The sequence below is a fragment of the Balaenoptera physalus genome, assembly GCF_965194825.1.
Source record: "Balaenoptera physalus genome assembly, chromosome: X".
Lineage (NCBI taxonomy): Eukaryota > Metazoa > Chordata > Mammalia > Artiodactyla > Balaenopteridae > Balaenoptera > Balaenoptera physalus.
Window position 1 is genome coordinate 65452599 of NC_138903.1, and position 208306 is coordinate 65660904.

At 39.3% G+C, this 208306-nt stretch overlaps 1 protein-coding gene and 1 pseudogene across 5 annotated transcripts; one reads left to right on the plus strand and one right to left on the minus strand.

The window, feature by feature from the left end:
- Positions 1–48944: 48944 nt before the first annotated feature.
- On the minus strand, positions 48945–195056 carry NEXMIF (neurite extension and migration factor). 4 transcript variants are annotated; one of them, XM_082447356.1, is made up of 4 exons: positions 194194–195056; positions 61588–61713; positions 56514–60888; positions 48945–55920 (listed from the first exon to the last, which is right to left on the minus strand). In XM_082447356.1, the coding sequence occupies exons 2-4, from the start codon at positions 61664–61666 to the stop codon at positions 55827–55829; spliced, it is 4548 nt and encodes a 1515-aa protein (XP_082303482.1). In that variant the 5' UTR covers positions 61667–61713; positions 194194–195056; the 3' UTR covers positions 48945–55826. The 4 variants fall into 4 exon arrangements, with proteins under 4 accessions (XP_082303482.1, XP_082303481.1, XP_082303480.1 ...); XM_082447355.1 differs by lacking the exon at positions 194194–195056 and adding an exon at positions 89419–89491 and having other exon boundaries at positions 61588–68005; XM_082447354.1 differs by lacking the exon at positions 194194–195056 and adding an exon at positions 73837–75285 and having other exon boundaries at positions 61588–73729.
- On the plus strand, positions 193375–207001 carry LOC309653112 (ferritin light chain pseudogene; annotated as a pseudogene). The gene is made up of 2 exons (XR_014268765.1): positions 193375–193584; positions 206193–207001. The product of XR_014268765.1 is annotated as a ferritin light chain pseudogene (transcript).
- The last annotated feature ends 1305 nt before the right edge of the window (positions 207002–208306 follow it).

The following is a 208306-nucleotide window of genomic DNA, read 5'->3' on the forward strand; positions in this document are numbered from 1 at the left end:
TCCCTTGCTGCTTTTAATATTTTTTCTTTGTACTTAATTTTTGATAGTTTGATTAATATGTGTCTTGGCATGTTTCTCCTTGGATTTGTCCTGTATGGGGCTCTCTGCACTTCCTGGACTTGATTGACTCTTTCTTTTCCCATGTTAGGGAAGTTTTCAACTGTAATCTCTTCAAATATTTTCTCAGTCCCTTTCTTTTCCTCTTCTTCTTCTGGGACCCCTATAATTCGAATGTTGATGCATTTAATGTTGTCCCAGAGGTCACTGAGACTGTCCTCAATTCTTTTCATTCTTTTTTCTTTATTCTGCTCTGCAGTAGTTATTTCCACTATTTTATCTTCCAGGTCACTTATCCATTCTTCTGCTCAGCTATTCTGCTATTGATTCTTTCCAGAGTATTTTTAGTTTCACTTTTTGTGTCATTCATCATTGTTTATTTGCTCTTTACTTCTTCTAGGTCCTTGTTAAGCATTTCTTGTATTGTCTCCATTGTATTTCCAAGATTTTGGATCATCTTTATCATTACTCTGAATTCTTTTTCAGGTAGACTGCATATTTCCTCTTCATTTGTTAGGTCTGGTGGGTTGTTGCCTTGCTCCTTCATCTGCTGTGTGTTTCTCTGTCTTCTCACTTTGCTTAACTTACTGTGTTTGGGGTCTCCTTTTCGCAGGCTGCAGGTTCGTAGTTCCCGTTATTTTTGGTGTCTACCCCCAGTGGGTGAGATTGGTTCAGTGGATTGTGTAGGCTTCCTGGTGGCAGGGACAGGTGCCTGTGTTCTGGTGGGTGGGGCTGTATCTTGTCCTTCTGGTGAGCAGGCCCACACCTGGTGGTGTGTTTTGGGGTGTCTGTGAACTTAGTATGACTCTAGACAGCCTCTTTGCTAATGGGCAGGGTTTTGTTCCTGTCTTGCTAGGTGTTTGGCATGGGGTGTCCAGCACTGGAGCTTGCTGGCCTTTGCGTGGAGCTGGGTTTTAGTGCTGAGACGAAGATATCTGGGAGAGCTCTTGCCGATTGATATTATGTGGGGCCGGGAGGTTTTTGGTGGTCCAATGTCCTGGCCTCGGCCCTCCCACCTCTGAGGCTCAGGCCCAACACCCGGCTGGAGCACCAAAACCCTGCCAGCCACATGGCTCAGAAGAAAAGAAGAAAGAAAGCAAAAAAAACGAACAGAAAGAACCCCAGGACAAATGGTAAAAGCAAACCTAAACAGACAAAATCACACAAAGAAGCATACACATACACACAAAAAGAAAAAAAGGAAAAAGTTTTTTTTAATTAAAAAAATTAAAAATTAAAAAATAATAAAAAATTAAAAATAAAAAAAATTTTAAAAAGAGGAGAGCAACCAAACCAATAAACAAATACACCAATGATAATAAGCAGTAAATACTAAACTAAGGTAAAGATAAAACCAGAAACAAATTAAACACAGAAAGCAAACCCCAAGTCTACAGTTGCTCCAAAAGTCCACGGGCTCAATTTTGTGAACATTCATTGTCTATTCAGGTATTCCACAGATGCAGGGTTTATCAAGTTGATTGTGGGGATTTAATCTGCTGCTCCTGAGGCTGCACAGAGAAATTTCCCTTTCCCTTCTTTGTTCGCACAGATCCTGGGGTTCAGCTTTGGTTTTGGCCCCACCTCTGTGTGTAGACCACCCTCAGGAGTCTGTTCCCCACCCAGACAAAGGGCTTAAAGCAGCAGCTGATTAGTGCTCTCTTGCTCACTCTGGCCTGGGAGAGGGAAGGTACAGTAGTCATAATTGGAATGCGAGGCAAGCCTGCGGCCACTGGCGTAACATTGCAACAGCCTAAGGCATGCTGTGTGCTCTCCCAGGGAAGTTGTCCATGGATCACAGGACCCTGGCAGTGGCGTGCTGCACAGGTTCCCAGGGGGGTGTGGGTAGTGACCTGCACTTGCACACAGGATTCTTGGTGGCAGCAGCAGCAGCGTTAACAGTTCATGGCTGTCTCTGGAGTCTGAGCTGATATCCGTGGCTCACGCCCATCTCTGGAGCTCACTTAGGCAGTGCTCTGCCTTCTGTGGGCACACAGGGAAGGAATCCCCTCTCCTCGCACACCCCAAAACAATGGTCTCTTGCCTCTTTGGCAGTTCCAGACTTTTTCCCAAACTCCCTCCTGGCTAGCTGTGATGCACTAGCCCCCTTCAGGCTGTCTTCATGCAGCCAACCCCAGTCTTCTCCCTGGGCTCTGACCTCTGAAGCCCGAGCCTCAGCTCCCAGCCCCCACATGCACTGGCAAGTGAGCACACAAGCGTCTCAGTTGGTGAGGGCTGGTTGGCACCGATCTTTTGTGCGGGAATCTCTCCGCTTTGCCCTCTGCACCCCTGTGGCTGTGCTCTCCTCCATGGCTCTGAAGATTCCCCCCGCACCCCCCATCCCCACCAGTGAAGGGGCTCCCTAGTGTGTGGAAACCTTTCCTCCTTCTCAGCTCCCTCCCAGAGGTGCAGGTCCTGTCCCTATTTTTTGTCTCTGTTTTTTCTTTTTTCTTTTGCCCTACCCAGGTATGTGGGGATTTTCTTGCCTTTGGGGAAATCTGAGGTCTTCTGCCAGCGTTCAGTAGGTGTTCTGTAGGAGCTGTTCCACATGTAGATGTATTTTTGATGTATTTGTGGGGAGGAAGGTGATCTCCACGTTTTACTCCTCTGCCATCTTGGAGGTCTCTCCAAGTTGCTGATTTTTTGTTGCTGATTTGCCAGAGTTCTTGTATGCTTTAGGTATTCTTTGTCAGTTTCAGACATTGAAAAAATTTTCTCTAATTTTATCATCTCCCTATTAGTTTTATCCATGGTGTTTTATGTTGAATAGAAATCCTTAAACATATTCAAATTTATCAAAGATTTGCCTTATGGTTTGACTTTTAGGATTTTGTTTCCACTCTAAATTCAGAGAAACAAAGAATTCTTCTTAGGCAACCCAGAGTCCAGCATGAGAAACATAAGGCTAACTTAAAAGATAATTAAACATTAGGAATCAACACACACAGAGGCAGTTACCCTGATATATCTGCTGTTCATTGGGTACAAAATAAAAAGTTATCAGGTCATTCTCATAATCCTGAGAATGGTCCAGAGGTAGAGCTATGTTACATTTGTCATTTTGATTTATTTTATTTTGAAAAACTACTTTGTTGAGAAAAGAATGAAACAAGGATTAGTAATTAATATATAAATTCTGAGAAATTTTGACATATGTATATCACCATGAAGCCCCAAAATCAAGATAATAAATATATCTATCCCTCCCAAACTTTCCTCATTCCACATTTTAATCCCTCCTTACCAACCCTCATCACTTCCCAAACTCCCCCACAGCCCCTGTCTATATACAACCACCATCACAATTCTAGATTATTTTACATTTTTGAAGTTTTATGTAAATGGAATCAAACAATAAGTACTTTTTTCTGACTTGTTTCACTCAGCAGAATTATTTTGAGATTCAGCCATATTCTACTGTGAATAGTTTGTTTCTTTTTATTCCTAAGAAGTATTCCATTGTATAGATAATAGCATGTTTCATTGATCCACACATCCGGTAATGGACATTTAGGTTGTCTTTACTTTTTGGCTACTATTGATAATGCTGCTATGAACATTGTATGGAATTATGTTTTTAGGTTTTTTTTTAATGAATAAGTTGCATATGTATTCTCATGTATAAATGAGTACAGGTTTCACATTTGACTTTATCAATTAATAGAGTTTAATATTAACATTGTCAAACTGTTCAGTACATTTTAAAATCACTAATCATATGTCTTAAGTTGAAATTTAGCTGTAAAATAATATATATATTTTGTAAGTATGAAAACTTTGCTACAAGGAAAATAGCACATATATTTTACCATAGCTATTAAATATCTCAGTTTAGTCAGTCCACCCTACCCCTTTTATTTTTTATTGGAGTATAATTGTTTTACATTGTTATGTTAGTTTCTGCTGTATAACAAAGTGATCAGCTACATGTACACATATATCACCATACCGCCTCCCTCTTGCCTCTCCCTCCCGCCCTCCCCATCCCACCCCTCTAGGTGGTCACAAAGCACCGAGCTGATCTCCCTGTGCTATGCGGCTGCTTCCCACTAGCTATCTATTTTACGTTTGGTAGTGTATATATGTCCATGCCACTCTCACTTTGTCCCAGCTTATCCTTCCCCCTACCCGTGTCCTCAAGTCCATTCTCTACATCTGTGTCTTTATTCGTGTCCTGCCCCTAGGTTCTTCAGAACCATTTTTTTTTTTAGATTCCATATATATGTGTTAGCTAATGGTATTTGTTTTTCTCTTTCTGACTTACTTTACTCTGCATGATAGACTCTAGGTTCTTTTTGACCCACCTCCTAGAGAAATGGAAATAAAAACAAAAATAAACAAATGGGACCTAATGAAACTTAAAAGCTTTTGCACAACAAAGGAAACCATAAACAAAACGAAAAGACAACCCTCAGAATGGGAGAAAATATTTGCAAACGAAGCAACTGACAAAGGATTAATCTCCAAAATATACAAGCAGCTCATGCAGCTCAATATCATAAAAACAAAAAACCTAAGCCAAAAATGGGCAGAAGACCTAAATAGACATTTCTCCAAAGAAGACATACAGATTGCCAACAAACACATGAAAGAATGCTCAACATCACTAATCATTAGAGAAATGCAAATCAAAACTACAATGAGATATCACCTCACACCAGTCAGAATGGCCATCATCAAAAAATCTACAAACAATAAAAGCTGGAGAGGGTGTGGAGAAAAGGGAACCCTCTTGCACTGTTGGTGGGAATGTAAATTGATACAGCCACTATGGAGAACGGTATGGAGATTCCTTAAAAATCTAAAAACAGAACTACCATACGACCCAGCAATCCCACTACTGGACATATACCCTGAGAAAACTATAATTCAAAAAGAGACATGTACCACAATGTTCATTGCAGCACTATTTACAATAGCCAGGACATGGAAGCAACCTAAGTGTCCATCAAGAGGTGAATGGATAAAGAAGGTGTGGCAGATATATACAATGGAATATTACTCAGCCATAAAAAGAAATGAAATTGAGTTATTTGTAGTGCTTTTATTTCTTTTAGGTAAATACCTAGGAATGAAATGGCTGGAACAGATGGTAGATGTGTTTTATCTTTGTGAAAAACTTACAAAGTGATTACACCAGTTTACATTCCCACCAGCACCATAGGAGAGTTTTAGTTGTTCCACATCCTCACTAACATTTAGCATGGTTAAGAAATCTGTTGCATTTCTGTACACTAAGAACAAATTATCAGAGAAACTGAGGAAACAATCTCTTTTGCCATCATATTGAAAAGAATAAAATACCTAGGAATAAACCTACCTAAAGAGGTAAGAGACCTGTACTCGGAAAACTATAAGACACTGATGGAAGAAACTGAAGATGACACAAACAGATGAAAAGATATATCGTGTTCATAGGTTGGAAGAATTAATATTCTTAAAATGACCATACTACCCAAAGCAATCAACAGATTCAATGCAATTCCTATCAAAATACCAAAAGCATTTTTCACAGAGCTAGAATGAATAATTTTAAAATTTGTATGGAAACACAAAAGACCCCGAATAGCCAAAATAATCTTGAGAAAGAAGAACAGAGCTGGAGGAATCATGCCCCTGGACATCATACTATACTACAAAGCTATGGTAATCAAAACAGTATGCTACTGGCACAAAAACAAACACATAGATCAATGGAACTGAATAGAGAACCAAGAAATAAACCCACATACTTGTGGTCAACTAATCTATGACAAAGGAGGCAAGAACATACACTGGAGAATAGACAGTCTCTTCAATAAGTGGTGCTGGGAAAACTGGACAGCTACATGTGAAAGAAGGAAATTAGAACATTCTCTAACACTATATACAAAAATAAACTAAAAATGGATTAAAAACCTAAATGTAAGACCTGAAACCATAAAACTCCTAGAAGAAAACGTATATGGAACACTCTTTGACATAAATCAGCAATATTTTTTTGGATCTGTCTCCTAAAGCAAAGTAAGTAAAAGCAAAAATAAACAAATGGGACCTAATTAAACTTAAAAGCTTTTCCACAGCAAAGGAAACTATTGACAAAACAAAAAGACAATCTACTGAATGGGAGAAAATATTTGCAAATTATATGACCTACAAGGGGTTAATATCCAACACATATAAACAGCTCATACAACTCAACATCAAAAACAAGCAACCTGATTAAAAAATGGGCAGAAGACCTGAATAGACATTTTTCCAAAGAGGAATTGAAGATGGCCCACAAGCACATGAAAAGATGCTCACCATCGCTAATTACCAGGGAAATGCAAATCAAAACCACAATGAGCTCTCTCCTCACACCTGTCAGAATGGCTATCATCAAAAAGAACAAAAATGTAGAGAAAAGGGAACCTTTGTATTCTGTTGGTGGGAATGTAAATTGGTACAGCCATTCTGGAAAACAGTATGGAGATTTCTCAAAAAACTAAAAATAGAACTACCATATGACCCAAAAATTCCACCCCTGGGTATATATCTGAAAGCAACAAAAGCACTAGTTTGAAAAGATACATGCACCCCAATGATAGCAGCATTATTTATTCATAATTGCCAAGATATGGAAGCAACCTAAATGTCCATCAACAGATGAATGGATAAAGAAGATGTGATATACTGTGGAGAACAGTGTGGAGGTTCCTTAAAAAACTAAAAATAGAGCTACTGTATGATTCTGCTATTCCACTCCTGGGCATATATCCAGAGAACACTATAATTTGAAAAGATACATGTACCCCAATGTTCATTGCATCACTATTTACAATAGCCAGGACATGGAAGCAACCTAAATGTCCATCAACAGATGAATGGATAAAGAAGATGTGGTATATTTATACAATGGAATATTACTCAGCCATAAAAAAGAATGGAAAAATGCCATTTGCAACAACACGGATGGACTTGGAGATTATCATACTAAGTGAAGTAAGCCAGACATAGAAAGACAAATATCAAATGATATCACTTATATGTGGAATCTAAAAAAAATGATACAAATGAACTTATATACAAAATAGAAATAGACCCACAGATATGGAAAACAAACTTATGTTTATTAAAGGGGAAGGGGGGAGGGAAAAATTAGGAGTTTGGGATTAACCGATACAAATTACCACATATAAAAGAGATGAACAACAAGGTTTTACTGTATAGCACCGGGAACTATGCTCAATATTTTGTAATAACCTCTAAGGGAAAAGAAGCTGAAAAAAAATAGATACAGAGAGACCTTCAAGATGGCAGAGGAGTAAGACGTGGAGATCACCTTCCTCACCACAAATACATCAGAAATACATCTACATGTGGAACAGCTCCTACAGAACACCTATGAACGCTGGCAGAAGACCTCAGACTTCCCAAAAGGCAAGAAACTCCCCATGTACCTGGGTAGGGCAAAAGAAAAAACAGAGACAAAAGAATAGGGACGGGACCTGCACCTCTGGGAGGGAGCTGTGAAGAAGGAAAAGTTTCCACACACTAGGAAGCCCCTTCACTGGTGGAGACGGGGGGGTGGCGGTGGGGAAGCTTTGAAGCCATGGAAGAGAGCACAGCCACAGGGGTGCAGAGGGCAAAGTGGAGAGATCCCCACACAGAGTACTGGTGCTGACCAGCACTCACCAGCCCGAGAGGCTTGTCTGCTCACCTGCTGGGGCAGATGGGGGCTGGGAGCTGAGGCTCTGGATTTGGAAGTCAGAGCCCAGGGAGAGGAGTGGGGTTGGCTGCATGAACACAGCCTGAAGGGGGCTAGTGCACCACAGCTAGCCAGGAGGGAGTCTGGGAAAAAGTTTGGAACTGCCAAAGAGGCAAGAGACCATTGTTTAGAGGTGCGAGAGGAGAAGGGATTCAGAGCACCACCTAAACGAGCTCCAGAGACAGGTGCGAGCCTCGGCTATCAGCACAGACGCCAGAGACAGGCATGAAATACTAAGGCTGCTTCTGCAGCCAACAAGAGGCCTGTGTGCAAGAACAGTTCACTATCCGCACCTCCCCTCCCGGGAGCCTGTGCAGCCCGCCACTGCCAGGGTCCCGTGATCCAGGGACAACTTCCCCGGGAGAACACACAGCGTGCCTCAGGCTGTTGTAACGTCATGCTGGCCTCTGCCGCTGCAGGCTGGCCCCACATTCCGTACCCCACCCTCCCCCTGGCCTGAGTGAGCCAGAGCCCCCTAATCAGCTGCTACTTTAACCCCGTCCTGTCTGAGCAAAGAACAGACGCCCTCAGGCTACCTACATGCAGAGGCAGGGCCAAATCCAAAGCTGAATCCCAGGAGCTGTGAGAACAAAGAAGAGAAAGGAAAATTTCTGCCAGAGCCTCAGGATCAGCAGATTAAATCTCCACAATCAACTTGATATACCTTGCATCTCTGGAATATCTGAACAGACAACGAATCATCCCAAAATTGAGGCGATGCACTTTGTGTGATTTTGTCTGTATAGCTTTGCTTTTACCATTTGTCCTAGGGTTCTGTCTGTCCATGTTTTTTATTTTCTTTTTTAGTATAGTTTTTAGTGCTTGTTATCATTGGTGGATTTGTTTTTTGGTTTAGTTGCTCTCTTCTTTCTTTCTTTTTTTAATTACTTTTCAATTTTTTTTAATTTTTAATAATTTCTTTTTATTTTTTATTTTAATAAGTTTATTTTATTTTATTTATTTATTCATTTATTTTTTATTTTTTTCCTTCCTTTTCTTTCTTTTTTTTTGTGTGTATTGTATGTTTTTTTTTCTTTTTATATACACCAGGTTCTTATTAGTCATCAATTTTATACACATCAGTGTATACATGTCAATCCCAATTGCCCAATACATCACACCACCACCCCACCCCCTGTGGCTTTCCCCCTTTGGTGTCCATACGTTTGTTCTCTACATCTGGGTCTCCAGTTCTGCCCTGCAAACCGGTTCATCTGTACCATTTTTCTAGGTTCCACATATATGCGTTAATATACGATATTTGTTTCTTTTGAGCCATGCGGCTGACAGCGTCTTGGTGCTCCAGCTGGGTGTCAGGCCTGTGCCTCTGAGGTGGGAGAGCAGAGTGCAGGACATTGGTCCACCAGAGACCTCCCAGCTCCATGTAATATCAAACGGCAAAAACTCTCCCAGAGATCTCCATCTCAACGCTAAGACCCAGCTCCACTCAACGACCAGCAAGCTACAGTGCTGGACACCCTATGCCAAACAACTAGCAGGACAGGAACACAAACCCACCCATTAGCAGTGAGGCTGCTTAAAATCATAATAAGGTCACAGACACCCCAAAACATACCACCAGATGCGGTCCTGCCCACCAGAAAGAAAAGATCCAGAGTCATCCACCAGAACACAGGCACCAGTCCCCTCCACCAGGAAGCCTACACAACCCACTGAACCAACCTTAGCCACTGGGGGCAGACACCAAAAACAATGGGAACTACGAACCTGCAGCCTGCAAAATGGAGACCCTAAACACAGTAAGTTAAGCATAACGAGAAGACAGAGAAACACACAGCAGATGAAGGAGCCAGGTAAAAACCCACCAGACGAAACAAATGAAGAGGAAATAGGCAATCTACCTGAAAAAGAATTCAGAGTAATGATAGTAAATATGATCCAAAATCTTGGAAGTAGAATGGAGAAAATACAAGAAACGTTTCACAAGGACTTAGAAGAATTAAAGAGTAAACAAACAATGATGAACAATACAATAAATGAAATTTAAAATTCTCTAGAAGGAATCAATAGCAGAATAACTGAGGAAGAAGTACGGATAGATGACGTGGAAGATAAAATAGTGGAAATAACAACTGCAGAGCAGAATAAAGATAAAAGAATGAAAAGAATTGAGGACAGTCTCAGAGACCTCTGGGACAACATTGAACACACCAACATTCGAATTATAGGGTTCCCAGAAGAAGAATAGAAAAAGAAAGGGACTGAAAAAATATTTGAAGAGATTATAGTTGAAAACTTCCCTAATATGGGAAAGGAAATAGTCAGTCAAATCCAGGAAGGGCAGAGAGTCCCATTCAGGATAAATCCGAGGAGAAACACGTCAAAACACAAATTAATCAAACTATCAAAAATTAAATATAAAGAAAAAATATTAAAAGCAGCAAGGGAAAAGCAACAAATAACATACAAGGGAATCCCCATAAGGTTAATAGCTGATCTTTCAGCAGAAACTCTGCAAGCCAGAAGGGAGTGGCAGGACATATTTAAGTGATGAAAAGGAAAAAACCTACAACCAAGATTACTCTACCCAGCAAGGATCTCATTCAGATTCGACGGAGAAATCAAAACCTTTACAGACAAGCAAAAGCTAAGAGAATTCAGCACCACCAAACCAGCTTTACAACAAATGCTAAAGGAACGTATCTAGGCAGGAATCACAAGAGAAGGAAAAGACCAACAATAACGAACTGAAAATAATTTAGAAAATGGTAATAAGAACGTACATATGGATAACTACCTTAAATGTAAATGGATTAAATGCTCCAACCAAAAGACATAGACTGGCTGAATGGATACAACAACAAGACCCATATACATGCTGTCTACAAGAAACCTACTTCAGACCTAGGGACACATACAGACTGAAAGTGAGGGGATGGAAAAAGATATTCCATGCAAATGGGAATTAAAAGAAAGCTGGAGTAGCAATACTCATATCAGATAAAATAGACTTTAAAATAAAGAATGTTACAAGAGACAGAGAAGGACACTACATAATGATCAAGGGATCAATCCAAGAAGAAGATATAACAATTGTAAATATTTATGCACCCAACATAGGAGCACCTCAATATATAAGGCAAATGCTAACAGCCATAAAAGGGGAAATCGACAGTAACACATTCATAGTAGGGGACTTTAACACCCCACTTTAACCAATGGACAGATCATCCAAAATGAAAATAAATATGGAAACACAAGCTTTAAATGATACTTTAAACAAGACGGACTTAACTGATATTTATAGGACATTCCATCCAAAAACAACAGAATACACTTTCTTCTCAAGTGCTCATGGAACATTCTCCAGGATAGATCATATCTTGGGTCACAAATCAAGCCTTGGTAAATTTAAGAAAATTGAAATCGTATCAAGTATCTTTTTCAACCACAACGCTATGAGACTAGATATCAATTACAAGAAAAAATCTGTACAAAATACAAACACTTGGAGGCTAAACAATACACTACTAAATAACCAAGAGATCACTGAAGAAATCAAAGAGGAAATCAAAAAATACTTAGAAACAAATGACAATGAAAACATGATGACCCAAAACCTATGGGATGCAGCCAAAACAGTTCTAAGAGGGAAGTTTATAGCAATACAATCCTTCCTCAAGAAACAAGAAACATCTCAAATAAACAACCTAAACTTACACCTAAAGCAATTAGAGAAGGAAGAACAAAAAACCCCAAAGTTCAAAGAAAGAAAGAAATCAAAAGGATCAGATCGGAAATAAATGAAAAACAAATGAAAGAAACAATAGCAAAATCAATAAAACTAAAAGCTGGTTCTTTGCGAAGGTAAGCAAAATTGATAAACCATTAGCCAGATTCATCATGAAAAAAGGGAGAAGACTCAAATCAATAGAATCAGAAATGAAAAAGGAGAAGTAACAACTCACACTGCAGAAATACAAAGGATCGTGAGAGACTATTACAATCAACTATATGTCAATAAAATGGACAACCTGGAAGAAATGGACAAATTCTTAGAAAAGCAGAACCTTCTGAGACTGAACCAGGAACAAATAGAAAATATAAACAGACCAATCACAAGCAATGAAATTGAGACTGTGATTTAAAATCTTCCAACAAACAAAAGCCCAGGACCAGATGGCTTCACAGGCAAATTCTAACAAATATTTAGTGAAGAGCTAACACTTATCCTTCTCAAACTCTTCCAAAATATAGCAGAGGGAGGAACACTCCCAAACTCATTCTATGAGGCCAACATCACCCTGACACCAAAACCAGAAAAAGATGTCACAAAGAAAGGAAACTACAGGCCAATATCACTGATGAACATAGATGCAAAAATCCTCAATAAAATACTAGCAAACAGAATCCAACAGCACATTAAAAGGGTAATACACCATGATCAAGTGTGGTTTATCCCAGGAATGCAAGGATTCTTCAATATACGAAAATCAATCAATGTGATACACCATATTAACAAATTGAAGGAGAAAACCCATATGATCCTCTCAATAGATGCAGAAAAAGCTTTGGACAAAATCCAACATCCATTTATGTTAAAAACCCTCCAGAAAGTAGGTATAGAGGGAACTTACCTCTACATAATAAAGACCATATATGACAAACCCACAGCCAACATCGTTCTCAGTGGTGAAAAACTGAAACCATTTCCTCTAAGATCAGGAACAAGACAAGGTTGCCCACTCTCACCACTATTATTCAACATAATTTTGGAAGTTTTAGCCACAGCAATCATAGAAGAAAAATAAATAAAAGGAATCCAAATCGGAAAAGTAGAAGTAAACCTTTCACTGTTTGCAGATGACATGATACGATACACAGAGAATCCTAAAGACGCACCAGAAAACTACTAGAGCTAATCAATGAATTTGGTAAAGTAGCAGGATACAAAATTAATGCACAGAAATCTCTTGCATTCCTATACACTAATGATGACAAATCTAATAGAGAAAGTAAGGAAATACTCCCATTTACCATTACAACAAAAAGAATAAAATACCTAGGAATAAACCTACCTAAGGAGACAAAAATACCTGTAGGCAGAAAACTATAAGACACCGACGAAAGATATTAAAGATGATACAAACAGATGGAGAGATATACCATGTTCTTGGATTGGAAGAAGCAACATTGTGAAAATGAATATACTACCCAAAGCAATCTACTGATTCAATGAAATCCTTATCAAACTACCACTGGCATTTTTCCACAGAACTAGAACAAAAAGTTTCACAATTTGTATGGAAACACAAAAGACGCCAAATAGCCAAAGCAATCTTGAGAAAGAAAAACGAAGCTGGAGGAATCAGGCTCCGTGACTTCAGACTATACTACAAAGCTACAGTAATCAAGACAATATGGTACTGGCACAAAAACAGAAATATAGATCAATGTAACAGGATAGAAAGCTCAGAGATAAACTCACGCACATATGGTGACCTTCTTTTTTTTTTCTTTTTTTTTTGTGACCTTATTTTTGATAAAGGATGTAAGAATATACAATGGAGAAAAGACATCCTCTTCAATAAGTGGTTCTGGGAAAACTGGGCAGCTACATGTAAAAGAAAGTAATTAGAACACTCCCTAACACCATACACAAAAATAAACTCAAAATGGATTAAAGACCTAAATGTAAGGCCAGACACTATCAAACTCTTAGAGGAAAACATAGGCAGAACATTCTATGACATAAATCACAGTAAGATCCTTTTTGACTCACCTCCTAGAGAAATGGAAATAAAAACAAAATGAACAAATGGGACCTAATGAAACTTAAAAGCTTTTGCACAGCAAAGGAAACCGTAAACAAGACAAAAAGACAACCTTCAAAATGGGAGAAAATATTTGCAAAGGAAGCAACTGACAAAGGATTAATCTCCAAAATTTACAAGCAGCTCATGCAGCTCCATATCAAAAAAGCAAACAACCCAATCCAAAGATGCGCAGAAGACCTAAATAGACATTTCTCCAAAGAAGATATACAGATTGACAACAAACACATGAAAGGATGCTCAACATCCCTAATCATTAGGGAAATGCAATTCAAAAGTACAATAAGGTATCATCTCACACCAGTCAGAATGGCCATCATCAAAACATCTACAAACAATAAATGCTGGAGAGGGTGTGGAGAAAAAGGAACCCTCTTGCACTATTGGTGGGAATGTAAATTGTTACATGCACTATGGAGAACAGTATGGAGGTTCCTTAGAAAACTAAAAATAGAACTACCATACGACCCAGCAATCCCACTACTTGGCATATACCCTGAGAAAACCATGCTTCAAAAAGAGTTATGTACCACAATATTCATTGCAGCTCTATTTACAATAGCCAGGTCATGGAAGCAACCTAAGTGTGCATCGACAGATGAATGGATACAGAAGATGTGGCACATATATACAATGGAATATTACTCAGCCATAAAAAGAAACAAAATTGAGTTATTTGTAGTGAGGTGGATGGACGTAGAGTCTGTCATACAGAGTGAAGTTAAGTCAGAAGGAGAAAAAACAAATACCGTATGCCAACACATATATATATGGAATCTAAAAAAAAAAAAAGGTTCTGAAGAATCTAGGGCAGGACAGGAATAAAGAGGCAGATGTAGAGAATGGACTTGAGGACACGGGGAGGGGGATGTGTAAACTGAGACGAAGTGAGAGAGTGGCATGGAGATATATACGTTCCCAAATGTAAAATAGATAGCTAGTTGGAAGCAGCCACATAGCACAGGGAGATCAGCTCCGTGCTTTGTGACCACATAGAGGGGCGGGATAGAGAGGGTGGGAGGGAGATGCAAGAGGGAGGAGATATGGGGATATATGTATATGTATAGCTGATTCACTTTGTTTTAAAGCAGAAACTAACACACCATTGTAAAGCAAGTATACTCCAATAAAGATTTTAAAATATATATATATGTATGTGTAAATGAATCATTTTGCTGTACACCTATAACTAACACAACATTTTAATTCAACTATATTTTTAAAAAAATCTCAGTCCAAAAAAGAACTTTGTATATATACATATGGAATGCTACTCAGCCATTAAAAAAGAATGAACATTTGCCATTTGCAACAACATGGATGGACTTGGAGGGTATTATGCGAAGTGAAATAAGTCAGACAGAGAAAGACACATATTTTATGATTTCTCTTATATATGGAATTTAAAAAATAAAACAAAGTAGTGAATATAACAAAAAAGAAGCAGACTCACAGATATAGAGATCAAACTAGTGTTTACCAGTGGGGAGAGGGAAGGAGGGAAGGGCAAGTTAGGGGTAGGGGATTAAGAGGTACAAACTTCTATGTATAAAATAAATAAGGATATATTGTACAACATGGGTAATATAGGCAATATTTAGTAATAACTGTAAATGGATTATAACCTTTAAAAATTTTAAATCACTATGTTGTACACCTGAAACTTATATAACATTGTACATCAACTATACCAATAAAAAATAAACATTTAGTGTGGTTAACATTTTTCATTTTAGCCATTTATTTATCTGCGGGCTATGAAATGTATTAATTTCCTATTGCTGCTGTACAAACTACCATGAATTTAATGACTTTAAAAAACAGAAATTTATTTATTTATCTTACAATTCTGGAAGCCAGGAGTTCGGAATGAGCCTTATAAATACTAAAATCAAGGCATAAACCAGACTGTATTCCTTCTGGAAACTGCAGGGGAAACTGCTTTCCCTTGCTTTTTCCATCTTCTAGAGGCCACCTACATTCCTTGGGTCATGCCTGGCCCCTTCCTCCATCTACAAAGCATATCACTCCAACCTTTGCTTCTGTTGTCATATCCCTTTCATTCAACAGATACTCCAGCCTCACTCTTAAAATGAACCTGTTGATTATATTGGGTCAATACAGATAATCTGGGATGATCTCCCCAGCTCAAGATCCTTGACTTGCTCATATTTGGAAAGCACCTTTTACAATGTTAGGTAACAGTCACAGGTTTCAGGGATTAGGATTTAGACACATTGGGGGAGGGGAAGCATTATTTAGCCTACCACAATTGATACCTCATTTTGTGTGTGTGTTTTTAACAGCTTGAGATATAATTCACCTACCATAAAATTCACCCTTTTTAAGTGTTCAGTAGGTTTTAGTATATTAACAAAGTTGTGCAACCATCACCATTAATTCCAGAACATTTTCATCACCCCAGTAAGAAACCTGATACTAATTCACGTGTTCCCTCCTACTTGCCCCTAGGTCCCTTTCTCCAGCCTTAGGCAACCATTAATCTGCTTTCTGTTTTCATGGATTTGCTTACTTGTTTAATATACATGGAATCAAACGATACATAGTCTTTCGTGACTTGATTCTTTCACTTAGCATGTTTTCCAGGTCCATCCATTTTGTAGCATGTGTCAGCACTTTATCATTTTTATGGCTGAACAATATTCTATTGTATAGATATACCACATATTGTATCCATTTGTCAGTTGGACAATTTAGTTGTTTTCACTTTTTTTCACTATCATGAATAATGCTGCTGTGAACATTGTGTAGAAATTTTTGTGTGGGCATATGTTTTTTCTTGGGATTTCATTTCTTTGGAATTGCTGGATCATATGGTATTTCTATGTTTTACTTTTTGAGAAACTGCCAAATCATTTCCTCAAGTGTCCACATCATTTTACATTCCCACCAGAAATATATGAAGGTTCAGATTTCTATACATCCTCACCAACACTTGTCCACCTTTTTTATTATTATTATTATAGCCATCCTAGTGTTTGGGAAGTAGTATCTCACTGTGGTTTTGATTAACATTTCCCTGAAAACTAAAGATGTTGAGCATCTTTTCATATGTGTATTGGCTATTTGTGTATCTCCTTTGGAGAAATATCTATTCAGATTATTTTCTTGTTTCTTAATATATCAGGGTACAGTTCCTTATCAGATATATGATTTGCAAATATTTTATCCCATTATCTAGGTTGTTTTTTTCATTTTCTAAATGATGTCCTTTGAAGCACAGAAGTTTTTGATTTTGTTCAGTCTAATTTATCTATTTTTTCTTTTGTTGCTTGTGCTTTTGGTGTCATGTCTAAGAAACCATTGTTGAACTCAAGGTCACAAAGATTTACCCTTATATTTTCTTCTAAGAGCTTTATTGTTTTAGCTCTTACATCTAGCTCTTTCATCCATTTTGAGTTCTTTTTTGTGTGTGATGTGAGGAAAGGCTCTTACTTCATACTTTTGCTTGTGTATTTCTACTGGTCCAAGTTTATTTGTTGAAAAGACATTTCCCCCCATTGCATTGTCTTGGATTGCTTGCCAAAAATCACTTGTGAATAAATTTGAGTCTTTATTTCTGGGCATTCAATTCTATTCAACTGATCTGTCTGTTTACCCTTATGCTAGTACCACACTGTCTTGATTATTGTAGATTTGTAATAAGTTTTGAAATTAGGAAGAGTGCGTGTTCCAACTTTGTTCTTTTTTTCAAGATTATTTTGACTATTCTGAATCCCTAGAATGGCTATACGAATTTTAGGATTAACTTGTCATTTTCTGCAAGTTGGTCAATTTGAGTAGCATTGCCACTTAATATTTAAGTCTTAATTCAGGAATATTGGATGTCTTACTATATTTAGGTCTTCTTTAATTTCTTTCAACAACATTTTGTAGTTTTCATTGTACAAGCCTTGCATTTTTTGTTAAATTTATTCCTATTTTATTTATTTTGATGCTATTTTTTAAAATTAATTAATTAATTAATTTATTTATTTGGCTGTGTTGGGTCTTCATTTCCGTGCGAGGGCTTTCTCTAGTTGTGGCAAGCGGGGGCCACTCTTCATCGCGGTGAGCGGGCCTCTCACTATCGTGGCCTCTCTTGTTGCGGAGCACAGGCTCCAGACGCGCAGGCTCAGTAGTTGTGGCTCACAGGCCTAGTTGCTCCGCGGCATGTGGGATCTTCCCAGACCAGGGCTCGAACCCGTGTCCCCTGCATTGGCAGGCAGACTCTCAACCACCGCGCCACCAGGGAAGCCCGATGCTATTTTAACAAGAATTTTTTTCTTGACTTCATTTTCAGATTGTCCAGTGCTAATGTAGAGAAATACAATTGTTTTGTATATTGATCTTGTATCCTGAAACATTGCTTAACTCATTTATAAGTTCTAGTAGGTTTACTTTTTATTTTTTTGTGTGGGGGGAGATTCTTTAGTATTTTCTATATACAAGATTGTGTCATCTGCAAATGCAATTATTTTTACTTCTTCCTTTTCAGTCTGCATTTTCTTGCCTAATTGTCCTAGCTAGAAATTCCAATACAATGTTCCACTGAAGTGACAAAAAGAGACATCCTTGTCTCGATCCTTACCTTAGGAGGATATCTTTCAGTCTTCCACTATTACGTACAATGGTACCTATGGGTTCTTTTGTAGATATTCCCTATCAGATTGAGGAATCTCCCATTTCTAATGAGTTGAGTGTTTTTATCATTAAAGAGTATTGGATTTTGTCAAATGCTTTTCCACATCTCTTGAAAGGATCATGTAGTTCTTGTCCTTTATTCTATTAATATGGTATATTACATTGATTTTCATATTTAAAACAAACTTGCATTTCTTGGGGTAAGTCCTACTTGATAGTAGTATATAATCCTTTCCACACATCACTGGATTCCAATTTCCAGTTGCTAGGTTTTTGGTTTTGTTTTTTTTAAGGATTTTTGTATCTATATTCACAAGAGATATTCAGATAAGTTAATTTTGTCTGGGGTCCCTTGCTTCCAGCCTGAAGAATTTCCCTGAATATTTCTTGTAAGGTAGGTCTGCTAGCAACAAATTCTCTCAGCTTTTGCTTATTTGGGAATGTCTTTATTTAGCCTTCATTCTTTTTTTAATAATTTTTAACTTATTTATTTATTTTATTTTTGGCTGCGTTGGGTCTTTGTTGCTGCACGCGGGCTTTCTCTAGTTGCAGTGAGCAGGGGCTACTCTTCGTTGCGGTGCACGGGCTTCTCATTGCAGTGGCTTCTCTTGTTGTGGAGCACGGGCTCTAGGCATGCAGGCTTCAGTAGTTGTGGCACGCAGGCTCAGTATTTGTGGCTCACAGGCTCTAGAGCACAGGCTCAGTAGTTGTGGCGCACAGGCTTAGTTGCTCCGCGGCATGTAGGATCTTCCCGGACCAGGGCTCGAACCCGTGTCCCCTACATTGGCAGGTGGATTCTTAACCACTGTGCCACCAGGGAAGCCCAGCCTTCATTCTTATAAGACAACTTTACTGGATATATGATTACTGACTGACAGAGTTCTTCTTCCAGCACTTTGAATATATCATCCTTCTACTCTCCATGGTTTTGATTAGTAGGCAGCTGTTAATCTTACTGGAATTCCCTGTATGTGATGAGTCATTTTTCTCTTGCCACTTTTAAGATTTTATCTTTGTCTTTTAATATTTTTACTGTGGTATGTCTTGGTGTGGATCTCTGCATTTACCCTACTTGCATTTCTTTGAGCATCTTAGGTGTGTAGGTTAATGTTTTTCATCAAATCTCAGAAAATTTCAGCCATTATTTATTTGAATATTTTTTCTGCTCCTTTTTTCTCTCTTCTTCTTCTGGTACTCCCTTTGTGTATATGTTGGTGCACTTAATGTGGTTGTACACATCTCTGAGGCCCTGTTCATATTTCTTCATCCTTTTTTCTCTTTATTTTTTTTACATCTTTATTGGAGTACAATTGCTTTACAATGTTGTGTTAGTTTCTGTTGTATAACAAAGTGAATCAGCTATATGTATACATATATCCCCATAGCCCCTCTCTCTTGAGCCTCCCTCCCACCCTCCCTATCCCACCTCTCTATGTGGTCACAAAGCACCAAGCTGATCTCCCTGTGTTATGCAGCTGCCTCCCACTAGCTATCTATTTTACATTTGGTAGTGTATATATGTCAATGCTACTCTCTCACCTCGTCCCAGCTTTCCCCCCACCGCTGTATCCTCAAGTCCATTCTCTGTGTCTGTGTCTTTATTCCTGTCCTGCCCCTAGGTTCATCAGAAACTTTTTTTTTTTTAGATTCCATATATATGTGTTAGCATACGGTATTTGTTTTTCTCTCTCTGACTTAACTTCACTCTGTGTGACAGATTCTAGGTCCATCCACCTCACTACAAATAACTCAATTTCGTCTCTTTATTATTAAGATTGCATAACCTCTATTGATCTATTTTCAAGTTCACCAATTCTTTCTTCTGCCAATTCAAATCTACTCTTTGAAGTCTATTAGAGTCCCCTAGTAAATTTTTTATTTTCATTATTATACTTTTAAACTCCAGAATTTTGATTTTTTTAAAAAATTTATTTATTTATGGCTGTGTTGGGTCTTCGTTTCTGTGTGAGGGCTTTCTCTAGTTGTGGCAAGTGGGGGCCACTCTTCATCGTGGTGTACGGGCCTCTCACCATCGCAGCCTCTCTTGTTGCGGAGCACAAGCTCCAGACGCGCAGGCTCAGCAGTTGTGGCTCATGGGCCTAGTTGCTCTGTGGCCTGTGGGATCTTCCCGGACCAGGGCTTGAACCTGTGTCCCCTGCATTGGCAGGCGGATTCTCAACCACTGCGCCACCAGGGAAGCCCCAGAATTTTGATTTTTAAAACTAATTCATATTTTTTATTGATATTTTCTTTTTATTGAGACATTGTCATCATACCTTTCTTTAATTTTTAAAAAAATTAATTTATTTTTTGGGTGCATTGGGTCTTCGTTGCTGCTCACGGGCTTTCTCTAGTTGCAGCAAGTGGGGGCTACTCTTCATTGCAGTGTGAGGGCTTCTCATTTTGGTGGCTTCCCTTGCTGCAGAGCATGTGCTCTAGGTGCACGGGCTTCAGTAGTTGTGGCATGCAGGCTCAGTATTTGTGGCTCGCGCGCTCTAGAGCACAGGCTCAGTAGTTGTGGCACACGGGCTTACTTGCTCTGCGGCATGTGGGATCTTCCTGGACCAGGACTCGAACCCATGTCCCCTGCATTGGCAGGCAGATTCTTAACCACTGCGCCACCAGGGAAGTCCCCCTTTCTTTAATTTTTAATCAAGGTTTCCTCTAGTTCTTTGAACATCTTTACTATAATAGCAACTCTGAAATGTTTGTCTTCTAAACTGACATCTAGGCCCTCTCACTGGCAGTTTCAGTTCCTTCTTTTCTTCCTGTGTATGGGTTATATTTTCCTGTTTTTGTTTTTCTGGGGTTTTTTTTGCATGTCTAATTGTAGCAACTCTGCATACTGACTCTCCCTTACTCAGGGTTGTTGTTTGCTTATTTGTTTAGTGATATGGATGGACTATCTTAGTGAAGTCTATTTCCCCTATAGTGTGCAGACCTTAATGTCATTCCTCAAAAGGCACAGGTTTGGTATGCATGCAGTCACCCTGAGATGACAGTGGTTTTAGCAGGGATCTTTTTATCTCTTTCTCTGATCTGTTAAGCTGTCTACCACTGTTGGTAACACACAGAGCTGTTAGGCACCACTAATTGCCAACTAATTGCCCTCATGTTTTTGAGATTGCCCTGTGGCATAAATTGCTCCTCAGTCTGATCCAATTAAACTTGGGCCCCTTTGCAGAGGTAGTTTTTGAGGCCAGCCTTTGAGTTTTGTTCTGACTACAGGAGGGCTTTTCTTATATCTTTCCCTCATTCTCTCTAGTAAATTGGTCTATAATTAGTTTTGTTTGTTGTTCTCATGAAGCTGCTAGCCTCTTCTTAATTGCTTACTACCAAAATCTCCAGCATTTCGAGAGAGCACCCTTTGGCTTGAACTTCCCCACACTGTGTTCCAAATAAACTCAGTTCCCTTGGGGAGAGCATCAGAGTTCTCTGTTCTTATGGATCACCTTTCTCCCTGGGCAAAACCTCTGTGTCACTGCTCCAGAGGTGGAGTTGCGATCGGTGGCCTGTTTCAGAGTGACACACCTACTTTACAAGCAGAGTGTGTCTTGCCTCTCTTGATGTGGAAAATATCCTATAAGTCAGCTGGAGTGAGGGTGACTAGGGACAAGTGTTTCTTTTTTTTTAAATTTATTTATTTATTTTTGGCTGCTTTGGTTCTTCAGTGCGGTGCACGGGCTTCTCATTGCAGTGGCTTCTCTTGTTGTGGATCACGGGCTCTAGGCATGTGGGCTTCAGTAGTTGTGGCACACAGGCTCAGTGGTTGTGGCTCACGGGCTCTAGAGTGCAGGCTCAGTAGTTGTGGTGCACGGGCTTAGCTGCTCCGCGGCATGTGGGATCTTCCTGGACCAGGGTTCGAACCCGTGTCCCCTGCATTGGCAGGCAGATTCTTAACCACAGCACCACCAGGGAAGCCCTGGGACAAGTGTTTCTGACCTGCCATGCCTAGGTTAGAGCTTCCATACTATGATGTAAAGCTGACTAAGGGAAGGGAGCCCCAGTCCTCTCAACCATGCTTGGATGATATAGAGCTGCAACATGGATCTGGGGACAATGAGAAATGCTGGTTGCCCACCCCTCCTTGGGAGAAACCCCATCTTCTTGGATGCACCTGCCTGGAGTGGAGCTTCTGTCATTGAACTTGAGATTCTCACTCTTTTTAAACCAATATTTAGTAGATATTCTTTTATGTGTTGCCAACTGTATATTGTCTTTGGTGAAGCATCTGTTCAAATCTTTTGCCCATTAAAAAAAATTCAGTTCTGGGCTTCCCTGGTGGTGCAGTGGTTAAGAATCCACCAGCCAATGCAGGGGACACGGGTTCGAGCCCTGGTCCAGGAAGATCCCACATGCCGTGGAGCAACTAAGCCCGTGAGCCACAACTACTGAGCCTGTGCACCACAACTACTGAAGCCTGTGTGCCTAGAGCCTGTGCTCCACAACAAGAGAAGCCACCGCAATGAGAAGCCCTCGGACTGCAACTAAGAGTAGCCCCCGCTCGCCGCAATCAGAGAAAAGCCTGCGCGCAGCAACGAAGACCCAACAGAGCCAAAAATAAAATAAATAAAAATTTTAAAAAACCTTAAAAACAATTGAGTTCTTTGTTTTCTTACTATCAAATTTAGAAAGTTCTTTATATATTCTTTGTTGGATATGTGATTTGCCAATATTTTCTCTAAATAGATTTTTGACGAAAGTACAAAGGCAATTCAATGGAGAACTGATAGTGTTTTCAATAAATAGTGCTGAAACAACTGGATATCTGTATGGAAAAAAGTAAACCATGACCTCTACCTCACACTGTACACATACAAAAATGAAATATGCAGCAATATAAAGTACTGAATTGGAAGGAGCTAGACTTTCAGAATGGTGGCATGAGGAACTTGGCAAATCATCTCCTCTCAGTTCACACCTTTTTATTGCTTTACAGTAGCACATTGAATGGATATACCACTGTTTATTTATTTCATGGTATGTAAATAATACTCCAATAAAGCTGTTTTTAAAAGGCACAAACACGAATACATGTAACAGTATGTCTGAATCTCAAAAGCTTTCTGCTGATATAAAGAAGCCAGACAAAACAGTATGTACTGTATGATTTCACATACTGAAATTCTAGAAAAGATTAAACTAACCAATAGTGACAGAAAACAGATCAGTGGCTTCCTAGGGCTGGGTGTTAGGGAAGGAAATTGACCCTCATGAGGCATGCAGCAATTTTTTGGGAGTGACAGAAATGTTCTATATCTTGATTGGGGTGGCAGTTATATGGGTATATATCACAGCGCTGATTGAAGTGTAGACATAAAATAAAATTTAATTGATTGAAAAAACAGGGCAGCCCACATCACAGACCCTCATGAAAATCAGAGAGCCCATCTTGCCTTCAATGATGAGAACCAGGGCTGCTTCATCTCTACTTGGTGAAAGAAAAAACTCAGTTGAAGAATACTGAGGCCACCCCAGAGATTCTGTTTTCTAGGGGTGCGATGTAGGCTAACCAGTTCTTACCCAGACTAACAAAGCCCTCCAAATTTACATTGTGTATTGCTCATGATGATGTCAGCTAAATATGTAGACTGCCCCATGTTCATAAGAACAGATAATAAAAAACTCAATTTTTTACACCTGAACATCTAATCTCTTTTTTAAATATGAGTCAGTCTTCCTCTATTATGGGAAGATGTTATTATTCCTATTTTACACTCTGACATTATCAGGGCCCTGTACCCTATCAGTATCTGGAGTCTTTCACTAACCTTTTAATGACCATGTTTTGCCTTAAGAGAATACAAGATGTGTGAAAATACTTTTTTTCCCTAACCCAATCACCTGTAGAAAGGACAATCAAGACTGAGTTATACTAAGATAGAATTTAATAACTGATTTTGTTTTTCAGAGAGTGTTTACCCTTTGAGATAGCAAATGGTTGTTTTAGAAGGAATAAAATAAGTGAGTTAAGGACATGTTGAGCTAAAAATGAGAATTAAATGAGCAAGTTGTGTATTATTTATCATTTGTTATGATGGACATCATTCCTCATCATATAATTTCAATATTGACATTCTCCCTTGAGGGATATGACTTTGATTTCTAAGACCAGACTGGAATTATGGGTAAAGGAACCTCTTTCTCTTCTGATTCAATTCCTTAAATTTATGGAATTTTCTTTCCTTTTTTTTTTTTTCTTTTCCCTGATTATCAAAGTGGTAAGTACACATTTTGGAAAATTTGGGAAGTACGGAAAAGTATATATAAGAAACAAATCACTCTTAATCTCTCCAGCAAGAGGCCACAAGAAATAGTAGACATAGTAAAGAAAGGCAATGCTGTTTCCAGTTACTGAGAAATGAACTCTTTGTCCCTCTACCCCCAATTGATTGATCAGCTTTATAATAATAAGCTAACTTCATTTCCACCAGGATTTCATTGATATAGGGGCTTTTAGAGGGAGATACTAAATGGTCATAAAAGGAGTGAACTAGGGATGAAAAGGATTCTATGACAAGTTTTAACTAGAGAGCATAAAATAATGTATCCGTGATGGTGGTTCCAGGGACCAACCTCATTTCACCTCATTTCTAGTCTGTTACTTGTTCATATCCTAATGGATGTGGCCAGCCCTGTAAGCCCTGATCCCACATGTCCTGCCTGCTAGGTACTAACATAAGATTTTTGATGATAGTAATTTGGTGTTATAGGCAGGGACTCAAGAATAATCATGTTTTGACTTAACCCATGTAGAGGTCATAAAGGAGCCATACACACAAGTGACAAAGACAGATAGGAATTAAAATATTACTTTGTGATTAGTGGAGTTAGTGCCCAGTACTCTGGTACAAGGCTCTCTGGTAAAGCTAGGTTTCAGTACATAACCTTAGCTCAAGGTCCAAAAAGGGCTTCACCTTTTCCTGCCAAGTCCCAATCTTATTAGTAGTTGACCATTGAATTGATAAGAACTATTAACTACTTGAAACATCAAGTGAAGGAGGCAAGAAAGCAAGATTGTTGGGCACCCAGGAGACTGGCTTAGTATTTTAATTTCTCTGAATGGCAAAAAAGCACTAAAGAGAAAGCCATCTAGAGTACATGACCTTTTAACCCATAGTGACCAGCCCAAACACACTAGCAAACATGGCTCAAGTGATCTAAGCCAATCAAATTACTAGATTCTCCCTGAGGGAGGTAGTGGAGGTGAGGAAGCTGTGATCCTCCTCTTTTTATTCTCACTTTGTGCTTAACAGCCACTCTGAGAGAGGAAACTGTACAATATGTGGATACCCCCATAAGAGCATGGGAATCAGATGGCCCTAATTCTTTTAGAGATGGGAAATTTCTCTAAATGGATCTTAAGGACACAAGTTTTGTACTCAGATAGCTGGGATGGACAGGCTCGCATTCTGTCTTCTTGTAGTATTTAGACATTTGTTATAGTGGTCCCTCCAGTCTCTCCTTAGTCTTTCCTAAGGCCGCCCCCCTTTTTCTTCATTATCCATCCTATATATTTAAAATACAGTTGACTTTTGAATAACACAGGTTTGAACTGCTTGGGTCCACTTATATATGGATTTTTTTCAATAAATATGTGCTATAGTACTACATGATACAATCCGAGGGTGGTTGAATCTGCAGATGCAGAACCATGGATAAGGGCCAGCTGTAAAGTTATATGTGTATTTTCGAATGAGGGGAGTGTTGGTACCCCTAAACCTCGAGTTGTTTTGGGGTGAACTGTATTTCCATTTTCATTTCCCTTTGGCTCCTGTGTTCCTAACAATCTAATCTACTTCCTCTTATGAGAAGGTATTCAACATTTATAACAGGTGGCTCTCTGAGTGAAATTCATGGCCTAGCAGTCCTCAGAGTCTCAGTCTCCTGCTCATCTATGTATATCCGTGTCCCCAGCAAGATCCCAAGGGTTTTGCTCTATGTCACGGTGACTGCTGTTGTCACTGTCTGCTCCAGGTTCCTTCAGACTACAAAACCTGCCTTTTAGGGAAGGTCCACCCCTTGTTCTCCCAAATGACCCAACAAGGAAAGCACCCTTGCCAAATCCCTAAACCAAAGCTGCTACTGTTGATACTCCCAAAGGCTGTGCCACTCAGTGAGCACCAGTGTATCTGCTGTCATGTCTTCTTTCCTGAAACCTTGCCTTCCCTTGGGTTTTAAATTCTCTAGGTCTTGTGTAACCTGTAGTATAATATTCTTTTTCGGCTTCCCCCACACACGCAGCAGCAGTGGCATATGCCTCTAGTTCTATTTCCTTCTGTTTTCCCCTATTTATTTCTTAAGGTCCTGTGTCTCCTCTACTATGTGTAATGCTAACACTATTTGCTGGATCATAGTGTCTTTTGTCTTTCCTTTCTCTTTGTTTTGTGGTCTTGACGTTTGTTTTCTTATCATACTCCTTCAGGTTTTGCCTTTTGGGATCCCTCCCATAGGGAGAACTATAAAGAAAAGAAGTTCCAGGTCTACAGAAAGCATTCACTGTTCAAATAAAACTGCTTTACCCATCTTCACATCCCTGAATAGGAGAATTTCTTCCAGGTGGTATCTTTGCATCATTCCATTATCTAACCCAGACCAGATCCATACATATTGAAGTCCTACTTTAGTGATTTTATCTTTTCTCCTCTTCCCTTAGAGCTCTAATTTCCTAAGTGCCATGGGCATCTTCCCCCTTGCCCCAGGCTATACCTGCTTCCCCAACCACAAGCACTGTGTCTCCTGAAACTCACTAAATAAAGCCTGAAGTATCCTATACTGCTCATCGTGGTCTTTCTCTCTTGATGTTTTTCCTGAATATTTTGTAATCTGTCATCAAGAGAAGGATTGTAATCTGCTCTTATTAATGACACTTTGTCTGCAGTATTCAAAGGGCACCTCAATAGTTTTGTGGACCTAGGCTAATTTGTGGGAGAGGGTGGCGTAATGGGACATCTTTGCGGGTACATCCTTCTTTTCCTTTACATGTAAGCCAAATTTTACCTCTAAGATCTTAAGCCTTCTCAACCTTCATTTCCTGATAATCCTCTGGTTTACTTTCTGACATTTCTAAAGCTAAAATGGTCTCCTGGGCTGTGATTCTCTGTTCATATAAAACACACCATTGGGACTTCCCTGGCGGTCCAGTGGTTAAGACTTCGTCTTCCAATGCAGGGGGTGCGGGTTCGATCCCTGGTCGGGGAACTAAAATCCCACATCCCTTGTGGCCAAAAACCCAAAACATAAAAACAGAAGCAATATTGTAACAAATTCAATAAAGACTTTAAAAAAATGGTCCACATCAAAAAAAATCTTAAAAAAAAAAGCACACTGTAGTTGCTCTGCCTGCTGCCAAGGTCCTAAGCTGTTGCTGTGCCAACCAGATTCTCAAGGCCATGGCATTACTGCCACAGTCTTTTTTTAGTGCATTGGTTTTTTGTTCTGACTTTTCTTTGAATTCATGGTAATTTATTTCATTGGTTTTTTTTCCCTGCCACCTCAGTCCTGCGCAGCCATATTCTTCCATGTATTTAGGGCTCTCACACTTCTTGATCTGGTTTCCAATAAAGTCTACCACCCTTTGGGTTTTTGAAATCAACAATAAGGATCAGGGTCTACCTAAGGGATAATCAGAACCAATTCAAGAACTTATGGTAGGAGAAAGGGGGCCTTAGAAGCATGGCACACAAGTCACACACATCTCTAGGTGACTCACAATACATTACCCTCTTACAATGAATGTAATTCAGAATAAGGTAAAGAGCAACATAATATGAGCAGCTGGCACCACCTATTAACAAAATGCCCTAATCTTCACCCACCAAATCTCAGTCTACAGTCATGACAGAGGAACAGAATGAAAAAAGGGAGAAACAAACTATGGTACCCAAAATCATGCCACTGTATTAAAGAGAAAGGCTATGCCCAAAAAAAGACATAGAAGCTTTATCCATAACAATCAAACATTAGAAACAATCCAAATGTCCATTAACAGAGGAATGGATAGACAAATTGCAGTATTTTATTACACGGAATACTATTCAGCAAAAAAAAAAATAGGTTAAACATTTCTGGCAAGAATGCTTCATAGGTGCTGTTGTGTATCTTATGTTGCATCACATCAGGAGACACATTATAATGTCAGCTTGTCCTAATAATAGTAGTGCGAAGTTTGAACACTTGGTTAAGATGTCTCCACTGACAAAAACTTTCCCCTTTGTAATTAGTAAGTTATCAGTGGGATAATTCTTTCATACTTTATGCATATACTCTTCTCTAACAACTTCCCATCCCATGATTTTAGCATCATTTGATGATACTTACCTAAATCAATTATTACATTGGGGTTACAAAATGATGATTTTCTAATTGTATCATCCTTTTACATTTATTAGCTGCCATTCTTCTATAAGGAAAAACTTTTCCTTAAATTTTTTTCTTTTCTGCATGGAGTATTTTAACACTATCACTCTTGGGAACTTAGGAATGTATAATGGTAGCACCATACTATTCACACTATTTTAAGCCATTTAAAAATACGTTGTTTTTATGGAGATCTTTCTGTATAAGTACTGTCAGTAGTAGTCTGGTTATTTTTAATGAACGTATAGTATTCTATAGTATAAGCATACAAAAATTAATTTGACTAGATTATTAGTGAATGAACATTTAGATTTTTTCCAATCTTTTGCCATTGTTAACAATGATGCTACAAATATCTTTAAACATATCTTTTGTGAATACCTTGGAATTGGTCTTTAGGTATTACCAGGTCCCAGGATATGTCATTAAAATTTTTGTTAGATATTACCAAACTGAATACACTAAAGATTATACTCTTGACCGCAATGCACAAGAGTGCCAGTTTCCCTATGCTTTTATAATACAGTGTGTTGTTATTTTAAAAAATCTTTGCAAATCTGAAAGGCCAAAAAAACTATCTCCTGGCAGTTTTAATAGCATTAACTTTATTATGAGATTGTGTACCTTTTCATCTGTATTAAAACCATTTAGGACTTCCCTGGTGGCACAGTGGTTGAGAATCTGCCTGCCAATGCAGGGGACACGTGTTCGAGCCCTGGTCTGGGAAGATCCCACATGCCGCGGAGCAACTAGGCCTGTGAGCCACAACTACTGAGCCTGCGCGTCTGGAGCCTGTGCTCCGTAACAGCAGAGGCCACGATAGTGAGAGGCCCGTGCACCGCGATGAAGAGTGGCCCCCGCTTGCCGCAACTAGAGAAAGCCCTCGCACAGAAATGAAGACCCAACACAGCCAAAAAATAAATAAATAAAATTAAAAAAAAAAGATCACTTTCTTAAAAAAAAAAAACACAACCATTTAATGTTTCTCAGAGTATGTTTTACTCTGAGAGTTAACTCATATATTTTGCCCTTTTTTTTTGTTGTTGGCCGTGCTACTTGTGGGATCCTAGTTCCCCGACCAGAGATTGAACCCAGGCCCTGGGCAGCGAAAGCACGGAGTCCTCACCACTGGACTGCCAGGGAATTCCCTTGCCCATTTTTCTATTAAGTTATTTTGATCATTTCCCTTACTAACTACATATTAAGGAAATTAGTTCTTTATTACATGTGTTACAAAGTGTTCTCCAGTTTCTCATTTGCCTTTTGATTTTATTTATAGTATTTTTCCAATGCAGGGAAAAACCCCATGATTTTTATGTAGCCAAATTCATCAATCTTTTTTCTAGTAGCTTCATTATTTTGCTTATTTTAAAAGTTTTTATTAAAATATAATGTACAGAGGGCTTCCCTGGTGGCGCAGTGGTTAAGAATCCGCCTGCCAATGCAGGGGACACAGGTTCGAGCCCTGGTCCGGGAAGATCCCACATGCCGCAGAGCAACTAAGCTCCTGCGCCTAACTACTGGGCCTGTGCTCTAGAGCCTGCAAGCCACAACTACTGAGCGCATGTGCCACAACTACTGAAGCCTGTGCACCTAGAGCCCATACTCCACAACAAGAGAAGCCACCGCAATGAGATGCACGCACACTGCAACGAAGAGTAGCTCCCACTCACTGCAACTAGACAAAGCCTGCGCACAGCAATGAAGACCCACCGCAGCCAAAAATAAATAAATAAAATAAATTGATTTTAAAAGTAAAATAAAATATAATGTACAGAAAAGTGCACATTATCACATATATCATAAATGTAGTTCAATGAATTTTTGTAAACTGAATACTTCCATGTAACCAGCATTCAGGTCAATAAATCGAACATGAACAGTATCCTGGAGGCCTGCTTGGTGCTCCCATGCAGTCACTACCTGTTCCTTCCCACACAAGGGAGTAAATTAGTTTTGAAAGTCTTCATTTTTTAATATAACATTTAAAAAAATCCATTTTAGGGTAAAGAGTGAGTCCAGGATCCAATTTTATTTTTTCAAATGACTAGTTAGTTGTCTCAACACCATTTATTAAATAATAAATCTTTTCTCCACCGATAGGAAATTTTACGTGTGTCATATACCAATTTGGTATATGGACCTATTCTGAACTCTGTTTTTTTCCATTGATGTGTTTAGTTCTTCATGGTTTCCAGCAGGGGAGTGACATGGTCTAAGTTTTTAAAAGATCACTTTGGCTGCTGTGTGGAGAATGGATTGTATGGTGGGGTAGTGTGCAGAGTGCAAGTAGGGAGACCATTTACAAGGATATTTTAGTAATATAGCTGAGAGACAATAGAGGTTTAGACTAGGAAGTTACAGCAGAATAGAGAAAAGTGGTCAGATATGAGGGAAGGTTTGGGCATTTAATTCATATACCAGTACCACAAAACTCTTTTAATTTCTGTATCTTTATAATGTACTTTAACGTCTCATAAAACCAATTCCTCCTCATTACTCTTTATTTGGATTTTTCTGGCTTTTCTTGACACGAATATTTTTTTTTCTTATGAGCTTAAGAATCAGTTTGTTCAGTTTCAAAAAATCCTACTGCTATCTTTTTTTTTTAATTTATTTATTTATTTTTGGCTGTGTTGGGTCTTCTTTGCTGCGCGCGGGCTTTCTCTAGTTGTGGCGAACAGGGGCTACTCTTTGTTGCGGTGCACGGGCTTCTCATTGCAGTGGCTTCTCTTGTTGTGGAGCACGGGTTCTAGGCGCATGGGCTTCAGTGGTTGTGGCTCGCGGGCTCCAGAGTGCAGGCTCAGTAGTTGTGGTGCACGGTCTTAGTTGTTCCGCGGCATGTGGGATCTTCCCGGACCAGGGCTCGAACCCGTGTCCCCTGCATTGGCAGGCGGATTCTTAACCACTGTGCCACCCGGGAAGTCCCCCTACTGTTATCTTTAACGGAGCAAATTAAACATAAATTAATACAAACAAGAAAGAACATCTTTATACTATGAGTAGTCCCATCTGGTAACAGAACATTGATGGAAGACTCTGTGTCCCTCAAAATTGTATAAAAGATTTCTTCATACAGATCTTTTATGTTTCACATGTTTTAGTCCTGAGGTTTTTTTGTAGTTGCTATTTGAAATTGGACCTTCTCTACCATTATATTTTTTATTGCCAATTATTAAGTATCTCAAATATACAAAAGTACAAAAAAATCAGACACCCATGTTACTACCACCTAGACTTAATGAATGTTAAAATTTTTCATATTTACTTCAGATCATTTTTACTCCTGTTTTTAATTGAAGTATAATTGATTACAATATTGTATGTTACAGGTGTACAATATAGTGATTCACAATTTTTAAAGGTTATATTCCATTTATAGTTATTATAAAATATTTGCTATATTCCCTGTGTTGTACAATATATCCTTGTATCTTATGTTATACCTAATAGTTTGTCCCTCTTAATCCCCTACCCTTAACATGCCCCTTCCGTTTCCCTCCCCCCACTGGTAACCACTAGTTTGTTCTCTATGTCTTTGAGTCCGCTTTTTTTGTTATATTCACTAGTTTTATTTGTTTAGATTCCACATATAAGTGATATCATAAAGTATTTGTCTTTCTTTGTGTGACTTATTTCACTTACCATAATATCCTCCAAGTCCATCTATGTTGTTGCAAATGGCAAAATTTCATTCTTTTTTATGGCTGAGCAGTATTCCATTGTATATATACTACTTCTTCTTTATCCATTCATCTGCTGATAGACATTTAGGTTGCTTCCATATCTTGGCATTTGTAAATAATGCTGATATGAACATTGGGGTGCATGTATCTTTTCAAACTAGTGCTTTTGTTTTTTCAGATATATACCCAGGGGTGGAATTGAGGGTCATATGGTAGTTCTATTTTTAGTTTTTTTGAGAAATCTCCATACTGTTTTTCACAATGGCTGTACCAATTTACATTTCCACCAACAGTGTACAAAGGTTCCCTTTTCTCCACATTTTTGTTCTTTTTGATGATAGCCATTCTGACAGGTGTGAGGTGATAGCTCATTGTGGGTTTGATTTGCATTTCCCTGATAATTAGCAATGGTGAGCATCTTTTCATGTGCTTGTTGGCCATCTTCATTTCCTCTTTGGAAAAATGTCTATTCAAGTCTTCTGCCCATTTTTAAATCAGGTTTTGTTTTTTTTTAAACGTTTTTATTGGAGTATAATTGCTTTACAGTGGTGTGTTAGTTTCTGCTTTATAACGAAGTGAATCAGTTATACATATACATATATCCCCATATCTCTTCCCTCTTGTGTCTCCCTCCCTCCCACCCTCCCAATCCCACCCTTCTAGCTGGTCACAAAGCACCGAGCTGATCTCCCTGTGCTATGCGACTGCTTCCCAGTAGCTATCTATTTTACATTTGGTAGTGTATATATGTCCATATATACACTACCACTCTCTTTGTCCCAGCTTACCCTTCCCCCTCCCCGTGTCCTCAAGTCCATTTTCTAGTAGGTCTGCGTCTTTATTCCTGTCTTGCCCCTAGGTTCTTCGTGACCAATTTTTTTTTTTTTTAGATTCCATATATATGTGTTAGCATACAGTATTTGTTTTTCTCTTTCTGACTTACTTCACTCTGCATGACAGACTCTAGGTCCATCCACCTCACTACAAATAACTCAATTTCGTTTCTTTTTATGGCTGAGTAATATTCCATTGTATATATGTGCCACATCTTCTTTATCCATTCATCTGTCGATGGACACTTAGGTTGCTTCCATGTCCTGGCTATTGTAAATAGAGCTGCAATGAACATTGTGGTACATGACTCTTTTTGAATTATGGTTTTCTCAGGTTGTTTGTTTTTTGATGTTGAGTTGTATGAGCTATTTATATATGTTGGATATTAACCCCTTATTGGTCATATCATTTGCAAATATTTTCCTCCATTCAATAGATTGTCTTTTTGTTTTTTCAATAGTTTCTTTTGCTGTGCAAAAGCTTTTAAGTTTAATTAGGTCCCATTTGTTTATTTTTGCTTTTATTTCTTTTGCCTTAGGAGAGAGATCCAAAAAATATTGCTATGATTTATGTCAAAGAGTGTTCTACCTATGCTTTCCTCTAGGAGTTTTATGGTTTCTAGAGATCATTGCTTTTTAAAGAATAAAAAGATATGGATAAAGTTAAAGTTCCCCATCCATCTCATTAATCTCCTTTCCTCCTTACAGGTAACCTGATATTGGTGAGTATCCCTCTCTACATCCATATGCATCCATAAACATTATATAGTATTGTTTTGTGCATTGTTAAATTACAGTATCATAGTGTGCATGTCATTTTGTAACTTGTTTATTCAGTTGAATATTTGGTTTTTGAAATTTATCTATGTTTCTATGTGTAGTTTTATTTATTTTGTTTTAACTGAATAAGAGAATTCCATTGTATGAATATAATACAATTTAAAAAATCCATCCACTATTAATGGACATTTGACAAGTTTCTAACTTTTTGGTATTCTAAACTATGTTGCAATAATCGTGTCTGTACTTATCTTCAATTTTACTGAATATTGAATTACTTTCTGAATAGCAGTTAGTTCAGTGAACAAATATTTATTTACTTCACAATATGTGCCAGACACTATTCTAGGAGCTGTGTATAACAACAGTGAACAAAGCAGACAAAATTTCCTGCCTTCTGAAGATTACATTGAAGTTGGGGGAGATAGACAAAACCCAAAATGTCTAAAGAAAATATAGAGTATGTTATATGCAAATAAGTTAGAGAAAAATAAGACAGGGAAAGGGAATATAGAATATAGTGATCGTTAATCTTAACTGTCAACTTGGCTAGGCTATACTACCCAGTTATTTAATCAAACACTAATCTAGATGTTGCTGTGAAGGTATTTTATAGACGTGGTTAACATCTACAATTAGTTGACTTGAAGTAAAGGAGATTACCCTCAATAATGTGGGTGGACCTCACCAATCAGTTGGGGAAGTCTTAAGAGCAAACCTGTAGTTTCCTGGAGGAGAAAGAATTCTGCCTCAAGATTGCAGCATCACCTCTTGCAGTTTCCTGCCTGATGGCCTGCCCTATGGATTTATGACTTGACAGTCTCTGCAACCGTGTGAGCCAATTCCTTAAGATAAATCTATTATAAATATACATGGGGTATATATATATATATATATATATATATATATATATATATATATATATATATATATAAAATTATGTCCTATTGGTCCTGTGTCTCTGGAGAACCTCGACTAGTGTAGATTTTGGTTCAAGAGGAACAGAATCTTAAGAATAAGTTGTCTGAATGGGTTCTGGAATTGCTTCTCTAATCTGATTAGTTTAAATACACAAATGACTCTATTTCCAGTGGTAAAGAGGGCACTGGGGAAAAATCAGAATTTCAGGAATTATTGAACATGAGCTCTGAAATGACATTAATTCTAGGAAACCCAAAACGTCACTGTGCTCCACTAGTCAGAGTAGGGGCTCATGCATGTCAAGTGATCAATGGAGTTTTAGCTAATGTCCATCTCACAGTAGTGGATCCAGTGGGTCCTGAAATCTATCTGTGGTTATTTCTCCAGTCTGGAGTGCATAGTTGGAATAGATAAAGTCAGCAACTAGCAGAATTCCTACATTGGTTCCCTAACCTGTGGAGTGAAGGCTATTATGGTAGGAAAGGCCAAGTGGAAGCCACTAGAACTGACTCTACCCAGGACAGTAGGAAACCAAAAGCAACACCACATTCATAGAGGAGCTGCATAGATCAGTGCCACCATTAATGACTTGAAGGATGCAGGGATGTTGACTCCCACCACGTCCCCAATTCAATTCACCTATTTGGCTTATGTAGAAGACAGGTGGACCTTAGAGAATGACAATGTATTATCATAAACTTAACCAGTTGGTGAGTCCAATTGCAGTTGCTATTCCAGATATGGTTTCTTTGCTTGAGCAAATTAATATATCCCCTGGTATCTGGGGATATTGCAGCTATTGATCTGGCAAATACATTTTTTCTCAATACCTGTTAGTAAACACCACCAGAAGCAGTTTGCGTTCAGCTTGCAAAGCCATCAATACTGTCCTACTGCAGGGGTATATCAATTTTCCAGTCCTATTGTCATATTTTAGATTATAAAGATCTTGATTGCCTTTCTCTTCTGTAAGACACCACACTAGTTCATTACATTGATGACATTGTGCTGATTGGAACTAGTGAACCAGAAGTGGAAACTACTCTAAACTTATTGGAAAGACATTTTCATGTCAGAGGGTGGGAAATAAATCCTACAAAATTCAGGAGGCTTCTATCTCAGTGAAATTTCTAGGGGTCCAGTGGTGTGATATGAAGATATCCCTATGAAGGTTAAATTGCTTCATCTGAACCCTCCTACAACCAAAAAAGAGGTACAATGCCTAGTGGGCCTCTTTGGATTTTGGAGTTAACGTTTCTCATTCAGATGTGCTACCCTGATCTATTTACCAAGTGACCTAAAAAACCATGCATGGAGCCCAGAACAAGGGAAAACTTTGCAACAGGTTCAGGTTTCTGTACAAGCTGCTCTGCCATTGGGCCACATGTTCCAGCAGATCCAATGGCACTTGAAGTGACATTTGTCAGTGGCAGATAGGGATTTCATTTGGGGCCTTTGGTTGGCCCTTATAGTCAATCATAGTGCCTACCCTTATGATTTTGAAGCAAAACCCCGAGAGCCTCTGCAGATAACTACTCCACTTTGGAGAAATAGTTTTTAGCTGCTTGCTATTGGGCTTTAGTAAAGACTGAACACCTAACCATGGGCCACAAAGTTACTATGAGACCTGAGATGCTCATCATGAAGTGGATATTGCCTCCCCACCAACCCATAAGTTTGGCCATGCACAGCAGCACTCCACTAGCAAACGGAAGTGGTATATAAAATTACTCTTTAGCAGGCCCTGAGGGCAAAGGTAAATTACATAAAGAAGTGGCTCAAATGTTTATGGCCCCCACTACTTCTATATTACTTCCTTTCTCCCAGCTTATATCTATTGCCTCATGGGGAGTTCTCTACAGTCAGTTGACTGAAGAAGAGAAAACTTGGGCCTGGTTTACAGATGGTTCTGCTTGATATGCAGGCACCACTTAAAAGTGGACAGTTTTACTACAACCTCTTTGTGGGGCATCCCTGAAGGACAGTGATGAAGGGGAATCATTCCACTGGACAGAACTTTGAGCAGTGAACATGTTTGTTATTTTTACTTTGAAAGAGAAATGGCTAGAGGTGTGAGTGTGCATATACCAATTCATAGACTGTAGCCAATGGTTTAGATGGGTGAGCAGAGACTTGGAAGGAACATGATTGGAAAATTCGTGACAAAGAGGTCCGGGGAAGACATATGCGGGTAGGCCTCTTTGAATGGGCAAAACCTCCCACAAAAAACTGAAGATATTTGTGTCCGATGTGAATGCTCACCAAAGAGTGACCTCAGCAGAGGAGGATTTTTATAATCAAGTGGATAAGATGACCTGTTCTGTGGATAGCAGTCAGCCACTTTCCTCAGCCACTCCTGTCATTGCTCAAGGGGCTCATGAACAAAGTGGCCATGGTGATAGGGATGGAATTTATGCATGGGCTCATAAACATCGACTTCCACTCACCAAGGAGGACCCACTGCTACACCCACTGCTGAGTGCTCAATCTGTCAGCAGCAGAAACCATCACTGAGTCTCTGATATGACACCATTTCCAGAGGTGATCAAGCCAGTTATTTGGTGGCAGGTTGATTACATTCGACCACCTCCATCATAGAGGGGACAGCCCTTTATTCTTACTGGAACAAACACATTGGATATGGATTTGTCTTTCCACCACACAGTGTTTCTGCCAAAACTACCATCTGTCGACTTACAGAATGCCTTATTCACTACAATGTGTTCCAAAGAGCATTGCTTCTGATCATGGAACTCATTTCATAGTACTTGAAATGTGGCAGTGGGGCCATACTCATGGAATTAACTAGTCTTACCATGTTCCTCATCATCCTGAAGCAGCTTTGATAGAACCATGGAATGGCCTTATGAAGACTCAATTACAGCACCATCTGGGAGGCAATACTTTGCAAGCCTGGGGCATGTTCTCCAGGAATTTGTATATACCCTAAATCAGCATCCAATACATGGTACTATTCCTCCCATAGCCAAAATTCATGGGTCCAGGAATCAAGGGGTGGAAACGGGAGTGGCACCACTACTATTACAGTAGTTATCCACTAGCAAAATTTGTGCTTTCTGTCTGTGCAACCTTATGTTCTGCTGATCTACAGGTCTTAGTTCCAAAGGCTGGAATGCTTCCACCAGGAGATACAACAATGACTCCACAGAACTTGTAGTTAAGACTGTCACTTTGCCACTTTGGGCTCCTCATGCCTCTGAATCACCAGTCAATGAAGGGAGATACTTTACTGGCTAAAGTGATTGATCCTGATTACTAAGGAGAAATTGAGCTCTACTACAAAATGGAGGTAAGGAAGAGCATGTATGGAATACAGTAGATCCCTTAGGGCATCTCTTAGTACTACCATCCTTGTGATTAAAAATCAATGTAAAACTGTAATAACTCAATTCGGCGGGACTACTAATGTCTCAGACCTTTCAGGACTGAAGGTTTGAGTCATTCTATCAGGCAAAGAACCACAATCAGCTGAGGTGCTTGCTAAGGACAAAGGGAATAAGGAATAGGTAGCGGAAGGAGGTAGTTATGAATACCAGCTATGACCATGTGAACAGTTGCAGAAATGAGGGCTATAAGTGTTATGAGTATATATTCCTTATTTTGTTATGAATATGTTTGTGTGTATATTTATGCCAAATACCCTTTCCCCCTTCTGTTATCCCCTCATGGAACATAAGATGCATTAATAACAATTAACTTTACATGGTAGCATTCATGTTACAGGATATCAAGGAGAAGAGTGACTCAAAGACTTCGCATTCTCTTATGGTGAAAAAGTTAGCACATTTTTCAGTTGTAAAATGACTTTGTTATTGTCTTTATTTGGAGATATGTGTATGGATACCAATTGGACAAGAGGGGGACAGTGATGGTTCATTTTATGTATCAACTTGGCTAGTTTATGGTATCCAGTTATTTAATCAAACACTTATCGAGGTGTTGCTGTGATGGTGTATTGTAGATGTAGTTAAAATATGCAATCAGTTGACTTGAAGTAAAGATTACCTTTGATAACATGGGTGAGCTTCATCAATTAGTTTCAGGATGTAAGAGTGAAAACTGAGATTTCCTGGAGGAAGAAATTCTGCCTCAAGGCTGAGGTGTCACATTCTGACAAATTTCCACCCTGCTGGTTTGCCCTAGATTTCCAGCTCAAGACTTCAACATCAACTCTTCTTGAGTTTACAGCCTACCGGCCTGCTACAGATTTCAGACATGCCAGGCCCCACAATCACATATGCCAGTTCCTTAAAATAAATCATATATATATATGTATATATAGGTATATGTATGTATGTATGTATCTGTATATGTGTGTGGTGTGTGTGTGTGTGTGTGTGTGTGTGTGTGTGTGTGTGTGTGTGTGTGTGTGTATATATATATTCTGTTTCTCTGGAGAACTCTGACGGATGTAATTGTGGAAGGGTAATTTTAAATAAGATGATTAGGAAAGGTGACATTTGAGTATCATTTATGTTTCCAATAATAGTTCATGCTTTTTTTTTACTGTTTAAAAATAATTTCTTTATTATTTTTATTTATTTGTTAAACTTTCATTTTTTGATAGCATAGATTCACAGTTTTTTTGATCTTTTCAAAGACCTAGATTTTGCTTCTGGTTTTCAATTTTGTTGATTTCTGCTCTTTATTATTTCCTTCCTTCTTACTTTGTTTGGGTTTGTTTTGCTCTTCTTTTTCTAGTTTCTTGAGTTAGGAATTAGATTATTGTTCTAAGACCTTTCCTGTTTTCTAATTTAAGCATTTAGTGCTATAAATTTCCCCCTTAGCACTTTAACTGACATCCCAGATATTTTGGTATTTTGTATTTTCATTTGCATTTAGCTCTTTTTTTCCTTTCAAGACTTCCTTTTTGACCCATGAATTATTTAGAAGTGTCTTTAATTTCCACATTTCATGATTTTCCTCTTGTCTTTCTGTTACTGACTCCTAGTTTGATTCCATTGTGATCAGAGAACACACTCTGTAGAATTTCAATTCTTTTATTTTTTAAAATATTTATTTATTTATTTGGCTGCGTTGGGTCTTAGTTGCATCACATGGGATCTTCGTTGTGGCCTGCAGGATCTTTCATTGTGGCACACAGGCTCTTTGTTGCAGTGCGTGGGCTTCTCTCTAGTTGTGGTGCATGGTCTCTAGAGCTCACAGGCTCAGTAGTTGCAGCATGTGGGCTCTCTAGTTGTAGTGTGCAGGCTCTGGAGCACACGGGCTCAGTAGTTGCGGTGTGGGGGCTCTCTAGTTGTAGTGCACAGGGTCCAGAGTACGTGGGCTCAGTAGTTGCGGTAGGCGGGCTCCCTAGTTGTGGCACATGGGCTCTAGAGCGTGCAGGCTCAGTAGTTGTGGCACACAGGCTTAGTTGTCCTGTGGCATGTGGGATCTTAGTTCCTCGACCAGGGATTGAACCCACGTCCCCTGCATTGGAAGGTGGAGTCTTAACCACTGGACCACCAGGGAAGTCCTCAATTCTTTTAAATTTGTTGAAGTTTATTTTATGGTATAGTCTATCTTGATGAATGTTCCATAAGCACTTTAAAAATGTGTATTCTGCTGTTTTGGGGTAGAGTATTTTATATGTGCTAATTAAGTTGGTTGATAGTGTTGATTGGTACTTCTATATCCCTACTGATTTTCTGTGTAGTAAATAGTTCTATCAATTGCTGAGAGTGAGATATGGAAGTTCCTAACTACAATTGTAGATTTGTCTATTTCCCATTTTACCTCTATAAATTTTTGCTTTGTGAATCCTGGGGCTTAGTTTTTTTGATGTGTACACGTTTAGGATTATTAAATCTTCTTGGTGGATTGATCTTTTTATTATATGTAAAGGTTTTATTTGTATCTAGTAATAGTCTTTTCTCTGAAGTTTACTTTATCTGACATTATGTAGGCACTTCTGCTCTTTTTAAAGATTAATGTTTACATGGTATATCTCTCTCCATCTTTTTCTTCCAACTTAATCTATATCATTAAATTTGAAGTGAGTTTCTTGTAGCCAGTACATAGTTGGGTTGTGTTTTTGCTTTTTTAAAAAATTTACTTGTCCAATCTTTGCCTTTTGAGTGGTGTGTTTAGAACATTTAAATTTAAGACGATTATTGATTTGTTAATGCTTAAGTCTATCATTTTATTGTTTATTTTCTGTTCATTTCCACTGTTTCTTGTTCTTCTGTCTCTCTCTTATTGCCTTCCTGTGAGTTACTTGACCAACTTTTACAATTCTATCTTTATTTATTTATAGTTCTTTGGGGTGTATTACTTTCTATAGCCTTCTTAGTGATTGCTCTGGGTATTACAATATACATTTATGACTTATTACAGTTTGCTGATATCAGGGTTTTACCACCTCATTTGTGGTGTGGAAATCCTACTTCCACTTAGGTCCTTGTACCCTCCTGACTTTAAAATATTATTGAGTGTCAGATGGATTTGTAATTTTTTGTTTCAATCATCATGTATGGTATGTGCTGAATTGTGTTTCTTCAAAAGATATGTTAAAATACTAACCCTTAGCTCCTCAGTATGTGACTCTATTCAGAAATAGGGTCATTGAGATGGGGTCAAACCAGAGTAGGCTGGACACTTATTCCAATCTGACTGGTGTCCTTATAAGAAGAGAAGAGACACAGAGACAGAGACACACACAGGGAGAACTCCACATGATGATGGCAGCAGGGACTGAAGCACCACGGCTACAAGCCAAATACTGCCAAAGATTGTCAACAAACCACCAATAGCTAGGTAGAGGAAAGGGAGGATTCTCCCCTACAGGTTTCAGAAGGAGCAAGTCCCTGCCAACAACTTGATTTTGGACTTCTAGCCTCCAGAACTGTGAGATAATAATTTCTGTTTTTTCCAAGCCACACAGTTTGTAGTACTTTGTTATAATAGCCTTAGGAAATTGATACTGATTTTGGTACTGGGAAGTGAGGTGCTGCTGTAAAAAAAATAAATATGTAGAAATGGCTTTGAAATTGGGTAATAGAGGCTGGAAGAATCTTGAGGTGCTTGGTTTTAAAACACAACCTAGATTGCATCGAAGAGACAGTTGGTCGAAATACGAACATTAAAGGTGCTTCTGGTGAGGACTTAGAAGGAAATAATGAACAAGTTATTGGACACTGAAGGAAAGGTGATCGTTGTTATAAAGTGGCAGAAAACTTGTTCTGACATTGGATGGAAAGTAAACTTGTAAGTAGTGAACTTGGATATTTAGCTGAGGAGATTTCCAAGCAAAATGTGGAAGGTGCAGCCTGGTTTCTCCTTTCTGTTTATTGTTAAATGCATGCAGAAAGAGATAAGTTGTGGAATGAGCTCTTAAGCAGAAAGAAACCAGACAAATAACAGAAATAAAAGGTATCCAAATTGGAAAAGAAGAAAAACTGTCACCATTTGCAGATGACACAATTACTATATATAGAAAACCCCAAAGACTCCACCAAAAAACTATTAGAATGAATAGATGAATTCAGTAAAGTTGCAGAATACAATTAATATACAGAAATCTGTTGCTTTTCTATACACTAATAATGAACTATCAGAAGGAGAAAGGAAGAAAACAATCCCATTTATAATCGCATCAAAAAGAGTAAAATAACTAGAATAAACTTAACCAAGGAAGTGAAAGACTTATACTCTCAAAACTATAAAATATTGATGAAGGAAATTAAAGCTGATACAAAGGAATAGAAAGATATCCCTTGCTCTTGGATTGAAATAATTAATATTGTTAAAATGTCCATACTACCCAAGGTAATCTACAGATGTAATGCAATCCCCATCAAAATACCCATGACATTTTTCACAGAACTAGAACAAATAATCATAAACTTCATATGGAACCACAAAAAAAAACCAAATTGCCAAAGCAATCTTGAGGAAAAAAAAGAACTAAGCTGGAAATATTATGCTCCCAGATTTCAGATTATACTACAAAGCTACAGTGATCAAAACAACATGGTACTGGCACAAAAACAGACACATAGATCAATGGAACAGATTTGAGAGCCCAGAAATCAACCCACGTGCTTATGGTCAATTAATCTATGACAAAGGATGCAAGAATATACAATGGAGAAAAGACAGTCTCTTCAGTACATGGTAGTGGGAAAACTGGATAGCTACATGTGAAAGAATGAAATTAGAACATTTTCTCACACCATATACAAAAATAAACTAAAAACGGATTAAAGATCTAAATGTAAGAAGACCTGAAACCATAAAAATCCTAGAAGAAAACAGGTGGAACACTCTCTGACATAAATCATAGCAATATTTTTTTGATCTGTCTCCTAAAGCAAAGGAAATGGAAGCAAAAATAAACAAATGGGACTTAATTAAACTTAAAAAGCTTTTCCACAACAAAGGAAACTATTGACAAAACAAAAAGACAATCTACTGAATGGGAGAAAATATTTGCAAATTATATGACCTAAAAGGGGTTTATATCCAACATATATAAACAGCTCATACAACTCAATATCAAAAAAACCAAACAACCCATTTAAAAAATGGGCAGAAGACCTGAACAGACATTTTTCCAAAGAAGATATACAGATGGCCAACAGCCATATGAAAAGATGCTCAACATCTCTAATCATCAGAGAAATGCAAATCCAAACCACAATGAACTATAGTGGTAATTTTATTACCACTATTATCAATATAAAACCACCCGCTATATCCCAATATCAAACACCATTATTTGTATGATCAGTATTAATCACAGCAGTATTACTTCTGTTATCATTACCTGTACTAGCAGCCAGAATCACTATACTACTAACTGACCGAAACCTAAACACAACCTGTCAGAATGGCTATCACCAAAAAGTCCACAAATAACAAATGTGGTTCCTCAAAATCTAAAAATAGAATGACCATTTGATTTACCAATTCCACTTCTGGGTATATATTCAAAGAAAATGAAAATGCTAATTTGAAAATATACGTGCAGCCCAATGTTCATAGCAGTGTTATTTACAATAGCCAGGATATGGAAGCAACCAAAGCATTCATCAACAGATGAATGGATAAAGATTTTATATATATATATATATATATATATATATATATATCTCACACAATGGAATATTGCTCAGCCATAAAGAAGAATGAAAATCTGCCATTTACAACAATGTAGGTGGACCTAGAGGGTATTATGCTAAGTGAAATAAGTCAGACAGAGAAAGACAAATATTCTGTTATCAAATATGTGGAACTAAAAAAAAAAAAAAACCGAAGACAAAGTGAGGTCTATCTGCATTTTATGTGTGTGTGTTCATGAAAGGCTTGTTAATTCAAAGTTGGTATAATTCTGACAAATGATGGAAGGTATTTTTATTTAATGGCTAAAATAATATCAAAATGTGGCAGTAGTATAACAGATTATCTCACATACCTGCCCATTTTGAAACTAATTATGGTCTTGCTGATGATTTTTAAATTTGAACTATTTCAAAAATTGCACAGTCCAACTCTCAATATTTTGTATTGTACTCTCAAATTTGCATAATTAAAATTCCTTTAAAATGTGACCAAATTGGGACACATGAAGCATTGCTCTCTGAGCTCATCTCTACTCCTTTCCAACCACACTGGCCATCTTCTAGTTCCTTAAGTACTGCAAGCTTCTCTCTTCCAAAGGACCTTTGTATGTGGTGTTTCTGGGAAATACCCCACTCTCACCTCCATATTGCTCTTCACCTAGGTCAATCCTACTCATTCTTAGGGTGCAAGCCTCAGTATCAGGTCAGGTTTCTTTGTCAGTGGTTCTCATGAAACTATGTTCCTTTCCTTCAGAGCTCTTATCAGTTTTAAATCATATGTTCATAATCAAAGCGATTTTTAAACTAATGTTAAGTTTTATGAGGAAAAAGTCAAAGTCCCATTTTGCTCACCATTGGCATCCTCAGTACCTAGCATAGTTCCTGGCACACAGTAGGTGCTCAAAAATAATTTGTTAAATTAATTAATTGATTAATGAACAAGTGTCCATAGTTGCTTCAGTAATTTCTAATTTTGCCACAGCAGCCCAGATAATGGGTTTTAAATTAAAAGGAAGGGCCCTGCAATATAATAATATCTAATGTTTATTGAGTATCTTATATATATACCAGCCACTATTTTAAATGCTTTATATGCATTATCTCATTTAATTATTCCCCAAATCCTGTGAGGTAGGCACCATAATTATTCCCATTTTACTGATGGAGAAATTGAGGTAAGTCTTATTGTTAACAAGATGAGACGATTGAATTCAATCCCAGGCAGTCTACTTCACACTCCATGCTCTTAAATGCTAAGCCATCTAGCCCAACCTCCTCATTTTCCAGATGGGGAAACTGAGGCCCAGACGGGAAGTGACTTGTTTTTCTTACAACCAATTTAGTGGCAAAACCAGGACTGTAACCCAGGTATCTTGATTAATAATTTATAACTTTTAACTACTTCATTCTGCTACTGATAATAAATTAACTCTAATAGAACTATTACACACATGCAATTATAAAACATATTATTATGTTTAATATAATGACTCTTTTAATTTCATTTTTAAAAATGTCATCTTTCTCCAAAAAAGATCAAAGGCTTTTTGAGACAGGATTTTACTAATTTACTTAGTTTTTAGCCTAATAAAAAGACAAATACTTGGGGGTAAGATGCTGGAGTGATTTCTAAGGAATCAAAATTAAGAACCTTTAAGAAAATACCTGTACACATCTGTTAAAAAATAGCAGATGTTAAGTATTATCTGACTGCCCGCTTGGTCCCAAGACTTCACAAGTGTGATCTTTAATCCATGATGTCTATGGGAGTGATAGTCTTTTTTAAAATAATTAATTAATTAATTTTTGGTTACGTTGGGTCTTCGTTTCTGCACGTCGGCTTTCTCTAGTTGCGGCAAGCGGGGGCTACTCTTCGTTGCAGTGCTCGGGCTTCTCATTGCGGTGGCTTCTCTTGTTGCGGAGCACAAGCTCTAGGTGCTCGGGCTTCAGTAGTTGTGGCTCACGGGCCCTAGAGTGCAGGATCAGTAGTTGTGGCACACGGGCTTAGTTGCTCCGCGGCATGTGGGATCTTCCTGGACCAGGGCTCGAACCCGTGTCCCCTGCATTGGCAGGTGGATTCTTCACCACTGCACCACCAGGGAAGGCCCAGTGATAGTATTGTTATACTAGTTTTTTCCTTTTTTTTTTTTTTTTGGCAGAGACTCTGGGATACAGAGCAGCTAGTAAGTGGTGGATCTCGGCTCATTCTCAACTCCGATTCCAAAATAGGGGGTAGGGTGGAAGGTGAGATATTGATTACTGGGAGTGGCATTTTGTGACCTTAGTCCCTCCATAACAATGCATGGAAGATTTTTTTCTTCTCGGGTACTTAAGGACAGCAAATCATTATAGGCATACCTCGTTTTATTGAGCTTCGCTTTATCGCACTTTGAAGATACTGCATTTTTTACAAATTGAAGGTTTGTGGCAACCCTGCGTTGAGCAAGTCTATCGGCGCCATTTTTCCAACAGCATTTGTTCACTTTGTGTCTCTGTGTCACATTTTGGTAATTCTTGCAATATTTCAAACTTTTTCATTATCATATTTGTTATGGTGATCTGTGATCATTGATTATTGATGTTACTCCTATGATGGTTAGCATTTTTAAATTAAGGTATGTACATTGTGTTTTTGTAGACATAATGCTATTACACACTTAATAGATGGCAGTATAGTTAAACATAACTTTTATATGCACTGGGAAGGCAGAAAATTCTTGTGACTTGTTTTAGTGCGACATTTGCTTTATTGCAGTGGTCTGGAACTGAGTCTGCAATATCTCTGAGGTATACCTGTAGTTACTTTATGTGTGATTATTAAACTTAAACTGACCAGTGGGTGTTTTTCTTTTTAAATTATTAAATTGTACCTTTCTGCTTCATCTGCGAGCCCCTAGAAGGCAAGGTATGTGCTTTATACAGTTGACACAGGGGTTGAGGCACCGACCCCCCTCCCAGCTGAAACTCCATATGTAACTTTACAGTGGGCCCTCCGTATCCGCGGTTCTGCATCTGCGGACTCAACCAACCTCCGATCCTATAGTACTGTAGTATCTCCTACTAAAAAAAAATCCATATAAAAAATCCACATATAAATGGACCTGCACAGTTCAAACCCATGTTGTTCAAGAGTCAACTGTATTTAAATTTTTTGTTTTCTTATCATCTAGTACAATATCTGACACAGAGTCAAATATTTATTGAATAATTGTTAATGTCAGTATTAATACTTATAATCATATTTCTGAAGTGGTATAGGCAATATAGTTTATGCTGGAAATAAGTGTCTTGAGTTAGAGACATGGGCTTGGATGGGACAAGCACAGAGGGCTTTGTCAGCTCTGGTGAAAAGTCTTTGAAGGCTATTCATTGTGTGATCTTGAAGAAGTTTACTTCACCTCTCTGGGTCCCAATTTTCTTAAATGTAAAATAGAGCAAATGCCTCCCTTGCAGAATTGTTGTGAGAAATGATAATTCATGTAAAGTGCCTTGCACATAGTAGACAATAAATAAATGATAGTTATTATCTTGGGTCAGTGGAGAGGAGGAGATAGACTAAAACTCCATTATGATGTGAGGAAGATGTTTTGGAGAATTCATGTCCCTAATACAGAAGTTCCTAACCTGTGAATCTTCTGAAATTCTATGAAAACTTTTGAGCATGCTCATTTTCAGGGGGCAAAGACCCATTGATTTCATTAGATTCTTAAAGTGGTATGTGGCCTTAAAAATTTAATAACTACAACTCCAATTATTTTAAATAGAATACTGTATTAAAGCAGTGTGATAATCACTTCTTTCCCAAATTAAGTCCCTTTAAAGCTCAACTCCAAGGCAGATCAAATGTCTTTAGACAAAGGACTTACCATCTTCCCCTTAAGCTCTGGTACTATCTCAACTTTGGCCAAGAGGGAAAAGAAGGAATGTGAAACCACTGGGAAAAGAATGGAACCACTTATCCACTCCAACCATGCCATTAATTTAGTTCAAGAGGAGCCTTTCTCTAGGGCCACGTTCTCTAGAATACACCTCTGAATCCTGAACAGAGTGAAGAATATACATTTGTGATATCCATCACACAGGGAACTCATAGAAATTGGGAAAAACAAAACCTCATAACATTAGAGGGGTCCAATTCTGGGGGCTTTAACTGCTCTGCCCCTCATTCTCTATCATCCCCCACTTCTTCAATCCAGCAACTCCAAATCTCTTTTTACTCTTGAAAGTAATGGCTTCAGAGGTTGCTTTCAGTCTTTCATAGTCCCTGGCGAAGAGAAAAAGACAATATAGTGCATTTTAAATAAAGGATTGTCTGATTGCCTTTTGGTGTTAAAATGATCTTCTGTGAATTGATAATGAAAAGTTTTATTTTTTAAAATGTCTTTACTTAGCAAAATAAAAAGTTGGTGACTATAGAGACTCCCTTCTCCATTTCTTTTTCCATATTTAAAAATTTCCCAGGTGTGAAATCTAAGTCTGGAAATCACTGAATTAGGACAATGTTGCAATAGTCCAGGTGAAACACCATGAAAGCTTGAATTAAGGCAGTGTCAATGGGAGGGGGGCATAGAAAGGCAGGATAACTGAGAGTGGCCAATTGGATGTGAGGATAGAAGAGAAAGGAATTGCTGGTGAACCTTGCTCTCTGGCTTGGGTCACTAATTGGATGAATGGCAGCATCATTCACTGAGCTAGAACACACTCAGAGGATAAAGGGACTTTGAAATGATCTTGAATAGATAGGTCTGAAGAACTTGCAGAATGTCCAAGTGGAGATAACCAGCCTATAACTGGAAATATAGCACAGGAACTCAGGAGAGGTTTGTGGAAATCTAGGTGGTAGTTGAAGTGGTGGAAGTGAATGAGATCATCAAGTGAGAATAGAGGGCCACTTTCTCATACACATTTTTTAATTTCTTTTTTTAAAATATATATTTTTATTTATTTTTGGTTGCGTTGGGTCTGTTGCTGTGTGAGGGCTTTCTCTAGTTGTGGCGAGTGGGGGCTACTCTTTGTTGCGGGGTGCAGGCTTCTCATTGCAGTGGCTTCTCTTGTTGCGGGGTGCAGGCTTCTCATTGCAGTGGCTTCTCTTGTTGCAGAGCACAGGCTCTAAGCACGCGAGCTTCAGTAGTTGCAGCATGCAGGCTCAGTAGTTGTGGCACACGGGCTCTAGAGTGTGTGAGCTTCAGTAGTTGTGACACACGGGCTCAGTAGTTGTGGCCCTCGGTCTCTAGAGTGCAGGCTTAGTAGTTGTGGCACATTGGCTTAGTTGCTCCGTGGCATGTGGGATCTTCCCAGACCAGGGATCAAACCTGTGTCCCCTGCATTAGCAAGTGGATTCTCAACCACTGTGCCGCCAGGGAAGTCCCTTTTCAATTTCTTTGAGTAATGATATTTAAAACCAAAGAAGTGGCTGTTGGCTTTTGTGTGCCACAATGACCCTCTTGTGGTTAGCCAGGACTCTAGGTTCTCATGGGTGGCTCACATGGACTGGGTACTTGGAAGCAAAGTCCAGTTTGTCTAGACATAGCCAACATTAAAATACTGAGCACAGTGAGGCTAGAACTTGAGAAAGTCCCATTAAAGGATATTATGGAAAATCTGACATCTTTTGGATAACAGGCAAATTAAAATTTATTACTTTTCAATAAACAGCTTTGACACTTTGAGAGGACTGCATGTCTGCAGAATCCGTCTGGATCACAAAACAAGGACATCATTTGTTCTAAGTCCTTTGAAGACTGGACACACTAGAAAATGATCCCCAAATTTGAGGGGCAGCAAAAATCCTCTGCACAAAACTCTAGCCCAGTGGTTCTCAAATGTTAACATGCACGCAAATCACCTAGGAATCTTGTTAAAATTCACATTCTGATTCAGTAGAATTGTTGTAGGGCCTGGGATTCAACATTCCTAACGAGTTCCCAGATGATGGTAATGCTGATGTTCCTACTCAAAGTGTTACTCAAAGCGTGGTTAGAACCTTCTACGGCAATTTGACATTGATCAGTGGACTTGTCTTAAACAGGGTACTAAGTTTTTGCAATTCTTTTCTTTTTCCCTATGTTATGTTTGTTTTCAAATGTAATTGTACATGTTGAATTGAGTACATGAGAGCTTTTATTTTGCATATCTTTTAAAATTTCACTTTAAAAAACATTCATTCTTACTGTGTTTTATAATAGTATTAGTTTGTGATGGATTGGAGGAAAAAATTGATCCCTCACCACAGATAGTTTGAGAAACACTGCTCTAGACAATGAAGAACTTTTTATTTGGGACATAGAATTTAATTAGAAATGGCTGGTTTCTGTTACATATGATTCTAAAGCAGTATTTTAAACTTTTCTTTTTTATTTATTCCATAAACAATAACAAAACTCAGCTAGGTAACATTATGACAGTTTCACCATACACTCAATCACAAATATTTAAAACCTTTGCAACAAGAACAACAAAACCAGAGGTGTTACAAGAATAATTTACAAGAAAATCTATAAAACAGCAAGAAGCTCACAAATGTTCATTTTCTTTTGCACAAGATCACTACACTCTTCCACAACATGTTTTGTGTTACAAAATTCCCAACAAAAGTGTATTTTTTCTTTGTATTGTGGTTTCTAAAACCAGAAACTTTGAAGTAAATATCCTTTTATTAGCACCTAGTGGTGCAGAAAAAGGAAAATTCTCACATACAGACACTTCACAGCACTTTTCTAAGAAAAATATACACTTACAAAATATGTTACAAATTGGCACACTTAAAAATATACAAGATTTTGTAGGCGTCTTAAGAGTGATCCTTAAGCTTTATTCACTTGACTCTACAGATTATTTATAAAGCTTAACTCTAAAAGAAAAAGGCAAATAATTTCCTAACATTTTAAAGTTGCAGTGTCATATGTCAAACAGAAACTTAGGTTACATTCATAAAAAGGACCTCTAACACTTTTATTTTAAATTTTCTTAAATGCTTAAGGGGCTTGGGAAAGGAGAAAAAAATGGGGATAATCATTTTATTTAGCACCATAAATCAGTAACTTACTAAAGAGGTGCATTCAGTTTTATGAAAATTAAATTAAGGACTAGTACATTCAAAACTCTGTAGGCAGCAAACTCTAGTCAGTGCTACAGGTATCCCAGTAGAGCATCTCAAGCTTTCTACCCTCCTTCACTGGGAGTCAAAAACAAAAGGCCTCTTCTAGTTTTCCTTCTAAGCCTTTTCTTTTGTGTTATAAAACTAGACATCTCTCAAAGAGGCAAAATGATTTAAATATCTCTTTTCTTCTCTTTGAAGGGGATGTCTTTCTAAGACTCAGAAACTACTGAGCCTGCTAGATGCATCTCATGTTGATGAGTGTTTCTTTAGCATCTATTTACTCAGATACCAATTTTAAAGCCTCATTCACACCTTAAACTTTGTACTAACTCTCTGTTTTACATTGTCCTTCTCCAATGTTTTACCTCTTAGTTATTCTGAAACCAAGAGTACATCTCAAGTATCATGTAGCTGCAATAGGAGCTCTGCTTCATGACTGTAGCTACTGTTTAATGCTCTGAGTGAAAAATGTGCCTTAAAGGGTAGCCTGAGTACTGCCATCAAAATAATACCATGCTGGCTGAGGACCCTCAAGCTGATGACAGTGTTTCCCAAGTTAAACAGTCCACCTAAAATCTTTTCTCTCTTATTTGGGCCCTTGAGAAACCTTTACAAAATCCCAGGCCTACACTGTGTTGACAAGATCCCTATTTGTTACTAAAAATATTTGATTTTGGTACTAAATCTTCCAAACATAATGATGGGCTTAGTGAATTTTATGATTAGAAAATGTAAAAAGGACATACTCCTGTAGTGATGGTTAGTCACTTAAAAAATCTCTAAATGAAAACAAAAACTCCTTAAATTAGATAATTTCTCAATAATACAGGGGAAAACAAATACTTCTAGTTCTAGCAATAGTTAGTACTAGCTAGTGCTCCATTCTCTTCAGCGCAGAAACTTAGCTCTCTGTAATTCTTGGAACTGTTCTGAGAGCATCTGTAAATTGAAGATGTGGCAGATCTGCATTAGACTGGTTCAGCTTGGTAAGAGCAAGCTTGGTTAAGAGGTCCTTGGATATGGTTTTTCTCCTTTAGGCAGTAGATGCTAATTAGAACTCACTAAAATGGAAATTCACTACAACTGCAGAACCTCACATAACAGGACAAAGGATGCTAGCCAGAGTTGTTTACAGCTTGTGAGCATCCTTTATGCTTCTCTCTCTTTTATACACACTTACCCCCCCTCCCTATCCCGCCTGCACACATACAGATGCTTCCCAGCAAGAAAAAAGGTCAGAGAAGGTGAAAGTTGTCACAAAGCCCACCTAGCACCAAGGACTTCAGGGAGATGGCTAAAGAAGTGATGGTCAAGGTAGTGCTGGAGGTTTGAAAACATTTAGGAAAAGGTAAGGCCTTAACACATAATTGCACAAAGTAACAAGTCAGAAGAGAAAGCAGGGAGGAAGCAGCATGTGAAGAAGCTGGTATATGAGATACTGGAGAGGCCACTGGTTCAAGCCAGTTATCACAGACCAAACATAACGCCCAAAGTCTCGAAGAACCTTGGTCAAGGCCACTGTTTCAGCACCCTGCTCCACATAGTCCAGCAACTAACCAGGGCAGAAAGGGATCAGATCTATTCTTATAGATCTTCAAGGAAAAGGAGTTTCCAATTTTCCTTAGTCATGCAATATAATTCTGCATGTGTGTGTGCATGTGTGTGTATGTGTGTGTGCATGTTTAAAATTAGATTTGAAAGAAGCCAAGGCAATTAAAAGTAATTAAGAGTGAGAAGGTTTCCACCTGAACTTCTGGAAGAAAGTACCCTGGCTAAGGTTCTTATAGTCTGACACTTTGGGGAGGTGGAATGTAAGATTATAAAAGAAGAAAAATTCTAAGATCAAGAATTGAAATTAAGTAAGGAGAATACGGGAGAATACCATTCCCAGGAAAGTAAGATTAAATGGGATTCTGTTGGGGAGGAATTCATAGGAAGCAGCTTCTCAGAGAGAAGAGGTTAGAAGGGAGTGGCAATCAGGGATTTCAGACCAAGGAAAATTCCATATAGCTGACTTGAGATATCAACGATAGGGCAAAACACTACTTTTCTATCACTGGTCCTCACTCCACTAAGGCAGCTGGTTGAATAAGGGATCTACAAAAAGTCAGGCCTACTATGTTGTTACAGGAAGAAAATGAATTGTGAGAGCAGAGACAGGACCAACAAAGCCCTAAAAACTGAAGAACTCAGAACATAATGTACTGAGAGGGATATTAAGTGCAATTAAGAGAATAATCATCTTCTGCCTTATCCTGTTGCTCATTTCTCAAACTCAGCTTCCTGTTACATTTTGGTACAAAATGATCGGTTACAAATCACTAATTTAATCTTAAAAACATATAATGCACTGTAGGCCAAGAAAAAAGGTACTTTAAAATGGCAATTCTCTTTGGAGAAAGGGATGAACCATGTCCTAGAATTGGCTCCTAATGGGCTCCATAGGAGCAAATGAAAGAGTATCCATTCCAAAGGACTCATGATAGCAAGTTCTGACAAGGAAATTGTTTATTTCCAACGGTTTCAGGCTGTCCTTCTACCCCACCTCACCCCGTTCTCCAAAGGTGAACTGATACTGAGAAAAACTGGGACAACTGCTCCCATATTTATTTTTATAAAACACATTGTACTCATGGAACATTTTCTTTATTCCTTATTTGACTGCCACCTTTTGATTACATAGAGAGCACTCCATTCCTGTAAGCTAACAGGTGACTTTGAGATCTGGAGTCTTGGGGATCACAGTACAGGCAGAGTTGGTTATTCCAAACTAAATTCAGCTGCAAAACAGAAAAATAAAAACGAAAACAAAACAAAGACCAGTTCCTAGGAACCAGCCATAGCATTTAGTAAAAACAGCTAGCTATCAGAGTGGAGAAATAGAAGAAAATGTTCCAGTTTGATTATTTTCCCTTTTGGATGGCTGCTGTAGAGCAGGAGACATATTGCACCCGGTGCCTTTCCATTAAGTAATTTTCCAGGACTCAACACACACAAAGCCTAGGAATAGGCCTGAAGCAGCCTCATGAAATGCTCTTCACTCACTTGTTCCCACAGACATACACAATCACACCATCAAGAACACAGGCTTGTTCATTTTACTACCTAGCAGTAAGTAGTAGAGCTGGCTGGTAAAAGGAATCATGGACTGGGAAGTGTGTATACTTATATATATGACAGGCTTCCTTCCATTTCTCTCTGACTACTTTCAAATGTTGCTTCTCTGTTTGTGAATATATTTAGGTGGCAATGACTAGGTAGGTTCATATTTTGCTTAAATTTTTCCTTTTGAAACATCTTCCCTTTTTTTAAAATTCCCTTTTCCCCCACCCACTTATTCTCCACCCTCCCACCCGCAGCCTATATATTCACAAGTTAATAGGTTAGTAACAATATTAGTAAGAATAGTAAGAGTAACAACAACAACAACCAACAATATTAATAATATGAATCCCCTATATCTGTATAGCACTTTACGATCTACAAAGCGCTTTCACATCCATTATCTCATCTGTGCCATAATGCATCAGTCATCAGACACACAGGCCTTCAACTGTGCAAGGAAAATAGATCAAATGTTAGAAGTCAAGTGGTGAACAAAGGGGAAGAAAAAGCTAGTCGCGAGGGATGCTGAAGCTGTGAAATTTTTTAAAAAGGGAAAGGGCTTGAATTAAAAAATGTGATTTCAAAAATTTATATTAAAGATTGGGAATTAAGTTTAGTGTGTGGCATCAAATACTAGTTATCCTCAGACTAAGTATATATGGCCCCAATTAGTTGTTATCACAAATTGTTCAGCTTATCGAATGTGATTCATAGGTGTCAAACTGAGATGCCTTAACATTTTCTTTAAATGACATTGGCATTGCAAGATTAAACACTTAACACTAAAGCCATGATATGAGTGCACTTTTGACAAAACTGGAATAAAACATTTAGGAAGCTACTTAAATAAAAGCAATCTATGTACTTCATTTATCTTAGTGTTAATTTTATAGCTATTTTATAATTTATCCCAGACTATTATAAAATATATAAAACTGAGATATAAAGTATCAGCAATATAACTTTGCACTTTAAATAATTTTCAGCTACAGATTTTGCTTTTAGAAAACAAACTTTAAAGCAGCTGTTTTGTTTCCTCGTAAAAGTTTCTGTAAATGCATATACTTGGGTCCCTGATGGACTTAGCTGTTGTGACTTCCAGACTTTTCCAACACTTTAACCCTTATACAATGGAACAAACAAACCTTTATTGTGCCTTGTTTAATGGTTCATGTTTCCACACAGGACAGTAGAAATTAAATTTTTAAAATAATGTATGTATGCTTATATATATATTTTTAAAAACTTAATTAATGAGCTTTAAACTGTGGGGTGAATCTGTGAGATGAGGTAAGGAAATTTGGCACATTTCAAACAGTATCCTTTAAGTTTTGGTAAATTGTGTAACACAACATATTTTTCCACTGTGATCTACAGGTGCTATCCACATAAGTGGGGGTGGTTAATAGCAAGAATCACTGGAATGTTTCTAGTAAATTAACAGGGACAAGCTCCCCAAATACTCACAACCAAATGTTGATATAGAAGTAAAAATATATACAATACAGTCACTTTTTTGTAGTTTGGCACAATGTTTTACTTCCTTTCCCCTTGGGTAAACAGTGCATAAACTACTTTGTGCAACTGTATGACTTCTAAAGTCTTTTACATAGAACATCAGATTAAAGTTTGCTTCCAAAGACTTATTCCCACACTTTAAAATTCTTTTCTTTAAGCACTTACATGTCAACATACATACCACAAGGCATATTTTGAAAGAAATAAAACACAAACATCAAATGTCTTTCTGGAAAATGGGAGTCTCTTCTTCAAACACAGGTAAAACCCAAAATGCTGTTTCTGCTTTTAGGAGATTGTAGTCGGAATCCCTGCAGAAAAACCAAACAATTTATGCCATCTTAGTTAGCTTTAGTGTATGTCCCACAAAGGGATCATACAACCTAAATTTGTTTACATCATACTAGATGCCGTACGATGCAGAAAAAGATACAAATAGCAGGGGCCACTAGAAAGCACTCCTAATTGCCATATGATGAGATTTTGTTTTCCAAATTATGCTCTTTTTGCTTAAATGATCTTGGCATTTTTGTCTATATAACTTTTAAATTCTGTTATTCAAAAATTTTCTCACTGCAAAGCCCTTCCCTTCCCCAAGTCATTCAAGAGCATATTTTAGTTGTATTTTCTCAGTAGGTAAAAACTAATGCTGACTAACTAGCAGAAAAAGTAGCCTTGTCAGAATTTATCCCTAGTCAAGCCACTACAAAATTGCCCAATCTTTTGTGTGGCTTAGAGGTATAGGGATTTTCATGCACTTTTTGTTTTAATTTGAAAAAGAAGGGAATGGGACAGTTTCTTTCATGCAAACTGCTTTCAAGAGGGAAAAAAATGAGGGACTGCGGGCTTAGCAGAGTAGGAAAGCTAAGGGTGCATCATCTCAGCCATTTTGGTGCAGTATTACCTCAGTTTTTCAAAAGAAGCTGTCCCAGCCTCATCCTTGTGGACCTGTTCTCGCTCCATACGCTTTCCCTTACACTTCTCATCTCTCAGGGCCTTGGAGCTGGTTTTGTGACGATATAACTTTTTGTGTGTCGGTCCATTATTGCCTAAAGTGCTCAGGTTATTATACTTTTTATCAAAGAAGGCAGAGCGAGAGTCCTCGTTATAACCAGGCATGCTTGCACGACCAGGATCACCTATTGCTGCTTTCCCATTGCTTTTACTCACACCCTTGATGGACCTGTGATTCTTAGTGGCTCCTGGAGAGCCACTGTTGGCCTTTTTCTTAGATTCCTGTGGTGTCCCAGCCAATATTTTGAGGGTTTTTAATTTTAGACTATTGGATTCAGGGGAGTAGAATATATTGGGGTCTCCATGGTGCTCCATGGGTTCGCAAAGGGGCTCCATGGAGGCCATCATGAATCTCTGCACATCTGCCATACCAGAGGCAATGTTGGACAAGATATAAGAAGGCTCCTGAAATTCCCGTTGATCATCATCCAGAAGGTTGTTGGTGTTGGTGCCCATGCTCATGTCACTCCAGCCTGGGCTGCTCTCCTTTCCCAAAGACCAATCTCCAGAAAGTCCCTTCTGACTTGGCATCTTCATAGAGGCCACAGGGCCACTATGTTGGATACATTCAGCCAAAGTCTTCCCTGTGGAGGATATGCTGTTGATTTGGCCTCCTCCACGACCGATGCCAATTTGCATTTTCTCTCCATTGACTGCAGCCATGAATTTCCCTTTCTTTGTTGACTTAGGGACCTGGCGGGAGGTTTTGCCAGGTGGTTTTTCAATCCCTTTGTTGTTGGCTTTGGGGGTTTTTTTCCTGTTGTTTTTCTGAGAAGAGCTTTGGTTCATAGCCCCACTCTTGTTGGGTGAGCTTTTCTTTCTTGATTTTGACACCTTGTTGTTGGTACTCATTTGACCAGATGGATCATTAAACGCTGATAAGCAAGGGGCTTTTTGGAGCAGGCTGACAGAATCCTCATCATTGAACATATGGAACTGAAACTGATGGTTATTTAAAGTAAATCCATCATCCACTTGGACCTGCCGTGAAAGGGTACTGCAGTCCCATTTGATTTTTTCCATATTGCCCAGTATTCCTGGGGCACCCTCTTGGAACCCCTTTAGTGTTCCTAGTGTCTTGATATTCTCACATCTGGTAATCTGAGGGGAAAGACTGGGGGTGTCAGGTGGGGACACCTCTGAGAGGGAAGAGTGGCGGAATTTGTCAGGAGTGAAGTTGGAGATATCCAGGAGGTCAGTGGACTCCTTTAGTGGTGCTATTTCATCAATGCTCTGCTGGATCACCAGCTTGGGGCTGCAATGGGCCAGGAAGTCATCAGTGATATCATCATCACCATCCTTTTCGCAAGACTTCAAGCTTAAGGAGCAATAATTGCTTGAGTTGACAGAGAGTGGGGCCATGGAATCAAAGCTAAAGAGCCGCCCATCATCCATATTCACTGGACCCTGCTGGAAAGGAAAGCAGATCTCTCCATTATTAAAGTGACATAATTGATAAGAGTCATCAGATGAGAGCTGGGTGTCTTGCACAGAGGCATACAGGACCTTGTTGCAACTACTGCCACCACTGTTGAGGCAGATCGGATTGTATGTTGTAGCTGTGAGGTTATTTTCCATGGAAACTACTTGGGAGACTCCAAATTCACATGATTGGTTTGGAGCTATCTCCCTCGAGACTGCAGCCATGAATTCCTGGGAGCCAGAAGTAGGTTTGTTGGGCCACACATTTCCATAGTTGCTTGATTCCATTTTGAAGTTTTGGGATGACTGAAGCAGCTCAGACTCAGAAGGCGAGGAAAGCACACAGTCCTGGGCAGGCTGGAGAGGTACAAATGATTTTTCTGTTTGAGTGAGGCTGACTTCATTTTGCTCTGGAGAATGCTGAGTGAAGTATGAAATGCCAGTATTATTTGACAAGTCAGAAGCATCTAACAATGTCTGCAAATACCCTCCAGGGATAACAGGTATATTGTTGGCAACAGGATCAGATGATAGAGGCATTTCAGAAGAGCAGGTGGTTGGTAGGAAAGTAGAATTCTTAGCAACCTTTGTCTCATGAAATTCAGATAGATGTGAACCATTTGAGGTCCCAGGAATAGCTTCATTCTTTGAATTAGCTTTGGAAGATTGGTCTCCCAAAAGAGGGGTCATTTGAACAACTGGCTTGCTTTCTTGCCCAGCTTTGATTTTCTTGGATTTTAACCTGGCTTCACTTTTAAATTTGATTTTGTTGAGCACTTTCCTCTCTGGCCCCTTAAATTGTGCATCTTGGGCTTTGACTTTCACTGAGTCAGGGCCTGTGATGTCATTTAAATGTGATACATTTGCACAGCCGGGGGCAGCCAGAGGTGCTGACTTCAGTGTACCTTTCAGGCCTCCATCTTCTTTACGACTACTAGCTTGCCTCTCATCATTGCAGAATGAAACCTGCTTACCACTTGCTGAAGTTTCCATGGATGGGATTCTTTGAATCCTGTGCCTGTTGCCAAGTTTAGATTTTCGTTTGCGAGCAGGTGGCAGGAATGACACCTCAAAGCTACCTGGTTCAAAGCTTTGCTTTTGGCAGAAGGGTGTTTTGTTGGAGTCTGAATTGCTGTTTCTCTGCTTTTTCTTCTTTTGCCAGAAGCCCTTCAAGGGGGCCAGCTTGGCATATTTGTTGAGCTGCGACTCACTCAAATTCACTGTTGTCTCACTGGCATCCACCCTACCCAACTTCACCAGCATGTTCTTCTCACCTTTAAAACGATTGATGATGATATATTTGATAATAACAGGGGGCTCCTTACGAGTTACTTTTCTTCTCTTTTTGGGACACCATTCATCATCATCTTCCTCTTTACAACCACCTGGCAGCCATTCCTTCCTCTCATTTACTTTTTCACCCTCTAGTGAGTCAACATCATATAGATAATCTTCACTATACCTGACTTTTCTCTTGGCTCGCAGCCCATAATTCTGCTGGGAGGAGGAGCTGCCAGAATTAGTGTCCCGAGCCATATAGCGGCTACAGTCCTTGATCTCCCCCATGGCATCATAAGAGACCTCAATGAAGGAACTGTCATCACTAAAATTCCCTGATGCCTCCAAGGAATTGGCAAGATGGCCTTGCTTTGGATTCTTAAATTGCCCTACTTCAGGTCCACTGCATGGTTTATTTAAGGCAGATTTTTCTCCATTATCCTTTGCATCTTTTTTCTCTACACCTTTGTCTTCCTGGCCTTCTTCTTTGCCTTTCTTCTTGTCCAAGTTTTTATCTTCCTCCCCCCAGATAATGCTCACATCAGGGACCTTGAATTGGGAAAGATCACTGCTCTGCTTCAGGGCCCCACTCTTAGACTCCCGCTTGGGGCAGGTAGTGAAGACACTGGGAAAAAAGTTGAATTGGGCATCCTCCTGCATCAAAAGGGTGGTTTTGTCTCGAACGTTGTCCTGGAAGGATTCATATCGAATTTTCAGGGAGCAGACATCACTGCCCAGTGTTGACTCATCATCATCGAACATGTAGTTATCCACATCTTCTTCAGAGAACAGGTTGACAGACAGCTCATTCTTGGAACAGAGGTCAAGCAGTTCAATCTTACTCTCACTAATAAAAGTCTCAAAGTAACCCCAATCCTGATTGGAATTTGCCAGCAAAGCCTCTTCCGTATTGCACTTATCTAATAGTAATGCCTCATAATAACTTTTCTGAGCTGGGTCCTCCAAGTCAATGTCAGGTTTCTCGGCTTCTCGTCTATCTCCTGCCCTTGATTTGTGCAGTGGGAAGCCTAGGAGCTGGTCTGAGAGCAGCTGCTCTCCGTATTTCATGTTTTCTCCAGCATTGATACACTGAATCCCTATATCAGAGACTGCACAAGTTTCATAATCCCTATTTAGATCACTGACTTTTAGACTGATCCCTGGCTCAGGATCTACTGCATCCTTGGATTCCATGAAGCAGCCCAAGCAAGTCCGGCTTGGCTGCATGAGGCACTCCCCATTCAGAGCTGACATGCCTGCAGGCTCCATTATGGCAAATGGAGCTTTCTCACACTCATTGGGCAGTGACCATGTGTTCAGGCCTTTTGCAACACCAGATGTAAGAGAGATGGCATTCACAGAAGCACTATTAGCAGCATGCTCAGGTGCTTCAATCAGGCCCAAAGGAGAGGGAGGGCTCTGCATACAGGGCTTCTTAGAGGGCAGAGGCAGGAGACCTCTGGGATACATCAGGTTCTCTTTTTGAGCCACCAGTATAGGCTGGATTGGTGTAGCAGCTTCTAGAGCTGCAAATGACTTCATTGCCACATCCTGGTCCTCTGAATCTAGAGAAAAGGGGAAAAAATGACAGAAATAAAGTTAAAGGTATTAGACCAGACTCATTAACTCTCTTTCCCTTGATCAGTTTCTGGTACTTGATCTTATGATATAAAATCTAAGCTTCAGCTTCTCTAACTTTAGAAGTAGAAACTACAGAGTTAAAGAACAACCTTGATTTTATATTGAACATTCATGCGAGTGAAAAATAGTATTTTTTTAGGTTCAGCTTTTTCTTCAGACATACACAGCACTCTCCTCAGAAATGAGGAAAAAATTGGATTGCTTGATCAACTGGAAAGTCAAAGCTTTCAGGGTGGGAAAATGCTCAGATGGGATATATTCATGGTTTTGAACTATGAGGCATAGTCCTATCCTTCAGACCTCACCTATGTTTTGGAAGCTCCTACTGAGTCTAAACATTCCAAGCTTCACATCAGAGCATATTTCTAATTCACCAGGAATTTAGAGGAACTTAAGTATCCATTTGTTAGAGATGATTTGGGAGAGCAAAGGGGTTGGATTCGATACCTCTTAGAGACCCTTCTAGTCCAGTTAGAGATCTGGTGGAATAAAGTTTAGGATTAACTCTTATCTCAGAGGCATCCTAGACTTAACTTGCCCCAGCTCTGTGGATACCGAAAATCTATAGTACTAACAAAGGACTACTGGGAGAGATATTACATACCATAATTAAATTCCCTTACCATTTTCCTTGACCCCATTAATCATAGTGTTTTCTCCGTTGGCTGAGGCAACAACAGCCTTATCTTGTTGGTTATCCATGAATGGAACCTCTTATTGTTTCATTCCAAGTCCAAATGCTGTCCAACCTGCACATTTCAAATACATAATATCAGTCATCAAATTTTCTTCTCTGTTTTAAGCTCATTTCAGCTAGAGAGGTTTTAAAAGGTTCACTGGAATTTACCTATTTCCAGACTGGCTTCATAGCCACTATTGTTTTTGTTTCATAGTTTATACCTACCATATAAGTCAATTTGGAAACTCACACTTCATTCATACATTCTAGATCCTTCTGTCCCCTCTAGGCTACCATACCATTCAAAACTGAAATCTGAGGAAGCAGGCAAACTTACATCTTCTTCCAGATAGTAATACATTTAACCTAATCATGGCCATCCTATTAGGAAGGACGCAAAGTAGAGCCCAGACTAACCTGAGACAAGGGGTGTGTACATGTGGAGATTGGCTTTATTTCTGTTTGTCTCATCTCTAATTCAGATGATCATAAGCTCTTAAAAAAACAAGCCAATTCATATATACACACATATACATCACATTCATATTTTCTCTGTGCTTAAAATTTGACTGCTAAGTATGAAAGAGGTAGAGAATTCCTTCCATGGTTTCTTGGCTTTCATGACCTGAGCTCTGGTTTTGACAAATATTTCTCCAAGCCCAGAGCAGGATTTTTAAATGTGACTACAAAGAAGATCTGGAATTTCTGAAAACGTCCCAGCATTATCTGGTATTTTTAGTGTATAGAACACGTATCTATAGCCCCTCATGTCTTGCCCACCTACCTGGAGGGTAGGTATATGCAAAATGATATGAGGCACAGCCACTCAAGGTGGAGGTCTCTACCATGTGCCACTACAGCATCTATAAATCTCTATTTATTCCAAACCCCCTTTCTCTAGACCTTTTCCTCAGCCAAGAATCCATCCCTTTATTAAAAAGCATAGACTACTTTACTGATGGCCAAGCAGCTATTATAAGAATCTCAACTGTATATTCACTTACTCTAAAACATGCAAATACTATAAAAGGTAGGTCCAGCATTGCGGGAATAAGACAGTTTTAAATGATTCAATCTTTATACACTAAAGCCTATCTGGGCCTATTTCCTTATCTGTAAAATAAGAAGTCTGTATTAGGCAATCACTCAGTTTTTTAAAAGTTAGATGATCCTGGGTTCCCCTAATATTTATATATCATAATTGCCCAACTTTCTTCTCATTTTATACAAGACCTGACTTGAGAGTAGCCAATAAAACCACAGGTGTCAGGAAAAAGAGAAAGAGATGCTTACTTGTTGTATTTACACAGAAAGAAGGGCTGGAGATTTCTAAAAGGTAGAGATGCTTGGCTAACAATGTCAAAGTCACCATCCTTTGGCAAGGAGGGCTCATTTGTGGTGGAATCGAATGAACAGATCAGATGGTTGAGCCTCTGCTTCAGAGAGGACCCTATGGGCAGATGGAATCACACTGTCATCATGGATTACTCTGTGTATCTTTTTTAAAAAAGGAACTCAGTAGAACTTCAGGTATCATTTTACTCTTCTTTAACCCCTCCACTAATTGTATCTTGGCAGGGACTTGATAAGGGGCAAATTATTTGTAGATTTCAATAATTTAGTGGCTTCTTGTCCCTTATGCCTAAGGCTAACTACAAGGAAGTCCGTTTTTAATCACCAGGAAGACCAAGGCACAGAGAAACAAAAAATAAAATAAAGTCACAAAATAACATAATGGCAGATCTAACAAAGGAACCCAAGTCTCCAGACCAAGAAACCAGGTGTTTTTTTCTTAGAACACAAATGCTTTCTCTATTCTTACCACTTCCAAACCCTGGCCAAAACAAGGCTGTAGAGATATGTTTCCACAAGTTACTGATCTATACTTATACCCCCTTTCAGGTAATGAAATAAAGAACAGCTGCCTCAGGCAAGTATTGATTATTAGTAAAAATTAATGTACCATAAAATATATGCAGGAGCAATGCACTTAAGTATTAAGAATTATCCAGTCTTGTCAGACATGACAAGAATACTGTGTCATGGGACATATTAGTGCCACTGTAACTCTACTGTGGGATGTTATTTCCCTAAGAACATATATTTCCTCTCAGAAAAATCTGTCCAAGCACCCAGGATTTATGGCTCTGCAGTAAATGGAATCTTAAAGGGTTGAGAATAGAAGAAATATGCTTTGGCAAAAGATAAAGAAGAGGTGGAGAGGGGTATGGGAGCTTGATAAGTTGGGAAGGGGAGAGGAAGGGAGCACTAGGTGCTGGGCTGGATACAGTTACAGAAGTTATCTCATTTTGTACTAACAATCACCTTGTAAGGTTGGTTCTACTAGGTTCTTTTTTTTCTTTTTCTTTTTCTGGGCCGCACGGTGTGGCTGGATCTCTGACCAGGGATCACTAGACCACCAGGGAACTCCCTTATTTTTTTCAAAAGGGCAAACTGAATATCATAGATACTAACTTAGATACTAACAGAGGTACTATATTAGATAATAACTTAATGATTATCAATTATTTGGGCTTTTTTTTCTACGGAATTAGAAGGCTAAATCCTGAGCAGACAATCCTTCAGTCCCTTCCTATGACTGTTCAAATCTCAGCTCTAAATGACACAACTTAAAGGTATGTATTTTCCTACATTTTTATTTATTTATACCTTGGCTGCTTATAAAAGATGATTCGTGAGAGGGATTATAATTTTTTATAGCTACAATACAAACAGCTCTGGGCTTGCTTTAGCTCTTCCCAACTGATCAGCATTTTAAGATAGCAAATTTTGTGGGGTTATTAAAATCTATTTTGAGCTAAAATTGATTAACACTTTTGGAATAATGTACAATAAGTTGCTTTGCTGATCATGGTAAATCATACAGTGTGTAACGGCACTGATCTAACATTAGCATGGAGACAGGTATTTTGAAGCAAGAAAATGCTCATTTAAAGTGGAAAAGCAACCACTCCTACTTGGCCTTCCCCTCAGTTGGGCCTGAAGAGGGCGCATAGATCCTGTCCCAGTAGGCTGCCATGCTCTTGCCCAAAGGCCTTTAAGGCTCAGGTCTTCTCTTCACCTCCCCTCTATACTCCCAGTCTAGATGACCCACATGAGCATTTGTGCTGGAGGCTGTCCTTGGCCTTTCCCAGCTGAAAAAAAAAAACAAGGAAAGAAAGTATATCATATTTCTGCCTATGGACCTGGGACAACATAGCCTTTGGGACTGGAGTAGTGCTGATCTCTGGAATACCAGTTTAAATCAATTCAACAAATTGACTATGTACTACCTGTGGTCGTGGTGGTGTACCAGAAACTGTAGTGGAAAAGACAGGTGACTGAGACTAGATCCATGTTCTCAAGGTGCTCAGAGTCTATGGGGGAAAACAAGCCATAGACAAATTCTAATAAATATATAATACACTGAAAGAGAGGCAAAAAGTTTCTACAGGAGTTCAAAATGGAGAGAAATTATTCCACTTCTAGAGAGGAGGGAAATCAGTGAAGGCTTCACTAATAGCAGCAGCATTTGAGATGGACCTTGAAGGATGGTCTTTCAGGAGGTGAGGATGGAAAAGTATAGAGGAGAGAAAGGCATTCCAGGCTGAAGGAACTTCATGAGATGCCATGAGTCTCTCCCTACTCCAGTCTATCTAAACAACTGCTACAGAATCATAGGCCTGACAACTTTCCTTGCATATAACACCCTTTTCAATCAATACTCAACTTCTCAAGTTGTATTCTCCTTTCATTCTCTTCACCTCCCCTCTATACTCCCTAATATTCTAACTCTCTCTGTTTCATTAATATGCTAGACCATTTTTTGCTTCCAGGAGTCTTGCTCTTGATATTCTCTCTGCCTGGAATGCCTCTCCCCACTCTTTCCCCTTCCCCTATTCCTTCCCTTCTTCCCCCTTACAGCTTCTCTTTCATCTCCCTCTCCTATTCCCTACTCAAAATCTCCCTGACACTTTTCTTGATTCTTCCCACCCCAAACAAAATTTGTCTCTTCCCTTCTCTGGTTCCCAAAGAACTTTGCTCTCCTCTGTGTTTATCACCTTATATAAACATTACTTCTTTATATCTGATACCCTCAAAAGACTAAGCACCCCTCACCTCCACAGGGCTTAGCCCAAACAGTGCTTAGAACATGGTATATGCTCTGTAAAAGTTGACTAGAAGATGATGTTGAATGGTAGGAAAAGATGGCGGAGAATTTAGGGAACAGTAGTGGTTGGCTAAAATACAGTAAGTCCCCTATGTTCAAACGAGTTCTGTTCTGAGAGCACGTCTGTTAAGTCCAATTTGTTCGTAAGTCCAACAAAGTTAGCCTAGGTACCCAACTAACACAATCGGCTATATAGTACTGTACTGTAATAGGTTATAATACTTTTCACACAAATAATACATAAAAAACAAACAAACACAAAAGTAAAGAAAACATTTTTAATCTTACAGTGCAGTACTTTGAAAAGTACAGTAGTACTGTACAACAGCTGGCATACAGGGGCTGGCATCGAGTAAACAGGCAAGAAGAGTTACTGACTGGAGGAGGGAGAGGGGGTGGGAGATGGTAGAGCTGAAGGATTGTCAGCAATAGGAGATGGAGGGCAAGCTGCAATTTCACTCACGCCTGACATTGATGGCACAGGTTCTGGTTCCTTGCTGGATTCAATTCTACCTACCCTCTTGAAAAAACGATCCAGTGATGTCTAGGTAGTAGCTCTTTTTTCTCGTCATAGATGACACGGTAGCACTGGATTGCACTGTGAACGGCTGCTGCAACCTTAGTGTACCATTCTATGTTCGGATCCTGTGCCTCAAAAATTAACAGTGCCTCCTCAAATAAAGAAAATCCCCTTGCCATTTCCTGCATCGTGAATCTCTTCAGTTCTTCAGTCACTTCTTCCTCTCGTCTCTCTTAGTCCTTTCTCTGGGCCTCCGTTTCCATCAGGTTTTCATTAGTAAGCTCCTCGTGTTGCACAGCAAGGAGTTCGATGAAGTCGTCCTCTTGCAGATCTAGCTCCAGCTTCTCACTGAGGGTCACTAAGTTGCTGAAGACCTCTTTGGACTCCTCATCCACCTTCTCAAATCCAAGAAAATCGTGAACAAATTGCGGGCAAAAGTTCTTCCAAACCCCATTCATGGTGACTGGCGTAACCTCACGCCAAACAAAGTCAATGTTTTTTATGGCCTTGTAGATGTTATAGTCCTTCCAAAATTGTCACAAGGTTGATCCTGATTCATCACTTGACTTTACTGCCTAACAAAAAGTGTGACATAAATAATATTTCTTGAAAGTCGCTATAACTCCTTGGTCCATAGGTTGGATGAACGACATAGTATTCGGTGGCAGATGCACTACTTTGACATTGGGATGAAAGTTGTCCATGAATGGGGGTTGGCCCGGAGCACTGTCAAGCAGCAAAAGAATGTTGAATGGGACGTCCTTCTCCAAGCAATATTTCTCTACCTCCAGGATAAAGTGGTGGAAAAACCAGTCCTGGAAAATGGCCTGTGTAACCCAGGCTTTGGGGTTACTCTTCCACACAACAGGAAGAGAGCCCTTGGCTATGTTTTAAAGGGCTCTTGGGTTCTCTGAATGATAAACTAAGAGAGGCTTCAGCTTCATATCGCTGGAAGCATTGCCACCAAATAACAGAGTTAGCCTATCCTTTGCTGCTTTATAGCCTGGCACCAACTTTTCCTCCTTACTGATGTAACTTTGGTCTGGCATCCTCTTCCAGGACAGTCCTGTCTCATCCATATTAAAAACATGCTTGGGTAAATACGTGCCTTCATCAATAATTTCTAGTAGCATTTCAGGAAATTGCCAGGCAGCTACCATATCTGCACTCACTGCCTCACCACTTTTACATTGTGAATGTTGGCTCTAGCTTTGAACCAATGAAACCAGCCACGGCTGGCATTAAAATATGCACCCTCTGATTTTTCTCCGTGTTTCTTCTTAAAGTCTTCATAAAGGCTTTTAGCTTTCTCTCGAATCAGCATTAAGCTGAGCAGGACTCGATGCTGATGCTGATCCTGCATCCACATACTGAGAAGTTTCTCCTTCTCCTCCATCACTTTTCCATGTTTCAACATTATTGTCAACATGATCAGCACAGCAGACTTCACATGTTCCATGATCTTGTCCTTGTTCTTTAGAATCGTGCCGATGGTTGAATGATTCATGTTATAAGAATGAGCGACGTCTACCATCTTTTCACCTCGCTCCACTCTCTCAGTTACTTTCACTTTTGTTTCCATTATTATCACTTGGAGCTTCTTAGCAGTACCAGCTACATCACCTCTGCTTTTATGTTTGCTTCCAGACAACCTGGGCTGAAATATAGATACTGCACTACTGTACTCTATACAGTACTGTAAAGTACACAAAAGCACGACCACTTGTAGAGGATGCATGCACGTAACAATGTACGCCAGACACGTGAACTAACTTACATGATTGGACATGCAAACGCATGTTCGCATCTTTGAAAGTTCACAACTTGAAGGTTTGTATGTAGGGGACTTACTGTATCAGGTACATATAAGAAGATATGATTGAAAAGGTAAGAACTATACTCTGGAGGCCACCCAAATCCTAACTCAGGAAGACACTGAGGGTTTTGAGCAGAGGAATGCTGTGATCAGAACATTAGGACCAGTGAGGGTGGGAGAATCAGAGTTAAGAAAATAGGTTAGGAGATGTGATGTTCAGGTGTGAGTAGTCAAAAAGATTAGAATTAGGGAGGAGGAAATAAAAATGGAAAGAAGATGTTAAATTTGAGTAGAACTGCAGAGGTGTGCTGTATAGATTTGGAAAATGATTTAGATGTGGCAGGCAAGGGAGCAGGAGTTGGCATATAGAGAGAAGAGAGAGGTCAAGGAGTTAATAGATGGTTGTAAAAGGAGCATTAGGGGTGGCTGGATTCCAGGTTAGAGTAGCCTTAGAAATACAGTGCCAGGATGTTCACGAGAATAAAGCAAGGTGAGTAATAAGCCAGTTGTGAGGTCCAACATGGATAATGAAGCTGACAAAGGTCTTAGCTGTCATACTGGAAAGGAGGTAACTGACCAGCAAGCTGTTATAGGTCTACAGGTTTGGTTAGGGACTGAAATGGATCAATGAGATAGGACTGTTGTAGCAAACAGGTCCACAGAAGGTTTCCAGGTTAGCCTAGCCAAGATCTATCTAGTCTAATTCTTCCCAGTTCAGCTCCAGTCAGTTGATGGATGACAGAATCAGCATTAGTACAGAGAGCACATACTTACCCATAATGCTGCCTGACTAATTCAATTTTCTAATATCTACCAGGATTTCACGATACTAGGTTAGAAATATGGAGGTATGATGCCTTTAAGTACAGAAAACATGCTTAAAAGAGGAGCCGTATAAGTTTAAAAATATTAAGGATGAGAGAGACATCAAAAAAAGATGATCACAGTAAAACGCTAAAAAAAATTCTATATATCTCAAAAGTATGGTATGAATCTATGTCATCTCTCATGATAAAGATTCCAAAATTCAAAAGATATGCACGGCTCTATTTACAATAGCCAGGACATGGAAGGAACCTAAGTGTCCATCAACAGATGAATGGATAAAGAAGGTGTGGCACATATGGAATGGAATATTACTCAGCCATAAAAAGAAATGAAATTGGGCTTCCCTGGTGGCACAGTGGCTGAGAATCTGCCTGCCAATGCAGGGGACACGGGTTCGAGCCCTGGTCTGGGAAGATCCCACATGCCGCGGAGCAACTGGGCCCGTGAGCCACAACTACTGAGCCTGCGCGTCTGGAGCCTGTGCTCCGCAACAAGAGAGGCCGCGACAGTGAGAGGCCCGCGCACCGCGAGGAAGAGTGGCCCCCACTTGCCGCAACTAGAGAAAGCCCTCGCACAGAAACGAAGACCCAACACAGCCAAAACTAAATAAATAAATTTAAAAAAAAGAAAAGAAACGAAATTGAGTTATTTGTAGTGAGGTGGATGGACCTAGAGACTGTCATACAGAGTGAAGTAAATCAGAAAGAGAAAAACAAATACCGTATGCTAACACATATATATGGAATCTAAGAAAAAAAGTGATTCTGAAGAACCTAGGGGCAGGACAGGAATAAAGACGCAGACGTAGAGAGTGGTCTTGAGGACACGGAGAGGGGAAAGGGTAAGCTGGGACGAAGTGAGAGAGTGGCATGGAGATATATACACTACCAAATGTAAAATAGCTAGCTAGTGGGAAGCAGCTGCACAGCACAGGGAGATCAGCTTGGTGCTTTGTGTCCACTTAGAGGGGTGGGATAGGGAGGGTGGCAGGGAGATGCAAGAGGGAGGGGACATGGGGATATATGTATATGTATAGCTGATTCACTTTGTTATAAAGCAGAAACTAACACACCATTGTAAAGCAATTATACTCCAATAAAGATGTTAAAAAAAAAGATATGCACGAAAAACTCATATAAGAAGTGATATCATATAATGGATGGAGTACAACCACTAACGAGCTGGGTGTCCTCAGATAAGCTCCTTCCCCTCTCTGGTCCTCAGTTTTATCAGCTATACAATAAGGGAATTGAAGTAAATTATATCTAAGGGTCTTTCTAACTTTGAGCAATCTATAATTCATTTAATTTTTGTTTTTTTAATTTAAAAAATGAAATTCCATGTACAAGGAAAAAATCACATATATTAAGAGTTCTGATTTAAGTTTTGTGTGATACTGAGGTGATCCTATAATGTACACCTGAGGGAACTCTTTACTCTCTTCCTTCTCATGTCCCTTCCTGTATTTGTCTGATTGTTGTACATGCCTACCCCAATCCTGGCAGAGGCAGCAAATAGGGTGCTGCTGCTGGTGACAGGGCTCTGTATGTTCCATCTGCCTTAATTTTTGGCAGCCATCAGTTTAAGGGAGGGGTCCTCTTTGCTATTAGGTTCCTGGGCAGCAGGTATAGTGCCTGCATTTTGGCATAGCTCAGTGCTTCAACATTTGGCTCTCCCTTCCTCTTACTTTTCCCTCCCTCACTATTCTTAGCTGTACGATCCTTTGTGATATCACCCTAAAGGAATTTCCAAAAAGAGCAAGTGCATAGGATCAAAAATCAATGAGAAAGTATGTGAAAATGCACTGTCTATGTTAAAGCACTATACAAATGCCAGAAAACCTAGTATACAATAAGACCTGAATTAGGGGTGGACAGAAACAAGCAGAGGCATTCATGGGCTCAAGTTGGGAATAGCCAGCCTCCCCACCAGTCTTTACCTAATTCTTTGATGAGCGCTAGTAGTTTTCTGGTAGCATCTTTAGGATTTTCTATGTATAGTATCATGTCATCTGCAAACAGTGACAGTTTTACTTCTTTTCCAATTTGGATTCCTTTTATTTCTTTTTCTTCTCTGCCATGGCTAGGACTTCCAAAACTATGTTGAATAATAGTGGTGAACGTGGACATCTTTCTCTTGTTCCTGATCTTAGAGGAAATGCTTTCAGTTTTTCACCATTGAGAATAATATTTCGGTGGGTTTGTCATATATGGCCTTTATTATGTTGAGGTAGGTTCCCTCTATGCCCACTTTCTGGAGAGATTTTATCATAAATGGGTGTTTTTCTGCATCTATTGAGATGATCACATGGTTTTTATTCTTCAATTTGTTGATGTGGTGTATCACACTGATTGATTTGCGAATATTGAAAAATCCTTGCATCCCTGGGATAAATCCCACTTGATCATCGTGTATGATCCTTTTAATGTGCTGTTGGATTCTGTTTGCTAGTATTTGGTTGACGATTTTTGCTTCTATGTTCGTCAGTGATACTGGCCTGTAATTTTTTTTTTGGTGATATCTGGGTTTGGTACCAGGTTAATGTGCCCTCGTAGAATGAGCTTGGGAGTATTCCCTCCTCTGCAAATTTTTGGAAGAGTTTCAGAAGGATAGGTGTTAACTTTTCTCTAAATGTTTGATAGAATTCGCCTGTGAAGGCATCTGGTCCTGGACTTTTGTTTGTTGGAAGATTTTTAATCACGGTTTCAATTTCAGTACTTGTTACTGGTCTGTTCATATTTTCTATTTCTTCCTGGTTCAGTCCTGGAAGGGTGTAGCTTTCTAAGAAGCTGTCCATTTCTTCTAGGTTGTCCATTTTATTGGCATATAGTTGCCTGTAAGAGCCTCTTATGATCCTTTGTATTTCTGTGGTGTCAGTTGAAACTTCTTTTTCATTTCTAATTTTATTGATTTGAGTCCTCTCCCTTTTTTTCTTGACGACTCTGGCTAAAGGTTTATCAATTTTGTTTATCTTCTAAAGAACCAGCTTTTAGTTTTATTGCTCTTTGCTATCGCTTTCTTTGTTTCTATTTCATTTATTTCTGTTCTGATCTTTATGACTTCTTTCCTTCTACTAACTTCGGGTTTTGTTTGTTCTTCTTTCTCTATTTCCTTTAGGTATAAGGTTAGATTGTTTATTTGAGATTTTTCTTGTTTCTTGAGGTAGGATTGTATTGCTATAAACTTCCCTCTTAGAACTGCTTTTGCTGCATCCCATAGCTTTTGGGTCATCATGTTTTCATTGTCATTTGTTTCTAGGTATTTTTCGAGTTCCTCTTTGATTTCTTCAGTGATCTCTTGGTTATTTAGTAGCATATTGTTTAGCCTCCATGTGTTTGTATTTTTTACAGATTTTTCCCTGTAATTGGTATCTAGTCTCATAGTGTAGTGGTCAGAAAAGATACTTTTTTTTTTTTTTTAACCCACATGGCCAGTTTATTCTGTGCTCAAATAATACAATGATTTTATAAACCTCGTTTTACATACTTTGATGAATCCAAGGCAGGGCTGCCTTCACCTTACAATAAACACCCAGGTCTTGCCCAGTGGCTCACTCTGATCATTTTAAGGAGAACCTGTTTCTCGCAGATGGAAAGAAAAGATGGCAAAGTGGAGGCAGCTGGCTACTCTGGTGTTGGAGCAGGGTGGGGTCCCAAGTCAGCATTCCCTGGGTGGGGACCAGCTTTGCAGGTCCAGGAGCCCAGTTTATCAGTGGCTCAGGGGAAGTGATGGATTTATGCTTTCCAGCTTATGAGTGAGCATGGCATAAACCCTCTCCTCTCAGACTTTAATATGCATAAGCGTCACCTGAAGGCAGTGGAGAGGTGAAAATCTCCTTAAAATGCAGATTCTGAATTCAGTATGGCTGGTGTGGGGCCTGAGATTCTGCATTTCTAACTAGTTCCCCACTACACTTTGGGTAGCAAGGATGTAAATCAGAGGACAATTTTCGTAAACTTTTGACACCTGTCACCACACATCTCCTAACATCCAAAGGCCTGCTTAGGGAGCATGGTGGCCCAGAGAGAGGGCCATGTCTTTCAGGTTTGCTGGGCTTCATGTAGACCACATGCCTTTCTGGTCACACCTTCCATCAGCACAGACATCTCAATGGCTCAGGTTACACATTTCTTTCTTTTTTTTTTTTAATAAATTTATTTATTTATTTTTGGCTGCATTGGGTCTTCGTTGTTGTGCAAGGGCTTTGTCTAGTTGTGGAGAGCTGGGGGCTACTCTTCGTTGCGGTGCATGGGCTTCTCATTGCGGTGACTTCTCTTGTTGTGGAGCGCGGGCTCTAGGTGCATGGGCTTCAGTAGTTGTGGCATGCGGGCTCAGTAGTTGTGGCCTGTGGGCTCCAGAGCGCAGGCTCAGTAGTTGTGGCGCACGGGCTTAGTTGCTCTGCGGCATGTGGGATCTTCCCAGACCAGGGCTCAAACCCGTGTCCCCTGCAATGGCAGGCGGATTCTTAACCACTGCGCCACCAGGGAAGTCCTACACATTTCTTTAGTTAAGTTCCCAGCCTGATGGGAGATGTGGATACTTTGAACTCCTGTGTCCCAGGGCTTTCCCAGAGATTCATCAGGAAACCATCTCCAAAGATGAGCATTTTCCTCAGGGTTAACCTAGTCGTTTCTGGGTTAATCCTTTCCAGTTGTGTTATCTCAGGGTGACTCTTCAAGAGTTGGGATGTTCTGGCCATGGTGTTTACATAATAAATAAGAGAAATGCCGCTTAGAAATAAGTAATACCATCTGGAAACCAGAGAGGAGGTGGTAAGAGGTTGGAGAAGTGCTCCTGGAGCAGGGTGGTCAGTGAGCAGTGGCCCCGTGGAGTGGCAGCACCAGGCAGCATCACTCACCTGATGCCCGATGTACCTGCCCAGACGTCCCAGAGCTGCATCCCAGATCCTTGTTCGGTGAACCGGAGCTGCAGACTTGGGCTTTGCCTGGCATTTCGCCGGAGCTGGATGCTCAGTCGAGGCTGCCCAGTGGGGATCAAAGGAATCACTTGTCCTGGGCCTTTGAGTGGCTGCAGAGGGGCTGCTGAAACCCCATCACCTGTTTGTGTTTGTTGTTGAAGAGACCAGGATGTCTCTAGTGCTCCATCTAGATCTTCAAGCATTATGCTTCCTATTAATAAGCTAATTCATAAAAATAAAAATCACAAAATACAATTGCCTATAAAAACCACAAGAATACAATTGCCTTAAATTTAAAAAAGCATTTGAAGTAAGTCAGAAAGAGAAAAACACCGTATGCTAACACATATACATGGAATCTAAAAAAAAAAAAAAAAAGGTTACAAAGAACCTAGGGGCAGGACAGGAATAAAGATGCAGACATAGAGAATGGACTTGAGGACACGGGGAGGGGGAAGGGGAAGCTGGGACGAAGTGAGAGAGTGGCATGGACATATATACATTACCAAATGCCAAATGTAAAACAGATAGCTAGTGGGAAGCAGCCACATAGCACAGGGAGATCAGCTCGGTGGTTTGTGACCACCTAGAGGGGTGGGATAGGGAGGGTGGGAGGGAGGTGCAAGAGGGAGGGGATATGGGGGTATATGTATATGTACAGCTGATTCACCTTGTTATAAAGCAGAAACTAACACACCATTGTAAAGCAATTATACTCCAATAAAGATGTTAAAAAAATTTAAAAAAATAAAGACCACCTTCAGAAATAAAAAAAATTAAAAAACATTTTTCCAGAGAACCCAGAATGCTTCTCAGGTCCTCTTGTGCATTTCCCGAGCAGAGAGGAGTAGTGAGGGGAGGGCTTTAAGTTCCAGCTCTGAGTCCGAGGTTTCTGGGGAACCAGCCTCTCATGTAAATAAAATTGGGCCATGCTATTATTCTCTACACTTCAGGCATGTGTGGGAGCCTGTGGCTATTGGATCCCCTTCCCTGCAGGGAAGGTTTAAAAAAAATTCCAGTGGGAATACTACTGGGCATATACCCTGAGAAAACCATAATTCAAAGAGATATGTACCACAATGTTCATTGCAGCACTATGTACAATAGCTAGGACACGGAAGCAACCTAAGTGTCCATCAAGAGAAAAATGGATAAAGAAGATGTGGCACATATACACAATGGAATATTACTCAGCCATAAAAAGAAATGAAATTGAACTATTTGTAGTGAGGTGGATGGACCTAGAGTCTGTCATACAGAGTGAAGTAAGTCAGAAAGAGAAAAACAAAATATACGTTTATGCTAACACATATATGTGAAATCTAAAAAAAAAAAAAGGTTCTGATGTACCTAGGAGCAGGACAGGAATAGAGACACAGACGTAGAGAATGGACTTGAGGCGGGGAGGGGGCAGGGTAAGCTGGGATGCAGTGAGAGAGTGGCATGGACATATATACACTACCAAATGTAAAACAGATAGCTAGTGGGAAGCAGCTGCATAGCACAGGGAGATCAGCTCGGTGCTTTGTGACCACCTAGAGGGGGTTAGGGAGGGTGGGAGGGAGGTGCAAGAGGGAGGGGATATGGGGATATATGTATACGTATAGCTGATTCACTGTTATACAGCAGCAACTAACACAACAGTGTAAAGCAATTACACTCCAATAAAGATGTTTAAAAAAAAATTCCAGTGGGTATAAAGCCCCAAATACATCCCCTTGTTATTTTCCTTTGTCTGTTTCTCTTTCTCCCTCAACTTTTTTTTTAATTTTAATTTTTTGATAGAAAGCCCAGGCCAGCCTGCCTGCAGCCCTTGCTAGAGAGCGGAGCTGGCTGTGAGGGCCGGTAAGCCCTGGGTTCTGTGCCTCTGATGCTAGAAGCAGACACAGGATTGTCCTGGGGCTTTAGGGAGACTCTTTAGGGGTGTCCTGGGACTTTAGGGGGACACTGGCTCTTCAGGCGTTTCTTCTTCTCTACTGCCAGTCGCAAGGCCTGAAGGAGCTTGTCCTTGTTATTCAGGATGTTATATTCGGAGAGCTTCACCAGCTTGTCGAAGGCGGCCTCTGTGTACGTCAGTTCCTTGGTGGCGCAGGGAGTTTGGGGACCACAGATGTCAATCTGGCCGTGCTCCAGCTCCTCGGGGCTTTGCTTCACACCTGGGGCCTTGTACTTTTGGAAGGTGTCGTTGATGAGTGGGAAGAAAATCACAATGGGGGCATCGGATTCCTGGGAGTTCTCCAGCAGGTAGCACTCCTTGAGGTTATCATCCTCCTCCTGCACCTCATATTTGGGGAAGGGGATGTTCTGCTCGGTGCAGCACTTGCAGGTTTGTTTCATGGGCTGCTAGTGTTGGAGGGTCTCCTGCAGAGGCGGGGGGTGGCTGTGGCTCACCGTGGGGACAAGGACACTGGCAGCAGAAGTTCTGGGAAGTACTCCTTTCGGAAAAGATACTTGATACGATTTCAATTTTCTTAAATTTACCAAGGCTTGATTTGTGACCCAAAATATGATCTATCCTGGAGAATGTTCCATGAGCATTTGAGAAGAAAGTGTATTCTGTTGTGTTTGGATGGAATGTCCTATAAATATCAATTAAGTCTATCTGGTCTAATGTGTCCTTTAAACCTTGTGTTTCCTTATTTATTTTCATTTTGGATGATCTGTCCATTGGTGAAAGTGGGGTGTTAAAGTCCCCCACTATTATTGTGTTACTGTTGATTTCCCCTTTTATGGCTGTTAGCATTTGCCTTATGTATTGAGGTGCTCCTATGTTGGGTGCATATATATTTACAATTGTTATATCTTCTTGTTGGATTGATCCCTTGATCATTATGTAGTGTCCTTCCTTGTCTCTTGTAACAGTCTTTAACATCTATTTTGTCTGATATAAGTATTGCTACTCCACCTTTCTTTTGATTTTTATTTGAATGGAATATCTTTTTCCATCCCCTCACTTTCAGTCTGTATGTGTCCGTAGGTCTGAAGTGGGTCTCTTGTAGACAGCATATATCCAGGTCTCGTTTTTTTATCCATTCAACCAGTCTATGTCTTTTGGTTGGAGATTTAGTCCATTTACATTTAAGGTAATTATTGATATGTATGTTCCTATTGCCATTTTCTTAATTGTTTTGGATTTGTTTTTGTTGGTCTTCTTTCTTCCCTTCTTCTTTTGTTCTCTCCTCTTGTGGTTTGATGACTACCTTTAGTGGTTTGTTTGGGTTGCTTTTTCTTTTTTATGTGTGTACCTACTGTAGCTTTTTGGTTTGCAGTTCCTAAGGGGTTTTGATATAGCAGTCTATATATGCACAATGTTGTTTTAAGTTGCTGGTCTCTTAATTTCAAATGCAATTCCCATTTCTTGCATTTGTACTTTCCTCATGGTTGCTGGGTTTGATATCATATTTGTGCGTTGGTGATTTCCTACTATTACTTTATGTTTGTCTTTATAGTGAGCTTTCCCATTTGTGATTTTCTTGTTTCTAGTTGTGGCTTCCTTTTTTTTCTCCCCACCTAGAGAAGTTGCTTTAGCATTTGTTGTAAGCCTGGTTTGGCGGTGCTGAATTTTCTTAGCTTTCGCCTGTCTGTAAAGCTTTTGATTTCTCTGTCGAATCTGAATGAGAGCCTTGCTGGGTAGAGTACTCTTTTTTTTTTTTCCCGGTAGAATATTCTTGGTTGTAGGTTTTTTCCTTTCATCGCTTTAAATATATGGTGCTACTCTCTTCTGACCTGCAGTTTCTGCTGAAAAATCAGCTGATAACCTTATGGGGATTCCTTTGTATGTTATTTGTTGCTTTTCCCTTGTTGCTGTTAATATTTTTTCTTTACATCTAATTTTCGTCAGTTTGATTAATATGTGTCTCAGTGTGTTCCTCCTTGGGCTTATCCTGCCTGGGACTCTCTGCACTTCCTGGACTTGGGTGACTGTTTCCTTTCCTATGTTAGGGAAGTTTTTGGCTATAATCTTTCAAATATTTTCTCAGGTCCTTTCCCTTTTCTTCTTCTAGGACCCCTATAATGCAAATGTTGGTGTGTTTAATGTTGTCCCATATGTCTCTGAGACTGCCCTCACTTCTTTTCATTCTTTTCTCTTTATTCTGTTCAATGGCAGTGATTTCCACCACTCTGTCTTCCAGTTCAGTTATTCGTTCTGCCTCAGTTGTTCTGCTATTGATTCCTTCTAGTATATTTTTCATTTCAATTATTGTGTTGTTCATCTCTGTTTGTTCTTTAAATCTTCTGTCTTTGCTAAACATTTCTTGTATCTTCTTAGTCTGTGCCTCCATTCTTTTTCTGAGATTTCGAGTCAACTTTAGTATCATTACTCTGAATTCTTTTTCAGGTAGATTGCTTATCTCCTATTTATTTAGTTTTTCTTGTGGGTTTTTATCTTGTTCCTTCATCTGCAACATATTTCTCTGTCATCTCATTTTGTCTAACTTTCTGTGTTTGTGGTCTCCTTTCTGCACCTGAGGATCATATTTCCTCTTGCTTCTGGTGTCTGCCCCCTGGTGGGTGAGGTTGGACCAGGGATTTGTGTAGGCTTCCTGCTGGGTGAAGCTGGGCCTTGTCCCTCTGGTGGGCAGAGCCATGTCGAGGGATGTGTTTTGAGGTGGCTGTGAGCTCAGTACAACTTTAAGCAGCCTGTCTTCTGATGGGATGGGCTATGTTCTTATCCTGTTGGTTGTTTGGCCTGAGGCTTTCCAGCACTGGAGCCTGCAGGTTGTTGGGTGGGGCCGGTTCTTGGTGCCAAAATGGGGACCTCCAGGAGGCCTCACTCCAATCACTATTCCCTGGGACCTCTGCTACTGGTGTCCTTGACCCCGTTGTGAGCTACAGCCAACCCTCGCCTCCCCAGGAGACCCTCCAAGACCCCTAGGTAGGTGTAGCCCAGGCTCCTATGGAGGTACTGCTTTGTGCTGGGTCCCAGTGCATATGAGACCTTGTATGCACCCTCCAGGAGTGGAGTCTCTGTTTCCCCCAGCCCTGTGAGCTCTTGCATTCAAGCCCTGCTGTCTTTCAAGGTTAAATGCTCTTGGGGTTCTTCCTCCCAACTCCAGACCCTCAGATTGTCTTGGAGGACTACTTTTATGTGGGAATGCCCCTGTGTAGCCTGCATGGGTTTAATATTTTTTGGTGCAAGGGCTGTTTTTAGTTTAGATGTCTGCCACCTCTTTCCTCAGTGTATGCTGGCTGTTATCCCCTTGATAAGAGGTGTGACTATTGTTTTGGTGACCAGGGCCTGCAATGGATATTGAGCAGGCCTCCCCTTTGTTCTGTAGTTGTCACTGCCCTGTCAGGGGTGGGATCTGCTCCCTAGTTTTTGGAGTAGAGGCCCCCAGATCTGTTTGTTAGCTGTGTTTCTGATCTGCAGTGTGATGTAGGCAGGACTGAAGCACTCCCACTGGGAGAGAAGCCACTGAGTATTCCTCCTCTGGAGCTGTTCACCTGTGGGTGTGCTTTGTTGTGTCACCTTTCACTGGTTGTGCGAGCTCTCAAATTATACTGTTGTTGGCACTGCTCTCGGACCCACCTTAACCGTGGGTATGCTGGCAGTTGGCCCTGGTCTCTCTCAGGTGTTGTTTTCACCAGGACACCAGCATAGACCCACTGAAGTCAGGTCCCAGGATTGCAGTAATCATGGAACTGAACTTGCTGTGGGCACTATGGGGGCAGCTCAGACTCTGGCTGGGTCCAACCCCCACATGTACGTGTCCACAAAGTCCACAGCTGCTAAAGATAGACCTATCTTGGCTGTGAGAGCACTCACTGTCCATTCAGATGTTCTGCAGATGCTGAGTTTACAAAGCTGGTCGCAGGGGTGTAAATCTGCAGTTTGTGCAGCTGTGAGGCGAGATTTCAGCTCTTCTTCCTTAGGTGCATGGCCCCTGCGGCTCAGCTGTGGTCTCAGCTACACCCCTGCATGTGGGTCACCCCACCCGGGGACTGGGTGTGGAGGAGGAGGAGGCAGTGGCCAGAGGTGCAAGATCCTGTCCCGTTGGGGATGGGTCATAGAGGAGGAGGTGGCAGCTGGAGGTGTGAGACCCTGCCCTGGTGGGAGCGCTTCTTAGTGCCCAGGGAGGCAGGGGCTGGTGTGCAGGGAGAGAAGCTGCAATGGTGGCCTCACCCTTTGTGTGTCACTCAACAATGCTGTTTCACTTACATAGCAGTCTGGGCTTCCTCCACGAGCACTCCTGGTTGTGGAGCTCCTCACTACCATCCCCTCAGGTTGTCTCCTCACAGCCAACAGCAGTCCTCTCCCTGGGTCTGCTCTCCAAACCCCATGTTCCAGCACCCACTCCCCGTCTGCACCAGCGGGCACACATCTTAGGCTGGGGCGCACAGACCAGTTGCTGCGTTCGCCTCTGAGCCCTTGAAGCTTCCCTTCTGTCCCAGCTGATCTCCCCGCTGGTGAGGGGGCTTCCCCAGGTGCAAGAACATCTCCTCACCTTCAGCTCCCTGCCAGGGGTGCAGGTCCCATCCCACTTACTCTCCTCTTCCTTTTCCCTTCTTCTTTGTTTCATCCTACCTGGTTACACGGGGATCTTTCTTGTCCTTTTAAGTGTCCGAGGTCCTCTGCTAGTGTTCAGCAGGTGTTCTGTGAGAACTATTCCATTTGTAGATTTATTCTTGATGCATTTGTGGGGAGAGGTAAACTCCACGTCCTCCTACTCCCCCACCATCTTGACTCCTCCTAATTTATAACCTTTTAGATCATAGGTAGCTCAAATTTACTGGCACATCTCAGAGTCCCTTTGCTTTTGCAAAATAATTATATTTTCAGGACTTCTGCCTGCTTTCTCTCTCAAGTTTAAGGAACAAGTGGCAGAGAAGCCCAATCACTGTCAGGTCAAGAAAATGAAGCATTTCTTTCCCAAAAGAGTCCTTTTCTTCTTGTTGCCAGACCCATATGGGCAGTATAATGGCACATGAGTTACAGGGAGACCAACCTGGAACACCATTGATGTGTACAAGATGGTGAGTCCTTGGAAAGACTGTGCCACTGTATCCTGGCACTCTGTGAGAATGGGTTTATGCAAGGTTTGTGTCCTAATCACAGAATGCCTTTGTTGCCAGGCAGCACTGAGTTACATTTGATGCTTGAGTTCAATGACTGTAGGCTGAATTATCTTTCAACTTTCTCCACATGGATCTCTTGTCTTATTACTAATCTAGCCTGTTAATTAAATATTTAAAATATTATTAAATTACTTTAAGAAATATAACCACTGAACCACAGGGCTAGAAGGATCTAGGAAGATAGTCAAATCCCCTAATCCCTATTTTACAAATGGGGTAACCAAGTCCCATAAAGGGGAAACTACCTGCTCAATGTCACACAGTGAGTTGCTAACACAAAACATCCTTGGAAATATCCCCATGGCACCAAGTGGTTATTTTTATTTATAAGGTGAAATATAACTTATAAATAAAAATAACCAGTATTCAGAGGGCTAACTTTTTGTTTGTCTTTACTTGAGGAAATACTGTCACAAATAAGAAAAATGTCCTTGCTTATCCCAAGACGGGGAGTGGAGAAAAAGCCAAACCCTAAACCTATCTGGGAAGGAGGCACTGCTCTTCCAGCCTCTGGCTTCTTGAGCTCTGTGTTGTCACCATCAATATAACAGTTCTGGGAACATCTTTCTCTGTTACACATACACACACATCATGTTCATGTATACTCAAAAAAAATTCATGGTGTATTTCTTTTCCCATTGTGGAAGCAGAATGCTGCGTATTGAACTAGAGTTGGGAGACAAGCGGAGCTGGGAGTTCTAAGATAAATGCAACTACTTAATAATGCCTAGTCAAAACACCACTTGAAATTTTGGATGTGGGTTTGAGGGACCAGAGATACCATGACCAGAGATACCATGACCAGAGATACCAAGTTAAAAGGTTTTTGAAAAAGTCCCAAGTGATCACAGTAGATTTCTTTTATAGTCTTTTACTTATCTTTTACTTCATCTTAATCCCCAAAGCAGGAAACAAGAATATAAAGAAATAAACATCAAATTAACTACTATATTTATTTAGAACCCCTAAGGAATTACAGCTGTATCTACTCACTTCCTGATAGCTATTTTCAGTAAGTAGACAAAAATCATCTATAAATGGTTCCAAGTAAATTGAGGACAACACATAACCAAATACAAAACATCCCATAAACAAAAGTGATACTGCTAACCTGGCCCAGGAATTTGGAATCAATCTTGGTCCTGTACTGGAGTCTTCCCATGGGATGATGAGCTAGCTGTTACAGCTAGCTGGGGTCCTCAGTTTCACCACTGATAAAATCTCTGGCCTTCCTTTCTAATTTCAGAGATAGTTCCAAGTCTTTCCCAGTATGTGTACTTGCAAGAGGGGTACCTGTCCTCTATTCTAAGCAGTGAAGAACAGCATAGTTCAACATTGATGAAGACCTATAGATCTGGGGCTCAGATGAGCACCCTACTTCCTTACCCTTTTTGGCTATGTGGAAAACAGTACGAACAGCTGGTTGGAAGGCTGGGACTGTCACATAGTGTGGACATATGTTAACTACTTACACAACTATTAAATACCTGTTTTATATGTTAGACTACGCCATGACAAAAACAGAAGTGAGAAACACAAGCTCTACTGCCAAGACATTTACAGTCTAGGAGAGGTAGAAGTATATTTGGCATAGCAGGTATCTCTCAGTGTGACAACTCTTAGATTGGCTCAAATATTTACTTCTATATTTTGATTTTACTTTCAAACTATTCTCCTAGCCTTGTCAATCTCTAGGATAGGTCTTCCAGATACTGGTCCAACTAGTATTTCCTTCACCAAGGGGGGAAAAATTCCCCCTGATCTGTATGCCCAAGGCTTAGAAAAATGAATCCACTTTTGATCATTCCATGAAGATAAGTGCAACTTCCCACTCTACTCTGGACTTGCTCTTGCTAAATACACAGCTGCTAGGCAACCCCTAGCAAGTGGTGAGACTACTTTTTCAGATCCCACCCCACCCTCCTCACACTCCTTTTGCAGATATGCTTGTAGTAGACAGAGCTTGACAGTCACTCTCAAAATGACAGGTTGGTAAATGCCTGGATCTTTTCACAACGAGATGATCTATCACTGCCAAAGGTCACAGGTCCCAGACATCCTTCACCAGTAAGTGGACTCCACTAGGGTATCTCTTTGTATAGCTACTTATATGTAGAGAAAAATACTTTAAGATGAGTTTGACCCTTTACAAAAGTACTGTTACAATGGCTATAGAAGTTTTATTTAACACAGGAAGGAAAAATTCCAATAACCCACAAAGGCACCCAGCTACCCAATGCCATATATTCACAAGACCATGCACCCCTATCCCATCAGGAGAATTTTTGTCATATTCCTTTAATTTTCTACATGGGGCCAAGAATGGTTATCCAAGGGAACAAGGGAAAGGATAGGGGTACAAGGTGGGGATACATTAGAAAAGAAGAGGGGCTGGATATAAGAATAGGTATGTTGCCATTCTAGTTGGAGTTCTGCAACAGCCTAGCAGTCATCTGTTGCTATTATCTCTCTATTCTGGCCCCTGGCAATTCATTACTGTCACTCATAGCCAAGGCAGCAAAAAAGCCCTCATAGCAACAGAATCTCTGAAATGGCTTCCTGGGATATCTTCTACAGCACTCAGCTCAAGCCAATCCTGGCTAAAGCCATAAAGATGGCATTCTGGGACACTGTGCTCATTAAAGTCTATATAGGTAACACCCATTGCATGTGCAGTTCTAAAGCCTACATTTGCTGAACAGCAGCAGTCGGCTCTGCAGGACTTGTGCCAATTCCAGTAGCCAAGTCCACAGCAGGTAAGAACTCTCAGGGCCAGGCTTCTGGAGGTTCACCTACTGATGAGAAAAACAAGTCCTGGAAAAGGCAAAGGTAAGTGCTGTTCTTTCCTAGTGATACTGGTTTTCTTAGGTTCCTTTGCTATCTTCTCATCTACTGGTAGGGCCAAGTGTTTCTTAAAAGGAATGTTGCCTGCAACTACAGCATCTATTTATCTTTTTTGTGCCAATATCTGGGTTCATTTGCAACTTCTAACCTGCGCCATCCAATACAGCAGCCACTAGTCACATGTAGTTATTTAAATCTAAATATAAATTAATTAAAATTAAATGAAATTTAAATGTCAGTCTCTAGTCATATTTCAAGTGCTCAGTAATCACATGCAGCTACTGGTTACCATATTGGACAGCGCAGATACAGAACATTTTCATTACCAAAGAAAGTTCTACTAGATAGAACTGTTATGCTTACTCCCCAATCATCTAGTCACCTTTTCTGTTTTTATTTCTAGCATTTTATTTATCTTATTGGTCTCAGGCAAAGAGGATTGATGTCATCATATTCCTCAATTCATCAGTAATCAGAGTAAAGGTTCTTTCTTGCCATTATTCATTTATTCCTACACTCTTTCATAGGTAACCATTCTAATGTGGTAAATGTCTATCTTTGTATGTGTTCTTTTAAAAGAACATATTGTTTCATGTGTATATTTTAAAATGTTATAAAAATGATACATACTATAGATCTCATTCTTAATTTCTACTATGAATCATGTTAAGATCCATTCATACTTCTATATATCTAATCTGTTGCTTTTATCTGCTGTATAATGCTCTATGGTATGCACCCACCACATTTAACCTATTTGCTCTCATTATATTATAATTATAATAACCTAGGATGCCTGGCTTAGCACTTTATAGAACTCTTGGCAGAAATTCCTGGCTTCCTAGAAACTCTTCAAAGAAAATTATAACCAAAAGTATTTGTAACTTGAGTATGTGACCTCACTTTTAATTGTGGGTATCTTCACTCCCTGGAACATACACTCTTGTCCTGTCCTTCAGTATTCTAACTTACTGGTATTCCTTTTTGCCTGTTATTGGTCACTGTCCATTTTTTGATTGGCTCTGGTCTTATATGAGATTTCTTCCCTATTCTTGACTCCAAATAATGGTTTTCCATTAGTCTTTGGCTTTTATTACCTGGACTCAGGTTATCAGTTTGTGAAGTCCCTTGTCTCTTCTTTTTATTTCTGACTCTTCCTGTAACTCCTGCTGCCACTCAAGATTCAGTTCAATGGGTAGTTTCCTGGCTAAAGTTTTCACTGAGCAGTGGGGGTTAGGGACCTAATGGAGACAGGATTGCTGCACTGAATACCAAAGACATTCAGTGCCTAGTGGGAGGTTTCACATTCTCTGTTAGCTTGACACACCAGGGAAATAACCTTTTAATCCAGTGCAACATAATTTATTGTAGTGTTATCCAGTTCGAAGATGTTATGAAAAACATCCCCAGAGAGATTTAAGATTTCAAAAACATCCTGAGTTTGAACTTAATTCAACTACTCCAGAAGGCTAAAACAACAAAAGATGACCTTTTAGGCACTTCATATGTCAGGCACTATTAGGCCAGATAATGTCATGCCAAATTAGAATGTTTGTCTCCTGCGGAGGGAGGAGGGTTGGTGGGAAGGAGAGGTTCAGGGTATGTGTTTTAATTAAAATCATCTGTCAGTGCTAATGACCTAACATTTAAAAAATGATTATTCTACAGAGATACAAACAAGGAATTGAACAGGGGATACTTGATGTCTTTATGGTGTCAGAAAGGGAACAAAAGTATGTTCTAATCACCTTTGATAAGGGATGAGACAAATAGGAACTCATTTAGAGGAAAAAGTCCAGAACAAGGGGACTCAAAACTGATGTTAAACTCAGGGAAGAAAATTCAAGCGATGTGTTTTCTGTCTTCAAATACCTGAAGAGCTATCACAAAAAAGTGAAACTAAATTTTTTTTTCTATTTCCTACCCACTGGCATTCAGGTGTCTTTTTTAAAATTTAATATTTATTTATTTGGCTGCATCAGGTCTTAGTTGCTGCATGCGGATCTTCATTGCAGCATGCGAGATCTTTCATTGCAGCGCGTGGGCTCTTCGTTGCGGTGCACAGGCTTCTCTTTAGTTGTGGCACGCGGGCTCCAGAGCGCACAGGCTCAGTAGTTGTGGCACATGGGATCTGTAGTTGTGGTGCGTGGGATCCAGAGCATGCAAGCTCAGTAGTTGCGGTGTGCGGGCTCTAAAGTGTGCGGGCTCAGTTGCCCTGTGGCATGTGGGATCTTAGTTCCCTAACCAGGGACTGAACCTGTGTCCCCTGCATTGGAAGGCAGATTCTTAACCACTGGACCACCAGGGAAGTCTCTCAGGTGTCTTTTTAAAAAAATTTTATTGAAGTATAGTTGATTTACAATGTTGCGTTTAAATTCTGCTGTACAGCAAAGTGACTCAGTTATAGATATATATATATATATATTCTTTTTCATTATGGTTTATCACAGGATATTGAATACAGTTCCCTGTGCTATACAGTAGGACCTTGTTGTTTATCCATCCTATATATAATAGTTTGCATCTGCTAAATTTGTTTAGTCAGACCACAATGGGAAGTAATTTGAAGGAGGAAGACTATATAGTTCAATATATGAATCAACAGAGGTGTCCAAAGATGAAATGGATGCTGAGGGAGGGGCATAGGGAAAAAAGTGAGCTCACTAGCTCTATTCAAGCAGAGGCTGGGCAAAAATTCAGCAACATTAAAGAACAGATTTGAGCATTGGATGGAGAAGCTGGACTAGATGACTCTAATACTTTATAATTCAATGTGACAGCAAGAAATCATTTGTAAAAATCTGAAACAAATTCAAGGAGCTGTTAAAAATATATAAAAGAAATACAACAAAGCCAATAAAACTGGATCCTATTCGAGCTACCCAGTAATGTGTGTGAGAAAGGGAATAACAGAAGATATTCCCACACTCTGACACGAAGCACCACCTTGGATATGGGCCCATAGCAGCAAGGAGCATGGCCTGTCCAGGGACTCAAGTCATGTTGAGTCAAGATTTTATAAAGGACAGAGAGACTCTCACAGGAACAAGGCTCTTTGGGCACTGGAGGAATGCTATTAAAAAATAAAATCTTAAAGAACCAATCTATAATTTTTTCTCAGCCAAGTCATGACAGTTTTTCCAAAGCAATTAAGATATATGCAAATTGGCCTAGGTAGATAAGAGTTCCTGCCTTCAGTACATTGGCACTACCTCCCCTCCCAACCTAAAAAAAAAGTGTTTTCTCCAGGAAGGCTTTGCCACATTTTTCCAGGGCTCTGCCCAGAGTTTGAAAGCTCAATGACATGACACTCCACTTGGCTGGATTTTATTGCCTGCTGTACTCTTCAGTTTCCCTTCTAGCCTAGACTCAATTACAATCAAGGTTTGCAGAAGGCAAACAACATGCAGTGAACCTGTCACAGTGCCAATTAAGCACAAACATACCCTGAAAATTAAAATGAAAATCAAATGTCAACACTATGAAAAGAAACTAACAGCTTCTTCAGAAATGATGAATAAAGGCAGAGAGAAGAAAAAAACCAGCAAACCTGCTCTTAGCCTGGCAATGCAGCCCCAGTCCTGTTATATAATATTCCATCATCTCCCACATCTGCATACTCTATATCTTTATCAAATTGTTTATGTTTTAGCACATTTATAATACAGATGTCTTAATGTTGATTTCATAAATATTATTTAGTGTCACATGGTTGCTCTGGGTTTCCAAGACAACAAATGTACTTTGCCCCAGCCACCAGTAAATCATGACAGTTCACAATCTTCAGGTCTCACCTGTGTATTGACAGGACAAGAGACGCTTTATGGCCTAGGGAATGGCTCCAGCATGGTGGTGGTGGCTAGCATCAGAATTGGTTAGTTTGAAATCCCAGATTACACAGATCAGATTTATTTCAATAAATCTGGTCTATGGAATCAAAGATCCCAAATCAACCTTAGGGCTATAGTCCAAAAGTAGCTACCAGTTACTGTTATACGTCCCCTCAGTGCCTAGTACAGGGCTTAGTAAATATTAGTTTAATTTCTTTTTCTCCCTTTTTCTCTCTATACCTACTTCAGTTCCAGAGGCAAGTGGTACATAATATAATAATAATAGTGAAAATAATAATAATAGCTAATACTTAAATAGTGTTATCTTCCTTTGGAGATGGACAGAAGTAGGGATGGGGAAAACAAATTAATCAGTAATGAATGAAGTCAGTAGGCTGGCTTCTAGTACCCCAGCTCTTCCACTTAGTAGCTATGTGATTCTGAGGACATCCTTTAAACCCCCCAAGTTCCAGTTTCCCCATCTGTCAAACAAAAGTACAGGTTTCCCCCACTATCTGAAAGAAGAGCATCCCCAGGGAACCTTTTGTAAGCCAAAATGGTGTAAAGTGAAGAAACAATTACCTTAGGACACATCTTGCTAATGGATACACAAAATAAATCGAGATAAAGCACAGGTGCTCACAGACATAGTTCAACACTATGGTGGCTTGACACTGAGATGCTGAGTATAGTTCCTGGAAAGGAGCTTGGTGGTGCTACTCTCACTGACTGGGGTGCACACTGCCTCTTATAACAGCTCTCTGCAAACAAACACTGAGCACTATTTTCGATTTTCACTTTTTTTAATAAAAGCGAAAATCCTCTTCGGATTTACTTTGGTTAGTGAAAACAGGTACTAATGTAGGTCTTTCATAAAAGTGAAGTGATGGAAAGCAAACTTTTAAACAGCAGGGGATACCTGGAATAGTTACCTCATAGTGTTACTGTGAGAGTTAACTGGTTTATGAATATACATAAAGTAGTACAGCACCTGGCTCACAGTGGGTCCTCAAAAGTAGTAGTTCTCATCTTCTTCTCCCTCCCCACCTCAGAGTACCGTTTAAAAAATTCCTGGCAGTATACTCTTAAGTTGGGAGGTAGAATCCCCAGGATCTTGGGGATAGTTCAAGGCAGGGGGCACAGAAACCAGCTTTGAAGCAACTCAACAGGTTGGAAGAGAACTACCTGAATGGGGCAGTCTGGTCCTTCCTTCATCTTTCCTGTTGATCTCTAAGATATTTTGTGGTACTAATAGCAATGGGAATGATAAAGTTCCTACAATCTATTTGGTGCCTGAAAAGTATTGCTGAGTGAAGGAGGGGCTGTAGAAAGTGGTGGGACATGGTTTAAGATAAATGAAAAAACCTTGCCCTCTGCCATGCAGCTGAGCTCCCCCATGGCTGCAGACTGGATGGTTTTACATGGCCTTAGTATAATTCTACTTTTATCCCCCCACCTTCTCGCCCCTCCCCACTAGCGCTATCCTGGTGACTGAATCTTGCCTTTCCCCCACATCCTGACAAGCTGATGCTGTCAATCTCAAAACAGCCCGAGGTCAAATCCAGAATCCATTTGGGTTTTTAGGTGGAGAGGGATGAGAGAGGGTTTTTGCCTCCAGTGGTTTCCACCTCCAGAAAGTTGATGACAAAAGCCTCTGCTACCTTTCCCTTCCAACCTCTCCTTGGGGAAAGAGAAAACCCTCTATTTCCACTATCTGCTCTGTTGAGCTTCTTTCACTCAATGACAGTTTCTATCTTGCTTATTGCCTCACTGGCTATGCAACAAGGAGGAATCAAGCTTTGATGCAGTATCCCTAGAGTCATCTGTTCCCTGCAGATATGAAGGAAACAGGACCTTCTGGAAAAAAAAAACAACAACACGCCATTAAAGCTTTTATTCCAAAGTCCTCAACTCTTTAGCTCCTCAGGTATCCACTACCTCATGTTTTCCAAATGCTGATCCAGCTTCTTATTCAGATTTTTAAAAGGCAGCTAGTTCTTAAGAGGATGGCTGGGATGTGTCTGGTGGGGGAGGGGAGTGGGGGAATCAAGCTACAATTACACTTTTTAGCCAGAAAAAAACAAATCAGATGGTGATGAAATCCCAGGAGAAAACATAGATTAAAGTCTGTGCTTTCTAAATCTGTTACTTAACTAAACACAGCTGTTAAAGATGATGTCTTTGCTGTGCATGTATATCTATAATAATGCTGTCATTAGTATTCAGATATGATGCTGGGAACCCTCCCCATCTCTAAGATATGCACTCAGAAGGAGTTTCTCCAGGACTGGGAGATTCTACACTGATCCATCCACAACCTCACCTGGTTACCCTATGTTCACAGTATGGGAAGAGAAAGAAACTAACATTTACTGAGTGGTGTTCTACTAAGTACTTTAAATATATTTATTATTTTAATTCAAACAACAGTCTTATGAGATATATATTATAATCTCCTTAATAGATAAGAAAGTTGAGACTCAGAAGAAAGTTAAGTAACTCTTTCAGGCCCACCTAGCTAGCAGGAGGGGAATGAGGATTGAAACCTAGCACTGAGTTACTCCAAAGCTCACAGTCCTGCCACTCACCACAAGCTTCCGAGATGCCTGGGCTGAGGGCCAGGGTTCAGTCTTTGGTGGGACCATAAAAGTGGACTGACTCACCCCTAGACAACTTCAATTCAGTAACATGCTGCTCTAAACAATCCAGTTGAACTCTTTACATATAAAACATCCCTTGAAAGGAAATAAAGAAAGAAAGGAGAGAAGAGGTTGCAGTAGGTTCCCAATCTGAAGAATATCTGAAATCAAGAGCTAGCATTTACTTGAGATATCTTTTTCAGGTCAAACTTAACAAAAGACCCCCAACACAATAGTGTCTTATCCGAGAACAGACTCTTGCACAGCTAAGAAAGTCATATATACTATTTTTCCATGACCAGTCCTAATTAAACTTAAGGAATAAAGTGAATATGATAACAGGGCTATAGAGGGCTTGACAGTTTAGTAGAATTATCACATTCATCCTGACACTTGACAATTACCACCCAGTGAGTCAGGAAAATAAGTATCATCATTTATGTTTACACATGAGAAAACTAAGGATCAGGGAAGTAATAACATAAAGTTGTTGAGATGCGGCTGGGTGGGCCCCGAAGTCGTGACTGTTATCCTTTCTTCAGTACATTTTTAAGTAGGGGAGTGACATGCTCAAAGTCGTATTTTAATACTAGTCGACTCAGGATGAATTGTAAGAGTTAGGGCTGTAGCTGAGAGGAATGCTGGACTAGGAGTCAAGGGCTCTGGGTTCTAGTCATGGTTTTATCACCTTTATTAATGTGGGAGCATCTAAAGCGAAGATGAATATCCCTGCCATTTCTACTTAACAGGGCTGCCGGGGACTCAAATGAGAGAAATAATGGATGTAAGTATGCTTAATAGGTCATTAGACACCTTGAAAGAAATCAGACCCTTGGTGACTAGATGAATTACAGTCAGTTTTTAATAAATATTCTGAGGATCATTCATTCTGTTGCCACTTATGGTACCTAAGTATAGTGTCATGACAATCTAAAACATTCTTAGTGAAGAAATAAGACAATAGCTCACCTGAAAATATGCTCCAAAGCTCTTGGATACTTTAGGTACTTTTTTATTGAAGTATAGTTGATCTAAAATATTATATTACTTTCAGGTGTACAGCACAGTGATTCAGTATTTTTACAGATTATACTCCATTATAGCTTATTACAAGATAATGGTTATAATTCCCTGTGCTATACAATATATCCTCGTTGCTTATCTATTTTATACATTGTAGTCTGTATCTCTTAATCCCATGCCCCTAATTTGTCCCTCCCCACTTCCCTCTCCCCTTCGCTAACCATCAGTTTGTTTCCTATATATGTGAGTCTGTTTCTGTTTTGATGTACACATTCGTTTGTATTTTTTTTAACATCTTTATTGGAGTATAACTGCTTTACAACGGTGTGTTAGTTTCTGCTTTATAACAAAGTGAATCAGTTATACATATACATATGTCCCCATATTTCTTCCCTCTTGCATCTCCCTCCCTCGCACCCTCCCTATCCCACTCCTCCAAGTGGTCACAAAGCACCGAGCTGATCTCCCTGTGCTATGCGGCTGCTTCCCACTAGCTATCTATTTTACGTTTGGTAGTGTATACATGTCCATGACAGTCTCTCACTTTGTTGCAGCTTATCCTTCCCCCTCCCCATATCTTCGAGTCCATTCTCCAGTAGGTCTGCGTCTTTATTCCCGTCTTGCCCCTAGATCTTCATGACCATTTTTTTCTTTTTTTTAAGATTCCATATATATTCATTGGAATCCTGTATTTGTTTTTCTCTTTCTGACTTACTTCACTCTGTATGACAGACTCTAGGTCCATCCACCTCACTACAAATAACTCAGTTTCGTTTCTTTTTATGGTTGAGTAATATTCCATTGTACATATGTGCTACAGCTTCTTTAACCATTCACCTATTGATGGACACTTAGGTTGCTTCCATGTCCTGGCTATTGTAAATAGAGCTGCAATGAACATTGTGGTACATGACTCTTTTTGAATTATGGTTTTCTCAGGGTATATGCCCAGTAGTGGGATTGCTGGGCCGTATGGTAGTTCAATTTTTAGTTTTTAAGGAATCTCCATACTGTTCTCCATAGTGGCTGTATCAACTTACATTCCCACCAACAGTGCAAGAGGGTTCCCTTTTTTCCACACCCTCTCCAGCATTTATTGCTTGTAGATTTTTTGATGATGGCCATTCTGACTGGTATGAGATGATACCTCATTGTAGTTTTGATTTGCATTTCTCTAATGATTAATGCTGTTGAGCATTCTTTCATGTGTTTGTTGGCAATCTGTATATCTTCTTTGGAGAAATGTCTATTTAGGTCTTCTGCCCATTCTTGGATTGGGTTGTTTGTTTTTTTGATATTGAGCTGCCTGAGCTGCCTGTATATTTTGAAGATTAATCCTTTGTCAGTTGATTCATTTGCAAATATTTTCGCCCATTCTGAGGGTTGTCTTTTTGTCTTGTTTATGGTTTCCTTTGCTGTGCAAAAGCTTTGAAGTTTCATTAGGTCCCATTTGTTTATTTTTGTTTTTATTTCCATTTCTCTAAGAGCTGGGTCAAAAAGGATCTTGCTGTGACTTATGTCATAGAGTGTTCCGCATATGTTTTCCTCTAAGAGTTTAATAGCGTCGGGCCTTAAATTTAGGTCTTTAATCCATTTTGAGTTTATTTTTGTGTATGGTGTTAGGGAGTGTTCTAATTTCATTCTTGTACATGTAGCTGTCCAGTTTTCCCAGCACCACTTATTGGAGAGGCTGTCTTTTCTCCACTGTATATTCTTGCCTCCTTTATCAAAGATAAGGTGACCATATATGGGTTTATCTCTGGACTTTCTATCCTGTTCCATTGATCTATATTTCTGTTTTTGTACCAGTACCATACTGTCTTGATTACTGTAGCTTTGTAGTATAGTCTGAAGTCAGGGAGCATGATTCTTCCAGCTCCGTTTTGGTTTCTCAAGATTGCTTTGGCTATTCGGGGTCTTTTGTGTTGCCATACAAATTGTGAAATTTTTTATTCTAGTTCTGTGACAAATGCCAGTGGTAGTTTGATAGGGATTGCATTGAATCTGTACATTGCTTTGGGTAGTACAGTCATTTTCACAATGTTGATTCTTCCAATCCAAGAACATGGTATATCTCTCCATCTATTTGTATCATCTTTAATTTCTTTCATCAGTGTCTTATAATTTTCTGCATACAGGTCTTTGTCTCCTTAGGTAGGATTATTCCCAGATATTTTATTCTTTTTGCTGCAATGGTAAATGGGAGTGTTTTCTTAATTTCACTTTCAGATTTTTCATCATTAGTGTATAGGAATGCCAGAGATTTCAATGCATTAATTTTGTATCCTGCTACTTTACCAAATTCATTGATTAGCTCTAGTAGTTTTCTGGTAGCATCTTTAGGATTCTCTATGTATAGTATCATGTCATCTGAAAACAGTGACAGCTTTACTTCTTCTTTTCCGATTTGGATTCCTTTTATTTCTTTTTCTTCTCTGATTGCTGTGGCGAAAACTTCCAAAACTATGTTAAATAATAGTGGTGAGAGTGGGAAACCTTGTCTTGTTCCTGATCTTAGTGGAAATGATTTCAGTTTTTCACCAATGAGGACGATACTGGCTGTGGGTTTGTCATATATGGCCTTTATTATGTTGAGGAAAGTTCCCTCTATGCCTACTTTCTGGAGGGTTTTTATCATAAATGGGTGTTGAATTTTGTCAAAAGCTTTCTCTGCATCTATTGAGATGATCAAATGGTTTTTCTCCTTCAATTTGTTAATATGGTGTATCACATTGATTGATTTGCGTATACTGAAGAATCCTTGCCTCCCTGGGATAAATCCCACTTGATCATGGTGTATGATCCTTTTAATGTGCTGTTGGATTCTGTTTGCTAGTATTCTGTTGAGGATTTTTGCATCTATGTTCATCACTGATATTGGCCTGTAGTTTTCTTTCTTTGTGACATCTTTGTCTGGTTTTGGTATCAGGGTGATGGTGGCATTGTAGAATGAGTTTGGGAGTGTTCCTCCCTCTGCTATATTTTGGAAGAGTTTGAGAAGGACAGGTGTTAGCTCTTCTCTAAATATTTGATAGAATTCGCCTGTGAAGCCATCTGGTCCTGGGCTTTTGTTTGTTGGAAGATTTTTAATCACAGTTTCAACTTCAGTGCTTGTGATTGGTCTGTTCATATTTTCTATTTTTCCTGGTTCAGTTTCGGAAGGTTGTGCATTTCTAAGAATTTGTCCATTTCTTCCAGGTTGTCCATTTTATTGGCATAGAGTTGCTTGTAGTAATCTCTCATGATCCTTTGTTTTTCTGCAGTGTCACTTGTTACTTCTCCTTTTCCATTTCTAATTCTATTGATTTGAGTCTTCTCCCTTTTTTTCTTGATGAGTCTGGCTAATGGTTTATCAATTTTGTTTATCTTCTCAAAGAACCAGCTGTAATTTTATTGATCTTTGCTATCGTTTCCTTCATTTCTTTTTCATTTATTTCTGATCTGATCTTTATGATTTCTTTCCTTCTGCTAACTTTGAGGGGTTTTTATTCTTCTTTCTCTAATTGTTTTAGGTGTAAGGTTAGGTTCTTTATTTGAGATGTTTCTTGTTTCTTAAGGTAGGATTGTATTGCTATAAGCTTCCCTCTTAGAACTGCTTTTGCTGCATCCGATAGGTTTTGGGTCATCATGTCTCCATTGTCATTTGTTTCTAGGTATTTTTTGATTTCCTCTTTGATTTCTTCAGTGATCTCTTGGTTATTAAGTAGTGTATTTTTTAGCCTCCATGTGTTTGTATTTTTTACAGATTTTTTTCCTGTAATTGATATCTAGTCTCATAGTCTAGTGGTCGGGAAAGATACTTGATACGATTTCAATTTTCTTAAATTTACCAAGGCTTGATTTGTGACCCAAGATATGATCTATCCTGGAGAATGTTCCATGAGCACTTGAGAAGAATGTGTGTTCTGTTGTTTTTGGATGGAATGTCCTATAAATATCAATTAAGTCCATCTTGTTTAATGTATCATTTAAAGCTTGTGTTTCCTTATTTATTTTCATTTTGGATGATCTGTCCATTGGTGAAAGTGGGGTGTTAAAGTCCCCTACTATGATTGTGTTACTGTCGATTTCCCCTTTTATGACTGTTAGTATTTGTCTTGTCTATTGAGGTGCTCCTATGTTGGGTGCATAAATATTTAAAATTGTTATATCTTCTTCTTGGATTGATCCATTGATCATTATGTAGTGTCCTTCTTTGTCCCTTGTAATAGTCTTTATTTTAAAGTGTATTTTGTCTGATATGAGAATTGCTATTCCAGCTTTCTTTTGATTTCCATTTGCATGGAATATCTTTTTCCATCCCCTCACTTTCAGTCTGTATGTGTCCCTAGGTCTGAAGCGGGTCTCTTGTAGACAGCATATATACGGGTCTTGTTTTTGTATCCATTCAGCCTGTCTATGTCTTTTGGTTGGAGCATTTAATCCATTTACATTTAAGGTAATTATTGATATGTATGGTCCTATTCCCATTTTCTTTAAATTTCTATTTATTTATTTATTAATTTTAGCTGTGTTGGGTCTTCGTTTCTGTGCGAGGGCTCCCTCTAGTTGCGGCGAATTGGGGCCACTCTTCATCGCGGTGCGCGGGCCTCTCACCGTCGCGGCCTCTCTTGTTGCGGAGCACAGGCTCCAGACGCGCAGGCTCAGTAGGTGTGGCTCATGGGTCCAGTTGCTCCATGGCATGTGGGATCTTCCCAGACCAGGGTTCGAACCCGTGTCCCCTGCATTGGCAAGCAGATTCTCAACCACTGCGTCACCAGGGAAGCCCCCATTTTCTTAATTGTTTTGGGTTTGTTATTGTAGGTCTTTTCCTTCTCTTGTGTCTCCTGCCTAGAAAAGTTCCTTTAGCATTTGTTGTAAAGCTGGTTTGGTGGTGCTGAATTCTCTTAGCTTTTGCTTGTCTGTAAAGGTTTTAATTTCTCCGTCAAATCTGAATGCGATCCTTGCTGGGTAGAGCAATCTTGGTTGTAGGTTTTTCTCCTTCATCACTTTAAATATGTCCTGCCACTCCCTTCTGGCTTGCAGAGTTTCTGCTGAAAGATCAGCTGTTAACCTTATGGGGATTCCCTTGTGTGTTATTTGTTGTTTTTCCCATGCTGCTTTTAATACTTTTTCTTTGTATTTAATTTTTGATAGTTTGATTAATATGTGTCTTGGCATATTTCTCCTTGGATTTATCCTGTATGGGACTCTCTGTGCTTCCTGGACTTGATTAACTATTTCCTTTCCCATATTAGGGAAGTTTTCAACTATAATCTCTTCAAATATTTTCTCAGTCCCTTTCTTTTTCTCTTCTTCTTCTGGGTCCCCTATAATTCGAATGTTGGTGTGTTCAATGTTGTCCCAGAGGTCTCTGAGACTGTCCTCAATTCTTTTCATTCTTTTTTCTTTATTCTGCTCTGCAGTAGTTATTTCCACTATTTTAACTTCCCGGTTACTTATCCATTCTTCTGCCTCAGTTATTCTGCTATTGATCCGTTCTAGAGAATTTTTAGTTTCATTTATTGTGTTGTTCATCTCTGTTTGTTCTCTAGTTCTTCTAGGTCCTTGTTAAGCGTTTCTTGTATTTTCTCTATTCTATTTCCAAGATTTTGGATCATCTTTACTACCATTATTCTGAATTCTTTTTCAGGTAGACTGCCTATTTCCTCTTCATTTGTTAGGTCTGGCATGTTTTTACCTTGCTCCTTCATCTGCTGTGTGTTTTTCTGTGTTCTCATTTTGCTTATCTTACTGTGTTTGGGGTCTCCTTTTCGCAGGCTGCAGGTTCGTAGTTCCCGTTGTTTTTGGTGTCTGTCCCCAGTGGCTAAGGTTGGTTCAGTTGGTTGTATAGGCTTCCTGGTGGAGGGCACTAGCGCCTGTGTTCTGGTGGATGACTCTGGATCTTGTCTTTCTGGTGGGCACGTCCACGTCTGGTGGTGTGTTTTGGGGTGTCTGTGGCCTTATTATGATTTTAGGCAGCCTCTCTGCTAATGGATGGGTTTGTGTTCCTGTCTTGCTAGTTGTTTGGCATAGGGTGTCCAGCACTGTAGCTTGCTGGTTGTTGAGTGAAGCTGGGTCCTGGCACTGAGAGGGAGGTCTCTGGGAGATTTTCGCCGTTTGATATTACGTGGAGGTTGGCGGTCTCTTGGGGACCAGTGTCCTGAACTTGGCTCTCCCACCTCAGAGGCACAGCCCTGACGCCTGGCTGGAGCACCAAGAGCCTTTAATCCACACAGCTCATAATAAAAGGTAGAAAAGAAAGAAAGAAGAAGATAAAATAAAGTAAAATAAAATAAAGTTATTAAAATAAAAAAAATTATTAAGAAAAATTTCTTAAAAAGTAATAAAAATAAAAGAAAAAAAATAAAACAAAGAAACGGAGAGACAGAACCCTAGGACAAATGGTAAAAGCAAAGCTATAAAGACAAAAATCACACACAGAAACATACACATACACACTCAAAGAAAAGAGAAAAAGGGAAAAAAACATATATATCTTTGCTCCCAAAGTCCACCTCCTCAATTTGGGATGATTCATTGTCTATTCAGGTATTCCACAGATGCAGGGTACATCAAGTTGGTTGTGGAGATTTAATCCGCTGCTCCTGAGGCTGCTGGGAGAAATTTCCCTTTCTCTTCTTTGTTCGCACCGCTCCCGGGATTCAGCTTTGGATTTGGACCCGCCTCTGCGTGTAGGCCGCTTGAGGGTGTCTGTTCCTCGCTCAGACAGGATGGGATTAAAGGAACAGCTGATTCGGGGGCTCTGGCTCACTCAGGCCGGCGGGAGGGGGGTATAGATGCGGGGCGAGCCTGCAGCGGCAGAGGCTCTTGTGACGTTGCAACAGCCTGAGGTGCGCCGTGTGTTCTCCCGGGGAAGTTGTCCCTGGATCACAGGACCCTGGCAGTGGCAGGCTGCACAGGCTCCTGGGAGGGGCGGTGTGGATAGTGACCTGTGCCTGCACACAGGCTTCTTGGTGGCTGCAGCAGCAGCTTTAGCGTCTCATGCCCGTCTCTGTGGTCCGCGCTGATAGCCATGGCTCATGCCCGTCTCTGGAGCTCCTTTAAGGGGTGCTCTTAATCCCCTCTCCTCGCGCACCAGAAAACAAAGAGGCAAGAAAAAGTCTCTTGCCTCTTCGGCAGCTCCAGACTTTTTCCCGGACTCCCTCCCGGCTAGCTGTGGGGCACTAGCCCCCTTCAAGCTGTGTTCACGCAGCCAACCCCAGTCCTCTCCCTGGGATCCTACCTCTGAAGCCCCAGCCTCAGCTCCCAGCCCCCGCCCGTCTCGGCGGGTGAGCAGACAAGCCTCTCGGGCTGGTGAGTGCTGGTCAGCACCGATCCTCTGTGCGGGAATCTCTCTGCTTTGCTCTCCGCACCCCTGTTGCTGCGCTCTCCTCCATGGCTCTGAAGCTTCCCCCCACTCCGCCACCCGCGGTCTCCGCCCGCGAAGGGGCTTCCTAGTGTGTGGAAACCTTTCCTCCTTCACAGCTCCTTCCCAGAGGTGCAGGTCCTGTTCCTATTCTTTTGTCTCTGTTTTTTCTTTTTTCTTTTGCCCTACCCAGGTACATGGGGAGTTTCTTGCCTTTTGGGAGGTCTGACGTCTTCTGCCAGCGTTCAGTAGGTGTTCTGTAGGAGTTGTTCCACATGTAGGTGTATTTCTGATGTATTTGTAGGGAGGAAGGTGATTCCATGTCTTACTCTTCCGCCATCTTGAAGCTTCTCAGCACCTGTATTATTTTTGTAGACTCCACATATAAGTGATATTATACAGTATTTGTCTTTCTCTATCTGATTTATTTCACTTAGCATAATGCCCTCCAAGTCTATCCATGTTGCTGCAAGTGGCAAAATTTCCTTCTTTTTTATGGCTGAGTAATATTCCATTGTATATGTATACCATATCTTTATCCATTCATCTGTTGATGGGCACTTGGTTGCTTCCATATCTTGGCTATTGTGAATAGTGCTGCTATGAACATACATGCATGTATCTTTTCAAATTAGTGTTTTCATTTTTTCTGGATATATACCCAGGAGTGGAATTGCTGGATCATATGGTAGTTTTATTTTTAGTTTCTTGAGGAACCTCCATACTGTTTTCTATAGTGGCTGTACCAATTTACGTTCCCACCAATAATGTATAAGGGTTTCTTTTTCTCCACGTTCTCACCAACATTTGTAATTTGTGTTCTTTTTGATAATAGCCATTCTAACAGGTCTGAGGTTGTTTTGAATTAGGTACTTTTCTTGAATTAGTTAAGAATAAGATGAATGTGATGGAATTTCTGACTCTTCCCTTATCTGGCTACCTCTTTACCTAACCCGAGTTTCCTCGGGACTCACTAGTCCCCAAAGGAAGCAGCCTCATTTAAAGGCCAAGATATATGTAAGAAAGCAGGAATAGCGAGCTTATGAATCACAGGAGAGAGAGGTATGACGTAATGCCTCCTAACATCTGCTATCATGGGGTGCAGGATGAAGAAAAAGAAGATCTGCACACTCACATTTTAATATTTTCCCAGTGCCAGAGACAGCTTAATTAGCTCTCATAATATACCTAGATAAAAGTCTCATTATATACTTTGACAAAATAAGTCCATTATTAGGCTTGCCTATAGACTATAGACAAGCAGCAGCATCTTGATACCTAAGACAAGGTTTTTGGGGAGAGAAAGGAGATTGTTATCTTAACCCATGTTTTCTTTATTCCTCTCTTCTTGTCCTACCTCCTACTGGCCCCTTTTCACTTTTGCTCCAACTATTTTCCCAATTTTCTTGTTTCAACTAGTTTTGTGCTATCATTCACCTCTTCTGGTCACAAAATATTCCAAAATATTATAACGGTTCTGAAATAATTGTACCACCTTTAGATAGGGCAATCCCATCCCCACCCTACCCCACAGTTTGTCTGAATTGGTGGTTTTTTGCCAGGATGCTCAGCCTTGAAAAGGTGAAAGCCAGTATTATAAAGACAGTGTCTGAAATGTGACCAAGTAATTAACAATTCAGAACTCCCACTGATACTATCTAATAAAAGGCACCTTGCCATTTGCAATACGTCACAGAATCAGTTTAGAGCCTGTCATTTTGCTCATGCATTGCTCATTACTGAGCTCACTCTGCCAGAGAGGTATTCTTGGGTTCTTGAAATATAAAGAATTGAGACAAAGGAGCTGGAGTTTTCCATTCAATGGGTATGGAGAGTTGAAAATTTTTCCAGTGGGTTAACAGGACAAAGTCTGTTGCTATTTCTTACCTCTGCCCCCAGCTTGAATATACTAGGGCTCAATCCTGTTACCTCAGGGTGGCAGGTCTAGTTGCTGACACTATCTAAAATCTCTGCTGTAAACCATTTGTCACCAACAAGCTTTGGAGTGATAAGGCAATTTGTGATTTGATTCCATTTCGATGGAATAGGCACAGTCGGCTCAGCATTGTATTATCTGCTAAATTACTGTGGAGGATTATGTGGTACTTCGGAGCCAATGATTTCCAAATATTTAATTACAGCTAAGTGAGTTCTTTGGCACTTTTCTGTAGATTTATTTATACTGAAAACATATTTTATATATTTACTTACTTACTTGCTTATTTATTTATTTAACCATAAAAGTGATCAAGGACAAGGGGGCAAGATGTACAGAGTACTTTACCTGGAAAAGTCCTCGTGGCCTTTGTACTATCTTAGATGAAATCCTGGCCCTGTTGAACAGAGAAGGAAACCCATTCAAGCAGAAGGGGAATTTCTCCAAAAATATGGACATGCCAAAATTTCTTCACGTACTGCAGATAAATGGAGAGTGTTCATGTTCTAGTATGCCTGAACGGGTGGCACAGACAGCACTTGCAGGTAAATGGCAATAAACAGCTCTCGCTGTCAACACCTCTCATATGCTATCTTTCATTCTCTCTGGAGCTCTGCCAAGTGAAGCTACACCATAGTCAAGGTTCATGGGGAAATACAGGGATGTAGTTTTTGAACCAGTTAAACTGGAATCACGTTACCCTGAGGAGTGGCCTCACTTCATTCGTAGAGAGTAGGATTACCTTATATTGCAATGAATAAGTCAACTTTTTAAGGTTAAAAATATAGTAATTCCCCCGGACAAGATATACACTGGATTTACTAGCTGCTGATCACTCCCCTAACATAACCCCAACCCAACTGTAGGAAGTTATATGAACTGAAACCCAGGCTGCTACTTAAGCAGCTGCTGATGGGACCAGGTTAAATTCTACACATTTGCAACTGCTTAAACAGCAAGCTGAAGAACATTTTGGCGGCCTTTAGATGAATGCAAGTAAGTCAAAAAACTAAGCTGACCTATCACCTCATGATGTCTAGTGATAAGGGTATTAACATTTATCTATCACTTACTGTGTACTAGAAGGTTTATATTTTTTTGCATTTAACCCTTACAAAAGCCCTGTGAAATAGGTAGGAATTAAAATTGCTATTTTATAAATGAGAAAACTGAAGCTCCTCAGAGAGTTTAAGTAACTTGCTCAAAGGCACACAGCCTATTACCATCATTCTAGGACAATACGTTCAGGTCACATACAGAAATTTTAATAGAGGGAAGAGACGTGTGTGTGTGTGTGTGTGTGTGCGTGTGTGTGCGTGTGTGTGTGTATAAAAGTGAACAGTACTTTCCTGAATAACTAAGAACAAATGGCTACTTCAATGTTTTTTTCTTATCATCTTCATGTAATTTCCCCTTCATTTACAGTCCTTTTGTGCTAGTGTTTTGTTCAGTTTTTCTGTGGTACTTTTTTTTTCTTTATTGAGGAAATATTGTGTCATACATGACAGAAACTTAAAAAGATTTTTTTTAACATCTTTATTGGAGTATAATTGCTTTACAGTATTGTGTTAGTTTCTGCTCTATAACAAAGTGAATCAGCTATATGTATACATATATCCCCATGTCCCCTCCCTCCTGCATCTCCCTCCCACCCTCCCTATCCCACCCCTCTAGGTGGTCACAAAGCACCGAGCTGATCTCCCTGTGCTATGCGCTGCTTCCCGCTAGCTATCTGTTTTACATTTGGTAGTGTATATATGTCAATGCTACTCTCTCACTTCGTCCCAGCTTACCCTTCTCCCTCCCTGTGTGGCACGTTCTTAATTTCTTTTCAGAACCATTGACTGATTCAACTCTGGGAACCCACTATATTTTAAGCCTATAGGTTAAATAACCAGTTAATGTTAAAAATGTGTTTATAACTGACAGACATGTTTTTTTCACAAAAGTCACCTATGATACCAAGCGTTCTAACTGGTTAAATGAGACAACCTGACCTTCTGTTATGACCCATTGTTCTTGTTCTCTTTTTTTAGCCATATCTTGTTTTCAACAGTCATTCTTCATGCCTATCATCACATCCTACAAAGGGAGCTAACAAATGGGTTTTTGATAGTACGTGCCTGTCTCTACTCTAATTCACCCTGCACATTGCTTCTTAAAACACTATTCTCTTATCAATATCCTGGCTCAAGAACTCACAATGAGTCATCACTCCTTATCAGATCAAATCCAGTCTCCTCTACAAGGCTTTCAATTCAAGGACTTTCATAATCTGGCTCCACCATACCTCAGCAGCCTTACCTAGCACCATGCACAGCACTTGACATGCTTACTGTCCCAACATAGACAAGGTTTCCTTGCCGCCTTCTTTTCTGCCTCTCTAAACCTCACCTTCCAAGGCCCAGACCACTAACAACAACAAAAAAACAACTTTTTTTCCCACCTATGTTTTGTGGATTCAACCAGAATTCGTGCTTCTGGAAAGCAGGCTTTCAGGATTTTATATCTACTACCATACCATGCCCATAGCACAAAGCTGGGCATGCAAGAAGGGATCCTTGCTGCTTGATTCCAAAAAAAATATTTTCTTTGGGGAATTTAGAACCCAAATTTATATAGTTTATACTTGGAAATGGCTGGGAGAAGATAGACTCAGTTTTCATCTAAGTTTGTTACATTTTACTAATTGCCTTTTAACGTACTCCCTCCACCAGAGCCAGTCTGCTTTAATTACTCCTGGGTATTCTTTTGGGAATTTCACCAAGATACCAAAGGAAAATGAAATCTAACTATATTCAAGTGATGTAATTGCTATTGGCCTTTGTATCAAACACAGATGAAGGTTGAATTTTTTTTCTTTCTTAACCTTAACTTTAACCAAAGTGTCCAAATGAGCTGAACCTAAGCAAACCTAGGTCTATAATTAGACCTGGAACTCTATAACATAATCTAGTTGGAAGCATGGTTCACAGATGTGATAAAATTGTGTGCTTTTCAACATTTCTTGACTAATCTGATAAAACTGCCTTACATTTTTCACAGTATTTTATAGGTTATAAAATATTTCATATCTGTTATTTTGTTTGATCTGTGCAATAAAACTATGAAACAGGTATTATCTCTCTTTTGTGTAAGGTGAAACAAGTTCAGAGTCAGAGAAGTTAATAACCCTACCCAAGGCCTCAAGCTAGGAAGAGGAAGAAACAAGGCCTAAACCCAGGGTACAGAGAAGTTGGGCAGGGAAGGGAGAGTACAGCACAGGGGGTGTCTGGTAACTCAGCTGAACATCAACTGTGTGCTAGGCACTGTCACATGACAAAAATATGAACCATACTCCTACCCTAAAGACACATAAATGTGTGAGAAATATATGAAAAAGCTGGACAACTGTAGTTGAAAGAAAACTAAGCCCAAAAGTCATCACACCTAATGCTCCTTTTCCTATAATTCTGCTGCAAGGGTCCAGCTCCCACTTACCACCTTCTGTCTCTTCTCCTTTTAGTGTTCAGAGGCCACCTTTTGGAATATCTGCAAAGTAGACTCTGCTGAAGCCCCATGGCTCCCCAGAGAAAGAATAAGAGCATATTGGTTGGAAAGGAACATTGGGAGAGGTTGCTAGGCTCTCCTACAGAGATAACTGAATCAGGAGGTTAGTGGTGTGAACAAATGAGAGCAGGAACTTTGTATTTTGGTCCACTGCCAAATATGCAATTGGTACTGAACAGCAAACTATAAGAAGTATGTGTGAAAGGGGGAGTCAAAGGGAGAGTACAGGGAGAGAGAGGCAGACGAGGAGAAGAGGGAGAGAGAACAACAGAGAAGCCTCAGGTTTGGTGTATATGAAATTTATACTAATATTTACCTTCTTACCAGGATATGGTATAGCTCTGTTAGTGGAGGCCAATGGTTTATTGATACTTGCTATTCTTGAGGACAGGGCAGGGATGGACTAATTGAGAATTTGGTAAGTCTCCACAATATAGGGAACCAACCAGACTGACATGAACATTTTAAAGTCTGAACAGTAGGTAAGAACTTGAGTGCCCTGAACCAAAATGGTGGCTAAATGACAGTGTTCTCCGCTTAATCCAGAGATTAAAAAGGTTGAGGGGAGGGTGGCTTAAGGATGCAACGCTCCCTCAGGAGCTCCACTTACTTTAAACTCCTCTAATTTACTGTGCCAGAGAGAGGTCTCTAGGAGCTGGCAGCATCTCCTGGGCAAGGCAAAATCCTCATTACCATGACAAAGAGTTCTGAAACTCTTTCAAACTTGCAAGAGGGCTGCTTCAGAGCTTAGGTTTGGAAATTTGGCAACTAACACATTATGCTACTTAGCAGTTTCGAATATTTTAATAAAATATATTTCATATTCAGAGTTGAACAAGCCAGGAGGCAGGAGGTTCAGAGATTTAGGTCCCTGCCATCATTTTCTAAATCCAAAAGGGTCGGCAGACCAGAAAACCCTAAGCACCCTCTACTCACACCATTCCCCCATATGAGGCCACCTGCATGGGCCTTATTTCCTACCATATCACGTCCCAACATTTCTACATGGCTTTCAAGGCCTGCCGCCAAACAATTCCTGCTGCCCTGGTTATTAGGTTTGGCCTCATTACTCCACAGATCATGCTCTTCCTCTTATCTTCCTATGTGATGTCACTGCTAGGTCTATCTGGAACACCCTCCCCTCTGCATCTCACCCAGTGAAATTATACCCATATGTCGAAGTCTGCCTCCTCCTTAAAGCCTTTCCTAACTATTAGAGACTTTGCTGATCTCCCTCATTTCTGAAGAGTAAATGTGATCTGCAGTAAGCAGCCAGGATAATGGAAGCAGTGTGGTGAAATTTAAAATAGTACTAGAGGATTAGGAGAAATTTTGAATTCAAGTTCCAGGTCTGCCAGTAAATAGACTAATTGACTTTGGCAAAGTTATCTAAGCTTTAAGTATTTGTTTGTGTTTTACTCTATTTCTACTCCATTATTCATTACTTGTCTGCTATATGCTAGTTGTTGTTCAGTCCTATCTAGACTTGCCATTGAAGATTTTACGGTCTATTAAATGAGATATGTATATAAATAATTAGAAGTAAAAATAGGAAAAGTAGTTAAATATCAAGAGAGCATCATAGAAAGTTCCTCAAGAGGTCAGAGGAAGTTTGAATTTCCCTGTGTAGAAAATAGCATTGGAACTTGCCTTTGGAGCATGAACAAAAATATTGTAAGGATCAAAAAAAAAATAGGAAAGTGTTAGGAAATAATACACGGAAAATGCCATACAAATGCAAGGGCTAGTATTTTAACTGGGGTGAGTGGTAGGAGAAGCTGTTCTAAGGAATGATGAAGTGGAGCAAAGAGTGCTTCAATCCCTTAATTCTTTAGGCACAACCTGCCAAATACTTTACTTCAGAAGAAGCAGTGGGGTCCCTTGATGGCAGGGCCTCCATCTATATTCTCTGTCCTTTTCTGCCAGCACACAAAAGAGCCTACATTACATGGTGCATGAAAACTTTCCGGGGCCACCTGGAGGAGAGTGCTCAGAAAGAGCCTCAGATATTGCTCAGTAACTCTGGAAGCAGACGGCCAATTTGAGGAGAACCACTGGTACCTCCAAGACAAAGGGTGAAAGAATATACCAGCAATACAAACGAGCTGGTTTTATCTTATATGCAGAATAAGGGCAACTGCCTCAGGTCCCGATCTTGGGCAGTTGGTCGGGGGAGCTACAGCAGCTACGCAGGTATAAAGCAGGGGAGGAGCCTGACGGCAGCTTAAATACTCTAACATGCACTCCCTCACCAAAGCTCCATCAGGAGGCTTGTTGTCCATCTGTAAGATCCACCCTCCCCCAAGTTGTTCTCCAGTCTACTGGCTGCCACCACCAACTGGGTTCAGATAATACAGACTATGCCTTGGTAAATGCTTTTGGCAGTTTTAGGCATGAGTAAGTGTGCCTCCTCAGGATGACCCTCCTCCTCCCCCTCTACACAAGGAAATCATTCTAATGCACAGTGCCCAAGTTTCATTTCCATAGTCTTCTTCTTCATCCTTAGAGGGCACATTTTTTTGGAAAAAAAAAAGATCAGGGTTTGGCTGGGCATCTAGTCCAGTATTTAGCTCAAAATGATATTCCAACAGTATTCAGGTTCACATAAATTCATCTCAATTCAATTCAGACTCAAATTCACTGTTGGTATTAGTCATTATATTATTAATCACAGCCTTTTACTGGGCCTTGCTCAGGGTTTTTTAGGAAGCACCTGTCTATGCCTTTTCCCAGAGGCTCAATTCTACACCTTCCTTGGAAGGGTCACTTCTTTGCCAAAACTCCATTGTGGGTGGTGGAACAATTTGGCTTGTGCACGCCCCCCCCCCAAGAAATATGTAGCTAATGATAAGAATGTACGGTGTCAAACTGGAGGGACAAAATGGTTCTAGTGACAAAATTATCTCTATCAGAGAGAAAAACTCTTCAGTGGGATTATTTTCACAGCCTCCCATTCACTGCTCTGAGGAGCTGCCTTGCAAATGTCCATTATTACTCTGCTCAGTCACACCCTAGGACAGCTCTAGCCCTCATTACTCATTTGTAATAATAATAATACCTTGCATTTAATGTACTGCTTATCATATATATGATATGTCATATAACATTTATGATATATTTACATTTAATTATAATTTAATAATTTGATGTATGTATTTTATAATGTACTGCTTTATCATATATGTATATATAGTACATTAAATTCACAATAACTTGATACCTATGTGTGAAGTTAAGAATTAACCCAGCAGCCTTGAGTTACTCAAATCTTGTACGTTCTCAGAAGGGCCTACTTGTATGACTAGCCTTTGGCTGGCTCCTAGGAACTGAGGTCTTAGAATGTCCCCTATGCTACTAACTGATTGTGTGGATAGTTTGTGTAAAAAATGTGATTTATGGTGAACACCTGCTTTCCTTCTGGGGGGTCTGAAGTTTCAGTAACTGCAATCAGCACTGCAGTTACCCCAATAAATACCCTGGACTTTTAGGCTCAAGCAAACTTCCCTGGCAGAAAACATTTTGCATGTGTTTCTGCAGTTCATTCTGGGGGATTTAGTATGTCTTGTGTGACTCCACTGGGAGAGGACTCTTGGAAGCTTATACCTGGTATCCTCCAGCTTCTGCCTGATGTACCTTTTTCCTTTATTGATCCTGCTTTTTATCCCTTTGCTGTAATAAACTGTAGTCTGACTATAATGACTTGTGAGTCCTGCAAATCCTTCTAGCACATCAGTGAACCTGGGGGTGAAATTGGGGATCACCAATACAGTCTCACAATGTTAAGAGGATTATCACTTCCATTTTACATATAAGGAAACTGAGTTTCAGAGAAATCAAAAGACTTCCTCAAGAGTGGAGTTAGTGCTTGAGCTGGAACTGGAACACAATTCTTCTCTCCAAATCTCAAGCTTTTTCTACTACACTAAACTGCTCCCTCAATAAATTTTGTTGAGTTTGGAGGGGTAGATAAAATGGTATTAGGTCTCTTTCAGCTCTGACAGCCCATAAGTGTATGTCCAGAAGCCCACGTAAAAAACGAGGAAGTACAACTTTAAAAATTCAAAGTTTATTCAGGTCATCTCTCCCTATCCCCATTTTGCACACCTCATTTCTGTCATAGAGTGTCCAGGGCTCTACTGACACTCTACAAGAATGCATGGGCAAGGAAAAATATTATACTTTAAAGAATGACTAGTTCTACTATGCATGGTTTTCCCCATTCTGTCTAATACTTGACAAATAAAACTGTACACGTGGATTTGAGAAAGACCCTGGCTGGATTTGTTTAGTATCATTATTCGGGTAAGAATGGAAGGGAAAGTTTATAGCCTTATATGACCTGATATTGCCAACATAACCTTGCCTTGCTCTAAACTCCCAAAGGACCCATACATCTGTGTAGTCTGTGTCACTACCTAACCTGTGTGTTCTGTGAATGGTGGGGGAAGAGATTGTGCTTAGGTAGGATAATAGATAAAACTTAAGAAATAAATCCCCTTTCATAAATTTTTTTTTTCTGGCTGTGCCACGCGGCTTGCAGGATCTTAGTTCCCCGACCAGGGATTGAACCTGGGCCCCTGGCAGTGAAAGCCTAGAATCCTAACCACTGGACTGCCAGGGAATTCCCCTGCCCTTTCATGAAATTTAATATTTATAAAACATGTTATATGTTTTAAAGAGAACACTAAAGTAAATGAATGAATTACGCTGCAACCTTGCTTTTATCCCCAATATTAAAATATCATTGGGTGAATTTCAAGGCCCTGGGCTGAGCTTTGCTTTGCTATGCTGGGCAAAGTTTTCCACTGAGCAGGGAAAGTGGGCAGACACCCACCTGTGTAACAATCAACTTATCCTTGGCAATAGCTTCCTAAAGGGTCTTTCTGCTCTGATTTTGGCATCAGCAAGTCCATTTTCATTACAATGTTTGGGGGTTTTCACAGATTTATATCACTCAGAAAAGAAGCTTGTTTGTCTATGCGGAGAATGTTGAGTTAGTTGTACAGTGTGGGGGGATAGAATTTGGCTTGTCCAGAGATAGAAAATACCTCTGAGAAAGCACTAAACGACAGCTAAACACATCAAGATTAGTTTTTATCATATACAGAAGGGAATGTTTGGTGAGAAAGGAGGAAGAGGCAGCTCAATTACTTATAAAGATATTTTCAAGTACACACTGGCACACAGTATCTCATATCTGTTAATAAAACTGGGCTCTGCAAGACAAAAGGTAGATTATTTGCTCTTATTAAAAAGCTCCAGTTTCGAGAAAATACTATTATCCTGAATCCACCACCTGCCCCCATATAACTATACACACCTAGCCAGATGAGCACACAATATTGTTAAACTAATGACACTCTTTAACTCTGCCTTCCTTTACAAACAAAAAAAGCACATATTTACTAAATAGTTCCGACAGGAGGAAGTGGTAAAATGCAGAACTTAGAGGCAAAATGAAAGTAGGTAATTGAAAACAGGGTTGTTTACACACAGACACACACACACACACACACACACACACACAGAGCCATCCTTCTAGTGCCCTATATCGCATCAGCTATTTCCAGTTAAGCTATGCCCTTTTCAGTAGGAAGATAAAGACTGGAGCCATGGGCATTTCATAGTCCCTTTTCTACTTGCCCAGTATCTACTCTGGCTCCTGTTAAGATTCACTCAATGTAACCAGTAATAAAGTGAGACCTACCTACCAAATCAGAGCTATTGCTTTTTGGTCTGGGTCTCAATTTCCACAATTGTAAAATGAAGGGACAGAACTGGACCTCCTAAGTCAGCTAATATCTTACAGCTGTTTGACTCTATTACAAACAACTGCACATGCCACAGGCCACAAGATAGATGCCAAAGATGCTTTCAAGCTTTTCTTCTTATGTATAGGCCCACACATACACATGAGGATTTTCTTTTTGGCTCAGAAAGGCAGGGGAGTTCAAGGGTCAAGACTTTCTCAAATGCAGATAAATAAGCTGAGAAGATTATAATGACTAGATGCTCTTTACCCCAGTTTGCTTCTTTTTAGGGGGAGAGGAATGCTGAGCTACAATGGCAAGGTCTCAAAGAATCTGAACACAGTTGTGGTGACAGTGCTTTGATGGCTACTGGTTTCTGTGCTGCTGTGAAGAGAAAGAGTACACTCCTCCTCCTCCTTAGAGGCCAAATCTTTCTTTGAGCTTTGAGCCAGAGAAACTATAGATGATTTCTAGGCTAAGGACGAAGCCACATCTAAAGGTGGGGTTTGCTAGACCCTGGTACACATCAAACATAAGGGGATAACCTCGGCCCAGAGGACCAAAGTCAATCAAGAATTCCAAAGGAAACCCCAAATAGTAATATCTACTGAATATGCCAGTGTTTACTTGGTAAACTGAAATAATGTGGATTTTGTGAGGGTGAGGAAGTACTCTATAAAATTAGCTCAATCTGGAATCAAGCTGATGTATTTTCTACAACTGCTAGAACAAAAAGAAAAAGTTACCTACCTACTAAGTTCTGAGGAAAATGCTGGGTCACTTTAAGAACTAAATATCTACCTCTCCTGATGGAGGAAAAACAGAGTGTATCTTCAAGACTGATTTTTAAACATGTGATACCACCTAACACATGTAGCATTTTATATTCTGTCTAATCTGATCATTAATACTTAATAATTCACAGTTGTATGATGTTAAATTTATAAAGTACTTTAATATATTTCATATTGTTTACCTTATGTTGATCCCTATCAACAACCCTGTAAATGTGAATGGGTAGGTGTTATCCTCATTTTATTGATGTCATGAATAGGAGGCTAGGAGAGGTTGAGCACTAGATAGTTGGTATTAGAAACCAGGCATCAATGTTCCAAGCTTCCTCTGCTTTGCAGAGAGGTCAGCAAGGGACACAAACATGATGTAATGCTGCATACCCCATTCCAGGTCAAAACTTGTTATCTAACCCAAAGTTCATCATTACACAAGTTTATCTGTTGGAATACTTGCCAACATGAAACCCAAGCCTAACTTCCTGAATTATTAGGGAGGTACATGCTGGGAGCCAGAAATCTTGATTATATTTCCTGATTTTGGCCCAAATATCCCTTATCAAGAAAAGAGGAGAGGACGATACAATTTTAACAGTCTCCCAGAATCTTCCAAAGATTTCCAACTCCCAGGGGGCCAGTACCCTGCCATCTAGTGGTCATTTTTAGAAATTTCATCTTTCTGGTACCCATGGGAGGAAACATCCTTTGGATATTCCATTTTCCATCCATATAGAATAGGCTATGAAAGTGACCACTACTGCAATCAATGAGCTCAGCAGCAGATACCCCACTGCACCATACTCACAACCTCCAGTCGGACTTCTTGGAAAGGGATTGAATTAAAAGTAGTTTAATCATAGCAGCAAATGCACTCCAAGGTATATACCCAAGTGAATTGAAAACTTACGTCCACACAAAAACCTGCATGTGATGTTTATAGAAACTTTATTCATAATTTCTAAAAGCTATAAACAATCAAAATTTATTTCAATAGGAGAATGGATAAACATCTTTACAATGGAATATTATTTGGTGATAAAGAGGAACTATTTGAAAGAACTACTGATTCACACAACAACATGGGTAAGCCTTAAATGCATTTTGCTAAGAGACAGAAGGCATACACAAAGGCTACATGATGTATGATTATATTCACATGACACTCTGGAAAAGGTAAAACCATAGGGATGGAATTCCCATCAGTAGTTTCCGGGTGTTGAAAAAAGGGGGGCTGGTTGATAACCAAGGGGATACACAGAAGAATTTTGAGGGTGATAGAACTCCTCTTTATGGCTCTGGGGTGATGAGCACATGATACTATGCATTTATCAAAACCTATAGAACTGTAATTCACAGAGAATGAGCCTTAGTGCATGCACATTAAAAAATCAACCAGATGTCAAGAGATAAATGATGAAATGCAGACTGTGACAAATGAATCTAACTGTGTTACAAATGTGTGACAAACTGCACTGGGTAGGGGTATGAAGTTGACTTTGGAAAATTGTGTTTTGACTGGAAACTATAAGGGTAAAGACAAAAGAACCATACATAAGCACTGTACTCTAGTTGGTACATTTGTTTCTTATTGGGTATGAGTGAACAATTCTGAACCTACTTTACACGTATACTGGGGTTGAACAAATAAATAAATGGATGGTGGACAGTGAAAGTCAGGTCGCTCACTGTTAGAGAGAGAAGTTACAGATAACAAGAAAGGAAGGCTAGAATGAACCCTGTACTAGATTAGATTTGAAGACATCAGTATGAACTTATGCTTAGCGTAATATATATACAAATGCATAGACAGAAGATATAGAAACAACTATAGATATGCATGTATACACGGGTTAATATACAAACATATATTACCTAGCCCTGTCAACTAAGAAAGCCTAGAATCAATAACAACTCAGTAACAGTGATCACTCCAGATCTTGATTTCTTTCTCTTTTTTAACTGAAATATAGTTGACATACAATATTGATAGTTTCTGGTGTTACTACATAGTGATTTGACATTTGCATACATTATGAAATGATCACCATGATAAGTCTAGTAACCATCGGTCCCCATACAAAGTTATTACATTATTATCGACTCCTTATGCTATATATTACATCCCCGAGGCTTATTTATTGTACAACGAAGTTTGTAGCTCTTAATCCCCTTCACCTATTTCACACCCTCCACACTCCCCTCATCTCTGGCAACCACCCATTTGTTCTATCTATGAGCTTGTTTTTGTTTCATTTTCTTTTTTAGATTCCACATATAAGTGAGAGCATACAGTATTTGCCTTCCTCTGTCTGATTTATTTCACTTAGCATGATACCCTCTAGATCTATCCATGCTGTCACAAACGACAAGATTTCATTTTTTGTTATGGCTGAGTAATATTCCATTGTGTATGTATATATGTATATATATGATATATACACATATATTACACATTGTTTATTCATTCATCTATCAATTAACATTTAGGTTGCTTCTATACCTTGGCTATTGTAAGTAATGCTGCTATGAACACTGGTGTGTATGTATCTTTCCGAATTAATGTTTTTGTTTTCTTGAGGTAAATACCCAGAAGTGAAATTGCTGGATCATATGGCAGTTCTATTTTGTACTTTTTGAGGAACTTCCATACTGTTTTCAATCGTGGCTGCAACAATTTACAATCCTACCAACAGTGCACAAGGGTTCTCTTTTCTCCACATCCTCACCAACATTTGTTATTTATTGTGTTTTTGATAATAGCCAATCTGACAAGTGTAGGATGATACCTCATTGTGGTTTTGATTTGCATTTCCCTGATGACAAGTGATGTTGAGCATCTTTTCATGTGTCTCTTGGCCATCTGTATGTCTTCTTTGGAAAAATGTCTGTTCAGGTCCTCTGCCTATTTTTTAAATTGGGTTGTTTGTTTTTTTGATGTTGAGTTGTATGAGTTTCTTATATATTTCAGATATTAACCCCTTGTGAGATATATCGTTTGCAACTATCTTCACCCATTTACTAGGCTGTCTTTTCATTTTGTTGATTGTTTCCTTCACTGTGCAAAAGACTTTTAGTTTGATGTAGTCCCACTTACTTATTTTTGCTTTTGTTGCCCTTGCCTGAGGAGACAGAGCAAAAAACATATTGCTAAGATTGATGTCAAAGAATGTACTGCCTATGTTTTCTTGTAGGAGTTTCATGGTTTCAGGTCTTACATTGAAGTCTTCAATCCATTTTGAGTTTACTTTTGTGTATGGTGTGAGAAAGTAGTCCAGTTTGGCTCTTTATAATATAGCTGTCAAGTTTTCCCAACACCATTTATTGAAGATAATTATATCATATATACATATATATGTATATATACACATATATATGTGTGTGTGTATATATATATATGTATATATATATACATATATATATATCTTGCCTCTTTCATCATATATTAATTGACCATATAAGCTTGGGTTTATTGCTGGGCTCTCTATTCTGTTCCGTTGATTTGTGTGTCTGTTTTTGTGCCAGTACCATACTGTTTTGATTACTGTAGCTTTGTAGTATAGTTTGAAATCAGAGGGCATGATACTTCCACCTTTGTTCTTTCTCAAGGTTTCTTGGGTTCCCATACCTTCATTTCTAAAATACAATTTTCCAATAAAAGGAACTGGGGTTCTTTGGAGAAATGGCTAATTCTAGGGCTAAGAAAGGGAAAATACTAGATGAGTCTGAAGTATCTTGTACTACCAGAAAATAAGGAAGTACTAAAAATATAAAAGGAAGGGGGCATTTCAAAGGGATACAGGAGCCAACCTGAAAGAATTCCCGATGGTCAAAGCTGTGACAATTTTGAGCAACAAAATAAATGAGGTAGTATTGGATTAAAACTCAAAGTATAAAATAAGTATATGTGAGTCCATACACATATAAATGAATGATTGAATAAATAAATAAAGGTGGAAAAGGCACAGATATTCCTTACAGATGATTCCAAATAATATGTGTAGATACTCTCCCTTCCTGGAGGGCAAGCTTGAGTGTGGCTTGAACTTAGTGAGTTACTTCCAAAGAACAGAGAAAGAAAAGGCAAAAAACAGTGACTTTACTTTGGACAAACATGGCGAACACTATGTTAACGGAGTGATCAAAGTTAAGTAGTGTTACTTACTAGTGATAACGCTTGCTGATATTATGTACCCCTTGATATAACGTGATGAAAATGGCACTTTATTTCTGTGGTATTCTTCTCCCAAACCGATAACCCCAGTGTGATCATGAGAAAAACATCAGACTAACACAGATTGAGGGACATTCTGCAAAACATCTGACCAGTACTCTACAAAAAATGTTAAATTTATGAAAAACAAGGAAAAACTGAGAAACTGCCACAGACCAGAGAAGACTAAGGACACATGATGATTAAACGCAATGTTGTACCTTGGACTGGATCCTGGCATTTAAAAAAAAGACATTAATGGGAAAATTGGTGATATCTGAATGAAGTTTGGAGTTTAGTTAATAGTAATATACCAATGTTGGTTTTGGTAAATGTACCATAGTAGCGTAAGACAATAACATTAGCAGAAACTGGGTGAGGAGTGTATGGGAGCTCTCTGTAATATTTTTGCAACTTTTCTGTAAATATAAAATTAATTCAAAATAAAGTTTTTAAAGTTAAACCATATGGAATATGTGAAAACGTTCACACACACATCGTTAGTTTAAACAGATACACCAGTTAGATTCCTCCTTAACATACAACTAGGGAGGAATAACAGCCTTCTGAAGGCAGAGGTCCATCATTATCTGACTGTGTGACCTTAAGGAAGTTCCTTTTCAACTCGGGGCCTGAATTTTCCATCCATACCATGAGAGGTTGAACCAGATGGTCTCCAAAGGCCCTTTCAGATCTACACATTCTGAGCTCCTTTTTAGCTGCATGGGAGGCAGAAACATACCCTAGGAACTTCCCGTGGGTTTGCTTCACAATACCAGCTGTTTTACCAAACATAAGCTCGAAGTAGAATGTTCCATGTGAGTTCCAATCACCAGCAATCCCAGAGAGATGGGTTCAGTAAGAAGCAGGATGAAACTGTGCATGATATAACTCTTCCTAGGCAGAGTTCTGTGTTCTACAAGAAATGAGGGCAACGCAAAAGCCATCTCTAGGTAGACATTTTTAAAAGAAGGGAGAATGAACCAAAACTTGTATTTCTATGGTTAAGATACATGTTGCTTCTTGGTGAGCCATGGCCACTCAACCACACTGGCTAAGAAGGACACATTGCCAGTAAACCAAAGTGCCTTCAAAATATCACTCTTCCTGTTCACTAGACATAGAGAGGTAATATTTTAGAGCCAGTAATGCCTACCTCCCAGAGGAGAGTTGGGGCCACTCAGAGCAATCACAATATTATTACTCCCTACCCTTGAAGGTCCTTTGTCAGGACGAACTCTTCAAGGAAATAACACTTGACTCCCTATGACCAGAATGTGCTAGCTTCAGACCTTGACATTACTTCAATGGCTTTGTAGGAAAGAGATGGCTGAGAAAGATGTGCACCCTCACTTTCGAAGATAGTGACTGTGTGTGATAAATATATATATATTCTCACACACAGTACACCAACCTCAAAACTAAAGGGCCAGATCACCATCCTGTAAAAGATTTCAACTGCCAAAAGTCTTCCTAGCCGATTCCAGCCTGACTACAGCCTAAGGGAAGATTAAAATAATAAAGGTGGAAAATAAACCTAAAATTCAATGGAGATTTCCAAATCTTATCAACCTGCAGAGAAATAAGGAGTACCTCACTCGGAAAGGAACACAAGTCTATTCTGCCACCAACACATTTAACTGTACTTAAACCTAATAGCTGCTTTTATATTTCATTCTTCCTTCAATCAGGACTTTCAAGAAGCCCAACTGTCAGTGTGACAGACAACCTGAGAAACTCTGGTTTTTGCCTGAAATTCATGGCTTTGAAGCCAAAGGGGCTTTTGCAGAAGGTGTTTCTTAGGACAGAGTCTTGTTTTCTTCTTTGTATTTAGATAATTTTCATAAAGAGCAAGGTGAACATTTGGTTACTATAATTCTCTTACCAGGTTAAAATTTTTTTAACCTTTATTTTCCCCCAGTACATTTGCTGCCAACACAGAAGCTCTAGCTAGATGGCAATAGAGTATACGTTTTTAAATTTTAATTTCTGCAATTTTCCCCACAAAGAAACAAAATTATGGTTATTCCTTCTATTAACACATCCCTATTGATGTTAACTTAAAATACTTAGTCTCATGGCCAGTATTCAATAATGCAACAGTCATAGGGTAAATGGAATAATACAGAAAAGGAGAAACCAGAGAGAAAGTTGGATGGGAGAGAAGGGCAAAGAAAAGGGGAAGTGAAGAGGAAAAAAAAGGAAAGATAGAAAGAAAAAAGGGAAAATAAAATAGTTGGAGAAAAACAGAGGAAGAAAAAGAAGTAAAGGAAATTCTTCCAACTTCACATTAATATTTGTTGATGATTTCTTCCATTTTAGTTGTTCATTATGACTTTGTAAGGCCTGAAAAGACAATTTAAAACATAGCTTTAATTTGTTAAGCACATTCCCATATAATGTTAGCAACTGATTAAAAAAAAAATAGTACCTGAAAAAAAAAGGAAAAAGATGATAGTGAAATAATAAAGCAATGAAGAAAAGCCTCAAGTTGCCACTCTTTTTTAATTTTATTGAATAGTGATACTGTAGATCTAAGAATATTTGTTGCTGAGTGTGAAATAGATTGGATTCCAATTGCTATTTGTGCATAGAGGGAGATTTTCACAAAGGCCTCAATGAAGGCCTGGCTCTCCTTCACAGTAAGTCTACTGACACATTCTAAACCCAGCTATAGGATTTTATTAGACTAGGGAGTTAATGATCCAAATTCATGCTGGTTTCAGAGCTGCTACAGAAAATGCTTCTGATCTCTCATGGAATTAAAGATCATGTGGTCCCCTCTCCCCTTGCTATTTACCTCACAGACCAGTAGCACACACACACATGCACATACTTCCTCAAATCTGGGGATTTAGCTGGCCCAAAATAATAATAAACTCCTCAAACCCAGTAAAAGAACATTATATATTGATAAAAGAATCTGTTCATCAAGAAAATATAATAATTATAAATATATACACATATAACACAGAACCCCAAAATATACGAAGCAAAAACTGACAACTGAAGGGAGAAATACACAGTTCTATAATAATAGTTGGAGACTTCAATATCCCACTTTCAATAATGGGTATAGCAACTAAACAGAAGATCAATGAAGAAATAGAGAACTTGGACAAAGCCATAAACTATTAAGACCTAACAGAAATATAGAGAACACTAGACCCAACAACAGCAGAACACACATTTTTCTCAAGTGCACATGGAACACTCTCCAGGCTAGGCTATATATTAGGCCATAAAACAAGTCTCAATAAACTCAAAAAGACAGAAATCATACAAAGTATCTCTTCCAAACTGGAAATCAAAATTAGAAAACTAGAAACTCACAAAAGTAGATATTAAACAACACATGCTTAAACAACCAGTAGGTCAAAGAAGAAATCACAAGAGAAATTGGAAAATACTTTGAGATGAAAAAAACCATAACATATCAAAAATTATGGGATGCAGTGAAAACAGTGCTCAGAGGGAAATTTATAGCTGTATATGCCTATATGTAAAAAGAAGAAAAATCTCAAATCAATAACTTAAATTTATAACTTAAGGAGCTAGAAAAAGAATAGCAAACTAAGCCCAAAGAGAGCAGAATGAAGGAAATAATAAAGCTTGAGTGCCAATAAATGAAATAGAGAATAGAAAAACAATAAAGAGAATCAATGAAATTGTAAGTTGGTTCTTTGAAAAGATCAACAAAATTTACAAACCATTGGCTAGACCAGTTAGGGAAAAAGAAGCTAAGACTCAAATTACTAAAATCAGAAATGAGGGTGGAAACATTACTACCAACCTTACAGAAATGAAAAGGATTATAAGAAATATTATGAACAATTGTATGCCAACAGAGTAGATAAGCTAGACAAAATGGACAAATTCCTAGAAACACACAAACTACCAAAATTGAGTCAAATGGAAATAGAAAATCTGAACAGAACTTTAACAAGTAAAGAGATTGAATCAGTAATCAAGACCCTCCTAAAAGAAAAGTCTAGGACCAGATAGTTTCACTGATGAATTCTATCAAACATTTAGAGAAGAGTTAACACCAATTAACCTCAAACTCTTCCAAAAATGGAAGAGGCGGGAACGTTTCCTAACTCAGTCTATGAGGCCAGCATTACCCTGATACCAAAGCCAAAGGTATCACAAGAAAACTACAGACCAATATTGCTTATAAATATAGGTGCAAAAATCTTCAAGCAAGCAGAATCTAGCTGCATGTTAAAAGCAGCTGGGATTTTTCCCAGGAATGAAAGTGTGATTTATCCCAGGAATGACCAAGTGGGATTTATCCCAGGAATGAAAGTATGGTTCAACATACAAAATCCATCAATATAATATACCACATTAATTGAATGAAGGAAAAAACATCACATGATCATCTCAATGGATGCCAAAAAAATCATTTGGAAAAATTCAGCAACTTTTGCAATAAAAACACTCAACAAACTAGGAACAGAAGAGAATTTCTTCAACATGGTAAAGGGCATTTGTGAAAAACCCACAGTGAGCATCAAACTCAATGGTGAGAGACTGAGAGCTTTCTGCCTAAGATCAGGAACAACTTCTATTTAACACTGTACCAAAAGTTTTAGCCTGAGGTATTAGGTAAGAAAAAGAAATAAAAGGCAGCCAAATTGCAAAGGAAGAAGTAAAACTATCTCCATTGACAGATGACATGACCTTTTATGTAGAAAATCCTAAAAAATCCTGCAAAACACCATTAGAGCTAATAAACAAATTCAGCAAAGTTGCAGCATACAAAATCAACATACAAAAATCAGCTGTATTCTTATATAATGGCAATGAGTAATTCTACAAGAAAATTAGGAAACAATTTCATGTTAATTAATTGTATTTGTTGAATGCATACATGTATCTTAAAATTGTTATTTTAGTGTATCTAAGATTTTGCACTTATCAATATCTCAAGAGATTTCCCTCCTGTTATTAAGTTATACAGAAAAATATTCTACCCTTTGAACAGACTACAGTATGTTTATTTCTTTATAAGAGAACAGTTAACTTGTTGCCAATTTTTAAAATAAGGACATTGTGATGAATAAAAAAGAAACAATTTCATTTACAATAGTATCAAAAAGAATAAAATACTTATGGATAGATTTAACCAAGGAAGTGCAAGACATGCACTGAAAACTACAAAACACTGTTGAAAGAAATTAAATAAGACCTAAGTAAATAGAAAGATATCCTGTGTTTATGTATGGGAAGACTTACTATTGTTAAGATAGCAGAACTCCTGAAAAGATCTACAGAATCAGTGCAATCCTTATCAAAACTCCAGTGACCTTTTTGCAGAAATAGAGAAGGTAATCCTAAAATTCATTGTAAAGGACTCAGAATAGCCAAAATAATCTTGAAAAAGAGTAACAAATTTGGAGGACTCACACTTCCCAGTTTCCAAACTTACTGCAAAACTATGGTAAACAAAACAGTGTGGTACAGGCATGGGAAATGAAACAGAGATTAATGGAACATAATTTAGATTTCAGAAGTAAACCCATAGATCTATGGTTAGAGTTCAACAGGGGTGCTGAGGCCATTCAATGAGGAAAGAATAGTCTCTTCAACAAATGCTGCTGGGAAAACTGGATAGCAACATGCCAAAGAATGAAGATGTACACTTACCTCACACCATATAAAATTTTTAATGAAAATGGATCAAAAACTTAAATGTAAGAGCTAAAATTATAAAACTCTTAGATGAAAACCATAGGCATAAATCTTCAAGACCCTGGGTTTGACATTGGTTTCTTAGATAACACCAAAAGTGTAAGCAATGAAAGAAAAAAATAGATAAGTTGGATTTCATCAAAATTAAAAACTTTTGTATCTCAATGGACACTATCAAGAAAGTGAAAACACAATCCACAAAATGGGAGGAAATATAAGCAAATCATGTATCAAGTCTGGTATCCAGAATATATAAAGAACTCTTACAACTAAACAACAAAAAGACAAACAATCTTGGGCAAAGGACCTGAATAGACATTCTTCCAGAGATACAAATGGTCAACAAGAAAATGAAAAGATGCTCAATGTCATTAGTCATTAAAGAAATACAAATCAAACCTACAATGAGATACTACTCCACATCCACTAGGATGGCTATAATTTAAAAAAAGGAAAATAAGTGTTGGTGAGAATAGAGAAATTGGAACACTGACACAATGACTTTTGCTCTCCCTTTGGAGGCAATCCTTCCCCAAATCCCCAGTAACAACTGATCTGTTTTCTGTCCCTACAGATTTGTCTTTTTCAGAATGTCTCATCCTTTTTTATAGCTGCAAAATATTTATTGCATGGATAGATCATACAGTAAAATTTATTTAGCTGGTCCCCTACTGATGGACATTTCAGTTGTTTCCAATCTTTTGCTTCAAAGTCTATTGGATACTGAGCACTTACTCTGTACCAGGCCTCATGCTAAATCTCTTTTCATACATTCCTGTTTATAATCCTCCCAATAATGCTGCAAGGTAGCCACAATTAACTCCGTTTAAAAAACAAACAAACCCACAAACCACATCTCAGAGAAGTTAAATAACCTGCCCAAATCACACAGCTAATAAACAGCAGAGAAAGGGTTCAAACTCAAATCTAAGACTCTCCTCATCTCATTAGTACCTCCCCACACTCTGACAAGTAAGTAGAGCCAGTACTATCATTTTTCGAAGATAAATAATATTTAACGTAGTTTTTCTTCTTTCTTATGAGTCAATGTTGATACATTATTAACTAAAGTGCATAGTTTACATTAGTGTTCACTCTTTGTGCTGTACATTCTATGCGCTTTGGCCAATGTATAGCGATATGGATCCACCATTACAGTATCACACAGAATAGTTTCACTGCCCTAAAAATCCCCTGTGCTCCACCTGTTCATTCTTCCCTCCCTCCCCTTGAATTTCTGGCAATCATTGATCTTTTTACTATTTCCATAGTTTTGACTTTTCCAGAATGTCATATAGTTAGAATCCTAGAGCATGTAGCCTTTTCAGATTGGCTTCTTTCACTTAGCAATATGCATTTAAGAGGTTTGCTGAGGCATTTATGAGTCTTCCTTATAGACCTGATGAGCAAATCTCAAGCAACCAACTTGCATAAGTGTCATCAGAAAGGTTTCTACTTTTGAGAGCACCAAATCCTCAGATAATGAGTCTAACTTTCCTCCCTCTAGTATTTTCCGTAGGAGCTCCTTTTATTCTTTAATCTGATATTCAGTAATTTTCATGGCTTGATAGCTCATTTCTTTTTATTGCTGAATAATATTCTATTGTGTGGATGTACCACGGTGTGTTTATTCTTCACCTATTGAGGGACATCTTGGTTGCTTCTAAGTTTTGGCAATTATAAATAAATCTGCTATAAACACTTGTGTGCAGGTTTTTGTGTGGACATAAGTTTTCAGCTCACTTTGATAAATACAAAGGGGCACAATTACTGGATCATATGGTAAGAATATGTTTAGTTTTGTAAGAAGCTGTCAAACTATCTTCCAAAGTGGTTGTGCTATTTTTCAGTCCCACCAGCAATGAATTCCTGTTGCTCCACATCCTCGCCAGCATTTGGTATTGTCAGTGTTTTGGACTTTTGCCATTCTAATACGTGTATCTATTATATTGTATACTGGTATCTCATTATTGTTGTTTTTTAATAGCTGATCTTTTTTGTGGTAAGAAACACATATCAGAAAATTTACCATCTAAACCATTTTAAGTGCAGTTCAATAGTATTAAGTATGTTTACACTGTTGTGAAACTGATCTCCAGAACCTTCTTGCAGAACTGAAACTCTATACTCATTAAACAACAACTCCTCTTTGTTCCCTTCCCCCAGCCCCTGGTAACTATCATTCTACTTTCTATATCTATGAATTTGACTACTTTAGATATTTCATATAATTGGACTTGTATTTGTCTTTTTGTGATTGGCTTATTTCACTTAATATAATGTCCTCAAGGTTCAGCAATGTTGTAGCATGTGATGGGATTTCCTTCCTTTTCAGATGCTGCATAGTATTCCATTGCATGTATATAGCACATTTTGTTTATTCACTCATCCATTGATGGACATTTGGGTTGCTTCCACCTCTTGGCTATTGTGAATACCACTGCTCTGAACATGGGTATGTTCATTAATGTTTTATTTTGCAATTTCCTCATGATATAAGATGTTCGGCATCTTTTCATATGCTTATTTGCCATTGGTATATATTCTGTTCAGATATTTTACCCATTTTTAAATTAAGTTGTTTTCTTATTGTTTAATTTTTAAAGTTCTTTATATATTTTGGACACCAGTCCTTTAACAGAAAATATTTCCTCCTGGTCTGTGGTTTGTCTTTTTATTCTCTGTCTTCCACAGAGCAGAAGTTCTAAGTTTTAACTGAGCCCAGGGACTTCCCTGGTGGCACAGTGGTTAAGAATCTGCCTGCCAATGTGGGGGACACGGGTTTGATACCTGGTCCGGGAAGATCCCACATACCGCGGCGCAACTAAGCCCGTGCACCACAACTACTAAGCCTGCGCTCTAGAGCCCATAAGCCACGACTACTGAGCCTGCAGGCCACAACTACTGAAGCCCGCATGCCTAGAACCCATGCTATGCAACAAGAGAAGCCACCACAGTGAGAAGCCCGCGCACTGCAAGGAAGAGTAGCCCTGGCTCGCCACAACTAGAGAAAGCTCGTGTGTAGCAATGAAGACCCAATGCAGCCAATAAATAAATAAATAAGCCCAACTTACTAATGTTTCTTTAATGGTTCATGCTTTTGGTGTTGTATCTAAAAAGTCATCACCAAACACAATGTCACCTAGATTTTCTCCTTTGTCATCATCTAGAAGTTTAATAGTTTCCGTTTTATATTTTGGTCTATGATGCATTTTCAGTTAATTTTTGAAAAAGATGTAATGTCTGTGTCTAGATTCACTTTTTTACACGTGGATGTCCCATTGTTCCACCAGTAGTTGTTGAAAAGACTATCCTTTCTCCATTGAGAAAGTTGTTGAAAATTGGATCTCCATTGGATAGTTGTTGAAAAGACTATCCTTTCTCCATTTGCTCCTTTGTAAAAGATCAGCTGGCTTTATTTATGTGTGTGTGTGTGTATTCTGTTCCACTAATCTATTTGTGTATTCTTTTGCTCTTACCACACTGTCCTGACTACTGTAACTTTATAGTAGGTCTTGAAGTTGGATAGTGTCAGTCCTCTAGCTTTGTTCTTCTCCTTCAATATTGTGTTGGCTATTCTGTGTCTTTTACCTTCTCATATAAACTTTAGAGTGTTTGTTGGCATCTTTCAAATAACTTACTGGGATTTGATTGAGATTGGGTTAACTCTATACATCAAGTTGGGAAGAACAGACATCTTGATAATATTGAGTCTTTCTGTCCATGTACATGGAATATCTCTCCATTTATTTAGATCTTCTTTGATCTCTTTCATCAGACTTTTGGTTTTTTCCTCATATAGATCATATTTTTGCACATTGTACATATTTTGTTAGGTTTATACCTAAGTATTTCATTTTCTGGTGCTAATGTAAATTGTATTGTGTTTTAAATTTCACAATTAATTTCTAGTATATAAGAAAGCAATTAACTTTTGTATATTAACCTTGTATCCTATAACCATGCTATAATCACTCATTATTTCCAAGAGAGTTTTTTGTCGTTGATTCTTTGGGATTTTCTATGTAAACAATCAGGTCTTCTGCAAACAAAGATAGCTTTATTTCTTCCTTCCTAATACCTTTTATTTCCTTTTCCTGTCTTACTACATTATCTAGGATTTTCCAGCAAAATGTTTAATAGAAGTGGTGAGAGTGGACATGCTTGTCTTGCTCCCCATCTTAGGAAAGCATTTAATTTGTCACCATTAGCTATGATGTTAGCTGTAGATTTTTGGTAGTTGTTGTTTATCAAATTGAGGAATTTCCCCTCTATTCCTAGTTTGCTAAGAGTTTTTTTTTTAATCAAAAAATGGTGTTAGATTTTGTCAAATGCTTTTTCTTCACCTATTGATATGATCATATGATTTTTCTTCTCTAGCCTGTTCATGTGATGGATTACATTAATTGTATTTCAAATGTTGAAAAAGTCTTGCATACTTGGAATAAATCCCACTTGGTGTTGTATAATTCTTTTGATACATTATTGGATTGATTTGCTAATATTTTTGAGGATTTCTGCATCTATGTTCATGAGAGATATGTAGCTTTCCTTTCTTGGTCTTTGTCTGGTTTTGTTATTAGGATAATGCTGGCCTTATAAAATGGTTTAGGAAGTATTCCCTCTACTTCAGTTTTCTGGAAGAGATTGTACAATTTCTTCCTTAAATGTTTGGTTGAACTCACCAGTGAACCAATCTGGTCTTGGTGCTTTCTGTTTGGGAAGGTTAATTATTGATTCAATTTCTTCAATAGCTATATAGGCTCTATTAGCTTTTACATATGGCATTCTAAGGCTCTCTAATCTCTAAACAAAGATGACCCTTTCAAATTACAATGGAAATGGAAAGGAGCTTTTTTGTTGCTGGAGGAGGGAGTACATTTCTGCTTAAAAAACCAAAAAGTTCTAACACTTTCCTATCACATCCGGAACATTATTTCTACTAGGAATAAAAAGCAAAAATAAAAGTCATAATATAATTAAAATCGTAGGACCATTCCTGTGCCCAGATGGGGCAAAGGTAACTGTTCACTTCAGGGTGTATGACTTGGAATCTATGAAACATGGAACTCTGTTTCACAAGAAACCCGAACAGAAAATCACCAGAAAAGTCAGAGAGCTGTACTTACACTGTTTTTTCTTTATTTGTGGAATCTTCAGAGGAGTTGGTCAACCCCCAGCTTAATAGCTTAATAGCCTAAAATATCGAACTAGAAATTTTGGGCCAATACTGGACCAAAGGGCACTAAGCAGAGACATTAGTTCAGTGGCCTCATTTAACAGATAAAGAAACTGATTCATATGACATGCTGGAGCTTGAACTCAGGTTTCCTCAGGCCAAATCCATTGCTCTTTCTACTGCACACACTGCATTTGCAGCCCCCCTCCCCCAATACCCATACCCACAGTGCCTAAGTTTCAAGACTTTCCAGTATCAATCACACTTGCATCTTATGCAGTGTTTAGCACACGGTAGGTACGCATTGTTTGGCTGAATGATGAGGGTGTTTGGTTTACTGCACGTGAAGGAGCAGAAATAAGAGAGTGGAGTAATAAACATTGGAACCCAGGAAACTCAAAGTCAGTTATTGGTGGAACCGGCTTTTAAACAGGATTACAAAATAATTCTATGAGAGGAGGCTCTATCAAAAGGAAGAAAGAAAATATATCAACATCGTTTTGGTATTTTTGAAAAGAAGAAAATTTCAGTGTGTTTTCTTCTCTAGACAGAGAAAGATAATGATTGCAAGTTATAAATTGAATCATCCTTGTACTACTTGAAAGCTGTATTGCTTTGTAATTAGGATTTTTTAGAAAATTACAATTACAAAAAGCTCATCTCAAGGATAAGAGGCCTTTTTATTTATTTTAATGTTTAATAAATGCTAGCCTTCAAGGATAAAATGGGGAGAGATGTGGAGGTGGAGGTTTTCTAGTGGGTTTACATTAAATAACATACATTAGTATGTAAATTACTGTTCTTGCTTAATCTTGTGCCAATCATATAGCTCTAACTTTAAAACCTACGCAATATGGTCTACCATAGCCTTGGCAGAAACAAATCAAAGTAAAAGTAACCTAAGCTCGTTTTGAGGAGTATGGTGCAATGAAAAGAGCACTGAATGCAGCATTAGGATCTCTGGGTTCTAGTCCTATCTCTGACATTATTATGTCACCTTAAGCAGTTCATTTCTCCTCTAGGCCTTAGTTTTCTCATGTGTAAAATAGTCCTAACAACTTCTAAGGTTCATTGTGAAGATCAAATGAGATAACACAAATGAAGTTTATCAACTGCTCTACAAATTAGGAATGACATAATGGCTCAACAGAGCAACCTCATTTACTTCTTCCAAAACTCTATGAAGAAACCAGAATCAAAGGGCTGTAATACAAAGTCCAAGGATTACTCATAACAGCTACTATTTATTGAGTACTTACAACATGCCAGGCACCGAACTTTATATACATTATCTCACATAATATTTACAACATTTAATATTAACAACATTTAATATTAACAACTATGCAAGAGAAATTACTATTATCTATAATCTACAAAGGAGAATAGTGAGGCACATTAAAGAAGCAGCAACATAGCAATGGTCCTATAGTAAGTGTGAGAAAGAAGAATTCAAAGCCAGGTTTGTTTAAACCCTAAGGATACACTCTTCTACCCCCATATAGTCCAGATCACAACGAGACTTGCTCTAACTGTATATGTAAACAATACATTTTAGATCACTCAGCCTGGCATTAGCAGTCTTCAAAGATAAGGCTTACATAGTTTACCTTTCCAGTGTCATCTCCCAATATGACTTCCCCTTTCATTTTCCCTTTCCTTCCATATATCACCTGTAGGCCATGTGCCATGGGATTGGTTCCTTCCCGTAAGTGCATAAGAAAGTATCCTACTTGAAATAGAAGCTGTCTGCATTTCAGGGTCTCATTATTGATAATATTCCCTTATGTCTGGTGTTAAAAACTGCAATTCACATATTTAGCATAGTAATCTTATAGACAAATCCAAACACTCCACCGGTTTCAGGTATTCACTTACAGCTCTATTCCTTAGCTAGTAGCAATTTTTTTTAACATCTTTACTGGAGTATAATTGCTTTACAACGTTGTGTTAGTTTCTGCTGTATAACAAAGTGAATCAGCTATATGTATACATATATCCCCATGTATGTATACATATATCCCCATGTCCCCTCCCTCTTGCGTCTCCCTCCCACCCTCCCTTTCCCACCCCTCTAGGTGGTCACAAAGCACCGAGCTAGTAGCAATTTTAACATAGCCTAGATTGAGGAGACTAGCAGTGAGGGGTAAGACTGTTTGAGTTCACATGCTGTCAGCAAAAGTCATCCACACCTCTAAGCAAGGTAGTTAGTGTTGCCTAGCCATCTCTCTGAGCCTGTAGGCTGCTTAGATTCTTCGAACCCACCCCTAACACACACACACACACACACACATACACACACACGCACACACACATACACACACACACGCAACTTGGAGAGGAAACTAGCAGTATCATACAGCCAGCTTCCCACTTTCTTGGCTACCCACAGCACAGTAACAGGATTCTCATTTTCTTCATAGGGTCCCAAGATGGTAAACTCCTGAGTTATGTAGGAAGAAAGCCTCTGTGCTCCTTGCCCTTGCCTTCCAGGCATTAAAAAGTATCTCTTAGTAAGGGGGTTGGGTTGGTATGATAAATTCCCATCTGAACATAAGAGAAGGAAAACTCCAGCTTCAAAGAAAACACTTACGTGGTTTAATTAATCCCTCCCCTTCCAACCAGGTATCTAAACCATAATTTGCTGAAAAATATGTTGCTATGACTTAGTGAATATTAGATAGAGAGCAGAATTGGACCCTGGGAATAATTAGGAGGTAGAGTTTCGTGCTATCAGTATTTCTAGCATTCTGCCGCAGTAAATAGTGACTAACACATCTCAGAAGCTATTCTATTCACTATTAATGACTAACAATAACTCATTTGGTACATACAATTTACACATGGGATCCAAACAACATCCGAACTTAATTAAAATTATACACACATATACATGCATCCCCTCACACCAAATTAATATATAGTTTCCCTAGCTCAATAGCTTCTTTTAAAAAATGTATTTAAATAAAGTTCTTTGTTAGCTCCTTAAAGTAAAACAGACCTTTACCAAGTTAGTTAGGACCTTTAATCTTCATTGTGTTTAATGTTTCATATTCTTTTGACAATTAAGATCTCGTATTCTTTGTAAAGATGCCAAATCAGGCTTCTTTTCTCTTCATTCAAGGATGATGTAAGAAACGGATCAGCAAATATTACATAGGGCAATATGACACCAAGAGGAGGGGGGGAAGGCTAAAGAAGATCAGAGTCAGGGCTACAAGAGACAACAAGCCTCAGGAGGACAAGAAATAGGAGTAAGAAAAGTTGAGAGTAAAAGAAAATCAGAGGAAAGAAAATAAGATCAGGGAAAGATATCTAAAGAGAGAGTTTCAAGAAAATCCTATCATTTATCCTATATTTTCAGAAACCCAGAGAGCTTAACTGCTTGTCCAAGGTCATAAAAGAGGTAGAACTAGGACCAGAGGCCAAGTATTTTGATTCCAAGTGCAGCACAACTGTAGCTTTCTCTCCTGGTGTGGTTGTTCTCTGGCGGCTGAGTTGGGAAAACCTACTGTAATGAAAAAATCACAAGTCTAAGAGTAACACTGCTTTTTAATCCCAGAGAATATTGGCCTACCTATTTATTTTCTTTATACTTTAGTTCCTCCTACTGTCAAACAGCAATCATAATAACAGGCCCAAAATTCCCAGGGAGGATGTGAGGCTAAAGAAGAGAGGTGAGAAAGCACTTAGAAAAGAATTATTTTATGCAATTGAGATCCTTTAAGGAGCTGCAATAATTGGATGGCACAGCCTTATTACACAGAAAGAAAGCAAACAATTCAGAGCCTCCACACTACTCTGCATTAAATTCAAAATTTAAACAAAATGAAAATCAAAATGAAAGGCAGATGTCTAAAATAACATGCTGAAAAAATTCCACACTGTAAATAACTGTTCCCAGGTCCCTCCTTGAGACAAGGCACTTTTTACCAAGTGCTGCCCACAGGTGCCACCAAACAGAGCCCAGAGAAATTCTATGCATCCTAAAGGCAAGTTCTGTAAACTTTGACAATGGGTGGGATTAAACAAGTATTCTATTTGAGACAATAAGGGTCTTGTGAAAGCATCTAGGTAAGAACATGTGCATACATGAAAATAAACACACATACATTTTTCTCTCACAACTAGTGAGCTAGTAGCTACATCAGAACTAGAAGCCAGGTTTCTTCACTCAGAGTTCAATTCACCAGAATGTGAGTTCTATGACAGCAGGAATTTTCATCTGTACATCTGTATTTTCACTGATGTATTGCCAGCATCACCAGTACTCAGTGGTTTTATTGAGAACATGTATTCATTTAGCATGTATTAAGGACTCAATAAAGAAGTTAATGCTTTTAATGCATTTCTTTCAGTTGTGAAGGTCAAATGAGATAACAGTTGTGAAAACATTTTGTTTATAAATGACAATACATATGAAAAGGGGTCATGAGAATAAAATCACAGCATTTCAGAGCTTAACAGTACCTTAGTATTGGCCATGGACACTGCTACTGAGAACCAGAATTTCTGAATAGATTTGTCATAAAGAGAGATTTATTGTCATCCCTGTAGCACACCTCAACAAGATGGACAATGGGTTACCTGTTCTTACTCCAAGGAACTGGTGCTGCCAGGACACTGACATGTTATTGTATTTAATTATCACAACCACTTGCCAAGGCAGGAATTACTGTCCTATTTTGCAGGTAGGGAAACTCTGAGCTCAGCAAGTTTAACTGGCAGACCCAAGTGGAAAAGCCAAGAACTGACCATTAATCAGTCAGATCCTCTCTTCTTACAAATAAGTATATATTTCTACTTTGTACTTTGTATCCTGCATGATTGTACATGAACAGTATCTCTGGAAACAACTCTAAAAGGAATATAAAGTCATCTTGCTGGTATAAGTCAACATTTCCAGTACTGTTGTGGAATCCAAAGTGTTAGAGAGTTTCACTATAGTATATGGATCCAGACTTAAATACTATGAAATACCTTATTCTACTTCAGTACTTAGCCATGTGCCAGGTCTCATGCTATTCACTGGTGGGGGGTGGGGAACAAAACAGAAGTGTAGTCCCTATCCCTGGGGAGCCTCCATTTTATCTAGAAGTTCTGTATCTGATGCATGTGAAACAAACAACTTGACAATAATACAAGGTAGACTATGTAACTGACACAAACCAATAGCCAACAATACATGACTGAATATATAATTAACATGATACAATTACAGAACAATTGAAACTAAATATATAATTGACTTCCTGATTTTTAACTCTGTGTTGGTTCATAAATGACCCCCCATACATTTTTCTGTTGTCATGGACCCTCAGGAAACTTTCTATTTGCTTTAATTTCTAGATAAAGTGGGCTGAGCTCTGGGACTGGATTGGAAATGTTCCAGTCCCTGCTGTCAGTGAGCTGCCTTGCCTTTCCAGAGAGACCCCTGGAGGGCACAGAATCTTTGCGACAGTGGAAGAAACCATGTCAATTTAAATCACTAATCAGGAAGAATCAATTTAATCAATATTTCTATAAAGAATGCATACTGAGATTGGTTCAAGATGGCGGAGTAGAAGAACATGCTCTCACTCTCTCTTGCAAGAGCACCAGAATCACAATAAATTGCTGAACAATCATTGACAGGAAGACAATGGAATTCACCAAAAAAGATACCCCACATCCAAAGACAAAGGAGAAGCCACAATGAGATGGTAGGAGGGGCGCAATCACAATAAAATCAAATCCCATAACTGCAGGGTGGGTGACTCACAAACTGGAGGACACATACCACAGAAGTCCCCCCCACTGGAGTGAAGGTTCTGAGCCCCACGTCGGGCTTCCCAACCTGGGGGTCCGGCAATGGGAGGCGGAATTCCTAGAGAATCAAACATTGAAGGCAAGCGGGATTTGATTACAGGACTTCAACAGGACTGGGCGAAACAGAGACTCCACTCTTAGAGGGCACACACAAAGTAGTGTGCACATTTGGACCCAGAGGAAGAAGCAGTGACCCCATAGGAGACTGAACCAGACCTACCTGCTAGTGTTGGAGGGTCTCCTGCAGAGGCGGGGGGGTGTGCTGTGTCTCACCGAGAGGACAAGGACACTGGCAGCGGAAGTTCTGGGAAGTACTCCTTGGTGTGAGCCCTCCCAGAGTCTGCCATTAGCGCCACAAAAGAGCTCGGGTAGGCTCCAGTGTTGGGTCACCTCAGGCCAAACAACCAACAGGGAGGGAACCCAGCCCCACCCAACAGCAGACAAGCGGATTAAAGTTTTACTGAGCTCTGCCGACCAGACCAACAGCCAGCTCTACCCACCACCAAACCCTCCCATCAGGAAACTTGCACAAGCCTCTTAGATAGCCTCATCCACCAGAGGGCAGACAGCAAAAGCAAAAAGAACTACAGTCCTGCAGCCTGTGGAACAAAAACCACATTCACAGAAAGACAGACAAAATGAAAAGGCAGAGGGCTATGTACCAGATGCAGGAACAAGATAAAACCCCAGAAAAACAACTAAATGAAGTGGAGATAGGCAACCTTCCAGAAAAAGAATTCAGAATAATGATAGTGAAGATGATCCAGGACGTCGGAAAAAGAAAGGAGGCAAAGATCGAAAAGATGAAAGAAATGTTTAACAAAGACCTAGAAGATTTAAAGAACAAACAAACAGAGATGAACAATACAATAACTGAAATGAAAACTACACTATGAGGAATCAATAGAAGATTAACTGAGGCAGAAGAACGGATAAGTGACCTGGAAGACAGAATGGTGGAATTCACTGCTGCGGAACAGACTAAAGAAAAAAGAATGAAAAGAAATGAAGACAGCCTAAGAGACCTCTAGGACAACATTAAATGCAACAACATTCGCATCATAGGGGTCCCAGAAGGAGAAGAGAGAGAGAAAGGACCGAAGAAAATATTTGAAGAGATTAGAGTCAAAAACTTCCCTAACATGGGAAAGGAAATAGCCACCCAAGTCCAGGAAGCGCAGAGAGTCCCAGGCAGGATAAACCCAAGGAGAAACATGCTGAGACACATAGTAATCAATTGGCAAAAATTAAAGACAATGAAAAATTATTGAAAGCAGCAAGGGAAAAACGACAAATAACATACAAGGGAACTCCTATAAGGTTAACAGCTGATTTCTCAGCAGAAACTGCAAGCCAGAAGGGAGTGGCATGATACAATTAAAGTGATGAAAGGGAAGAACCTACAACCAAGATTAATCTACCCAGCAAGGATCTCATTCAGATTCGATGGAGAAATCAAAAGCTTTACAGACAAGCAAAAGCTAAGAGAATTCAGCACCACCAAACCAGCTCTACAACAAATGCTAAAGGAACTTCTCTAAGTGGGAAACACAAGAGAAGAAAAGGACCTACAAAAACAATCCTAAAACAATTTAAAAAATGGTAATAGGAACATGCATATCGATAACTACCTTAAACGTGAATGGATTAAATGCTCCAACCAAAAGACACAGGCTCGCTGAATGGATACAAAAACAAGACCCACATATATGGAGACCCACTTCAAGACAAGAGACCCACTTCAGACTTAGGGAAACATACAGACTGAAAGTGAGGGGATGGAAAAAGATATTCCATGCAAATGGAAATCAAAAGAAAGCTGGAGTAGCAATACTCATATCAGATAAAATAGACTTTAAAATAAAGAACTTTACAAGAGACAAGGAAGGACACTACATAATGATCAAGGGATCAATCCAAGAAGAAGATATAACAATTATAAATATATATGCACCCAACATAGGAGCATCAATACGTAAGGCAACTGCTAACAGCTATAAAAGAGGAAATCGACAGTAGCACAATAATAGTGGGGGGCTTTAACACCTCACTTACACCAACGGACAGATCATACAAACAGAAAACTAATAAGGAAACACAAGATTTAAATGACCCAATAGACCAGATAGATTTAATTGATATTTACAGAACATTCCATCCAAAAACAGCAGATTACACTTTCTTCTCAAGGGCACATGGAACATTCTCCAGGATAGATCACATCTTGGGTCACAAATCAAGCCTCAGTAAATTTAAGAAAACTGAAATCACATCAAGCACCTTTTCTGACCACAACGCTATGAGATTAGAAATCAATTACAGGGAAAAAAATGTAAAAAAAACACAAACACATGGAGGCTAAACAATATGTTACTAAATAACCAAGATGTCACTGAAGAAATCAAAGAGGAAATCAAAAAATACGTAGAGACAAATGACAATGAAAAGACGACGATCCAAAACTTATGGGATGCAGCAAAAGCAGTTCTAAGAGGGAAGTTTATAGCAATACAATCCTACCTCAAGAAACAAGAAAAAATCTCAAATAAACAATCTAATATTACACCTAAAGGAACTGGAGAAAGAAGAACAAACAAAACCCAAAGTTAGAAGGAAAGAAATCATAAAGATCAGAGCAGAAATAAATGAAACAGAAACAAAGAAAACAATAGCAAAGATCAATAAAACTAAAAGCTGGTTCTTTGAGAAGATAAACAGAATTGATAAACCTTTACCCAGACTCATCAAGAAAAAGAGGAAGAGGACTCAAATCAATAAAATTAGAGATGAAAAAGGAGAAGTTACAACAGACACCACAGAAATACCAAGCATCCTAAGAGACTACTACAAGGAACTCTATGCCAATAAAATGGACAACTTGGAATAAATGGACAAATTCTTAGAAAGGTATAACCTTCCAAGACTGAACCAGGAGAAACAGAAAATATGAACAGATCAATCACAAGTAATGAAATTGAAACTGTGATTAAAAATCTTCCTACAAAGAAAAGTCCAGGACCAGATGGCTTCACAGGTGAATTCTATCAAACATTTAGAGAAGAGCTAACACCCACCCTTCTCAAACTCTTCCAAAAAATTGCAGAGGAAGGAATACTTCCAAACTCGTTCTATGAGGCCAAAATCACCATGATCGCAAAACCAGACAAAGATACTACAAAAAAAGAAAATTACAGACCAATATCACTGATGAATATAGATGCAAAAATCCTCAACAAAATACTAGCAAACAGAATCCAACAATACAGTAAAAGGATCATACACCATGATCAAGTGGGATTTATCGCAGGGATGCAAGGATTCTTCAATATATGCAAATCAATCAATGTGATACACCATATTAACAAATTGAAGAATAAAATCCATATGCTCATCTCAATAGATGCAGAAAAAGCTTTTGACAAAATTCAACACCCATTTATGATAAAAACCCTCCAGAAAGTAGGCATAGAGGGAACCTACCTCAACATAATAAAGGCCATATGTGACAAACCCACAGCAAACATCATTCTTAATGGTGAAAAACTGAAAACATTTCCACTAAGATCAGGAACAAGACAAGGTTGCCCACTCTCACCACTATTATTTAATGTAGTTTTGGAAGTTTTAGCCACAGCAATCAGAGAAGAAAAAGAAATAAAAGGAATCCAAATCGGAAAAGAAGAAGTAAAGCTGTCACTGTTTGCAGATGACATGACACTATACAAAGAGAACCCTAAAGATGTCACCAGAAAACTACTAGAGCTAATCAATGAATTCAGTAAAGTTGCAGGATACAAAATTAATGCACAGAAATCCCTTGTATTCCTATACACTAATGATGAAAAATCTGAAAGAGAAATTAAGGAAACACTCCCATTTACCACTGCAATAAAAAGATTAAAATGCCTAGGAATAAACCTACCTAGGGAGACAAAAGACTTGTATGCAGAAAACTATGAAACACTGATGAAAAAAATTAAAGATAATACAAACAGATAGAGAGATATACCATGTTCTTGGATTGGAAGAATCAATAATGTGAAAATGACTATACTACCCAAAGCAAACTACAGATTCAATTCAATCCCTATCAAATTACCAATGGCATTTTTTTAGAACTAGAACAAAAAATCTTAAAATATGTATGGAGACAGAAAAGACCCAGAATAGCCAAAGCAGTCTTGAGGGAAAAAAACGGAGCAGGAGGAATCAGACTCCCTGACTTCAGCCTATACTACAAAGCTACAGTAATCAAGACAATATGGTACTGGCACAAAAACAGAAATATAGATCAATGGAACAGGATAGAAAGCCCGGAGATAAACCCACGTACCTATGGTCAACTAATCCATGACAAAGGAGGCAAGGATATACAATGGAGAAAAGGCAGTCTCTTCAATAAGTGGTGCTGGGAAAACTGGACAGCTACATGTAAAAGAATGAAATTAGAACACTCCCTAACACCATACACAAACATAAAGTCAAAATGAATTAGAGGCCTAAATGTAAGACCAGACACTATAAAACTCTTAGAGGAAAACATAGGAAGAACACTCTTTGACATAAATCACAGCAAGATCCTTTTTGACCCACCTCCTAGAGTAATGGAAATAAAAACAAAAATAAACAAATGGGACCTAATGAAACTTAAAAGCTTTTGCAAAGCAAAGGAAACTACAAACAAGATGAAAAGACAACCCTCAGAATGGGAGAAAATATTTCCAAATGAAACAACAGACAAAGGATTAATCTCCAAAATATACAAGCCCCTCATGCACCTCAATATCGAAAAATCAAACAACCCAATCCAAAAATGGGTAGAGGACCTAAATAGACATTTCTCCAAAGAAGACCTACAGATGGCCAAGAAGCACATGAAAAGCTGCTCAACATCACTAATTATTAGAGAAATGCAAATCAAAACTTCAATGAGGTATCACCTCACACCAGTTAGAATGGGCAGAAAATCTACAAACAAAAAGTGCTGGAGAGGGTGTGGAGAAAAGGGAACCCTCCTGCACTGTTGGTGGGAATGTAAATTGATACAGCCACTATGGAGAACAGTACGGAGTTTCCTTAAAAAACTAAAAATAGAATTACCATATGACCCAGCAATCCCACTACTGGGCATATACCCAGAGAAAACCGTAATTCAAAAAGACACATGCACCCGAATGTTCATTGCAGCACTATTTACAATAGCCAGGTCATGGAAGCAACCTAAATGCCCATCAACAGACAAATGGATAAAGAAGATGTGGTACATGTATACAATGGAATATTACTCTGCCATAAAAAGGAACGAAATTGGATCATTTGTAGAGATGCGGATGAATCTAGAGACTGTCACGCAGAGTGAAGTCAGAAAGAAAAAAGCAAATATCACATATTAATGCATATATGTGGAACCTAGAAAAATGGTACAGATGAACCAGTTTGCAGGGCAGATATGGAGACACAGATGTAGAGAACCAACGTATGGACACCAAGGTGGGACAGCGGTGGCGGGGGGGGCGGGAGTGGTGTGATGAACTGGGAGATTGGGATTGACATATATACACTAATATATATAAAATTGATAACTAATAAGAACCTGTTGCATAAAAAAATAAATTAAATAAATAAATAAAGCACTTGGAGGGAAAAAGAAAAAAGAATGCGTACTTGTTTTATTTAACCTTAATACATATTCTTTACAACTTAGACAGATGCAGGATTTATTTTTAGAAGATATGTACATGTACAATTAAAGCAGTGATTTATATTTTACATTTTAAGATTAGTTTTCAGCTTCATCATAACACTGAATGATTAATTTTTTATTTTATTTATCAAAGCTAACTGAGGTAAATCCTTTCATGATCACTTGGAAATATATGGAATTAAGGCCACTATCTTATTGGTGTCAAAGGCATGATCATTTCAGGGTTTCAAATCTGAGTGACTGGGAGCCATTCCTATGCCCTAAAATCTATCAGGGTCACCAAATCTAATCTCTATTTTATGTTTTCGCAGTGCTAATAGTGCCCCATGCTAGGCCTTTTTTGCCTCACAGTTGGGTTAAGGCAAGAGCTTTCTAGCTCCTCTCTCTGCCTCTAAAACATCTTCTACACTGCTAGCAAAACACTCTCTTAAAAAATATCCCTTTGCACGTGTCCTCGTCTCCCCACTCAGAAACCATCAGTGGTTCCCTACTGCTCACAGTGGCTTTATCTTGGTATTAAGAAGCTTTACGATCTGAACCTAGTGCATTTCAGCATCCTCAACCACTACTCCCTAATATGAAATTCTTGCCCCCTAAACAAACTGCTGCACTTACTGCCTCCCTCATATGACAGTATTTCCATTTCTGTCTCTGCACCTTAACACTATTTATTAACAACGTAGAGAATTCCATTCTTTTCCTTGAGTTCCAGTTTTCCTTCACCATCATGTTCAAGTCCTACCTTTTTCAAAAAGTTTTCTTCAACTACCTTAGCTCGCAATGACCTTTTTCGTACTTTTTAAAATTTATTTATTTAAAATTTTCCCCCCAGATTTATTGAGACATAATTGACATATAACATTGTGTAAGTTTAAGGTGCTCAACATGTTGATTTGATGCACTTATATATTGTGAAATGATTACCAAAGTAGCATCAGTTAACACCTCCATAACCTCACATAACTACCATTTCTTTTTGTGGTGAGAACATTTAAGATCTACTCTCTTAGCAAAATTCAAGTGTATGATACAGTATCACTGACGACAGTCACCATGCTGTACATTAGATCTCCAGAACTTAATCGTCTTATAACTGGAATTGTTTACCCTTTGACCAACATCTTCCCATTCCTGCCCCCACCTGGCCCAGCCCCTGGAAACCACCATTCTACTCTGTTTTATGAGTTTATCTTTTTTAGATTCCACATATAAGTGAGATCATACAGTATTTGTCTTTGTCTCATTTATTTCACTTAGCATAATGCCCTCAAGTCCACCCACATTGTTCCAAATGGAAGGATTTCCTTCTTTCTCATTGCTGAATTATGTGTATATATATATGTTATAATATATATATAATATATATATATATCACATCTTCTTTATCCATCAGTGTTAGCAGACACTTAGGTTGTTTCCATATCTTGGCTATTGTGAATAACGCAGCAATGACCATGGGAATGCAGATAGATATCTCTTCAAGACTCTGATTTTATTTCCTTTGGATATATATCCAGAAGTGGGATTGCTGGATCAAAGGGTAGTTCTATTTTTAATTTTTTGAGGAACCTCCATACTGCTTTTCATAGTGGTTGAACCAATTTACTTTCCCACCAACAATGCACACCAGTTCCTTTATCTCTGCAGCCTCACCAACAATTATTACTTCTTGTCTTCTTGATGACAGCCATTCTAACAGGTGTGAGGTGGCATCTCACTGTGGTTTTGATTTGCATTTCCCTGATGACTAGTTATGTCGGGCATATTGTCATTTGCACATTTTTGGGAAAATGTCTATTCAGTTCTTTTGCCCATTTTTAAATTGGATATATATATATATATATATATATATATATATATATATATATATTTGCTATTGAGTTGCATCAGTTCATTATATATTTTGGGGATTAACCCCTTAACAGATATATGATTTGCATATATTTTTTCCCATTCCGTAGGTTGCCTTTTCATTTTGTTGATTGTTTCTCACCAAACAATGAGCATTTATGCTATTTTTATTTAGAGCAAAATTATCTACATGCTAAATTAAGTGAACATATCTTTGAATCTTACAAATCTAAGGTAAGGTTTTTTGTTTTAAATTCAAGCCCCGTTAATGTGAAAAGAAACTAAAATATTGGCTTTTGTAGCTAATTTATTCAGCCATTTCCTTTACAGATTGGAAAAGATGAGTTCCTACTTTTTTAACTCCCAAATGATTTATTCTATTTAGAATGAATAGATAATGAATAAGCAAACACCCTCTTTATACTTAGAGATAAAAGCATTGCTTTTAAAAGCTAAATTAACATTTTAATGGTTTTTAATAACCCTCCTGCTTAAGTGCATCCCCCTCCACTTGGTATGACTTTCTTTAAAACTTCATCAGTAAACATAGATTCCTGAATGAGTTATCCCTAACCCTGAAATTTCTTACTTTTATATGAAGGGATGACAGTAAAATATCCATATCACAAGTAACTCCTTTTCTTCAGCAGTTGAGGACTTGGTAAGAAAATGAGTATGAGGTAGCATAGCATCAGCTGTTACCTATTAAGCTCTCCCAACAACTTAAATGATAATATAATGAAATCTGTGAGCATTAACATATTAAAATGTATTTTTGTATAGACTTCTTATAAAACGCATTTTAATACACTTTAGAGCCCAATTTGAAATCTGATTTCTCCACCTAAATTACTCTTATTCACCCTATTCTGTCTTCATTTGTACCATTAGAATATGAAAGTATATTTTATTCACTGTTGTGAAATAAAAGAACTTGAGATATTCAGAGATATTTTATTTAGTTAGGTTTCTAATCTAGGCAAAAGCCTTCAGTGAAACAAATAATTAGTGTTGGGAATAGAAAGCTAAACAGAAATTCAATACATGAATTTGCTATTTTTATTCTTAGTCTTTAGCCATTACAAATGGACTCACAAGAATGGAAGATGACCGTAACATCAATGCTGTGGCCGGTCTTAAACTACCAGTTCCTACTGAAGAAGCCCCACATTACACTAGTCATCACACAGTTCATACAACATCATGGTCCACATTCCAGAAGATTAAGGCAAGACAACAAAAGCTTCCCACACTATCTTTTATGAATAGTGAAAGAAAATACACCAGATTCCTTTAACAGTCCACATACCACTGAGTCAGGTAGACCTTAAAAGTCACCTAAATCAAAGCCCCATCTGATGCTGAAGTACCTCCATTGAAGAGTATGCTCACTACCTCCTGAAAGTAGTCATCACATTCCGTGCTCACCTATGTTGAGACAAACTTTCTTTCCCTATAGCTTCTGCCATATAATAGACATCTAATTCCTGTCTTTTAAGCCTTTGAGATAAAGACAGAAATCATGCCACCTCTTCCCAGTCTTTTCTTTTTTAGGGTAAACAACCCGATTCCTTTAATCTTTTCTGCAACTCCACTTTCCTAATAATAATAGCTCTAATTTCTTTAGTTCTAGGTGATGTTACACAGTAGAAATGGTAACTTTAATCTCTGTGCTTTAGTAGAAAACAACTGCTTTTAAGAAGAACCTTTTTCTGCCTTCTCTTCATACACCTCCCTCATTCCTTATCCAACACTGTCTTCTTTCTTTCCTTCCCCTTTCTTCTTTATTCTTTAACTGGCCATCATATAAAAGTGAAGAACATTTAAATTATTTGTTCTAAATTTTAAAAATCAGGTGAGTTTGTCCTTGGGTATGTTTTATGAGGCACTTATATTTGGAACCTGAAAAAGTCGAACTCATAGAATAGAGAGTAGAATAATGGTTGTCAGGGGCTTTGGGGTGAGGAAAATAGGGAGATGTTGGTCAAAGGTACAAACTTAATGTTATAAGATGAATAAGTTCTAGAATCAAATGTACAGCATGGTGACTATAGGTAATGAAACTGTATTATACACTTGAAAGTTGGTAAGGGAGTAGATCTTAAATGTTATCACATAAAAGAAATGGTAATTACATGAGGTGATGGATGTGTTAATTAACCTTATTGTGAATCATTTTGCAATATATATGTGTATCAAATCATCACATTGTACACCTCAAACTTATACAACATTAAATGTCAATTATATCTCAATAAAACTGGAAGAAATAATATGTGATTTGCTCTGGAGAATACTGTAGCAACCTGATACTGTTTGCAGAGGAGCTCTCGTTTATAGGAATGTCAGAGACACAATAATACAAACATCAGAATAAGAAAGTGTTCTGGACATGTTGCCTGTCATACATAATCTGAGGTTTGAAGACAAATGCTGTCAAAATAGAATCAGGTTCATTCTTTCCAGTGTTACCTTTTGTATCCAAATATGGAGCACCTCTAATGGCTCATTTACCTTTAAAAAGGCTCTTATAAACATCTAACTCATTCTCAGTATCTAATACCTACCTGCTCAATTAAACAGCAGCTATCCTAGGTCCACTAAAACTACTAACGTAGTTTTAAAGATGAAGTGTCAGAGTTGTAGATGATCCTTCCCACTTACATTATAATTCTTACTTGCCTGATTTCTTAGGTCTGGTTTTATATCTTCCAGACTCAAATCTGCAAATAGATAGACAGATATACAGATATCGATATGTGGCTTCTAGTAACTACTTTTTGACCATGTTCACAAAGTACTAGAGGCAGACAAGTACTTAGATAAATTTTTGATCAAGAATTATTATGAAACAGGTAGTCATATGCTGGTAAATGTTTAACTACCAGCTTGAGGGGTGAGGAGGCCTGATTTGTTGCCTTTGCTAATTTCTATGGGATAAATACTCCAACCATGGCTAATTTCAAGCTACCAATCACTGTACATGAACTTGTCACTGAACATAAGCTTGGAGTTGGGAAGCGATGTGCACAACTGGTTGTCATGAGCTGATGCAAGCCAACTCCAATACACCACTGGATACAGGCTGGAAATAAATTAGAACAGGTCCCTCTCCACCCAACTCCACTCCCAGGGGAAAGAAAGTCATTCCCAAGACATTTTGTCTTGTTGCCTTCACAGGTAGATAACACAAAAGGCAGATTGAAACAAAGAGATATCCCATAAAGAAGATGTGGCACATATATACAATGGAATATTACTCAGCCATAAAAAGAAATGAAATTGAGTTATTTGTAGTGAGGTGGATGGACCTAGAGACTGTTCATACAGAGTGAAGTAAGTCAGAAAGAGAAAAACAAATACCGTATGCTAACACATATATATGGAATCTAAAAAAAAAAGGTTCTGAAGAACCTAGGGGCAGGACAGGAATAAAGATGCAGACGTACAGAATGGACTTGAGGACATGGGGAGAGGGAAGGGTAAGCTGGGAAGAAGTGAGAGAGTGGCATGGACATATATACACTACCAAATGTAAAATAGATAGCTAGTGGGAAGCACCTGCATAGCACAGGGAGATCAGCTGGGTGCCTTGTGACCACCTAGAGGGGTGGGATAGGGAGGGTGGGAGAGAGACGCAAGAGGGGGGAGATATGGGGATATACGTCTATGTATAGCTGATTCACTTTGTTATACAGCAGAAACTAACACAACATTGTAAAGCAATTATACTCCAATAAAGATGTTAAAAAAAAAACAAAGAGATATCCCATACAATTGGTGCATATAGTTTCTTAATTATGTAGTGGAGAAAACCGTATGTCCCATACCACATCTTTAGTGAGGAGATAAGATTAGAGAAAGAAAACCACAAAGACAATGATGAAAACAAGGGTTGGAGACAGGTTTAAGTTACTTGGATCTTTCAGCTTGTAAAAGAGAAGGTTGTAGAGTAGAGAAAGAAGGTGGGTGGGTTTGTAGAAAGAACAATCATTCTTAATACGAAAGGCTTTTAACCTGTTCTGGATGAGATAAAAGGAGGAGGAGGCATATGACTAGCTAATAATCTCCAATGAGGATAGAAAAAGAAAATGGGGCTTAAACTGCAGTGGAAGGTATTTGAGGTACTATGTTGAAAGAGGTGACAGAGTTGTTGTAGGAATACAGTATGCACCATGCAAAGTTCCAAGTACTACATCATTTCAAAGACTCTCATTCTGTTGCTGTGCTACAGGTATCCAGTAGAAGTTAAAAGAGTCATGCTGATTACCATACAATTGACCATATAACTAACCAACTCACTATAGGCTTTCAAGAGTAAGAAAGAAGGGAATTCCCTGGTGGTCCAGTGGTTAGGACTCCACGCTTCCACTGCAGGGGGCTACTGCAGGGGTTCAATCCATGGTCGGGGAACTAAGATCCTGCAAGCAGCATGGCACAGCCAAAAAAAATGTATAAAAAAAGAGTAGGAAAGGAAATGGAAGTCTAGATTAGTATTATCATAAAACGAATGCTACCAACTTGCTGTGTAATTTCAAGTCAGTCTCTTGTTTCTTGATAATCTGATTTCTTCCTAAAAATAGTAGACTTTAAATAATAGTAATACCTTCTATCTCACAGATAAAATGGCTTATGATTGCTTCTGCTTTTAGTGGTTCTCTTGTCTACCAGGCAACTGTGAAATGATAAATTAAGCTGAAGTCACTTAGGGCAACAAACCACTGTAGGAAAGCAGTGTTACTTTAAGGTTTTTGTCATCCTAGCCTTACAAAGTAGCAGAAAATCTCATCTTTACCACAGCCCCTGAAATTTTCCCCCATCTAATCTCCTCTTTCCTCATCTGTGCTATGGAGTCAACAGCCAACAATACCCATTAGGGGCCATATTTTCTCCTACGCATCTAAAACTAAAACAGCTTATGATTTACAACACCTGCACATACTGAGAATCAACCTTGCACAGTTACCTAGGAAAGGCAACACATGATAGGTCTAGACAGGACAGAAATTAATTTCCCCCAATCTTCTACACATTCCAATAGTCCTATATGCCAGCAAACACAAGAACTGTCTTTTTTAATGTCCCTTACACTGACCAGATTCTCATTTTGGTTACTTAAGAGGGAAGTACATATTAATTACCTCCTAACACAAACAGACTATATAATTATAATTATTCTGTTTCTTGCTTTTGTCACATTCCACAGTTCAGCCAATCCAAAAGAAAGGTAATGAACAGAAGAAGAATTTCTTTACTGTCTTGTCCTGCCCCTCTTTCTTTCTACCATTTCTGCATTTTTTTCGAAAGTACTTTTCTATCTACAAAGGTAAAAATGCAAACACCAGGGAAGGACTGTGCAGACTACTGTGAAGAAAGCAAAACAAGAGTATCAGTGCAGGTCTGAAAATGAAAGGGTCAGGTTATCAGAGTAGTCATCCATGGGGGCAATGATGGGGGCAATGATTACATGTAACAATCCACGCAGGTTTTTATAAGAGGAAGAAATAAATGAGACATTGAAAGAAAAAAATAAACCCTGAGCTCATGAGAAAGCCACAGTGATTTCTTATTTAAATGGCATAGTACACAGTTATAGTCTATAAATATGTATGTGTATGTATATGTGTGTGTGTTTTCCGAATGACTGGTGAAAAAGAAGAGAGTGGTAACCACTGTAGATAGAAGAAGTAATCAAAACAGGTCCCAAATAGCAAATACCTTACAAGCCTTGGACCTGAAAGAAAAACTAGTTTCGGTCCAGAATAAACTGGAATCCGAGTAAGTATAAATTTTAATAAAAAATAATAAAAAATGGAACCCAGAAAACCCTGACGTTTTGATGTAGGTGCATGTGTATGTACAATGTGCTAAAACCTGTATATGGTTGAACACGGTCCCTACAATCTGTGTGATAACTAACCAGATTGAACACGGGGAAAGCAAAAGCTAACAGAACCCCGAATTTTTTATTTAAAAGCATTTTAAATTTTTTTACAAAGGAAAATCTTATGATACTAGATATTAAGTTAAATATAAAATTCATTTAAAACAATAGAATCAAAGTGGAGTAATTTTACCTTAAATTTGTTTTTCAAAGCAAGTTTTGAAAACATGTAATAGTATCTTTTGATTAACATTTTATTATGCTCCCAATGAAGATTTCTCTATATCTGAAATGGTCACGCCCATCAGCCAGTTTGCCAATGGGCTGTTCCTTGGATAGGTGCTATTAACAACACATGGCAACAATGCATGGGTGTACTCTGAAAGCTCCAGACAGTGTACACAACTTTTGCTCTGCTCCAGTATCCTTACTTTTCTTTTAACTGTTGGGTTTTTAAGGCTCTGCCTTAAGCTCTCAGTCATGCGGAAACTGAAGCTCTCCCCACCAAACTGCATCCTACCATACCTGGGTATAAAGCAAACAGGGTTTTCATACATCATTTAGTATCATCCTCATATATCATTATGATATAAAGAGACCATGGATGGCAAAAATTTAAATAAAAACCTGCAAATATGTACAAGTATAAACCTAAATTTTTAATTCTTCTGTATAGTTTTGTGATAAAATTCTAGTAACCTGCTCAATCCTTACTTAGGATATAAATAATTATCCTCCTTTTCTCGAAGGAGTGCAGCTATTGTCACTATGAGCTAAGTCCAGTTGCCATTAAAAATAACTATTCAGGAAAAATAAACACGTATTCCCTACCGTGTGATAATCTCACTCACTGAGTTATTATAGATCACTCTTATCTCTTCTCAGCACCTTGTGCCATTTAGAACAGTTAACATAATTTGCCTCCCATTGTTCTTTATTTCCCTTAACCTAATTAGACTAAAAACCAGGTGGTGGCAAGGGGCTGGGATCCTGTTCATCTTGCATTCCCCACAGAGCTTTTCATATAGTAGGTATTAAATGCCAGTTAAGAATGACCCTTCGGGTCCTCTCCTAGAGATCTGAGAGAACTACCCCAGCTCCCCACTCTTCTTTGGGAGGTATCACTGAGGAAGCCTTCTAACTATAACTCTGTAGCGTTTTTCACTGCTCTACCTGGGATTTTAAATCATCATCATTAATGAAGGCTCTCAAAACTAAGGGCTCCTGTTTGGGGTTTTCAATACTTTGCCCACAACACTTACCTCAAGAGAACAAAGAATAGTTGCTTGCAGTAAACTTCCTCAACTCCCCTGGCGCGCCTCATGAACACCTAATACGGCGGGGGGGCGGGGCGGGCTAGAGAGGAGAGACTGAGGAGATTTCTCATTCACAGATGACTTGCCTGATTTCTCTTTAAGTCAGCTAACGAGCCTTGGTTACTCATCTAAACCAAAATAGCTTCTCTATACTTTGGCTGTAACTATATCGAAGCTCCAAAACATTTTGGAAGAGGTGCTACTAATGATTTGATAGTTATTAGATCTATGATTCAACTCAATAATTCAACAAGCATTTTCAGAACGCCTCCTATGTATACGGTGAGGTAAGAAGGAATACAAACACAAGAGACTAGGATATCACCTTAACTGTATCTAGTAATACATCCTGCACCATTTTTTCAGCAAAACCAGTTGGACATGAATGTTTTAAATGGGCCAGGGCTTGACCTGATTGGTTAGAGATTGGCAGATATAGCAATTGGGGTAGCTAAATAAATAAACTAACTAAATAAACCCTACCAGGGCCGCTATTTGTAAAGATAATTAATGGTAATCTATTATTAACTATTGTTAACTATCAAGTGATTAATTGCTCACTGGCTACAGGAAACAGGATCCCTGAATTAGATTTTATTTAATTGAGTATCTACTATATGCATGACTAGGTAATTAGTGCTGACGGGGAGGAATTACAGAGAGAAGTAGAAGCCATGATAAATAAGGATGATCAAATCATAATTTTCCCTATGGTATAAAATAGAGGCCACACCCCTTGCTCACCACTAATATGCTATGCTTTGTTTCTCCCCTTCAGGAAATGGACAATCTCCTGTGAAGATACACATGGATCAAAAGTAAACAAAAATAAAAGTGCTGTTTCCAAAAAAAAAAAAAAAAAAAGGCAAATTCTCAACTGAGACACTGTTCAAATAATTCACATTCTATGCTCTTCTTTGGGGCAAGGGCTAGAAACCCCAATCAAGAGATTCAAGCATGTTAGTATACAACAAATATAGATCAAGAGCTCAAGATATATTGGAAGGGTGGGGGAATGAAGGAGATAGTGAGCAAAAGAGGAAGGAAAAGTGAAGATGCTAAGCATATGGGCCTATATGGCCAGTCAGCTAACAAATGAATCATGTTCTACTGTTTCCAGTATACATAGTGCTATTCCAACATCATAAAAACTCACTTGTGATGTAATTCAAGAATTCAAGTAGACAATGTATTTGACCACTGACAAAAACTGAGTTTCTTCCTAAAAGTGAGTCATAATTTGCCTTAAAAATAAAGAATAACAATTTAAATGGGAAAAAAACTATACACCAAATACCCTAAACCCTAATTATGACCTTCTTTCTCAAAACATTTCCAATTAGCAGCTCCCAAGAACAGTATAACAAAAGAAGAGACACCAAGCTCATTTCATCATGCAACTGAATCTTTCCCCACAATTTGTAGAGAAGATTCTTTACTGGCAGCGATTTAGTTACCCACCTAATGCTTACTTAATGTAAGTGTTTTCAGAAAACCTGCTATGAGAATTTTCAAATAGAAACAATCAGCACCCATTGTAATTAGCATCTTCTTCCCCAAAGCTAGAGGCTCTACTTTGCCAAAACCATTGATTCTCCTCCCAGCCACTCTCAATTGCTTCAGCTGCTAGCTAAAGGGCCCAGCTTTATAGGGTGAAACCATCTTCAATTTTTTTCTTGTTTTTTATGGAAGAATAGTTGATTTACAATATTATATTTAGTTTCATGTGTATAGCATACTGATTCAGTATTTTTACAGATCATACTCCATTAAAAGTTATTACAAGATAATGGCTATAATTCCCTGTGCTATACAATATATCCTTGTTGCTTATTTATTTTATACATAGTAGTTTGTATCTGTTAATCCCATACCCTTAATTTGCCCCTCCCCCCTTTGGTAACCACAAGTTTGTTTTCTATATCTGTGAGTCTGTTTCTGTTTTGCATATATATTCATTTGTATTATTTTTTAGATTCTACATATAAGTGACAACATACAGTATTTGTCTTTCTCTGTCTTATTTCACTAAGCATAATATTCTCTAGGTCCATCAATGTTACTACAAATGGCAGAATTTCATTCTTTTTTATGGCCAAGTAACATTCCATTATATATATACATCTTCTTTAACCATTCGTCTGTTGGAAACCATCTTCAATTTTATCTACCACTATCCTCCCTTCACACCTTAAAACAAACCCCGTTACCTGGGCAGATACAACAAATAATAAGCATACCCACCACTGTACAGGACTTAGTCAAAAGACCCCTCACCTCACTTAAGGGACGTACTCCATTCTGTTTTCAGTCCGTCCAAATTCTACTTGAATTTTAAGGCCCAGTGTGAGTTCCACCTCCATCACAAAACCTTCTCAAGACCATTCTAGCCTACGGATATTCCACTTATGGACTATTTTACTAGCTCTCTGTACCACTCATTTCTCCCTTATCATATACTATGTAGTATTATTACCTGTTTTGAGAGTATCCTGTCTAGAAATTCTATGTTAGGATGACAGAAGGACCTGAGGGTGCTTGGCCTGGAAGGGAGATATTTCAGGGGCACACTGAGTAGACATATTTTTAAATAATTTAAGCTTTGTCATACAGAAGAAGAATTAAAAATTAATCTTTGTTGTAATCTATAAACCCACACAACTGTACACAAATAAACTACGGCATACAGTTAAAAATATTAATCTTTGCTGCTCCAGAAGGTAGAGTTTGAAGGGCTACACAAGCAAGTTATAAACATTTATCATGTACTCACTATGCTCCATATACTAAATTGGGCACCTGCCCACATCTTGTCTCATTTAACTATAGAAGGATTTTCTAACAATATAACTAGGTAACAACGGAACAGTATGCTTTACAGAGTAATCAGCTCTTTTCATCAGAACTGTTGGAGGTAAGGATCCCGTGAGAGGGGCTGAGGGGTGAGGGTATGGGACTAGAAGATTCAAAATATCCCATTTCAATGCTGATATTATATGGGGTATGCCCATGAAGTAATGAAACAAATTTGTCTTTAGAAAGCAAATCCAAGTGCATGAGCACATATGTATTTCTACTTCAAAGAAGTCACCCTAGAAAACTTGAACTTGGCTCCAAATGATGAAGCCGCTCCACTCAAAGGATAAAGACCTGTCATCTTAGAGTAGATTCTAAGCAACATGCTGCAGGCTCTGGAGACAATCACCAGGGAGGAGTGCCCAAAACACTCTTAAGCAATGGCAGTTTTGTGAGAATAATATGTTTCCTAAAGTGACCAATTTGGAAGGGGGAAATATGCATTTGCATACGTAACTGTTGGTCTTTTTAAAGAAAATATCAATTACTTTATAATCACAGCCCATATACCTTGTCTCTCCACCTCAATTATAAGTGCCTGTTGGCAAGGACACTTTCAAGGTGGCAATGTGCGCAGTCTGTTAACACCCTCTTCATAGATCTTAAAAGGTATCCATGTCAACTCAAGGTTATGAGTTAATTAGTAATAGTAAAAATAGTAATAAGAATAACATGATACAAAATTAAAATTTCAGTACATATTATGTGTAAGACACTTGCTGAGCATATATATTCATCTCATGCATTAAATGGCTCTTTAGTGAACTGAATGGTCAGGCAACTCAGAGGCTTAACTGACTCCTCCCCATTCCTCCAACTGAATTGCTCAGTTCTAAGGCTGAATCATTTCTTTTCCTTTAATCACTGATAACAGCTCATGTCTGGTCTGGACTGCTTATTTACCAATTTTATTCTGCATTCCTATAGACAAAAGCCCTTCCTTCTGAATAACATTCAAAGGTTATGATTATTCCCTGTGTCTTATTTTTCTCCTGTGGTCAAAAAAATGTGTCCTTATTTATTTTAAAAAAATGATAATTACCTTTAGCAAAACTACTGGCTGGGAAAGTAATTAAAACAAATGACCTACTCCTCCATGATAAACAAACCAAATTCAAGCCAGCTGACAAAGAAGCCAGATGCTTCATATTGGGCCCGTGTCCTCAAAATACCATGGACTTGAAGCACATTAGTAATTGTATTAGTTTCCTATAGCTACTATAACAAATACCACAAACGTGGTGGCATAAAACAACAGCAATTTATTTATTTATTTTTAATTAATTAATTTATTAATTTTTGGCTGCATTGGGTCTTTGTTGCTGCGTGCAGGCTTCCTCTGGTTGTGGCAAGCGGGGGTTACTCTCTGTTGTGGTGCTCAGGCTTCTCATTGCAGTGGCTTCTCTCATTGCGGAGCACGGGCTCTAGGTGCATGGGCTTCAGTAGTTGTGGCATGCAGGCTCAGTAGTTGTGGCTTGCAGGCTCAGTAGTTGTGGCTCACAGGCTCTAGAGCACAGGCTCAGTAGTTGTGGTGCATGGGCTTAGTTGCTCTGTGGCATGTGGGATCTACCCGGACCAGGGCTTGAACCCCTGTCCCCTGCCTTGGCAGGCGGATTCTTAACCACTGCGCCACCAGGGAAGTCCAACAACAGCAATTTATTCCCTCACAGTTCAAGAGGCCAGAAGTCTAAAATCAAGGTGTCAGCAGGGCACACTCTCCTCTGGAGGCTCCATTCCTTGCAGCTTCTGGTGGCTGATGCCATTCCTTGGCTTGTGGCTACATCTTTCTCTGCTCGTCTTCACATTACCTTCTCCTCCACATGTCTATTTTCCTCTGTGTGCCTGTGTTATCTTCCCTTGCTTCTTTCTTATAAGGACACATGTTGATAGCATCTGGGCCCACCGAGATAATCCAGGGTGATCACCTCATTTTGAGATTCTTAACTTAATTACGCCTGCAAAGACTCTTTTTTTTTCTCTTTTTAGACTTGTATTTATTAAATAAATTGTAGTCTAAAACATTCCCACAAAGAAAACTAGAGACCCAGTTGAACTCTACCAAATAATTAAGAAATAATGCCAATTGTAAATGATTCTTCCAGAAAATAGAAGAGGAGAGACTATTTCCCAACTCATTTTATGAGACCAGTATTACCTTGGTAGCAAACTAGCCAAGGATATTACAAGAAAAAAAATCACCAACTAATATCCCTAATGAATATAGATGGAAAAATCCTCAACTTAATATTAGAAAAGTAAATCTAGTAACATACAAAAAGGATAATAAATCCTGACATATGTGAAGCTGGTTCAGTACTTAAAATCAATCAATATAAATCACAATGTTAACAGACTAAAGAAGCAAAACCATAAGACCACCTCAGTAGAGGCAGAGAAAAAAAAATGGACAAATCCAGTAAGACTCTTTTTTTCAAATAAGGTAACTTTCACAGGTTCTGGGGATTAGGATGTAAATGATCTTCTTGAGGGCTACCATTTAACCCACTACAATAATCAATCCTTAAAAAATAAAGACACATCAACATCTCATAAAAAGTTCGAAATAGCAAAAAAAAAAAAAACTAATAAGGAAGTCTTCGTTAAAAAAAACCTGAACATTTAAAAATGGTAGTAATTGTTAATATGCTTACAAAGACAATAGGGATATTAGTTGAATAGGCAAATGGGCACAAATTTCATTTTTTCAACCACATCTACCTATAAAGATAGTATAACTTACAATGTAACTATTTTAAAACAAAAAATATAAGCCTATAAAACTACAGACTTTTAATGAGATATTATTTTGAGAATGAAAGATGCTAGGCATAAGTATGGAAAACAGGAAGAAGGCAGGGCATCTTTGCTTCAGAGATATCTTTAAAAACAGGTGATATTCTCATCCGTTCGGGATTAAGGTGGGGTGTCTTCGACCCACCTTGATGATGATGACACACCAACCCAAGGATTCTAGTAGTAACACTTCCATTCCACAGTTCTAATTAATATAGGCACTGATTTACTCCTTTTGGAGTATTCAGAAATCACAGGAATGTGCTAAATGCTATAGAGCAGTGGTCTTAAAACTGTGGCCTGTATCATGAAGATTTTTCAGTGAATAAGGAAGCAATGATAGTTTCAAGGGAATTCACTGGAAGATATTTAACTTGCATCTGTATTCTTTCCTAAAACTGAACTGCCTTAGAAAGAATGTGAAAAAGAAGTCTCCTTTAACTGCGGGCCCTTCCCCATCTTTATTAAAGAAACGTATACTTCTCACCTCTTCTGAATCATAACACATGCAAAGTCCCAGGGTATAAAAACCTCCAGGGCACTAAATAAAGGAATAATTCCAAATATCAGTGTGGGTGTTGAAAAAGTCAATTATTCTATCAACTGGGTAACACAAACTTTTGCAAGGCAGATAGCATCTAATTCTTTAAACAAAATTAAAGAAGGATGTTCAGCTTATAAATCATTAAAATAATTTTGATAATAGATCATTGTAATTCGTGGCAAATAACTTGAAAGGAATTCAAAGAATTGGGTAATATTGATAAACAAAAGTTCTATTCCCATTCCATTACATGAGCAAAATTATGATCACTTATATCTTAAAAAAATGAAGAAAACTGATGCTAAACCTGTCATACTCTGCCAATAAATTAATATTGATCCATAGATATATCAACTAATAAAAATGTCCTATCCATTTCACTGATATTTTGCCATAAAAGTTTCATAATTTTAATGAAGACTCATTCCAGAAGACTTTTAACCCTTATGGATTTAGGGTCTCAGGAAAAAAAATTTAAGTATATACATGTATACATACAGTTCAAAACAGCTTGTGATATAGTACACCTTGAGAGGTAAAAGGGCTATAGACATTTAGACAAACAAGAACAGCATCGTCTGCATTACCAAGGAAAGCTTCACTGAAGCATAGTTCAGTTTTTCAATACAATTCGGTTATTCAATATTTAGGCATTCAACATTTAGCACCTACTGTATCAAGGCACCATCACTTAGCACCATGTAAGGTTTAAAAATGAACAAAACAAGGTCTCCATCTTCTCAGAGTGTATAATTTGGTTAACTAGGATAAGAATGGTAAAGATTTCAATATTAAGAGGTGAAAGATGAGTAGTCCACAGATGGATAGAATAGTATGGACGGGGGGTGGGGAGGGGAAGAGGCAGAAAAGGGCAAGAACATAATCAATGAAGAACAAGTCATCCAAAAGCAGGATACCTGACATTTAACCATTTAGAAGTGTTATAAAAATGGAAGGTTTCAAACTGAAGCACCTAACCCCTGAGATCTCTAAAGCACAATGGATACAGTGCTGAGAAATACTAAGTTAAAGCTACAGAATTCTGTTAGATAGCAAATTTGTATTGAATCAACTAAAATTAGATAATGATTAAAAATTAATTTTAAAAGGCATTTTTACACAAATAAAAAATGGACCAATTTAAACAAGATTTTTACTGGTTAAGATAATTTAGGAAGGGACAGGCAGGCTATGGTAACATGAGTAAGCAGATTATGGAAGTCTTCAGACCCAAGGCAGTCATAAGCTTCAGGCCATAAACGTGTGTGTATACTGGAGGGAGGCAGGTAAGACAATGAAGGGTGGAAAAAACATTGGGAGGGCTAGGTTACGGAGCACTGGCGAAGGGTCTGATGTGTTGTCCACTAGAAAATAACCACTTCAAATTAATATTTGGGGAGTAGAATATTCCAGAAGATAATTGAGGGGCAAAAAATGAAGGCAGAGAGATTTCTCTCGTAGACTTTCCCATCATGACAAATTTTAGTTGTTTTAGGAAAGCTATCAGACATTCATAACACTAATTGATTTTCACAAAGGAGTGCATAGATGAGGTCTCTTTGGGAAATGCCTGCTACATTTTGGCTTGGAAAAAAGAAAGATCTTTGCTAGTCCACCTGGGCTCCTTTAAACAAAATTTAATTAACAAGGTCTCCTGGAAGGAAAGCTCACTGTGGTCCCCAGCTATTTTGTGAAGCTCCGCAGTCAGATATGCTGTGACAAATTAAACCCAAGCAAATCATATCTGTCATGTGTTTCGTACCAAAGGGATAGCAGTCAGAAGAGAAAGGAGATAGGTTTGAGACAGTAAACTAAAAGAGAGAAGCAGGAGAATGCCATTGCCTAGGAAGATTCTCAGAAAATACCTGAATCCAGAGGGCTACATAACTCTCCCTTTTTGCTAACCTGACGACTCTTTTGGACCTGGGGTGAGAGGTTTCAGAAAGAAGGAGAAATGGAGAGTTTCCTAGGCCATTATTTAAGTCAATCTTTTGAAATATTATTCCTAGAAAAATTACTATGGCTCTTCTCCCTTGTGAACTTGCAAGCAAATAGGGGGATCCATTTAGGAGACTAAAGAGACATCACAACTGATATAGTACATGAACCTAGAATGGATCCTGAATTGGAAAAAAAAGTAACAGATACTATTGGGTCAATTGACAAAATAGGAATACAGAAGATAAAGTGTCATCTCAATGTTAAATTTACTGGATATGATAACTGTACTGTGATTATTTAAGATAATTTTCTTATTCTTTGGAAACATACACTAAAGTAGTTAGGGTAAGGAGCCATGATATATGCAAGGTATTCTGAAATGGAAAGATTATACACACACACACACACACACACACACACTTACACACATACACACACACACAAGAAAAAGTGATAAGTCAAGTGAGGCAAAATATTAACAATAGGTGAATCTGGGTAAAGGGTATACAGATATTCTTTGTATTACTTTATGGAAAATTTCTATAAACCTGAAATTATTTCTAAATAAAAAATTTAAAAATGGTCCCACTAAAAGGACTATCCCAATTCTCCACCAAAAACAGAAAAGTCAAATTATATATCTAGGAATTCAGAGTGACAATCAGCAGGAATGATAGAATAAAGAACTCAGAAAATCCCCTCTTTCATCCAACCTATGAGACCACTGGCAAACACTGTCAGAAATTAAGATTTTTGGAATTCTGGAAATTAACCAAGGCTTGCAGCAATTCAGGAGGCATTCTTTTTTTATTTTTATTTTTTTAACATCTTTATTGGAGTGTAATTGCTTTACAATGGTGTGTTAGTTTCTGCTTTATAACAAAGTGAATCAGTTATACATATACATATGTCCCCATATCTCTTCCCTCTTGCATCTCCCTCCCTCCCACCCTCCCTATCCCACCCTTCTAGGTGGGCACAAAGCACCGAGCTGATCTCCCTGTGCTATGCGGCTGCTTCCCACTAGCTATCTATTTTACATTTGGTAGTGTATATGTCCGTGCCACTCTCTCACTTTGTCCCAGCTTAAGCTTCCCCCTCCCTGTATCCTCAAGTCCATTCTCTAGTAGGTCTGTGTCTTTATTCCCGTCTTGCCCCTAGGTTCTTCATGAACTTTTTTTTTTTAGATTCCATATATATGTGTTAGCATACGGTATTTGTTTTCCTCTTTCTGACTTACTTCACTCTGTATGACAGACTCTAGATCCATCCACCTCACTACAAATAACTCAGTTTCGTTTCTTTTTATGGTTGAGTAATATTCCATTGTACATATGTGCTACAGCTTCTTTAACCATTCACCTATTGATGGACACTTAGGTTGCTTCCATGTCCTGGCTATTGTAAATAGAGCTGCAATGAACATTTTGGTACATGACTCTTTTTGAATTATGGTTTTCTCAGGGTATATGCCCAGTAGTGGGATTGCTGGGCCGTATGGTAGTTCAATTTTTAGTTTTTTAAGGAATCTCCATACTGTTCTCCATAGTGGCTGTATCAACAGTGCAAGAGGGTTCCCTTTTTTCCACACCCTCTCCAGCATTTATTGCTTGTAGATTTTTTGATGATGGCCATTCTGACTGGTATGAGATGATACCTCATTGTAGTTTTGATTTGCATTTCTCTAATGATTAATGATGTTGAGCATTCTTTCATGTGTTTGTTGGCAATCTGTATATCTTCTTTGGAGAAATGTCTATTTAGGTCTTCTGCCCATTCTTGGATTGGGTTGTTTGTTTTCTTGATATTGAGCTGCATAAGCTGCTTGTAAATTTTGGAGATTAATCCTTTGTCCGTTGATTCATTTGAAAATATTTTCTCCCATTCTGAGGGTTGTCTTTTCATCTTGTTTATGGTTTCCTTTGCAGTGCCAAAGCTTTTAAGTTTCATTAGGTCCCATTTGTTTATTTTTGTTTTTATTTCCATTTCTCTAGGAGCTGGGTCAAAAAGGATCTTGTTGTGACTTATGTCATAGAGTGTCCTGCCTATGTTTTCCTCTAAGAGTTTGATAGTGTCTGGCCTTACATTTAGGTCTTTAATCCATTTTGAGTTTATTTTTGTGTATGGTGTTAGGGAGTGTTCTAATTTCATTCTTTTACATGTAGCTGTCCAGTTTTCCCAGCACCACTTATTGGAGAGGCTGTCTTTTCTCCATTGTATATTCTTGCTTCCTTTATCAAAGATAAGGTGACCATATGTGTGTGGGTTTATCTCTGGGCTTTCTATCCTGTTCCATTGATCTATATTTCTGTTTTTGTGCCAGTGCCATACTGTCTTGATTACTGTAGCTTTGTAGTGTAGTCTGAAGTCAGGGAGCCTGATTCCTCCAGCTCTGTTTTTCTTTCTCAACATTGCTTTGGCTATTCGGGGTCTTTTGTGTTGCCATACAAATTGTGAAATTTTTTGTTCTAAGTCTGTGCAAAATGCCAGTGGTAGTTTGATAGAGATTGCATTGAATCTGTAGATTGTTTTGGGTAGTATAGTCATTTTCACAATGTTGATTCTTCCAATCCAAGAACATGGTATATCTCTCCATCTATTTGTATCATCTTTAATTTCTTTCATCAGTGTCTTATAATTTTCTGCATACAGGTCTTTTGTCTCCTTAGGTAGGTTTATTCCTAGATATTTTATTCTTTTTGTTGCAATGGTAAATGGGAGTGTTTTCTTAATTTCACTTTCAGATTTTTCATCATTAGTGTATAGGAATGCCAGAGATTTCTATGCATTAATTTTGTATCCTGCTACTTTACCAAATTCATTGATTAGCTCTAGTAGTTTTCTGGTAGCATCTTTAGGATTCTCTATGTTTAGTATCATGTCATCTGCAAACAGTGACAGCTTTACTTCTTCTTTTCTGATTTGGATTCCTTTTATTTCTTTTTCTTCTCTGATTGCTGTGGCTAACACTTCCAAAACTATGTTGAATAATAGTGGTAAGAGTGGGCAATCTTGTCTTGTTCCTGATCTTAGTGGAAATGGTTTCAGTTTTTCACCATTGAGGACGATGCTGGCTGTGGGTTTGTCATATATGGCCTTTATTATGTTGAGGAAAGTTCCCTCTATGCCTACTTTCTGGAGAGTTTTTATCATAAATGGGTGTTGAATTTTGTCAAAAGCTTTCTCTGCATCTATTGAGATGATCATATGGTTTTTCCCCTTCAATTTTTTAATATGGTGTATCACATTGATTGATTTGCATATATTGAAGAATCCTTGCATTCCTGGGATAAACCCCACTTGGTCATGGTATATGATCCTTTTAATGTGCTGTTGTATTCTGTTTGCTAGTATTTTGTTGAGGATTTTTGCATCTATGTTCATCAGTGATATTGGTCTTTCTTTGTGACATCTTTGTCTAGTTTTGGTATCAGGGTGATGGCGGCCTCGTAGAATGAGTTTGGGAGTGTTCCTCTCTCTGCTATATTTTGGAAGAGTTTAAGAGGGATAGGTGTTAGCTCTTCTCTAAATGTTTGATAGAATTTACCTGTGAAGCCATCTGGTCCTGGGCTTTTGTTTGTTGGAAAATTTTTAATCACAGCTTCAATTTCAAGTGCTTGTGATTGGTCTGTTCATATTTTCTATTTCTTCCTGGTTCAGTCTCGGAATGTTGTGCTTTTCTAAGAATTTGTCCATTTCTTCCAGGTTGTCCATTTTATTGGCATATAGTTGCTTGCAGGAATCTCTCATGATCCTTTGTATTTCTGCAGTGTCAGTTGTTAATTCTCCTTTTTCATTTCTAATTCTATTAATTTGAGTCTTCTCTCTTTTTTTGATGAGTCTGGTTAATGGTTTATCAATTTTGTTTATCTTCTCAAAGACAGGAGGCATTGTTTAAAAAACTAAAAATAGAGTTACCAAATGATCCCAAAATCCCATACCTGGGCATATATCCAGAGAGAACTATAATTCAGAAAGAGACATGCACCCCAATTTTCATTGCAGAACTATTTACAATAGCCATGACCTGGAAGCAACCAAAATGTCCATCTACAGATGAATGGATAAAGAAGATGTGGGGGATACACACGCACTCACACACACAATGGAATATTACTCAGCCATAAAAAAGAATGAAATAATGCCATTTGCAGCAACATGGTTGGACCTAGAGATTATCATACTAAGTGAAGTAAGACAGACATAGAAAGACAAATACCATATGATATCGCTTATATGTGGAATCTAAAAAAAAGGATAAAAATGAACCTATTTACAAAACAGAAACAGACCCACAGACATAGAAAACAAACTTGTGATTACCAAAGGGAAAAATGGGGGAAAGGACAAAGAATAGAGACTCTGCAGATTAGTTCAGAAAACAAGCAACAACAACAAACCCTGAGGAGGTAGGAGAGGATCTGATTTCCAGATATGCCACACTGTATCATTTAAAACATCCAGTTTCAGCAACAACAACCAAAAACATTACCAGATATGCAAAAGCCAAGAAAGTATTGCCCACACACTGGATAAAAAGGAAAGCAATCAATAGAAACTGTTCCTGAGGCAGCCCAAATGTTGAATTTACTAGACTTTAAGTTGGCTATTATAAATATTTTCATGAACTAAAGGAAGTAATATCTCACTAAATGGAGAATATCAATAAAGACATAGAAATTATGAAATGAACCAAATAGAAATTCTGGAATTGAAAACTAAAACTGAAGTGCAAAATTCACTAGAAGAGTAAAATTGCACATTTGAGCAGGCAGAAGAATCAATGGACTTGAAGATAGGTTAATTTTGATTAACAAGTCTAAGGAAAAAGAAAGAAAAAAGAATGAAGAAAAATGAACAGAGCCTTACAGACCTGAGGGACACCAGCATACACATGATGGGAGCCCCAGAAGAGAGGAGAGTACAAAGGGGGCAGAAAGAATATTTGAAGAAATAATGGCCAAAATCTTTCCAAATTTAATGAAAAACGTTAATCGACACATCCAAAAAGCTCACAAATTCCAAGTAGGGAAGACTCAAAGAGCTCTACACCTAGACATATTATATATCTATGATAAGTGCATCAGGAATTATTTTTAGATGATGGTGTAAAAGTAGGAGGAAAGAGGCTAGGGAGAAGAAAGTAAAGAGAAAATCAAGGGGAAAAATGTTAGAATTGTAGACAATTATCACTTAAAAAACAGGGTTGCAATATTTAGTATGTGAAAACACCAGGGAAGTAAATTTCAGGAAAGCCATGCAAAGAGTACATAGTAAAGAGCACTCCCGTTTCAAGAATGCACTGACATTTAGAACTGTGGTCTGATATTGAGCCATTGCTGAACACTGGTCATAATATCTGTAGACTACATAATTGAACTATTTGTTACTCATAGCTATTTCCCTGTGGATTATTTGATATTTTATTTTCTTTTTAATCCACTCTGACTTCCCATATTCTCCTGACACATGTAGGTGAAGCTCATTTAAAAAAAATCATAATAATATACTTTAAAACTCAACAGAAAAGACTTTTAAAATTACCTGATACTTGGGATTACTTGTACCACTGCTTTTCTCCTTTGTCGTGGATAATGAAGAAATGATCTTATATTGATAATCAAATGCATTCTCTAATTATCATACTAACAAAATATCTCCAATATTATGCATGCGTGTATAAATTCATAAGTACTCACCATTGAACTGTATCGTATATGCTAATGGCTGAAGGCTCAACTACAACTCCTGACCTTTAGGAACTTAAGTGCATCTATTTCAAATGACGGAGTTTTTATGCAAGGCAGACTACAATTAGAGGACTATCTCATTTCCGCATCACCTTACCTTACACCCTCCCAATGCAGAAACCCGACACAAATTCAGAGGGGACAGAAAAGGAGAAGGAATGGAAATCAAACATAACTTCCCAAGGAAGGCCACAGACTAAACTCCCTCTTTCACCAGCAGAACTCAGAACTCAGCATTGTGCCACCTATGAATTTCATCTGACATAATGAGGATGGTCTAAGAGAAGAGGGAAGGAGGGAAACTGAAAAGGGCCAGGTTTCCAGGACTTCACCAACACTTGGCCTTGGTTACAATATTTGGTCATTCACAGAGCCCCACCCCTGTAGGTAGAGGCTAGGTAGAGGCTTTTGTGCACTGTAGGTAGAGGCTTTACAAGAGTTTGTAATCCTTTCAGGGCTGCACAGAAGGAATTCTTATCTCAGTCTTTGTTTCTACTCAAAAACCAGCACTATAGTAAAGCCTAAAAGAATGAGCTTCATTTATTATCAATAATGTCAAAATTGAAAAGGTTAATCACCATTAGTCAATGGAAATTAGGAGCAGATAGGAAATTATTTATCACGCAAATGAAAGGGCTTTGAATTGAAGCCCACATACAAAACAACAAACACATACTCAGATGCTCAGGCATCCCTTCTGCACACCAAATGGCTGCACCCCTTCCTCCCATGTGCGCTGCTCTCTCCTTGGATCCTGCATGTTCACAACTGCAGTGCTTGGGTTCATCACAGTATCTTTTTATGCATAAGACTGTTGGAGAAAAGCCTAGGCAACCATCACAGGTGCCATCTCTCACTTTTCCTCTCATCTCAACCTAAGAGAAAGAACCCAATCCATCCTCAAATCCCAGCAGCACCTCTTCAGACAGCTTCTAGGCTTTTCCGGCCAGATTCGTATCCTAAAACTGATAGCAGCCCCTGATGCCTACTCTACAAGTAGCAATTGAGGCATATGAAGTCTGGGAACCGCTAGAGTCAAAAGTGAGACAGACAGACAAAGAGACATGTCCAGGCAAGTGTTGGCAGATGATTCTGTGTCCTCAGGTGTGCGCACTGTACCTACAATCCCAGAGGAACCCAAAATCTCGAGTGAATGTCCCCTTAAGTTCACCATGATTTGCACTCATTTCTTCACAGTACAGTGATAGTATTCAGGTGCTCTGAAAGGCTTTCCTATATTTACTTACATGGATAACCCCCAACATACACACACGTACACAGATGAGTGCACATGCACACACACACACATACACAGAGCAAGTAAGGGAGGAAAAGCAGAGACCAAATCAAAACAACTTCTATGGGACTCAGGCTCTTCACCTAGATCAGAGTTTCTCGAGCTGGCCACTACTAACATCGTGGGTCAGATAATTCTTTGTCGTGGGCTGGGGGGTGGTAGCAATGGCAAGCCTCTCCCATCAACTGTAGAAAGTTTAGAAGCATCCCTGCCCTGTACCCATTAGATGCCAGCAGCAACCCCTCCACCTAGTTGTGGTCAAAAATGTCTTCAGACATTGCTAAATGTCCCAAAGGGAAAATTTTTCCTCTTTCCCCTTGAAGACACTGACTTAGACCAAAAGGGTTTGCCCAGAATGACTCCAACCAGTGCACAAATTGCCACATTACAAAAAATAGATGCAAGATTAACTAGTCAATCCTTTTAGTACAGAGTCAGGGAGGAGGTCAGAGATTTTCATAACCAGAAGTCCCTCTCAACAAAAGGAAAGTATCCCTGCCACCTAGTAATGAGTCTTCCCTATGACGGCCTAATCTAGGATTGTCTTGGCTTCCTTCTGACATAGTTTCCCACATAGTGTTCAAGTACCAAGTGACCCAGTTGGACCCCTCCACATGTGATTTCCTGCCAAACAATTTTTCACATTTGCTGTCTCAGCAAATTTTCATATTTGCCAAGCAAATTCATATATATGTGAATATATATATTTTCCATTCCCAAAAATAGCAAGAAAGGAATTAGACTAGAGAACTGATGGTAGGTTAACTGTAGTAGAATTTATTCATCTAAAAAACCTTACTGTCTCTGTCCTTAGTTAGCTGTATGGTCATGATGGGGTAATAATCCATGCTCTGCTTACCTACTGAGGTGTGGAGAGGATCAAATGAGATCATGAATGTGAAAGTACCTTGAAAATAGAAAGCACTATACAATTATAATGTGTTTTATTATTTCTGTTAATGTCCAGGTCTGCAAAACTGAGAGGAAGAAATAAGCTGAGGGGAAGGATGGGATATTTTAATTCCCAGGGCCAAAGTGGAAAGGCAGAAAAGAATGGAATGGGATGGGAAAACAACTTGTTAGGCTTTGAAAATGAAAACAACAGTGAGATGGAAGGATGCCAAGTACTAACATCAGATGGTAAAATGTTTCCTTTTGTTAGGGTACAGAAGTGGCAAAGACCAAATGGGCATGGGAACCAAAATTATAAAGGAAACATCATTTGACTTAAAAGCTTCATGTCCTCTAAATTTCAAAAATAGTCTTTCTCAAACTGTGTGCCTTGGAACACAAGTATTTCTCAAAATGCTAATAGGTATTTTCAGCAAATGAGTTTGGGAGAAGTTGCATCTTAGAGTCACAATATAACGAACAGAAAGACTCTGGGAAGACATGTAGTAAAGAAATTGTTTTATTTTGTTTAATCCATTATTTCCTAAACATATTTGACCTGAGAACCCTATCTATCTATCTATCTCCCTGTTAAGATCAGATTGAGAAATGTAACACTCAAAGGATTTCAGGATCAGAATGGACTATAAAGAAAATAAGTCAGTAAGGTGGTTGCTGAGTGTACCTGTGATTGCATGTATAAAAATACAAGCCAGGATGGTAAATCCATCTTCCCAGAGCACTGATCAAATTCTTCCTAAGGTAGCACATCTAGTTCTGGGCTCCCAAAGGCCATGAAAAAGAGAGAGCTAAAAAAGACCATGAAAGTGATAAAATTCATTAAAGGAATGAGTTGAAAGATCTACGTTGTATACATCTCAGAGATAGCTGAAGGGTAACTTAATAAGAACAGAGGGAGCAACAAGGGGTGTTCAATGAGTCTGCTTTAGTTTCCTTCTCACTGTCTGCCTGCTGCAGGTGCTTCCTGACTTAATTTCTCTCTCCTTCCACCAAACTTGTACTCAGTTTCTTCCTCCGCTCTACAGCTCACTACAGTACACATTCCAGCTCTTGTCCCATAGATCCTTGTCCCCATCTTGGTTGCATGCCTGATGACTCTGATCCTATCCTAGGTCTTTAATCCTAGACTTACATGTCTCTCTCAACTACCTACAGGAGAGGTATGTGTTGCATGTGAGGAAGATATTCCTAACAGAGTGGGTGTAGGAGACAGGGTTTCATGGACAGTATTAAAACTGAATACCCACCTACCCTTATTAATTAGGTGCAATTTTATTTTGAGGAGAGAACACAAACTGTAGAAGAACAGAAGCCAGGAGAGACCAAGAAAATACAGAAGCTACATTTTAGAGCAGTTGGAAATTGACAACTAGCCTGAAAAAACCATTAAGGGAGTCAGGTACAGGCACTCTAAATAGAGTCCTAGACAAAAATTAAAAAGGGAAACCCCAATATTAAACAATGTAGTTGTGCCCCAAAATGCATCATTTGAATTACATACATGTTCACAAACATATTCTTGATTACTTGGTTAGAAAGGCATTTTATTCCTTTTCCAAAAATTCTCAACAGGACCTGCAGCCACAAGGACAAACCCACCCTCCATTGCAACACCTGAGGATTTCCAAACTTGGAAACTAAATCTCCAACTCTTTCAGGCCATATGGCAGAGGGACAGTGACTGAATGAATACTCAGTGACCAAGTGTGAAACCACAAGAGATGGTGAGAAACTTGGCCACAGCAAGCCTTTTAAGCTTTGACCCTGCTTGCCAGACCGGAGAGCAGCACAGGGGAGGGGAACAAGCCAAACAGTGGCAAGTCTCCACACCGTAACTGCATCTTGCAGTATCCATTCTGCCAGAGCCACAAAGTAAATAAGGGGAGAAAAAAAACTCCCTTTCTCAAAACAGACCTAGAGTGGGTGTGTGGCTTCAATCTGACAGTCTCACTTTACTTCAGTGCTTTTGGGCAGGGTGGGGAGGAAGAAAGGAGAGAGAGGAGGAGGTGAGAGAAAAAACACAGCCATTTTTGTAATTAAATTTCAGAATCTTTTCATTATGCAGTTTCAATTCATTGAAAGTTTTTTTTTCCTTCCAGCACCCTCCTCCTCCTTCCTTAAAACTCGTTCCATTCACTACCCACTCCTTCGTGAACACACACACACACACACACACACACACACACACACACACACACACACAGTGTTACCCTTGATATGAATCAAAGCAGGCAGAGCAGCTCCGCCTCAGTACTCGCCTTTGTAACCAGGGATGTAAACAATATTCAGGAGAATTTTTGGCCTTGAGAAGGGTTTAACAATAATGGTGCTGTTCCACTTTTACTAAGGAAAAGCTGAAAGGAAACTAAAAGGTTTAATAGGTACAAGTATTGTGCTTCTGCTACATCAATAAATAATGCCAAAGTGGAAGAATGGCAAAGCGTGGTAACATATTGAATGATGCTGTTTCTGGTAATCCTCCAGCAAAAGCCTTTGTGAAGTTTTATGCCGCTAATCGCATTAAATTGACCTCTGAGGGCCAGGACATAATGTTCTGTTATTGTTGTGTGTTTGTTTGTTTTACTATTTAATAGCTCTCATTTTAAAGCTTAACTTAAATATGGGATGATGCAGAAAAAAACCCCCAAGCAACTGGAGGTTTGACTCGATGAATCTGTCCAGGAAAGAGTATGAGATTTGGACAAAGATTTTTAGGCCTCTGGCCAAGGAGAAATTATTGCTGTGGAGCATAAGACTGGGGAGTCCATGGCTTCCGTTTTGAATTAATCAAGTTGTGTTCTTTAGACATTTGAATTCAGTTTATTCTACTTCTCCAAAATGGCTCCTGTTCCCCTCACCTTTTCACAGCTCAACCTGGAGTGAAGTCGTAAAGAATATGGCACAGAAAGCTGCATATTTGCAAGCTGGGCTAACACAAAACATTTCCCCAGGGTCAGCAATACTTGCATGTACAAGAAGCTATTTTGAGGGAAGTTTTACCAAGTCCTAAATATGTATTTTTTTCGCTCAGAAATTCTATGAAGCAAAATTAGTTGACTGGGCCATAGGCCATAAAACCTAATTAGCTCTGTAAGGTTGTTTAATGTTTAAGCCTAACCATCAGTGGACAGCCATACCAAAGAGGTTTTCTGAATTCAAAGCCTCAATGCAGAGGGACAAAAGCTAAACACAAAATAGAAAGGAATCAATTTTTTTTTTTAACTTGGGCACCAGGGGAAAACAAAAACCTGAGAAGGGGAAAGAGAAATTAGTTATAAGGCTTCCAGGATTCTACAGGGCTCTGGGGAATTAACCAAAGATCTTACACAGGGCTAATAAAACATCCACATTTTTCTTTCTAGGCACTCAGGCTACAGTACACATAGTATATTCCTCATTCTCCCCACAGCCTGATAAAATAGGAGAGGCAGGTATTTTTATTCCCACCACCCTAATATACCTTAGAAGCTTTGTCCTCCTGTCAGAGTCTCCAGGGTTTCACTATTGAGTGATACAGATATTGATACATATTGCATAAGCAGAGTTGAAGTGCTGCCTCTAATTCAGCTTCTTCATCAAAGCTCGAATCCACAGAACAATGATCAACTTTGCATTCATTTTCCAACATCAGCCACCTCATTTGAATGACACTATTTTAATGACAATAAATGTTGCATGGGCACCGTGAAGTGAGAAACATCACCCTGCATTAATACCCCATCTGCCTGCCATCTCCCTAAGATCCTGAGGCATGTTTCAAAGCAAGCATAGGAGAATTTATACCTAATTAAAATCATAGGGGGAATGGAATGTCAGAGGCAGAGTTTAGTTTCTTTTTTAGAATTAGAGGATTTTTGAGGCGTCAGACTAGTCTCTCCACCAGATTTGCTGAGGAGGGAGAGGTGGAGAGGGAAAGGGAGAGGATATATATGCATGGGAGTAGGGGTGAGCAAGGAGGAAGAACTAGACAGTTATTTTTTAAAGTAAAGATGCTGATTTAAGTATGAAGGAAGTATTAGAAAGTGGACTGATTTTTGCCCCCCCATTTTTCTGTTTTCCCCTACATGCCTAAGCCTGGCACTGCTCTTCTGGTAAAATCAGAAAAAAAAATCCCATATATATATATGTTTTGGTAGAAGTGACACTGAACAGCTGAAGGATGAAGAAACAAGAGTCTGAATAATCCACAAAGCAGATGACTTTAGACAATAGAAAACTGAATATGTCTCATTTTATCATTCAAGAAGCTAAGGCACAAGGAAGAAAAGGGACTTGGCTTTTTTTAAAGTTTATTATCTATCTTTGCCACCTAGCTCTAAGTCCTCAGGCTGCAGAACAAATGGAAGAATAATAATCTAAAAGTTTTCTTGTTTCTCGCCTGCACGTTTTTTTAAAGAGTTCATCTAATGAGGGAGCTAAGACTTACATAGATTATCTTACACCTGGCCTTAAAGTCACAGCTAAACAAGGCATTTCATTCTATGTGCAACATTATTATACTCAATCTTGTGCATTCAACAAACATGGGAGAGAGAAGAGATGAGAGAATGAGGAGATATGGCACCCAAGACAGAGATGGCAAGACTGGGTTCAGGTAAGTTGGAAGATTTAAAAAATATCCAGCACCCATGTACACACAATCAGATAACATCTATGGATGGTGTGGAAGCTTTTCCTCAGTCTTAACTGAGGCTCATCAGACCCTTTGCAGAAATTCTTATCTCCTACATTTATTCAAAGCTGCCCAACCACCAGGGTTAGTCAGGGCCATTTGGACCTGGAGTCATTACCTGGCTCTGCCATTAACTTAGCTACCCCTATGCAGGGAAGGAGCATATTGATTGCATTTACATTGACTAATACTTTGGGGGGTAAAGGAGAATTTAAAAGTTCAAGTTTCCAAAGGACTTAGTTTTTCCTCAAGTAAAAAGAATCATATCAGCAGAATTCATAATCCTCACTCAATTTACCTCAGAATCTCCTTCAGGTAGCAAAGAAGTAAAGTTCATAGCTTCAAATAATTAAGAGCCAGCCCCATCTCCCCTTTTCCTATAGCAGAACAACTACTTAGTCATGATTCCCAGGTTCCTCTATCATCCCTCCATCTCAGAGATCCATAAAATATTAAAGCTAAGAGATCATCCTCACCAAGCTCTACTCTTGGAGTAGGGATTTGTGTCTATACCCACGTACTCCCTGCCTCCGTCCTTTATCACCAGAGTTGAAAAATCTAGCTCTCAATCCCTTTGCTGCCCTCCTCCTTCTCTGGGTACTCCCCCTCCCTCAGCCCTGAAACTCAGCCTTTCCCATTTGCCAGCCAAACCTCAGACCACTTCCTTCCAAATGTTACATTACTTCCTTCAGCCCACTCTGGCCAGTAGGTGGCACCGCAGACAGCTAGCGCGCTCTTTTCAACTGATGACTCCTTGAAGGCAGCAGGCTTTTTGGGTATAGCAACCATTCATTCTGGAGAGTTGTGATCTGAAATATTCTGTATACAACACAACTTCTGGTTTGTACAAACTGGTTTTAAGATTGAGGGAGTGGTCAGGTAGAAAGAGAGAAAAGTTTTCTAGCTTTCTTTTTTCACCACATCTCAGTTCTAGCCCACATGACAAGACTTACTATCTTCTTGCCTTGATTGTGAATGAACAGAGACATCCCAGGAATAAAAATTGGTGCCTTTAGCCAAGTCTCCCAGTGCAGTCTCTGAAACCTCAGAAATAGAAGAACAGGGACTGGGCACTAGGGTGTGCATGTGTGACAAAATATTGCTGTATAAATTATTTGGGGATTATACACTGTTCAGGATTAGCTGCACCTCAGCACCTTTCCATTAGAATTTGATAGGTGCTGAAAAAGAGACAAAGCTAGCTGCCTAATACCCTCAGCAAGCAAGGACAATTAGAAAACACTCATTTTTGTTCTGTTCACACTTCTATTCCCAAAGCTAACCATATGCTTTCTAGGTTCTGGCTTGACCACCCAATTGACATCTACTAGCATACAAAAACAATTTTTATTTTTAAAACTTTTCATAAACGTTTGCATTTCAGACTTAGCTTTCATATTTCATTTTATATCAGGAGGTTAAGTTCAGCCCATATGCAAATGTGTAGACAATTCTGATTAAGGATGAAGGTCTGACAAACAAATGTTAGCCTACACAGTCAAAGTTTAAACAAAATGTAAAGGTTACTGGAGTAAGAGTCAAGAGAACGGGGTCTAACTCATACGGCAACTTTGGACAAGGCACCCTCTCTGAGACTTTTTCTGGGCATATCGCTACATGCCCTATCTGCTTCACAAAGGGATTAGAAGGGTCATAGAAACAAGTTTCTAAATGGCTTTGAAAAACATTAAGCTCTGCACAAAGCAGAAGCATTATATTTCCCCCTAGGGTCTTCATTCTGATACAGGGTCATGTATTCATTCAGTGATAAAGTCTGTGTACTAGGTACTATCACAAATAGATTCCAGAAGTGGAACTACTTTTGATTTCTCTCAAATTTTTTTTTATTATACAAATCTTTTTTTTTTTTTTGGCCACTCTGCACGGCTTGTGGGATTTTAGTTCCCTGACCAGGGATTAAACCCAGGGCCATGGCAGTGAAAGCGCCAAGCCCTAACCAGTGGACCTCCAGGGACTGCCCTCTCTCTAATTTTATAATGCAAAGTTGTGAAGGGTAAGAAGAGTGGGAGAAGGTAGTTCAAGTAACTGACAAAATGGAATGTTTCCAGAAGAAAGAAACTAAGAGAGAAAGGAGTCAATAAATCTGCCACATGAGGAATGTCTGAAGGAACAGGTGGGAAATGTTTAGTCTGGAGCAGACTAGAGGAGGTAATGATGGCTGTTTTCAGAAATCTGAAGGCCTATCACAAGAGAGATTAAGTTTTTTTCATGGCAGAAGGCAGAACAAAAATCAACCAGGCTCAAAAGGAAAAAAATTAACCTACAGTGATGGAGGTATTGTCAAAGGGACACAGGAGTCAACTGAAAAAGCACCCAATGGCCAAAGCTGGAACAATTTTAGAAACAAAATAAATAAAGTAATATTGGACTATAACCCTAAGTTTAAAATAAATATCCATGAGCCAATACTGATATAAATGACTGAATAAATAAATAAATGAGAGAGAATAGACACATCTCCAGTGCACAAAAATTCCAAATAATTTATGTAGATAGTCCATCCTCAAGGAAGTGATGCATAATGCCCCAGTCTTAAAGTGCAGACTGCCCAAAGTAATTCCTTCTAAAGAGTACATTATGGAAATGAGGAAAAAGTAACTTTACTCTGGAGAAGCCTGACAAGTACTTCCTCAGCCAGGTGATCATGGTCAGCATCAGTAGTGATAAATCATGTTGATAGTATGTTGATAGTATGTACCCATGATATGATGTGATAAGAATACTTTATCTCTGTGGTCTTCCTCCTTAAAACACGTTATCCCAATCTAATCATTACAAAAACATCAGACAAATCCCAACTGAGGGACATTCTACAGAATACCTGACCACTAATCCTCAAAACTGTCAAGGGAAAGTCTGAGAAATTGTCACAGTCAAGAGGAGCAAAGGAGACATGATGACTAAATGTAATGTGGTATCCTGGATGGGATACTGGAACAGAAAAAGGACATTATGGGGATACTAAGGAAATACGAATATAGACTTTAGTTAATAATAATGTATTAACATTGGTTTGTTAATTGTGACCAATGTGCCATTGTAATGGAAGATATTAATAATAGGGGAAACTGTGTGTGGGGTATATAGGAATTCTCTCTACTATCATCACAATAATTTTGTAGATCTAAACCTGTTCTGAAATGAAGTTTATTAAAAAAAAAAACAGGGAAAGCTACCAGAAAACATATTTCATCTCAACTTAAGAATAGGCTTTCTGAAAAGAAATAAAAGGCATCCAAATTGGAAAGGAAGAAATAAATTTATCTTTGTACGCAGATGACATGATCATATATATAGAAAACCCTAAAGGTTCCACAAAAAACTGCTAGAACTAATAAATGAATTCAGCAAAGTTTCAAGATACAAAACCAACATGCAAAACTCAGTTGTGTTTCTATACACTAACAATGAAAAAGCCAAAAAGGAAATTAAGAAAATTATCCCATTTACACTAGCATCAAAAAGAATAAAATATTTAGGAATAAACTTAACAAGGAGGTGAAAGACTTGTACACTGAAAAGTACAAAATGTTGCTGAAGGAAATTAAAGAAGACACTAATAAACAGAAAGATATTCATGTTCATGGATTATAAGACTTAATATTTTTAAGATGTCAAAACCACCCAAAACAATCTATAGATTCAATTCAATCTATATTAAAAAAACCCAATGACATTTTTTGCAGAAACAGAAAAATCCATCCTAGAATTCATATGGAATCTCAAATAGCCAAAACAATCTTGAAAAGAATAACAAAGTTGGTGGCATCACACTTACTGATTTCAAAACTTACTACAAAGCTACAGTAATTTTTTAAAAAATTGGTACTGGGATAAGGACAGACATATAGACCAAAGGAATAGAACAGAGAGCCCAGAAATAAACTTTCACTATATGGCCAAAAGATTTTCAAGAAGGGTGCCAAGACCATTCAATGGGGAAAGGGCAGTCTTTTCAACAAACAGTGTTGGGAAAACTGGATATCCACATGCAAAAGAATGAAGTTGCACCCTCACCTTACACCATATACAAAAATTAATTCAAAATGGATCATAGACCTACATGTAAGAGCTAAAACTATAAAACACTTAGAAGAAAACATAGGGGGAAAGCTTCATAATGTTGGATTTCGCAATGATTTCTTGGATATGATACCAAAAGCAGGCAAGAAAAGAAAAAATAGATAAATTGAACTATATCAAAATTAAAAACTTTTGTGGATCAAAAGAAACTACCAACAAAATGAAAAGAAAATTCATGGAATGGGAGAAAATATTTGCAAATCATGTATCTAAAAAAGGATTAATATGTAGAATATATAAAAAACTCCTACAGTTTAGCCAATAAGCACATGAAAAGATGCTCAACATTACTAATCATTAGAAAAATGCAATTAAAACCACCTCACAAACATTAGGATGGTTATTGTTAAAAAATAGAAAATAACAAATGTTGTCAAGGATGTAGATAATTTGGAACTCTTACGTACTGTTTGTGGGAATGTAAAATGATGCAGCTGCTATGGAAAATAGTATTGCAGTTCCTCAAAAAATTAAAAATAGAATTACCATATGATCTAGCAATTCCATTTCTGGGTATATACCCAAGAGAATTGAAAGCAGGGTCTCAAAGCAATATTTGTTCATAGCAGCATTATTCAAAACAGCCAAAAGGTGAAAGCAAGTCAAATGTCCACTGACAGATGAATGGATAAACAAAATGTGATATAAACATACAATGGAATATTATTCAACCTTTAAAAGGAAGTAAATTCTGACACATGCTACAACATGGATGAACCGTGAGGACTTCATGCTAAATGAAATAAGCCAGTTACAAAAGGACAAGTGAATACTGTATGATTCCACTTATATGAGGAACGTTAAATAGTCTAATTCATAGAGACAAAAGTAGAATAGTGGTTGCCATGGTCTGGGGAGAAGGTGGAAATGGGGAGTTACTGTTTAATGAGTACAGAGTTTCAGTTTTGCAAGATGAAAAGAGGTCTAGAGATGGATGGTGGTGATGGCTGCATAACAACGTGAATGTACTTAACTCCATAGAACTGTATACTTAAGAATGGTTAAAGATGGCAAAATTTTTATGTGTATTTTGCCACAATTAAAAATAATAAAATAAAATAAAAAGAATGAGCATCTGGCATGGACTGCCTTTGGAAGTAGTCGCTTGTCCATGGATATATCTAGGCAAGGTAATCTAGAAAAAATGATTAATGTACCAGATAAAAATTATTCAATATTTAGATGACTTCCTAGTTATTTCTAAGAGGCAAAAAACACTTGGGGCCAAGATGTCAATGTGAGGCTTAATGAGTAAGCATACAGATGGCCAGGGTGGTAGTGCTTCTAAATTTTGTTGTGATTTGCTTCACAAAGCACCAGTGAGGCACAACTTACAACATTTGTCTTCTGTTAGCAGACAGTTAGGAATAGTGCAGTTGTTGGTTTACCTGGTTCCACTATACACCTTTCAGGCCCAGGGAATCCTGCTGAAGAAAGTATTACAAATGCAATTTACAACCCTCAGAGGCATGACTATCTTACGCCTAGCCTTAGAAATAGTCCTGTGCACATCTCTCTTCCCTAATAAAACAGTTTCCCTGAAACAGGGGGTATTTTACTCACCTATGACTCCGTTATTACTCCAACCACCTCCCTTGTCCCAGCTATAGTATCCTATACTTAGTAGGTATTCTTTAAGTATATCATATCTATGAATGACTTTGAGCTTCAGATAAATGCACTGAGAGAGCTCCTTTAATACCCCTCCCAGAAGTTGAGGGCCTGTCTCAAATACCAAGGCAGTTCCAAACCACCCTATGTGCCTTTAATGTATATTAAGGTCTCTCTCTGCCTGACTGTTGAGTTGGGACATTAGTCTTCTCCAGCCCTAGGACTGCAACTTACACAATTGGCTCTCCTGGTCCTTAGGCCAGACAGACTATTGATTCTGTCTCTCTGGAGAATCCTAATACAGATTTTATGATCACAGATGAGTCAAAGTTACAGGCCAGAAGAGTCATAAGGGAAGCCAAGTATAAGGATACAAACTGGCCCCCAATTGGGTCAGTTTTAATTCCAGCTCAACGATTAACTTTCTATTTGGCCAAAGACTTACTTGCTAACTCAAAAATGGCAGGCGGGGGTGGGGTAATTAAATCAGTGGTTCCCAACCTGAGGTTCCTGGTCATCTTAACATCACAAAGGTAATCATTGGGATCCTCAAGTCATTTTCAATATTTCAGAACTTTAAAGAAAACAGAGCACTTAACTATCCGTACAGCTGCCCTAGTTATCTAAATGCCAAGTTTCTATGCTTTTGCCTGGAATTACAGCAACCAAGCACAATAATATTGGTTGTCCATGCTGATTAGAAATTCTGACACACACGTGTGTGTTGTGTATGAACACAGAGAAGCTATTATTTAATAAATGTAGCTTTTTCAGGAGAAAAAAAACCTCTTTGAAGCATTAGGCCTTATGAAAAAAGGTAAAGGAAGGGTTTGGGAGGGCATGAAAATATTGGGAAGCACTAATCTCGCTTATCTGTGGCTGAGGTCCCTTACAACTCTTCCAGGCTCCCACATCTACTTGTCTCTCTTGTCTTTCCCAGTAAGGACTGCAATCTTCACTTACCTGAGACACTGGAAACAGATGAATAATGGACTTCTTGGTCTGCCACACTCCTAGGGTCTGAGGACAGTTGTGAAATTTCTGCAGCTCCCCCCCATACCTGCTACACCCATGCATTGAGACCTGATTGGTTAAGTGGAGGCCTTTGGATAGACAAAAAAAAGCAAGATTTCCCACAGCCAACCTGGTCAGCATACAGGCAAGTTCATTGCACTGTAGATGCAGCAAGTGCCACTTCACATTTCCCAAAGCCTTTGATAGGTGTGGCAGGTTCAGACTCCCACAGAGAAGTTGTCTACCCAGTTTGAAGGGGAAATGCTCCTCAGTGCCTAAAGCCACTCCCTGTTATAAAGGCAGCTTTAGCTCTGCAGCTTTTGCTGGGGGGAGGGGAAAGGGGTGTGGAAAGAAGCTCCCTTGAATTGAAACTTGAATCTGGGGGTAAACACAGCTGGGACTTGTTCCAACGCTGTCTTCTATGACCTGGAAACAAGAGCACCCTATGTCCCAGCAAAACACACGTTTGCTGAGTCTCATCCTGCCTATTTCTAAACCTCAATCAACTGCAGAAATAAGTATCTTTAAAAATAAAATCTTTTGGCTGGGGAGAGTGTTCTTTTTAGAGGAATTTGTTTAATTATTTCAATTTAAAATCTTGAACATTTCCAATCTTGCAGTCCTCACTAATTTGCAGGCATACACTCACTCGTCAACACACACACACACACGCACACACACATATACCAGCCCTGAGAGAGCTTGAGGCAGAAATGCAGTTAGCCACTATCGTGAGTCCTGGATTTCCAGCCCTGCGTGAAAGAACAGAGCCTGGAACTGAAAAATTGAAACTGTCAGGTGCTTCTGAACAACTACTGTGATTTGACATTTGGCCCATCTAAAGAGAATCAAAGGCATCAAGGGCAAGTTAGCAATGAATTAAACTGATTAAAGCAGAAGCGTGGTGAGCTTCAGTGGGCTAAGGTCTGGCTTTCCAAGACCCAAGACCAGGAATAACGATGCTTTCATTTCACTTTATTTTATTTTTTAATCTCAGCATCCTGCTTTTCTTGCTATGTAACCTTGAGTGAGTAGCTTAATCTCTTGGTGCTTCATTGTTTCAAACACATTGAACTGTCTAGAATGATAACCCATCACCTCTCTCCCAGCAGGTTTAGATAGTTGAATGTAGTTTTGCATATATGACAATGAGCGTAACCAAAATTGTACTCAACAGTTCTAACTATGTATGTGTGTGTGTAGAAGTGGTGTGGCTTTGTCAGGGATGGATGCCCCTCTCACATAAATACTGAGGAAGTTTTAAACACTGTTATCCTGTTTGTGCTCCAGCTTTGAAAAATTGAGAACCTGATCTCACCCCACAGAACAAGAAAACAAACCATTGTCTCTTCCTTGGGGTGGCTTCTCTGAGCTTGGAAGCCCCAGAATTGGCTCCCCATGGGCCTCAGAGGCACCTCTTATCCTTGGTTTGGAGGTGGAGGGGTGTGTCAGGGTATCACTTGGTCATACCCCAAGCCATTTCAGACCATAATCTAACTGTTATGTATGAATAATTCAGGAGCAGGAACCCTGAAAATGTCAGTCGAGGTTTTGTTGTTGTTGTTGTTTAGAAGAACAAGATCTGGTCAAAGGACAGGAACAAACTTGCTGGGGGATATAGCGTGGTCCTTGTTTCTTTCTCTACATAAGTCCCTGCCTATGCTATTTTAATGGCTACATAGCAAAAGTGTGCCTTAAAAATTGTTCATTGGCAAGATTTCAATGTACAAATCTGTCTTTTGAAAACTGTACATTATGACATTACAATGTTAAGTGGGGAAAAAAGCAAGGGAAGGTGCAACCATAGAAACATTAAAAACATACAGGAAAAAAAGTTTAGAAAATAAAAATATTAAATTGGGCAGTCCTTGATTTCATTTTAATACTCTTCTGTATTTACCATACTTTATTAAAATGGATTGTCTTTATAACAAACAATTTCAGTTTTAGGTTTCTTTTTTCTCTCTTTTTTTGCCATGGAAAGTTTTCATGTACAGGATAGGGAGCCAGGGGTCTCAAGTACAATATTAAATGGACGTGTGCCCTTGTAACTAATTTTCCTTCTCTGGGCCTCTGTTACTCCTTCATAAAATGGGGTAGGAGACTGACAAGGTGGTGTCCCTAGAGACCCTTCCAATTTTGCTCTTCAGTGTTTTATAGCCAAAATCACTGGGCTGGCTGAGCTGCCTAAAGCCTTTGCAAATTGCTCTCTGGTCCTAAGAGCTATCAATTGGTTGGATTCTCCAATTTTCTTATAATGTGATTAGATATTATTTTATCATGAAAATTATCATGAAAAAGTAAGGTACATGTAATTGGCTCTACAGCAGGGGTCCCCAACCCTTGGGCCGCAGACCCGTACCGGTACCAGGCCGTGGTCTGTTAAGAAACCGACTGCACAGCAGAACGTGAGCAGCCGGTGAGGGAGCGAAGCTTCATCTGCCACTCCCTATCGCTCCTTGCGTTACCACCTGAACCATCCCCCCTCCTCCCATCTGTGGAAAAACTGTCTTCCTCGAAACTGGTCCCTGGTGCCAAAAAGGTTGGGGACCACTGCTCTACAGTACAGTTAGAGTGGGAAAAGGAAATGTAAAAAGGAAAATGGAATACATCCCTAAACAAGATGTTGAATGAAGGAAAAGAAAACTAGCTACAGAATGACACATACATTAGGATATTATTTATGTAAATTAAGAGAAACACACAGGACAATTCTATATATTGCTTATGGATATATAAATTATATGGAAGAATACATACCAAATTCATCTTTGCCTCTGTGAATGACTGGAGAGGAATAGGGGACAGAATTTAACTTGTCTCTAGTGTATTATTTCTCCCACTGGGAAAAAATCTAAAGCAAATTTTATGTTAAAAATGGTAACAGTTGTTATGCAACATGAATAACCTCTAGAGATCTGCTGTACAACATAGTGCTTATAGTTAACAATACTGTACTGTAAACTTAAAAATTTGTTAAGTGGTAGATATGTTAAATGTTCTTACCACAATAAAAAAAATGTTAAGTTTGTCAATTCTGAGTAAAGATCCAGGTGTGTTTGTTATATTACTGATTCTAAATGTTCTTCAGTATTTTTCTAATCACTCAAAATAAAATGTAAGTCATTTTTAAAAGCAAAAGGTTGATTATTTCTTTTCCATATTTTTCACAATCTGTGAAATGTTCATGGATTACTTTGATAAATGGTAAGTGAATTTAATCTCAAAACTAGGAAAATGGAAAAGAGAAAAAAGTAACAGGACAAAGAAAAATGAAAGAGGGGGTCACTGGGATGAGATACAGAGAGGCCCTGGGAGCCTCAGGAACTTTTGGCCCAAAACTAACAAACTCTATAAGCCAAAGATTTAATGAATGGACCCATTGCAAGATGGGTGCTTTTGGGTGTTCTATCCCCCATCCCCCACCATATGTATTTAAAACCCTACTCTGTTTCATTGATTTTCTCCGGACAGAAACATCCAGTGAGTCTCCTCCAACTACCTAGCCTTTCAGGGACAAATTTTCCATCTTGGCTTCCAAGGCGGCTGTTACAACACCACAAATCACCTTCTGCCATCCCTTCTTGAGCCAAACTCCTACTGGTTTCCAGGAATCATATGGGGAATATGGCTCTCTGAATTTATTCCCTCACAGTACTCAGCACACAACATTTCTTAAACTAAATGTCTTACTACAAAAGCTGAACCTGCTGAAGATAAAAGCTTTTCATTTTTCCCCTACTGCCCTTCCCCAAGCTAAATCCCCGTCACAGTCAGAAATGCCACTTTATCCTCCAACTCTGAAGAAATCTCAGTCATCTCGGCTCTCTGCTGCATTCTGATTGATAATTGAATCCATTTGCTTTTATCAACTCACTGTCTCTTGATTTCCCCCATGGCCCCTTCTGTCAGCCCTTTTCCGGCAGCCCTCCTTGCTTTTTGTGGGCACCTCACAATATATTTTTGAATGGCTCTTCCTACCCTGACCCTCTGCCACACCCAGGAGCCATTGCCTCCCTTGACTGATGTAACTAAAGTGCTGGCTCCACACTTAGCTCTCTAAGGGTAGCAATGAACTTGCATCCAGCCACACAATATGCCAGGAAAGCAGCTATAGTCAAAGGAGATATGGATCCCAGGCAACATCAAGTGGAAGGTTAAAGGCTCTGCTGATAAGTGAGAGGGAGTGGGCTGTGAAGGCGAGGGAGAGTGTTAAATGGAATGGATGAGCACAGACTTCATGTGTTCGGAAGTGAAAGTCCCCCTTACCTCACTATTCAAAGAGACCACTGATAGGGCAATCTAAGGGAAGGAATCAGGGCTTGGCCTGAAGTTATCACTCTGTCCCTGATTTACAGTGTGGCTTTGGGAAATTCACTTTAAAGTATCTGAGACTCAACTTCCCCATCTGGAAAAAGTTACCATCGTGGAAACTGTCGCTGCGGGAAAAGACCTTAGAGATTAGCTCTAGACCAAGCCCTCATTTCCAGTTTGAAAACTCTGAGGCCCAGGGAGGAGAAGCAATTTGTCCTATGTGGTCTTCAATATTTACCTTTCCTAAGTCCATGAGGTTGTTTGTGAGGTCAAATGAAATAAAACATAGGAGCCCTTTCAATCCTCTAGAAGAGAGGGTGTATAGAATTAATATAAGGTGTTATTTTTGGCAGCTTTAGTGCCTATGGTCCCTTAACATAACTGTCTCCTAAAGAAGACATACCAATCTTAGTTTTTACTTCCTCAGGACCACTGAACACACAGCTGTCTCTCTCAGCTGGCCATCTCAGCAACAAGCTCAGACAGCAGCTCTCTGCCCTATCATCCACTGCTGCCTCTCCCACCTCAGGCTATCCCAGCTGCCTAAGCACTCCTTCTATCTGAGGGTCTAGAAACAGCTGGTAGCCCCAGCATCCTCCTCTGAGCTCACTGTAGCCAATGCTGCCTTACGTTGTGTGACACCCAGGATTTCAGTGCCATGAGTAAAACACATGGAGAAGGGAGAAGCTCATTACTAAGGGCCTTCTAGAGGAATCTTGGGAGTGGAGTCAGAGCAATGCAGACCAGAGAAAGGCTGAGGAAGACCAAAAGGACAGAGGGCAAAATAAAGAGCATACCTAGGATCACACGTTTCCTTTCAGTGCATATTATGCCCAAATGGCTTTTCATTTAAAAGAGTAATTTGAGGGTGTTCTTGCCTAATATGTGCCCCAGCTGTCTGAGGCAGGCCTCTGGATTCTTCTTTTTTTTAGATTATTATTGGAGTATAGTTGCTTTACAATGTTGTGTTAATTTCTACTGTGCAGCAAAGTGAATCAGCTATATATATACATATATCCCCTCTTTTTTGGATTTCCTTCCCATTTAGGTCACCACAGAGTACTAAGTAGAATTCCCTGTGCTAAACAGTACGTTCTCATTAGTTATCTATTTTATGCATAGTAGTGTATATATGTCAATCCCAATCTCCCAATTCATCACACCCTCCGCTTTCCCCCTTGGTATCCATACATTTCTTCTCTAAGTCTGTGTCTCTATTTCTGCTTTGTAAATAAGATCATCTATACCAATTTTTTCAGATTCCACATATATGTATTAATATACGATATTTGTTTTTCTCTTTCTGACTTACTTCACTCTGTATGACAGTCTCTAGGTCCATCCATGTCTCCACAAATGACCCAATTTCGTTCCTTTTTATGGCTGAGTAGTATTCCATTGTATATATGTACCACATCTTCTTTTTCCATTCCTCTGTTGATGGACATTTACGTTGTTTCCATGTCCTGGCTATTGTAAATAGTGCTGCTATGAACTCTGGGGTGCATGTGTCTTTTTGAGTTATGGTTTTCTCAGTGTATATGCCCAGTAGTGGGATTGGTGGGTCACATGGTAGTTCTATTTGCAGTTTTTTTAAGGAAACTCCATACTGTTCTCCATAGTGACCATACCATTTTACATTCCCACCAACAGTGCAAGAGGATTCCCTTTTCTCCACACCCTCCCCAGCATTTACTGTTTGCAGATTTTGTGTTGATGGCCATTCTGACCAGTGTCAGGTGATATCTCACTGTAGTGGTGATTTTCATTTCTCTAATAATTAGTGATGTTGAGCATTTTTTCATGTGTTTGTTGGCTTGGAGAAATGTCTATTTAGGTCTTCTGACCATTTTTGGATTGTTTTTTTTTGTTTTTTTGACATTGAGCTGCATGAGCTGCTTGTATATTTTGGAGATTAGTCCTTTGTCAGTTGCTTCGTTTGCAAATATTTTCTCCCATTCTGAGGGTTGTCTTTTCGTCTTGTTTATGGTTTCCTTTGCTGTGCAAAAGCTTTTAAGTTTCATTAGGTCCCATTTGTTTATTTTTGTTTTTATTCTCATTACTCTAGGAAGTGGGTTAAAAAAAATCTTGCTGCGATTTATGTCAAAGAGTATTCTACCTATGTTTTCCTCTAAGAGTTTTATAGTGTCTGGCCTTATATTTAGATTTTGGATTTTAGATAATGGATTTAAATAATCCATTTTGAGTTTATTTTTGTGTATGGTGTTAGGGAGTGTTCTAATTTCATTTTTTTACATGTAGCTGTCCAGTTTGCCCAGCACCACTTGTTGAAGAGGCTGTCTTTGCTCCACTGTATATTCTGGTCTCCTCTGTCATAGATTAGGTGACCATATGTGCATGGGTTTATCTCTGGGCTTTCTATCGTGTTCCACTGACCTATATTTCTGTTTTTGTGCCAGTACCATACTGTCTTGATTACTGTAGCCCTGTAGTATAGTCTGAAGTCAGTGAGCCTGTTTCCTCCAGCTCTGTTTTTTTTTCTCTAGATTGCTTTTGCTATTCAAGGTCTTTTTTGTTTCCATGCAAATTGTAAAATTTTTTGTTCTAGTTCTGTGAAAAATGCCATTGGTAATTTGATAGGGATTGCATTGAATTTGTAGACACAAGCCTTAAATGACATATTAGACCAGATAGACTTAATTGATATTTATAGGACATTCGATCTGAAAGCAGCAGAATACACTTTCTTCTCAAGTGCACATGGAACATTCTCCAGGATAGATCACATCTTGGGTCACAAATCAAGCTGCGGTAAATTTAAGAAAATTGAAATCATATCAAGCATCTTTTCTGACCACAGTGCTATGAGATTCGAAATCAATTACAGGAAAAAAACTGTAAAAAACACAAACACATGGAGGCTAAACAATATGCTACTAAATAACCAAGAGATCACTGAAGAAATCAAAGAGGAAATTAAAAAATACCTAGAAACAAATAACAATGAAAACATGATGACCTAAAACCTATGGGATGCAGCAAAAGCAGTTCTAAGAGGGAAGTTTATAGCAATACAATCCTACCTCAAGAAACAAGAAACATCTCAAATAAACAACCTAAACTTACACCTGAAGCAACTAGAGAAAGAACAAACAAAACCCAAAATTAGTAGAAGGAAAGAAATCATAAAGATCAGAGCAGAAATCAATGAAATAGAAATGAAAAAAAATAGTAAAGATCTATAAAACTGAAAGCTGATTCTCTGAGAAGATAAAATTGATAAACCTTTAGCCAGACTCATCAAGAAAAAAAGGGAGAGGACTCAAATCAATAAAATTAGAAATGAAAAAGAAGAAGTACAACTGACACCACAGAAATACAAAGCATCCTAAGAGACTACTACAAGCAACGATATGCCAATAAAATGGACAACCTGAAAGAAATGGACAAATTCTTAGAAAGGTACAACCTTCTAAGACTGAACCAGGAAGAAATAGAAAATATGGCCAGACTAATCACAAGTAATGAAATCAAAACTGTGATTAAACATCTTCCAACAAACCAAAGGCCTCTGCTAATAAACTGAATTTTCAGAAAATAAAGGAACCCCATTCCGGGCATTAGCTGCATCCATTTTAGGCCTCCATTAACCAATGGTGCTCAGTGCTGGAAGATATCAAAGTCATACCTGAGGGTAGAATGGTAGAGGTGAGAATCAAAAAGGAGAGATTAGTCCACCTACCTGCTTTCCAGCATCTCCCAGTGGTTGGCTAGAAGTGACTTGTCCTTGATGAATCATGAGTCATTGGGGTCAGAAATATCATGACATTACCACCTTATCTAAACAAATGGGTCTTTCCGTTTATTCAGGTGCTAAATATATGTACATGTAGCTACCAAAGCATTGTTGAAATAGGGCAAAAACAGTGGCTTATAGGAAAAGGGTGAGATCAATGGCAAGGAAGGCTGATTCCAGGTTCTCTTTCCAGATCTGTATAACAGTATCCTGGTCCTTTGTCCCCTCTGCTTAACTAGTGATCATTGTCTTCAAAATTAAGGGGTGTATTTGCAGCTTTCTTGAGAGACAAAGTAACAAATCAGGATTTTGGTTGCTCCCACTATGTTATCTCCATATCTCTGAGTAACAAACCAGGAATACTCACCTCTTCCCCACAAATACACATATGGAAGGATCTAGGTGAGCCATGGTCCTGGATTTACAACCTATACCTTGACCTTGGGTTATAAAGTATGCCTATCTCTCTCTTTACAGCCTAACTTCCAAACTGTTTCTCCCTCAGATGAGTATGCATTTTTGTTTAGCTTTGAGTCAAACCACATAAATCTGAAAAACTCACTGTAGCACTGCACAATTCCCTTTCTTTCACTTATTTAGCCAAGTGGTTTGACTGTGTCATTTATGAAACATCTTAACATGTCAAGGCCACAGCACCTTGACATGTAGGATTTGCTATGGGAAAAGGCAATGTGACTTATATACCATACATATAACATATATTCAATAGACAATGGGTACACCCCTTCCCTTGCTGAGAGATAAAGTACATAGGCAGTCCATAAAAGCAAACACTCAAAAGATGTATTTCCAAATATAGAGATCCAATAAGGGAAAATGTTACTGAACTACCCCTAGGGGAAATTGTGAACACTGACTCTACATTAAGGACACTGCTACAAGTCTAAGCAAAGAGAGATTTGAGAAGGCAACAGTTATGCCAGTGCACAAAGAAGCTGTGTAACAGGGTCTACTGACTCTCTAGGCCTTGGACAAAAAAAGTGCCAAGTCAACACGGAGCTCTGTGAAGGACAGAGCTCTTTCACAAATGCTCCCAACTGGCTGAGCATGCTGGAAGCCTCAAGTATCAGAACACAGGGGCCACCAACATGCCAAATAAACCCTAGATTCTACAAATCAAATGAATACCCTTTTCATAACCTACTCTTTTCTGTTAATATTTCCTCAATCAATGGTTACTTCAGTCATGGAGGTGGAGTTTGTTGCTATGAATAAACAAACTTCTCCCCAATAGGGGAGAATTTCCCTTTAACCAAATGGAATGGTATAGGAATCTGCAACATGTCACCCCACCTCTCTTACAAAGATCGAGAGGAAGAAACTTGGTTGATACTATGCTATAGTTTCTATCAACTCTACTGGGTCGATAATGTCCAGTTAAGTTCCCTGTACCCATATCTCTGTAGTATTCATAGCACCTCAGGCTTTGGAAACAAACCCCAGCCATAGACCTCAAATCCAATAACTAGGTCTTTGTCGTATTCTACCTGTGCCACAGTATCTAACCCCAAACCTCAATTCTTATAGGACCAAGCTCCCTTCCCCACCCCTTGTCTTCCTATGACAGTGTTCTATGTATGTGTTGTCCAATATGGTAGCCACTAACCACATATGGGTATTAAGCACTTGAAATGTGACTGAATTCCAACCCCCACCCAGAAGTAATGAGAAGCCCTGCCCTCCAAGTGTCAACAGAGGCTGAGTGGGGAACCTGAACTTCCACTTCCACCTGGCAGTAACAAAGGCAGCACACTCCCTTCCCCTGCTGAAGCAGTATCAGAAAAGCTAGCTAAAACAGAAGGTTTAAATAAGATCCAGAGTCTCATAATGTACTACAAAAATGTCCAGGTTTCTGTTAAAAATCACTCATCATACCAAGAGCCAGAAATATTTGAAGCTAAATGAAAAAGGCAAGCAAACAGCTGTCAGAGCCAAGATGACAGAGATGTTAGAATTATCTGGCAAAGATTTTAAAGCAGCCATGATAAAAATGCTTCAATAATCAATTACAAACACTCTTAAAACAAATGAAAAATAGAAAGTCTCAGCAAAGAAATACAAGATACATGGAAGGACCAAGTGGAAATTTTAGAAATGAAAATACAATAACTAAAATTCTTTTAGAAATCTCAATATATGTGCTCTACAATAGAATGAAGAGGACTGAGGGAAGAATCAGCTAACTTGAAGATAAAATGATAGAAATTATCCAATCCGAACAACAAAGAAAATTAGATTGAAAAAAAAAAAAAACGAACAGGGTCTCAGGGTCTCTGTGGTACTATAAAGAAATATCTAACTTTCCTGTCATTATAAGAGGCCTGGAACAATAGGATAAAGAAGGTAGGACAGAAAAAGTATTCAAAGAAATAATGGCTGAAAACTTCCCAAACTTAGCAAAAGACATAAACCTACAGATTCAGAAAGCTAAGAGTATTCCAAACTGGATGAACCAAAGAAATCTATGCCAAGGCACATCAGAGTCAAACTTTTGAAAACTACAGACACTTTTTTTAAAAGAACTTGAAAGCAGTGAGAAATTATGTCTTACTAACAGGGGAAAAAACAATTCAAATGACAGCAGATTTCAGAACCCATGGAGACCAGAAGGGAGTGGCACAACCTTTTTCAAGAGTTGAAAGAAAAGAACTGTCAAGTCAGAATCCTATATGCAGTGAAAATATCCTTCAGGAATACAGGGAAAAATCAAGAAATTCTCAAATGAAGAAAAACCAAGAGAATGCACTGCTAACAAACCTGCACTAAAAGAACGACTAGGGCTTTCCTGGTTATGCAGCAGTTGGGAGCCCGCCTGCCAATGCAGGGGACATGGGTTCGAGACCTCGTCTGGGAGGATCCCACATGCCGCGGAGCGGCTAGGCCCGTGTGGCACAACTGCTGAGCCTGCGCTCTGGAGCCTGCAAGCCACAGCTGCTGAGCCCACATGCCACAGCTGTTGAAGCCTGTGCATCTAGAGCCCGTGCTCTGCAGCAGAGAGGCCACCGCAGTGAGAGGCCCATGCACCGCAATGAAGAGTGGCCCCCGCTCGCCTCAACTAGGGAGGGCCCATGCGCAGCAACGAAGACCCAACACAGCCATAAATAAATAAATAAACAAACAAACAAATAAATAAATAAATTTATAAAAGAATGACTAAAGGAAGTTCTCTAAACAGAAAGAAAAATATAGAAGAAGGAATCTTGAAACCTCACGAAGGAAGGAAGAACAACAGAGAGTAAAAGTAAGAGTAAATACAATTGACTTTGCTTCTCCTGTTGAGTTCTCTCAATTATGTTTGACAGTTGAAGCAAAAATTATAACACTGTCTGATATAGTTCTAAATATATGTAGAGGAAATATCTAGGACTATAATATTATAAATGAGGGAGGATAAAAGGACTTAAAGAGAGGTAAGGTTTATTTAAACAGGTAAAATGTTGATACTAGTAGACTGTGATAAGTTATGTACAGGAACTCTGGAAAACAGTTATGCAGTTTCTTAAAAAGCTAAACATATACTTACCATATGACCCAGTTATCACACCCTTGGGCATTTTCCCCAGAGAAATGAAAACATGTTCACTCAAAAAACTGTACACTAACCTGCACAGCTTTCTTTGTAATAGTCAAGAACTGGAGACAACCAAAATGTCCCTAACAGGTAAATGGTTAAACAAACTGTGATACATGCATACCATGGAATACTGTTCAACATTATAAAGGCATGTACTGTTTATACAGAAGACAACTTGGATAGATCTCAAGGGCATTATGCTGAGTGAAAAAAGCGAACCTGAAAAGGTCACATACTCTATGACTCCATTTATATTAACATTTTTGAAGTGACAAAACTATAGATTTATAGTTTAAAAAGATTAGTGATTGCCAGGGGTTAGGAATAGTGGTGGTGAGGGGGGTGAGTATGACTATAAAAAACAATAAAGAGATAGCACAAGACAGATCTTTTCTGGTGATGGAATAGTACTTTATCTTGATTGTGGTAGTGGTGCACAAATCTACACATGTGATAAAATGACATAGAACTAAACAAACCCATTGTTCTAATATCAAGTTCATGGTTTTGGTCTTATACTATAGTTATGTAAGATATAACTATTGGGGGAACTGGGTAAAAAGTACATAGGACCTCTCTGTCTTTGCAAGTTCCTGTGAATCTATAATTATTTCAAAATGGAAAGAAAAAAAAAATCAAGTGGTAGCCAGAGTAATGACCCTCCAAAGTAGGGTCACTACTATAATCTGTGAATATGTTAGGTTATATGGCACAAGGGGAATTAAGGTTGCAGATGGAATTAAGTTTGCAAATCAACTGACCTTGAGATAGGGAGATAATCCTGCACTATCCATCCAAGTAGACCCAATGTAATTACCGAGGTCTTTAAAAGTGGAAGAGGGAGGCAGAAGAGTGAGAGTCAGAGAAGGAGATGTGACGATGGAAGCAAGATTGAAGTGATGCAATGTAAGGAATCAATCCACCATTGCTAACTTTAAGAATGTAGGGGGGTCCATGAACCAAGAAATGTGGGCAGAATCTAGAAGCTGGAAGACAAGAAAATGGAGTCTCCCTTACAGCCTCCAGAAAGGAATTCAGCCCTGCTCACACCTTGATTTTAGCCCAGTGAGGCCTATTTCAGATTCTTGACCTCTAGAATTGTAAGATAATAAATTTATGTTGTTTTAAACCACTAAGTTTTTGGTAATTTGTTACAGCAGCTATAGAAAACTAATATAATCACCAACTAGGAGTTAAAAACTAACCCACTCAAAGATGGACAACTGGCTTTTTGCAGAGTACATTCAATTCATTAGTCAGAAGTCAATAACTAAGGAGTAAAATCTTGAGTCAATTGGTCAACACATCATGGCTAATGCTATCTGCAATTCCACATCACCAATGATATCAATGATAGAAATCTTGCCTCAGAATTGCAGGGAAAAGAAACATGTTACTCCCTATTAAATGGGGCCTGCTAAGCCAATGCAGAAATAAGAACAGAAACATTTGTGCCATGGAGGCTGGAAATCTTGTCTCAACTTAGCTAGAGGTAATAACCGTTTGGTAGGGAATTTCCTGCTGTGTTAGAAAAGAGGACATTTATACTTATTTTCTAACAGGGAGAATGTAGAAATAATAGAAAAATGCATTAAATTAGAAAAAGGGTAAGGTAAATTAATAAAGATGGTAAAAAGACCCAGCCAGAAACAAAACTAATTTTCTATAAGACAGGAGAATCTGTTTTATTCTTTTCTCTTCCCCAGTATCCCAGTGCTTAGCACATAGTAGATGCTCAATAAATGTTTGCTGAATTGAATTAGAAATGATCATTAATAGATCCATCCAGATTTAGAATTCCATTAGCCCTCATACTCTGCCATACCCCAAACTGCTGAGAAAAGAAGCAAAGAGACAGGCAAGAAACATTTATTCATGGATAGGAATACCACATATTCCTACCATCACAACTGCACGGCACAGATGTGACATGTATTCATGTTTGAAGAGGTTAAGGAGCTTTGCCTTTAATATATGATGTTAGATCTCCAGGATGGCTAATACTGCAAAAGGCCCATGAGTCCCAAGGGTCCTTATGAAGATATCTGGACACCACCTCCCTCTCTGGCTCCATCACTGTACTTAACAATCAGTGCTAACAAGAGTTTCCTATTTTTGTCAAGGTCACTGCCTAAGAGGAATATATAGAGATAGAGCGAGAGATGAAGAAGAGAGAGAGATAGGGGCAGGTAAGCATGAGTGAGCTTTTATGTAATATATTTTATATATTAATAATGAACCTGTGGAGGGTGAGTGCTGAACAGACATTTTTAAGAATCTGAAAGTTGACAAGTCAAGGATTTGGAGAAACTAGATGACTTGTTTTTGGTGAGAATAGTAATGTCAAAATGAGTGCTAAGTAACTCTTTTTCATAATAAAAAATGCCTGTGAAGGCTAATCAGAAAAATGCTTATAACAGTAGCTGTGAACCACAAGTATACTAATAACAGCCTTTTTTGAAAGAGTCGTTTTCATGTCTTCCATTTCAAGTTACCTTGACCATGACAGCCATGCAACAGGAATTATTTTAACAACTGGGCAAAGGCTAGTGCAGAGGTTTTTAACTCACAATACATGGTTGGACTTTCTGAAAGTGTATGAAAGTGTCATATATTTAAATGAGCACGTTTCTGAAGAGAGAATCCTTGGCATTCATCACATTTTCAAAGGGGTTCATGCCAAAAAAAAAAGGTTAGGAACCACCGAGCTAGACAGTGATGGCCTACTTTTTCTACTCCCCTACTCAGTAAAGCTCTTCTTCAGAATGTGTTCCAGTTATTTAGTAACTAAAGAGACAGCAGGTCTCTGTTCAAGCAAGTTGCTGAGACCTGGTCTCTGGGTTAATAAATCACACGGATGCCTGGAATGACATAGCAAATATTGGAAAGGAAGACAGGAAGAATTTATTAGCACTACAAAATTTAAGTTACTGCAGTAGGCAGGAAAGAAAAGATCACTATTGATATTTTGACTCAAACAAACAAAATTCACGTGTGGATTTCACTTTTGGGGTCATCCCCCTGCCACCCCACCAGGTCTGGACAATCTCCCAAACCCTAGATATCAGCTGATAGACATGTGTTCAGGAAATGTGGACTCATTTTAACACTGGCCTAAGTAAAGCTCAGTTATGAAGAGGAAGCTTGAAAACATTTGTAAAAGCAACTCTAAATGGCTTCACATTTTCTTCTTGTCTACATTATTTCTTTTTCCATAGCAGGCCAGATATGGCCTGTGGGCCATAGTTTCTTTTGACTCTAACCCTAGATCAATGAAAGCCAATCACAGACACTTAAGACTGGAAGGCAGTTTAAAAAGTCATGTTGTCCATTCCACAAAAGGCAAATGGAAATATACATAATACAGTAAGTCCCGTACATACAAACGAGTTCCATTCCGAGAGCATGTTCGTAAGTCCAATATGTTCGTAAGTCCAACAAAGTTAGCCTAGGTACACAATCGGCTATATAGTACTGTACTGTAATAGGTTTAGAATACTTTTCACACAAATAATACATAAAAAACAAACAAAAAAATAAAGAAAACATTTTTAATCTTAGAGTACAGTACCTTGCAAAGTACAGTAGTACAGTACAACAGCTGGCATACAGGGGCTGGCATGGAATGAACAGGCAAGAAGAGTTACTGACTGGAGGAGGGAGAGGAGGTGGGAGATGGTAGAGCTGAAGGATCGTCAGCAATAGCAGATGGAGGGCAAGCTGCAATTTCACTCAGGCCTGACGTTGATGGCACAGGTTCTGGTTCCTTGTTGGATTCAATTCTATCTACCCTCTTGAAAAAACGATCCAGTGATGTCTGGGTAGTAGCTCTTTTTTTCTCATCATAGATGACACGGTAGCACTGGACTGCATTCTGAACGGCTGCTGCAACCTTCGTGTACCATTCTAGGCTCGGGTCCTGTGCCTCAGAACTAACAGTGCCTCCTCAAATAAAGAAAATCCCCTTGCCATTTCCTGCTTTGTGAATCTCTTCGGTTCTTCAGTTACTTCTTCCTTTTGTCTCTCTACTCTCTCAATTATTTTCACTTTTGTTTCCATCGTTATCGCCTGCCACTTCTTACCAGTACCAGCAACATCACCGCTGCTTTTAGGCTTGCTTCTGGACATCCTGGGCTTGAAATAAAGATACTGTACTACTGTACTCTATACAGTACTGTACAGTAAAGTACACAAAAGCACAACCACTTGTAGAGGATGCATGCACGTGACAATGTACACCAGACACGTGAACTAACTTATGTGATTGGACATGCGAATGCACGTTCACATCTTTGAAAGTTCGCAACTTGAAGTTTCGTATGTAGGGGACTTACTGTATATGTAATATAAATATGTATATTAAAATTTTATTCATATATTTGTATATTTGACAAGACCACATGCAAACTATTCTGGACAGAGATTTACCTGTGTACTTCTCAAAACGTGTTCTAAAAAGAAACTAACACAACATTGTAAATCAACTATACTCCAATAAAAAAAATTTAAGAAAGGAAGAATTCAGGGAATTCCCTGGAGGTCCAGTGGTTAGGACTCTGTGCTTCCGCTGTAGGGGGCCTGGGTTCGATCCCTAGTCGGGGAACTAGGATGCTGCATGCCGCACAGAATGGCAAATAAATAAATAAATAAATAAAATAAAAATAAAAAGAGAAGAATTCACACCTCAATTGGTACCACCCTCTTTTGTCTTAGAACTACTATGGTCAGGATGATCTTTCTAAACCTAAATGCCTCCTGATATGCTTTAAGCTTATAACCTATTACCAGTCTTTCATGAAGGTAAGATCAGCCACTCTCCAGCATGCAGACAACACCTCTGTGTGTGTATGTGTGTGTGTGTGTACGCACAAATGCATTTTGGAGGGATGTCTTTAGGTCCAATAATCCAATTCCATCAAGCCCAAAGCCTGAATCATTTCTGGGATTCTACCTCCAGAAAGACTTCTTAGCTAGGAAAAAGACAGACTGAGCTGATTAGGGACTATGACATCTTCAAAGCTCATGAAAGTTTTACAAATATAACCATCTCGCCAAATCAAGAAGCACAGTTTGATTTAAAGGTGACTTATAGTTAGGGTGACCATAGCATTTTTTTGTCCAAAATGGGACAGTTGAGAGTGAAATAAGTATGCTGGGACAACAGGTATAAACCACAACATATGGCCATCCTACTTACAGTCCTCCATAGAGGAAATGCTTTAACTTCCCCCAAACAAAATGAATCTCTATGCCTGTTGTCAATGGAAGACAGCTTGGCACTACTCTAGTAGTCAGGCCCACAGTATAATCTTGGTCTCTAACCTCTAAACCTCCTCAGGTTAAATATTAGGAGCAACTTCTTGCTTAGGCTAGTTGTGTAATACTTAAAATGAGCTACTGAGGGAGAGAGGTATAACTTTTAAATGGGACTTTGGGGTGTTTGAGAAAATAGTAGATAATTGCTTATATCAAAATCATCTTACTGAAGATGGAGAAGATGACCTATTGAAGTTCCTTTTAGAAAAATTAAGATTATGTGCATAGTAGTTGGTCCTGAAGACATCAGTCCTTTTTCCACCAGAGAACAAGAGAGGGAAAGACATCAAGCCATAGTGCTTATCTACAGAAAATGAGACCAAAAGGAACACATTCCCAGCAAAGGGTTTGGAGAAAAAGAAAGTATTCACTAGAACTGGACTTAGGAACACAGAAACTGCAGTCAATGATTCTAAATGATTTGGTTAGGCTAGTCCGTCTCCTAAGCAAATACTTCTGTGAGACTGGGATCTCCACCGTTGATTGTGTCAGAAAGCCATGAGCATATGTGTTTAAAATCCAGCCCTTATCACTTTTCTCATCTCTCTTTTCCCACCTCCTAAACACAGTCAACACCACCACATCTTTAGCTCTCTCTGCTCACTGGGTAGTTTACAGGTAATCAGACAATTGTGGAAAAAAAGGAAAAGGGAAGAGAGACAGATTGGGTAAAACAGAGAGAAAGCGGCAGTGTTCTGCGCTTGTTTGACTTTGGCAACAGGGTGTAATAGGTTTGCTTGTGTGTGTGTGCGTGTTTTAAAATGCATTGGTGCATCGAATATTTATTCACTGAACAGGTTGATTTATTTAACAGACTTGACATATGTCAAATTCTACCATGTGCTTACATAATTGTTACCCATTTATCAGAGCTTTTATTTAGCCAAATATTTGTTTTAAAAGCATTTTCCTTTAAATGACTTTCTCTAGCTCACTGCACAATCAATCCGTGGTTCATTTTAATTATATTATGTTACGTTACGCTGTGTTGTGTTAACAACAGCTATTTGGTGGAGGTCTCTGAAATCTAATCTTCCCAGGGCCATTTCATCTCCACCCAAAATCTATTTCTTTTTACCCAAAATCTATTTCTTTTTTCCCTTATAATAAAATTTTGGTTAAAATCACATCATAGGGAACATTTTAAAAATATGTACGATGTCCTTTCATGTTATGCTATCTTACACTGTTGATTTCCAAAAAAAAGCAGTTTCTCAACATACTGTTAAAATCACAGATCTGAATATTGTTAACCTAAAAAACTGGCTATAAGGACAAAAGGATATGATTTTTTTGGTATGTGAGTGTGTGTCTGTGGGGTGTGGAAGGGCAGTTGGGACAGCTAGGGGAGAGCTAGGTAGATAATTAGAATAAGAGAAAGTAAACAGAATCAAATTTCAAGACAAATTTTGTTGAATCACCCTACTCCGTCTGAACACATGTGCACAAAGAATTATATTTTTTAACTCAAATGCATGCAATTTATCTAGGTTCTGTGGGAGGTAAAATATTGGAAGGTATTTCCAAGAAACAAAAATGTCTAATTACTAGCTGCCATGCCTAGTTTGAGTTCCTCTATTGTAAATATGCCATTTGCAAAAGCAAGAGGTTTGTTTGGACCTCCCAGGTCAGGGAGTATGGGGACTAGTAGAGATGAGGTGTGGGAGAGAGGAAGGGAAATCCCACCATCACACAAGTGAATCTTTGACCTAGTAAGTGACTACGTTTTTGTTGTTACTGTTGGGTAAAATGTCCAAGTCTTCCAGAAATTAGACACTGTAATAAAAATGTACCAGCCCAAATTTAAATTGCTCACTAGACAGATGGTTAATTATATTCACAGCCACATATTTCACTGGGATAGAGTTTCAGACACTCAGCCAGTTTTATTTGATTAGCCGGTTTCCCAGTTAATATGTAAAATGAGTTACTTAGGCCTTTTTTGTTCCCTTCTAAAAATATGTTTTAAATAAGTGTAAATTCTCCTCAGCCATGAGAACGTCATGGCTGTAAATAAAACGTTTGGTCATGTTACCCTATGTGTAAAAGATGTAAGGGAGATTCATTCCCCAAAACCCAAATGATCCCTATAGTTCACAGAAAACCATGGAGCACCTTTTCTCACCAAGCAAAATATCTCAGCAACTATCAGCACACCCTGCTCCTCCACCAAAAACAACCGAGGAGATATTCAAATCCTAGGTTAAAGTGCTTTAGATGCTTTTTTAAAACAGCCCTGGCAGCCCTACACACAAATCATGTCTTTTCAGATAACAGTGTAGAAAATGGAATGTTAGGAAAAGGCCACAGAGCTAAGTATATTGCTGTGCACAGAATTCAACAATATGCTGGGAGCCAAAACCCAGAAGCAAAATACGAAACCCACTTATTCCAAAATGCAGAAGCTCAAAGAAAATCAAATGTGCTGGTGTCGAAATGGGTATGCCAATTTTTTTTTTTAACTTCTCAAAAAGACAGAAAACCTTGCGCGGGTTATTCGGTCCCTCACGGATCAGACAGACAGAAGCAGTCATGCTGAAACCACTGGATTCCTCAGCAGAACGGCGCCAACTCAGCGGCGCGTTTTCCACACTTTCCCGGAGCCTGGCCCCGCTCCCCGAGCGGGCTCGCGGCCTCCCCGCCCCACCGGGTGTGCGAGAGCGGAGCGGACGTGTGCTGCGGGGCGCGGCAGAGTGAAGCGCCAGAAGCCACGCAGGAAAGCGTCGATTCGACTGCCACCGAGAGCGGGAAGGGGCCGCGGGCCAATTACGCAAAGGTGACAAGCCGGGTGAGGCTCGGTAGGCCCCCAACTTAGACCCGCCCGCGGCCTTGGTCGGGTGGCGCGTGCTCAGGGGCGCTCTGTGGTCGCCAGGGCAGCCCAGCGCGCACGGGAGCCGCCGGCGACCGCGCTTCGCACCTTTGCCGCTTTGGCCCTGACGCCCGGTCGCCGCCGCCGCGTGCGTTTGCCCGCTCGCGCCGGAGCGTGCAGTGTTAGTGCCCGTTCCCCAGACAGGATCTCCCGAAAGCCGGCCCGAAAGGAAGCGGCACTCAGCTGGCCCCCGCCGCCCGGCTCTGAGCCCGGCGGCTCCGGCCCGCTCGTTTCCCCTCCCCCCCACCCCACACACACACGCCGGCGCAAGCACAGAGGCCTTTCCTAGATTGCAGTGCCTGTCAGGGCTAGCCGGGATCTCTCGCCCTCGCGGCCTCACTCCCTCGTATACAGACACACGCACGCCATTCTCACACAGACGTCTTCCCTTCTGTTTTCCCTTCCTCTTCTCGCTCGGCTTCCCCCAATCCGTTCCACCCCCTGCCGCCGCCACCCTGCACCAACCGGGAAGCTGGCGAGAAGGCCAGGGGGCTGGATGGCAGCGCTCATACTCACCTCCCGGGCCGACTCCCGAGGTGCAAGTCGCCGGCGGGCTCAGGCAGCGGGCGCTGGGGCTAGAGCGGCCGCAGTCAAGGCTGGGCTGCCGCCGTCGCCGCAGCTGCTCGAGCTGCCCCCGCCGCCGCTGCTGCTACTGCTGCCGCCGCCGCCGCCGCCTCTGCCTCAGCTCCATGCGCCGGGCCCGCCAGGTGGACGCGACTATCTCCCTCAGGCGCCGCCGCTGCGGCGGTGCTAGATGGCTTCAGAGCTATCAGGTTCTGGCCCTGAAACTCAGCGCCTCAGCGGCCGCCGGCTGCTCCTAGAGTCGGCTCTTAGCGTGCACCTCCGCTTGCTCGGGCCGGAGCTATCTCACCAGCGGGCTGCGCGCGCGGCGCTGGAGCCCTGCTCAGTGCGGTCGCTGTGGCCGTCCGCGGGAAGGAGAGAGAAGGAGGGCGGCTGCTACTGTCGCTATCGCTGTTAAAGCTATTGCTAAATGCTGCTACTGCCGCTACTGCTACTGCTGTGGCGGTGGCTGCTGCTGCTGCTGCTGCTGCTGATGCTACTGGTTTTCCTTCCCGGGTTCTCCCCCTGCCTCTTGCCCACTCCTCCTCCCCCCCACCCCGGCCTTTCTCCACCTCCTCCTCCTCCCCCTTCTCCTCCCGCGCCGCTTTTCTCAGAGCCTCTGCGGGCGCTGCCTGGTCTCCTCTTCTCCCCGAGCTGCCTCTGCCCATTCAGAAAGGTGCCCAGAGTGGGACTGCCTCGGCTGCCACCATCGCTATTGCCCCTGCCATTGTTTCCTCCAACAGGGCTGTTCTTGCTGGACGCGATCCCCCCTCTACCTCCCTTCCTCACCACAGCCCTCTTTTTTCCTCCCGCGCTCTCTTTACCCTCTCTACGGTCCCTTCCCATGTGCCCCCTCCCACTTTGTCCGTCTGTCCCTCCCTCCCCTCAGGCGCCCGGGAGCGCGCACTGCGCGGCCACCTGTCATAAAGGGCGCGCACCCCCTTCCCCACCCCCACCCCACCCCCACCCCCCACCCCGCATTCTTGCAGCCAGCCCAGTCCACCGCGCCAGTGACGCGTTCTACCCCCAGCAGACACGCAGCTGGACATCACTCTCCCACGCCTTTTAGGGTAGTTATGTGTACCGAGAGGGCGCTCTGAAGTTTGGGGAAGAATATTGCAATGGCTTCTTCCACCAAGCGTCAGCCTCTACCTACCCTCAACTTCAGAGTCTAGGCCCCCAGTAGGGTGGGTTGTGTTGGAAGGGTTGGATGAAGGGACATTCCCCAGAGAACTGGAGAAGGGTGAGGGGTTTTTTGGAATAAAGAAGGAGAGAAGAAGGAAACGTGAATGTGCCTGGAAGGATATGGGATGTGCCTGACTGCTGTCATAGAGAAATCCCTTCGGTGGTCATTTTCCTTCAGAATTCCTGGGAACCCAATAGGAAACAGCAAGGGATTTGAGAGCAACTTAAAAGGGACCATTCAGCATTCCTGGAGCTCTGGGTGTAATGTTGGGGCCTAATCCCCTGAGTCACCACCACTAGGAGCCAGGGCAAAAGATGGAAAGGCTAGTGCTAGAACAGAAGGGGTAAAACTAAGCTACTTTGTGTGCACTTGTTCCAGCAAGCCATTACCAAAGCACAGCTTCTCCAGTCTGGCAGGGCCCAATTTCAAATTTATCTGCTGCCACAGCTGCAGCCTCATTTTGCTGCCAAAGCTCAGGCTTTGAGACCTGTTATGTGCAACTCTCACAGTCACCCTCAACAGAACCTCTATGGCCTGTCACACAACCCTTCCCCAGAAATAGCACAGGTTGGGAGGGGTCTGTTTCCCTTTCCCTGGCAAAGTATGAGATATCATACTTCTAGATATCTCATTGCCAACAAGGTCTGGGTTGCCTTTTCAAGTTTGAGGCACTCTCCTTGGGTCTTTCATCACTGAGCAGTAAACGGGGCCCTTTTACAATTCCTCATCTCCATGCCTTGCGTTTTGCCATTCCACCTGCTTGGAACACTCTTGTCCTTTCTCCTTCTCGTTTTTTTTAAACATCTTTATTGGAGTATAATTGCTTTACAATGGTGTGTTAGTTTCTGTTTATAACAAAGTGAATCAGCTATACATATACATATATCCCCATATCTCCTCCCTCTTGCGTCCCCCTCCCACCCTCCCGATCCCACACCTCTAGGTGGTCACAAAGCACCGAGCTGATCTCCCTCTGCTATGCAGCTGCTACCCACTAGCTATCTATTTTACATTTGTTAGTGTATATAAGTCCATGCCAGTCTCTCACTTCGTCCCAGCTTACCCTTCCCCCTCCCCATGTCCTCAAGTCCATTCTCTAGTAGGTCTACATCTTTATTCCTGTCCTGCCCCTAGGTTCTTCATAACCTTTTTTTTTTTTTGGATTCGATATGTATGTGTTAGCATACGGCATTTGTTTTTCTCTTTCTGACTTACTTTACTCTGTATGACAGACTCTAGGTCCATCCACCTCACTACAAATAACTCAATTTCGTTTCTTTTTATGGCTGAGTAATATTCCATTGTATATATGTGCTACATCTTCTTTATCCATTCATCTGTCAATGGACACTTACGTTGCTTCCATGTCCTGGCTATTGTAAATAGAGCTGCAATGAACATTGTGGTACATGACTCTTTTTGAATTATGGTTTTCTCAGGGTATATGCCCAGTAGTGGGATTTCTGGGTCGTATGGTAGTTCTATTTTTAGTTTTTTGAGGAACCTCCATACTGTTCTCCATAGTGGCTGTATCAGTTTACATTCCCACCAACAGTGCAAGAGGGTTCCCTTTTCTCCACACCCTCTCCAGCATTTACTGTTTGTAGATTTTTTGATGATGGCCATTCTGACCGATGTGAGATGATATCTCATTGTAGTTTTGATTTGCATTTCTCTAATGATTAATGCTGTTGAGCATTCTTTCATGTGTTTGTTGGCAATCTGTATATCTTCTTCGGAGAAATATCTATTTAGGTCTTCTGCCTATTTTGTGATTGCGTTGTTTCTTTTTTTGATATTGAGCTGCATGAGCTGCTTGTAAATTTTGGAGATTAATTCTTTGTCAGTTGCTTCATTTGCAAATACTTTCTCCTATTCTGAGGGTTGTCTTTTCGTCTTGTTTATGTTTTCCTTTGCTGTGCAAAAGCTTTTAATTTTAATTAGGTCCCATTTGTTTATTTTTGTTTTTATTTCCATTTCTCTAGGAGGTTGATCAAAAAGGATCTTGTTGTGATTTATGTCATAGGGTGTTCTGTGTATGTTTTCCTCTAAGTGTCTGGCCTTACATTTAGGTCTTTAATCCATTTTGAGTTTATTTTTGTGTATGGTGTTAAGGACTGTTTTACTTTCATTCTTTTACATGTAGCTGTCCAGTTTTCCCAGCACCACTTATTGAAGAGGCTGTCTTTTCTCCATTGTATATTCTTGCCTCCTTTATCAAAAATAAGGTGACCCTATGTGTGTGGCTTTATCTCTGGACTTTCTATCCTGTTCCATTGATCTATAGTTCTGTTTTTGTGCCAGTACCATACTGTCTTGATTACTGTAGCTTTGTAGTATAGTCTGAAGTCCAGGAGCCTGATTCCTCCAGGTCCATTTTTCTTCCCCAAGATTGCTTTGGCTATTCGGGATCTTTTGTGTTTCCATACAAATTGTGAAATTTTTTGTTCTAGTTCTGTGAAAAATGCCATTGGTAGTTTGATAGGGATTGCATTGAATCTGTAGATTGCTTTGAGTAGTATAGTCATTTTCACAATGTTGATTCTTCCAATCGAAGAACATGGTATATCTGTCCATCTGTTTGTATCATCTTTAATTTCTTTCATCAATGTCTTATAGTTTTCTGCATACAGGTCTTTTGTCTCCTTAGGTAAGTTTATTCCTAGGTATTTTATTCTTTTTGTTGCAGTGGTAAATGGGAGTGTTTTCTTAATTTCTCTTTCAGATTTTTCATCATTGGTGTATAGGAATGCAAGAGATTTCTGTGCATTAATTTTGTATCCTGCTACTTTACCAATTTCATTGATTAGCTCTAGTATTTTTCTGGTAGTGTATTTAGGATTCTCTATATATAATATCATGTCATCTGCAAACAGTGACAGCTTTACTTCCTCTTTTCCAATTTGGATTCCTTTTATTTCTTTTTCTTCTCTGATTGCTGTGGCTAAAACTTCCAAAACTATGTTGAATAACAGTGGTGAGAGTGGGCAACCTTGTCTTGTTCCTGATCTTAGTGGAAATGGTTTCAGTTTTTCACCAATGAGAATGATGTTGGCTGTGGGTTTGTCATATATGGCCTTTATTATGTTGATGTAAGTTCCCTCTATGCCTACTTTCTGGAGGGTTTTTATCATAAATGCGTGTTGAATTTTGTCGAAAGCTTTTTCTGCATCTATTGAGATGATCATATGGTTTTTATTCTTCAGTTTGTTAATATGGTGTATCACATTGATTGATTTTCGTATATTGAAGAATCCTTGCATTCCTGGGATAAACCCCACTTGATCATGGTGTATGACCCTTTTAATGTGCTGTTAGATTCTGTTTGCTAGTAGTTTGTTGAGGATTTTTGCATCTATGTTCATCAGAGTTATTGGCTTGTAATTTCCTTTTTTGTGACATCTTTGTCTGATTTTGGTATCAGGGTGATGGTGGCCTTATAGAATGAGTTTGGAAGTGTTCCTCCCTCTGCTATATTTTGGAAGAGTTTAAGAAGGATAGGTGTCAGCTCTTCTCTAAATGTTTGATAGAATTAGCCTGTGAAGCCATCTGGTCCTGGGCTTTTGTTTGTTGGGAGATTTTTAATCACAGTCTCAATTTCAGTGCTTGTGATTGGTCTGTTTATATTTTCTATTTCTTCCTGGTTCAGTCTCGGAAGGTTGTGCTTTTCTAAGAATTTGTCTATTTCTTGCAGATCGTCCATTTTATTGGCACATAGTTGCTTGTAGTAATGTCTCATGATCCTTTGTATTTCTGCAGTGTCAGTTGTTACTTCTCCTCTTTCATTTCTCATTCTATTAATTTGAGTCTTCTCCCTTTTTTTTCTTGATGAGTCTGGCTAATGGTTTATCAATTTTATCTTCTCAAAGAACCAGCTTTTAGTTTTATTGATCTTTGGTACTGTTTCCTTCATTTCTTTTTATTTCTGATTTGATCTTTATGATTTCTCTCCTTCCGCTAACTTTGGGGTTTTCTTGTTCTTCTTTCTCTAATTGCTTTAGGTGTAAGGTTAGGTTGTTTATTTGAGACTTTTCTTGTGTCTTAAGGTAGGATTGTATTGCTATAAACTTCCCTCGTAGAACTGCTTTTGCTGCATCCCATAGGTTTTGGGTCATCATGTTTTCACTGTCATTTGTTTCTAGGTGATTTTTAATTTTCTCTTTGATTTCTTCAGTGATCTCTTGGTTATTAAGCAGTGTATTGTTTAGCCTGCATATGTTTGTATTTCTCCTTCTCATTTTATATCTGTGAAACTCATCTATAAATAATAGCTCATCTTCAAGTAATTGATATTTTTTGAGTCCCTACTATGTGCCAGATACTATGCTAAGCAATTTACATAAATTATTTTATTTAAGCCTCACAACAAACACAATTTTATTTTTCCTGTTTTACAGGTGAGAAAATTGAGCCACAAAGAAGTTAGATATACATATCTTGAGAACAAAAGCAATATCTTCTTTATCTTGCATCTGTCAGGCCCTGTGCAAATACATTTGCATCTTTCAGTCACTGGGATAAATGTGAAGAAAAATAAGGGTAACTGCTGAACTGTGACCCCTCCCAAATTCATATATTGAAGCCCTAACCACCCAATACCTCAGAATGTATTTGGAGTTGGGTCTTTAAGGAGGTGACTAAGTTAAAATGAGGTGGCTAGGGTGAGCCCAAATCCAATATGAGTGGTGCCCTTATAAAGGGAGAAAATTTTGACATACAAAGAGACACTAGGGGCACATGAGTACAGAGAAAAGACCACGTGAGGACACAGCAAGAAGGCAGCCATCTGCAAGACAAAGAGAGAAGTCTCAGGAGAAACCAAATGTGCCAACACCTTGATCTTGGACTTCTAGCCTCCATAGAACTGTGAGAAAAATTTTGAAGCCACTCAGTCTGTGGTATTTTGTTATGACAGAACTAGGAGACTAATACAATAGGAAACTATGAGGTGTCTTAGTAAAAGGGTGGTAGAAAGGACTTATTACAGGATTTGAGCTTTTGTTGGGTAATTTGGGGGAGAGTCTAAGAAAGTAGGGGTTCATTCTATATCGAATGCTATCAGAAAGGAAGGGCAATTCTATGACTGAGCACCTTAATAAATCTTATCTATAAGGAAGGAAGACTAAAGTGAGAATTAAGCTTTTGTGGGTGGCACAGTGACCTTGTTTTTGTCTGTGCTTAGACTAAATTATGAAGCAGCTTTGCTTTGTCTCACTTTATGATGTTCTCAGAGTAATATTGTCTGCTGTGGGTATTTTGTGAGATTGTTTATGTCCTGCAGGAGAACAACAGGTTTATGTCCTACCTGTGAGTGCCAGGCCAGCTTTCAGATGTAAGGGGCTGCTTTTTTTTCCTTTCTCATATGTGACTACTTAATGCCATTCATTAGTTGTAACTAACTTGGCTTTAGGCAAGTTACTTTACTTCTCTGTGCCTCAGTTGCCTCACCTATACTTGAGGGAAATGGAATTAAACATAGGGTAGCTGTGGGAACTAAATGGAGGATTATACATAATGTCCTTAGAACAGGGCTTGGCACATAGGTGACGTTCATTGAATATGGGCTATTATCCATTTCTCTCTTCTCAAGCAGACCATTTAGCATGAAGTTATAGTTATGTATTGATACATTCTCTCTTACTAGACTACGAGCTCCCTGAGGGCAGGAATAATGTCTATTGCCATAGTAATAATAAATAACTTTTATTGAGTGCTTTCAATGGGCCAGGCACTATTGTTAGTTGTAGTTACTCCAAGAAAACTTCTGAGGCTCCATTCCTACCTGTAGACTAGCCTGAGTGTCCTCCTCTATGCTCCCACAGCACCCATGTTTACCCTAATCACTACACTCAGCATATGATACTGATGCTGTCTGCTTATGTGTCTTCTTCCCTTTCTAGACTGTTCACCTATAGAGAGGAGAGCAGGTACTTTTAAACTTTACAAATAAAAATCGTATATATTTAGGTGGACAATGTGATATTTTGATATATGTATACATTTTGAAATGATTACTACAATCAAGCTAATTAACACATCCATCACCTCACATAGTTATGATTTTGTTTTCTTTTTGGTGTGGTGAGAACACTTAAGATCAAGTCTCTTGGCAAAGTTCAACTATAAAATACAGTATTATTAACTATAGTTACCATGCTGTACCTTAGATTTTAAGAACTTACTCATCCTGTATAACTGAATCTATATACCCTTTGACTGATAGCTCCCCATTTCCCCCACACCCAGCCCCTACCAAACACCACTCTATTCCATTTTTGAGTTCAACTTTTTTAGATTCCACAGGTAAGTGAGATCATGCAGTATTTGTCTTTCAGTTTCTGGCTAATTTCACTTAGGATAATGTCTTCCAGGTTTATCCATGTTGTCACAAGTGGCAGGATTTCCTTCTTTTGTAAGGTTGAATAATATTCCATTGTGAATGTGTAGGTGTGTGTGTGTGTAATATTTTCTTTATCCAATCATCCATCGACAGACATTTAGGTTGTTTCCATATCTTGGCTGTTGCTAATAATGCTGAAATGAACATGGATATCTTCAAGATACTGATTTCACTTGAAAGCAGGTACTTGTAACTTTGGTGCCCATATCTAAGCACAGTGCCTAGCACAACAGAAGCACTGAATATAAGGCATTGATCAGATTTTCACTACATTCTTTGCCTTGTCTGAAGTGGAACTCAGGTCAAGGCAGCTGTCTTAGCTGCCTTGTCTTAGCTCACATTGCCCCTTTCCCTGGGGTTTTACCGACTAAAAATGTAACAAAGGATCTCTTACATAGTGTTCTCCCTATAACGTGGCTCTAAAGGAGAGAGTCACCATAAGACTTCAATGCAAGAAGGTGCCATTTGGGGACAACTGGCCCCTGCTATTTAGCAGTCAATTGTAGCATGTCCATTGGGGCAAAGTGGAATAATGAAGGAGTATGAGACTAGGACCTAGAATCTTGGGTTTTGACTTTAATTTTGCTGTTGACAAACTGTGTGATGTTCAACAAATCACTGAACCTCTCTGACTTTCAGTTTCTCTATGGCAGAAATGGAGAGCATAATCTCTTTATTCACTGGCTAATAGAGCTTGATAGCAAGATTAAAAAGAGTTTACTGGAGTTTCTCTTTGGGGAAAATATTTAACTCCTCCATTATTTCCATGTTGCATGCCTGGATGATTCTTAGCCTCTGGAACTGGTGTTCCAAAATGGTCACAGCCTTTCAGATGCCAAGGAAGTGCCATGGGTATTGTGATTTTTTAGCCTGCCATACTCCCTAACAGTCCCACAATTCAGCCTGTTCCCAGTGAAGGGAACTATAGTGTCTGGAAACTTTGGGGACATAAGAGGTGCTTCTATCCTGGAGCTGGACCCAGAAAGTTTCTCTCCATCATGCTGAGGACAGACATAGGATGTTTTTCAGCTCAAATTTGTTTTCTACCTTAGCCCACAGGGATAAAATAACGTGAATAACAGAATAACATTATCGCAGTATCACATGCATATACAAGGGAGGAAACTACCATATTATTTTTCATATAATGTACCACCATTGTGCCCAGAGACTATATAACCATCATAATAATGGCCTCTGGCTGGGACTTTATGGCACCTTTCCCTTGCGAATTCCAAAGAATGGACCAAAGGAACTCGGGGGTGGGGCCAGATTTGAGAGGGCAGTGAATTGAAACCAGCAGTAGCTGTTCCTCGTGTTTGAGGGGCAGTACCCAGAACACTGAGGGCTCCCATTAAATATTTGAGGGGCAGCACCCAGCACATTGAGGGCTCCCATTAAATATAAAGGAACTGACAAATTGCCTCAATACTTCCCTCCTTTGTCGTAAATAGCATTAGAAAACTATAGCTCTCTCCCTCCTGACAATAGACAGGCATGTCACTTTTTTTCTTTCAGCAGCCCTAGGAGGAGCAAGGGGATCTTCATTTATGAGCTATTCAGTTAGTGTTTGGTTGGGAACCTGTATTAGGTCTCAGGAGGAGAAAACAAAGACAATTAAAGACATAGTCTTTACCTCAAAGAAACCTAAAGTCTATTAGCCTAGGGATGGAAACACAGGAGAGCAATACTCTCAGGCAGTGCAGAATGAGGGCTGAGTGAGAGGTGAGAATAAGTCAGGGCCTTTTTGGTCAGGAGACCAAAGGAGTTTGGGGTTCCCCAGGGCATGTGCCAGGTAGGGGTGGCCCTGGGGGAGAAGTAGGACTTGCTAGGCAGTGAGAAGAGCATGAGCTGAGGAAGTGCTGAAGAGGAATTGTGAGCAATGTATTTGGGAATCAGTGACATGAACATCATGGCTGGAGCCAGGGCTTGCTCCAAGGAGGAAGCCAAATTTGGATGGGTTGAATGGGGCCAGACTGGGAAGGCTTTGGAACTTTAGGACATTTTACCCTTGAATTCTCACTCTCTACTTTATAAACGTGGAAAATAAAGGTCATGGTCACACATTAGGTAGCTAGACGAGGCACTGAACCTTAGTGTTTAGATGATAGCAATGATGAACATTTGTGATTTATGATGGACATTCACATACATCATGTCATTTGTTCATGACAATCTATTAAAAAACAATGCCCCACTGTGGACATTCCCTTCCTTGAAGCCTTAAAACAAATAAACAAACAAAACCCTTTGCTTGAGTTCATTGTTCTTTGAAGGTAGAGCTGAGTTGTAACATCTGGGCCCACAAATCAAAGCCAAATGAGTGAAGTGCTGGTTCCAATTAAGCGTGTCTGGGGTGTCCTGCCCCCATTTTCTCAGCATGCTCAGATGCCTTGGCTGCTGTGTTCAAAGCCAGCCTAGGCAAGGACAGCTTCTCCCACTGAGCGCTTTCTCAGGATGAGCCTTTGAAACATGCTGGAACAGGCTGCATGACTCAAAGTTAGGGAACTGAGGTCTGGAGAAAACCATTTTCATCTTCAGTTGCCAAGGGCCATTGAAGAAGCCCCAGATGAAGGCACAGGCCAAATGTTTGTGGCCTAGCAGCACTGAGGAGGGCCTAAGCAAGGTGGTAGTAGGGGTGTTGGTGGGTGGTGAGTGTGTCCAGACTTAGAGCAGGACCATGGACAGAGATCAGCAGGCATCTTTAACCAGATCCCACAGTGAAATGCAGCTCTCCATCATGCGGCTGTGCATTCTGTGTTCTGTGGATAATGTATGGAACGTATGATGTGGGTTTTGAGCTTCCTTGGGTTGGGCACCATCAGACTGCCCTGCACAGTGTGATCTCCCTCTCAGGCACGGACTCACAGGCCTTATTTAGCGTGGGAGGTACTAGTAGTGCCAAATGTACACTGTTGGAAACTGCAATGTAGTCTTGTGGTTTGAACAGTAGCCTCAGAGTAAAGAGACCCAGTCAGACTGAGCTCAACTAGCCTTGGAAACATCTGGTTCAAGGCTTCTTGGACATGGTTCCCTCTTCTCCTTTAAGGAAAGGACCTTAAAGGAGTCCTCTTAATATAAAATCCAGTACCCCAGAGTGTACCTCATTCCCTGACCGCCACCAACCCAGGCAGAGGAAAGCAAGCTGAGCTGTGTTGTAGTAGAAAAGCACTGGACTTGAATCAAATGACCTCGGGTTCTTCCCCTTACTAGTGTAATCCTAGATGGTTTACAGAGTCTTCTCAAAGCCACAATCTCTTCATTTGTAAAAAGGGGCTAACAATTATAATCTCTACCTCACAGAGAGAAGTTCATGAGTTAAGGTGTATGAAAACACCTGGCAAAAGGCTTGGCATATACAAGCATAAAATAAATATGTCTGCTTGTGCATGTATTCCAGAAGTTCCTGAAATCTCCCTTTCTGCAGGAAAGCTTTCCTAAGTCATTGATGAAGTCGTGAGTTTCCTTCTATCCACACTAGTAGTTCCTGTTGTATCTTCCTTTTACTCTGTTCATAACTGCTGCTCCTACTGCTGATGTTGATAATGGTGGTGATGATGGTGATGGTGATAGTGTAATGTGGTGAATAATGACTGTCTCAGATCATGGAACAAATAATACAGGTAAAAGGAGAGTGAGAAAAGATTACTTTGGGAAGGAAACAGAAGCTCTGGTTGAGTTTGAGGCCTGGCCTTCCCTGAACTAACCTCTCCAGCTCCATCCATATAGGCAATCATGTCAAATCCCCAAGGACATTGCACTGGGGATTATGCAGCAAAATATGTGGTCCTAATTAGACCCTGCCAAGAATGGAGGATGTGTTTCAAAAGAGCAAGCGCAGAACAAGGCAAGAAAAGAGATGTTCCCATCCATGTAACACAAATGCTCCCTGAGCACCCTCTTTGGCTGGGTATACAAACATACAAACCAATCCATTGGCATCTAGGAAATGTGGCGTCAACACACACACACAGAGCAGTCAACGAGTGTCCTCAGCTTTGTTAAATAACAGGGTATTCTCTCTCGTTACTTCAAACCGTCAGAATCTTCAGTGGCTTCCTAAAGTCTGAATAACAAAATGTCAAAATCCCTAGGCTAATAATCATGAAATAGTTCCAGTATCTTTCCAGCTCTACATAGCTGGCACTCCAACCACAGGACATCCTCTATTTAATATGTCCATGTCTTTCCTTATGCTGTTCCCTCAGCTTGGAATTCCCTTTGTGCTCTTCTGCACATCAAAATTCTCTTTGGCAGTGTGCTCGGTGGTCCCCCGGATCTGTCTCTTGCTTCAACAGTGTTTGGACGGAACAGACCCAGGGATGCCCTTTGCTCCAGCCTCTGACCATCCTCCAACCCTTTTTCCAGTCGCAACCTTTGGAGTCAGCCACTCATCTATCCTTGGTCACTGGGACCAGCCAACACCATTTTTTGAGCTTAACTCCTTATTACCGATCAACCGTGAGCTCCCAGATTCATCAGAATTATTCCACCGAGGTGTAGGCCGCCGACAACCACCTGGTCAACATGCATCTGCGGGCCTCCTGCACCTACCTCTCTCTGGGCTTCTATTTCGACCGCGACGATGTGGCTCTGGAGGGCGTGGGCCACTTTTTCCGCGAATTGGCCAAAGAGAAGCGTGAGGGCGCCGAGCACCTCTTGAAAAGGCAAAACCAGCACAGCGGCAGCGCCCTCTTCCAGAACGTGCAGAAGCCATCTCAGGGTGAGTGGGGTAAAACCCAGGATGCTATGGAAGCCGCCATTAACATGAAGAAGAACCTGAACCAGGTCCTTTTGGATCTGCATGCCCTGGGTTCTGCCTGTGCAGACCCCCATTTCTGCAACTTCCTGGAGAGCCACTTCCTAGATGAAGAGGTGAAACTCATCAAGAAGATGGGTGACCACCTGACCAACCTCTGCATGCTGGCTGGTCCCCAGGCTGGGCTGGGCGAGTATCTCTTCGAAAGGCTCACCGTCAAGTACGACTAGGAGCCTCCGGAGCCCAGTGGCCTTTGAGGAGCCCCTCTGGTGTTAGGGCTTCTGCCTGAAGCCCCTCTCTGCAGCCACTAGGCAGCTTTTTAACCACCCTGGAGCCCTCTCCCAAGCCTTGAACCAAATGGAAACAATAAAGCTTTTTGCAGCAGCTAAAGAAAAAAAAAATCCTTCTCTTCCTTTAAGGTCCTTGAAGTGTCATGTCCTTTCTAATGCCTTTCTTTAATCCCCCTGTATTACTTTTCTAGGACTCCTGCAACATTTTACCACAAACTTGGTGGTTTAATAGAAACTCATTATTTCACAGTGGAGGCCAGAAATCCAAAATCAAGGTGTCGGCAGGGCCATGCTCCCTCCAAAGCTCTAGGGGGGGATCTTCCCTTGCTTCTTCCAATTTCTGGTGCTCCTGGTGTTCCTTCACTTGTGGCAGCATAACCACAATCTCTGCCTCCATCTTCATATGACCTTCTTGCCTGTATCTCTGTATTGCTCATCTTCTTATATGGACACCTGTCATTGGATTTAGGTCCGATCCAGTCAATCCAGGATGGTCCCATCTTGAGATATGTCACTTAATTAAATCTACAAACACCCTTTATCCACATAAACATAAATTCACATCCACAGGTATCAGGGGGTTAGGACTTGGGTGTATCTTTTTTGTGGGGGTCATCATTCAACCCATTACATTCTCTAAGACCAAATTAATATCCCCTTCTTTTGACGTTACACAGCATATTCTCCCATCTATATTAGAGGTTTATGAATACAGTTCTGTCTCTCTTACCAGAGGGAAAATTCTTCAATGCCAGGGACTATGTCTTATTCATCTTTGTGTAATTCATTACTTATCCCAGTGACTGACATATAGTAGGTATTCAGTTGGTTATTGTTGACATTTTAAGATTTTTTTTTTTAGAAATTCACGTTCTTTTATTTATTTATTTATTTATTTATGACTGTGTTGAGTCTTCGCCTCTGTGCGAGGGCTCTCTCTAGCTGCGGCAAGCGGGGACCACTCTTCATCGCGGTGCGCGGGCCTCTCATCATCGCGGCCTCTCCTGTTGCGGAGCACAGGCTCCAGACGCGCAGGCTCAGCAATTGTGGCTCACGGGCCCAGCCGCTCCGCGGCATGCGGGATCCCCCCAGACCAGGGCTCGAACCCGTGTCCCCCGCACCGGCAGGCAGACTCTCAACCACTGCGCCACCAGGGAAGCCCGTATTGTTGACATTTTAAAATGGTTGATTTACTTTCTACTTCTGGCATAGAGGGAAGCAGCTGTGGAAGGCAGGCTTGGGGCAACAACGTGCTACCTAACTATCAGAGTTATGATTTAGAATAAGTGCCCGCCTCTGGGAAAGTATTAGCTCCCCTTTCACCAGGAGGCAGTTGTTACTCCTTGTAGTATTATAATCCAAACAGCAAGGATTTCTTGAGAATTACCAATTCAAGCTATACTTTCTCCCTTAGCATGTCTTTTGGCATTTAC

Excerpts from the sequence above, each read along its gene's own strand:
- NEXMIF (XM_082447356.1), bottom strand. The coding sequence starts at position 61,666 with ATGGATAACCAACAAGATAAGGCTGTTGTTGCCTCAGCCAACGGAGAA. Across the intron at positions 60,889-61,587 it reads TAATGGGGTCAAGGAAAATG|ATTCAGAGGACCAGGATGTG; the intron begins GTAAGGGAATTT and ends CCTTTTCTCTAG. Across the intron at positions 55,921-56,513 it reads GCTTCTTTTGAAAAACTGAG|GGATTCCGACTACAATCTCC; the intron begins GTAATACTGCAC and ends GTTTTTCTGCAG.